Here is a 288,358-nt window from a genome sequence, read left to right as displayed (position 1 = left end):
GGTGCTGGGGGTGGGTACCATGAGTTGTGAGCAGGCGCTACGGAGTACGAGATCCCCATGCCACCTGGGTGCTCCTAGGGGAAAAAAGCAGCAGGAACGGGGGCAATTTGCAATTTCCCACTGGCTTCCCCATGGACTTTGCTTATAGGAAGCCAGCATGGAAGGTTACAAATGGCAGTCACGTGAACACAGGACAGTGCAACTGTCATAATTGTGAGCTGGTTGCCAAGTGCCCAAATTGCGGTGCGACTGCAGGGACACTGCAACAACTGCAACTCCGAGAACCGGTCGTTAAGTCCCCCTCATTCAGCACCATCGTAACTTTGAACCTCGTGACCAAAATCAAAGACTGGGTGCAGGCAGTGCCAACATCTAGCAGGAACCATGGAAGAGAATGATATGCTCTTTTTGTTCAAACAATGATGGCCTTTGTCTGAGATGCAAATGGGACCATGGATGGTAGCAAGAGCGGATGAAGTGAGGTGACAGTCCTAGTATTGTACAAAGCTTCTGAACCCCATTCGGATGCTGAGGAGCCTCGTAGACGAAGACGTGATTTGGTGGTTGAATCCGAGAACAATACGGAGCGGAAGGCCAATGTGTAATGGTCTGCCTCACTGTACTTCTGCTTTTCTAGGGACTACGGGTCGACTAATCAAGACCATGAAAGGACTGATTCGGAATGGACCAATTATCCACTCTAGCACATGGAGTTAACTGAAATCTGCGATGCAGTTTGGAAGCAGCGTGGCCATGAAGTGACTACAATGTAGGTGATCTCAAGACAGCTGAAGAAGATTCTTGCTTGCAGTTATCCTGATAGATAAAATAATCCATCTATATTATATATAGTCCAGTAGAGTACCAAACAAGGGAGGTCTGTCCCAAATCTCTGTTCTGAGTTTGAATCCCATGCTGGCAGAGGAGCTGACGAATACTCAGAAATACGAACTGGAAAGTTTATCAGCAGTTGGATTACAAGCAGCAAGGCTGTAGAAAGCCATTGTGAAGAGGGATTCAAGTCTGCTGAAGCCGGGATAAGAGAGCCAGCAGACCCTGTATGCCTTCTTTACTTTTTGTTGTTGCACTGGGGCACCAAACAGTTCCACAGCTGTGGAAGCTTCGAAAGCAGGCTCTGGGCTGGCTATGACCTATGTGCATGAATCTCACGGGTATTATGAAAAAGCAACCACACACAGCAATTAACTGCAGTATCATTGCTTCTACTTCCAACGTAAGCCTCATGCTCATTCAACTGTGTCCAAAATCACACCACCAACACAGAAGAGAGGTGACTGAGTAAACTATGATTTCAAGGGCTACAAAAAGACCTTATACACAGAATTTGATAGACCAATAAGGTAAAAAATGCCAAGTAGGTGATGGGAGGGATAATGAAATTGAGCATCTAAGCAACATGAAGGGGCAGACAATAGGTTTATACAAGAAGCTACTTTAAGGTCTCTCCAAGGGAAGAAAATGAGTTGCCAAATCCATCATTTTAACTGTTGAATCAAATTAGCTCAACGGTTGAATATGAGTACGTCAACTCTCCCAAAACCCAGTATTTAAACAAAATCCAAACTGGCGGAGAACAGCAGTCAAAAAGACAAGCACAGAATGATCTTGTTTAAGGTATTTAAAAGGGAAGAATAGTAAGTTAGTACAGGAAACAGAAAGGAATGCTTGGAAAGTAGCACTCCAACCTAAAACATAGTACAGTCCGACATGTACTAAATTTTGCATGATTTAATGTGGAATGTGGAAGTGCCTGAAAAGCAGACTTGTAGCTCTCTGGGTCCCACAATGGAGATTTATTGCTGCTTCCTGGTTTCCTGAATGAAAGAGAAGCAGCCACTCTATGCTACAGAAGCAGGAGAAAACCACTTACATGTAGGAGTTAGGAGATCACTTGAAAGGCAGGAAGACATTCAGAAACAAAAAGCAGCACACAAAGCTATTTGCTTCCATTTCAAAAATAAAAAGGGAAGGAAATGGCACATCTATAAATTCTTCCATATGAAACAGGATATTTTTATTGGTCAGTGAGCTCTCTGGAGGAAGCACCCATTCAGCAGTTTTGGATACAACTTTTTTACAAGCTTTCCAAACCCATCTCCCAGATTATTATGCTAGACTGTAACTGATATTTTAACATCTCCAGCTTGCATCAAAGATTTAAAAAGTCCCAGTTAAGTAATGATATTAGCTCTCTTTAGACTTCACAACAGCAAGAGAGATGCTTTGTGCATCAATGGTGCTAGCACAGTATTTAAAGACATATATCCATGTGGAAGGGAGGGCCAACTTCTATAGGCTCTTACTACCTAGAAGTGTTATCCAATTCCCACCAGGCAAGAATAATAAAGCTAAGGGCCAGCTTGGTTTGCTGTTGTAGCAGGTCTTCGCATATTGCCTTTGATTCTTTAGACTGCAGCAAAAAGTAACTTGGCTTACTTGTATGAATCATCTGGAGCAATCTTCCCTAAGCTGCTGTACTCCAGATGTGATGTTATTGCAATTCCCAGCCAACATGCCCATAGAAGTTCCACAAATTGCAGTGACAATACATTTGGAGAGCATTGACTTGTAAAAGGCTAATCTGGAATTCCAGAGGAAGAGTCCCGAGTTCAGGCAGAGCTTGCATGTAAATTTTCAAAATTCAGCATGCTGATACAAGCAAGGATTGTTGGGCTTAAATAATAATTGTTGACAAATGAAGCACTACGCCTCTGAATGTATTTAGCCATCATTCCAAATTCAGACAATGTATGAATTTATACATTTCCCACTTTGAATATCCATACATGTAAAACAAAGAAGAGCAAAGTGACAGCAAACAGGCGACATTCAGTAGCTTACTGTCTGCTCCCTGATGAATGTAGCCAATGAGTAATAACAGCAACTAAATTGAATCTATTTACTGATGGAGCAATAGAGGCTAACTGATAGTTTGTCCAGATTCATGACAACTGCATGACTATGTTACAATTTGAATCCAGACTTATTATTGCAGTACTATATGTACTTCATCTCACATGGGCCTATTTTTTGGCTTTGTCCAAATGATGCCCCATTCAAATTTTACTGCTACCTATGTTACCTGCTATATTAATGTATCATGTTTAAAATTACCACTGATTATGCTACATATGAAAAGGAGGGCAGAGTCTCATCCAGCACTATGGTGTTCTGCACAGACCCAATCCTGTAAAAGTACAAATGAGGCTTTACTCAGAAAACTCAGCGCATGAGTAACAAAGTGGTCAGTACTCTCATTACCACTACCTAGCAGGAAATTTCTAGCGTGCATTTCTTGTAAAACCAACCAGGTCACTAGCTTTTCTAGTAAATTTTCTCCAGCTGTGGGGAAGAAAAGAAACTAACAGAAAGGGGTGCTTTCTCACTCAAAAGTAACCTGTTGAATGGGAGTTTCAGACTTCAGACTTCTACAACAATTGAGAGCCACATATGAATTCCAAGAATGTGGTTTCAGGAACCGTTTCAGAAATGTCTTATGTTGTAAACAGCTGGGTGGGCTATAGCACTTTAGTCAATCACTGGGTGTTAATTTTGGTCCTTTTCAGCTTACCTATCTCTGTAGGGAGAGGATGTCCAGCTTGGTCCAAGAGCTTAAAAATTCCTTTGGAAGGTACCAGCCAGTTTAAAAGAGATAGTAATTAAACTGCTTTTGAAAAACAAAATCTAATCTAGATCCAGAAGATTACATCCGATAATAGACTGATTCCTTCTTTAAGCAAAACATTTGAACAAATAGTCCAATGAAACAGAAACTCAGCATATGATTTTTCATTTTCACTTCAGACTCATTTTAGAACAGAGCTGCCTTGAATGATCTGTGGGATAACAATTATACTCAGATTGCTTCTGGGGCTCTGTCCTTGGCATTCTCTTATTTCTACCTTCCGCTTGTCTTATCCTTTCCCATGGCTTTCAGTATTCCTGATACAAACACCCAGTCCTCTTTTCTATCCCAGATGATCTGCCTTCTATTTAATCCAATTTCCATAATTAGCTGTGATACTCCCATCCGCTCAAGCTGATTATGTCTAGGACTGTGGCTCTTATCTTTCTATCCAATTTCTTATCTCCTTATTCATGTCTGCATCTACCCTATTATCAGGCATAAAGTGATGTTTTTCCCTTTGACACTCCACTTATACACCTTACAACATTATAAAAATATGGTAAGCCTCTTTTCCATTCAGCAAAATATGTTGTCCATACCTGGACACTTTTTGCCTTGAGAATTCTAACCTTTCTTCTGGCTTTTTATTGTATCACCATCATATCCACCCAGTACTCAGCTGTTGAAGGCAGTTACCACTCTCATCAATCTGATCCTACATCCTTCCTAAAACTTTTCACTGATTTCTTATCCAGTCCCTAATCTTGCACAAAGTTCTTTTCCTCACTTTCAAAACTCTCTTGATTTTCTCTCAGCACTTCTGTTCCAAAAGTACATTCACTTATCCATCTCTACTATTTTCTTGACCAACGGTCTCCCAGTACTGAAACACCATTGACCTTTATCACATGGCAGCCATGTGATAAAGGTAATAGGTTAAGAACCTCCTCAAATCTCATTATTTTGGGAAGGGTCTGGATCATTTCCTAGTCCTAGCTATATAAGTAGCCCTTGTTTAACAACCACTTGAACTTTGAATCACGTTCAATGTTACAACAGCACTGAACGAGGAGACTTATAACTGGTCCTTGTAGTTGTGGCTGTTGAATCATCCCCACAGTCACGTGATCACCGTTTGCAACCTTCACTGCCAGCTTCTGACAAGCAGCCTATGGGGAAGCCTGCAGGAAGTCACAAATAGTGATCACATGATGTCACACCTAACAACTGCATGGGATTTGCTTAATGACGGCAATCAGAACTGTCATAAGTTGGTGCAGTCATGTGACGTCACGCTTTATGATCACATCGCTCAGTGATGGAGTTGCTGGTCCCAATTACTGTTGTTAAGCGAGGACTACCTGTATTTTATTATAACTAAGCAAAAGTGCATGCAACTGAAATCAACACATATTCTACCCAGTCTTAATCATACCATTTTTTCCCAAGCACTCCTCATTCTTGTTTTCCTATCAAATTTTCAACAATCCTTGGAGAAGAACACTATCACATATACATGATCTTTGTAGGATTCCGTGTACTTAAAGAACATTCCACAAACAAATAAACCAAAAGACCCAATAGAAGCAGAGTTAGATTAGAGATGAGAAATCTTTTCCAGCCAGTGCAGCATTTTTCTGCAGGAAATATACTCAAAGCCACACATCATCAGTAGGTATAAACGGAGTTATCTCACAATCATACTTTCTTCCTCTTCCCCTCTGTCCCTTTTCCTCCCCAGCCAAACCTCGCTTTACTACTCAACATTTATGCTTAAGAAAGTATCCATTTGGAACAACTGCATCACAGGAAAGGAAGTTTCATAGCACATGAAGGGGATGAATGGGCTCTTCCTTACCCAGGTATGGCCATGCCTCCCCCAAATAAATCACATGCACATTTGAAAAGCTGCAGTCTTTTAAAGTGTCTTTGCAATACAGAGGATATAGCAAACTGAGACTGAAAGAGGAAGACCCACTGGGTACATCCAGGTTATAGGCCAAAAGTTCCTTATCCATAAAAATATAAAATGATTTGGGCAGGAGCAATGTAAAGTTGACAGTTGCAAGGTTCAATAAAATTAACCAGGGTTTCTGCCAAGCAGATGAAGATGAACTTGATTTTCACTATCCTGTCCAAGGAAAACTGGTATGATTGTGAACAACACCTGAGAGTAGCATTTCAAAGTTAAGAATTCTTGGCTAGCCAATCAAGTAAATAGGAACACCAATAGATTAAAAAAAAAAGGATTCAGTGAGAGGACAGCTTGGGAGGAAAACTAAGATGTTAAATTTTGGACATACTAAGTTTGAGATAGTGACATTACAGAAGAAATATCAGATCAGCTGAGTTGGATGGGCAGAAAAAGATCTTATAACAGTAGATTTCAGTTATGCCTTATAACTTGCTTGCCTATGAAAAAAGCTTTTGCTGATAAAGAGCAACACAGCTCATAATTCATTGGGACTACTGTACCCACAATAAATTCAGCCCTGTACTTCATAAACATTACTATTTTAAAATAATTTATAATAACATCTCATTGTTGCACTATGTGAAAATCCTTCAGCAAGTCAATTTTTCCCGTTTGCATATCAATCACTTGAAGGAATACACATATAAAGATGATGGATCAAGGCATCAGACATTCATTTGCTCCTTAAACCTTCAAACGTGGCCAGAACTTTTTACCCCATCCCCTTCAGGGTTGCCCAGGGGGCCACCAAAGATTTGTTTTTAGGGGCACATGCAGTCCCATAGGCTACCCACCAGGGAGTGGGACAGAATATTCTCTGAAGCATTAGTGTCTTCAAGCAACAACTCTGCTTTGCCAATATTTCTATTTCCTGATGAGAAAAGGCAGTCAACCAGGAGGCATTCCCAAGTGTAATGAACTGAAGTGGTTCTCTGCTTTATGGGCAAGATGAGACCCAGCGGCCCAGAGGTTTTCCATCGCTAATATATACGTGGCAACAGATTCTTCCACAAACATCAATCAGGTATCCAACAGCAGGTATTTAATACCAAAACAGTTTTCAGTTTAACAAAATAATAAAGTATATGTGGATTTTTTTTCCTCAGCAAAAGTTAAAAGCTACTAACATTTCCAGCTCAGTGAAAAAACTGAGTGAAAAGTCTGAACCTGCCCAAGTATCTGACTCCATCCCATCCTACAACTAGGTCTCTGGCTCAGGTTAAGAGGTTACCTTCACCTCAGTAAGTGCCAAATGAACTAAGCTGTATTAGGGATCAAAATGAAAACGAACCAAAGAGGTTAAAAGTGAAAATGTGCCAGCAACAAGGCAAACAAAAAGCAGGATGATCACCCTACTTCCAATATGCCAGTAATCAAGTCCAATTTTCAATAGTTACTGGACATTAGGATTTTTGAATCCCTGCTGCAAGCAGCCTAATACCAGTTGTCAAGTGTGTTAACTATGAGTCACCATGTTAATGATCAAATCTACAATACTGAAATCTAACACTGGATCTGAAATACTATAGCTATCATGGTGTAAATATTCGATTTGAGCATGTACGTGACTTGGAGAACTGAGGGCAGAGATGCGTTTCAGCTTGAGTGCTGCCTGCTGTCCAACCTCTCTAAGGTAGATCCCATCAGCAGGCAGGACTTACCCACAGCCCGGAACAAGCAGGCCCCATCTTCCTTCATCTGTTTTATGATGAACCCTTTCTTCTCTCTCAGCGCCTTCTCGAATCTGTGTTCCTGCTGGTGACAGGAGGGGCAGATGTCAGCAAGTTAGACAGCATCCCCATCCCACAAATGAGGGAGGGCAACATAACCAACTTTCTCTCCTGTTCTACCCATGATTTCTTATAAAAATAGGGACCAGGTGGAAAAGCCACATTGGAAAAGATTTTCCACATACCATATGTAACTCTGCTGCCCACTAGAGGCTGATTCATGCCAAGCAGTGATCATTATAGCACCGAGTTAATCAATAAAGATGCCCCCAGTTAATTCCAAATGATGTTGTAATCAGGGAATAGTACTGTATAGGATTGGCACTAATGGGAAAGTGCACAATTTTATTTATATATCTGATTTATACTCTGCCTTTTTACTCTGGTAAGTACGTAAGGCAGCTAATACAATTTAAAAATCAAAACAGAATATAAAAATATAAATTAACAATAACATTTATATTGCATTCAATTAATTAAAAGCCTGATGAAAGATGTCTTCAGGGATTTTTTTAAATGCCAAGAGAATAAGGGGCCAAATACAGCTCCTGAGGGAGTGCTCTCTTTTCTGGGAGGAATACAGGAAAAGGCTGTCTCCCATGTGCCAGAAAGATGGACTGCTGACAGCATGGGATTCTTCAAAAGGGCCTTCAGACTGTCAGGTTTGTAACAGGAGAAGTAACCCTTTTATTGATCCCAAGTCATTTAAGGCATTATAGGTCAGTCCCAACTTCTTAGACTGTACCCAGTAAGCACAATTCCCACAGTCGTAAGTCAGATCAAAGCTCTTCAACTTCCATGGTTTTTGCACAGGGAATACTACAGGCAATGAAGCAGAAAGTTAACACCTAAGGAACTCATACAGCACAAGGTACCTCTCCAGAGGCTTCATGATTACAAGCTCATTTTGGTACAACACCCATATTTTTTGCAAATACCCAGAGCTTTAAGAGCAGCACTTAGTGTCATGCCTGGTTATACAATTCGGTTTCCTGCGTTCTCCAACCCATATATCCAATATATCCAATTCTGCAACTTGAATGATTAGAAATTTGCTTTTTTTTCAAAGGAAAAAATAAAAACACCCTCTTCACATTCTAATTTTTCTCCCACATACCAGGTTCTGTTAAAAACCACAGAATTAACTAACCCTTCCTTCTCTCCTAGGTATTAAATTACATCCTGTGGATAAACACATTCACTTATGAATTCTAGAATTTCGCATGACAATTGCTTCAAGAATATGGGTAGGTTGCGATTAGTGCAAGTTTGAATAGTGCAATATTCAATTTAGTGCAAATTATGAATTGATACCAGGTCGTGTTTAATGCAAGCCAAAATTCAGTTAGTGCGAAGCTAACTGCAGAACACAGAAGGTAGCAGGTACGCTTTGGATCTGGGTTTATTCTCTTTTACTATTATACGGCATTCCATTAATAAACATAAAAAATTATGTTTAAAATTTTTAATTGCCTATTTCTGTCGAGCTGGAACCAATTACCCTATTTTCCACAGAAATATCACTTTGAATAGTGCAAATTTGAATAATGCGACCATTTTGTGGGGTTCATTAACCACATTAATCAAGACCTACCTATACTGAGTAGGTACATCTTCATTGTGCTCAAGAAATGATCACTTAATGACCCACTACACACAGTCTTCCAGTAATCTATTAAATTACTTTAGTCATTAAAAGTTGACCCCAACATGATGGCACATAATTAATCAAAAAACATTTATTAATGGTAATTCAAAAGACTACTACTCCAGATTTATTGATCCTTTTGTCTTTGGCTCAAATAGTTTCACTGCCATCTACTGGCAACAGGGAGAGCTAGATTTCAAAGTAGTAGAGATTTTCTATTCCCTTTGTTAGCAATTCTACCCTTTCACCACTCCCTACCACCCCCAGTAAATTCTACATTCCGTCTGAACAGATGAGGGAAAGAGAACTATGTATTTGCAGAGTCAGGGCACTAGATCAGGGACATAAAAAAGACTAGGTGATTGACGGTTCCTCTGGAAACCTCTACTGATGTTCCTTTTCTCTTTAGTTCTGGGAGCTGCCTTCCGTAATCTGGCAAACAGAGTATAGATTATTCAACTTCAGTCATGCAACAATTTTCTGAAACCCAAAAAGCAATCCCTAATCCAGCAGAGTGCTTTTTGCTACAAGAATTACAAGGAGGGCATAAAGCAGATTAATAATTAATCAATCCTGTTTTTAAAAGGAAGATTGAAAGTACAAAACAGTACCTTAGTGGTCACTTAGTGGCTTCAAACCTAAAGCTAGACTGAAACCAAAAATTTTCAAACTCATATTTCGTTCTGTTACTAGAAGTATAGGCCTACTCCAGCTCTGCTCCATGGAGGCAAAGAGCACCAGTGAACAAATGTGTGGCAGAAACAGGAATATACACCCAGAAAGAAAAAACTGCTGTTACAAGTGCTATGTATTTGGTGGGATCCTTCCTCCTTTGGCTGCTTTTGAAACTGGCATTCTGACATCATCCATTAATACTTAGCAAAGAGAATACAGAGCAGGCTTCCCCAACTAGTATCCTCCAAATGTTTGTGTGCCCCCATCCCCCTTATTAGCATGACAAAATGAGAGTGCTGACTGACTGAAGATGGGAGTTGTTGTCCCCCAAAGAAGGGAGTGATGGAGCCATGCGCAAAATGAACTTAAAGCTGTGACAGATTGGCAGAGCCCATTTCATAACTGCTGTGCTTGTCTTACAGAAGAAGAGGGAAAGGGAGTTGGATACTTGTATTGCAAGCCGCCCAGAGTCCCCCCGTAGGGGTGAGATGGGCGGTGAATAAATTTGTAAAATAAATAAAATAAATACTCAAAGATGCAGTTTAGCAGGTTGCACATTACATGTGGATTATATATTGCATGCCTCTCTTGCCAACTTAGCAGCCTTTATCACTGAAGGGAAAAATGAAAAATACAAAAACAAAAACCTTAATCTGTTTCTCATTGTCCTGTGAAGATTCCTTAGGCTTGTATGCATGAAGATTTCTAATGAATTCTACTATTATCAGGAACAGCACAAAGTGATCAATGATGAACTTTTAATTTTCACTGGATAAGGCAGGAACATAATGACCCTTATGTTGATCAGTTCATTTGAAACTTTTCAAGTAGATCTGACACATTAGGATGCAGAGAATATAAACCTAAACAGAAAATGCACTGTAATTATTGTAAGGTATGGGATCATTCTGCAACCTGAGTATGTCACATATATGATGACTTTAAGCCCCAGACTTCTCAGCAACGGACAGAGAGCTCAGGGATTTCTGATTGTTGTGGTCCAGACACCTGGAAGGTAGACCCAGGCTGTGGAAACTTGAGATATGTCAACAATATACTCAGACTTGCTAGTCCACAAAAGACACCATTCTGCAGACTCACTGTTCCACACAGATTGGCAGAAAAAACATGGGGTATTCTGCTTCTCACATAACAACCTGCTGTATTCCTACGCTGAGCACAGAAAAGAGAACTCCATTATCCTTCACCTTGCAGCCCACTTAACATCTGGTTGAAATTCCTTCTCACATATGACCACCGGGTAATGCCAAAATTATAAGGTTATATAACTTGTCTCTGGGATAAGTAAAAAGAGAGATAAACCCAATGCCTTGAAATGAATGTGCACTAAGAGAGAGGGCCTTATATATGTAGCTTTATGTAGTGCCTGACTTTGCAGGGACGATTACTTCATTTCAAGTTTCATCACAGAGAGTGCATTTCTATTCTCCATCCCAACTCAAAATGAGAAAGGCATCAATAGTTTATAGGACTAAGAAACAGTTATTCCAGACTTCTCAACTATGCAACTGTAACACTTTTGTTCATCTTCTTTCTATTCAATAAAAAGCCACATACTACTTCAATCGTTCAAAATCATTTATCATTTTTCCACCTTCCCTGTCCTTTCTTCATCTACCAATTCACTTCCAAATTGAGATTAGGAAATAAATGTATAAATATGTTGAGATGTGAGAAAAGGGTGGGTAACTACATGGGGGGCACAAAGGAAACCAGCTAAAGTCATGACTACAGCCAATCTGGGTATATCCATCAATATAGCAAGTGACTTTCATCCATTCATAAGAAATGTGTAACACACCTATCACAATCATGCTGGAAAATTGCACAAAAACATAGTGTAATTTGCCTGGGCACTTTGTAAAGTATGAAAACTAACACCTTCCTTTCCTCATATCCTTAATTGGGGAGGGGCAGGACACTTTTCATCTATTCCAGATCATATATCATGGCCAACAATAATTGTATTTATTTGATTTCTATAGCTGCCCATCTCAGCAAGTGACTGATCTGGGCAACAATACTGGTAATCTGGGCAACAATAAAGGTACTGATCTAACTGAATGCTTTGATGGCATGTCATGTGCCAAATGTTCTTCAAATAAGATGCAATCCTTGCTCAATGTCTCCTAATTTATCTGTAATCATGATGCAGTATCACATGGCCTTATCTAAATAGTTAGAGAGCCAGTTCAGTCTAGTGGTTAAGGTTCTGGGCTAGAAACCAGGAGTCTGTGAGTTCTAGTCCAGCCTTAGGCATGAAAGCTGGCTGGGTGACCTTGGGCCAGTCCCTCTCTTTCAGCCCAACTTGGTGCAATGTAGACTAGCCTCCTTGTGGTGCACCCCGGGCATCATGACTTGTCACGGCTAAATAGTCTACACATCTGGCTGCTGGACCTCACAAGGATTTCCCAGCAAGAAAAAAAAAAAAAAGCAGGAACACCAAACTGCTATGCCATACGATTAAAAAAAAATCTAAATAGTTCAAGCTATCCTTTTCTGTGCAAACCTCAATTCTTATACAGAACCATACACATATGGAATTCAACTCCATTTAGCTGAAGGGCTTGTTGAGCTACTTAGCAGCACATTTTGCAGTGTGGATTTCTGGGGGCTAAACAAAAACTAGAGAGAGCTTTGGTGTAGTGGTTAAAGCATCACGATAGAAACCAGGAGACCATTAGTTCTAGTCCCACCTTAGGCATGATGCCAGCTGGGTGACTTTGGGCCCATCACCCTCTCTCAAGCCCTAGGAAGGAAGCAATGGCAAGCTACTTCCGAAATCTTGCCAAGAAAACTGCAGGGACTTTTCAGGCAGTCACCAGGAGTCATGACTGACTCAAAGGCACAAAAACAAAACAAAACTAAAAGCAAAAACTACATCCATTTTACTTAATATGGCTCCCTCAAACTGTATTGTTTTATATTGTAACTCGCACCATCATTGATATTTGGTGAAGGTGATGGGAATTACAGTCCAACAAACCTAGATGTTTAGGTAGATGGTTAGAAATCTCAGCAGTAGATACTTTCTATAGAACTGTAGAAAGATTAAAGCAAAAGTTCATCTTAATTTCTTTTCAGATTTGTAAATTCATTTTTGATGACTAAGTAAGCAGATATACAGAGATCAGCAAATACACTTTAAGGCTCATAACTGCTATGGTCTTGAAAAAGCATTCAACAACAATAAGACAGTTTAGAGTAAATAACCATTTCCTCAGAAACTATCTTGAGTCCCAGCTCCAAAGAATACTCTAATGAAGATGACAGTGATAACGCGATTCTACATCAGTGGAATTCAAAGTAACCTTATGAACTAATGATGCTGGCTACATATGTCCCCCTCCCAAAAAAAATCCAGTGAGAATATTCAACATATCTGCAAGTAAGTTTGCTCTTTTTATATCTTCCCCCAGAACTATCTGCTATATCTAGGAACACTGCAAAACAGAAAGAATATTACATGCCTGATGAGCTGCCCTGCATGGTCTGAAAGAACTTATATTATGCAGGTCTCCTTCAATGAGCTCCATAAGAACTGTTGCTTTATTAACAGAATACTTGGCACTATGTTAAAATACCAAGGTAACACCAAATCACTGTAGCTGGCTTACAACTTGGAGCTCTTATCCCTAGGGAAGCCGCCGGACTAATTTTTTTTCCAAAAGTGCACATAGCCTATTTATTAAATAATGTAGCTGCCAAATGTTAATCAAACCACCTCAAGTGTGGCTATTCAAGTGTGGTTAAACAAGTGTGATAAAACAACTTTCTAAGCCTCTGAAACAACCTCATACTCACAAGCAATGTTTCCAAGTGAAGAAGACCCACTCAACTGGAAGACACCAAGTGACATAGACTGATATGAATTCATACCAAAATTTACCCACTTTTTTTAGAAAAAAGGGCAAACTATGGTCTAATCCTAAAACACATTGTTCACATGCCCCAGACTGTACTTCTCTACTCATAATTATTGTTGACATTCCAGTCATGTGCTTAACAGAATACCATACACCAATTAGGATCTGGCATATCTGTCACCACAGAGTTACAGAGTATCAAGCTGGCCTGCCCCAGAACTTAATTGAATTGCACTACTATTCAGAAGCCTTTTAAGTGAACTAAGCTTTTTGATTTGACAGTTTGTGATTACAGACAAATTAACTTGCCCCAAACTTTTAGATACATCAGTATAAACATTTAATGGGCTTTTTCAATACACAAAGCTTGGCAATTTTCCAAAACAACTTGCTTTGTTGCCTAATTGTTGCATTTAATAGGTTTTCCCTCAACACTGGACTCAAATCCACAGTGCTACAATTTAAAACAGCTGCCTTGCCTTCTTTTTCTATAGCAGAGAAATTTGGATTTTTATGTGTTTAAATTGCTGCATCTGGCAGAACCTTAAGCTAAATTCCAAGCCAACTATTCTGCTTCAACCATTTGACATCTGGATTTCACATCACTTCTAAAGAAAGGCTAGGATGGTAGTAAAGAATATTCCAGCTACCTTTTTTGCCACATTAACATCAGTTATCTCTCTAGTTGAACTTGTAAAGGTATCCCCCACATTGTTATATAATTTCCAAATATAGAGCTATAATCACACATTGATCAGTAATAATCAAGCACGGAGGCCTATATTTGCAATTCCTCCAAAATTGCAGAAAGAATATATAGCACTATTTTCACTGATTTCTACAACACTTCCTATCAGAACCTATGGTCCTTTCTCAAGCTTTTCCCAACCTAAAATAAACCGGTCTTCTTTTCTGGATACAATGGGGCTCTTGTTCCTTTTTTGCCCACCATTAGTGTTAAAATTTCACACCCCAATTTTTTTTGCCCTCTGAGGATAAAATCGATTGGTGAGATATCCTAGTTCTGATCACAGTGTAGGTACATAAATTTGTAGAGGTAAAGGTGAATCATCAATCAACTAGCCTAACCAATTTGGCAGGGAAAAAAGCCCGAGACAACCAAAATAAGTGGATGTAATCTATTGGTACATGAGACTCACTTGCGAGCAAAAACTTCTTGGCAGGCAAAAAAGAAACGAGAGCCTACAATGCCATAATTGCCATTATCAAAAGATTATCTGGAGTCTGTGGAAGTCTCTTCATATACAGTGACAGAACACCTGCCTTTTATTCCCAAACAGGCCATCAGGGAACATTAGCAAAACTAAAGGCTGTTCTCACAATGTTTCCCTTGTGGACACATTTCCGTGAAGCACTCCAATGGACAGCCTCCCCTCTCCTTCACAAGTCTGAATCCAAAGGTTCCCTTCATCCTTCCCTCAGTATCCCCATTCTCCTTTGCCTCCTATTCTACAGCTTCATATTCGCCGGTCAGCAAAGCCTTCCTCCATCAGCTAAGCAGATTTAGCAGAGGAGGTTCACCTTCACACCCACTTCCTCAATTACTGTTCTCCCTGCTTTCAAGATTGTACACTAACGCCTTACTACAATAACACACCCCAAACCCCCTTTTCAACCACCTCTCTTCCTGAATAAAAAGGACAAATACCTACATCAACATATGGAAAAGGTATTTCCCTATGATACAATCCTGACAATTTAACAAATTATTTCAGACACACTGCTACCAATGCACTAAATCCGCATACCTTTTTGCCACTGGCAAGCGAACTAAAAATTAAAGCTGGTGGAACTTTTTTCAATAGAAAAGACACATGACAGCCGGCTCATACGCGTTAAGTGGCAGTTGTAGATAGTCAGGAAAGCCGTGCATTACGGAGCAAACTCATCAGGAAGCCCACAGGGGCAGTAATTTGGAGCACAGCCGTATGCTTCTATTCATTCACAGCTCGGCTGACCATTTCTAACCACAGGGGGCTAAGTAAACCATTCTTGTCTTATAGTCCAGAGATGAGCCAAGTCCCTCCTTTAGCTACAGCATCACACTAAAAGTGGCTTCCGACGGGCTCCGGGCCACTGCCCTCTGCTCTTGCACGCCCGTCCAGGGACCTCCCCTCTCAATTTTCGTGTCCTTTCGCTAGAGGGTACCTGCTCCACGGTGGCCGGGTCCATGCTCTCGATGCGGGCTGCCGCCGTCTCGTACTCGTCCTCGCTGTTGTAGCCGGCGCCGACCTCATCTTGTTCGGGACTATTGCCTCCCCCTCCGCCAGGCCCCGCAGCCCCGCCGAGCCCTAGCCCGCCGCCAGGCCCCCCCTGCCGCCGCCGCTTGCTGTGGCCGGGCCCGGAGCAGCAGCCGCCGCCGACTCCGCCCCGCGCCTCGGTCACTCCAGGGTCTAGTAGGCCGAGGCCGGGCCCGTCGCCTCCGGCTCCAACTCCGGGATTCGGCGGCGGAGGGGACCCAGCGGGGGGCAGTCCCCAGCGCGGCGGCGGGGGAGGAGGCGAAGCCCGGGGACGGGCTCCGCCGCGTCCGGAGTGCGGGTCCCCGGGCCCGACGCCGCCTCCAACGCCGACGCCGCGTGGGTGGGAATCGGCGCCGGGGCAGCCCCGGGGGTCAGGGCCGCCTACGCCGCCAGGTCCCCCCGGGCCGCCGGGGCCTCCCCCTCTCGAGCCGGGCTGGTCCCTGTCTCCGTCTCCGGCAGCCGGGCAGGCCTTCTTCTTGGGCAGGATCGTCATGGCCAAAGCGGGGACGGGGAGGGAAGGGGACGGGGCAGGGAGGAGGAGGAGCACCGAGTGGCAAGAGCCTCGGGCAGGAGCTGCGCGGAAGGGCGCGTGTCCGGGAAGCGGCGGCCGGGCGAAGAACGCCGCGCTCCGAGGGCCGAGCGCCGGCGGGTGCCCGGATGAAAAGGGCTAAGCCACGAGCAGGTTACCCGGATGAGGAGGGCTCCGGGAGGGACAGAGGGAGGAAGGGGCAACGTCGCGGGCGAGGAGTCGAAGGGGACTGCAGAGCCTCTGTCGAAAGGAGGAGAGGGAAGGTGGAGGCGAGTGCCCGGATGACAGGCTCAATCACAACGTATCGCCGTCCCACGGCAGCTCCGCTCAGCTCAGCAGGGCGGCGGAAGGAAGCGAAGCATTCAATCCCCGGGAGGCGCCCAGAGGGAAGCGGGCGTCCCGAGCAGCCCAGTTCCGCTGAAAGGGCCTCTTCCCGCTGGCTCCTACGGCTTCCGGGCTTCTCGCGGTCTCCTGACAGCGGCGTCTACTACGGCCCATCTATGGGCCCGGCCTAGTGTCAACATCAACACAGCCGGCCTCTGACCCCGGCGAACTCAACTTCCGTTTCCACGCCCCTTAGCAACAGGTGAGGTGGTCCCTAGGCAGACCGTAGCAACCGCCCCACTCTTAATGGCTGAGGGGCACGTGATTTAAACGTTCATGGGCTGGGAGTGACGGAAGTCCTTTCCTGAGTAGTCAGCATTACTGTCAGTTAGATGTTATCCTGCCTTTTTGGTTCTCCTCCTCCTCCCCGCTCCGCCGTTGGACCGAGTGAGGGAGGCGGGAGCTTTTAGCTCTCTTAGCAGCAGACTTTGTGCCGATAGGGCTACAAATATAATTACCATCTCTTAATTCGTCAACAGATGCAAATCGCATTTATAATTGGCGGAAAGGGGCAGAGTCTTTCTGATTGGCTGGGGGCCTTCCCGGCTGTAAAAACTGATAGGTTGAGGCAAAAGTTCTTGCGGCTTATTTGGCGTCCCGAAATTCTTCGATCTGATTGGCTACTGCGCACTTCCCAGTGTCCTGATTCCTAAACCGTCCGGACCGAGAAAGCGTGTTCCGGCGCTTTATATTCGTCTTCCTGAACCCGAGGCTATCCAACTGTTGAAACTACAATTCCCAGAGTACTTATCCAAAGGCTATGCTTTCTGGGTATGCTGGGAATCGTAGTCCCAACGTTTCGTAGTGTGCCGATCGTATCTCCGAAGCATTTGAACAGAATAGTGTGTCAACCTATAAACTAAAAGAAGTTGTTTTTTGCATACTTATATCTAAAGAGAGGAAGTAACCATTAAATTAGTTTTTCTTTTGTAGATGTACTTAGAAAAATAGCTCTGCAACGTTTTTAGAGTTTATTAAATACAACGGGTTATGATGCCAAGAAATATGTCCAAAAATATGGTTTTAATGCAAGGTTTCCCAAACTGAGGTGTAACTTCCTTGGGGAGGTACAGACAGAGTCCAGGGGAAGTGTGAAGAACCTTTTAGTTAATAAATCCTCCTTTCCCAAAGTTTCATTGTATTGTTTTTAGTGTTTGTTTGTGTTCATTTTGTGTTTGGTGTTTGGATTTTTAGGAGAGGTGTGTACATTAAGATAACACTAAAGGGAGGTGTGATGGCAAAAAGTTTAGGAACCCCTGTTTTAAAGGGTTTTTTTTAACACATATGGACAAAATTTCTAATGGGCATTGCACATGATACTTAAAACGTGCTCCATGTTTAGAGGCGCTGCTTCTCTTAGTAATAGCTGCTAAGAGACCATGAACAGGGCTCCTAGAGCTGAGCTGAAAACATCCAGATGAGGGCATCAAGAAGCAAGAGGTTTCTGTAGTTCTGAATCAGTTTGCTGCGGTCTAGCATGGTCCAGATTTTTGCGAACCCTATTGTGAATGATGGATGATCTCTTTCAGTGCACATTAGTGCTTTCTGAAGCTTTTAACCAACTCATTCTGGAAATGTATGACCAGAGACAACATTTGAACCTGACTCTTGTATCCAAGTTATGCAATTCAAGCCATCTATGGAGCAGACAGGGGGCAGAATATGTTAAGGTGACCCTGTTCGCAGCTGTATATTTGTACAAGGTTCCCCACCCTTTCCTTGATAGCTGATGATTTTTTTTAGTACTGGTGTCTTCCAAATATGTTGAAACACCTCTCTTAAAATTCCTCAGCAGCAAAAGAGAGCACCCAGTTAAAGGGGCTGATCCTAAACATTTATTTCAGGTTTTTGGATGTTTAAATGTTATGCACTGTAAAAGATTTCTTGACTCAAACCACCCTAAATAAATAAACTGTCCTTATTTTAAGGATGAGTTTGGTGTTTTTTTTTAAACCAACTCCAGGCCCATTCATATGGATCCACAAATCTTACGCATTTCTAGGTATCAATGTAATTTCCAAAATAAATAGTTCATTCATACCAGCCCCACTCAGGCTTCCTTTTCCATGCCAAGAGCGTATGCTTTCAAAACATTGTGTTTTTATCAGGAAGGATAATCAGCTAGGTTGAAGCTTTCCTTCTTTTTTCTAGAGTTTAGTTAGAAAATGTTTTACGGAATAATGATTTGAATCATATTCCAAGTGATATTTAAAATAATGGAAGTAGCTGGCACAGGACCTCAGTAAGTGGTTATATTCACCCCCAAATTCTCCAATACCTTAACTACATGGAATAAGATAGAGCATGAAACTGCTTGGGAGCTTTCATCCAATGTCATTTATTGGCACAAAACTACAACAGCGCCCATCTCTTCTCTCCAACATCTCTCCTAGTACACCTCAGTAATGATGCCTCCTGACCCTCTATTAACCCCTGTCCCATGAATATGCTTGACATTGTACTTCTCCCTCATTGCACACCCAACCTCCCCCCACTCAAGGTCAGTCCTGGGGAAGGCGACGACTGGGGAAGGCAGTGGCAAACCACCCCGCTATAGTCTGCCAAGAAAACGGCGCGAAAGTGGCGTCCCCCCAAAGGGTCAGACATGACTCGGTGCTTGCACAGGGGACCTTTCACCTTCACGTTTGTACACAAACAGGAACCTGAGTTGATGTGAAACCAAGATCATACACATCACATGCCCAAGCAGCATGAGAACAAAGCGAGTCCTTTTCTAGTCCAACCACTTTTCTCATTTCTGCAGGGCACAGCAAGAACTTTGTCACAGTGAGGGCTAAGTCCAGAATATTCATATATTCAGCAGAATGGACAAGGAACATTTTCCCCAGACTATACTATTACCTCAGAACAGTGTTTCTCAATCTTGGCCACTGGAAGATATGTGGTCTTCAACTCCCAGAATTCCCCAGCCAGCATGGCATGCTGGCTGGGGAATTCTGGGAGTTGAAGTCCACACATTTTCCAATGGCCGAGGTTGAGAAACACTGCCTCAGAAAGTGAAAGGGGTTCTTTGCATATTTAAATGCTCCCTTACAAAGCAATCAGAAACAAAACCCAAACTTCTTGCATGTAATAAATTAACAAGATAGAGAAAAGGATTCCTTCTAGTTGTTTTGGTGACATGTATTTTTACCCTTAGAGAGGATCATTCAGACATGTACCTTCACTACAACCCACTTGAAGCAGTAAGTTATCCAGTCCCAGAAAAACTATACAAGTGGATTCTGGTGCATTGTTACTAGATATGTAAGAATTCTCGTATATACATATGGCCTTCATTTGAGATAGATTATAGATTGCTCTCTTATATTCAACTATTTCAGATTGGAGAAAGGAACTATGTGGAAGAAAATGCAGGTTGCCCTTTGCATACAGTAAAACCTGGGAATATTGCTATCAGTTTCATGAGGATACAGAACTCTTGTTCAGTTTAACGCTGAAGCAGTTAGACATTGGGTATTTTGTATTATATTTTATACTTAGGGTGCTTCTCGGTGAAGTTATCATTGTGCAGTTGGGCTGCTTTATTCCCAGAATGCCTGAAAGCACCATTAATGGGAAAACAGAAAAGATTTCAAGAACATGAACAGAATTATATTCTGTCCCTGACCTGTCTACATTGTTTTTTTCAAGCACTTCAGAAGCACTTGAAACTATAGTTGAATCTCCAGTTCCAGTAAGGGATCAAAAAAGAATAAGAGACATATTCTCTTCCTTTGATATCATTCAATTCCCACAGTTTGTTCAAAGTACATTTGTGATCAGCATTAAAGTGCACTGAAGGAACTTGATGGCATTTCTTTAACTATCCAACACACAGAGATACTGCTTTACTTGTGGTGTGGGAAACTCTGGTGCATAAAGGAACAGCAACCCTGAGAAACAAATGGAGAGGAAGAAGGGGAGAATGGCCAGAGTATGTTCTATGGGTCTGTCTAAGGATACTAACTTTCAGCACCCACAGAGGTCCCTTTTGTCAACAACATGCCAGAGCTACAGTCTGAACTTAGGAATTTGGCCTGAATGCATTTCGTTCCATTCTCATTCATTAATATGCTGCTTCTTTCACAAGCCTCCAGTAGAGCAGTTTTCCCCAATCTGGCATTCTGTGGATGTATTGGACATTGATTCCCATATTTCCTTAGCATGGCCAACTTTCATGAAGGCTAAGGAACTGTGGGAGATGAAGTCCAGTATATCTGGAGGGCAGCAATTTGTGGAAGACTGCGTGGCATCCCCTAAGTTGTTTCTTAATTGACTGGTGATTCTCAGCTGCCCCATAATAGGTTATTCTTATTCCTCATATGTATCCAGGAGAGAATCCAACATAATTAGCAAAAACAGAAAACAGTCAAGATGGACATAATCAGAACAAAGAAGCCATTCCTGTTTGAGAGAAGATCTTTTTCTGGACATGAAGCTGGCCAATTTGATGCATGCTATGGGTCTTGTGGCTGGTTTGATACCTAGAACGGTATCCATTATCCCACCAAAGTGCTTTTGTTTTTTCTCTGCTTTCTGCCATGTTCAGTTCCTTCCCCAGTTACAGTGCTTGGTTAGTATCAAGATTCAGTCTTTCTCTCCCTGTTTATAATAATCCAAAAAATGTCTGTAGGAGAAGGATGGCCACATAGACCACTGTACCCTGCTCTGCAGGGTTGGTTCAGTTCTTCACAGCATATCTTCCATCAGGGTGGCAAGATGAGATGGGAACCCAGCTACACATGCATGTGACAGTTTACAGCTGTGGACTTGGGATCTCACTCTTGGAGGTATAATACACATGCACAGATGCACAGTCTTGATGCTACACAATGTGGGGAAGTGCAGGTTTGAGTGTGTGTGCGTGCGTGTGTGTGTGTTTGGGAACATAATACATGAGATTCCCATGAGGTGTAGCATTTTGGTGCAATAGATTTTTTTCTTTTGCTTTTAAAGTGCAGTTTCCAAGAGACACAACAGGTATTGGGGGGGGAGAGAGAGAGAAAGAGAGAGAGAAAAGGGCAGAGAAAGAGAGAAAGAGAAAAGTGGCAACTGGGGTTGTGGGGAAACTTACAAGCTCCATCCACCCCAGTGATGTCATGGCTTAGCCAGGAGATAAAAAAATTGTTGGAAGCTCAGTTGATTCCGTCTCTTTTTTCCCCTTTTCATTTCCCTACTTCAGTCTTGCAAGCATCCATGGGGCATTGCTCTAATGACCGCACAGCACTTTCCTGACTGTGCTGGGGCAGAATTAATTGAAGAGCCTAAGTTTTCTGAGCCTTCTGGCTGCACATTTAGCCTACAACCCATTTGTCAGCCCTGGCCACACTAAAGTAGGAAACTTACAACCCCACCACAAGACATCTTCTCTTCCAAAGCCATGAGTGCCAAAGTCCTTGCTCCCTTTCCTGCTCTCGAGTCTAAACCCTTCAGTTCTAGAGTTAGAGAGCAAAAAGCAGTTGTCTTAGCTCACCCTTGTCCACAGCTTCAGAGACAAGAGGTTTGGTATAGTGAAACTGTCTCAGGGGTAAAAAAAACCCTCCCCCATAGCTGGGATATGTTCCTGAGTACCCCAGAGATCCAACTACTGTGACCCAGTTTTCCCTGCATCACTCCACTCTTCCGAAGTTGCATAGCATCTGGGATCCACCTCATCTCCTCTATGGCTTTGACTGCTGGGGTATAGGAGTTAGGCAGGCACCTCTTACGTCAGAACTTTCTGTGTTGGTGGCTACCAATATCACCCCTGAAAAAGAAAGCTGATTACCCCTGATCTTCTCCAGGTTGCAGCAAAAGGGTGGAGTGGAACACTGATGTGGAAGAGCCCATCCCCAGCTCATAAGCAAGACTCTGTTGGCCAGGAGGGACCCCAGAAAGAGAAAGGACCACCAACCCAACCCCACCCCAGCCTCCTCTTACAAGGAGGAGATTTTGACAGTCTCATGAAGAAGGTACGGAGGGGAGAGGCTGGAATTGCGTACGGGTCCACTGGGGCCTCTAGGAGTGGGAGGCTGACTTTCATCTGGTGTGTTGGCAGGAGGGGTGGGGATGCAGATAATGGCTGCTGTGAAGTCGGTGGTGTCACAGTTCAGCTTCAAGTTGTCATGGGTTTTGGCATTCAAGGTGGAGCGACTAGAGAAGCAGAAGACAAAGGGAGGAAGAGAGAGAGAAATTATGAATGCTGGGCTCATCCTAGCCTCAAAGTATGAGATTCTTTCATCATAGACAGTAAGGGTGGAGAATCAAAGACCTTCCAGATGTTGCTGAACTCCAGGCTGCCTGGTTCACATGGCCAAATGCTGAAGAATGCAAATAGATATACTTCAGCAATATCTGGAGGCTCATCAACAGGCTAAATCACAAAAAATCCTAACAAATATTAAAACTAAACAAAAGGAGCATGTTGTGCAAATGAAGTCACTCCAGCCAGTATATCTCCAAGGCCACTGAGTGAACTTCAGCCCTTCCCTACACAGCTGGGATTACAAAGGTCTATGTCAGAGCATTGATTCTCCCAGAGGGTTGACCCCCAGCATTTTAATCATTTTGAAATGTATCTTTTCTTTATTCCATAATTTGCTCCCTGTCCAATCCTTGGGACAGTTTTCTCAACTGTTTGTAACCAATTAGCAAATAATTAACAGTTCCATTTAGTGTATATTTAGTGATAAGTATCCACTATATTTCAGAGAAGTAGTCCAATAGTCAAGTTGCTTTATCTTCAATTTGTTCGTATTCCACTACTATCCTCAGTTGTTAATTTTTTTAAATGATATTTTATTAAACTCCAGAAAGTAAAAAAAGAAAAACCATAACAATAAAATAATAGCACACAAAAATTAAAAATTAATATGTTATATATTTCAGATATATAAAAATTATATATTTCAGATACAAAAAAATATGGACTGATTTACAGGATGATCACTGCAAAGATTTTAATCATATTTAGAAAGGAGGGAGGGAAAGAAGAGGGAAAAAAAGTTATCATGCCAAGATAAATGATACCCTTGAAACAAGATGGCCTATTCTATAGATCAGCAGCTGGATTCACATCATCTGCTAAGCTATAACAAACAAATCACATTTAGCTTAGCACAATGTATGAACTCAGCCTCTGTGAAGGGATTTTCTTTTGCTAAATGAAAGACTTTTCAGTCATTTGAATGACTACAGATTATAGCCCAGCCCTAGGTTTACCACTCCAGTAAGGAAGAGACCAAATATTTAACAGATTATAAAAGTGAGGGAATTGCAACTGTCCACTTCCTTATTCAACAACAATTCCTGCATTTGGTTGGAGAATATGTAGCACTCAACATTTCATCTGAATCAAATGTTTATTACTTGTGAGTATCCTAATAGGTTTTCCATATTTTGATGTGGCTATTATAGTTGGTCAGTTATTTGAAAGGAAGACTCTATTTGGTCTTCCTCAAGAGATTGAAAAGGGCATAGGTGATTTAATGTATGTATGCCCCGCTGAAGAAGGAGGGAGGAAATCATTCCAGAGAAACAAAGAGATGAATACACCTGAGCTAGATTTTGCACACATATTGTGTGTCATTCAAATATCAGAGGTTTTAATGGAATGAAAACTTGCTTCTGAAGGCTTCCTGTCTGCACAATGTTTCTTTCACTTAGTGTTTTCAAATGAACATCCTTCCTAGTCATGCATGAGCATTTTAAAAGCCCAGCCAGAGCTGAAGATGAGCAACTTTCAGTGGGTATAGAATGTCATTCCCTCCTCATGATATAACCCAGTTTCAGAAATGTCCAGTAAGGGATTTAACACTTTTTAAAATCCCTCTTTTTAAAGTTTCTTTATATTGTTTTGTGTTTATCTTTTTAACTTTGTAAAAAATTCTTCAATAAAAAATATTTTTTAAAAATGTCCAGTAAGGGGAAAGAGTTCTAGGTCAAAGCACAGAGGCTTAAGAAGGCAGCTGAGTTCTACTGCCTTCTTAAGTTCACCACTGACTAGGCCCAGGCAACATGCTAAGCAATTAAACACAGTTTACAAACAACACTGGCTGGCTTCATACAACTTAAGGTAAAGGTAAAGGTTTCCCTTGACATTAAGTCCAGTCGTGTCCGACTCTAGAGGGTGGTGCTCATCTCCGTTTCAAAGCTGAAGAGCCGGCGTTTGTCCATAGACACTTCCGTGGTCATGTGGCTGGCATGACTGTGGCTTATTGTGCTGTGTGAACCCTGCCCCTAAATGGCTGGGTTCACACAACTGGCTAAGTTGTAAGCCATGGTTTGCAAGCCACAATAGCTGAGTTCACATCAAGCAAAGTGTCTTGGGGTGCCATCCTCCAGCATCTGTATTGTGACCCATATTGACCACCAAGTGCTTGGGTCCTAATATTTCAGACCCTTGTTTTGTACTTTTTGGTGTCTGGGAAAGTTATGGAGCCACTTGTATGCCTTAAACCTTTCAAAGTCTTAAGCCACTCATTTAACTTCTTAAAACCCCTGAACTCCATATCCCATGGAGCATTCCCTCATCCACTTTTGGAATACAGCCTTGCTGAGGAAAGCCTGGTGTGGCTGTCAAGCAAAGAACGCCACACACTTCTGAGTTAGCAGAACGTATACATGCTGAGTTAAGGCAATGGTTAGTAGGCCTCCTTTCTAATTCTCAGCTAATGACTTGGGTGACTCTTGGTTCTGGACCATTCCTCTCATGGACTCTTCTACCACGAGGTGGCAGCAGATCCGTGATTTCAAAAAGCCATAAAACACGTGGGTCTTGCTGAAATTAAGGCTGGTGCTTAGGAGCTGAATTTAGGAATACTGGAGACCTGCAGCCTAAAACCTGGCTTTATATTAAATTGCTGACAGTGTCTCCTGCCTCTTGGGTACAGCTACTTCCATATTTCAGACCTCAAGAAGATTTACTTGGTCTCCTATGTCCTCCTATTCTTCTAGTTATCTGCCCATCTGTCTTTCATCCCCTAGGCTGTTAGTGTCCTTGCACTTAACTGGCCTCCATTTGACAGCTGGGTGTGCATTCTTCTACCCATGTCTGCCCATGTCAGTATATGAAAGTTGGTTTCTTCCACTTCCTTGCAGTAGCTGCAATCTTTCCTCAATTATCATATGCCCAACTCTTTCTCCACATGAATGCCCCGTTGCATCAGAGCAGCTCAGTCAATTACTGCAAGAGGAGATCGGGGAGAGAGATAGCATTTATACCAGTCAATCTGCAGATACTTAACTCATCCTCTTGACTGACAAGCTCTTTACTCTGTTGGAAGACTCAACAGAAGTAGCACAAACTGATCCCAGAGCAGTAATCAAAAGCCATCTAGTTCTGACACAAAACACCCATGACTGAATGCTTCTCCCCAGTGAATGCTCATCCTGACTCTCAACTCTGTTCCGTCAGCCAGCCAGCCAGCCATTTCTCGTGGAGAGGAAACTCTTCCAGATGTCAATGCAATGGGTTCTTATCCTTCCTGAATGGGTGCCAATAAGCAGTCAGCCATTCTCCCACTTCCTGACATCTCTTTCAGAGATTGGAAGTGGCTTTTATGCTTTCTCTCTAAACTTCTTTTCTCTGTGCTTGCACTGTCCAGCCTCCTTCAGCCTTTCCTCATACTTCTTTCCATTTAAACCCATTTATTATTTCAGCTTCCCTCAGAATCATTCTTGAAATGTGGACATTAATTTAAAATTGTGTCCATGGAATGCTTGATAATTCCTTTAGTCAAACAATCTTTCTTTTGATGACGCAATCTAAAATAGCATTGCCCTCCTGTCTCGTCTCTTGTTAATGCCACTCAATCTTAAATCCACGCTAAGTCTTAGATTCTCAGCAGGAATGGATCTTCCCAAGAAAATGGAAGCAGTTATGTGGGGAGATTGAAAGCTTCTCTCCAACCCCTTTGACCTCATCTTTCACCGGTTATAGACAGGTCACCACCCTAATGTGCCTTTCCACAATGCCCTTTGGATATGTAGGATGTTAATTCTTATCATTCCCACCCAGTCGAACACATCTGGCACCAGACTAGGAAAAGCTGCTATATCTGTTATACTTGGAATATGTTAAAATGGGCCAGTCAAATCACACACAAAATTGTAAACATTAAAAGAACAATCAGGATCATATCAACCACTTGACAGTGAGTTGCCACCTTCAGTGTGAAGGAAGAAGAAAATTACAAAATACACATAGATAATTATAGTAGTTACCTTTGATTTAATTTTATTTTTTGGCCTGGACCCAGCAGCATCCATGGAGGGGGGGATGGAAACAAGGAAGATGGCACTCATGACTATATGATAGGTGCCCTGCTCCTTTTTAATGTACGTCATGACACTATGAAAAGAGGTGGGGCTTCAATCACGTGGTCACGGTTGACATCTTGACTTTTTCTACACCCTTGCTTGGTATTGCCCAGTTCTCATTCTAACCCCATCCTCCCCCCTGTTTTTGGAATGTGATTCTGTATAGCAAGCCATGAAAATGACCTTGGAGAAGGCATTCAGAAGTCGTTCGGACAACAACAGGCACAGAAGAAGCATCTGTTAAGCCTGGAGGAAAGCTTGAGAAAGAGACTCAGACTGGCTGCCCCTGACTCCCTGGGGTATAAGAGGGAGGGAAAAACTGACAGACTTGCACAATTCTGTTACTAGAGCCTATCTCAATAAGGTAGAGTTCCAGTCATCCTGTGGAGTGTGTTTCCTCATCTGGTCTACCTTGTAGAGCAGACCTCGGGCGTTCTGTTCAAAGACAAAGTTGACCTGAACTTGAAAAAGAGCTGAAAAAGGCTGTGCTTTTACTGGAAGGGAAAGGCTCAACCTTCAAGCTAAGCTGTTTGGCCAGTACGGATAATTCTTTGTTTGGTAACAAACCCAGAGTAGACAAAAAATGCAGCAAACACATGCCCAGGGGCAAAGGCCATATCCACTAACTTGTCACTTATACTTTTTTTTTTGTATTTAAAAGCTTTGTTAGTTTTCAAAGTATAACTCAAACACAAAATGGAAAATATAATTAGTTCTATATTCTAACCTTCCATGTCACTTATACTCTTGATACACCTCCTCCATGTTGCCCGAGCCCTAACCCTAACCATAAACCTCTCTATCCAATCTATCTATTTCTGTTAAGGCTGTAACTGCCACACAGGTTTTCTTAGCAAACTGGTCATACGTGTACTTTTTAAAAATTTAGTCAAAGAACGCTTCATCCTACAATGGATCTGGTTGTACTTGACAGCATAGCTCAGCTGCAAGTACAATCAGATCCACTGAATTATTAAACAAATCTGGTCAGGTTTATTAGCTGTAAAATCAGTTATGGGAGAGATGGAAGGGAAGCAGCTATGGCAGTGTATATTATTATTATTATTATTATTTGTTGCAGTGAAGACAATCCTGTGGTGACTTAAAGATTAACATATTTATTACTGCAAAAACTTTGGTAGCCTGGAGTTGAAATCATCAGGCTACTCTATTTTAAGTGGGTATAAAATGTGTCATTGTGTTCTAGGGATGTTCTTTATACACCACCAGATGTTTCTACAGACAGACAGTCCTTGGTCTTCAGGCAGGAAGGCAGAGATGGGGAACCAGTGGCACTCCAGATATGACCCGACTAAAACTCCCAGCAGCCAAGTGTCGCCAATCGTGACAGATAAAGGGAACTCTGGAGGCCCACAAGTTCCTCATTTTGGTACTACTGAGACACAGTTTATATTACCACCACATCAAACTAACTTATTAAAAAAAATTGTGAGTCTAGCATGGTCAGCACTGATTGTCAGTGGCTCCCCAGGTGGGAAATTAAAGTCCTGGGGATTAAACCTGAGAATGCTTGCTTAAAATGCTTTGTCACTGAGCTGTGGCTTCCCCCTTGCACTGAATAGCTTTGGTAACTCAGCTGAGCTGTTTGTGTCTCCCTGCTCCTCACCCACTCCTGTAGATGATAGAGGAAGACAAAGTTCTTTTGAGCTTGAATAATGCAAGTGGAAGCAATCCCTTCTCCCCAGTGGTTGGGTGTGAACAGCTGCAGGCATAATTCTTACCTCTGGGGGGCAGTACTTTTCTGGCTGTGCAACATATCCAGCTCTTGAGCGCTGGCACGGCTCACAGACATGGTGGAGTTGGTGAGGCGGGTGGTGCGGCGCCTGTTACGGCGGGGGCAGCAGGAGGTGCTTAATGCTCCCTTGCTTCCTTGCTGGGAGGAGAGAGAGGTGCTGCGGCTGGTGCGGTAGCCCAGGGGCTCAGTTAGACAAAACTCACTGTAGGAGTGTTCATCAGTAAACTCGTGACTCTACATGTGAGTGAAACAAATGCCAGGGAGGGGAAGAGAGAGGAGGGGAAAAACAATCCTAAGAGGTTGATATGAGTGGACAAACCCATTCTTACTCCCAAGCCCCTCTTCTTCCACAAGTCTGCTCATATCAAATTGCTTAATTAATACCTCATCACAGTTTTCCCCTAAACACATCATGTGTAATTTAATACATCTCTATCATGGCCTCTTTCACTTGCCTCTCTCTCTCTCTTTTTTTTCTAAACTAAAAAGCCTCAAATGTTGTAACTTTTCCTCATAAGGGACTTGCTCCAACAATTCTTAATAATTTTTGATTACTTTTTTCTGCATTCTTCAGCTCAGTAATCTTCCCTCTGAGATATAATGACCAAAACTAAAAATACTATGAATAGGACATTAAAATGCCAGAATCATAGTGCTTTAATGGTCACACCATTAATTTGTATTAAAGCACTATGATTCTGGCATTTTTATTATCAATTCCTGGCATTTTTATTATCAATTCCTTTCCTGATGAGTGCAAATATAGATTCTTCCTTTTTTTCTGCACTGAACTGACATTTTTATTGAGATACCAATAAAACTCCAAGATCCCCTTCTTGGGTCAGTTACTGCCAATTGAGCCACCAACAGATTTTATGTAAAATTGGGATTTTTTTGCCCAATACCCATCACTTGTCTTAGTTCACAGGATGTTTGCTACTTTATTCCCATTTTCCCAAGCCTGAAGAGAAATTTGTAGTTCTTTCCTGTCACTTCTTGTTTTAATCATCCTAGTAATATAATGTTGTTGCAAAACATAATCATTGCTTACTTTTTATTCATTTGTTTTCATCTAGAGCAGAAAAAGAAAATATAGAACAGACAGGTATTTGTATACCTGTAGAATCAGTTCAAACTGTCATATCAAATCTAGGCAGTCATATTCCAGTCAACATGAGCAAAGTTTAGTTGGTGATGAAATTCCAACTTAACTTTGCTCATCTACTTGGTTGTTGGATTCCACACTCCAAAAAAAGTGGTGATTGAGGCCAAGGCGAAATCTAAAACTGATTTCATTTCATTTAAATTCAATTAAAAATAAGCATAGTTAATGTAACTGTCTTCCAGTCATGAACTTTGTTATTTCCAATAACAAAATTGAGGCAAAAGTCTTTCTGCAGGAAGGGCAAATGAAACAGGACCATGGACAGCTCCAAGTGAAATCTGGCTGAAACCACCAGCTGAAGGCCTCCTCCAGATTAAACCACAGTACAAGGCAGAAACCTTAGGACTTTACATAGCTCCTGAAAGACTGGGCTGTAGTCCCCAGAAACTGGGGTGGGGATGGGGTGGTAGTGGGGATGGTGGCAAAGGCACACTTCAGTTGAGTATAACTCTGGGGACTGCATGGGCATGTCGATATAGTTTTCTTAGCAATAATACAAAAGTGGTTTATCGTTGCCTTCTGTTATGTCACTCTAGCATACAACCCTACTATTTCCTGATGGTCTCCCCTCCAAGTACTAGCCAGGTCTGAGCTTGCTGAGCTCTATCAAGATCAGCCAAGGTCAGCTAGGCCCTGCACTGGAACAAAGCCTCCAAGAATGGTCAAAGTTGTAAACTTTAATATGACAGGATTGGAAATAACAAAATTCATGACTGGAGGACAGTTACATTAACTATGCTTATTTTTAATTAAATTTAAATGAAATGAAATCAGTTTTAGATTTCACCTTGGCCTCAATCATCACTTTTTTTGGAGTGTGGAATCCAACAACCAAGTATGGGGCTTAAAAGCATCAGGAAGCTAAACAGGACTGAAGCACTTTGTAGAGTCATAAGACCTGTTGGTTCGCTCACTTCCTCATAAGCATATTTATTTATTTATTTTATTTATTATTCAAATTTAATTACCACCCATCTCCCCCAAAAGAGGGGAGTCATTTATTAAGTCATTTATTGACTTAAATTGTTAAAGATCCCCCTGAGATCTGGTTTTGGAATCTTTTACTCTTGTGAGATGACATTTATAAAGACTTCTGATAATACTAGCACAATATTATTAGTTGTTGGGGGTGATGGCCTTGAATGAGGATCTGACACCCTCTTTTCCCCTGGGAAACAGATTAGCTCATAACAGCCCTCTCCTAGGCACTATAAAAGGTAAGGGCTGTAACTGGCTTGATTTTGCATTTACTGGCTGTCTGCAACTTCAGTTCTCCTTACTACAGTAAAAAGCAGACAACATTCTACGAGAAGCAATGAAGGGGGGGGGCATTTGCCTTCCAAAGCCAATTGATGAGGTTCTCCCCCTTAAAGTTGCTGCTTTTATTTTAGTTAAAGTTCTCTGTTTAATTTTATATGAAATGGCATATCTTTTTTAGTAGAAACCACACCACTGATTCTCTTTTACAGCACTAATGTTTTGCCTTGATACTCCTATAACATGATTATATGGATGTAAGTCTCACTTTATCCCAAAAAGCTTTTCTCTGGGTTAGCCCAGTTAGAATTACAGCTTTAAAAGATTAGTTTGTCACTATGTACAATTTTTTTGATCAACATATTATACGCCTGGGAAGAAACTGCCTAGGGATAAGATAAGCGCATTTCCAAACTCTCTAGGCCAGCCTCCTCCAATAAGATACCCTCAAGTCGTTTTGGAATAAAACCCCCATTATTCCCTGCAAGCATGAAAATTGTAGTTTAACACTTTGGAGAGCACAGAGGGGGAAAGATTGGCTCACATGGTTTTGGACAGAAAGCAGATTTCATTTGTAAATGAAAAGCCTCTCTAAACCACCCACTTGTCCCACTTCTGTTTCCTGAATCCCTCCCATGTTTTTACCCCCTCCTGCTACTCACTGTAGTTTTCTCCAGGCAGTGCAAGAGATGGTGGTGTTGTTGTTCAAAAGCCGATCGGCTGCGCACTGCCAAGGCATGTGCATCAGGATCTCTGTCCTGATAGAGAAAGCAGATAAAGGCAGATGGGATCTGATGGACATACCAATACATACAAGTCCCATTTCAACAACTGGCAGCTCCAGCCTGAATATCAGCATGCCTAAATTATCACAGCAATCTTTGGACATGCAAGTGGAGATGTAAAAATGGGAAGAACATCTAAGTACATAAGGTTCAAAACTCATAAACCACTTTAATTATCTTTAGGATTGCTGTATTTCAGACTGCAAGAGGGTGGTTGAGTATCTGAATGCCTTCCCATTTAAAAGAAGGTTTCTGCATTTAGAAAACCAATACTGCAAGATTGGGGCTTGGCTATGTTGGTCCTCTCCAATGGGCTACTTTTCTGTGTACAGGATATTGATATTTTGCAAGCTAGGGAGCCTTCCAACAAAGAATACTCCAGTTGCAGTATGAAGTAAGGAGCTTATTTAAAATTGGAACTGAGATTAGAAAATTTGAGGAGCACTGGATTAGACTTTTAAAGGTATTTAAAAAAATATTTCCACACCACTGTTCATATAATATATTCCAGTGGTCTCCAAAATTAAATAAAAATAAGAAAATATTTATTTTAAAAAAAGGAAAAAGGGGACATTAAACAACTTTGAAGCAAAGCTTTGTAATAGTTAACTTCAGGTTCCAAAAGCCATTTAGAATAAGGAAGGTTCTTAATTTGTTTCTGAAAAGCTGCAGGATAGAGGCTTTACCAGGAAACGTCCCTTGGAAAGATGCTCTAGTTTGGGAGCTGGAACAAAATAGGCCCCACCGAGTGAAAGCCAGATTTGTTTATCCATAGCCAGAGCATAGCTTCGTCAGAACATTTTAAGAGTGGGCTTCTATGTTCCCCGCATTAACAAAGATTGAAATATTTAGAGCATAAAGGAGACAGAGTTAGCAGTCAGAACAGTGCCTGGAAACCAAGTGGTGCATCAAAACAGGTGTTGCAATTTTGGTCCGGACTGGATAGCAATGTAGGATGCTGTATTTCGCAGCAGCTGAAATTTCCAAATCATCTTCAAGGGCATTCTAACACAGAGAATATTTGGAGGACACCAATGCATGAATGACAGCAGCTAGCTTGATTGCCCCACAGAGGATATAGCGTGTGAATCAGCTACAGCTGATAGAAAGGCATTAGGACACCGGAGCCCCTGGAAGTCCAGGAGCTTTAGGCCATAGCTTCAGGCTATGAATTGGGTCCTTTGATGGAACAGGACACCATCCAGAGTACCGGTTCCTTCAGCCAGTCTCCCTCTATCCCTAACACTGAATGGATTCAAATATACTAAGCTATGATTAGTTGCTGTTTGTTGAATAAATGAAAATGGGTTATGTTTACATATCATGCTAAGTCACAAACAACAACGTATGGGCTCGTGCAAAATACTAGGCCAAAACAGAACAAATTATTTTACAGCATAATGCAATGTTTGAACCCAGCCTTTGTTTTATTTGGACAGAACTTTAATTAAAATGCTCTCATTCAGCTTATTAATGAGTGGGAATTTGCACAGAAGGATCTCACAGCTTCCCCTGGATTTGATGGAAGGGAGAAACAGAGATGGGAATCTTTGGCATAAATCTAAACCACATGCCATCATTTCCAACGATTCATCCAAGGGGTTTTGTGATTACATTAACAAGTGTGAGAGATAATACAGAACCAGAATCATCCCCTGGGAAAAGCACTCCAGTACTGGTTCCAGAAACTGACTCACAGTGGAGGCATTCTTCTAAGCTTGGCCCAAGGGTGTGCAACTGCTGGCCCTGGGGAAGAACATGGTACTCAGCCTAATTTCAAAAGCCCTCTGAAAACAATCACATCAACTTCTCTTTCTGCCGGAGAAGAGACAGACTCCTTTTGCCAGAGGTCTAGACTGATCATTTGCAGATTGCTTCTGAAATTAGGCTAAGTGCTGCATGCATCCCCATAAATAAAATGGGGGAATAGAAAAACAGATCAGGAGAGAGAATACAATAACAGGTGTGATACAAAATGGATGGCCAAGAAAGAGAAAGAGGACTGGTATACCACATTCTTTTTCTTTTTTCTGGCAACTGGCTCTGCCTGAAACAATCTTTGGCCTAATCTGCAGCTTTGGCAAATTATTCGTAACACTGATGGAATGCAAGGGAGAAAATGTACCCCAGCCCAGCTGTGGTCAACCCCAAAGATCAAAGGTTTAGGTTTGCTAGTTTTGATTGCAGTAACAAAAGCTTAGCATATTGGCCCAAGCAAGGAGGACGAAAAGCAAGTGTTTTCCATTCATACTGATTCCTGCTTTTCCTCACCTAGGAAAACTCAGCAGGGTTAAGAAAACAATCAGTGCCATTGTTTCAAGGATGCCCAGCGTGGAGAAAGCTGAGGGCACCAAGGTGAACAGAGAACTGAGTTCATACCTCAAGGCCTCCATTCTGCTTGTACTGAAGGAAAGCGTTGGTGGTGCCGCTCTTGGCCAGTCGTATTCGGGCCAGGCGAACCTTCTGTAAAGGGGGGCGAACACAGAGAACCATTTATGGAATGTGAGAGATAACGGAGCTCCACTTCTCTGTGGTGTTACTTTTTGCCTCCTCCTCCCCCTCCCCCAGTCAATCTACCTGCTGAGCTCGCCGCTTATCTGCCCGCTGATTCTGGTGGTAGATGCGGCTGAAGTTGGAAACAATGACAGGTACAGGGAGGGCGATGACTAGCACCCCACTTAGAGAGCAGATGGATCCAAAGATCTTCCCTGCAATGGTGCTTGGGACCATGTCACCATAGCTGGAAGAGATACAGCAGTTACTGCAGCCCTTTGTCTCTCAAACCATCTCACAATTGCCCACATACACATGTTGCCCCTCAGTCTTACAACACCCAGAAATGAACATCTTCCCCCTTCATCAGTCTTCCCCCAAACTGGGGCCTTTCAGATATGCTGAACCTCAATTGCCATAACCCACTGGATTAAGGGAGTTGAAGTCTAACACATCTGGAAGGTTGTCCTTGGCCAGTGTTACAGCAGACTGGGGAGAAAATAGCTGACTGCTCAGTGGCATAATCAGGGCTAGCTTTCAGGCCTGGAGTCCAAGACATTGCAGTCTGCCTCCCTCCTCCCACCACCAAGTGATCAGAGACTGGCAGATAAGAAAAAGACTGTCAGTTTTGCTCAACAAACAGCACCTGGGTGTATTGGGGTTCACCAGGACTGCTATTATTTAAACATCTTTCCTTCTTCATTTCAAAAAATCTTTTTAGGTCAAGTAGTTTTATTTCTTTATTCCTGAAATATATATTATCCATTCTGACGAGAAAACTGGGCTTATTCCAAGGCCACGCACATTGCATTATCAAGGGAGCCCCCATGAGATCATTAAGTTCAGGCCTACAATCAACAGGCTGTGCTTTCTTGTATATATGAAGATGGGTGGGTGGCACCAATAAAGCAGGGCTGTGTGTATGTGTGTGTGTAAAATTCTGGATGGGATGCCAAATTTTTCACTGACCCTTCTTGCAGTCTTAAGAGCAGCTTGATGCAAAAAATCAAACAAGTGAAAAGATCTTGATCCTTTGATTTCCATGCTGTGAAAATGTTAACTTGTGTGACAGGCTGCTATTAAAGACCCAGGAAGATGACTAAATAATAGTGGTGCCAAATCTACTAGATAGCTTGGGTTTTGTATGTTGCATAAGGATTATGTAAGCATGGACTGGAATTTTTAATTCACATAAACTCAAACTTCCTTCGATCAGTGCAGAGATAAATTTCCAATATGTTTATACTAAGGGAGGGGGGTTGGTTATTCATTTCACTGTTCTGGTCAATTCTGCTTACCATATGTAGTCTTTGAAAATAATTGCTTGAATATCTATGCTAAACATGTAAGTTCTATTTTACAAAAAGCCATGATTAAATTTGTATTACAAGAATGTTATTTACGGTTTAATCCTGGATTTAAATATTTTTTCAACTGTTACTAAATTTATAATATTTATGCAGCATTCTGTTAGTTATTCAGATAGTAGCTTCTAGGCTGACAAGCTAAACAGGAATGGCCCTGGTTAGTAGTTGGATGGGATTCCTCCAGGGAACACCAGAAGTGCACACTAGACTAAGAGGTTGAAGAAACATCTCCAAGGAAGGCAATGGTTAATCACTTCCATGTTGTTACTGGGGAGTGGAACCACTGGTGGTAAGAAGAATGGTAGGAATTCCATCTCTTTTACATATGGGAGTGGTGTAAGTTCCTTACTTCCAAAGCTGAGTAGAAAAACAGTCTCTCCCAATCTGGTGCCTTCCAGATATGTTGGCCTTCAATTCCCATCAACTCCATTCAGCATGAGAAATACTATAGGGATGATGGAAGCTGGAATCCAATACATCTAGTGGAATTGATTGCAAAAGTTACGTGTGAAATTATCTGATGCAGCATTTGGGTCTACATCGATAGTCTCATGTCAATGCGTGGAAGACATTTGAAGGCAAAGTTCTACAAAGAACCCCCCCCAAATTCAGTAACTTTCATTGGCTGCTAAAAATGTACCAAGGTAAGAAAATAATATCTGTTTTAGGAAGAAGCAGGATTTGCAGTGCAGTTGGTGAGGTTTCGAATTAAATTTTCTTGAACATTCAATCCCAAAAGAAGTTTCATGCAGCTAAATGAAACAAAGAAGCATGCAAGTATGCTTAGGACTAATAAGGATATTATATGACTCAATCTATGAACGCCACTGACCATTTCACCAATCCCTCTAATCCCTTTGCTAGAGGAAGATTTAAACCTTCAGCCTTGTGCTTCAAGGAGTGAAGGTAATTAATGTTTCATTTCATGATCACCCAACTCATTTTGAAATTGATCTCCCCTCCCCCTAAAAAAGGTATCTCTGTATCCAAGTCTGGTGTAGAATACTCCATCCCTGCATCCTCCATATAGCTGGGACCAAAACTCGTAATTCCCAGATAGTGGCTATAATAATTTAATTTATTAAACTTGTATGCTGCCCAACTCTCAATGATTCTGGGTTATGATGGAGGATGACAGTGGTAGTGGTATTCTAACACATCTGGAGGACACTGGACTTGGAAAGGCAGGCCTGATACATTAGTTAAACCAGTTCATCAAAGAATATTAGCTCAACTAATATCTGACTAAGATAACATTCAGGCAGACACATTTCAAATAATAATTGTTATTTTTCAAGCATCAGGCTCCTTCCATTCTCACTCCCCCTTATCCACCAGCACCAGGCTTTAAATGCTTCCCCTTTTTCTCCTGCATGTAAATGCATCTAAAGATGTGACATCTGACGATCCAGAGGGACATATTCCCCACCACCATTCACCCACACGTATCCCAGTGTTTCTGGCAGTGTGGCTTCATGGGTAAGCAGGGCGTCTTCCCACGTGACCTTGTTTCCCAAAGTTCTTTGGGTGAAGCTGATTCCCCACCGTGGCTGTGTTTCTTCTTCCCCAAGGATACCCCCTAGATGTCATTTCCAGCCCATAATGGAGCACACTCCATGCAACCAGTTGACTTAAAGACTGGGAATCTATGGCACCTGTCAGAGAACAGCAGGTTCCAAGAATTACAGCCTTAATAACTCCTTAGTTCTCTTCTGATGAACAGGCCCTTGAGAGATCATTAATAGGACCAGTGCTGGGGAAGGAATGAGGGGAAGCAGGTAATTGAATATTAAGACCCAGCAGGGACCAGAATGAATGAACAAACAAACAAATGGAGGCTGGATATTTTATCCAACTCAGCATTGCTTTCTCCAAATTATTTCAAGAGCTTCCCTAGACGTTCATGTTCAGCTGGGGAAAAGAATAGGGGGGAAAACCTGCATTTATTACATTTTACAGCCCTGAATCTAAGGGCCTTGTACTTAAGCATAGGCAGTTTAAGTACAAAATATACATACATATATTATTAGATGGAAAGAATCTCTACTAGTTTCCAATGTGCATTGTGACTTACTGGATCAGATCAAGGGTATCTGGTTTGTATACAAAAGTTGAAGCACTCCTAGTCAAACTATATTTAAATGAACAGAAGCTGAAAAATCTCAACCTGGTATTAAGTTAAAAACATTTTTCTGCAAATGTGAATGCATACTTACAATTTGTTTACTTGTGTACAGATTCAGAGAAGAAACAGTGAATATGGGAGGTGCTGAAGGTTGGGTACCCTTTTAATCACTCCTTTATATCTTCTTTGATAGAAATGACAGATTCCAAATATTGTTCACTGAAACACAAACTTGACTAGGGGTGCCTAAATATTTCCATGCAACTGTACCACACTCATTCAGTTCTCTGTACAGTACTAATTAGTCAGCCAGCACTGGTGCCCCTGGGAGGTCCCATCTATCTCCATATTGTTCTCAGTAGCAATTAAAAATTATCTTCCATTTGTTTATCCAGAGATAGGCAATCTTTTGAGATTTTGACACACAGTGATTGCCATGGTAAAGTGGTGGTTCTTCTTCTCCTCAAGAAGGCATCGCTGGATCCAATGGAACTGGACAACTTTTGTCCAATCTCCAATTGTCCCTTTTTAGGGAGGGTTGTTGAGAAGGTGGTAGGCCTGCAACTCCAAAGGGCCCTGGAGGAAGCAGGTTATCTGGACTCCTTTCAGTTGGGTTTTAGGCTGGATTATAGTACTGAGACAGTATTGATCACACTTGGTGATGATCTCTGGTGGGCTTGGGGTGGGGGTGGTGTATCAATCCTAGTCCTCCTTGATCTCTCAGCAGCCTTCAATACCATTGATCATAGTATAAATCTGGTTTGGCTTATTTATTTATATATTAGATTTATACAGCTGCCCATCTCACATGAAGTGACTTGGGTAGCTAACACAATAAAAACATCAATACAAAACAAAATGCAATAAATACAGCCATATCAAAAAAAGGCCACTGAGGATAAACCCGTCAACAAATTCATATAACTCATGAGCTCAGCCACCTGCTGACTGCCATGCCTGACAGACAAGCCAAGTCTTATGGGGTTTGCAGTAGGCCAGCAGGCTTAGAGGGTTGGTGGGGGGGCACAGTTTACAGTACACTCAGTTTGGAGAGGGAAATGTCTGTCACTAGGCTCCTGCATTTTATTGTGCCTCAGAGCTCAACTCTCTCCCTGCTTCTAATACCTACATGAAGCTGCTGGGTGAGGTTATTTGTCAGCCAGTAGTTAAGTATTATCAGTATGTTGATGAAAATTAGTTGTATATCTCTGCTCCTGTCCATCGAAGTGGCTGTGGGTTTTAGAGAGCCCCCAGGTCTAGAAACATTCCATCTCTGACTCTGGATAGGGAAGAACTCCCCCAGAAAAAACTAGTGCACAGTATGAGGTCCCTTGAGGGCAGGTAGCAGCAGGGGCCTGGAGGACTTTTACACAAATCCATCTTGTATGCCAGTTGCACCCATTCCTGGATCAGGCAGCTCTACTCACAATCATTCATGCTTTCATCACCTTCAGGTTGGACTGGTGCAATGCCTTCTACATGGGCTGCCCTTGAAGAGTATCCAGAATCTGCAAGTGGTCCAGAAAGCAGTATCATGTGCAGTGGATCTTCCATGGTATGCCCATGTACCACCTGATTTGCAAGCTGCACTGGATTCCAGTAGACTTCCAAGTGCAATTCAAGATACACAGAGCCAAGTTACTTGGGGGACTGCCTGTTTCCAATGGTTTCTGCCTGTCCCACCAGATCTGGCAGAGTGGGCAAATTCAGGGTCCATTCTGTTAAACTAGTGTCATCTAGTTGGATCCAGGAGGCATCCTTCTCTGTTGTGGCACCCACGCTGAGGAACAGCCTCCTCCTCCATCCAAATCTGATGGCCCTGACTCTGCAGGCCTTCCAGATGGCTTGAGAACCTGGCGCCTCCCCCAGGCATTGGGGAACAGATAGACATAACTCCAAGCAAAGCACTGGCCTAAAAACCTTCCATTTTTATTGTCTAAGTGTTGTGAAAATCCAATGTGGGCCTTGATATGCTCTTGGAAATACTGTAAAGGTGATGCTGGAGATTAGCAGCATTCCCACTTCCCATTGATTTATTTTTAATAAAAATAATTGAAAAAGAACAGTTGGGTGGGGCAGTATGTTGGAATGTGAGGGTGACCTTGGAAGGGGGGAAGAGATGCCACCTAGGGAATGAACAGATACAAGAGAAAGGAGCCCCCAACAGAGGAATGGTCAGAGGAAGAAACTTAGGAAGGGCCCGCCCTAATTACTCCAGCGGTAAATAGGGAGGGCGGTAGATTTGTACTTTCCAACTTGCAAGATTCTGTTAAAGTAGCCTTACAATAAAGTAGAATTAGCTCATCTCATCGTGTTTGCTGTCTGATTTGCCTGGGAGGGCTGACAGGCAGAGAGTCTGATGGGTGCCGAAGAACCATGATCTCTACCCCTGCGCTAATACATTTCAAGGTAGTGTTTTCTCTCCTATATATATATACATCTCTTCTGATTGTCATTAGTGTATGTGTTGAAGGGGAAAGCTGCATCTGAAACACCAGTGTGTCCTTCAGATCTACCACCGGGGCACTTGTATGCTGTACAGTTCCGTAGCTTGCTATACCCAAAATATCTAGAAGCAGCTCTTAATAAAAGCCTCTGATACAGCAAATCCAGTGGGCCTCTGTTTCACTCCCTACTGAATTACATTTGAAACTACAGGCGCTCTAGAAAAACATGAAACAACCTTCTCTTGAGTCCAATCTTTAGCCCATCTAGTTCAGTATTGTTTACACCAAACTCTTACCTTCCCTTAACATTGGCCATGCTAACTGGAGCTGATGGGAACTAAAATCTAGACATGGAGGAAGGGGGCACCAGGTGCAGGGTAGTGACTGGTCTCTGAGGCCTTTTCTAGTCCTGCCTGGAGGTGTCCCTTGGGACTCTGGGCATGCAGAGCTTGCGCTCAACCTTTCTACAGCCTTTCATCATACGATAAACCTGATTTCTGGGGCAGGCATTGGGGCTACCAGCACCAAATCTGAATTGGCCCGAACACTGATGTAGTGAAACAATAAAATAGTTTGTGAAACAAACTCCATTCTTAGGCTCAGGAATGAGGAAAGAGGTTTTTGCATGGAGTCAGGATCACTCTCAAATTGATTGTACCATTACCTGTTCCATTGGAGCCCTGGAACTGAGACCTGGATCACAATTAGTGCTAGATTTACAGTAACAAACTTTCCATTCCTTTCTGGTATCCTGTTTCACATTGTTCTCTCCCACAACTGATTGCTGCCCCAAGCTGCTGCTACCCACAGTTGCTTACATCAGCCCTTGATCTTCCACCTTTATGCGTGTTTTATGTTACCAGATAACAATTAGTACCTTTGCTTTATTGCAAAACAACAACCCTTTTTCATCCTTCCTTATGAGAACTGTCTCTGCAGCTGTCCTTTGATCTCAAGTTCATTTACATATTTCTCTAACTTGCATTCCCTATAAATGTATCAGCTAACCTGAAATCTTGCTAGCACTCAGCAGATCAAGGCCAGGTTTATCTTGGAGACAAATGGGGTAACATCTGGACCTGATCAGAATGTCAGGTGCCTTCACCTATAACAGTAAGGGAAGTTTCTGAAGCTATAAAAAAGATTAAATCAGGAAAGGTGCCTGGACCAGATGGGTTATCAGGTTTTTATTATGAATGTTTTGAGGATGAACTTTTTCAAGCCTTACGAAACATTATGAGTTCTATCTTACAGGGAGGAAACATGCCAGAAATTTGGAAAGAGGCCAATATAGCACTAATACCAAAAGAGGACAAGATTCGGCTTTAACAAGAAACTGTACGCCAATATCATTATTGAATAATGACCACACGTTGTTCACAGTGATTCTAGCTGATAGACTGAAAATAATTTTGCAAGAATTTGTTAATGAATATGAATGTGGGTTTTTACCTAAAAGACAGTTAAAGGACAATGTTAGAAATGCTTTGGACATTTTGGAATATTTGGAGCAACATAATGAAAAACAAGCCACACTGGTTTTCTTAGATGCAGAGAAGGCCCTTGACAATTTGAACTGGGCTTTCTTGTTCAAGGTTTTGGAAGATACGAACTTTGGAGAGAACTTTATAAAATGGGTAAGATCAATTTACACTTCACAGAAAGCACAGATAACTGTTAATGGAGACTGACAAAACCCTGTGAGATACAAAAGGGAACAAGACAGGGATGCCCACTGTCTGCTCTCTTGTTCATTTTGGTTCTTGAAATACTGAATAGAGATATAAGACAAGATGAGAGGATTGTGGGAGTAATGATTTTAAAAGAAACTGTAATGGTATGTGAGAAAGACCTTGAAAAACAGGGTGAAGAGATGCTGCCTAGGGAATGGTCAGATAAGAGAGGGCATAGCCCGCAGCGGCATAATGGGAGGATAAAGAGGCTCAGAAGGGACCCTCCCTAACTTCTCAGGCTGTAAAGGAGACAGCAGGAGATTTGTACTTCCAGACTTGCAAGATTCTGTTAGTGTAGCCTTACAATAAAGTAGAATTAGCTTATCTGGTCATGTTTCCTGTCTGGTCTACCTGGGAATGCTGACATCAATCTTGCAAGTCTGAAAGTACAAATCTCCCATCATCTCCTTCTAGCATACTATCTGATGGTACTTCTCCACTGAGCCTTGGTAATCAGTCTCTGTCCTGGCCAACTAGACTAGACATGGAAGAGGTTCAGTAAAGTTCTTTATCTGCAGTTTGTTAAACACATTAACTCAAAGGCAATAAGGGATAGGCTATTTCCCAAGTCAGTAAGGTGGCAGGCAAGGTGAACCAGGGCTGGACCGGGAAGCTGGAAATCACACAGCAGCAAAGCAAGGCAAGAAAGGCTGAACTGGAAGGCTGGAATCAGAGAGCAGCAAGGCAAGGTGAAAACAGGCTTGACTGGAAGGCTAGAATCACCGAGTAGCAAGGCAAGATTTTGAGACAAGGCCGAGCTCCGTAGCAAGGCAGGGCTCTGAGGCAAGACTGGACTCTGAAGCAAGGCAAGGCTCTGAGGCAAGCAGCAGTGCGACAGCCGGGCAGGCAGCAGAGGCAGGAGGCTCGGGGTCGGCAGACAAGGTAAGGAGGTTGGCTGAGGCAGCACATTCCAAGGGCAACGCAGGGAGAGGAGATCGGTTGTCTCCGACAACTGGCTCTGGCTTCTGGCGCTCTTTATATCTTTGGCTTTCCCGCCTTTTTCGCAGAGGAGCCAATCGCTTCTCTCACTGCTCAGCCCGCCTTTCCAGCCTCTTTTCTTGCACACCGATAGGTGGCGGTGAATCTGCCTCCTGTCTGTCTTCAATCGGTGGCTCTGGATCTTGCTGCTCAAGGCTCTCTCTCGCTTTTTCTGCGATCGGCTGATCCTCCTCAGACTCAGACTCCATCCTGACAGTCTCAAGATTTGACTGTAGCTAATTTATCCATGATCTTTTGCCTCACATCAGCTGCTGTGCTCTGTAATGGAGGGGGTGGCAGTGACATTCCAGCTTCAGGTGTTGGCTGCACCTCCAGTTGTTCTTCTGGGTCTTCTTGAGTCCGGGAAGTAATGCATAGTTGGTCTATCTCAAATTGTGAGAGCAGCTTCCTCTTCACTATATTGAGGCATTGGGTAACTAGCTGTTTCTCAGTCAGTGTGGATGCAGGTCTTCTGTCCATCCATAGCTCCCTCATACGCTTCATATACCCCCTCTCATTACGTCTACTGTTGCAGTAGCATTCCATCAGTTCCAGGTTCTCTTGTCTCGTCCACGTATGGTTTGTTCCAGTAGACCACTTATCGTCAGATTGTCCTGGTTCCCCAACATCTGGCATGGACCTTGTTAATCTGGGCAACGTCTGAGCCAGCATGACTCTCTTAGTTCATGTTGCTCTCATATTTGGGGTAGGCAGGTGAAGTGTTAGAGGGTCTTTGCCCAAGGACCCCTACTGGTAAGGTAGGCACCAGCCAGGATTCAAACCCCAGTCTCCAGTGTCAAAGGGCAGCACTCTAACTACTACGCTATCCAGCCAATATATATATATGAATGCCAGGTGCCTTCAGTTGCTGCCTTTGACTACGTGGCATCTTCAATCCAGGAATTTGGAGAGGTCCCAGAAGAGGTGTCAAATTCTATACAAGGTAGAGTTCCTGTATCTTGAATAAGAAGATGATTTGGGGCAACTAAAAACCTTCTGTCTCCACTGTGCCACAGTACCTCCTATTAAAATGCTCTGTAGTTTTAAAAAATAAGTTTCTGTAAAAAAAAAAAAAGTAATAAACACAGGAACTCTACCCCTCCCTGAAGATTATAACTTCTGGCTAAGAGAAGAGCACAAGGAACTGACAATCTACACCAGATGGCTCTTCCCAGCCATTTATAGACATGATTATTGTTTATTTAACCCAATGAATACATATGCTGCTTTAACACACAAGTAAAATGGACAGGACTCTCTACTCAAAGGAAACTGATCGTGGCAACAGAAGAGAAGCAAGAACTGATTGCAAGAAAATGTATTTTACATATACTAAAGTTCAGTTGTAGGAAGCTGCTTACAGACTGTTGCTCCACTGAATTCCTGCAACAGGAACCTACAGCACTGCAAGGCTACAGTCAGTCATTGGAGCCATGGAGAATAAATAGCAAAAGGAATAAATAGACTTTTCCTCTCACAAGCAAATAATGTTCAAAAATTTTACGGTGGCACGGGCATAGCCTTATGAAGAAGAAAATGTGCCTGATTTGAAGTATTTAAATGCAGATAAATAGATGCTCTGAATCCATGGGACCCTCTGTGAGGGTCCTCAGGATAGTCTCTCAGCCTAATTCATCTCCCAGTCAAACTAAAATGTGGAAGTAAGAAATGGGGGCTTCTTAAAATGTTTTAGTGGTTTTTAATGTTGGTTGCAATGTATCTTACTTTTTAAAATAATTAGTTTATTGTCTAAATAGATGGTAGAGAAATAAAGTAGGTTGGTACTGTGAGTTTCTTAAGAAAACACATTTGTTGCTACACTCCCACCATCACCAAAAGTGCCTCTTAACATCTGGAGAATACCCTTCTGTTTCTAATCAATGGCTGCATAATTAATGATGAATTATACATGATAATGCTTAGGGTAACTCCTACTTATCTGCAGAACAGTCCTGCAAGGGAGGTTGGGCTGCAGGAAAATCATAGCCCAAGATCTTTGAATTAGTCTGATTCTTTTTTACTTTTACTGCTTATTTTATTTAGAATCATCCACTGTTCACTTCCTTTTCAATATGTACCCTGCTTGTTTTCTTTTTCAGTATGCCTTTTGGCTTTGCTTTCCACACAGTGCTTCACTTTAATTCTGTCCTGAATTTCACTGTCTTAATGACAAGACTGACTTGCCGATCCACCCAAGCTCATTCTGGATTCTAATCCTGATCTCTACACTTTCAATTTCAGTTTTGTAAGGGCTACACATCTGAGATACCTCTTCTCTGCTCCTTCATTCAAGTCCTTCACAGAAATACAGTTTTGAGGAAAAGACAACCTTAGGATGGCTTGGTTTGGACATAGGATAGAGAAACCATGCCACTCCAGACATGGCCAAATCACAATATGCATGGCCCAAGGTGGAGATGGTGGGAGATGTAATTTAACTGATCTAAGGCAGGGGTTGGCAAACTTTTTCTGTAAACAGCCAGATCCTGCCCTTGCTCCGCTCCCACTAAGGAACATGCCAGCCAATGGTTGGTGCCAGCCTGCTAGCAAGGGGACTGCTGATAGGTGCTACCACATCCAGGATGCCCCACCCCTCAGCCCCACCCTTCACCCCAGGAGCTTGATTGAGTCTCAGACCTGGCAATCTGTCACCCACCCACCAATCTATACATTCTTAGCTTGCAAGATGTACAAAAACAGGTGGCAGGCCAGATTTGGCTTGCGGGCCATAGTTTGCCAACCTCTGATCTACAGGGCTTCCCTACTGTATAAGGTTTAATAAGTTTTTTAAAAAAAACTATTTTCTTGTTTTATAATAGTTGATTGCAGGTAGTCTTTGTTTAGCGACTGCCTCATTTAGTGAGTGTTTGCAGTTATGACGGTGATGAAAAAGTAGCTTTGCGAACAATCCTCGCATTTCCCAGGTCTGTAAAGCAAGGGAAAGCCGAAGTAAGATCATAAGCACAGTTGCAGTTTCACTTAACTGCCCCTTTGATTAATGACCAAGTTGCCCATCCCAACTGTGGACACTAAACGAGGATGACCTGTAGTGTGATGCTAACAAAAGAAAAGTAAAATCGTGCAAGACTAAAGTCAAACCATGTTTGCAGAAAATGGAAATCATTTGCGTGAAAAAACTTGCCACCCATTTTTGATGATTTCCAGCACCTTTTGAATCAGTTTGCCTCAGAAAACTATGAAGACCCTGTGGTTCTCTAGGGGCCTTCACTTGCATCTGTGGCAGAAGCATGACCTAGCGACCTCTTTTTTCTGCTCTGTCCTCTTAAAATTGCCTTCATCTAATTACCAGCCCAACCATGAGGCAACCTTAGGTCATCTTTAGCTGCCCAGTTTTCAAGTACAGTAGTATTTCCCCCGTCTCCCAAAAGAGGTTTTGCCATGGATACACTTGACAAGCTTCACCAAAAATTCTGCTAGTGGCAAAGTCAGGTCATCTCTAGCACGTGCAATCAGTGTGGCATCTCTTGGCCACTTTAGGCTGATGTGGGTATACCCCCTTCTCTCTGGCCCTTAGGCACAGGGCCATTCTGCTTTGGGCAATAGGAAGATGCCATTTTTTTCAAAACAGCCTCTTCCCTGTACTCAACAGATTGGAAACCTGGATCAATTGGAACAGTAATTGACCAATAGCGGGGTTAGTGCTCTCCTGGAATAGTATGAAAGTTATGTTCAAAAGGAACCCATGAACATACTTGTGCAAAAACAGACTACATTTTGACAGTTGGCTAACTAGTCCAGCTGTCGAAACTCACATCCTTTCCAAGCCCAGCCCTGGACCATGTTAAAGGGGGGAGGGGGGAGGCAAACAAAACTGGAAAGATCCACCAAATCCTATTCTTAATGTGTGCTGCACACTGTAAATAAAGACAGTACCACAGAGATCAATTTTATGCCAGTATAGTTTTCTACCAGCACAGGAACCGGTGGACAGGACTTGGGTGGAGCTAGAAGGCTTATTTCCACCACCCCTGCATGAATGTGTACTTCCTATTGACTGTCTTGAATCCCTGCTATTCATCTTTGTTGGAAGGCCTCAGGCTCCAGTGTTAGCAAAGAGAGAGAAATGCATCATTCTACTTTCTGATCCTGCATAATTTGAGGCATCAATTGCTCATGTGCTATCAGAGGCAGATAAGGGAATTTGGGAGGCTGATCAGAGCGCTGATGGATAAACAGTAATGCTGCCCTGGTTGAGGAAGCCTGAGTATGATACCTTCTTGGGACATGAAGGCATGCACACTACTGGGTGCTGTTAATATTCCCTCCCTCCCCACTTCCTCCCTATTCTTAAACTCCCTATCCCTTAACACAGGGTTCCTCAACCTTGGCAACTCTAAGCTGTGTGGACTTCAACTCCCAGAATTCCCCACCCAGCAAAGCTTGCTTTTGCTTGGCAAAGTTTTTTTTTTTTTGCTTGGCAAAGTTGCCAAGGTTGAGGAACCTTGCCTTAACAGGCACGTTTGGTTTCTTTCCTTCTACATTTAAAAGCATTTGGGGGCACTGCAGAACAAATCTGCCATTGTCTGTGGTGTCTACACTTCTCCAGAGTCTTTGAGGAAGGAGGAGGGGCAGAGAAGGAAATGGGAGGTAAGGCAAGATCTCTCTGTTGATTTTTCTTTTTAAAGTTATGTGGGTGCTGAAATTAGGACCCCCGAGGTCTGTGCCCAGTGATTTCGCCTTAGTGGCTCCAATCTGTATAAGACTTCTAGGTCAGAAGTCAGATTTTCTAATTCCATCTTTAAATTCCCAGGAGGAAGATGCAGCATCTTCCTGTTTTCTATTCAGTCCTTTCCCTCCATTTTGTCCTATCTTAGTATCATGGCTCTACATTATTTTATTTATTTATTTACTTGTCAAATTTATTATTAGTTGGTAAGAAAGACTATATGAGGACTGGAGAAAGCAAAGTGAAGGAGCCATAGTAATCTGATTCAGCTAAAAGTTTTAAAATAAGTGGAAACTCTGTGGTATCTCCTGCTGGCAATTTATCTTGTGCAACAATTGAGCAGCATCTTTGTACTGTAGTTTCAAAAGAACCCAACCTGTAGGATCAGACTCAGATTGAAAGTAAGATGAACTCTTTGTGCATCCCAATGGATTAACAAGGAACCATTTCATCAACGATGCAATGAAGAAGGGAGCTTTTTTCAAAAATGTCCTGGTCAGGGCTGCAGAGCATATATCATAGAAATCCATAATTTATTCATGTCTCCCCTCCCCTCCCAGTCCACATTTATAACTCTCACAGCTACTGAGTAATTTTGATAGTGTAGGCAGTCCTTGATAATTGTTGGAATTATCAGGGGTCAACTCAGCATTGTCTCATAAGCATAAAGGGTCCTTCTAGTAAACACATCTCTATTGTGCTTGTGGGATGTCACATGGGTCACCTGATTTCCACTTCCTTCTTCTTCTTGGGTTTGGGGATTAACAATCTCCATTACCTCTTGGGCACACGGGCAAGCAGGAGGTGCTGCAGAATGCAGCTCTCATCCTCTCATCTCGCTTGCAAGCAGACTTTCTATTTCCATAGAAAGTGTCTACAAAGAAACAGTGATGAATAAGTGCTTTCTGCTGTGAAGTTACTTGTATCCAGATCTACTGAATAAATGTAAGCTACATTTTTTTTCTTCATCTAACTACTGTGTGAAGACTGAATTTTATTTCTGAATGTATTTAAGCTTAACGTGCAAGTTTCTTTTTGGTTCACACTTCTACTTTGCAAGATTGTTGTTAGCTGCTTGGAGTTCTTTTATTAACCTTTAAAAACTCCGTCAAGGGTTATGGACCCAGGACAAAACCAGTGCAGTCCAGCAGAGTCCCGTATACTGACCAAGAACTGATTTTTGAAAGGGCTTTTTTTGGCCTCACAGCCAAAAGGAAGCTGCTTGCACATTTAAAGGGCAAAGTTCAGAAATTTTTTTCTTCTTCTCTCTGAACAATAAAGAGAGAGGAGGGAGTGCCCCCCATACCAAAATTGACTGAGGATAATTACTCAGCATGGCTATTCAGATTGAGGATGCAGCTAGATTTTGAAGATTGTTTGGATGTTCTGGATTTACCTGAACCTAAACCAGAGGATGGGGAGGAAGCCAAAAGGCAGTGGAAGAAAAAGGATAAGAGAGCTAAAATTCTTATTGCTAGATATTTTCCAGATCACAGATTAGCAGAGATTAAAAATATTTCTCTGCTAAGGAAATGATTGAGCAATTATGCACCCTATACACAGAAGCTGATGATCAGAAAGTGATCTCTTTGTTACAAGAACTGCATGCATTCATTTTGGAAGACAATGGAAATGTAAATGACCACCTGATCAGGCTAGAGGCAATCTTTGATCAGCTGAGCACAGTCCAGAATCTCATGAATGAAAAACTGTCTTTTGTGCCGAGTATGCTACCAAACAGATTTTTCCAATTTGTTGCTGGCCTGAATTTAGAAGGGAAAAACCTCAGCTTCTGGGAGCAATCCGATCAGAATGCTGAAGGCAAAAGAATTTGCAAAACAATAGAGAGCCTGGAAGAGACATTGGTTACCTAGAAACGAAGGGTAAACATGAGCCAGAGCAATCAGTGACACACCAGAAAAACAGAGGGACAGATAAAAGGGCCATTATCTGTAATTCATGTAAAAAGCCAGGACATATTGCAAGGTTCTGCAGAAATAAGGACAAGAAAGATTTTTCCAAGGATAAATCCAACAAAAAAATTTTTTAAGGTGAAAAGGCTTTACACACTGTATATAAAGCTGATACCAATAAATGTCCTAGACAATGGGTAATTGATTTGGGGGCCAGCAGGCATCTATGTGGGAATAAACATGACTTTGGGGAGCTAAATGAAACCACAGAAGGAAGCATAACATTAGCAGATGGCAATTCAATTTTGATTCAAGGAAAAGGAAGTATGCCATTGCGATGTATCAATGGAAGTGAACACAAAGATCTTATAGCAGAAGATGTTTTCTATGTACCAGACTTAAAAACCAATTTACTAAGTGTCTCAACATTGAATAACAAAGGTTTTGGTGTGATTTTTAATGCTAATGGACAATATAAAGTCGCCAGTGGAGAAAAGATTTATGTTACAGGTTTTCAAAAGGTTGGCATCCAGGTTTACACTGCGACCACCACCAGATGTCAGCCTCGCCTGTCATCAGCAAAAGGAGGACAACAGTGCCACCACCTGGCACAGACGTTTTGCGCACCATGATTTTAACACAATTTTAAGAATGAAAACTGAAGACATGGTAAGAGATTTTGAAATAAGCAACCATGATAAATGCCAATCAAAATGTGTGATATGCATCAAAGGAAAGGCAACAAGACCAGCCATACCCAAACAAAGAGAAAGGGAGGCAACCAAGCCACTCAAACTTATCCATACTGATTTGTGTGGACCTCTTCAAGCATCAGTGGGTGGAAATAAATATGATTTATGCTTTATAGAAGATTTCCCCAGATACTGTGGGACCTACCTAATGAAGGAGAAATCCCAAACAGCGGACACGCTGAAAACATACATAGCCATGGTGACCAAGTTCAACAGAACCCCTCAAGCCTTCCAAAACGACGATGGAGCTGAGTTTATTTCACAAGCCATGCAAACATACCTAACACAGCTCGGTATAGAACACAGACTAACCACTCCATGCATACCTGAACAAAATGGAGTTGCAGAAAAGAAAAATCGCTCACTAATGGACATGGTAAGATGTATGCTTTTAGAAGCAGGTCTGCCTAACAAATACTGGGCAGATGCTGTTTTAACACCTACATACTTACAGAATAGACTGCCAACCAAAGCCAACAAGGTAACACCTTTTGAGCTACGGCATGAATGCAAACCAAGCGTAAAGCATCTGACAGTGTTTGGATCCAAGGCTTATGCACACATACCAAAGGAGAAGAGATCCAAACTAGACCCCAGAGTTGAAGAAGGCATCATGATTGGGTATGCTCCAGGAAGCACGGGACACAGAATCCTGAACCCAAAGACAGGGAAAGTAAGCACGTGCAGAGTGGTGTACTTCAGTGAACGAGAGAGAGGCTACCATAGTCATGCTGATGATGACTGTGCATAAACCAACAGTGGCAGTTACCAGCTTGAGACGTTTAGCCCAACATTTGAAGACACAACCACCACACCAACCCGGAGGGAGATAGAAGCCCAGGCAGAAACTCCACCAGAGTCAGATGATGAGGTCAAGGATGCAGAAGGGGTTGAACCACCAAGTGCCACTCCTGAACCTGCTCCAAGATGCTCATCATGACCCAACAAAGGAGTTCCAGCCAAGAGACTCACCTACCCCTCGCAAGGTCATTGTTACCAAAAGAAACTACATCATGGAATGAAGTGAAGCAAATGCCACCAGATGAAGCAAGCAAGTGGAAGAAAGCAGTGCAAGAAGAGCTAGAGGCTCTACACAAGAACAAACCATGACAAAACTACCAAAAGGCAAAAAAGCCATAGGATACAAATGGGTTTTCAAAGCCAAACAAGATGAAAACGGAGAAGTACAAAGATACAAAGCTAGACTAGTCACAAAAGGCTATTTGCAAAAATATGGACTTGATTACGATGAATGTTTTGCTCTCGTTGTAAAACATACCACAATCAGAATGCTCCTGAGTCTAGCAGCTTCCAGAAACATGAGTGTTGAACACCTAGATGTAAAGACTGCATTTCTACATGGAGAGATAGAGGAAGAACTGTACATGCTACAACCTCCAGGCTTCACCAATCCCCAGACACAGCAACTCGTTTGCAAACTTCAGAAAGGGATTTATGGCCTGAAGCAAGCAGCAAGAGCATGGAATAAGAAGTTGAACCAAGTACTTCTTAAGCAAGGTTTTGTTCAAGGCAAAGCTGATCCCTGCCTCTACACAAGACACAGAAATGGCAGAGAGGTGTACATTCTTTGTTATGTGGATGATATGATGATTTGCCATAATAGCAAAAGAGACTTCGATGAAATCGTGTCCAACCTGAACAAAGAAGTAGAAGTCAAGCATCTGGGCAGTGCCAGCTACTACTTGGGGATACAGATTGAAAAAGAAGAAGATGGAAGCTTTCTTCTAAGCCAGAAGCAAAAGATCCTAGAACTGTTGGAGAGCTTAGGACTGCAAAATGCCAATCCTATGCCAACACCAATGGAAACAGGTTTCCACAAGCAACAGGAACCTAGTGAACTCTTACCTGAGAACAATGGCTATAAAAGTGCTATAGGTAAGCTAATGTATCTAGCCACTACCACTAGGCCAGACACAGCAGCTGCAGTAAATGTTCTATGCAGAAAAACTAGCACACCCACCCAGAGAGACTGGACTGGTATTAAGTGGGTGGGAAGGTACCTAAAGGGCACTATACACCTAAAACTAAAGCTACCAGCCACTGACAATCCTAAATTAGTGGGGTATACAGATGCAGACTGGGCAGAAATTAATGACCGAAAATCCACTAGTGGGTATGTATTTTTCTATGGGGGTGGAGCAGTAAGCTGGGGAAGCCGTAAACAAGCTACAGTTGCACATTCATCCACAGAGGCAAAGTATGTGTCAGCAGCAGAGGCATGCAAAGAGGTTTCATGGCTCAAGCTATTGCATGAAGACATGGAAATAGAGGAATCTACCCCTATTCAGGTCTATGAAGACAACCAAAGTTGTATTAGACTCTCACGGTCAGAAAAGATTAATGGGAGAACTAAACACATTGATGTTAAGTATCATGTAGTAAAAGACTTGCAAGAGCAAGAAATAGTCAAACTAGACTATTGTCCCACAAGGAACATGACTGCGGACATTCTCACAAAGCCATTGCCAAGGAGCAGTTACCAAGAACTGCGGAAGAAGTTGAACCTTGTGGACTCTGAGACATGCTAACTTGAGAAGGGGTGTTGGAATTATCAAGGGTCAACTCAGCATTGTCTGGTAAGTATAAGGGGGTCTTTCTAGTAAACACATCTCTACTGTGCTTGTGGGATGTCACATGGGTCACCTGATTTCCACTTCCTCCTTCTCAGGTTTGGGGATTAACAATCTCCATTACCTCTTGGGCACACCTGCAAGCAGGAGGTGCTACAGCTCTCATCCTCTCATTTTGCTTGCACTCAGACATTTCTATTTCCATAAGAAAGTTTACAAAGACCAGTGATGATTAAGTACCTTCTACTATGATGTTGGAATTATCAGGATCAACTCCGCATTGTCTCATAAGCATAAGGGGGTCACTCTAGCAAATCGCAGCTCTATTGTGCTTGTGGGATGTCACAGGGGTCATCTGATTTCCACTTCCTTCTTTATCTTGGGCTTGGGGATTAACAATCTCCATTACCTTGTGGGCAGACATGCAAGCAGGAGCTGCTGCAGGAATGCAGCCCTCCCCCTACCATCCTCGCCCTTTCTATTCCACACAGAAAGTGCCTACAAAGAACCAGTGATGACTAAGTGCTTTGTACTATGAATCTACTTGTATCCAGATCTACTGAATAAAAGTAAGCTATCTCTATTTTTCTTCATCTAACTACAGTGTGAAGATTGAATTTATTTCTGAACATAATTAAGCTTAATGTGCAACTTCTCTTTTGGTTCACACTTCTACTCTGCAAAGTTGCTGTTAGCTGCTTGGAGTTCTTTTATTAACCTTTAAAAACTCCATCAATAATATCCTACAACTTGAAGAGCTGTTGAGAATCAGCAGATGATGCCCACTGAGGCCCTGGTGGTGGGGTTATGTGTAATTGCTTGACACTAGTCCTCATGATCCACACAGAAGCAGACATGCAGCTTGATCCTTGTCAATTTTCCTTGGAACGAAGCCCCGTTTTATCCAATGGGGCTTCCTTTCCAGAAAATGCACAGAGGATTGCAGGATAAGCAAATATACATACAAAGATGCTCACTCTGCAAAATGGGTGTCACAGAGGATGGCTTTATTTGCAGTAGCTTGAAAAGATTCTGGGTTTGTTTTAGCAGATTAGTGCTCTTCATATTTATTATACTCAGCCCTTTCTAGTTCATCAGATGAGGAAGCAGAAAGCTGGTGCTCTGAAGCATTCAAACCCATTCTATATCACTTCAGGTGCTGTAAATATTTTAGGGCTGTCAAAAAGGGATTATATGGGGAGAATCAAAGTAGGGATTGTCTTCTGCTCAATTTAGATCCACCAGGACACTGGTCAGAAGATGGAGGGTAAGCATATTGGGTTAGAGTGCAGCCCCATGAAATCCAAGCTTTTCTAATTTCTTTCTGTCAGCAGACAAAAACATTCTTATTGAGGCAGACTTTTGACGGATAAGCCGTTTTTCTGTTGAGTTGGGAGGGCATTGACAGTTCTATTCTAGTTTTTTAAATGATGTTTTCATTAAGTCCTGATATTTTTAATGTGCTTGATTTTTGCTTGCCTATTATTGCTAGCTGCTTTGAGTAATGGAAAGTGTTCTCTCTTTGAAACACATCAGATAGATAAAGGTTCACTCACCAATCTGGGAAGAAGAAATTCTTATACTCAAAAGCAAACAAGTATGTATGACTGAGGATGGGAGGGCATGTCTATAAAGCTTTTAGACCACATGATTTGGCTATTCACCAGGAAGTCTTGTGAGTCTGAAAAATTTACTGAGTTTAGGCCAGGGTTTCTCAGCTAGGGTTCCGTGGAGCCCTAGGGTTCCGCAAGAGGTCACGATTTATTTTAAAACTTACTTCAAATTTGGGCAACTTGACATTAAAGAGGCAAGTTTCATTCTTTATTTTCAGTTTAAGAACACTGTTAATGCAAATATACAGAACTACCCATGAAACGAATATAATAATTTTGTAACTTCTGGCCTATATTTGTGCCTGGATGTACAGGAGTTCCCTGAGGCCTGAAAAATATTTCAAGGGCTCCTCCAGGGTTAAAAAGTTGAGAAAGACTGGTTTAGGCACTTGGTTCCAGGTAGCAAAGGCAAGTTCTGATGTGTCCGGCCAGAACCATACAGGGCTGCAGATCTCAGGCCCATCATGTCTGTCCAGGTTCCAGGCCCATTCTGGGACTCACTAAACTTTCCTAATTTAGTACAGCAGATAAAACTTCCAGGTCCAGTTTGGGCCTTTCCAAAATATCAGTTGGTTAGGCTGCTAACCCTGGTTCTTATTCCCCCGATCGATAGTCCCAGGGTTTCTTCTTCTATAGGAAAGTTACCTGACAGCACATCAGTTCATTCAACTCCAGCATGTCCATTCCAAGAGCAGGCCACTTGCAGCCTGAGAACTGTATGCAGCTCCTAGCTCCTGCAGTCCCTAAGATGAAATTTGAAAATCATGGGCACCATTTTCCATTAAAAAAAAACAAATAAAATAGATGTGCTAAACGTCCAATAGATTCAATTCATCTGTTTTATTTGATAAAAGAGACCTCAACAATTAGGCTGGAAAGTCTGCCCCCCTCCACATTGATGCTATTATATCACTGTTATGCATCTTGTCAAAACAAAAGCAAAACCAATATTTCCTGTTCTGAACAGAGGCAATCTTTTCATAAAGAACATGGAAAAATCAGGATGAAAGAAAAACGGAAGGGGGTAGGAAATTACAAAGGCCCTGATAAAACCCATCAAGATCTGTGCAGTGGTCTGAATTTAGAACATTTAGAACAGTGTTTCTTACCCTTAGCAACTTTAAGCATGGCTGGCTGGGGAATTCTGGGAGTTGAAGTCCACACATCTTAAAGTTGCTAAAGTTGAGAAACCCTGATTTAGAGTAAAACATCAGATGGGAACAAATTGTGTGATGATAGGATGCAGTCATTAAAAGAAAACCTCATACCCGGACATGGGTAGGTATAGTGTGGGGAAAGCTGGGACATTTGTCCTCTATCCCAGGACAAGGATCCCCCTCCCTGCAGTTCCCCTGCCCCCCCCCTGTTCCGCTTGGCTGAACCCACATTGAAGACAGAGGCCTGCTGCCATCACGTCTAGTTCTGCCCTCAAGAAAAGGACACTGGCCTGAAGGAAGATCGATCTGACCGAGACTGGCAGTCCTTTTTGTTCTTCAGTGAGCCGGCACAGCACCTCCTCTTGGGACAGGGACTGGTGCTAGAAGATTGCAGAAAGCTAAATAGCTTATATAGCAACATCATTAATCTAACTAAAGCGATCTGCTATTATGTAATAAAATATGCTCAGAAATGACATGACTAATTGAATGGGAAAAGGAATAAATCAAATAAAGGCTCATCAGAGGAAAAAAGAACCCCAAAGCTATCATTTCAAATGGGAAGAGGCCTAGAAAATAAAAAAGAGGAAGGATCTCAGGACAGCTGGGGAAACAGTGCTCCCTCTGGGATCCCCACATTGCTGTTCCTCACTGGAGGGAAGGTGCTAGAAAGGGAGAGGGTGTTGGACTCCAGAGGTCAAGGGGTCTTGGCAGTTTTTCAGGAAGCCTCTGCTTATCTCCATGCCCCCCAAACATTGCCTGCCAATTCTTATGTTCCAGATGTTATTCAAAACCTACACCAGACAGCAGACCGGGCTTCTGGTCAGTTGGCAACATTCACTCAGTCATGGAAGACTGAAAGATGGTTATGCTGGAACACAGTATTAATATTAACCTTTGGCATTTTTGTGAGCTTGAAAGCTCAAGCTGATCAGGGCTCCCTCTTGGATGGAAGATAGACTTACTACCGCCAACTGTCATTAGCAACTGTCATTAGCTGGTGGTGCCCTAATGCACTCCCACTGGCGATGCTGCAGGAGGGAAAGTTTCACAGACAGACAAACGTCTACAGGATCCTAAGTGCCCCCGTTCTTCACATGCTCCTCCAAAGGGATCTGAACATCAGCTGACCCAACCAATGGGAGGGGTGGGTGATAGGAAGGCAGCCCTCCCACATTCTGTCCTGATTGGTCCAGGGCTAGGAATTCTTGAAAGTTAACAATTCTTCTGCTATAGATCTCCCTGTCCAGCCTCTTCATAATGCTCTGCCAAAGAATATTCAAAATCCTTGAAATATATCATCCTGTCAGGAACAATGATGATGACTGGTGTGTTTCACATGACAAGCTACCCTTGGGCTTTGTGTAAGACCACACATAAATGATTGAGGCGAGCTTGGAAGTGGGAACTAACCAGATCTGGCTGTTAGCCACCATGCTCCATCAACCCGCTTGTATGCTATCCCATAATGTCTTGCTTTAACTCTACAATTCTGTGTTTTTAGAAGACTTCACAAATTTTAAATGCCAAGATCAGTATGAATGATGCCATGGGGGAAAAACCTGCATAGGTGATGAATATATGAAATATATAAAACTGGAATGATTAAGATTAGATTTTGTCTCTTTTGCAGATTCTACCTTCTTGGTTACTGCCCTCCATGCCAAAAATTCCCTGGAATTAAGAAGAGATTCCCTCTTCCTTCCAGGCATGACGAAATTACAGCCTCCAGAATTTCAAACTTTTGGCTGAAGGACATGATGACTAGGAATTCTGGGAGTTGCAGTCCCAACATATTTGAAAGACATCAGATATGGATCAGGTTAACATTTCTGATAATATTTCTCTTTTCCCCTTTAAATCTGTCTTTAGAACATACCTCTTTTGATAATATTTTGACTTAGCCACCAAACCCTCATCCTTACAAACCAGAAGTACATGCTACTAATTTGCTCAGTCTTTCTTTGTTAGACCCTTTCATTCCAATTCCTTTTCTGTCCTTTGCTATTTTCTTTACAGCCGAAATTGATATTATGAGCCTCAGGGCGTGAATCTGGATTTTTGTTAGCATTTATGTCCTGCGGAATTTACAGACATGAATTTTAATGTGAAAAATACAAGGGAAGGAATAGAAAGGCTAATATGGAGTTCATGGGGGCAGATCAATGAAAGACCTGTTCATCAGAGGTGAGCAAATGCTAAATCAGATTTCTGGTGCTTTGTAATGATCAGCAAAGATTTTGTACTCCCGAACACTTAGCAACAACAATAACAGTAAAAAAGCTGCTGTACCCTGCATGGTAATTTTCTCTTCCGTGGGCAAGTTCCTCTAGTTTGTGTTTCCCATCTATCATATGGGATTTTATGTTGACACAAAACATTTTAAAAGTTATTACCATAACTGGCCTTAGCCAAAACCCTTCTCTCTCAAAGTCATATTTTGTAGATGAGGAGGAAAACTGAGGCTGAGAATTTAGTGTAGGAATCCAGTACCCTTAGCCCTCTATGAGTATCAAACTGCGCTCCCAAATGATTCTAGAATCTACCTGTTGTTCACTGAAAGTTCCCAACCTCCTTCACCACTGGGGCTTCTGGGAATTGCAGTTTAATATTGGGAGGGCCACAAGTGTACTTTAGGCCAACCACTGTGTTTGCATATAATAGGTTCTAGTCCCTGGGCCACCAACACTCTTTGAGCCACAATTTTACATTTGTGCTCAATAGTGGTAGACTCTGGGATTCTGTAAACAAAAGGAGAGCCCCTACATGATCGAAATCATGTGAATTCTTTCTCAGGAATGTTCCTTCCTAGCCCCTTACGTTTGAGCATGAGCAGAATATAGTCTAAATAAATCGATCTATATGAAGTCAAATAACTATTGTATGCTGCTGTGACAATTCCTGTTGATCCAGAGAAGTATGAATTTCCCCCCAATTATATCCAGGCACACATTAACACCCCTCCTTTGCCTGATTTCTAGGGCTACCATTGATCCAGCAGATTAGAAATTACAATATCTCTTCCGAAGCAAATCTCTTTCTTTCTTGAACCTGTGCGATATTTATTTTCCAAGGAGTTCCAGGCAGACCAATCCAAAACTCTGCCTATGGCTTTCTAAGCTAAATTCCCCACTGTTCTATATGTTGCTAATGTCCTTGCTTTGTTCTCCATTTTGTTTATACGATGGAGAGAGTCTTTTCACAGAAGCTTCAGAGGTTGAGAAGGAAGAAAGAATCTTTTATTTTAAAATAATTTTTATTGAAAATTTTGATTACAATAGTAAAAGCAAATACAAACTAAACTCAGAGAGAAAAAGAGAAATAGAAAGAAAGAATAAAAAGTGCAAGAAAAAGAGAAAGAAAAAAGAGAAAGTAAGAAAAAGAAGAAATATTTAAAGAAGGGACTTCCAATCTTCATCACATGTATAAACAGATTGAATAACTCATCACCCTCTATAAGGTTACAAATATCTCTTCTTCCTATAACCCATCCCTTATCCATATGCAAATCCATAAATCATCAACTTTTCAGTCTTGGTGTCAGCAAAAAGTCCATAAAGGGTTATCAGAGCTTTACAGAAACATGACTTATTGTAACCTTGGTCAAACAAGCCAGCTTTATATTCCTTCCTTTTATTTCTAACAATTCATTCAGATGTTGTCATAGAATTTGATTTCTCTTCGATTTTTATTTTTCACATCCCAAAGGCTTCTTCGAGACTTTAGCAAACCTCTTTTCTAAATCCAATAAAAAGTCACTATTCAGGTCATTCTCTTGGTTTATCATTTATATTTCCAATTTAATTTTCAAGGCTTTAGCCAACGTCTTTTGTATATCCAGTAGAAAGTCCTTATCCAGGTCATTCTCTTGGCTTGTCATTTGTGTTTCCACTTTAGCTATCTCATAATCCATGCTTTTTAAATTTTCCAGTATTTTTGGTTCTAATATTTCTATATCAGGCAAAATTTGTTTCACTTCTTTATCCTGTAAATCTCTCAAAATATTCTCTTTCACATATGTCATTCCTTCATTAACATCTTTTGGACACACGCTATCTATAATATATAGCTGATAGAATTATAATTATAATTATAGCTGATATAATTGCTGACATTGTAGCTGCTAATTCTGACCCCATTCTTCAAAGATCTCCTGGAGTATTTCAAATGTTATAATGTTTTGTGTCATTTTGTAAATTCTAGTACTAACCAAAAACAAAGGGCAAGCTTTCATTTCTTCCCCCTTTTCTGTTTCTGCCTGGAATCTTTAATCTCCTCTAGTGTCCAATTTCTGAAATCATAAAGTCTCAAATTTCTGTTATGACTTCGGATAGACAAAACAATTTAGTTCCCACAAAAGGCAGCTTATTTATATAATTATTTCCCAATTCTTATAGTAAAAGTCCTAATATTCCAAATTTGTTGGGTCCCTTGTTTATAGTTTTCTTGGATTAAAGTCTTATTTAGCTTTTTGCTGTTTATTTCCAATTCTTTACATTCTTAAGCTTAAAGTTCATTTTTCTTTTATTCAAGAATGAAGTTAAACTCACCAGGTGACTTTTCAAACTTGTCGTTTTAAAGATCTCTAATAGCCTTAAGATAGCTAAATAGGTAATTTCCAAAAGTGATTAGAAAGTGAGGTTAGCGAACCCAGTGTCCTTTGAAAGGCTCTGCCACAATTAAGAGCATGATGGCTTCCCTTCGTCTCCCAGTGCTCAAACCTGCAGGAGACCACTGTCCTGAGGTCTCCTTGTGAGAAGCAGCTGTCCTCTCCTTATCTGGAGAGGTTCCGTAGAACAGGCCTTCTCACAGGTTCTTCAGTCTTTGCCACGGTTGTCATCTCCGCTCATTCAGAGACGTGCTAGTTCACCATTCCTCCCCCAGAAGTCAAAGAAATAATCTTTTAAAAATGAAGCACCCTTGAATAATTTTGAATTCAAATCATCAGCAAGATGGCCTTAGACAGGATGGTCCCCATCTTGACCGCCACTCTCTCTTCCTCTCGGCATCAATGCCCCACAACACATACTCACACTCCCTATGATTCCTTGCTCCCTGCTTCACACTCATTTTTACCCACCTGGAAAATGGCATGAACATCGGCCAAGGTAGCCTCAGCAGTGGTACATACAAGGCAAGGCTTTGGAGTAGAAATCCAAGGCTTACTTTGCCAAAGGAATAGATGGTCTCAAATGCAGCAGGATTGGCTTGTCAATATTATGATGCAAATTAAGCAAATATAGAGCCAGTTTGGTGTAGTGGTTAGGGCACCAGGCTAGAAACCGGGAGATTGTGAGTTCTAGTCCCACCTTAGGCACAAGACCAGTAGGTGACCTTGGGCCAGTCGCTCTCTCTCAGCCCAACCCACCTCACAGGGTTGCTGTGGGGAAAAGAGGAGGAGGAAGGAGTATTAGGTATGTTCGGCACCTTGAGTTATTTATAAAAATAATAAAGGCGGGATAAAAATAAAATAAAGAAGCAGACAGACAGACAATGGGAAACTACTTCCAAAATCTTGCCAAGAAAACTGCAGGGACTTTTCCAGGTAGTAGCCAAGAGTCAAAAACTGACTTGAAGGCACCCCCCCCACAAAATAGGCAAAGTGTGTTATTGCCTAAAATGTGGGTAGCAAATCTGTACCCCCTATTTCATGGCCAAGAGAAACTCCTTTGATCCAAAATTGCCAAAATTCAGCAGTCCACTCTTTCACCTTTTTGAGGCATGAAATAGATGAACAGTGTAGTATCAGCCCTAAACTTTAAAGTACTCTTAACTTGTTCTCTCTCTCTCTCACTTTCTCTCTCTCATTCCCATTCTCTCTTAATTTTCTCTTTCCCCAAATCCAGACAAAAAAGAAAAAATCCTCACATATGTGTCACACAACCAAACACACTTTGCATCATTTCCTCACCAGTATGGTCCTCATAACCTCTGCAAAATGTTATGTAAGCCCCTGGCCATTAAAAAGTTGCCCACTACTAACCAAAAGAGACCAGTACAGTATCTATGTATTTTGTGAACATGGATTTTCACTAATAATAAGGCTAGTAGCTTTTGGGTAAACAGTAATTGGGGCAGGCTGTTCTGCCATCACAAAAGAGACAAATCCCCCCCCCCATCCCCTTTCATCAAAAGGGCAAAAGAAAGAAAGCAAGTAGCTAAGAGAATGCTTATATATAAGGTTCACATTTGAAAGCAAAAGTTCTCACTGGAATTCTTGTGCTATCACCTTAACCTTCTTCTTCTTAAGTCTTATTAATCAGCATACAGAAAAAACCTTGTTCATTGAATGCTTAGTTCCAATTCTGATTACCATTAGAAGGTTCTGACATAAGTGAACCACTGCCCTGCAGGTATTTTAGATTACAATTCCTAGTCAAATGGATTGTCTCTCCCGATTCATAATTAGCCACTTGGATGTCATGGCAAACTTAGAATTGGGTAGCTCCAGTGGTAAAACGCATTGTTAGTTCTCATCTATCCACACTTCCAACCTATCTCACAGGGTTATTGTGAGAATAAAATGAGTGGGAGAAGAAGAACCAGCAGTACCCACTTAACTCTGAGCCTTTTAGGGAATGGTTACAATATAAAAGAAATAATAACTAATGATAGTAGATTCAGAAGTTGAAACGAAAATGTCACATTTTCCTTGACCCCATCATTGCTTTGTTAAAATGGGCACAAAGGACTCAAAATCCATACAAAGCCAAAGAATTTATATAGGCTGACTGAAGTTTTATAGAACAGTTACAAAGAATTCCAGAGGAAACAATGTGTGAATGGATGGCAAATCATTTTGACAAGGCACCACACTGGAATTCTTTGATTGTACAGCAGCTTTTCTTGACTTGGTATGGTCCAGATGTTTGAAACTACAATTCTCATCAGCCTCAGTCAGCCTAGAAAATGGCCTGGGATTATAGCAGATGGAGGAAAGGCTACTATGCAAGCAAAAGAACAAGGGATTCAGAATAGTCATAAAGGAATATTACACCAAGCTCTCAAAACCTGAAGGACAATCCTTCATTTTCAAGGGCAATGAAAAGAATGGACAAACAGACGTTTCAGAGATGCTGGGCCACCATTCCCATCATCCCCAGCCAGCATAGCCAATGGGGAAAGCTACAATAAATCTTCCAACCACAACAGACCTCAGCAACAGGGTTGCATGGGATTTGTTCCCCCCTGCTCAAGGACGTGCCTTCTGGACCCCTAATTTCCAGAAGACCAGGAATACTACAGTATTGTTGGACTTAGGGGCAGCAAAGAGCATTTGGGGTAATAATAAAGGCTCTGTTGAAACAACAGTACAGCATAAGAGTTATTTATTTAGAGCCCCCCTCCTTAAAGAAAAATTACTAGAGACAATGCACAGCCATTAGAAAAACCTTCCATGATTTCAGGACCAGGGCTTATATTTTCTCCCAGCTAAATCTCTTCTACCCCATCCATCTGTTCTTCTCAAGGCATATCTGCACTACAATCAAACTGGTTTAACTTTAATTTTTTCTCCCAGGAAAACCACAGAACTGAAGTTCAGTGTAGGTATGGCTGAGGGGAGGGAATAAATAGTGGGTAGCACAGACTTTGAACAGAATTCTTTCAGCCTCCACCCCAATCTCCAATTCTCAGGATTATATTCAGGAGGGGGGGGGGAGAGAAGAGTTGTGACAATTAAATGAGTACCGAATAGCACTCTATTGGAAGAATAGAAGCTGTTGTTTCTCTTCTTTTCCTATCCCATAACCTTTCTGCTTTAGGAAAAATAAAGAACAAACTGAAGGAAACTCCAAAAACATACAGTAGGTGATGTCAAAGAGTGACTGATCTTAAGTCACAGCTAGTGGCAGCAGTGTCTGCAACATGGCAGTCACGGCATCACAGTCCAAGCCCACTCCTTTTGTATAGGTGGATATGGGAGGGCTTCAATTGCAATGATACAACTGCCATCTTGCCTGTTTTGACCCTCCCCCCCATGAACACCACTGGTTAGTGGCTGGGGGTGTGTGGCATCAGTGGGCACCTGCCAGGACCCTACCCACTGCAAGGACTCATGGGTGGTTGGTTCTGCTCCTATTGCTGTATGAGCAGAAGAAGCATCAATCCGACTTGCATAGCTCTTTCTCTGCAGCAAAGTAAGTGGGCTGGTCAGTGCAATGTTTGGTTCCCAGATTGATAAAGATCTTGGGGACTGCTGGGTAAGCAACCATCTGCAAGCTTTTCCACTACCAGTGAAGGGACCTGCCAATTCACCAGTTCACAGGAAGAATGAATGAAAGAAAGAAAGAAAGAAAGAAAGAAAGAAAGAAAGAAAGAAAGAAAAAGAAAGAAAGAAAGAAAGAAAGAAAGAAAATCTCCACCTTAATGTATTGTGCACTATATTGGTCTTAGAAGAGAAACAGGATTTCTTATAACCTCTTCCATTCTTCTCAATTAAACTTGTTGAACAGACTCCATGAGAACTATACTTGGAAAATGGCTTTCGGTGTTAAGCAGATGCAGAAGCCTCAGAACCCGACAGTTGATGGTGACAGTAGCAAGAAGTAGCACTGAAGATTTCTTGCCCATGTCCCCCACAAAAGCTAGCAACTGATCAAGGTCAACTGTCATGAGTGCCGTTGAGCTGAAGTCATCAGCGCAATGGCACACATGACAATAGCAAGGAAAGAGGTGAAGGGGCTCAAGATAAGCAGCCATCAACCCACAACGACTAACGGCCAACAAACAATAACTAAACGGATCACGGAGCACACCCAAGCCATCAGCGCCAGTACAACGGAGATCGCCCAGCTGACAGCAATCACCGGATGAATAGAAAACCCGATGATGGGCGATCCCGGAACGCCAGCGGGGCCTCACAACCCCTCACCCACCGGCAGGGCAACGTATTGGACAAAGGGGGGTGACGTGACCGCGAGTGAGGGGGCGCTGACCGGCGCGGGGTATTTAAACCCCGCACCGGCGCGCTCCTGTCACTCTCAGCTTTTTTCTTCCGACGCTGTAACTGCGCTGTGAATAAATCAGAGCCTGATCCACGAACCAGTGTCTGAGTATTATTCAGAGGCAGGCAGCGCATGACATAAAGCTGAGAGTCATAAACTCAGCCTCGCCGAGCCCCACCGGACGACAACGAGCCGCGGGAGGAGTAGACGGCGAGAAGACCAGCAAGATGAGGCCGGAGCGGCGCGGGCAAGGAGGGCGAGCCGCGCGGCAAGAGACAGAGGAGGACCGACCAAGGCCAGAGGCACCGCGGACTCCCGGAGCCATGGACGCCCACCCCACCCGACCCGAGCCTCAGCTCCAACCCCAAGGGGAGATGGCGACGGAGGCAACCCGACCGCGGGAGGGAGCAGCACGACTTCCGAAACCAGCGGAGGACCCCGCGCCCCACATCGCACCCCAGCAACGGGCGTGGAGCGACAGCCCAACGGCGGTCAACACGGAGGAGGACGATGGAGACACCCAGCAGACGGCGGAGGAAGCGGACCCGCGGCAGAGGGAGGATGAACCCCGCCGGCAACCCACCCCCGCTGACGCGCCAACGGAACCGGCCCCAGCGGCGGCGCGGGCTGTGGACGAGGAGGCACGAGCTGAACTCGCGGCCATGCGGGCTCAACTGACGGAACTCCGGACCATGCTCCAGTCGCTTATGCCCCCCGCGCCACCCAACGACATCCCCGCACAGGCCCACACCCCGAGCGAAGCACCGAACCCCCACGGGCCAGCGGAGGGTCAGCAGACGGCACAGGCGGACGACACCACAGACCGGGAAGCGAGAGGCAGGGCCGCGCAAAACGCCCGGGCCCCAAAGGACTTCCCCATCTTCTTCGATGGGACCCCCACGAAACTCTCGTTCTTCGTCACGAACGCTAGGGAGTTCATGGGGAGGCACGGACACTCCTACGACTCCGAGGCCGACAAGATCGCCGCCGTGGCGATCAAACTCCAAGACAGGGCGGCGGACTGGTACGTCCAACTGTACGAGTCCAGCTCCCCCGCCCTCGCCACCTTCCCTGCTTTCATCAATGAGATGAAAAACTACTTCGAAGACCCCCTAGCCAAAGTAAGGGCGAAAAGCGCACTCCAAAGACTTAAACAGGGCACACGCACGGTCCCTGACTACGCCCTGGAGTTCAAAGCCCTCGCGGGGAAGGTCAGCGACTGGTCCGAGACCACCCTGCTGGAAATGTTCAAAAGGGGGCTCAATCGCGACGTTCTCCAATGGGCCCTCTACCGCGACGACCCAGAAACGCTACACGGGTGGATCCACCTCGCGGGGAAAGCCGAACACGCGCACCGCACCTTCCTCATGACAACCACGGAAGACACAAACTATGCCGGAAAAAAGGTACCCGCACCACACGTGGGGATGGCCGGCCCCATATACCCAAAAAAGAAATTCAATCGGGAGCCCTGCGGGAGGTATGGCAAATTAGGGCACAAGACGGTGGATTGCTTCGCCAACCGACCGCCGACCAGTGCGCCCAAACCCACCCCGAAAATTAGCCCCAAACCACCCAACCTGGGGCCGCCCCCTCACCGCCGAATGACCGTGGCCACAGCGACACCAGAGGAAGGCTGGGACGCTTACTGGGGGGAAGAGGATAACGCAGACCCCGACCAGCCGGCGGGAAAAGCTCCCCGCCTGCCCTGAAACGCGTGGCGAGGCAGGCGGTGGGACAGCAGCGCGGACCACCTCGACGGAACGACGAAAGCCCCGTAATAATGGCAGCAATCAAACTCTCTGCTGGCAACGGAGCCACCACGGCCGCGGCACTAGTGGACTCGGGGTGCTCAAAAAACCTCATCCACCCCGACCTAGTCGCCAAACTCGACCTCCGCTGCTTCCCCCTCCCCACGCCGCTGGCATTCCACCAGCTGGACGGCTCCACAGCGGGAGGGAAACCAGCCACGCTACAAACCGAGCCGGTCACCCTGCAAATGGGCACTCACACCGAGCGCACATCGTTCGTCGTCACGCACATCGGACGGCCCATTGCAGTCCTGGGGATGCCATGGCTCGCGACAAACAACCCACGGATCAACTGGGAGACCCGCACCTTCACATTCGGCGATGGCGAGTATCGAGCACCAGTTCCAGCGGGCAGAACCAACCCCACTGTAGGACGAGCGGAGGCGACTACACAAGACAACGCCGCTACCACAGCAGACCTACCGGAACAATACGCCGACTTCTCCGAGGTCTTCGGAGAGGCAGAAGCTGACCAACTACCCCCCCACCGCAAGACGGATTGCCGGATCGACCTACTGCCCGACGTCCCCTTACCTAGACCAAAGATCTACTCGATGACCCCGAAGGAGATGGCAACCCTCCGGGAGTTCATCGATAAAAACCTAGACAGGGGATTCATAGAGCCAGCATGCTCACCGGTCGGAGCCCCCGTCTTATTCCGGGAGAAGAAAGACGGCACCCTACGGCTCTGCACCGACTACCGGGGCCTAAACGCGGCTTCCCTGTCCAACAAATACCCCTTACCCCTGGTGAAGGACATGCTCGCCCACCTGTCCACGGGCAAAGTCTTTTCCAAACTGGACCTTCGCGAGGCGTACTATCGCATCCGAATCAGGGAGGGGGACGAATGGAAGACGGCGTTCAACTGCCCCCTAGGCGCCTTCCAGTACAAAGTACTGCCCTTCGGACTCGCGGGGGCCCCTGGGGTGTTCATGCAGCTCATCAATGAGGTACTGCATGAACATCTGTTCAAAGGGGTCCTGGTCTACATCGACGACGTCCTTATTTACACAAAAACGCACGAGGAACATGTGACCCTAGTCAGGCAAGTCCTCGACAAGCTCAGAAGGGCGCAGCTCTATGCCAAGCCTACAAAGTGCGAGTTTCACAAAGAGCGCCTAGACTACCTGGGGTACCGAATCTCCGGGGACGGCATCGAAATGGACCCCGCAAAAGTCGAAGCGGTGCTAAACTGGGAGCGCCCCCGCAACAGACGCCAACTACAGAGCTTCCTCGGATTCGCGAATTTTTACAGGTCATTCGCCCGGGGGTTCGCAGAGATAGCCCTCCCCCTAACGGACCTCCTGAAAACCAAAGGGGTGGGGGACACCCGACGCGCCAAGAACCCAGGCACAGTGCTGAATTGGACTCCCGCGTGCCAGACCGCATTCAACAAGCTGAAAGCGCTGTTCACTACGGAGCCAATCCTCGCGCACCCAGACCCAGAACGGCCGTTCGTGGTCCAAGCCGACGCCTCAGACTTCTCCCTGGGAGCCATCCTGCTACAGAAAGACCCCACGGGACTCCTGAAACCATGCGCCTACCTGTCAAGGAAGTTCTCCGAGACAGAAAGGCGATGGCACGTCTGGGAGAAAGAAGCCTTCGCGGTGAAATCAGCGCTAGAGACATGGCGACACCTACTCGAGGGAGCCACCCAACCATTCGAGGTCTGGACCGACCACCGGAACCTCGAGGCCCTACGAATGCCCAGACGCCTTAGCCCAAAACAGGTCCGATGGGCCCAATTCTTCAGCCGCTTTGATTTCCAGCTGAAGTTCATGCCGGGCAAAAAGAACTTCCTGGCCGACGCCCTCTCCCGACTGCCCCAAGACGAAGAGCCCGCCCCAGACACCATTGGGACGGTCCTATCCGCCTCGCAACTGGGGATGGCCGTGACCACCCGAAGCGGCGCGCGGAGGCAGCTCAACTCTACGGCGCAGCCGACGGCGGGACAACCGGCGACCGGAAGAAGCCAACCGCAACTACCAGGGGGAATGCGCACGGACCTCGCCGCCGCCCTCAAAACCGACCCCTGGTTCCTGGCAAACCCCGACAAGGTAACGATGGCACAGGACCTAGCATGGGGGGAAGGCAGAATCTACGTCCCGGACTCGCAACGCCAGGCGATCTTGCATAGGTCACACGACGCCAAACAAGCGGGACACTTTGGGTTCCTCAAGACCCTACACCTAACACGGCGTCAATTCTGGTGGCCCGCGCTCAGGCGAGACGTAAAAGCCTACGTAGCGTCCTGCCCAACGTGCGCTAGGGCCAAACGGGCACCAGGCAAACCCGCGGGGCTATTACAACGGGTGGCAGAACCCTCCCGCCCATGGGAGGAAATCTCTATGGATTTTATAGTGGACCTCCCACCCAGCCAGAAGAAAACGGCCATTTGGGTGGTGAAGGACTACTTCTCAAAGCAGGCCCACTTCATCCCCTGCACGTCGGTCCCATCCGCACAACAGCTAGCCAAACTCTTCCTCATCCACGTGTACAGGCTACACAGATGTCCCGCACGTGTGGTGACCGACAGGGGCACACAGTTCACCTCCAAATTCTGGCGGGCCTTCCTAAAGCTGACGGGGACCCAACAGGCCCTATCTATGGCCTGGCACCCCCAGACGGACGGAGCCACAGAGGTTCTTAATGCCACCTTAGAGCAATTCATACGATCATATACTAACTACCACCAAGACGACTGGGCTGAACTGCTCCCGTTCGCCGAAGTCGCATACAACAACGCCGTCCACACGAGCACGGGGAAAACTCCGTTTGAAGTAGTCTCGGGGCGCGACTTCGTCCCCATACCGGAGCTACCTTAACCCCTGGAACCCCAGGTGGACGCTAGCGACTGGGGACGGAAGATCGCGGAAGCATGGCCAGTAATCACGGCGGCGCTGAAGGATGCACAGGCAGCCTACAAAGAGCAGGCCGACAAGCACCGGCGCCAACAACCGCCGTTCCAAGCGGGGGATATGGCCTACCTATCCACCAAGTTCCTAAAGTCAACCCAACCCTCGAAAAAACTGGGGCCTAAGTACATCGGGCCGTTCCGAGTCACCCAAATAGTGAACCCGGTAGCAATACGCTTGGACCTGCCACACAACCTACGGAGACTCCACCCGGTGTTCCACACCAGCCTCCTGAAACCGGCAACCACCTCCCGATGGCACCCAAGCACGCCACAGCCCGCACCGGTGATGATCGACGGGCAACACCACTTCGAGATAAGGGACATTCTCGACTCCCGCAAGCAACGAGGAACTCTACACTATCTGGTCAGGTGGAAACACTTCCCCCACCCGGAATGGGTGGCGGCGCACAACGTTAACGCGCCTGACCTAACCAGAGCATTTCACCGGGCATACCCCAACAAGCCACAACCAAGGTCAGCAAGCCAAACCCCCCCCCGCAGGCCCCCCCCGCCTCCCGTGCCCCAAGGGAAAGGGCCCCCCCAAGCCCGCGACTTGGGTGGACCTCCCCCCCCCCGGGACTCACTCCCCCCGCCCCGGGCCCACGAGGTGGCGACAAGCGTTCGCCAGCACCCTCCCCCCGCCCCCTGGCCGCGGGGGAGTGGCAAGCAAGTCAACAGGGCAACCTGGGGGCAACGCCCAGGAGATACAACAAAGGCGACGCACTTTAAAAGGAAAAAAAAGAAGGGCCCTACCTGGAGCTGATAAGCACCCGACCGGCCACGCCTCTCTCCTCGCCGAACTGAGCCAGACAAACAGGGTGTGGCTGGAGCATGCGCACGCCAGGACGGGACCCGGGCATGCGCACCATGGATACACCCTGGGAAGGCACGTGGTAGGGGCCAAAACTAGTAGCCTTTCAAATGTTTACCAATAACCTCCATCACCCTGGCCACGGACTGTGACAGTTGGAGTCCAACAACTTCTGCAAGACTAGCTTGTTGGTCCATTCTGGCCTAGGTGACTGAGACAGTATTTAGACACCATGCAGAGGGAAGAATCTTTAGGTAACAGCAGCACATGCAATGACATTTTTAACTGTGCCTCACATTTTCCCCCAGGTTTCACACTCACCAGGCCATGCAAATGCAGCAAGGCATCTATTGTGAGTTTGTGACACAGTGAGTTGAAAATCTCATAGCACAGGGACAGAGAAAGACAGAAAGAGAACAGCATTAAAACTCTTGCCCCTCATGCTTTCATTGCCTACAGTTTCCCCTCAGCATGTCATGCAAACTCGCCCTTTCTCTTTCAGGATGACTTCTGCAGTGGTAACATCTTGTGCACTGAAGATGTTGCCTAGTTGAGTAACGAAACATCTGCAAGCAAACAACCAAGCTCAGAGAGCACCACAGTTCAACCCTGAGCTACAGATATTCTTTTTGATTGGCATCTCTTGTTTATTTCCTGCAATCTCTTTGGTTGTTTACTATTAGTTGGACCACACTGCTGCAGCAGTGCCATAACTGCTATGAAATGAGATCCACCTCCAGGTAGGAAAACTGCACCATCAACTCAAATGGAAATACTGTATTGGAAGAGAAAGCATCAATGAAACTGCAATTCAGAAGGGTGCAGCCCTTTTGCAGTGTTGCAGGAAAGGTGCTCATACTTCCAGGGCTCACACTCCCAGGGGTATTTCTTTGGTTGCCCAGCACCAAGTGGAGGAACAGTAAATTGTCTTAGGCCAGCTTCAACATCAATCTTTATTACTACAGAGAAACACCTCTAACTTCCACATTGACTGGCTTCCTTTTGGTCAAGTTAAATGTTCAGCCTCTGTCCACCTGGAAGGTAAAGCGGGAGGAGATCAAAGCAAAGGCAAGTTGGTAATCAGAAACTCTTTACGTAACTTGGATGTCTGTCTTTTTCTACTTTGCAGACGTCAAGGGGAAGAGTGGATTTTGCAATGGACAGGAAACAAATATGACAACCGGCTGTAAAATAAACACCAGAGATCCTTCCTCTCTGCATTCAAGAAGGACATATTTTGCTGGCGCTGATTATAAATACGGATAGCATGAAATATTCATATAATCCCTAGGTACCAACTCACAGCATTTCCACTCCACTGGAAAGAAAATGCAGTAACCTTGCGTTGCAGACTGTCAGAGTACAGAGGTGATGAGCAGAGAGTAGGCTGAGTTGGAAAAACTGGACTGACAAAACCCCCCATGTTTGGGATGGGATGGAAGAAGGCACTTGGAAACAAGATGTCTGATGCATTGACTGCATGCCTGCTGGCCGGCCCTGTTATTAAGAGAGCCAAGAGAGTCAATCGCCCCGGTCAATTTTATTGTGGTAACATCCTCCACAAGGAGTGAAGACTTGGGGCAGCGGGTGTGAGTGCACGTGGATAGGATTTGGTCTGTCAGGGTATGTTTCCCTTGTGGTGGATGCACTACTTCCCATATCCTTTGATAAAAAGAAGCCTGCCTGCATCAGTATTGGAAGAGAAACAGACATAAAGACTGTTCAGCCACAGTGGTGGTACAACAAGGCACTTTTGCTCCATATCAGTTTGGCAACCACAAAGGGCTGCAGGAATTCTTAACCTTAAGTGCCAGATTAATCCACTAGAATCTGCATGGATTAACAAGCAGAAATCAAATTGCACTCAAAAGGTGTTTGAGTGAAGCCACCTTTCCATAACTGGGGGTGATTTGGGTTCTGCTCTGTTAATACAATTTAGCAAGACCTGTGTACATCATTTTTCTGGGACAAGGCTATGCAACTCAAGCCCTGGGAGTGCTGTGGTACCCAACCTATTTTGTGGCCTCCAGTCACAATGATCAAGCATCAGTGTTATAGTTTTCTGGGTTTAATTTTGTATTAAGCAAAGAAAAAACAATGCAAGGCCTACAAAAATACAACCCCCCCACAGAAAATCTTGACACACACACTTTGCATCACTGTGCCCCACCCTTCAAATACCAAAATATTTTATAACCCTCTTCTATAGAAACACAGTGAAAGGGGGAAAAAAAAGCAGGGGAGGATGGGGCTGAATACGAATCCTGAGGACAATAGCTGTGCTTTTGGGAATAACCCCCACCCAACACACACCCACACACCTATGCTTCTGTTCCTTAGAGCTCTAAGGGCCTGCTGAAATTTCAGAATCCAGAGGGGATGGCTCAGTAAAAGTTCCCTGATTCTCCCATCAGACACTAAGGCAGAGTTAGAAATGAAAATAGATTAGGCAAATGTCCTCAATTTATCTAATTTTTACTGGCTGATGAATGTAGATTTTTGAGCCTGAGTTTGCATTGCAAAATGCATGTTTTAATATATTAGATACATGAAAAGAAACGGATGGTTAATCAATTGCCCTTTAAAAAATATTGTTATCTGCTGTCCTTTAAAGATTATCCCTGCTCAGGACAATTCTTGTGAGAATCCATATCAAGCATCATAATTTTAGGATAGGGCAGCATGAATTCAGAATCCTACTATTTTTCCTATAGATCCCTGTTTTCATCTCCCTTTCTCTCCTCAGTTCTCTCTTTTGGATATATTTCTAGAGTGCATGATCCATGGGGCAGAGATCTCTTTCCTCATTCTTTATAAAATGTTAGTGTAAGTTCAAAGAAACAAGTTCCACTGGGCTTACTCCCAGCAAATGGCTTTAGGACTATAGCATTACCAATCTGTGGAAGTAGCAGAAATGCCTAAATAAACTAATTTTGAAGAAAACATTTACTACAATAAATCTCATTCTTGTCAAGGCAATAGAAGGCTCCTCTGTTTCCATATCTGCCCACTTCTCAAGGCTTTGCTGCTGTCACCTGCTCTTCCACCCCAGGACTCTGGATTTATTCCAAAACCATCAGAATTACACTCTTGTGGAGCACCAAAAGATGGACCTTCTCAAAGGCAGGGCAGTTAGGTAATTATCACTCCTTCAAAACCATGGTCACCACTAAAGAAGCAATCCAGATTGCAGTGACCGTGTTCAGTATGAACCGTGTTTCCCCAACCCATGAACGGATTGCTGAAAAGCCACCACTGCCAAGTTCACTAACATTCTAAATTATGGTTTAAAAACCACAACAGTTGGATTCCCTTAATACATTAAGCCCAAACCAAACACACTACGGCTTTGTGTGATTGTAGACTGTAGCTGCAAAGCCTTCAAAATAGGTATTTTGCGTAGCAGACCAGCAGGAGCAAAAACCCCTCCCTCCCTGAAACATTAAAACAGCTGCATCCAAACTGTCTGCATGTGTGTGTTCGTGCACAACAGCACTTCTGCTGAGACTGAGAGGGACATGAAATGCACATGTGGAAAGCTGGGGAATACTTTGAAACAGTCAGGATTCTGGAGGAAGTGGCTGCTTTATGGGCTTCAAGACAGGGTGCTTTGTTTGCGCCATTGCACACCAACCCAAAAAGCAGAATGAACAGCATCACCAAGCCTTTCTAAAGAAAACAACCCAGAACAACATTCCCCAACCAGGTGCCCTCCCAGTGCACCAGGCTGCAATTCCCACTATCCTTAGCCAGGAGGACCATTGGCTGTCCTGGCTGGGTGAGGTGGGAATTATCTTCCTACAAAGGTGGAGTGCACCAAACTGGTGATCTAAAATGCATCAAAGGTCTCCTGAGCCAAGCAAATGATCGATCCCAGGGTGTTTTAGTTTGCAAAACCCTTTTTCAAGAGAAAAAGTGCTTGCCAAAAGCAAATAGACGAGAACCGACTGCATTGAATAAAAGGAAATTTCTGTAGCAAGTTTTGAATGGGGGATGAAGATATTGGCTGCGTTTCTGTTTCCCTTGGATGACATCCCACATTAGTTTCCCAGCTATTGCTGTCTATCCACCTACTTGACAGCATCATCTGAAAAGTTAGTATGGCCTGCCCAAACTGGCCAAGGGAGAAGCACTTCAAGCCTCAAAAAAATGTGTCTCTCTTCTTAGAAACAGATTTTATTCTGTAACCTGGATTTCTAGTTCAGCATGCAATGCAAGCAACAATCTGCAAAACTTCCCTCTCAACAGTGGTTGAGGAAGAACCTTTTGCATATGCTCAGACTTCCTTCTATGCTCAGTGTTCCCAACGACCTGAATATAACAATAATCTGGAGATTTGGGGGCCAACTTCTAAACTGGTTCAAAGAAAGCTATGGATTAGGAAACCCAGAATAAAGAGGCAGACGAAGGCTACAATCCTATTCATCTTCACTATCTAACACAGAGTTGGAAGTCAATGGTTGGGATCATATGCCATGCAATGCCATCATTTGCTTAACCATGGTTTATTAAACCAATCACAATTGGCTGGGTTTGCACAACACTAAGCCATAAAGAAGCAAACCATATTATGGCTTAGCTAAAATATGTGGATTGTAAACCATATTTTATGGTTTAGTGTGCTGGGCAAACAAGGCCAGCAGTTGAGCCAATAAACCATTAAGCATGGCTTGGTGTGATCTGTGAATTGAGCCACTTGGCCTCGGCCTCTGACTGACTGAGTCAGGCTGTCCTTAAGGTCCACTTTAATAGTGCTGAGCCCAAATTCCTTTCAGCAAGACTTCCTCATGGCACTTTGGCACCTAAATGGCAAGATTCATCCCAGGAGCAGGACTGGAATAATTTGAGGGAGAACAGGGAGGGGGCCTGCAGATTTGGCAGAACATAGAGGTTTTCCATAGGCCAAGCCCTGGCCACAGTTCAGGGACAAAGCCCATGTTCCACCGCGAGTCAAGAGCCCTGGTGAGGACCTCAGCACTTGCCATTCCTGCAATAGCGCTGGGAAAGATCTATGCTGAAGGAGTCTCAGGACAGCCCATCTGAGACCTGAGAACACTGGATCAGCATGAACTATCGGTTTGGCTTGTGGCAAGGCAGCTACTTATGCAGAAATTGGGAGCCCTCCACAGCCTGGCAGCCAACCGATACAGCATTCAGAGAATGATGGGGTTAGTGATTCAGCAAACACCACCAGGCCTCTGGTGAGCCAAAGGCCAGGAACAAGCAAATTAAACTCGGTTTTCTGGCCATGTTGCCACTGCCACCCTTCCACCTCACGCCCAGCCACAAAGCCCTTCTGATACCTGCTCACATAAAAAAGGATGCATGCCTCCCTCGCACAGACTCGTGATTCTGCTTTTCTATCAGCTAAAAGCACTCTGCTGACCTTACCATCTGGCCTACACATCAAGTGTGTTCAGTGGCAGACCCTTCTTATGAAATTCTGTCTCAGATTTATTTCTAAACAGAAAGGTGCCAGGGTTTGTTCAACACTGCCCAGGTCAGTGTATGTGCCATAATTCTGTGGAAGTGCAGATGAGGTTCTTGGACAGTGGAGGTTCCTCAGAATTTCAGCTTTTGTTATAAATAGAAACAAGTTTCTAGTTCTTATGGTTATGGCTGATAATCTCAGAAGCCTAAGGAGTCACAGTGAAAGAGCTCCAAGCAACAGCAAAATATATTGTGCAAAGTAAAAATAACTATGCAAGCTCTGGTGTGAATACTTGCACTTCTTTTTCTTTTTTAAAATCATGTTAACTGCATTCTGTTGTGCAGACTAAAGGTTCTTCGTATTCATGTTTTCCCTCAACAGATACAAATGGCTGTGGCTCCTGAGTACTGAGAAAATGGAACTTTTCACAACCTCAGAAACAGTCTAACCCAGTGTTTCTCAAGCTTGACAACTTTAAGATGTGTGGGCTTCAACTCCCAGAATTCCCAGGGCTGGCTGGGGAATTCTGGGAGTTGAAGTCCCCACATCTTAAAGTTGCTGAGGTTGAGAAACACTGGTCTAACCGTTATTCCCACATGCCCAGTTACAAAGGCTGAAGGTGGCAAGACAAAAGCGCAGAGTCTGAGAGGTACAGACAAGGCCATAATCAGAAGCCCTACGCATACGCCATCCGCATCCAAGTATGAGAACAGGAAACATAAATTCCATCGCCATGAAAGGGTGGGGAACAGACGCAGGGCCTAAACCCTGGAGCTAACAGATATTGCTAGATTCCTAGATCCTGCAGTAGTTGTTCTTCACCATTAAAAGGGCTTCTTTTGCATCCACAATAAAGACAACTGATCTGAGCCTCGTCCTTGATGCTTGTGAGTCCATATTGGTGCTCCTAGAGAGAGATTTATTGCTGAAGCTCAAACACGAGCACTTGAAATAGGTTCTATGGCTGAGCCGAGGTGGACCCCATTTCAAAGTAATCTATAAATTTCATCCCTAAAAGATGTCCCGAACCTAAAGCTGAAAATCTTAAACAATTTTCTGAGTGCTTAGGTGCGAGCTGATCTTGGACAGATGAGGAATCGACAGAGATTTAACCTAATGCGGCCAGTTTGGGGGCAGAGCAGCTGACTTTTCCTTTTCTTTTTAAGCTGCCTCGTGCACGGTATTTTACAGCTGCAATTGAATTCAGGCTTCCCTCCCCCCACCCCCGCCAAATGTTGGGAAATCCAGGCACCTATCAACTTTTTAACCTCACCGGTATTTGCTTCCGGATTTTAATTTTAAAAAATACAATGTCTGGAAGAAAAACCAGAGCACACCACCATCTGCCCGAATAGAGCAAGGAAAGAATCTGAAGTCTCTTGGGTTTAATGGTTTTGAAATAACCCACCGCTAGTTCCCTGATCAGATCAGTAGAGCTAACTGGGGAGCAGCGAGAGCTCGTCTTCATCCTCGCAAGCCCTCCCTCCTGATAATTCCTCACCCCTCAATTCAGCCCCCTTCCCTCCTTTCCCAGCCGGATCCTTCCCATCCACAAGCGGTCCTTTCTTACAGGAAGAATTTGATCAGAATTCTGTTTCAGTGGCAGCCAGTTCTCTCCTCTCTCCCTGGTCCTACTATAAATAATTCAATTCCTACGTACGCTCCTTCACTGCCTGGAAATTTATTTATTTCATTCCCCTCCCTTCGGTTACACATTAAGTGACTTAGCCCATAAAGAGAAATTACTCAGCAACAACAATAAAAGCTCAAAATTGCTGACCTGGCTGCATCCAGACCGGGGAAGCCCAGCACTGGAATCGTCCCCAGCAGAAGTGGACAAACAGCCAAAGATGCCTTTGGAAACTCCTCAGGGGAAAAGGAGAAAAATTGGGGGGGGGGGAAGGCAGGGGCAATGAGATTTCCTCTTCTTTGATGTTAAGATGGAACTATGTAAAATAGCCAGAGCAGCCGGATGTACTGTATCTTGTGCCTTTCTCTGGGTACACGTTGATGCCACCACTTCTGTGGCAGGGCACCTGTTTATACCAGAGGCTGCCGCACCCCAGAGCTATTTTTAATTTCAACTTTCCTGCATGAAGGGATGGTGTCCTGTTATATGAGCAAGCTGGGAGATTGAGGGCTAGACTACCGAGGGGAAGGAAAGCTGTTAGGATATTGTGGTTAAGAATCAAGAAGTCCTTGGGCAGAACATTGACAGAAAAGAGGCACAGTACCAGGAACAGAAAGGAGAAGAGACAGGAGATAGGAAGAAGAAAGAGGCACCCATGGAAGTAGGTCCAAGTCATCCCTCCTTGGGGCAAGACAAGCGAGGTGCCCCTGGCAGGTTGGCACAGAAGGAATGCTGAAGAACGGAGGACATTTGTCCAGGAGTCAGGCTGGAGAATGGAAAGCTGGAGCAAAGCTTCACCCAGGCCCTGGGGATAAGAATGGCTACACGCCAGCAGCAAGGATGGGAACAGAGCAGGCTTAGCAAGGGTGCCCTGGAGACTCTCAGCCAGCCATCCCCAACCAGCCTCCCTCCAGATGTGTTAGATTACCATCCCCATCCTTCCAGGCAAGCACGACCAAGTTAGGGAGGACCCTCAACTGCCCTTTTAGAGCCTGAGAGGTATCCTGCGCTTTCAGAAAATGTGCAAAAAAAGAGAAGTCTGCAAGGTCATTACAGCAGCAGCATAACCTAGCAAGGTGACTTAGAGGGAGTCAGTAAGTGTCACAGATTGATCTAAATTAACCGGCCAACTGTTGCAGCAAACTTAATGGCTTGTTCTCATTCATGGGATCCATTAAGCATTAACGTCAATCCTGCAAGGTAATTCAGTCCTATTCCCATTTTACAGGTGGAGAACAGAAACAACAAGGTAGGGACTTGTTCATTTTTGCCCCAAATTGGTCCTCTCCAGCTATCTCAGGAGCACAGGTCCACAATTTCCCAGCCAGTGTGACTAAAGTTGTAGGCCGGGAAGGTACCCGCTGAGGAATGGCTCTGTGAGCTAGTCTTTTACACACTAGTCCACCCCATTCCTGCTAGAAAGCACACCAAAGGTAGTATTTGGCAACAGCAGGCATTCTTTATTTGTTATTTATATGACCCCTAGGAAAAGAAATTCTACCCATGCTGCTAGGGAGGTGGACCCACCACAGCTAGAAGCTCTCTGCAAAGGGGCTTTCCCACCAAGGAAAAAAAGGAATTTTACTGGGATCTCGTGGATGAGGGAAAAGGATGTGCCTCTGCTAGGCTAAAAGAGCTGCAGAGCCACCACGATCACTGTGGTGATTAACGGTGAGCCCAGTTTAATATTCTGCTGCTTAAGGTATCAAAGTGCCAAAGGCTGGTCCACGTGCACCCAGCAAAAAGAGAAAAAGCTGCGTGAGGGCTGCTGGAGAACAGCCAAGGGAGAATGCCATGAGGAATAAGAGAGACTTTATTCTGAGCAGAGATGGTTACAAATAGGATGCCAAGACACCTAGCTTCCTGGCCCAGTTCCTGAGGGGAAAGCAGCTCAGAGGCCTTGATGCCCCTTTATGTGGAAATAGAGGCAGAAATCAGCATTCACTGATGCGCTTCAGAACACATTGCATCAGTGCTGGGAATTGGGGGGGTGGGGTGCCGACAGCGGGTGTCTCTCTGGCACAAGTGCAAGCAAGTTATTAAAACTTAATTGAGCAGATGGGAACAGGGCAGATAATTAAGTTTCCCAATAATGGGAACCATCGGATATCAGGAGAGAAGAGTGGAGTGAGAAGTGGGGCTTTGTGGCCTGGCTGGGAAGGGGAATGGAGCTGGGAATTATGGTGGGGATTTATTGGGAAGAGTAATTCTCAGCAGAGGCCTAGTGGAGACTAAGAAGGAGGGGAGCCAGGAGTTCTTGCTAGCTCAGCTGCTGACACTGGGGAAATGTTATAGCAACCAGTGGATTCTCATTAAGTCTGGACAAAGCAGTGGATCAGAGAAAGATGATTCTTTTAATCCAAACTAGTCACCACCTGTTTATGCTCCTTGCCTCCTTCTCCTCTTTGACTGTCAGCCCTCCCAGGTAAACCAAACAGGAAACACAACGAGATGAGCTAATTCTACTTTATTGTAAGGCTACATTAACAGAATCTTACAAGTCTGAAAGTACAGATCTCCCACCCTCCCTATTTACTGCTTGAGTAACTAGGGCGGGCCCTTCCTAAGTTTCTTCCTCTGACCATTACTCTGTTGCACACACCCTTCTCTTTTATCTGATCATTCCCTAGGCAGCATCTCTTTCCCCCACACCCGCCCCGTCTTCCAAGGCCACCTTCCATCACACTGACAGACTCCCAACGATCCTGATCCACAGGATCAGCCTTCAGTCCCAACCTGGCTCACTTCCCAGTCCCAGAGCCAATGTACTGTGAATCAAGGCTGGATTTGCCCTGGTCCAGATGCACAATCTACCCTTTCATGATTCAAAACTGTCAGGAAATCACTTGCATAGCCCCATGGATACGTTCTGATGCAAAAAAGAGCATGTACCACAGCTCCCTTCCACCATGTTAATTTCTTCCACCCTAAAGCCCTGTTGTGTTTCTGGCCAACCCATCATTGCACTGAACTACCATCCCACCTCTGGAATATGGAAGAATGTAAATGACCTTTAATTATTGGCTTAGCAAATCCATCACCCAGATTCTCAGCTCCAAGCAGCAACACCAATTCCAGTTGGTAAGATAATAAATACCTTCCCCTTCTCCATTTATCTGAGAAATGGATTGTTCTTTTCCTCATTTGTTCATTAATTCATTAATGTATTCATTCCCTGATCAGAGTCAAGCCAAAACATGTACAGTAAATGCCAGCTAAATCCTGATGTAGCCTTCCTTCTTTCCCCTGGACGTTCATTCTCAACTAGAGTTTGGCCGCAGTCTAGTCCTAGTGCCTGTTCAAGAGCAGCAGAACTTCTTCCTGATCCATAGAAGTTATACCAAAGAGGCCTTCGAGTATGAGCAAAAACCACAAAAACAGATTCATTATTAAAATATATATATAAAATATAAAATCCAAGATGGTGAAACAACAGTCTCAATAAAATTTCCCAGGGCCTGATCAAGGTGCCAACCACCCCCATGATTGACTATCCCCCCTCCCATACCAAGTGAGGTGGCACAGCCAAGTCTTGACTCCCTTTTGGAGGGCCAGGAGAGTGGGGACCTGCCTCACCTCTGGGGGTAACTTATTCCAAAGGGCGGGGGCCACGGCAGAGAAGGCCCTCCTCCTGGACCCTGCCAATTGGCAATCTCTCATGGACAGGGTCCGTAACATGCCTTCTCTGACTGTTCGGGTGGGACAGGTCGATGTAATGGGGGTGAGGCGGTCCCTCAGGTAGCCTGGATCCATGCCATGTAGGGCTTTAAAGGTGATGACAAACACCTTGAGTTGGACCTGGGAGCAAACTGGCACCCAACGCAGCTCGCGTAGCAAAGGTGTTATATGCGCCATCTTTGGGGCTCCTAAAACTGCTCACGCGGCTGCATTCTGAACCAGCTGTAGCTTCCGGATGGTCTTCAGGGGTAGCTCCATGTATAGCCTGTTGCAATAGTCTATACGGGAGATGACTAGGGCATGAGTGACTGACCAGAGGGCCTCCCAATCCAGGAAGGGGCGTAGCTGGCACACAACATGGAGTTGGACAAAGGCTTCCCTCACCACGGCTGTCACCTGCTCTTTGAACAGGAGTCGTGAGTCCAGGAGAACTCCCACGTTCTGCACCAGGTCTATCTGGGGCAGTGCAACCCCATCCAGAACTAAAGATGGTAAGTTCCTGGATGCTGAGGAGCCCCCAACCCACAGCCGCTCCATTTTACCAGGGTTCAGCTGAGCCCCCTTGTTCCCCATCCAGACCCCTACAGCCTCCAGGTACTGAGAGAGGGTGGTCACAGCATCATTTAAATCAGCCGGGATGGAGATATATAATTGGATATCATTTGAATATTGATGATATCTCATCCCATGGTGGTGGATGATCTCACCCAGCAGTTTCATGTAGATGTTAAAAACAAGTGGGGAGAGTAATAAACCTTGAGGCACCCCACAAACATAGGGCCGTGGGCCAAATCTCTCGCTCCCGATCAACACCGATTGGAACCAGCCCTGGAGGAAGGAGGTGAACTAGCACAAAACTGTGTCACCCACTCCCAACTCCCTGAGCCGCCCCAAAAGGATACCACGGTCGATGGTATCGAAAGCTGCTGAGAGGTCAAGAAGAGCAAGGACGGATGCCCCCATCCCACTCCCGCCAGAGATCATTCAAAAGTGCGACCGAAGCTGTTTCCGTCCCATATCTGGGCCTGAAACCTGACAAAAGTTTCTAGATAATCCACTTCATCCAGGATCCTCTGGAGCTACAACACCACCACTTTCTCAACCACCTTTCCTAAAAAGGGGAGGTGGGAGACTGGACGAAAATTGTCCAGCACGGTGGGATCCAGGGATGGTTTCTTGAGGAGGGTGCTTCTCTAAAGGCAGCTGGAAACACTCCCTCCCTCAAGGATGAATTCACAATCATCTGGACCCACCCACACATCACCCCCCGAGCTGCCTTCAACAGCCAGGAGAGACAAGGATCTAATTGACAAGTGGTGGCGTTTACAGTCCGGAGAATCCTGTCCACTTCCTTGGGCCCAACAGGGTCAAACAATTCCCAGATACCCAGGTAAGTAAGCTCCCCAGGCATCGCCATAGGCCATGCTGCACACTTGGCATCCAACTTGGAACGGATCTGAGCGATTTTATCCTCCAGATGCCCAGAAAACTCCTCTGCGCAGCCCTGTAGGTGAGTTACTGGACCCACCTTCCCCAGAAGGGATCGGGTGATCTTAAACAGGGCCATTGGATGGCATTCTGTGGATGCAGTAAGAGCAAAGATATATTGACATTTCGGTGCTCTTACTGCCACAAGGTAGGCCTTAATAGCAGCTCTAGCTCATGTTCAGTGGGGTTCGGTCCTTGTCTTTCTCCAGCGGCACTCTAGATGTCTCTTAATCCTCTTCAGAACCCTCAACTCCTCCGTAAACCGTGGTGAGTGTCGGGTTCAATGGGGCAAGAGAGATTGTACAGGCGCGATCCTGTCCAAGGCCCCTGCTGCCTCCCTATTCCAGGCAGCAGCCACGGCCTCCGCTGGACTCTGCAGCAGATTGTCGGGTATAACCCCCAACAACCTCTGAAACCCCGTCAGGTCCATCAGTCTCTGGGGGTGGACCAATCGAATGGGTCCTGCCTCCCTGCAAAGTGGGGGGGGGGCAGCATAGGAGAATCTCAAGATCACCAGGGCATGATCTGACCATGACAGAGGAGACAGATATAACTCTCCCTTCAGATCACATTGTCACTGCTCTGACAAGAAAACCAAGTCCAGAGTGAGGCCACTGTCTCAAGTCGGGTCCCGAATAATCTGTGACAGGCCCACGGCTGCCATGGTGGCCATGAACTCCCAAGCCGCCTCCAAGGCACACCCCAGGGATGGCAGGTTGAAGTCCCCCAGAACCATGAGTCTGGGAAACACCACTGCCAACCCTGAGACGGCCTCTAGCAGCTCAGGCAGGGAGGTTGCTACGTGGCAGGGAGGCTGGTACAGTAGCAACAATCCCAACTGTTCTCAGGAGCCCAACTTCAGGAACACGGTCTCACAACCAGCCACTTGTGGAGCAGTGCCCCTGAAGTCCAACAGAGATTCCCAGATGACAACAGCCACCCCTCCTCCCCTGCCCTGGGGTCTCAGCTGGTGCCATACTGTAAACCTGGCTGGGCAACATTTCCAAAAGGGGCACCCCCACTTCAAGGCCCAGCCAGGTCTCAGTAATACATGCCAGGTCTGCCCACTCCTCAATGATCAAATTATGTTTAAGGGAGGCCTTGTTGTTAATCGACCTGGCATTGAGAAGCAGCAGCCAAAAGCCAGGGCCTCCATGGGTCTGCTGTCCAGGGCCCATGTCAGTGCAGAGGGCCGGAACACACTACTGGTACCAAACACAGGGGTGTCTTCCCCAAAGATGGCCTGCCCTCTGACTCCTGCCATGACACACCTGCTCCATCACCACCTGAATAGTGTAACCCGCCCTAAATCCCCCAGAGCTCCCATTTTCATTTCCTCCCAATCCCGGCCCTCCAGGTTCCCTGGTTAGAGGTCCTCCATCCAACCATACATCAACAGACATACGCCAAGCGGCCACGGGGTGGGGCGAATTCCCCAGCACTTCAGTTTTCGCTCTCAGCGCTGTGGGAACCCAACCATCACCCCCACACCTACTGTGCCCCCTTCACCAGCCTCTCTCACTAGCCAGCAGGGGACACCCCACTCACTTCTCCTCTCCCCAACTCTCACTCAAGGAGGGAGGATCCCCACACACACACCTCATCCACTCTCGGGCTCCCTGTCTCTCACACCAGAGGGGAGCGTCCCACTCATCGCACTGGAGGGACTAATTCTAACTGTCCAAACATTTACATGTTTGGTCTTTCTCTAGTCAAAAGCTCTTTCTCCTATCCTTTGCTGGTGGAGATTTACAGGCAAATGTCAAGGGGATTTAGGAAACTTGGTTAGACAGACCAAGAATGGCTTCCACGAAGGCTTGAAGCCTGAGATCCCTCTTCTAAGAAATTAATAGTTGGTTTAAGGATTGTTCTGGACAACTCTTGAAAGCACTCCCAGTATATCTGACCAGATTCTCCAAATCTCCTTGACATTTGCCTGTGGCTCTCTACCAACTCTCTCCTTTCCAACTGCTCTTTCTCTCACCCTAGACCAACTCCACAGAGCTGTTCTTAGGATAAAATGGGGGTAATTCCAGATGTACAACCCTTTGAGCATCTTACAGGGAGAATGAGAAATAAAAAAAATCTAGGCCTCACACAATCTCAACACACTTTCATAACTTCTCCCAGATGGAAGCTGATGGATTTAAAAACTCACCAACTTTGATTCTACACCAAACTCCTGTGGCAGCCTGAGAGCTCCCAGTTAATGATAGAACATCCTAGTTCAGCTGAGAATCCACTTGGTACAAAAATAGATGCCAGAAGTAATGATCCATTGGAATACAGGAAAGCCCTTTGTTAATAATAAACCTTAGCAGCATTGCATAGCCTGGGGCTTCCTGTAGACTTCCAAAAAAGCACTTATTTCAAATCTATACCACCCTAAATCTTTCAAAATATCCATCCACACCTTGCTTTTGCTCACACTTCTCCTTTTAACTCTCTTTTTCTGATGATCCCTCAAATTCTCTTTGTTCATATTGTAAATAAACCTTTCAGAGGAGGAACTTGTCTTCTGCTAATGGTAAATTATAAAGTGCTATGTATTTATGTATGATACAAAATCAATAATAACTAGATTTTAATAACTTAATAACAACTTAATTTAATCACTTAATACTAAAAGTGATCATATTAACCCCATCATGGAATGTGGACCCTGGAAAGCCCAGAAATAAACTGGAACTAAAATGTTATGCAGACATCTGATGAGAGACCAGATTTTCTATTCCTGTTCTAATGTCACACATTATATCCAGCAGAATCCAGAGAAAAAAAGAGAATCAGTCAGTTGGCCAAGGAAAACAAATCTCTGGAGGCAGTTGACATTCTGAAATGCCAGACTCCCGGTCCCAATGTTTGAAAATCCAACAGGCAAGTGTGCATGCACACCCACACCCAAAATCACGTTTTGATTTTCCAGAGAATGGATACAGTTCTAGAATGCATATTCCCCAGTGTGATAGTTTAAAAAGGAAAATTAGTGCTTCTATATGGCACACAGAGCCATCTAATCAAGTTGGTGCATTGTAGAACAGAACAGTGAAATGGAGGAAATATTATGTTCGAAAGAATAAGCTAAAGTTTTCATCCACAGCATATACAAAATGGTGTTTCTGTTTTTTGGGGAAATGGTCCACACATTCACACATTTCCTAAAATCAACCTTCCTTTCCTTTCCTTTCCTTTCCTTTCCTTTCCTTTCCTTTCCTTTCCTTTCCTTTCCTTCCTTCCTTCTCCCACTGTCTTTGTAGTTTGGAACTACCACTCATTTGACCTCAATAGGCCCCATCTCCATTTTTCTTGGTTCTCATATGGGTGCTTCCCACCTTCCCCCAAGGGTAAAGACACTTTTTTTTTGCAGTATCTCCTTGAAGATAATGCTGCATTAATCTCAGAATCATCCAAAGGTGATGGCACATGTTCTCTCTTTTATTTGGCAGAGCCACCTTGCTGCCATCACTTTATAAGAGTGTCTGGGGAAGAAGCTATCAGGACCCATTTGCAGATGACTTAACTTCTGAACCAACATAGTGACCTGTATGGACTCAGTGCTTATCCATCTCCTAATTGTTTGGCTCTCGTTTCTACCCTGGAAACTGAGAAGCTCTTAAATCCCACAGCTCATTATCTGATGACACCCTGGACTCAAGGTGCCTTGATTAACAGGGAAGTCAGGATGCCATTAGATATCAACCTGAAAATCTGACTTCCAAAAGAAATGTGATTGGAGGATTTTTCTGGGTAAGCCAGGAAAGGGATGAGGTAAATGGTGGGGAGGTGAGGCCTTAGGACCATGTCTGAAAGTGGGCAACTCACCCAAGTGTGGTCATGGTGACGATAGTGTACCAGAAGGCAGCAGGGATGCTGGTGAAGTTGGTCTCCTTTGTGCTCTTCTCAGCATAGAACATAACAGTAGCAAAGATGATGATAGCCATAGTAAGGGAGAAGAGGAGGAAGCCCAATTCAGAGGCACAGCTCTTAAGAGTATAGCCCAGGATCCTTAGGCCCTGCGAGTGGCGTGAGAACTTGAAGATGCGGAAGACACGGAAGACTCTCAGTGTCACAAAGGCCCCAGAGACATTTTCGTTTTCCGGCATCACCAGCCCAATATAGTAAGGCATGATGGCCACAACGTCAATGATACTCATCACGCTCTTCATGAACTTGAACCGGCTTGGGGCGGCAAAAAGCCGCATGAGATACTCAAAGGTGAAGATGAGGACACAAGCTGTGTCCATGCAGAAGAAAGCATTGGGGAAACGATCTCCACAGGACTGGTTTTTCTTCTTCCCAGGAGGTGGCCGGCACGGGATTGTCTCCACCACATTGGCAATGACCGAAACAGCAATGAAGAAACCAGTCACGTAGTAGAAGACCAAAGCCATGGTGCTGGTGTGGGGGTTCTCAAACGCTCTCCAGAGCTGTTGGCGGAATGTGCTATCTGGTGGCAAGGCAGCGTCTGTGGCAATCTCGGCCTCTTCGTCCTCCGCCAGGCGCTCTGCATTCTCCTTCTTGCGGTCACGATATTCCTCCAAGCAGCAGTCTCCAATCAGCTCTGGGATGATTCCGTAAAAGGACAGCTCTTCATCAAAGGCCTGTATGCACTCTTGGCGGGGATAATGGAGCCTGCCTGTACGATAGAAGTTGAGAATGTGCCGGAACATCTCTGGGTCACGATCAAAGAAATATTCCTTGCTGTCTTCGTCATAAAAGAATTCCTTCTCGGAACTGCCTAATAAGGTATCTGGATAACGGTCCAGGGTATTCTTCCAAGTTTGGAAGCGTTTGCCACTAACGTTGACCACTAAGATTTCATCATGGCGGCGTTTCTTGTCCAGAGGAGGCTTGGGCATAGGCTTCTTGGCCAGCGGGAGCCAGCCCACAGCTGCTGCCCGGGCAAAGGGCAACCAGGTTGCCACTCCTGCAGCCATACTGTGTAAGCTGTATCACCATCCAACCCGCCTATGCTCTAAGACTTTTGGTAAATAGGAGCTGTCTAATGGAAAGGCGCCTGAAAGAGTTCTTCGGTTGATTACCTTGGTCAGTTGCAACCACAAGTCAGTGACTTAGAGGGTCTCAGTAGGAATGTAGCCATATGGATTAGTTCGGTCTAAAATATCCAGGTGTACCAACGTATTTATCCCAATAAGGATGGTGATGTTTTTTTCTTCCTGTGCAAAAATATCCCAGCTTTTTTCAGTGGATGTCAACAAATCTGGATGTATTAGAGAACTTGCTGCCAAACAGTATTCCAGCTCTGTATTCAGATCAAGATACTATACTATCAAGAACTGTGGAATCAGAAAGAGGTAATGCAGCTGACAGGGGTCTTCTCCATAGTTTGTCTGGTGCCAGATTAATCTGACCACGTGGTTCTGTGCAGACCAAACACAGTGGATGCTCCTCTCTGGAAACCAGCAGTGAATTGTATTACTCTGCTGTTCTTTGTCTTCTGATCCTTTCTTCCTGTTGGCAGAGCAAATGGATGGCAGGATCCCAAGTTGGGGTAGTGGGTAGGAGAAAGGGCTCAGTTGACACATTCACCTTTAGGGAGGACACACTTTGCTGTGGAAAGGGGGGAGAGAGAGGGAGAAACAAAGAGAGAAAGAGACAAACTATGAGAAAAAATAACAGCGTGCCACTAGGTTATGACATTTGGCATGACTGCAGCAGTTCTTAAGTTATTGAACTAGCCCTGCTTCAAAAACTGAAAACCAAAAATATTATATGAGAAATAGGGCCTAATTAGCGGTTAACCCTAAGAGGTGCTTGTTTGGGATCCAGTCTTCTGGCTGCATTTCTGAGAAGAAACAGAAACCTAGAGGCCGGCCAAGGGAATGAGATCCATGATTTCTCTGCACACCATCTTTGAAGACGGTACCTTGAGATCAGCTCCTGGATAACCATGTAAATCCTTCTTCCCCACAGCTAGAATAACATCTAGGGATCTAGAGCTCAAATGACTGGAGGAGCCGATAGGACTTGTTTCATATTGTAAGACTCAAAAGATCCCTGACAGAAAAGTATGAGGGCCATTCATAATGCTGTGTCCAAGATGTGGCATGCAGAAGCTTTGTCAAAATGCTTGGCAAAGGCAGGGGAACACTGGTCACTTCACTGTGCCTACTAGGGTGTGAACACCACCGTTTCTCAGGGAAAACCAACAGCAGCCCCAGAGAAGGGAAGGTGGGGAGAGGAAAGATCATTTCTCAAGAAACACCCTCAGGATCCAAGCAAACTTTCCAATTAACTGTTTGTCTCCTTGTACCAAGAGTCCCCACCTCTAATTGGAGGCTAGGCTCAAACTGCAGCTTTCTTACATACCTATAAACAATTTGGATCTTAAAAATTCCAACAACCTGGGGGCCGGGGGGTGGGCATGGGAAAACTGGAAGGAGTGGGATGAGAATTAAGAAAAGAACAGGGCAAGTCTTTGGACGGGAAGCAACCGACCAGCAAGGCAAGTTAAAAAATGGAAAAGACAAAATCTTTGGAGAGGAAGGTAGGCAGGCCAAATTTAGAGAAGGCGAGGATCCCTGACCGAATGGTGGCAACTCCGGGGAGTAAAGCGTCAAATCTAAGACGCCGAAGACGTGAAGAAGCGTAATCCATGTGGAGTAATTTGGGTGGGTTGCGGGGCTGGGGTGTGGGGGGAGGCTAACGCAAGGCTCTTACCCCTGAGACTGTCCGAGAAGCAGGCAGCAGCCTGACGACCGCAAACCCCGGTCTGGGGTAGTGGGATTCCGGATCAGGGGGTACCGGGCCGCCCCCAGGGCGCAAGCGACAGGGCTCCGGTTGCCCCCGGCGGCGCCGATCCTCATCGCTCCCCTCGGCTCTCCCGTCTGACTGTGCCGCGCTCCCACCCTCCCAGCGCCGTGTGTGTGCGCGCGTGTGTTTGTGTATCTGAGTGTGTGTGCGCGAGTGTGTGTGAGCTGCATTCGGCAGGGAGGGGGCAGAGCGAGCGGTTGGCAGCAGCGAGTGGCTGCATCGCAGGCGGCGGAGGCGCGCACCCCAGGCAACGCTCGGGCCGGCCGGGGACCAGCAGGAGCAGGGGAGGAAAGACGCAGCCTGGGGGGGTTGGCAAGAGGCGGGAAAGACAGAGGCGGGAGGAGAGGAGCGGGATGGATGGCCCGGAATGGAAGGAAGGATGGGTAGAGGTATAGACGGAGGAGTTCAACAGGGGAGTACAGCAAAGAGCCAGGATGGATAGAGAGGAGAAGCTGGCGGTTAAGAGGAAAGAAAGAAGAACGGTCGGGAACGGGAAGAGGGCTGGCTGATATCACGTAGGAAAGAAGATAAAGAGGTGCGTCAAGAGAGACGGGGTTGCTCTGGGGACTGGTTAGAAACTAGAGGTGGGCAGCTGCAGGAGACAGGAAGTGGGGGAAAGCATTGGTGAAGTGCCTGAGCAACAGATAGCACCTTCAAGCCACAGAAAAGAGCTTAGAGACAGGAGGCGGAAGGAGGCAGCATCCCGAGGTGGGCAGCCAAACCACAGGCTGAAAGAAGTCCGGCGGATCGTCGAGATCTGGCGAGCGGAAAGGACTGAGGCCTTCAAACGCCCGGCATCCAGTCCTCCACCACCACGGGGTCCCCACAGGTCCTTCTCTTTCCTACCCCCCGCCTCCTTTGGCTTCTGCTGGCAGCCTGCTTCCCAGTCCTACCCTGTTTAGACCCGGGCTATTCCCTCTCCGACCGCAGCTCAGAAGCCTTGTATTGTGCGCAGTGCTGCTGCTTTATGTTTATGAGCCTCCATAGGAATTTCAAATTTGGTGCCATGCTGGATAAGTACAAAGAGGAGGAGGATCAGGGAAGGAGAGGGCATAATCGCTACAGCGCGGGAGGGGCGAGCTTCTCTCAATGAACCTGGGCTGCCGCTCCTCCCTCCGATCTCGCACAGAAGCATCCCGCGCTTCTCCTCACAGCGCCCCCTCTGGAGATCTCGGGGAGCGTTGCATGCGGTACTGTACGTAGCGGCTCTGATCCCCGCTCCTCGCTCTGCAGAGAGCGGCCCGTTGGGTTCGTACAGATTCCGCAAAATCGAAGGGGTGACACGGTCCCAAGGGGGAATGTTCCCCCTCTTAAGGCCAACTCCCCCCAACAAAAATCCCCATTCCCCCCAGCGGGTGAAGCAATAGCCCAGTAATGCTGAGAAAGGCTAGGCGGTTTTCTACATGCCGTTTGCTTTCTAGTATGGGAGCGGTCAAAGGTAGGACTAGGGCCTAAACGGGCAGACCCAGGGAAGACTTTTGGTTGAGTTCTTGATCCTGCTGAATGCAGGACCTGACTGTGAGTTCTTAATTTCCCCTCGTCTGAACTAATAACATACAGTACTAGAGATTAACAATAAGTAACGCAGAGAGGAGCAATGTTTTATTAAGTTGGTTTTATGATTGCTGTGGTGTTCCTATGATTTCTAAGTTTTGCTGTTTTATCGATTTTTTTTTAATTGATATATGCTTCTCTGAGTGCCTCCTGGCAGAAACTGCTTCTTGCAAGTGCAATAAATCAATAATCTCTCTTCATCAATCTACATCATGCAGTATAAAATAGCAAAAAAAAAAGGGCAACTCTGCTCAAAGAAGCAAGCAATTGCAACTTTTACCACTCCTCGTTTTTCACACTCAGTGACTAGGATGGACTCTCATTCCCCCATTACTTCTGAAGCCAACCCAACTCACCCAGATACGAAGATTGTCATCTTCTCCTTCTGCTTAGACTCTTGGGTTTTTGATAATGGCAGGCAACATAAATGAATGGGAGGATTACTGCTTCATCCACAAGTTGGGAAAGAAAACTTGCTCTATTTATTGCAGGGATTCCTGGCATGGCATCCATGGGCCCAAAAATGCTTATAGAAATTTTCTTTGCATTATTACATTAAAATGTAGTAATGCAAAGCTGGCATATAGCCAACCATCAGCATCTTCTTTATTCCAAGAATGCCCCTAGGCCTCACATGGCCCCCTTAAACTTCCACGGAATTAAAATGAAGGTGGTATGTAGCCCAAACCTTAGTCTGGAAATCTGTCTATCTGGCAGGAAAACAATAGGAAGAAGAAGGGGAAAGTCCTGCAAAAGTGGAGGAAAAAACTAGAAGGGGCAGATTAGTAGGATTTCAGTAAAGCAGTGCTTTGTAACTGATTTTGTTCCCTGTGGACAAAATCAGTGGCAAACTCCCTAGCAACTCTTTTGTGACAGTATTCACAACTTATTCTCCACATTCCTAATGTCCCTCCCTCCCCATCCCAAGGTCAGAGTTAGATGCTCACTTTCACCATACTCTGGCTATTTCACATGCAATTCCCTGCCATCCCAACAGCACAATTGCTAGGACCCCCTCTTCCCCCACCCCCATTCAAGGCGCTTGAATCTAGCTCCTTCTTGACCTGAGAAAATCCCAGCTGGCAGATGCCCATGAAGTCATATGGTCTCTCCAGGAGAGGATAATGGCTTGCTTGGACTTTGGTTTCCTTTAGCAGAAAGCTAAAATGTGAATTGGCCAGAACAAGGAGTAGAAGGGAAGCCCGGTGGATTATGCTGGACAGATAGTTCATCATGCCAGCAGAAATGTAAGAAGGACCAAGAACATTACCAGCCTCAGAAGCAAAGACATCCAATTTTAATAGCAAAGGTATGGAGGTAGGAGGATTTTGTCAGCAACATTTGATGCACAGAATTGTATATCCTGTTATTGTGTTACTGTATCCTGTTATGGGATTGTGTCCTGTTATTAAATTAACGGCATCAACATCCTAAATATTTTTATTACGGTAGCCTGTATGTTCAACTCATTTCATATATATTCCTCAATAGTGCTTACACCAAACCTGCAAGCTAAGTCAGTATTATTCCCACCCAGCTGGAGCCAAGAGAATAGCAGCAGAGATGCATATGAGTTGCGTACACCTCACTTCAAGCCAAGGGGAAAATAGTATACAAGGAAAATAGCCATATTAACTTTAATTAATTTAAGTTTAAGTGCATTTAATTTGATGGCCTAAATCACATTTACTGGGTTTTGGTCTTGCCTACTTGGTCTTGCTCCTGATAGGTGTTTGCTTCTTTAAGCACTCCTGAGATTGAGTTCAGACTTCACAAGATGCCACCCTTTGCCTTATTACAGTTTAGCAGGTTGGGTGGAGGCAAGGAGAGAGAACTGTGTGTGTGCACCTCAGAAGTGGGCCTATTTAGCTAAGGCAAGATATGGCTACCTATTGTGGGCTATGAGTTGTCATGTCACATGTCCAAACAATGAAATAAGAGCAAATGAAGACATTGGTGCTTATTAAGTAGCAGAAACGGGGGAGCAAACATGGATTGAAATTCCAAGAATCTGCAAGGCTGTTCTTAAACTGGCTGCTTACACATCTTCTAGCTCGCTTCTCAAGCACATCAATTCTCTCTCTCAGGCTGAGAGAACCAGCAAAAACACAACTGGCAGGAGAAACGAGTAGTAAAGCTTTCCTTTGTAGATTACACCATCTCCAGTTGCAGAAGGGGTGGGGAGTTTACAAGTTTGAACGCTATTTCAATCGGGCAGGGGTATGCATCTCCCTGTACCCAGGAGGAACCTTTTCTTCCTGCGTTGGTTCTCTCTGAGCAAGGAGATCTTGGGGGCATCTCAGCTCCCGCTTATCTTTCTCTTCCAATTAAAGGCAATACAGAGTAAGAGACCCTACTCGTTTCAGGGACGGTAAACTCTCCCTGAAATCAGGGGAAAGCGGCAACCGCTGAACCATCGGCTAGTCAGATTCCGCCCCCACCCCCCGGCATGATGGGCCCGGCGAGAGCAGGGACAGAGCACACCGCACGTGAAGGTGGGAGGAGGACCGGGGAAACGCAGCCTGTAAAGAACGGCGCGCCGCGGGAAGAGAACGCTCTGGGGCCGCGCAGTTCTTTAATTCCAATTTTAATAATCCAAACTATTTCCCGCCCCACCCGAGTCAGGATACTTCAGGCCCTACCACAGCACCCCGACTGCACAGGTCCTAGCCAGGTTTAGGAAGAGGTGCTTGGGTGGGCTCACCCTTTTGAACGGCGGTGCGGATGATGATAGCAAAACGACGACCCGGAGAGGGGGGAACAGGTCCGAGGCCAATTTCTGACGTGATCGCAGCCACGTGGTGGGCCAAGAGCTCCCTCAGGCTGCGAGACATCCCGAGGCTGCGTCGCATTCGCCGCCCCTCCCGCTGGAAAGGAGACCATTCGCAGGGGCTGCAGCGCAGGCCCCTGAGACCGTTTTTAAATGAAGTGGGATGTGTTGCTTTTTTGCACTTCGTCGTATCTCGGTGGTAAGACCGCCTATTTTCTCGTTCATCTCATGAGATATTTTTCAGCTCAGAGAAAGTGAACGTATCGGGAAGGGAACTCTTTGCAAGTTTCCTCTCCTCGGTCTAGGAAGCCTTAAAAAAACCTTGAATCAGCTCACACCAATTAACTTTAGCCGTGAATTTCTATATTCATGGTTTACAGCATAGCAGCTGTTGCTGATTGCTGGTATCAAAATGTAGTAAATAAATAACAAATCTCAGTAACTTCCCACAATGCACTGCCCAGTGTCATAATACATCGTATCCCACAAGATACAAGGATGAATTTACTCAGCCTGCAAAACCAGAGCCACACTAAAGGCCTCATGTTTTTAGCTCAATGTGTGAACTGCATCAGAGAGGAAAAGGCTCCATTCACACATGGCCCTATGCCACAATTTAATTTACCTTAATTTGGTTGAGTTTAATGAGCCAAAGATGACTGGCTCCATGGACTACGTATCAAGGGTATGCAATTTTTGGGGCCCTGAGGGCGACATTGGTTGCACAGGCCATTTGCAACATCCATGCATTTTCACCACTTTCCTCCAACTCCTGCTAAATAATCTTGAGCACAGTTGGGGACAGCATAAAGAGAAGAAGAGGCTCTTCCCCCCAAGTAAGTAAAGGTAAAGGTTTCCCTTGACGTTAAGTCCAGTTGTGTCCAACTCTAGGGGGCGGTGCTCATCTCCGTTTCAAGGCCGAAGAGCTGGCACCGAAGAGCCGGTGTTTGTCCGTAGACACTTCCGTGGATATGTGGCCGGCATGACTACACGGAACGCCGTTACCTGCCCGCCGAAGGGGTACCTATTAATCTACTCACATTTGCATGTTTTCGAACTGCTAGGTGGGCAGGAGCTGGGACTAGCAACGGGAGCTCACCCCATCACGCGGATTTGAACTGCCGACCTTCCGATCAGCAAGCTCAGCAGCTCAGCAGTTTAACCCGCAGCGCCACCGCGTCCCCCCAAGTAACTCATCTGCAAATCACTGTTTTCCTTTGCATGCATGATTATGTCATGAGATCCAGATTCTATATGCAATTTCAAGGCAAACATACACTGGTGGTCAGGAACATGCTTTCGGTGCAGAAGGACCCCAATAGTTCACTCCCTGATATCTCCAGATGAAAGCATGAGGTAGCAGCTGACAGGAAAGGCCTCCAGGGAAGACCCTGAAGAGTTGCTTTAATCAGAAAGTACAGTGCTGGGGTAGCTGGTAAGCATACTTTGGGATGTAAAAATGCAAGTGACATCTAGATCATAGCAAAGGGTTGGAGAGTTCTCTGTGTTGCCATCTAATGGTCTTTCATATTTGCATAGCCCAGATAGGGATGCCTAGTAGATGGACATAGCTAGTTCACATCTATGCAACACCACTGTTTTAGCCATGATTTTTTGAACAGGACAAGAGTGCACAGTATTAAGAGAGCCAGTCTGGTCTAGTTGTTAAGGCAATGGGCTAGAAACCAGGAGGCTGTGAGTTCTAGTGCCGCCTGAGGCATGAAAGCTGGCTGGGTGACCTTGAGCCGGCCAGTCTCTCTCAGCCCAACCCACCTCACAGGGTTGTTGTTGTGGGGGAAAGAGGAGGAGGAAGGAGTGTTAGGTATGTTTGCCACCTTGAGTTATTTGTAAAAATAATAAAGGCGGGATAAAAAAAATAAAATAAAATTAAGCCAAGTTAAAAACAAACACCACCATTCCCCATTATGGCTTAGCATTATGTTTGAACCCAGGCCCAGTATAACATAACTTCCTGTCTTTTTCTTTTCTGGGTGTGTAGACTATATGTTGATTTTTACAGCTGTGTGACAGTCAGAAATCAACAGGTACAGTTTTTTTGCTGTATGGAAAAAAATGACCTGTTGATTCTGTCTACTGCAACGCTATGAAAGAAACGGCCCTTAAATGTCATGTCCGTTCTGTGATTGCCAGGGGATCAGAACAATTCATCCCACTGATTTTTCCAGGTTGGAAACCTTTCTCAGAGTCTGCTCTGCTGAAACCTGCCAATAGTTCTCCTTCAGAGAAATGGATGTAAGTACTTGCTTATAATTGCAAATCACTGTACTGCTGTTAAAGGTACAATAAGAAAGTGACAGATACGATGGGGCAGTCAGGTGTGCCATGTCAAAGAAGCAAGCCAACAAAGCAAAACTAGGGAAGTGGTTGTCCCAAGAGAGTTGAAATCCCTGATTACAGGGAAAAATCCAATTCCCTGTTCCTCTGCAAAACTAGAGTACTGCAGTCAACTTTTATAATGTGCAGAGAATGCACTGAGGTTTAAGGAATATCTTTAGTGTACCCTGACAGTACGTGGAAAAACCCTGGCTATTTTGATTCGTGACAAATAAACTAAGGGAGCTGGGGTGCCTTCGTTCGATTCAGGGAGGGCCAAGCTTGCTGATGGCTGATGGATAGCCAGTCATGGAGCCCATCCAGCTTTCCATAAAGTCTTAGTTGGGAGCCAGTTATAAGTAAATCTTTACAGCCTCTAACATGATATATCTTGGGAAGCCATTTCAGAAAGGGCAGGAGAAAGATACTATTGAAAGGATGCAGTGACAATCTTGTTGGCAATTGTATGAAAAGTATACATCAACAAGCAAAGAGCAGTGCTTCCTTGATGCTTCTGCGTCAAGCTTTCTGGTTGATGAAGGACTACCCTATCTAGGCTGCAAAAATCCAAACCACCATTAAAAGGCAAGATCAGAATTTTCCTCTTCTGAAACACACAAATTTGTATGAAGAACCCATGTACAACTTTGAAATATGTCTGTAGTGGCTCAAACCGGTGGCAAGGACAACCGTACCAAACCAGAATTTCTCCTGAGATTACTATCTTTTTACCAGCCCACTGTCCTTCTCCAATAAACCTTAATCAGCTGTAAGATTTTCACATTTATTTCTGGTGTTTTTGGACTTTGGACTTACTGAGAGTGGCATTGTAGACAGAAATTCAACAGATGAAGAGTTTGTTGACATGTGATAGGTAAGGAATCATGGGCTCAATTTCTAGTCATCAGGGCCAGAGCTGAAAAAGCCAGATTTTTATTCTTCCACCAACAAACCAAGTTCATTTGTTGCTTTTCCTTTAAACTGAAAAGCAGCTGATCTGATCACTAGCAATCTAAACTGAGAGATGTGCAGCTAAATCTCATCGATTTCGAAACCAAGATGTGTGTGTGTGTGTGTGGGTGTATACTGTATATATATAATACAGGTGTGGTGTTGTTTATTCGTTCAGTCGCTTCCGATTCTTTGTGACTTCATGGACCAGCCCACGCCAGAGCTTCCTGTCGGTCGTCAACACACCCAGCTCCCCCAGAGATGAGTCCGTCACCTCTAGAATATCATCCATCCACCTTGCCCTTGGTCGGCCCCTCTTCCTTTTGCCCTCCACTCTCCCTAGCATCAGCATTTTCTCCAGGGTGTCCTGTCTTCTCATTATGTGGCCAAAGTACTTCAGTTTTGCCTTTAATATCATTCCCTCAAGTGAGCAGTCTGGCTTTCTTTCCTGGAGGATGGACTGGTTTGATCTTCTTGCAGTCCAAGGCATGCTCAGAACTTTCCTCCAACACCACAGTTCCAAAGCATCGATCTTCCTTCTCTCAGCCTTCCTTATGGTCCAGCTCTCGCAGCCATATGTTACTACGGGGAACACCATTGCTTTAACTATGCGGACTTTTGTTGTCAGTGTGATGTCTCTGCTCTTAACTATTTTATCAAGATTTGTCATTGCTCTTCTCCCAAGGATTAAGCGTCTTCTGATTTCCTGACTGCAGTCAGCATCTGCAGTAATCTTTGCACCTAGAAATACGAAGTCTTTCACTGCTTCTACATTTTCTCCCTCTATTTGCCAGTTATCAATCAAGCTGGTTGCCATAACCTTGGTTTTTTTGAGGTTTAGCTGCAAGCCAGCTTTTGCACTTTCTTCTTTCACCTTCATCATAAGGCTCCTCAGTTCCTCTTCGCTTTCAGCCATCAAAGTGGTATCATCTGCATATCTGAGATTGTTAATGTTTCCTCCAGCGATTTTAACTCCAGCCTTGGATTCCTCAAGCCCAGCATGTCGCATGATGTGTTCTGCGTACAAGTCGAATAGGTAGGGTGAGAGTATACAGCCCTGCCGTACTCCTTTCCCAATCTTAAACCAGTCTGTTGTTCCGTGGTCTGTTCTTACTGTTGCTACTTGGTCGTTATACAGATTCTTCAGGAGGCATACAAGATGACTTGATATCCCCATACCACTAAGAATTTGCCACAATTTGTTATGGTCCACACAGTCAAAGGCTTTAGAATAGTAAATAAAACAGAAATAGATGTTTTTCTGAAACTCCCTGGCTTTTTCCATTATCCATCGGATATTGGCAATTTGGTCCCTAGTTCCTCTGCCTTTTCTAAACCCAGCTTGTGCATCTGGCAATTCTTGCTCCATGAATTGCTGAAGTCTACCTTGCAGGATCTTGAGCATTACCTTACTGGCATGTGAAATGAGTGCCACTGTTCGATAGTTTGAACATTCTTTAGTGTTTCCCTTTTTTGGTATGGGGATATAAGTTGATTTTTTCCAATCTGATGGCCATTCTTGTGTTTTCCAAATTTGCTGGCATATAGCATGCATTACCTTGACAGCATCATCTTGCAAGATTTTGAACAGTTCAGCTGGGATGCCGTCGTCTCCTGCTGCCTTGTTATTAGCAATGCTTCTCAAGGCCCATTCAACCTCACTCTTCAGGATGTCTGGCTCTAGCTCACTGACCACACCGTCAAAGCTATCCCCGATATTGTTATCCTTCCTATACAGGTCTTCTGTATATTCTTACCACCTTTTCTTGATCTCGTCTTCTTCTGTTAGGTCCTTGCCATCTTTGTTTTTGATCATACCCATTTTTTCCTGGAATTTACCTCCGATGTTTCTAATTTTCTGGAAGAGGTCTCTTGTCCTTCCTAGTCTATTGTCTTCTTCCACTTCTGCACATTGCTTGTTTAAAAATAATTCCTTATCTCTTCTGGCTAACCTCTGGAATTTTGCATTTAATTGGGCATATCTCCCCCTATCACTGTTTTTTGCTTTCCTTCTTTCTTGGGCTACTTCTAGTGTCTCAGCAGACAGCCATTTTGCCTTCTTGGTTTTCTCTTTCTTTGGGATGTATTTTGTTGCCACCTCCTGAACAATGTTGCAAACTTCTGTCCAGAGTTCTTCCGGGACCCTATCTACTAAGTCCAGTCCCTTAAATCGATTCTTCACCTCCACTGCATATTCCTTAGGAATATTAGTGAGCTCATAGCTGATCTGTGGGTCTTCCCTAATCTCTTTAGTCTGATCCTAAATCGTGCAAGAAGAAGTTCGTGATCTGAACTACAGTCAGCTCCAGGTCTTGTTTTTACCGACTGTATAGATGTCCGCCACCTTTGGCTGCAAAGGATGTAGTCAATCTGATTTCGGTGTTGTCCACCTGGAGAAGTCCATGTATAAAGCCGTCTCTTAGGTTGGAAGAGAGTGTTTGTTATGCAGAGTGAGTTGTCTTGACAAAATTCTATCAGCCTATGTCCTCCTTCATTTAGTTCTCCCAGGCCATGCTTACCTGTAATTCCAGGTGTCATTTGACTGCCCACCTTAGCATTCCAGTCTCCCGTGATGAAAATAACATCTCTTTTAGGCGTGTTGTCCAGTAGGTGCTGCAGATCCTCATAGAACTGCTCTACTTCAGCTTCTTCAGCATCTGTGGTTGGGGCGTATATTTGGATCACTGTGATGTTAGATGGCTTGCCCTGAATTCAAATTGAGATCATTCTATCGTTTTTGGGATTGTATCCAAGCACTGCTTTAGCCACTTCACTATTAATTATGAAGGCCACTCCATTTCTTCTGTGGTCCTCTTGTCCACAGTAGTAGATCTGGTGGTCATCTGATGTGAAATGGCCCATTCCAGTCCGTTTCAGTTCACTGACGCCCAAAATGTCTATCTTTAATCTTGACATCTCACCAATAACCACATCCAATTTGCCCTGGCTCATAGATCTTACATTCCAGGTTCCAATGGTGTGTTGATCCTTAGAACATCGGATTCGCCGTTCACCACCAGCACCGTCGGCCGCTAGCCGTCCTTTCAGCTTTGAGCTAGCTGGGTCATCACGTCTGGGGCTAGTTGAGCTCATCCTCTGTTCCTCCCCAGTAGCATTTTGACCATCCTCCGACCTGGGGGTCTCATCTTCCAATGGTATACCGACATATCTCTGGTTGTACTGATCCATTTAGTTTTCACGGCAAGAATACTGAGGTGGGTTGCCATTACCTTCCCCAGGGATCGCATTTAGTCTGACCTCTCTGTCATGACCTTCCCATCTTGGGTGGCCCTTCACGGTTTAGCTCATGGCATCATTGAGGTGCTCAAGCTCCAGCACCACGACAAGGTAACGATCCTTTGCCGAAGAATACATGTATAGCTTTTCAATAATACAGCCTTGCATGAAATCATTGCTGTGGCAGGGATAGTACCTCCAAAAACCTCCTGTATTGGAATGATTCAGCAGTTGTGCAACTTTCAAGCAATCTCCCTGTACAGAACATTAAGCAAAAGGCACATGTAGGAGAAAGGGTGTTTCTGCTGCCCACTAAAAAGCCATCATGCAGCATGACAACAAATGAAAGGAGCCGCACAATGCACTGTGGGGCTAAGCCACTGAACAACCATGGAATTAAGCAATCTAATGGGAATTCATTGTTAAGGTTGAATGCTGGAATTTGCTATGGAAATCCATGTCTTGTTTGGGAAACAGAAGTGGTGACAGAATTCTTCTTATTGCACATTCTACTTGGCAGACAGTGTAGGCGGTGCCTGATCCAAATAAAGGCCAGTCTTTCCTATTAAGCTCCAAGTTTGCCACTGCAGTCATCATGCTACACCGGAGTGTTAGATTCATTTGCTGCTTCCACGAAGCCCAGGCAATGGGCTACTTCACTCCAGGATCAGTAGTCCTTCTCACTCTTCTCCTACCCCCACTGCCTCTTGATTGGACACTCCTGCATGAATCAACCTCTGAATCAGCACTGAAGGAACAACCAGCAGCACTTAGTAGCGATCAATACCAGCTCTGCTCTAGCTAAGAGCTGTTCATTACGTTGGCCAAAAGCCAACCTCTCCCTCCCAATTGTAAGGCAGGCAGGCAACCAACAGCACCCCAAAAAGGAGTTGTTAGGGATACTGGCTGAGCCAGGGAAGGTGATCTCATTAGGATAGAAGAGGCACATATCTAGTATTCTGGTTTACTATCTGGCTCAACCAAGACTGCCCAACTTGGGTCAAAGACACAAGCATAGGATCAAAGTGGTATGCTGGTTTTAGAAAGGAATGCTTGGATTCTGGCTTTGCCATACTGAGTGAGATATGCAGATAATTCATGCTATTTCAAGGCTAACCCTGCCATTAGGCAATTAGCTATTATTGGTGGATGTCACTTCAGGGAGTGAGAGAGGGGTGTGTGAAATTTTCCATTTCAGCAGCCAAAACAACTTCTTTGGTCTTGGGGTATGGTGCATCCTAATGTAGAAAGGCAGGCTCACCATTTTCTGCAGGGCCTCAGGTAGCAGAATTGTGCGGTCCTACAGTTTGCTACTGCAAGACAAAGCAACGACTGTTTGCTGAGTCCACACGCCCAGTGCCCCATGAAGCAAGAGAGTCGACTATACTTGGAAACAGGGTTGTTGTACATGCCTCATTTTCAAATTCTTTCCCACATAAAAAAGAGTCCTAAACCCTATCACAAAACTCTTCCTTTTGTGTTAGTAATAGCAATAATGTGTGTGTGTATACATTTGGCAGAAGTTTGTATTATAAATGTGATATTCTCTCTGTAGCCAGAAGTCATACTGTTGGCACCTCCCAATTCTATTGTCTTCTCCTCCAGACAGATTAGACCTTTGGTAACTTTTAAAATTAATATTAGAGAAACTCCAGGAAAAGATGCTTACTGGTAGCTATTATCATGATGGCCAAACAGGAAATTCATACTGAGTAGCAATATATGTATGTAGCAATGTATGTATGCATGCATGGATGCAGATGCTAAAGAAAGGGTGGTATTTACCGGTTCAGCCCTTGGCCTGATCCAGAAGAGCTTACATAGAAGCATAAACACCAGATCACTTCTGAATGTAGGGCCCCTTGTTTTTCAGCAACTCACAGTATAGTTTTAATAGATGGAGTTTGAAAAAGAAGGTATATCATGCACAATCTGTCAGAGATGGTGAGATGCAAAGAAGGATCTGATCCAGTTCCTAAATGTTTGATAATCTTGTGGAAGATTTAGTGAAAGAGTCATAGCCCAGTGATCAAAGCAAAGGCAATGAACATCCTAGTTCGTCCTTGCTATCTCCAGTTGGGGCTGGGAAAATTCTGGGAGAGCCACTGTCAGCAGTGTAAATCAACCTTCCCCAACCTTGTGTCTTCCAGATGTGTTGAACAACTGCTATATGATCCAGGAGGCAGGGGTAATTAATGGGAGATGTGATCTAAATTTGAAGGGTACCCAACTGGGAAATTTCATTTAGGTACTACTGAACTTGATGGATCAGTGCTCTGCCTCAATAAAATGCAGCTTGTTTGACAACAGAGCAGCCATGAAGGCCTTGGAAAAGATATTCAAGCCACGATGTGTCTATACTGTACCTACAAAGATCAGAAATGTGCAAGCCATGGTATTTCCTGTGACACTCTATGGAAGCAAAAGTTGGACTTTGAAGAAACAGCATAGGAAGAGTATTGACACTTTTGAACCTTGGTGTTGGAGAAGGGTCCTGAGAATAACTGTGAACAGCCAAGAAAACCAACAAATGGATCATCAAACATAACTTTCATTTTTTTCTATCATCTACTATTTTTTCTAGTCAAACCCATATATCATAATTTCATTTTTTCTCTTTCATGCAAAGAGTCCAAAAGGGGTTTCCAATCGGCTAGCTGTCCTTTCAGCTTTGAGCTAGCTGCGTCATCACGTCTGGGGCTAGTTGAGCTCATCCTCTGTTCCTCCCCAGTAGCATTTTGACTGTCTTCCGACCTGGGGGTCTCATCTTCCGATGGTATACCGACATATCTCTGGTTGTACTGATCCATTTAGTTTTCACGGCAAGAATACTGGGGTGGGTTGCCATTACCTTCCCCAGGGATTGCATTTAGTCTGACCTCTCTGTCATGACCTTCCCGTCTTGGGTGGCCCTTCACGGTTTAGCTCATGGCATCATTGAGGTGCTCAAGGTCGAGCACCATGACAAGGTAACAATCCTTTGCTGAAGAAATTCAAACTACCTTTATATATTTTAGACATTTTTTCCGGTGACACATACCAACAATCGGGAACTGCATTTGTCCATCTCTGATTAGGATTTCGAAGGCCAGAAAGAGACCTTTGAACTAACAAATTGGTTGCCAATGAAATGTAAATGCTGTCAGCAAGAAGCAATTGATCCTTTTGACAACAGAAGATTTATCACACCATTACAAATTGATTGAAGATCCTGGACTGTCTGTTTAAGGAAAGTCCCAACGTAGTGTTTGATAGTAATCCAACTGGAAATGTCATTGGCACTTGGACAAGGAAGACTGAGACTAGAACTGACTTCTCCTGTACAGTAGTCCATCGGCATTCTGATGACATCCCAGCCAAAATCTGGGCATGGCTTTTTCTACCAATTCCCTGTAGATATTAAACCCCACAGCAGAAAAGTTAGAATCCTGTGCTAGAGGGCTCAGGGGAGAATAGTGAACCGAATAGTGAACCAGCAGCACCACCTCTGGGATTTCGTCTTCCAAAAAGACAGACATTATTGGAAAATTGTGCCTCTTACAAGCTTTTCCTGGCAGAGTGACTCGGGGATATTTTGTTCAACTGTGTCAAAAGCTGTTGACAGATTACGGAGAATCGCTGGTTTGCATTCTGCCCATCTGTCTTTCAGTATAGGTCATCCATGATGGCAACCAAGACAGTTTCAGTCTCATAGCTGTGCCAGATACTAACTTGGAAGGGGTCAAATTTTTATCTTATCTTTGTTCAGAGAAGTATAGTCATTGATAACTTTGGTTGAGTCCTTTAACCCTGACCTGGGACATTTAACATGACTGCTCATATATTCCTCTTCTTGTTCAGAACATCCCACATTACTCAAGTGCTTCAACACACACACCCACACACATCTTTTAGGCCTCATATCTCTGTGACAATTTCCATTCTTTGGTCTGATCCTTCAGAAGCAGCTCACTGTCAGGCTGGCGATAAACACTTTGATATGTCAGTTCTTGGGAATGCAGCCACCAAAACAACTGGCACAGGAAGAAGTCTCATCCTACCTCAAATCCTTCTCCTTCATGGAGGTGGAAATATGGAATGTGAACCTAACTGGGTGGGAAGAGAAAGAGTCTAATTCAATGATATAGTCCAGGCCTTACATATGGAACAGCAGTGAGTTGCTGTTATTCCATATTCAAAGGCAGCATGGCTGGTCACCTACAACACCCAGTATTAAATTTGTGGCATCTCCATTTAAAATAATTTCTAGTAGCAATATGGGGAAAGAGTCTACAGGACAACTGCTGCTGGTCAGAATGAGCAATCCTCATTGCTCCTGCTCTTAAGACACTTCAGGGATGTTATTTCAATAGAAATGGGGAGTGATAAGAGTTCAGGCAGGCAGATTTCTCAGCGAAGTTGAAATGCTTCATTGAAAAGAACACTGCAAAAAAGCATGACTGTCATTTAATGTTTAGAAATTCTTTTGTAACAAGATTGTCAAAACAAATCAAAACATCCTTTTATTAGATCAAAGATTTGGTTCCTTGTAATATGAATTGCTGGCACATAGGTCATTTCTAATACAGTAGTCCCTTGATGCATAGCATCTGTGAGAATTGGCCAGAGAGAAGAAAGATGACTCACGTTTAAACTATAAGGGTGGGGAATGGTCTCTGGTTTTCTCTGGCTTATGGAACCCCACTGCTTCTCAGAGCTGAGATGATACTTGCTTTTAGACTCCTGAAATTCCAACCTTGAAAATGATAAATTATTTCATCTTCCTACTGTAACTGTAATTGCTCTGCATTGCCTGAATCCCAGTTTTTGTTTCTTAAGAACAGTGTTGGTAAGGGAGACCATAATTCTAGTTCATACATAACCCTAAGCCATACTGTAATGTGTTTTGCATGCTTTAGCACGTTGTGTGAACTTAGCCAAATGTTGCTTCTTCAGAAAACCATGTGCAGTAGAATGTGTGAAACCAGACTGCTTTATCTAAACATTGTGTGTAGTGCCAGTCCTGTATGTCTGTGAATATCCAATTACCATTTATACAGAGAGATTCTTAAAAGTATACCTTATGACCCTTATCTTAGCCATTATCAGGAGAATTACTGTTCCCATTTTACAACTGTGGATTTGTGTCTTTAGCAGCTGCAGAACAACCAGAAGTCGCTGTAGCAAAGAGAAAGAGGAGGAGGAAGTGCTGTTTGTTATTTCAGTCTATTTTGCAGCTTCTTATGGCATGTTGGTTTAGCTGTCTGTAAATAAATTAATACCAATCACAATCCTTGATCTCTATTGCTAAAGACCATATTAGAGGCTCACTAACTGATTAGAGAAATAATACCTTAGCTTGCACTCGTGCCTTTAGAAAGAACTTGTTTAGTAGAAGACCTTGGCACATAGTAATTTGCATGGTTTGGACTTAGCATGCTAGTTTTGGTTTATTCAGTAAACATGGTTAAATTATAGCTTAGCATGACTGCAAATCAGCCCAGTGGGCAAAGGGTAATCAATTTAAGCATACAAGAACTGAGTTTGCAGGATAAGCTGAATGTCAAGGCCAGCCTCTCTTCGCAATAAGACACAGACTCACTTAATGGGTATTAAGGATTTCTGGTTTATTGGAATGATAGCTGACAGATCGAAAAACGGGAACGGGGTAGGTAGTGTGGGGGTGCCCCTTTTATACCCTCCTGTATTGCCCCGGGCTTCCCCACCCCTCAATGCCCCGGTCCCTCTTGATGGGATCCTTGATGGCTGCGTGGGCGTTTTCCCCGGTGTCCTCTTTGTCTTCCTGCAACGGTTGAGTTCTCCGGGGCACCATGTGCTCCTTATCTTCACTCCTCTGACGTCTCTCTTTTCAGGTGTTGATGGGATCATGGGTGTGGGTGTCTTTGGGTGCTTGTTTTAATCCCTGATTGGATTATCTTCTTCCCCCTTTTCCTTAATGATCATGATCCACGTTGTGAGGCTCTTTGTGCCTTGCAACGAGGTCATGACATGCTGCCCCCCCAAAGATGTTCTATGGTGCTGGTTTCTCTGGGTATGCCTCATGGAACTGTCTTGTTAGTTGTCTAGCCATGACGTGTCGTGCCTGGACCCACTCTGGGTGTGAGAAATGTTTCCATCTCACGAGGTATTGGAGTGTTCCTCTTTGCTTTCTTGAGTCCAGTATTTCTTTTACTTCAAAATGTTGTTGGTTGTCTATCATTATGGGTGGGGGTGGAGGTTCTTCCGTATGCCATTTGGATGTGCTCGTTGGTTTCAGTAGTGCACAGTGAAACACTGGGTGGACCCGTCTCAAATTGTAAGGCAGTTCCAATTTGAACGTAACTGGGTTGATTACCTGTATGATTTTAAAAGGTCCGATGAATTTCGGTGCCAATTTCTTCGAGGGTTGCGAGGTCTTTATGAACTTAGTGGAGAGGTAGACCCTATCTCCCACTTTGTAGTTCGGTGCCTCCGCCCTGTGGTTGTCCGCATATTTTTTGTACGTTGTTTGTGCGTCTGCTAGGGCCGTTTGGATGATAGGCCAGGTTGTTGCCAGCTGTGCCGCCCAATCGTCTGGTGAGCAGGGCAGGGTTTCAGGTTGCGGCAATTCTGGTATCGGTACAAAGTCCCTTCCATAGACCACCTTAAAAGGGGTGTGGCCAGTGCTCTGGTGTACCGCGTTATTATAGGCCACCTCTGCAAAAGGTAGTAGGTCTACCCAGTTGTCCTGTTGATAATTTATGAATGCCCTCAGGAACTGTTCAAGTGTTGAGTTTAGGATCTCTGTTGATCCGTCCGTGTTTGGATGCCACGCAGTGGACAGTGCTTGCTTGGTTCCGATTAGTTTTAAAAATTCCCGCCAAAACTTTGACGTGAATTGTGTTCCTCTGTCGGTCACCAACCTGTAGGGGGCGCCGTGGATCCTGTATATGTGTGTTAGGAATAATCGTGCCAGCTGTTGTGCGGAGGGGATAGTTGCGCACGGGATGAAGTGTGCTTGTTTCGAGAAATAGTCTTTTACCACCCATATCACAGTTTTTCTTTGGCTGGGTGGGAGGTCCACAATGAAATCCATGGAAATTTCTTCCCATGGCCGGGAGGGGCTGGCTACCGCCTGTAGCAGCCCGTGGGGTTTCCCTCCTTTACGTTTGGTGGTGGCACATATGAGGCAGTTGCCTACGTAGTCTTTTACGTCCTTTCTGAGGTTTGGCCACCAAAATTGCCTCCTCGTTAGGTGGAGGGTTTTTACAAACCCAAAATGCCCTGCAGATTTGTCATCGTGCGCTCTGTGTAAGATTTCCCCCCGCAGTGATTCGGGCACGTACAAGGCTTTCTCTTTCCAGGCGATGTTGTCTTTGAAAGATACATGTTGTTGGTTATTCTGCAACCATGTATCTTGCTGTAGTGCTTGTGTGAGTCTTTGTTGCCAGTTCGGTGAAATTGAGCGTCGGCTCCGATCGCTCCCCGCCGTTCGTGCTGGCGTGCGCTGATTCCTTGTCTGGCTCCGCGTGACAGCTGGGCAGCCGAGCTGTTTCTCGGTCCATACTGTTCCTACGATGTCGGAGGCTTGCGTGTCGTCCTGTGGCCGTCGGGAAAGGGCGTCTGCCAAGAAGTTTTTCTTGCCCGGTATGAATTTCAGCGTGAAATTGAACCGGCTGAAAAACTGAGCCCATCGCACCTGCTTCGGGCTGAGTCGTTTTGGTGTGCTGAGTGCCTCCAGGTTCTTGTGGTCCGTCCAGACCTCGAAGGGGCAGGAGGCCCCCTCCAGCAGGTGTCGCCACGTTTCCAAGGCTGTCTTCACTGCAAACGCCTCCTTTTCCCATACGTGCCATCTCCGCTCCGTTTCGGAGAATTTGCGGGAAAGGTAGGCGCAGGGCTTTAGGTGGTTGTCGGAGTCCTTTTGGAGCAGGATGGCTCCGATGGAAAAGTCGGAGGCATCTGCCTGCACCACAAAAGGCTTGGTGGGGTCGGGGTGTTGTAACACTGGCTCAGCTGTGAAGAGGGTTTTCAGTCTCTCGAAAGCCGTTTGACAGTCAGCTGTCCAATTCAGTAGCGCCCCCGGGTTCCTCGATTTGCGCGTGTCCCCCAAGCCCTTAGTCTTTAGCAGGTTAGTTAGGGGCAATATAGTCTCTGCCAGCCTGGGCGTGAACCCCCTGTAGAAATTAGTGAATCCCAGGAGGCTTTGCAGCTGTCTCCTCGTGCGTGGGCGTTCCCACGCCAGGATGGCTTGGACCTTGCTGGGGTCCATTTCTATCCCTTTAGCAGAAATCCTATACCCTAGGTAGTCAATTTGTTTTTTGTGAAACTCGCACTTGGAGAGCTTTACAAACAGCTCTGCCTTGCGAAGTTTCTTGAGCACGTCTTTTACCAAGCGTTCGTGCTCACGTTCTGTTTCTGTGTAGATCAATACATCATCCAGGTAAACCAAAACCCCCTTAAAAAGGTGGTCACGCAGGACCTCATTAATTAACTGCATGAATACCCCCGGTGCTCCTGCCAATCCGAATGGGAGTACTTTATATTGAAACGCCCCCAATGGGCAATTGAAAGCAGTCTTCCACTCATCCCCCTCCCGTATCCGTATGCGGTAGTAGGCTTCCCTTATGTCCAGTTTGGAGAATACCTTACCCTTTACCAAGTGGGACAAAATGTCCTTTATTAAGGGTAAGGGGTATTTATTTGAAATGCTTGCTGCGTTTAATCCGCGGTAGTCTGTACAGAGCCGCAATGACCCGTCCTTTTTCTCGCGAAAGAGGACTGGCGCTCCCACTGGAGAGTTTGCTGGCTCGATAAAACCTCTCGCCAGGTTTTTGTCTATGAAGTCCCTTAATGCAGCTAGCTCTCGCTGGGTCATAGCATATATTTTTGGTTTGGGTAGGGGTACCCCCGGGACCAGTTCAATGGTGCAGTCCGTCTTTCTGTGGGGGGGGAGTTTGTCCGCCTCTTTCTCACCGAAAACGTCGGCGAAATCCCCGTATTTGGTCGGCAGTCCCTCTGGCAGTGCTGTCTCTCTGTGTTCCACAGTCGTCGTCGCCCCCCCCATGGCTGCTCGGGGAACCCTGTTCCCTGAAGGTGCTTGGTAACGCCCGTCAGCAAACTTAATCTCTCTGGTTCTCCAGTTGATGACTGGGTTTTGCTGCACGAGCCATGGGATCCCCAGTATGAGTCGGGGTTGCCCCACCGGTGCCACGATGAAAGCCAATTTTTCCTCGTGGCTGCCGAGCCGTAGCGCGGTTTCTCCGGTGTATTGGGTGACCGGGCCCCCTCCCGCTGCAGATCCATCGAGCTGCGAGAACACCAGGTGGTGCTGAAGTGGATAGCAGCGGAGGTCGAGTGCGGCTGCCAGGTCAGGGTGCATGAGGCTTTTGGAGCAACCCGAATCAATGAGTGCCCAGACCTTTTCGGTTTTATTTCTATGGGTGAGGGTGACACGGACGTAGAGGGTGGGGCATTCCTCACTCACCCCTTTGTCGAAGCGCCTGTCAGTGTCCTCCACCTGTCCTTCGGCGCCCCTTAGGCCAGGTGGTTGTCGTTTCCCGCCGCCTCATCGGGGTTGCTTTCCTCCTCCTCTGAACTGTAGGGGCCGTGTCTGCGTCGGTACTCCCCCTTTGCTGCTGGTCGCTTTCTTGGCGCTGGGGTTGGTGCTGTTTGTGCCCTCCTTGGGCTCTCTCTGGGCGTCGTTTTGGGGCATGCGGCTGCTTTGTGATCTTCCCTGCCGCACGTGAAGCATTGCCCTTTTGCGAAGCGTCTGTCCCGTTCCTCCTTCCAAGGTTGGGGTCTCGCCCTCACCTGCCTTGCGTTGGTGCGTGGGGGTCTCACTGTCTCCATCTGTTGCGTTTCCCTCCTTGCGTGGAGGAACGTGTCGTGGGCGTTCTCCGCTTCCGCTGCCAGCTGGATCCACCCCGTGAGGGAGCTGGGGTTGTCGCGGCCAAGTGCCCACCGGAGGACATTTAAGTTGAGTCCATGTTTGAACTTCTCAATCAGTGTCGATTGAGACCAAGTGTCCACTTTTCCGGCTAGGGCTTGGAACTCCATGGCATACTCAGCCACGGAGCGCGGGCTTTGTTTAAGTGTCTCTAGCGCCCTTTTTGCCTTTTCTTGCTCCAGGGGGTCCCTGAAGTGCCTTTCTAGTGCCTGCAGGAATTCAGTGCTGTCCTGCAGCGCCCGGGCGCCTGATTGGCACAATTGGACGTACCAATCGGCGGCCCGTCCTTTTAATTTTATGGCCAGGGCATTGATTTTGCCCCGCTCAGTTCTGAAGCAGGGACCCCATTCTTCGAGGTAGTACCTCGCGTTAGTCAAAAAGAAGGAGAGTTTCGAGGGGTCCCCATCGAACTTTATGCCAAAGTCTTTGGCGGGTGTCCTGGTCTGGCTCCTGGCCCCCTCTGCGTCGTGCCTCGGGCTCTGCAGGAGCTGCTGCGGGTCGGGGTGTCTCCGGTTCTCTTGCGGCATTGGTGCCTCTCTCTGGGGCTCCTCGCAAGGTCGTCGTCCCGTCGCTCGGGGGGGAGGGCGGGGTGTTCTCCCTCGGTCGGGCTCCTGGATCCAGGCTCCGCCATCGCCGTCGCCGCCCGCCGGGTCGTCCCTCCGCCTCTCAGCCTGGCGCATCTCCCGTCGTGGGGTGGGCTCCTGGGGCCGGACGCCGCCGCCGCCGAGGTTGTCCCGCCGTCTCACGTCCGGGCGCGCCTCCGCTCGTTGGGTGGCCTCCTGGGGTCGGGTCCCGCCGTGGTCGCCGCCGTCCGCTGGGTCTCCACCCCGTCTCGCCTCCCGGTGCGCCTCAGGTCGTCGGTTGGGCTCCTTGGGTCGGGTTCCGCCGTCACCGCCGCCCCGCTCGCCCTGCCTCCTTTCGACCGGGGGTGCCTCTGCGCCGCCTCCGTCGCGGAGTCCCTGTGCCGCCGTCAGCTGTTGGAGCATCTGCCGCACCGCCTGCATCCCTTCCTCCAACGCGTCGAGCCTCTCCGCCGTCCCCGGCTTCCCGCCGAGGTTTTCGCCGCTCCGCTCGCCCTCGCCGTTGGCCGTGGTAGAGGACGGATCGTCCCTCGATCCCGCCGCGGTGCCAGGCGCGCCCTCGCCTTCGAGCGCCCAGGGTGGCGGTTCGTCTCGCGCTTCCTCCGGGGTTGCCTGTAGGCTTGGAGAGGGTCCCCTCGTCTCGCCCCCGGTGCCTCGCGGGCTCCGGGGCGCCGGGGTGGGTCCCTCCCCCGCTGCTTCCCCCCAGCTGGGTCCCATACTTACCGGGGCGTTGCATCGCCCGGACCTCAGCTGCATCCCGCCCTGCGAGAGCGGGGCTTCGTCGCCGGGCGCCGAAGGGTTGCGCCTCCTCGGTTCCTGGTTCTCCATGCCTGGCTGGGTCCCTCACAAACGTGTTGGATAGGTACCAGGTGGAAAAAATTTTTTTGCGGTTCCCGTTTTTATGTCAAGGCCAGCCTCTCTTCGCAATAAGACACAGACTCACTTAATGGGTATTAAGGATTTCTGGTTTATTGGAATGATAGCTGACAGATCGAAAAACGGGAACGGGGTAGGTAGTGTGGGGGTGCCCCTTTTATACCCTCCTGTATTGCCCCGGGCTTCCCCACCCCTCAATGCCCCGGTCCCTCTTGATGGGATCCTTGATGGCTGCGTGGGCGTTTTCCCCGGTGTCCTCTTTGTCTTCCTGCAACGGTTGAGTTCTCCGGGGCACCATGTGCTCCTTATCTTCACTCCTCTGACGTCTCTCTTTTCAGGTGTTGATGGGATCATGGGTGTGGGTGTCTTTGGGTGCTTGTTTTAATCCCTGATTGGATTATCTTCTTCCCCCTTTTCCTTAATGATCATGATCCACGTTGTGAGGCTCTTTGTGCCTTGCAACGAGGTCATGACACTGAACCACAAACTAGCTGACCACATTTTAGCCTAGTCTGTTGTGCAATTATTTAGTTACTGAATAGTTCAATTAAGAAGCTTGGGTTCGCACAGTGTAGTAGGTGTGGGTGGTTGGTTCATGATCTTCTGTCACAACACAGCCCTTCTGTCTCTCCCTTAAGGGTGAGTCTCTGAGGATGGCATTGTCCTGCTACTGTTCTTTTCCAAGATCAGGCATGTATATGCAGGTTGCAACTGATCCTTGAGATTGTATAGATCCTGGTTGGGAACTCTGGGATTCATAGTCCCAGAACCCCAGAGAGTGCAACGTTGGAGCAGGTGTAGCTGCAAAACGCCTGATCATTCGTGAGATTCTTTGATCCCCTTTTTAAACCACCTTCAGTTGTTGCTGTTCTGTTGTTATTGAAAAGCCTAGCTCTCACCCTCAGTTTTTTTCAGCAAATTGAATTAAGCATCATTATGATTATGATTATGATTGTATACTCTCACCCTACCTATTCAACTTGTACACAGAACACATCATGCGACATGCTGGGCTTGAGGAATCCAAGGCTGGAGTTAAAATCGCTGGAAGAAACATTAACAGTCTCAGATATGCAGATGATACCACTTTGATGGCTGAAAGCGAAGAGGAACTGAGGAGCCTTATGATGAAGGTGAAAGAAGAAAGTGCAAAAGCTGGCTTGCAGCTAAACCTCAAAAAAACCAAGATTATGGCAACCAGCCTGATTGATAACTGGCAAATAGAGGGAGAAAATGTAGAAGCAGTGAAAGACTTTGTATTTCTAGGTGTGAAGATTACTGCAGATGCTGACTGCAGTCAGGAAATCAGAAGATGCTTAATCCTTGGGAGAAGAGCAATGACAAATCTCGATAAAATAGTTAAGAGCAGAGACATCACACTGACAACAAAGGTCCGCATAGTTAAAGCAATGGTGTTCCCCGTAATAACATATGGCTGCGAGAGCTGGACCATAAGGAAGGCTGAGAGAAGGAAGATAGATGCCTTGGAACTGTGGTGTTGGAGGAAAATTCTGAGAGTGCCTTGGACTGCAAGAAGATCAAACCAGTCCATCCTCCAGGAAAGAAAGCCAGACTGCTCACTTGAGGGAATGATATTAAAGGCAAAACTGAAATACGTTGGCCACATAATGAGAAGACAGGACACCCTGGAGAAGATGCTGATGCTAGGGAGAGTGGAGGGCAAAAGGAAGAGGGGCCGACCAAGGGCAAGGTGGATGGATGATATTCTAGAGGTGACGGACTCGTCCCTGGGGGAGCTGGGGGTGTTGACGACCAACAGGAAGCTCTGGCGTGGGCTGGTCCATGAAGTCATGAAGAGTCGGAAGCGACTAAATGAATAAACATCATCATGATTATAATTATTCATTTCATCTTGGCCTGTTTTGAAACACTGATAAATGGCAAGTTGGATAAAGGAGGCCAAGAGAAAGGCAGTGCCTCATTTAAATTACTAGTCAGGGCTGCCCTGCATTGAGAGAAAACCAAAAATGAAGCTTTATTCTTGTGCTAAATACTGGAATTCCTCTGATTTTTATCAAAGAATTCCTTGGCCAAGGGGAAAAAGACATCCATGGTTTGAATATTTCCTCTCTAGAACCAGTTCAAAGTATTTCCCAATCAGGAATTTGTTTCCTCTTCTATTACAAATATTTTAAAATGTGATTGAAAGGGAGGTGTGAAGCCAGGACTGGAGAGTCAAGAAAAATTCTCCAATTTGCCTAGTTGAAACAGGCTAGCCATACATAGAAACTCAGCTCAGAAGGCGCTCCCCCCATTTCCTAAGAATTACAATTTTATTCATGTTCAAACTATAACAGTGATTTAAAAGAATTGCTAATACCTTAGTGTCCCTTGTTGAGGGAGGGAGGGAGGGAGGGAGCTAAATAATAAACTAGTATTTGATGAGGGAAATTTTAAAATTTTTGTTACTCCCAAATGAAATACAATGACCATGTCCAGGACGGGTCCCCAGTCTGCTATCATCCATCCCTCGTTGTGAGAATTTGTTCGGTAATACGTCATACAACCAAAGCTTCTTTCTTAGTGATCTCTTTATCTCAATGCTCAAAAAAGCTACAACAGCTGCTGCTAAAGACGGAAGAGAAACGGAGCCAATAAAGGAGAAGGGAAGGTAAATAAAAGGTGGCGGCGCAATTGCAGTCGCCGTTATACACATATGCTCTAAAGCTGTGAACACTGGAAATTAGAAAGTCACCACCTTTCCCCCGGCTTAACTTCCATAAGTGGTGAGTTCAGTCTTCAGTCAGTGATAAACTCTGGAGCAAATGAATTGGTAAGAGTCGTCACCATCGTATGCAGAGTGCCTTCTTTACCCCTCTGAACAAATAAAGCTCAGCATTGGAAATGGAAAGACAAAGCCCAGTTTCCAGTGCGGAGGAATCCTTTTTGGCAATTAACTCTCACACCCCGTTTGCCAATGGATGTTTAAATGGAGAATCGTTTATGGAATCCTTGTCCTATAACAGCCCCGAGTTTATGGCGTGGTCCCACTTTATTCTCGGAACAGGCTTGTGCAGCAAGTCAGGCTGAACCAGGGAAAGAGAAAGGTATCCACCCATTGAGTGAACCTTATAATGAGGAAACATATCAAAGTATTACTCTGTCAATATCCAGCAATATTTCTACAGTTTTGCTGTCAAGGGTACAATCAGGGTAGAACTTGGGAGCCAAAACCAGTGGAAAGAATGAGGCTCCCAAGATGCTCCAGCTGCCTACTCACCTGTTGAAACTTACATGGTCCGATGCGTTGCAGTCTAAAAAGGGATCTGTCTCCATTGGACCACTCAGCCTGGAGTCAGAGGCTCTCTGGAGGGCAGCAGCACATAAGCCCCAGCAAAAAAAATAAATAGCTGCTACTTGGCCATGAGGGCCAGTCGGTCTATGGTTTAACGTGAACCAGGTCTCGGGTTTAGCTTCTCTTTTTACAAAGGGCCATGCATAAAAATACTAGCAAGAGCCTGATCAATATAGAGGCGCCTCTGAATGCTTGCATGCACAAACCGAGCATCTGCTTGGGTGCTTTTCTCACCAGCCAAATAGCACTGCTTTGAAGACTTCAGTCGTTAACCCTAGTTCTCTGACTGTAGGACCCAACTGGTATTTCCACTAGAAATATATGCAACAATGCATGCAGGTTAGAAAAAAGTTGCTTCTTTCTCAGCAGATTCCTTAGCTTGGCTTTAGCAGTCAGCAGTGATCTCCAGATTTGGAAAAGTTTCAGCTGCTAGTTCATGCAAATCATACTGCTAAGGGCACAACAGCAGGTCAAAGCAGTGATGTTGTAGTTGTTGTTGTCCGTCCCTGCTCAGCTGGCAATCTAAATGAAGGTGCATTCTATCAGGACAATCTTGTGTACATATTTCAAATCAATCAAAAGAGTTGGAGGGTCTGTAGCAGCTTTCCCCAAGCTGGTACCCTCCAGACATGTTGGATTTCAGCTCCCACAATCCTTAACCAAACAGCAGCAGAGGTGCATATCATGCTAAGCTAAACAGAGTTTATTTTTATTTATTAGCTTTTTTATCCTGCCTTTATTATTTTTATAAATAACTCAAGGCGGCAAACATACCTAATACTCCTTCCTCCTCCTCTTTTCCCCACAACCACCACCGTGAGGTGAGTTGGGCTGAGTGCGCGCAACTGGTCCAAGGCCACCCAGCTGCCTTTCATGCCTCAGGCGGGACTAGAACTCAGTCTCCTGGATTCTAGCCCGCTACCTTAACAAGCCTAGTTGTTGGGTAAAGCCAAGTGTGCTTTATGCTTTATGGCACATTGTGCACAAATTGTGGTTTACTCAAATCATAGCTTATATTAAGTTACAGTATGTTAATATGCTGTCTTAAGCCAGGGTAGATGACCTTCAGGAAGCTGAGGTCTGCTACGGGTGGGTGCTGATGAAAGATAAGAAAGGGAATCTTTCAGTGCTGGGATTGCTGTTTTCTTTCCTGGTATTTGGGGGTGGGGTTTGTCATTCTTCTTTAAAATAATATCTAGCCTATTTTAGAGCTTCCGATATAGCAGGGATGCCTAAATGTTGTGGGCTGAGGGCTGCACTTGACTTTTGAGTAGCATGTTATGAGCAGCTTTCCAAAAAGGACTGCACAGGATTTACGTTAACTGCAGTTTAATATAACTTTCCACTTGTGTGTTGTAATTTTTTCTCTGCTACATTAAAAAAAAAAACAAACGCCTTGGAAGTCTGCCATCCATATCTCAAGGCTACGTCCAGACTTGGGACTTCAGGGTCTGCACCTCGGCACTGCAGTTTGCACGTGTGTTTTCTGCCTTCGTGGGGCAATTGCTGATCTGTGATGCCTGGTCAGAGGCAGCTGCAGGAGCTGCAGAACAGAGCTTTGGAGGCCACCTGTAGTCTTAGCGTAAGCTTGAGGAGGAGGAAGAAAAAAACCGAGAGCAAGCGTGACTTCTCTTAAGTAGAATTGCCAGCAGGAACAAATAAGTAACAAGAACTGAAGGCAGGCCAATTGTGCTGCTGCAGTTTGATCTGTGCAGCCGAAGCTTTTCACAGCATAAAAAATGTGTGGCTGTTACCGGCTAAGCTCAGCACAGCAAGCTGCTCTGAAAGCTTCAGTATAACCAGCAAAAGGGTGGTTATACTGGGTATCAAAAAGGGTAACTATCCTGCCTGCCAAACAGTGTTCTGGAGCAAGCCAGGCACTGGAGAGGGCCAGGAAGTTTGGATCCTAATTGCTACTCAATTTGGAAGCATTGGGTTGACCCTGATCCAGCCATTTTTTCCCCTCCACTGGATCACCAGATTGTTGCCAGGACACCCATACTCCCCCTTTGCTTCCACAGAATTCCTGGGTTGGACTCGTAGCCACCCCACTTTATCCCCGTGGCAGCCACAGCCCGCAGGCTCAAGTTTGCAAATACCTTTTCCGTGGCCCAGGTCAGAGGTTTTCTCCTGTAACACAAGTCAGTTTTCTCATCCCGCCTCCCTTGACAAGTTGATGAATGTTCTGGCAGAGACCATCTGCAAGCAAAGGAAGGCAGGCCGGTGGCTGCCTCTGCAGGCACTTAGCAGATTTGGGAGTAGAAAAATGGCTGGGTTTGCACAACACTCTAAATCACAAACTTGCCAGTAGCATTTTTGCCCAGCGGGTTGTGCAAATCCAGCCCGTGTGTTTAATTTATGGTTCAGTGTATTGCAGGAACCCAAAAACTTGGATTGAGTAAAACATGGTTAACTTGATGAGGATTAAAAATATAATGGGAACATTGGCAATCTTTTCTCCTTCGTTTATTATTTCATTGCTCACTCTGCTCCGAGAGCCACAAAACCCCTCAAGAGCTCAAGTTCAGAGGTAATGATATTGCAGTTTTGTCGAAGAAATTCACACCTGGCACATTTCTCTTGCTTCCAGTGACAGATGCAGCGACTCCCACTATGCCATGCCTGTGTGAGGAAAGGCTTTATCTGTTAGTTCCTGCCTATTTAGTGCTTTTTCCCAACCTTGGATCCGTGATTGGTAGGGACTCAACATACATGGTGTTGCTTCTTTAGGACTACCACCTTTTATAGACAGAAACCTGATGCATAGAAATTAAGCATTACTGTTCTCTGCAGAAGGAAGAAACCCCAATTTCACTTTCTGTTAGCAATGCAGGAACGCTGAGAAAATCAGCAAAGCGTTTGAGATTAATAGTAATGCCAACTTTTATGACCTCCCCTGGCCAAATTAGCAGGTGAGGGTTTTCAATAGCACTGAACTAAACCTGATTTATGCAGATCAAACTCCTGATAAAGGCACCAAGGGTGGATGGGAGCAGGAGGACGTGCTAATCGGCAGGATCCTTTGAGTTCATCCTGATTGCTGTGTGAATCTGCTATAAAAATAACCCACCTGAGATACTAAGATTTCACCATCCTGTTTACACATTTACTAATTAAATGCTCATCGTTGTGGTAAGCGGGTGGCATGGGCAGCTGCTATCTTAACTTCAGTTTACCATTGGGCTTTAAAAAAAAGCAGGGAGAACTGGAGAATTTAAATACAGCATACGACTTCTCACTAGATCTCGGGCCGCCAAAATGTGTGGCTATGCTGAAGTGGGCATGAGTTTTCGTGATTAAGACTTGCCAGTGTTTACCAAGCACCTGCCCTAGTTTTCAATCTGCCCATGCAGCGCCTGTAACTTGTTTTACCCATTTATTCCTGCACCTTTCTCCTGTCTTCTCATTTACTCTGCAGAATAAGAGGTGGCTGAAAATTGTGTCCAATGAACTAGGACATGGCTGCAGTCTTGAATTCATTAATGCAGAGTACAAGACCCAGTTTCTCTGGATGGCACTGTTTATATCTTCCAGCATGCATCAGCTACTTCCCTTACTCACAGGGCTTTTTGAAAAGAATCAAGATTGTAGAAGATACTAGGTGACACGTTTTGATATCCATGACATTCCAAAGCCTTGTATTCCACATAGGATTTGGCACAGAAATCCTTACAACCATCCTGCTGGTGGGGATTATCGTCCCATTACAGACAGAGTGGGGGAAAGGGTAGGATGTCAGTGCGTGGTGGAAAACCACTCAGCAAATTCAGGACTGAGAAGATGTAAGGATGAGCAGGACAATGAAAAATGCCTCTGCCAAACACCCAGCAATGCCAGCACCAATTACACGGTTCTAAGGCCGAAGTTGCTGTCAGTGTCATATTCTACCCTGTTTGCAACTTTGCTCCAAGGATACCATGTTTTGTTCCTCCTCGTAAGCAGCAACTTCTTTCCTTTGCCCCACAGAATTCAGTGGAAGAATCACTGAGAATTGATTCATCCCCCACCTGCATAGCCTAACCCAAGTTATTTTTTGCTATTATAAAATCATTTTTTTTTAAAAAGCATGACAATAGAGAATGTTAGGGAGAGACTATTTATGTGTGTATCTGTATTTTAATCATACCCCAATAGTTACTACACGGGGAGGTGGCCATTAGCAGGGAAGAAAGCATGCAGCCAGGACTGATGACTACAATTTGCATCTTCACTGCAGCTGGCAACACCCACTCATTGGAATGTCACTGAGTTCCTGATGCATGGATAAATATTTCATTGTTGTTGTTCCCCCAGATCAAAGACCCAGTTTTATTTAGATTCTCGGGGGCGTCTTAAGTGCTTCCTTCCCCTTTTTCCCCATTGCTTATCAGAGAAATTCAGGCTTTTTAGTTTCATAATCTGAAAACCACTTTGTGGCTGGAAGGAGCCTGAAATATACAGGTTAACTTAATGACCACAAATGGGACCGGCAACTCCGTCGCTAAGCGACATGGTCATTAAGCAAAACACGTGACCGTGCCAGACTTACATCAGTTCTGCTGTGGCTGTTAAGTGAATCACCCACAGTTGTTAAGTGAGACATCACATGACTGTGACTTGCAGCATCTCCATTGACTGCTTGTCAGAATGTATAAAGGTACTTCAAATTTATGTTGCAAATGTGAACAAGAAGGGTCATTTTATCATGCTTGGTGGATGTGCAAAACCTAGAAAATTTTGGGTTCAAATACATACAGTGATTCAGAGGATTTTAAAGATTAACATTCAACTGAAACCAGAACTTTTCTTCTTGGGACTGATGGATAAGCAGTTGGAAAAAAGTCATGGAACATTGCTTTTATATATGATAACTGCAGTGAGATTATTGTACACGCAAAGATTGAAAGATTTGTCAATACTACGACAGAGGAAATGGCCAAAGTGATTTGTTTGATTAGAGAAAAATGACTTGTTTGATTAGACAAAATATTTACATGTATTGATGACTGGAAAGCCCTTATGGACTTTTTACGTAAAAAAGGAAAAAATGAACTTTCTTCTAAAAGCAACAGTGTAAGGAAGGTTTTGGAGCAATCATCCATACATAGAGAGACTCTTGTTTCATAGTCCTGGTCTTGGTTTCAAAGTCAAGACCATGCTGACACAAAACAACCATGTGTTCCTTTAAACCTTACTTCACTCCTCTTGTCACCCAGTGTTTGAAAAACATTAAAAAGGTGAATTTGAAAATTGTTGAAATAAACTAATATTTTCTTGTAGCAGAGTGACTGAGTGCAATTCATTCATGCACATAGCTGAGTATTCAGGTCTTCCCAATACCAAATACCAGTAAAGCCCCAGCCAGCATGGGATCCCAGCCAGGGATGCTGGGAGCTGTAGTTTAACAACAGCAGGAAGGTCACAGGTCCCTCTCCCATCCACCACTCTTCCATGAAAGGCTCAAGAACTTCAAGGGACAATTCTGGGCAAAATATTTCTTTGGTCATGCTTGGACTGATTTGCTTGTTGCAATGACATCTGACAGAAACTAAGTTTCTTCCCAAGCAAAGCCCGAGAAAATGATCCATTTCATTTACTGTGGCCGCAGGAAGGAGGAGGAATTCACCTCCCCACCAGCTGTCCCCCTCAGTACCATCAAAGCTTCCTTTGTATGGAACACCCAAGGACGAGAAGCTGCACAGGAAAGTCCTCTTTGCCAGTTTCAGAAAAGAAAGGCCAAAGGTTATTTCCCAAGTTCTCCTCCCAACCTCCAAAATGCGGGACAAGCACTGAGCTGTCTGTCAAAGGACCGATTAAAGAAGGGAACAAGCAGGGTCCCAATCTGCCCTGAAGAGCCTATGAGCAAGCAGAGATTCGCCTTCTGAGCCCAAACATCAGCCCTCTCTCTTCCCACAAAGCAATAGTGGACTAGTGCAGAGCCAAGAGCTATAACGCGCAGGAGGTGGCAGAGACTGAGGTGCTGAATCTCATCAAGGCCCTAGAGCAGGGGACAGGCAATCTTTTTCCCACGGAGGGCTGCAGTCTTTGGGGGCCATAATGCATGCCTAGGGCCAGGCTGGGGCCAAGTCAGAGCCTCAGATGAGTAGAAGATCCATTCTCTCTCTCCCCACCCAACACCCCTTTTTTCTTCACACCCAGCGAGCTATCAACAAGGAATGGCAGATCACGACTGCCAGAACTCTGAACTGCCTACTATTGAAATTAGGCCCAGGGCTACCCTTTAGCTACTCTGCACTACAGAAAGGATGGGAAGGTGGAACATGAACTTAGCTATGGGGAGAGACCTCTTTAGTTTACGTCTACTAGCACAGTATCCATCAATTCAGATCTTTCAGCCCATTTTAAAACAATGTCCACACACAGAGTAAAAGCCACTCCAAAAAAAAAAAAAACACCATTGTTTGCATTATCAGTTACTCAACAATTACAGCCTTGTACATGTCATTGATGTGTTAAATAAACATGGTTGCCTTTGCTCCACCTCTAGTACCGAAAAAAGGGCGCAGCTGCAATCCTGTACAAGTGCAGCCTCCTTTTGGATTGCACCACTTGTGTTCCATCCTGCTGTTGAGAGGGAGGAATCTGTGTGTGTGTGTGTGTGTGTGTGTGTATTATTAACAGCAGCAACAGCTGGGACAGGGAGTTTCAGAACTGACCAAGCATGCAAAATGAGGGAGGTGGTATGACTAAGTCAGAAGGACGAAGCTACAGGATCACAAATGCAGCTTGCAGGGTAGAATGCAGGGAAAGAGGCTTTTAAGGAAACGGAACTTTACCCCTAGGACCGCTGTATGCGGAGATTGGATTATGCCGTTTTACTATTGCAGGAACACCTCCTCCTCCTCCTCCATGCGGCAGCTCCCCTGGACCCGGGAAGACCACCTTGGTTGGGGGGGAGCAGTTTCAAAAGTGGCCACCTAAAGAATAAAGCTGCAATTGGCCATGCAACTTAAAAAACGTGCCAACTGCAGACAAGCCACTACTGCCAGTGCTTCCTACAGGGCAGCAAATGTAGGCCCAAGAAGAGGCAGGGGGCATAATCAGTAGTTGCATGATTCTAAAGAAACAAATCTGTTTGGGGGAAGGCCTGAGTAGGACAGTGATGAAGGGAGAAACCGTTGCTTGTGCTCCACTAAGGGGGAGAGAGTAGGCGGATTAAACGCCTGCCCCCTCCAAAGCAGTTGAAAGAAATGGTCCGACCAGAGAGAGGGGAGGCAGGAAGTTCCAATATCTCCGCCCCGCCCCGCCCCCCCCACACCAGCAGTGCATCCACGGGCCAAGCACGGAGGATGGCATCGCAGGTGGAACTGAGCTCAGACAGCACCATCCAGGCCAGGTTCAGCATCAGGGGACGGGACACGCTCCTTGCTAAGGCGGACAATCTCCTGGGAGAGGACCTCCAAATCCTGGAAGAAAGGGGGGAATCAGATGAGAGGGAGCCAGAAAAGGAGGCCAGTGGATGAAGAGGCATGGTATTCGAGCAGGAGACCAAGACATGCCCTGCCAAGCATGATACAGACATCCCTTTCCAGCCAGGGCCTGTTCTACACAATTCATTCTCCCAATTAAAAACTGCTCATTGATTGTCATTGGGCTTGCGTTCAAAGAAAATGTCTGGAAAGCAAAAAAATCCAGACCAACACAGAGATAAAGAACCAACGACAATCAATACAGTTTATTAGGATTTAAAAGGACGCAAGTTCGTTTGGACTGCAAAAAATCAGCTTCCCTTAAAGACCCTGAAAACGAGACCTTTCTTCCCCTTTCAGCACTGCGGCTCAGAAGCCCAGAATAGATGCATTTTAGATCACACTCTCTCTTGCAGAGCATTGTGCACCAGGGGAGCCAGGCCCACCTCCATGCCCTAGGTGGCATCTTCCGCCACCTACTCTACCTGCAGGCAGCCTTTTTTCCAAATGCACAGTGCCCCCTACAGGCCATCACTGGGCTTGCCCACAGTATTTCATCCGCCATCCCCAAATGCACCACACTACCCTTTCCCCTACTCAGTATTTCCCTGCATGGCTGGCATATCTGAAGATCTCCTCCCAGACTAGCATCTTGATCCTCACTTGCACCCTGAAAGAGCCAGGACAGCGTCCCTTTTCTGCCCCACACTGACCGCTCCATTGAAGGCCCAACCTTGAAGCCCGTCCTCTGAGACTCTCACCTCCCCATCCCTCCCCATTCAGACACAGCTATAAATAGCCTCTTCTTTCCGCTGACATCATTCTTTCATCCCCTTGTTCCATTAGGACGTTGGAAAGATCAGATTCTACATCAAGCTCATACTGAAGGGGGAAAAAACCCAATATGCTGCAAAGTCTTTCACTGAGGTGGGCTCTCTTTCTCTTGCCTCAGCATGTGCTTTCGTGATAAAAGCAGGCAAGCAGAAGAATCGCCTTGCTAGATCAGATAGAAGTCTACCTAATCCAGCAATCTGTTTCTAGCTACTGGAAGCTAGGAAACTTGCTAAAACGCAGAGAAAGAGCAATTGATTTTTCCCTGCCGTCCGACCCTAACAACTGATATTCAGAAGCATACTACTTTTGAATATGGAGGGTCTTTTGAGATACCATGGCTAAGAGGAATATTCCAAAGGATCCATCCTGCATAAATCTATCTAGTCCTTTGAAAAAAGTCTTTCTCCGTAAGTTTTATAAACCTCTGCAGAGATATGTGGATCATGTATGAAAGGGGTTTTTTCCTCCCTTTTTTGGGGTGGTGGTGGAAGCTCAAAGTACATTCAGAGGGGATCTAAGTGCTCTTCTATCGAGACCCTCACCTACCTATCTGAAAAAGTCCAGCATTAGACCATTTATTGGTGAAAAAAGCACACGTGTAAGGGAGCACTCTTGATAACCTGGCCTAAGGGGCAGGGAGGCAGGACAAACAGCCGGGAAATAATAATCCTGCTGCACCATCACCACTATGACCAGAATGAAAATGCCCATAAGGACATACTTCCAAGCTGCAAAGATTTCTCCCTTGAGCTGTTCTGCCCTGAGGCATCTGCATCCCCCAAGATCTCCTCTGCGAATGTGGGTGGTCACCCATCTGTGGCACAGGGAGAAGGCTGGAGGAACTGCAGATGGGGGGCATGAAGACATAGTTCTTCATTCAAGGTCACCACAGTGTTCATGCAGAAGGAAATCTGCTACCCCCTTTGGTGCCAAAGCTAGGCTCTTACTGCCTCTGTTCCCCATCAGTCACCCTGATCTGCAGCCTGAGAAACAAGATGAACAGAGAGGCAGCTACAACAGCTCAGTATACATGCACCATGGACCACGAACACACAAGCTCAGAAGCCAACTAGCAGAGAGACTTTCTGTTCTTATTCACCACAGTAGCATGTTCCTTCCATAGAGCTCTCCCCAATGGCCCCATTTTGCAATGGCTACATGCTGCTGAGGAGTCTGTCCAACAAAGACCTGCCCTATATCTCATAACAAGTATCTCCTCCCTCTCTGGTTGATGGCCTTCATCCCACAGCCTTTCCCAATCATGGATTCCTAGATGGTGCAGGACCAGAACTCCTATTGTTGCAGGAATGATGGGAGCTGTCATCCAACATCATGTGGGGATTTAGGTTTGGCAAAGGCTGCTGGAGCTGCCCCCAGCATTTCTATATTGGTGTTTGTAGCTGTGCATCAGGCATTGGTTCTTGAACTTGGTCTGCTAGGTCCCCTCTGGGTAGCTTTTGCTCTACCCAGCATCTTCTATATTTTGTTTATGGGGATCTGTTCTCATCATTTGGATTGCCAGCTTTTAATATTTGTTTTGGCAATTCTATTCTTCTGAACATACAGGGTATTGCTTTTAATCAGAAAGAACAGAAAATAGCTGCAGTAATAGTAATAGTGAGAGCCAGTTTGGTGTAGTGGCTAAGGCACCAGGCCAGAAACCGGAAGGCCATGAGTTCCAGTCCCACCTTAGGCACAAAGCCAGCTGGGGGACCTTGGGCCAGTCACTCTCTCTCAGCCCTAGGAAGCAGGCAAGGGCAAACCATTTCTGAAAACGTCACCAAGAAAACTGCAGGGGCTAGTTCAAGACTAACTCAAGGGCATACACACAAAAAGTAATAGTAATAATACAATCATCATGTCTCTAAGGGCAAGGTGTCATTGACTATGTACAGAGCAACTTCAGAATGCTTTTCAATCATGGATTCTGGCATCTAGCTTAGGATTGCAATAGCCTAGTTGAAAGGCAAAATGGCAGGCACTCATAAAACTGAGCAAGCAAGGTTGGGCTATCCTCTGGATAAGCTGACACTGCAGTAGAGACTTGTGTTTACAGCATGACCTCTTACCATCCAGGGCACTATCTCCTTCTAGGGGTACCATGCAGATCACAATACAAGGCAACCACTTTCTGCGTATTTCCTTAGGACGCAGGCGTGCAATAGGATTAGCTCACACTTTTTATTCCAAGAACTAAGTAATATCCCAATACCCCACCATCAGCATTTTGTTTACTCAGCAATGCCATTTAGCTTTCACTTGGGGCAGCCTTTCTTCCTCATCATGGTGTCTTCCAGATGTGTTGAAACTAGGGCTCCCAGAACTCCATGCCAGCCTGTTCAACGGCAGGAGTTATGCCACCCGGTGTTCTTCAACTGTTCACTTTACAACTCCCACAGGCTTCAGCCAGCATGGGCAATGAATGGCAAGGGTTTACATAAGCTGAAGTCCCCAAATAGCAGGAGAGCACCATCCCGGGGAAGACTGGTGCACAGCCTGAGGCCCCAGCATGGTGTGGAATGCCTGAAAGCTGTGGATGGGGTCCCCAGGGACCCCCAAAGTATAATTGTTGATGAGAGAGAAAATTATTATGACTGGAGAGTAGTCATATTAATTATTTTTAATTTTACCTACATTTGAATATGGTTAAAATGAAATAAAATCCAAGATTAGTTTTTGTCCTAGCCTCACACACAATCTTTTGGTGTAGTCCCAGCACACCCTTGAATGGCCAAGGAATGTATGCAACTTTTCCTTGCCATGGAAAAGCTGCATGTGTCTAACGTAGATCGCTGTCCTTTGGGGAAAAACATGCCCTTGGCTCTAGTGTTCCTCCCTCAAACCCTGAGATTCTCCAAGGGTCTGAGCATTAAGTTCCTAGGGAGCTCTTTTCTGATATCTCCCCTTTGGGAGGAGAATATTACATGGAGATATGAGGGAAGACCTTCTTGGCTGTGGAAACCCATTTATAAAATGCCTTCCCCACAGAAGTCAGCCTAGCATTTGATTTCAGTCTTAGTAAAAACCTGTCTATTCATTCACCCAAAACGTTGAGTTGTTGTAGCCACAGCATGGCCTTAATTCAGCATTTGCTTATATTGGATTGTGTAGTCTGCTCTCTGTGATGTTGCTTGTTTTACTGTTTTACTGACTGAGGGTTTTTTTTAAAATTTATTTGTTTGTACCCCAACCTGAGGGCATTTCAGAAGGACCAGTTATACATCTTTCAGTAAATAAAATAAAGATGTCCTGCAAAAATGGCCACTTCCATTTCAGAACTCTGAAAGTTCAGGGCTGCATGTCACTATATGCCTTTCACTTTACGGCCCTCCTGGCAGAAGTCCTCCCTTCTTCCCCTTGCAGTTCTGTAGCTGGCTCTGCCCACCCCCATTTCACCCCCATGCCTTTTCTCCAGCTCCACCTACAAACCTTCTGTAAGTGCATGTTTTTGGTGAGCTGCTCCTCCAGCATGTTCTGAAGCTTCTTGTTCATCTCACGCAGGTTCTCGTCTCCCGGCTTCACCAGATCTCGTAGGACACTACTTAGGCTACTCCGATCAACCTGCCCATGAGCCCCAGACACATCTGTCAAAGGGAAAAGGGCAGGGGGGAAAAGGTGGCAACAGAGAGAGAAACTACAATAAATTATGGCTAGAGTGGAAACCAAGCATCTGAGCTGCACCATTTGAAGAGGAAGAACACAGGCCATGCATTGGATTGTCCTTCCTATGAAAAACCATGTAAAGTTCCCCATAACAACAGTCTTCCTCTTGAGAAGTGAGTTTTGAAAAGCAGCTCCTTAGAATGAAGAAGATCATAACTAACAAGCTTGTCACCACAGGGAGAAATTAGCCTAAAAGTGCTGTAGGAACTAGTTAGCACACTTAAATCTTGAAAATTCTGCTCTGGATCCCTCTTAAATTCATGTACAACCCACAGGATAGCATAACCTTTACCAATTTGGTGATTTCTAGATGTGTTGGATTATGGAGCACCTGAGAATCAAAGTCCAGCACATCTGGAAGGCACCAATTTAGAGAAGACTCCCCAGTTATCTGCCAGAGCTCTTTCCTTGGTGACCTTTAAGAAGTGTCTAAACAGGGGTTTATTTTAAGTGACCTTTGAAGATAAGAAGATAGATAACTAACAAGTGACTGGTTCTTTCCCCAAGCTTTTAAACTAAATGGATTGGTTTTAGAGTTCTTTTATTCCTCTGGACTTATAATGGTATGTGGAAATGACCTTGGGAGACAGGAGGAGAGCCGCAGTCTAGACAATTGTCTGATAAATGAAATTTGAGACTGAAGGAGTAGGGGTGGTAAAAGCGGCTCAGAAGGGACCCTCCCTAGTTTTTGGGAGAGTAAAAGTGAGAGACAGGAGAGATACATTCAGACTTGCAAGATTCTGTTAATGTAACCTTACAATAAAGATAGAGCTAGTACACCTGGGTGTTTCTTGTCTGGACTACCTTGCAAGGCTGATAGGACTCTATATGGGTACATTTAGTTTATTGTTATTGTGAATGAGTTTCCACAGTCCAAAACGGGGAGCAGAAATACGAGAAACAAATAAAATAAGAGTTGATTATATGATGATGTTAGGAAGCCAATTCAGAGGGAGGTCATGAAAAATTATTCTTAGTTTAAGTAAGAATGAGTGAGGGAAAGAAACTGCATTGTGAAGCTTTTCATCTTTGTTCTCAGTCCTGTCTACTTCTAGAAATACACCCAAAACAGAGAACCTATTTTGCAGCAGCAAGTAATACTGTGGAATCCACCCTACTTCCCCACTGCCAGTGCTAACTGCTGATAAGTAAACAAAACAGTAACAACTGTGATGTCTATCCTTCAGCTCTCCTCCCTTCTGGAACTGGCAGTTATCTTCCTGCCACCACCTCCCTGCACCTCTAACCATTACTCACAGCACTCCTTCCTGGAGCTTGGGCTGGATCTAATCTCATCAGGGGTCTGACATGAATGTGGGGTCTTTCCCTGTAGGAAGGCTGAAAGTTACTCAACCATGAAATTAGCAAAACAGCAGGAAAGACATTACAGCAGTAGACCATCCTCCATCCCACCCTAAGAAACAGGCATAAAAAAAACTGGGAACAGGAATTAGATTTTAACTTGCATGCAGGATTGAGGAGCCAACAGATTTGCTTGCAATTTCACTGCTTTTGGGAGCCAAGAGACAGATAACTCCAACAAAAGGGAAGTCTGTGTGGCTCCATGACAGCCTAGCCTATTGTTTGATTGATGGGGGTCACAGGGGTAAGGATGAAAAAACAATGACAAATGTGCCTTGGAGTATAGCAAGATACAAGGCTCTTGAGCACTTTGCTGTAGAACTCACTCTCAAAACAAGAGCTAAAATCAAAGCATATGCAGATTGGCCATACCCAGGCCCCATATATTGGGGAATAGCTCCAGCTTCAAGGAACATCCAAGTAAACTTCCACTTGGTCAAGCAGCCAGTCCAGAGATATGTTGATAATCAGTATTTCATCTGAAGAAACCACAACCTCAAATTGACTGCCATTCTCCACCAATGTCCTGCCAGATACCAGGCTAACTCAGTTGCCCAGCTTCATTCTTGACCTTGTTAGTCCTGATCAGAGTTGCTTTCATAAATCCAAAGTGGGCAATTCTTTCTAAGCCCCAACTATCTCACCTTTCCAGCTTTCCAAATGGTAGAACCTTACTTGGAAGTACGTTTTCACATCAGCATCCCTGAAATGGAGAAAGTGGTGGAGACTGAGCATTGGAGTTCCTGGGTCTTTTCTTCCAAGGACAGTGGGGAAAAACCTGCACGTTGCATCCTTCCTCCCAAGGCTGCTGAATGCAGTTTGCTGCCTTGATTTCCCAGACTGATGCTGGACTAAAGCAACCCTGACATCTAGATCGATTCTGCCTGCTCTCCCTGTCGGGGACTTTCAGTCTTCATCAATCCAGCTGTCTCTCAATACCAAAATCCTTCCTGTCCCTTGGCTGTGCTAGTAAGTGTCGCCTTACATACACACAAAGCCTCAAAGAAGAGATGGTGGCCATGAATCCTGGATTTCAACCTCAGCTCCCCTATCAAACTCAACTCCCCTGACTCAGCTCAGTGCCCATCACACTTCCTACTCTTCCATTAGTTCACTGAGTAACCATCATCAGTGCAAGGTAAATCCACATGTTGCCATTTAACAGGAGTAAGCACACACTGTTTAAAAGTTTGACTCTGTAAAAGCTGAACTCTGAACCCTGTAGAAGTCATACACATGTGTTTGGGTTTCTTACTGTACACCTACATAAGAGCCCTACTTCTAACAAGAACATTTTCTCTCTACCCTGTCCTTGCAGTTCATCAGTCTTGGTGGCCACAACTGCTAGAAACATGCCTTCATTTTCAGAAAAGGAAAATCACATTTCTTAAAATGCCAAATTTGGCACCCAGTACTCCCTTCTGAGGGTCACGCTCATGAGCTTTCTATGAAAGGGTAGGAAAAGATCCATAATTTGCCATCCTCATCTAGAATATGCTAGGATGTTTACAAGGTATTAATCCAAGTTCCACTGACTCACACCATAGTCTTCTCAATTACCACATATGCCTGTGAAAGCTGGACATTAAAAAAGGAAGATAGGAGAAGAATTGATGCATTTGCATTGTGGTGTTGGCGAAGATTACTGAAAACACCATGGAATGCCAGAAGAACAAACAAATCAGTTTTAGAAGAAATACAACCAGAATGTTCCCTAGAGGCGAAGATAACTAGGCTTAGACTCTCATACTTCGGGCATATCGTCAGGAAAGACCGATTGCTTGAAAAGGACATCCTGTTTGGTAAAGTCGAGGGCCAGCGGAAAAGAGGAAGACCTTCAGTGCAATGGAATGAAACAGTTACAGCAACAATGGATGCAAACTTTGGAACAGTCAGGTGTATGGCGCAAGACCGAAGAGCATTCCGCTCGGTTACACATAGGGTCGCCATGAGTCGTAAATGACTTGACGGCAACTAACAACAACACGATCCAAGTTCAGCCAGCATGTTAGGAATGCTACCAACAGGATTTCCTAATGTGGCCTTTAGAAGTACTTTTGTACAAACCCTCTTTTCTGCCAATTCTTCACTCCCCTTACTGCGATCTCAACAGAAAAGAGCATTGTTCTTTGTTCTCTGTAGTCCAAGAGGGCAGGATAAGATCTAATGGACTTATGCAATAAGAAGATAGATTGCTGCCATTAGACTGCTGAGCCCTACGCAGCCACAAGTTTTCCTTTCCTCTTGCTGGCATTTCGTTTCAGTATACAAAATCTATCCATTATTTCCACACATCAGCAAAGCATGTTTGGGCAAAGATCTGAAAGTGCAGACAAGAATTAACCTGAACAGATAATTAAAAATATTAGTATTGTTGCAAATGCCTCTATTCAGTAGCAAAGATGCAGTTTTGCAGTGGCATTTATAAAAAAGGTGGGAAACTCAACCAATGCAACAGCTAGCAGGCTCACCAGGAGCAAGGTTCTATTTAGCCCATATTCTTTTCCACTGGGTCTCAAAATTCATCCCTGCCCAACTCTCTTAAGTTTTAAGAATAAAATCAGTAAAATTAGACTGCCCTAGCAGACACTGTTATGCTTACCTCTCCCTCCCCAGGCCAGGCCAGGCCAGGCCAGGCCAGGCACTACATGCTACCTTAAAGCCTCCGGCTTTTGGCCTCCCCTCTCCCCTGTAGTGTGCTCTAATGGTACACTCTCCCTCAGCTGAGTCAGAAGGAACTGGACAGATGTGGTTCAGTTACCAACCCGAACAAGTCACTGCATTCAGTGGACTCCACCAAGGTTTAGTTACAGAAGTACGAATGCTTAAATTTTAAGAAAAGACAGAAAAGATGCCGAAGCCTCTGGGGCGCTGGGAATCAAGTGATTAGCATATGGAGCTAAGAAAGACTCCTAGATTCAATTACAAAGATTTGGAGGACAAATCAGACTGCGAATGACTGACCGATCAGGCAAAAAGGAAGCAGCAAAAGATGCAGGAGGAGGAGGAGGAGGAGGTGGTGGTTTGTATTTTTAGCATTCATGAAATATTCACTGGCTGGGTAGTGTGTTGCCAAGCTGAGGCAAAGGCGACCCTGCACGAGCTATTTATAGTCGACTCCTGTTTCACGCCCATAGCACAATTCAGTGTGGATGTATGAAAAACGTGCCCAGAGGATGCCCCCCCTCCTTCAACTATGTAGTTGCATGGCTATTCACCTGAGCATGGAGACCTTTTCCAAGACCCTCCTTACTTCTTATTCTCCCAACCCTACAAGGTCTTTGCTCCTTTGCAGTTCTGCTCAGTCAATGGAACAGCAGCAAGCTCATGTCCTGGCAAAGGGCAAAGGCGCTCTATGGCAGGGGCAAGAGACCACAGCACTTCAGTCCACTGTGGGATTGGACTGGGGAAAACTGCAGGGCACCAGGAAAGCAATCAAACAGGGCAGCATGTTTTCTTTGTGGCTCAGTTTCCCAACTGACTTCCTGAATGATTTGCTGAAGCCAACATTTTCTCTTGCCAAAAGCAAAAAGTTGGCTGCTGACTTCACTTCCACTTTCATGCATCATTCTCAGGCAGGGAGCAGTTCCCTTTAGAACACAGGATCCACCACAAATCAGGGGGACCATAAAAACTGTCCTAGTGAGCACCTCCCATTTCCTTCCCTGGCTCTTTCATTCTTGATAAGAAGAAAAATATCATGTGTAAAATGGCAATTGTCTTAGCCTTGCAGACAGTTTAGGTTCTCCTCCTCTGCCTCTTCCTACTTGAAGCCAGAAGCATTATAGCTGCTAATCCTGATTTCCTGTAATGGTGTGTGGAAAAGACCCTGGGAGATGGGATGAAGAGATGCTGCCTGGGGAATGGACAGATAAGAGACAGCATAGCCTGCAGCTGGAGAGTGGGCAGGGCAAGAGGCTCAGAAGAGACCCTAATTTCTTGGGCTGTATAGGAGATGGGGGGGGATTATACTTTCAGACTTGCAGGGTTGATGTCAGCCTTACCAGGTGGACCAGGCAGGAAACACGACCAGATGAGCTAATTCTACTTTATTGTAAAGCTACATTGACAGAATCTTGCAAGTCTGAAAGTACAAATCTCCATCACAGTCATAAGTGAAAGTAAACAGCATCAATCCAAATGCTTCAGAAACCATATACTGTGCCAAAATCCCATATCCTGAAAAACGCACGCTCATCCCAAGAACTTACTGATCTAACAGAAGTCACTACGTCAGTAACACTAAACAACTATCAGAAAGCAGCTATACAGAATATAGCAGAACTATTTGAGAGAACAGCTTCCCTAAATAATCTCTATACAGTTTGTGGATAATAAGTTCTCTCTTGTACTGTAATATTGAGTGCACACACATCTAAGCTACATACCTGAATGCAAAATGAGAATATTTTTCAAAAGAAGGCTGTGATATGAGAGAGCAGCAGAATTTGAGCAGATTTGTCTAGGCCTATTTATATAAAGGTGTCCAGGCAGTCTGGCTCAGTGATCAAACTTGCAGGGTTTCATCACGCACTTTCCAAGTATCTTGTGGAACGAAGAGTTATCTTATGAAAGCCTTGACTACCGGAAGTCATTTCCCAGGAAGTTCTAAGCTTCAAATATTCTGCAGAAAGAACTGCTCTTCCAAATTTGCCATCGTGCTGTAAAGGTTGGAAATTTAAAAAATAAAAGTAGGGCCTCTAACCCACAGAACCATAGCATGTAGGTAACAGGATTGTTTCCCTTTTCCTCAAGAGCAACAGCTTCTTTTCCCCACCATCAAATGCTCTGAAAACTTAGAGCATCCTGAAGAAGGCCCCTTGAAGGAAATAATGGGTTAAAAGACTTAGCTAAATATCTGTCTTGGAACCACCAAATGCTCTTAGATATCAAGCTACAGCCAGGCCATACAAACAAACAAACAAACAAACAAGGGAAGGGTTGACACCAGAGCGTGCACTTCCCTTTATACTGCAGGATGTTTGAGTGGGGGCAGCTCCTTTTCTCCTCCCTTTGTCTGGGTCTTTGATGGAGATGAACTAACATGTTTTGAGAGCAGATGCCACAGAACCTGTCACTGCTGCAAAAGAAGGTCCCTACTCACTTGGCATCATCAAGAACACATTAAGATAGAAAAAATCCCTTTCATGAGCCAGGTCTGACATGGAAGCAACGTCAGATGAATTAAGCAATTTGAATCATTTGTTTTCTTCACAAATCCACAGGCTTCTCCCCACCTCTCCTGGTTTAATCAGAAATCAAAATCTTTTGGAGATTGGTTGGACATGGGGTCTCTTCTGGTACTGGTACTCAAGCACTGATTCTGGAAACCTCTTTCCATATATGAGTGGATGCTGGCAGAGGAAGAGAGTATTCAAGGTGAGGAGAGTATAGCTAAGGTTGCTCTCCAAGGTCCTTTTTTCCCACTCAGATTTAGCTAATATTACAGACTCAATTCAGTATTTTTTTTTCTCTGCAGTCAGAATTTTTTGTTCTCTGAATTTAAACTGAGATGTGTCAGATTCTTGGTTAATCAACCAGAGACAAGGTGGAGGGACAAGAGATTCTTGATGATTCTGCATTTTTATTTTGAATTTCAGTGTTTTTATGTATTTATATTCCTAACATTACATCAGATCTGTGCCCAAAACTATGCCCCATTTGGTCCCTCTGGAGTGGGCACCTTACCCACTCCTTCTTCCTTACAGTTTAATTCTTCTAACACTCACTTCCTTATTTCTTGGGAGTCTTACCGTTGCTAGAAAATATACCACAGACAGTTGTGAGATGTGAAGCTCCCATTTCACATTTCCCCTCAGCCATGATCAAGCCACAATGGCCTAAGGGTTCACAATGTCCTAGTGGTTTCCTAGGATGCAATCCAAAAATGGAATGAGAAGAACTTCAACTCACATGAGCTCAACCAGGCTGAAATTAAATAGACAGGGAATATCACCTTTGCTTTGAGCATCCACTCCCCCTTCCTCCTGCAACCTCATATCTCTGGCTGCCTCCAAGCTGGCTCCCCGCTAAAGACTACAGTTCTCACCAATGCGGCTGTCCATCACATAGGTCTCAATAATGGCACTCTTCCGGCACAGGTCCTCAGCCATGGAGGCACTACTGACTTCAAGGTGCTTCACCTAGCAGAGAAAGATTGCATTACTTCTTACTGACAGGCCTGCTTCCCACAAGGCCAATGCTACTCCTAGGTCTGGGGATCAACTAGCTTCTAGTAATGTTCCTTATATGAGGCAGACCAGCCTCTTTTTCCAATTTGCTCTCTTCATTACAGACCTTTTTCCAGAGTTTGTCCCTGTTTCTGCCTGATTCCCCTGAAGTTCAGTATTGGTATCCATACTGACATTCTTTCAGAATCAGCTCCCCAGCCAGAGCCCCAAAAGTCAAGGTCTGGCAACACTATCAGAACTTGAAGCAAAGCCCCAGTCAGTGGACTCCTACATGGGTCCTTGGGAATGTACGCCAAGGCCGCTGTGTGCAGGCATCCAACCAGGTGGTCTATACTGTGGGAAGTCCAGGAAATACTGAATGGGCCAGGGTCTCACAAAATCCAAACCTAAAACCCAGGTGATTTTTATACCTTCTCCTCCAACAGCCATTTCTCCTGCTGAACTTCAGCCAGCCGCTGGAAGAGTTCTGAGATCTCCTCATCTGAAAGGTTGGCTGGCCGTTGAGGTTGCGACTGTGACTGTGGGCTTCCCGTGGTTGACTGCAAGTAGAAAAGATAAAGGACAGATGTGTTACTTCTCACATGCAGGCCTTTTACTACTGAGACAATTCAGTACATTTGCAGAACAACCCAAATTCCACTAAGTAGGCAAAAGCATTTATCTCTTGCTTTTGTAGGGCAGCAAAGGTGGTTTCCTCTATACAACCACAGACATCAGCATTGTATGTAAGATTAATTTTATAGTAGTAAGCCTGAAACTAGGCTTAGCCTGAAACTAGTCTAGCTCCTACTACCATCTAGCCTTTTCCACTTAAAGCAGCCGAAAGCAGATTCCCAAGGGTTGTACTAACTGGGAATTATGGAAGTTGTAATTTAACATGTCTAGAGAGTGTCAGTTGGGAAAGGTTGTGATCTGAAGCTAAAGAGATAAGAACATGCAGCATACTTTCCTAGTGGAGACGTTATTGCCCATCACTGTGGAAACATCATAAAGCTGTTCCTCTAATTTTTCAGAATGAGAACAGAAAATACATTTAGAATCAACTGATACATTTAACAGGCAGGTAGGCTCATGCAGGGCTCAAAAGTCATGCTGGTTCCAATCAATGAAATAAATTGGATGAGGGTGAGATAGTGGAACTGCTGAGCCAGTGCCCATCTGTGGTAATGGACTGGGTCATTACCAGTAAACTGAAGTTCAATCCAGAAGTCAGAGATACTTTGCCTGTCCAGGTGAATAGAGTTCAACCTATTCTGAATGGGGCTGCACTCACCTGAGAGGTTCAGGTTCATAGCTCGGGAGAGCTTCTGGATTGATCCTTCTCATCAGAGGCTCAAGTGGCCTCTGGGGCATGAAGCATCTCTCCCCAGCTTGGGCTGGTGCACCAGCTATGGCTTAGCTGGATAAGGACACCCTCAGTACAGTAACCCATGCCCTGGTAACTCCTCATTTCATTAGCACAATGCACATACATTGGGTTGTCCTTGAAGACAGTTCAGACACTTCAGTTAGGACAAAACGAAGAGCAGAAGAGTTGGAAGAGTACTGATTGAAACCGGGCAGTATGAACAGATCATGCCTGTCCTTTATGGAGAGCTTCCAGTTAGTTTCTGCTCCCAATTCAGGGTGCTGTTTTAACCTATGAAGCGCTTCACGCTTTGGGCTGCAGCATCTGAAGGAGCAACTCTTCACCCGTGCTCCTATCTGTACCCCAAGATCCTTTCCTGGAGGGGCTGCTCTGGGTGCCCTCCCTCACTGAGATGCAGTGAAGGCTACCTGGCCTTTTCAACAGTAGCCTCCCAACTTTGGGATGCCCTCCCCAGCTAGGTATGGGTGGGGCCATCTTTATGACCTTATCAGTGCTGCCAGACAAACATACTGTCATACTCCCAAGCCTTTTAATAATGTGTAATTCCTGTTGCAGTTTACAATGTTTTATAAAATGTCTAAATATATGCTTTTATTGTTGAACCTGTCGCTTTTATCGGTTCATATAACTTTAATTATAAACAGAGTCAAAATTTCCCAGCTCCCAGATCTACTTGCAATCTTATTTTTCCTCTAGAGTATTTAAAAATGATTAATTCCATGTATTTGCTATAAACATTTAGGTCCTGATACATGATAAAGCCAGCTTAACGTAATGAGCCTAGCACGAGGTGGGAACTAGGAATTCTTCAATCAGCCGCCATCCTGCTTTTATTCTGGCTTCATTAACTTCCTTGCACTGACATAATGTTTTAGTACTGTAAAGTTTTGTTTTGTTTTTATTTACTGTTAGTCACCTTTGGTACCAGTTTTTGGCAGACAATATAAATTATGAATTAAGAAATTAAACATGTTTGAATTGCTTTAAACATATGTGAACACATTAAATTTAGATTACACAAGAGCAGATTTAAAAACGGGTGAGTTTGTTATTCTGATAGGGATTACAGACTCCTGAAGCAAGCACATACCCAAAACTATCCTATTCCTTAAATATTCAGGCTGAGTTTGTCCACTCATGCCAGTATTTCCCATCTGGCTTCAGCTAGCCAACCTTGGAGTCCCAGAAAAAGAAAAGAAAAAGAAAAAAATTCCCAAAAGCTTGAAGACTGCAACCCTGGTACTGCAGTGTCAAGTGAAACTTGCTGGGTGAATTACAACATCACGCTTCGCCGGCGCAACAAATGATGCAGAGCCGGAGTAAGGAAAAAAAATCACTTGCCCTTCATGGGGAAAAGGAAAGAAGTGGACAGAGGAGTGCCATTTCAGGAAATGCTGTGATTTTCTTTGTGGAAAGAGAAAATCCTTCATTTATGGGAATGAGACGCGTCTCCTCATGAAGCAAAGCTCCAGTATACCATTCAAGAGCCCTGGCCTCTGTGGCTTAGAGAGCCAAGCTTCTGATTTCTACCTCTGGTCCCCTCACCTTGTTACTGCCAGCCCCAGATCCCTCTTTCATGATTTCACGATAGCTGAAGGATGAGATGCTGCTACTGTCTCCCGTCTGAGTCCGACTGGGTGAACTGATATCTGCCAGGACAAGATCCTCGATCCCTGGAAGGCAAAGAGAATGCTAGAAGACCACGAAGGGAGGTGTTTCTAGAGTCCAAGATTGCCGTCCAGCCCAGCAGCTCCCAGACCTGCAGTGACTCATTGTAGCATCTGATTGGGAGAGAAAACGCATCTAGTTATCAGCATCTTCAAGAAAAATAACCCCATTCTAGGTAATCTGTGGCAAAACTTAGTTTCACTTTCTGAAAGGACTGGCATCAACTAGCTTCAACTCTGATTAAACCGTCATCATGGTTTTTTCATTGTTTTCCCCCCAGCTCTGAAACAGAACTAGTTGGTAGACAGAACAGTTCTATGGACGTGTAAGAAATGTGCTTCTATTTTTCCACACAGTCAACATTATAGGAAATGCTCTGAAAAAGATGTAGGCAGAGGCAATGAAAGATTACCCATCTTTAGCAGGATTTGCTTCAAAAACTGCATGCAAATTCCCCCCTTCTAAGCACTCTGAGGGTAACCCTGGTCTCCTCTGATGTCATGTCTTCCTCAAGGAACTAATAAACTAACCTTTGGAGCACCAGATTCTCGCTCTGCAGCTGCAGGAATCCCATGTGGCCTAGAAACAGTGAGTCTTCTAGACTTAACTAGGAATATGCACAGTTCTGCCTAGGGATGTGTAATGGTATGTGGGAATGACCTTGGGAGACAGGAGGGAGAGCTGCAGACTGGACAACCGGCATGTAAAAGTTGTCTCAGCCCACGGAAGTGGGGATGGTGTGGGAAGCATTTCAGAAGGGACCCTCCCTAGTTTTCCAGAGAGTAAAAGGAAAGGAGGGGAGACATACTTTCAGTTTTGCAAGATTCTGTTAATGTAACCTTACAATAAAGATAGAGCTCCTGGTTGTGCTTTTTGTCTGGACTGCCACACAGAGCTAATGGGGTGATGCTCCTAATCCAGTCAACCACAGGCAAACGAGAACAACAGCTTTTGGACATCAAGCTCCCACAACCCCCATGAAATCTTCATACTTCCTCTATTGGTCTAAATCACAGTTCATGCAAGCCAGGATGCTGTCCTCTTAGATCTGCTGAATACTAGTTAAAGTGGGCCCAGGTTAGCATTGATTGTGCTTACGGCCAGCATGAAAATAGTTTGTAACCAATTCAAAGACTGCTGAAGGGAGTTGTGAGTGGAGGAAGTGCTTAGAGAAGTAACTCAGCCCAAAACCTCTCTACCCTCCCCCCACACACACATTGTCCTAACAGTCAGGAACCACGCTGAGACGAGGAGTAGGCCTCTAGTGTTTATTACCGCTACATTAGACAGAAAATCCTAACAAACTGGAGAAGCGTGGGAAAACCCAGACAGATAAACCCCAAAGGTTGAGGCGGGTCTGATCTGTGTCTCTGAACTCCTCGCTACTATGCATGCGTTTCCCCCCCTGGATAGGGGCCCCCTCCTGCTCGCCGTCAGTGCTCATGACACACATTGTGGATAAAAGGTTCAGAAGCTTTATGCCTGCAAGGCCCAAATTACTTTTTGTTTGAACATGGGAGATTCTTTGTTCCCAGTCTCAGTTTGTGTACGTGTTGAATTCTCTGTTTTAAAGCTTTCAATTTATACTTCTTTTTGGAAAGGAGAGGAGAGGAGAGGATTAACAAAAAATTATTTCAAGAGAGATGATGATGTGCCATCATGATGTGATGTATCATGCAGGGATGAAGTATGTGAGTGAGTGAGATTATTTTTAAATGAGGAATCCCTTAACATAGCAATGTATTACAGTGTACGATCATGATGTAAAATAAAGGCAACTTGACCTGCATCTAGTTTAGCCCACCATCTTTTGAAAACCACTAGGATCCAACAGCAATTGGCCAGTAGCCATTAGTCGGGCAAGTTTTTGCTACACAACTGTTCCTCCTAGGATTTCCATTCAGTTACAGGGGCCACTGGATACCTTTGAGCTACCTGCCTCTGGACTTCACCATAAACTCTGGGTTATAAAAGCCTGTAGGCATATGAGACGACAAACCCCAGAATTCTCATAGCTGATAATTCTGGAGGTTATAATCCAACATACCTGGAGGATATCAGGAGATCTTACTCTCATGGGAATGAGCCTCCCTCCTGGTTAGATTAATGTGCTTCTCCTCTTTTCTACTGGGGAAGTTGTGAGGAGAAATTCAGTAGTTCCTACTTTTCTTTTAGACTAACTACAGTTGTCACATTGCCTGAAACGGACAATTTGTGGTTAATCTTAAGCATGATTTGCTTGAAACCAGTAAGCATCAGTCCACGGGCTGAGAAACCAAAGTTAAGCATAGCCACAGTTCATTGTTCAGGTGAAACAGTGAAATAAGAAGCAGAGAGGTGTGAATGGACATGGATGGGATGTTAGATTTATCATGAAGTCCAAGCCCAGCCATTAGACACCTCTTCCGCCTAAGATAACAAAGCAGCAAACATGCTGCTAACCGTCTGGTGTCTTTGGGCTTCTCCCATGGCCAACGGCATTTACAATCCATTGACGAGTAGGGTAGCTTTGGGGGGGTCCAATGGATACATTTGAAATCTGAGAAGATGTTGCACGCACTTCCATAAAAACCACCAGGATCCAACAGCCATGGGAGGGAGGGAGTTACGCATTCACAAGGAGACTGCCGTAGTGTGCATGGCCCATCACAAGGCACAACTGGCCAGACAGCAAACAAGTGAGGTTTACCACTCCCGTTCCCCTCCCTCTCAAGAAAGTTTATTTATTCATTAGATTTACATCTTGACTTTCATTCAGGAACTCAAGGCAGCTCCTGAACAGCAGTCTGTGAGGTACACTGGCCTGAGAGAATATCACTGTCCCAAAGTTGCCCAGTCATCATCTGTGGTGGAGGGTGGATTAGAACCCAGGCCTCCCTGCTCCTGGTCCAACCATTCCACTTTTGCACCGCATGGGCTCTCTGTTTTTGTCTTGAGAACCCCAGCTCAGCATTGTTTGGCCAGGTTGCCATACTATCCTGCACCAACCCACCAATATTATTTGATTTTATTTTCTATTAACACATATGGGGCCTCTGGGGGGCCTAGAGATATTCTGGGAAACTCAAGATAAAGTTGGCAGCTGTTGCTTGGCTTTTGCATATCAAAATTCTGATTTTTAAAATTGTGTAGTGGCTGTAAGCAGCATGCATCCTGCATCTGGGTTAATCATAAACTACTATGGTTAGGGAGTTTGCAAACTTGTTTCTCCAGTCCCTCCTAGGAGGAGCCAGATGGCACGTGTGGGACATCGTACAGTGAGGTGCATTGTACAAACCAACCTGCTTTTTTATAGCGTAACCCATCTTATCCATCTTACAAGAGTATTATGAGGATAAAAAGGGAAAAATGATTGTACACCATTTTGAAATCGCTTGGGAGAAAAACGAGAATATGAATCTGCCTCAGGAAATTGCACATGCATTTAAACCCGAAAGGCAAGGGACACTTTTTACACAGCAGATTGCAGAATGTAGCTTCTAGTACAGACCATCTGGTATATCCACCAGACCACTGAAACAACTGAGCTAGCTTTCTTTTGCTTTTGAAAGGGGTGGTTCTAGCAGAACTCACTATGATGAAACTTCAGAAAAGGATTTAAGATAAGCAAGGTTAAAAACAGGCAAGCAAGGAGAGCTGCAAGGGGAAAATTTTGCTCCTGCTTCCTATTCTGCTTTACCTCGACTTAGATCCTTCAAACTGGTGCCCTCTACTTGTCTCGGCATTCAGCTCTCATCATCCCAAGCCAGTATGGTCTCTTCGCAGAAACAAAGAACGCAAGCACATACAGCACCAGAAAGACAAGAGCAGAAGCGGAGCTTAGCAGTAGATCCGAATTCCTCTTTGCTGGATGAGAACTGTGATGGCCCTGATCCAATTCTATCCTCCACTAGGCTTTTCTGAGATAGCTTTAGGTAAGCTGGATTTCTTTTACAGAGGAATATAATGGCTTCTCTTGAAGGCCTCACTTGGTCTTTGTGCACCACACATGCTCACACACACACACATGTGACTGCTGGGCCCCCCATCTCTGCAAACTAGGTCATACAACTTCAAGGAGAACTAAGGCAGGTTTGCTATTTAACCTCAGCCATGAATCCAGACTGAATGTTTTCTTTCTTCTCCAAACAGGAAGTTCCTCATGCCAGGACTGATCACTAGCTTCCTTTTTCAGAGGGTTGTCTTCACTGGTGGGCAAAGAGCTTTTCCATTACTTGCTACCCAACAAGGTCACTCCCCAACAGGAGTAAATGACAGCTATTTGAGGATATTGAGCAGAACTGTGAACTAAACGATGCCCTTCCCTGGTATCCCCAGTCCCTGACAATCAAGATTATTTCAATCTGCAGAACCCTACCACCATCTTTGTAGCTCCACCCTGCCTTTTGGCTGCTGTGTTCCATTGGGAAGTCTTTTCGTGTAAATTCTCCCAAACTTTGACAGGTTATAAAAGACAAGAGAAAGGGAGAGCAAAGCGCAGGCAGCAGAACCTAATCCTGATAGTATCTCAGCAAACACAGATCCATTTTCTTCTGCCATGCCTCAATTAAAAAGAAAAGTGAGGTTGAGGATGAGAAAGGCATTTCTTCTTTTCCACGCTGACATCGACATCTGTCTGTAGAGACAGACACCCTATTGCAAGGAAGGTTGCGGTGGCTTCCCATCTAGACGACCAACAGGTGGATGCTGCTTTGTTTCAGAAATCCTCTGTGCCTCATGTTTTGACACCATCCCCTGATGCCAGAAATGGGATTTCTAGCAATTGTGCCACCCATCCAGTACAGCTTTAAGAGCTCCTCAGAAGGAGAGTACTGGGTGCCCTACAGCAACCACAGCAGCTGCTCAGCCAGGATGGTTAATTTTTAATACAATCACAAAAATAAGAGACTCCTTCAGTGCTGGTAACCTGGAGTAGAGAACCACAGGCACCTCCCTAACTCTGGCCCAGGCCTCAAACTGCTTGCTCATTCAAGCACCAGTCTTGTTTACTGATGCCGCAAAGATCTGTCTTTCTCCACAGCCCAATCTTTTCCTTTAGCAATAGGCTAAGTTGGAGGTCACTGTTCTGTTGCCAAAGGGAGAAAAAGAGAAAAGGAGACATAATTTTATGTTGGAAAATAGGCCTGTGGAGGAGAGAGGTTCTTTTCTGCTTTGCCACAGGCCTACCCCACAAGAACAACAAAGCAGGAACTTAGAAAATTAAGAAGCTCTTTCATGTTCCAGGGGCCCTAGAGCAAAACAGCAAGATAAAAAAGCATCTTTGGCTTGCAAGTTGCCTGGGGTTCAAGAAAGCTGTTCAGGTTTACTTTAAAGAGGGAGAATTATACAGGCCGTTTTATATAGCTAGCAATCCCTTTTGCAGCCCAAGCTGAGGGCAGAGAGGATTGATTACACCTAACAAACCATACTTCACATTTCCAAGATCAATGCATGCTGAAAAGAGTCTACCATCTTTCACATTCAAGGCATGGTTGTGATTAGGGGGAAGGCACAATGCAAGGGTTACCACTAATGGTCCTCCAGCTGTTTCTGAAGTATAACCAGCAGGACCAATAAGCATGGGAAACAGCCAAGATACCGGGAGATGTAGCTCAGCAACACCCAGAGGGGCACTCTTGCCCTAGTGCATATAAACAATGGAGTTCAAGGATGTGCTCTTGTACACACAGCACAGGAGACACAAGTTTGTAAAGCAGTAAAGGGCAAGAGGAATCCTTGGGGGATGACTAGATTCTCTGGGTACCAGGAAGCAGTTTAGCAGGTTGTGATTTAAAAATCCTCATTTCTAAAGGCAGTCAAGAAACATGACTTCTGGGCCATATTTGATGAAACTCTCTCAAAGCTCTCCAAACACTTCACTGAGGTGGATTTTCCTAGTTTTGCAACCTAGTGATGTCATTCCTACATTACATAGTGGGCAGAGATATCCAACTTCTGGGGGCTATCCTAAAGGAACAGCCTTCTCCCCACCTCCGTTTGTTCCTCTTCATCCGCCATCCTGACCAGGCGGCCCAGCCCTGCTCCAAATCCATCTCCCCCTCCTTCCCCATTCAAAAGAGGGCAACACAGATGGATACAAGGGTTGCACTTTCCAGCATCCTCCCCCTTCCCAGAAGATTCATTTAACTGATTGGCTGTTTTAATGCTGCCTTCCCTGTGAGCAATTCCAACTCGCCTGGCTCCCCTCCCTCCAGACCACCCACAGCTGGGACAGCCAGGTGTCTGACTGACCGCAATACGAGCTGGGCAGCTGGCTTCCTATTCCTGTGGTGTCTGGCAACTGGAGATAGCATCATTTTTCCCTCCTGGAATACAGCTTATGTTTGTGACAATGCTGATCCAGGACTTCTCAAAGCTGCTGCCGGTGCAAGTTCTTAATCGTTTCTGGAAATAAATGTGTATTTTGCTTCAAATATTTCACTTGTTCCAAGGATTGAATTCATGTCTTAAAAGTGAAATTATAACGGGGGCTGGTAGAAATCTAGAAACTTGGAGACACTTTCATGGAGGCTCAAAGCTACAGGCGGGCAGAGGACAAATCAGAATATCTGGCAGACCTTCAAATGCTTTGCAGGAGATCGGTCAGGGTTTCTGCCTTTTATCGGTCAAACGAAACAACTGTCTTCCTTATATTGTTGGAAAAAGCTCTTATGGAAAAACCAGAAGAGGATTTTTGTATGAAAAGACTCATACACTTGGTTCCTGATACAAATCACAAATTCCTAGACCGATTTTTTTAAAATTGCAACCTGTAAGGACATATCCGTGACATTACTTCACAGGTAGACTTTGATCCATGGATCTCAGGGTTCAAAGAGAAAGTTGACCCAGTGAGCGTGAAGTTTTCCTGTTCCTTTTCTATTCCACCCTACTCTAGCCTGAGTCAGCCTCTAGACCAGTGTTTCTCAACCTTGGCAACTTTAAGATGGGTGGCCTTAAGAATTCCCCAGCCAGCCATGCTCTAGACAAAGGAGTTCTCCAGAAACCAAGGTGGGAATACTTGCACAGTTTACCTGTTGAAATGTAACAGTTAATTTAATGCCTACATGGACCAGTTTTTCATGTATATTAGCTCACAAAAATCTTAGCTATCTTTGGTTCCTATACCTATGGTACATTTTGAAAGTGCTCATGAGATTCAAAAAGAAAGGTACATATGTACCTACTCTCCACATTACATGGTCATAATTGTATGCATACTCTATGCTTCTCCAGCAACCCAGGGCGAAAAAAGTTTATAATATGGTAGGAGGCACAGCATTCTGTTCTCAGAGAATACCAGGCCATGTGTTTGTATACTTATTTGCTTGTTTTGTGATATTTCTATACTGCCACAGTCCAATGCAACTCCTGGTGGCTTATGTAAGAGCAACCAGAACAGTCAAAACAGAATCAATACTGAATTAAAAATACACCAGATCAAACAATACCACGCAATGGTGCCTAGTCTCCTGGCAGCAATTACAAACTACAATATTTTCGCCGCCTTCCTAAAGGGCATCAGGGCAGGCACCAAGTGAACCTCTGTGCAATGGCTACTCCAAAGTGAAAGTGCTATCACAGAGAAACACTGCCGCTGGGCCCCTAGCTCAGCAACCTCAGGCAGGGGGTGGGGGGAGAGGAACTTGACCCTCCTTTCTCAGGATGAGGGTATGGGAAGGGCCATTTCCACTTGAAGGAGGCAGTCCTGGAGATACCAGGTGGTCAAGCCATGTAGGGCTTTATTGCTTAAAATTAGCCCTCTGAATTACACCCAAAAACACATTGGAAACCAATGCAGGACCTGCAAGAAGAGTGTTACAAGGCTATGATGGCTCACACATGCTAATAAGCAGGCCACTGCATTTTGCACCAATTGCAGTTTCCAAGCAGTCTTCATAGGTGGCCCTAGGTAAAGGCCACTGCAGTTGGCCACTGCAATTTCTAGGTGATGAGGGCATGAGTTACACTCACCAAGGTCTCCTGCTCCAGTTAGGGCCACAACCTGTGCACCAGCTGAAGTTGGGCAAAGGGTCCCCTGACCACAGCTTCTAACTGCAGGTCTAGTCTAATAGTAGCCAAGAATCTAGGAAAACCCTCAAGGTTTTCTTTTTGGACCTGCTTCTTCAAGGAGAGTGCAACCCAGAGTTATAATAGGAGCTAATAAGAGTCAGAAATTTTTTCCCCAATAAATAGCCTTCTGTTGTGCCAGAATTCTCATCCCACTCAGACCTGCACCTGGGTCTAGACCTCCACCATATTTCCTGCTTGGTCTGAGGTCAGTATATATAACTGGGGTAACATCAGCATATTCATGCCTCACCCCAGACTCTCTCATCTGCTTTTTTAAAATTTACACAAGACTATTAGATCTTTAAAATTAGGGGAGAGAAAAGCAAATGTTCCAGCACCCCACAAGGAAGCAACCACCTGCCCAACTTTCCCTATTGATTGGAAACACCCATCCAGGAAGGACCAGAAACACTGTAAAACAGTGCCTCCCACCCCCAGACCTTGCAGGTAATCCAGAAGTATACCATGATCATTGGTACTAACTGCTACTAAGAACTAAAAGGACCAAGAGGGATACACTCTTCTTATCTTACAAAACCCAACAGAAGCCATCCACCAGAGCAACTGATACATTTTCCATCCTGTTTCCAGGCCTGAATCCAGACTAAAAGGGGTCAAGATAATCTACTTCTTCTCTTGCAGTCTACATCTGATGCCTTCTCTACAACATTCCCCCGAAAGGGAAGGTTGGAGATGCGGTGGAAGCTGCCCAATGGTTGGATCCAGGAAAGGCTCCTTTAAGAAGAGATGCACTGCACCCATAAGGCAGCTGCTACTTCTCCCAGTGAAGTGCTAACAACCTCCTGAACCCAACTGTTCTCACACACACACCCCAGCAGACAAAGAACCAGGTAGAGTTGGGGTGCACCCCACGGGTGGTGGGTCTCACGCCATAGCGCATCCTACACCCTTCCTTAGAGTCTAGAAGCCAAAATGAATCCCTGATAACATTACAGAATATTCCCCAGACAAACTTTCATATCCTGCCCATGAACAGTTCAGGTTTTAGCAAATATGAGCAATTTGATTGGCAAACTATTGCACAAATAACTCACAGCAGTCTGCAGATGGATCATTGTGCCTGCTCTTTCTCAACAGGGAACAAAGGTAGCCTTTACCACAAGAGTCTGAGCTCCACCAGAGATGTGTGTGTAAATAAATGTGTGCTTTAAAACAAATCTCCAAAGTTCCAAAAATACATTTGTAAAACAAACATGCTGAAGGAGTCAATCTGTCAAAACAAAAGGAATGCTAAACAAAACTCCAAATGGTCAAGAAGCCCACATGTACATCCCTTTATAGCTCCCCCAAGGGGGAAAAAAATCCAAAATATGCACAATACCTAATGCTGCCAAATCAACTATGCAGCTAAACTTAATTTGCATGATTCATACAGGCCATAAAATGTAGAGCTACTTATTTATTGATGGATTGATTAATTGACTGGAGAAGGGTGTTGAGTTTTGTTTTGAAGGCAAAATGCCTTGAAGGAGGCACGTAACTGGAATCAGCAAGACGTACTTGCTAAAACCTGCTTAGGGTTAAAGGGATTCGAGACAAGGAGTTGAAGGTACTCAAACTCCTACACCTCTTTCCAATGCCAAAATTCAGAATACGAAGCCATCCCTGCATTTGAGGATTTATGGCGCCAGTGGCTGCTTTCAAGGCTGGGCCACAGGCTGAATTACAACACTGTACATAATGGAGGGGAAAGAAAAAACAAACTCTCACACACACCAAGCCACTGTCCCCGGTCCCCCTCACCTCTGCAGCCCTGGTGGTCACCTCTTACCTGTCCTGCTTTTGCTGTTGGTCAAGATCTCCTGCAGGCGCTCCTGGAGTTTATCTGCTCGCTTCCTTTCCAGATGAAGTTGCCTTTTGAGGTCCTTCAACTGTTTGCGGGGAAGAGGGAGATGCGGAGGAAATCAAGGCTGGGCTCCCTGATACTTAGTCCCGCCACTGATCGTTAGACCCCCAATTCAGCCATCTTTGCACAAGGCAAGCAAACAAGCATTATATGCATAATACAGGTAGTCCTTGGTTGACTACTGCAATTGGGAACGGGGACTCCATTGCGGAGAGATGTGGTCGTAAAGCAAAAAAATCATGTGCCACGCCCAATTACGACGGCAGTTCTGGTTGTGGCCGTTAAGTGAATTGTGCACATTAAGCACAATGTCACATGACCACAATTTGTAACTTCCTGCCGGCTTCCCCGTTGACTTTGCTTGTCAGAAGCCAGCAGTGAAGGTCACAAATGGTGATCATGTGACCACGGGATGCTGCAACCATCATAACAGTGCAACGGTTGCCAAGTGCCCAAACTGTGATCACGTGACTGTGAGGATGCTGCGACGGCCACAACTTTGAGGATCAGCCATAAGTCTCCTTATTCAGCACCACTGTAACTTTGAATGGGCACCGAACGAGTTGTCACTAACCGAGGACTACCTGTACTTCTGTTTCATCAGTATAGGACTACAACCACCTATTCCACACAAAAAGATGAGAATTATGCACATGTCACTTTAATTTCTGTAGGTAGTACATTCATGTGTTGGGGGTGGGTAGGCATGAGGAAATCCTGAAAGAACAACATTGCAATTAAGGCCAAGGCAGCTTTGAAAACTTTGGAATTAGGCATTGGCTAGAGATCAGCATGATTTAGTGATCTGCAGTTGGTGGCATATACCAGTAGCTTAGCACCTGAGCAGCGAGGCAATTTTTCAGGGTGGGAGGAAGCAGTTTTCCAATAGTGCAAGGACTGTGAGGATACTGCCCATCAAGGGAAGCATGGCCCTGATCTCCAACGTCTGCAGAAATTGTTATTCAAGCAACCCACTCCATTTTTCCTGGTTGCTGAAATAACCAGTAAGAGTGAGGAGACAAGCCAGACCACTGTGAACTGCAGCTCAGTGGAGTATGAGAAGTGGGCCTGACTCCATTGCACTTTAATACATTTAAGGGGAAGGGACTTATCCGTTGGGTATTTGTTCTATTACCCTACTAGCAATAAACTTCTTTGCAGAAAACTAAATGGTTCCTGTTTGCCAGCTTTACAGAGCTTGATGGTTTCCGATGTTCTTTTTTAACTGGCAGTGGCAGGCTGGAATTTAGTAGCCTTGTCTTAAAGCCTACCAGCAATTCTCAGCCTCACATTTCCTTCATGTTTTGCAAAGGGGATGAGACAGAGGGAAAAAAATGTTGTAGCTCCCTGATAAAATTATCCCAGAAGTTAACAGAGAGAGGCAAAGAATGGCAAGCCGGGTGCCAAGATAGCAAACCCCAAGGTTCTCAGCCAGCGAGACCAAGAATAAGGTGCACACTCCCACACTGCTAACCCCTCCACCCCCAAATTTCCCTGGAGAATTCCCCCAACTTACTGCTGCACTCCCTTTCTTCTCCAGGATCCGTTGCCCATCTACTGTGTCCTTCACTTCCTGCCAAAGAGATAAGACTGTTCACTTCCTAGGTCAAAATTATATTTCTATCAGACGTGGTTAGCAGCGACAGACCTAATAATTTCCTTCTCAGTTCATCCCATCTTTACAATCGCCCCCCTCTGCAAAGCAGAACTGCTGGGCTGCAAGTGGTGGGATCTCTTTCTCACCTTCATACTCAAGGGGTGGGGTGGAAGCAGAGCTTTTATTACTCTGAAAAAGGTCCTGAGCTCACACTATGAAAGAAACAATTGTTTTAAAAATGCATCAAGTCTCCTTCCAGTTCCTCTAGCTTCACCTCCGATCCTTGCCACATTCTAGGCATTTGTTTTTCCTTTCCCTCAGCTACTCTCATATTTCACAGTTAGGGTCATCCCATCTACCACAGTGAGAGTACTATCACCAACTGTAGAGAAGCAGAGAGATGGCTTTAGAGAAGTGACTAAAGCATGAGCTTAGCCTGGGAAAACAAGAAAATATGAGAAAGAAACTGAAGACTGGCCCAACTTGACTCTCTTTGGCATAAGAAGGAAGGAAAGTGACCAGGCTTTCAAGATTTTGTCATTCTAGCTCATTTTTAGTATTTCTTGTGACGTCTGTTTCCTGACCTGGCCTGCTTGAAGGGCTGACAACCGTTCTCTAGTCTAAATGGGGATACGGGGATTCCAGAACAGTTGCACTGGGATTACTGAACCACAGACCAGCACACTCAGACCTCTGGCATCGGCCATTAGACTAGCATAAAACTTTTATTGTCATTTCACTGTACACCAGAGTGTACATTAAAATGGAATTTCGTTGCGATTGGCTCGAGCAATAAAATAATACCATAATTACTGTAATACGTAATATACATTCTTTACCCATTCCATTCCTCTAATCTCAATCCCTAATACATATCAGTTCTACACACAGTATGTGTTCCCATGGAGTGAGAAGGGATTATTAAGAGTTCAGGAGTCTAATAGCCCAGGGGACAAAACTATTATCTAATCTAGCTGTTCTACATCGAATGCAGCAGAACCTTTTCCCAGAGGGCAACAAGGAGAACAAGCCATAATGGGGGTGGAAGGGGTCATTAACAATATTTCGGGCTCTGGACAGGCAGCGTGTATGCGCTGTGTCCTGAATGAGAGGAATTGAAATCCCAATTATCTTCTCTGCGGCCCTCACCACCCTCTGCGCAGACTTCTTATCCGAGGCACTACAATCTCTAAACCAGATAGACATACAGTTGGTCAATACACTCTCTATAGTGCCTCTATGGAAAGTAAGAAGGATGGGAGGTGGAGGATGTGCTTTCCTCATCCGGCGCATTAGGCACAGGGAAGCAGCTCTCCTAGCAAGTAAGAGCCCAACCCAGCCACATCCAGCAACTAAAAAAAAAGGGGGGGCAGCTATAGAGAACCTGCTTCCGCCCTCCCTACTCAAAAGAATGTGGACAAAAGCTTTGTACCTAAGAACTAGTGTCAAAATATGCTTCTCTCCCTCCCTCCGTAACAATTCTCTTTTGGCCTCGTATTTTACTGATTGTAAACACTGCTGTTAATAGTGAATTCCCACCCTCGGCAGGGGGTTGGCTTGGATGATCTCCAAGATCCCTTCCAATCATTATCTTCTATGATTCAGTCTTTCTCTTGAATGTGTTGAGATGTTCTACACTCAGAGGCAGCAGTGATTAGTTTCTTTCTAACCCAGTGTTTCTCAACCGTAGCAACTTTAAGATGTCTGGCTGGGGAATTCTGGGACTTGAAGTCCAGACATCTTAAAGTTGCTAAGGTTGAGGAACACTGTTCTAACCAAACCAGGAATGGCATTGTCTGGAAGCCTGTATTCTTAACAGACCAGGGACCCCCACAAAAACCTTAGTCTGAATACATGAATTGGAGAGGGACAGCACCATCTGTCTGCCCATGCCAGGGTACTGCAGTCGCGCTGGAGGAGGAGACATAATCCAGCAGGTGGCAAATCCTGGCAGGAAGAAGGGAACAGATGGCCCAAGGAACCATGTGCTGCCAAACACCGGCTCCCAGAGGAAGCTGGCAGGCTCAGCACATACACACCTGTTTCAGCCGGTTGACCGTGTCCATGTGCTCATTCCTGGCTTTTTCAATCTCTCGCATTTTCTCCTTAGTTGCTTCCACCTCTTGGTCTTTTAGCTGCAGAGGAAACAACCCAATGGGAGCAGGAGAGAGGGGAGCAAGGCAGTTAAAAGGCAAAACTGCACATTTGGTGGCAAATAAAAGATTCCCATATTTGCCAGTTGCATGGAAAATGCCAGTGGCTGAGAAGGTATATTTTCTGGGGAAAAGCACAAACTGCATGGATAAAACCTACTGTATAGCTACTCTGTGTCACTGCTGGTCAAGCGAGGAAAAAACAGCTAACTTGTGGAACAAGCTCAAGGGGCAGCAATGGAGAAAGCAGGAAAAGCGTAAAGCAGGAGAAAGGCTAGTTGACACCTTCCTCATTTCTCCTCTGCAGGTGCTCTGCTCCGCTGCTTTGCACATTGGCTGCCAATATCCCATCCAGTTCCACAGCTGGAACTGTTAAACCTTAGAGTCACTGGACACGGCATCTCAATCTGGTGTCTGTATTTTCAGGCCAACCACCTGCATCTACAATCCAAATAAGCCTCAGGGATTCCTTAAGGAATTCTGGAGAAATTTTGGTGAGTACTGTACGGCATGATTTTTATTACAACAGTCCTGGTTATCTTCTCTCCCCACCTCCACCCCTTGCTACCACAAACACATAGAGAAGTTCAGGGATCATAGTGGGGAAACTCCCAAGAGCTAAGCAGATATTAATTTATCAAGTAGCACCTCTCTTTCTGGGGCCCAAAGTCTGGTGATGTGAGGCTGGCACTGGTAGGTGGGGAGAGTCAGCACCACAGTTAGTTTACACAAATATCACACACAAGGCTAAGGTGAGCTCCAAAGTCCCCTTTAAATTATAGGTTATTCACTGCCTTTGCCAAAGGCTATATGCTGGCTGGGAATCCTAAACATATCTGAAGGATAACAGGCTGAGAAAGACTGATATTAGCCCGCTACCCATTCCACTGCAGACCAAGCAAAACAAAAACTACGTTAAAAAGTAGATTATAACTCCTCAGCAGTATTAGTTCAAAAGCATTTGACTGTTTTGCTACCAGCTGCCTCCAGAATGCCTCTTTTTAATTAAAAAGAAAGCCAAAAACAACACTACATAGTTACTATTGCTTTAATACTGCCTTTTAGGCTCTTCCTCCCTTAGGGTTTTTCAAAGAAAGAATAAAACAAAATGTCAAATGGACACAAACAAAACGTAATAAATGCAACATAAAATGCTCAGTAGGGTTAAACAAGGATCTAAAAACCTTGAGCAAGAGAACAAAGCAGTCCCGCCTTGGGCACAAAGCCAGTCCCTTTTGCTCAGCCCTAGGAAGGAGGCAATGGCAAACCACTTCTGAAAAACCTTGCCAAAAATATTGTAGGGACTTGTCCAGGCAGTCTCAGAGAATCAGACATGATTGAATGTATAAAAAAAAAACAAAAGACGGCAGAAGCAGATAAAACCCCTTAACTGAGAGTCTGGCAATCTTACACCAGACAGAAGGAAATAAATCCCTGTCATTTCTCATGCCTGGGAAGGAATACACAATCCGCAACCCCTGATACCTGCAAATCAGCTGCATGCTGCTCTTTACAGATTCTCAGGGCCTCCAGGTGTTCCTGCTGGTGCTTCTCTATCAGCTCCTGGGGAAGAGAAAGACAATCAGGTGCTCAGTGCAAGACTGGACAGGAACCTGACTGGCCCATCCAGAGAATGCCACTTCTAGTCTATGTCCCAATACTGCAACGTAAGGTTGAATAAAGTGGTATACAGAAACTGTGATTTCCACAACTGGGAGTGAGGGTGGAATTAACATTCCCTTCCTCTTCCAGATCAGCACCTCTGCCTCTTTAAGCCGCCGTTCGAACCAGCCCTTGGTGCCATCCATGGACTGGATCTGGAGCCGCAGCTCTTCCACAGTGTGTTGCATGGATTCCAGTTCCTGACTGCGAGCCTAAAGAAGGAGGGGAAGGAAAAGACTGCAGACAATTCAGAATGGAGGAGAAATTAAAGGTGCCTCAAGTGTCCTTTCTCCCATGGAAAAAGGACGCGAACGTAACAAAGTTCCACTGTCGGCGTGAGAGCCAAAGCTGCCCTTACTGGCAAAGCCTTGCCTGCGTTTTCATTTCTTGGCCTCAACATATTGTGCATGTTAACAGCCCTAACCTAGGCAGCAGCTTACCTAGAATTTATAGCTGATCTGTTTATTTATTTATTTATTAATTAAGCAAATTCATATGGCTGCCCCACTCACAGAGTGACACTGGGTGGCTTACGGAACGATCTTTTTAGCACAACCTTTGCTCTTTGCTCCCTCCTGTAAAGTTAGCAGATTCTTCCTCCCTTAGAGGATGTGCCTTGAAATGCCCAGCTTTCCCTGTGAAAGGCAGGAAGGCAGATGAAATTTCTGACCCTTAAGACCCGAATGAGAAGACAGGACACCCTGGAGAAGATGCTGATGCTAGGGAGAGTGGAGGGCAAAAGGAAGAGGGGCCGACCAAGGGCAAGGTGGATGGCTGGTATTCTAGAGGTGACGGACTCGTCCCTGGGGGAGCTGTGGGTGTTGACGACCGACAGGAAGCTCTGGCGTGGGCTGGTCCATGAAGTCACGAAGAGTCGGAAGCGACTGAACAAATAAACAACAACAAGACCCGAACACGCCCCCAGTCCCTCGGCTCGTACCTTCTCCTCCTTGAGCTGGCCCCGCAGCTCCTCCTCTTGCCGTTTCTTGTGCTCATGCAGCTCCCGCAGCTCCCGCTCATAGCGTGCCCGGACAGCCAGCACCTCTTTCTCATGTTGCAGGCGGAGGTTACCAAGCTCTTCCTTGTGGCGCCCCTTTTCTTGTTGGGTCTCAATGGCCATCTCATCCAGCATGGCCTTGCGTTTCTCTGCTGTCTGGAAAGCAGAGCCACAGCAAAGCACAATCATCCCACTTCCAACACAACAGGGAAGTCCTGGCGAAAAGGATTCAGACACAAAATTCCCCATCCCCTCTATGGTCCTGAGTATAAAACCAAGAATACTTTAGTTTGATTTATAAAGACCAACCTCATAAAGGTGGGGTGTGGGCAAATAATATGTCCTAGATCAGTGTTTCTCAACCTTGGGAAGTTTAAGATGGGTGGACTACCACTCCCAGAATTCCCCAGCCAGCATGCTGGCTGGGGAATTCTGGGAGTGGTAGTCCACCCATCTTAAGCTTCCCAAGGTTGAGAAACACTGTCCTAGATGCTGCACTAATGGTGGCTAAGGGAGGTGATGTTTGCCTTGAGAAGCACAGATGATATTTGCCTAAATAGAAAATTTGCATTTTGAATCCAAAATCCTTGGCTTCTTTAAAAACACAAGGCATTAATTCCTAGTCTTCGTAGATGCAGAGAGAAATTTCAAAAGTCTGTGGGCTCTTTCTGGAGAAAGTCAGGAAATTAGGCAAAAGTGGAAAGGTTTCCTTAGCCAGCAGATGCCCTTTTAACATCTTACAATGTTCCTATAGCGACAATTCTTACTCCTATGTGGCCACCTTATCCCATTCCTCCTTGTCCTTTACTGTCCTCTATTCCCTTCTATTTTGCCCCAAATTTTATGAGGTTCTAATAAACTCAATACCGAATCATAGTTAATTCATAAACGGTTACTGGAGATACGGATTTAAGGGAAAACTACAGTTTTGCCAAATGGTAGTGTGCCATCTTCAGAGTCAACGGCAAACTGCTTCACTGACAAAGGGAATCAGTTTAGAAAGCTCAGGGCAGCAAGGGAGGAGGAAGCAGGCCGTAGCCTGGCATTCCTCTGTTCCCGTACAAGTGCCAAGCCACGGCTGAAGCTCCGTCTGAATGAGCCACAATGCACTCCTCCACCCTAGCTTACCTTCCGTACTTCATCAAGCTCTTGTGACAATCTCTCCTTTTCCTGCCCAAGTTCTTGTACCTGCTCCAGAAGACGAGTATTGCCCCGGAGTGACTCCTGCGATAGAAGGTGAAGATAATGAAATATCCCATCTTCTAAGGCAACCCTTCCTCCCACCATATCCTTTGTTTATCTGCACCAGTTTCATCAGAGACTCCCCACTGCCTCTGACAGAAGACAATAGCACCAATAACGTTTAAACAGAGAAAAACTATCGCAAAACAGCCTTGGCCAACCTTATGCAAACATTGAAAGAATTACTGTAATCAGCTCCCCGAAGCACTTTGAGCATCCTGTCCTCCTCCAGTTCTGTACCTGTGCTAAGCCCTTGAAAGCGAGAGTGGAAAAGGATCAGCTTTTTCAACCTGGGAAACTGTAGGGTAAGTCACCTAGCCTCCTTTCACGCTGACTAACTTAAAACAGTTCAGGATTAGAATACCACTCATTTGAAATGAAAGCATGTGCGGAGTTGGGAAGAACTTTGCTAACACACCAAAATGGGGCCTGGAGTTTAGGTAGCAGTTGGAAGGGCAACAAGAGGAGGAGGAAGAGATCAGTAAGGAAATAAAACCATCAGGAGAGAGAAGGAGTGTAAAAAACGAAGACATTGGCAAAAGGGCCCGAGAGGCAGCAAAACAGACCTCTCGTGCCACAAATATTTGCCTTCTTGCTAGCTATGCCGTAAAGGTTCAGAACTGGGCATTTTGCATACTGTGCCCAAGGTTGATAGGGGGAAGGAAATACAGAATATGTAAGTAGCTGGCTGGGCCTTGTAAGCAGCAGCACGATGCTTGGGCTACCACAGGGCCTGGGTGGATCTGATGCCTTGGCCCACCTGCAGTTGCGTGTTGAGGTCATCCCGCTGGGCAGCCAATGCCTCCTTCTCATTCTGACACTGCTGCAGCTCATCTCCGAAAGCTGCCACCTGTTCTCGCATGAGATTCATCTCTTGAGTCTTAGATGTCTGGATCTACAAGGCAAGAATGCAGCAGGACAAGAGGGGGAGGAAAAAGTTAATCGCCCTTTCAGAAAATCACACAACACTGCGACCTACCCTCCAAAAGGCACACCTGGCAAAACTGTGGGATTTTTTTCTTTAAAAAAGAGCTACAAATCATAGATTTGCCCCCTCCTAATACTCAAGCACATTTCCATGTGCCATATGAGAGAAGGAGCTCTCCTGCGTTTTCTTTATTTTTTGGTTTCACAAGAATTTTTTTTAATTCACTGTATGTGTAGATATGAATGATGCCTCCGAGGTTACCCACTGCAGACAATCATCAGACTTCATGCTTAATTGGAGTTTTCAAACCAGCTTCAAATTCCAGTGACAATGGAAATTATTATTATTATTAACTATGACAGGTGCACACACATTTCTTAGCAACAAAGCAACCAAGGGAAGGGAGAAACTGGGAGAACTGCATCACTTTGCCATCAACTCCTAGTCCCCTAATCTTGGACAGGTTTGTTCTCTCTGTGTTAAGTCTCATTAGCTTAACCTCTATGAAAACCCACAAGAAAGGTGTTTTTTATATAGATGAATTTTTAAATATTTTTGATGGTGCAAACTAGCGTGTCTTTTCTTTTTCTTTTGTTATACTAAGTCTATATTCCAAAATGTGGAACTACAGAATCTATTTAATTTGTGACATTGTGTAGCTGAATCAGAAATCTTAGCACCAGCAGTTTTACCTGTTTCTTACAGATGGATTAGGTACAACGATATTCAGAAATACAGAGCAATTTCTGACTAACCAGATTTCATTTTAAAAAAGATAAATTACAGATTTTATAATTATGTTATCATTTATAACTTACCTTTTAAAAATAAAACCTGGCTAGTCAAATTGCTCTCAGCTTTTCGGCTACTGAATAGAAAGAACTCATAAAGATGCTTGTAGCACTTCAAGCATGAAATATACTGTAGCTCTTGCAATATCACAGAATCCAAAGGTTTTATGCCTATTTTTCTTAAAAATGAAATTATTATCCAAAAGATGTTTAAAAAGAGTTAGGTTGCTTCCATTTGTGCAATGACATCACACAACATTCTGACAACCTTTTCTCCATATCCTCCTGAACCAGCCTTCTCCAATCTAGTGCCTTCCAGATGTGGCAGGACTACAACTCCCATAATTTCCAACTAGCATGTCCTACATCTAGAGGTTGGGAAGGCTGACCTATATCAAGTGCTGGAAGAAGTGTCAGGCATAAGGTAGTATGCCAATAATAGCACGTTTTCATACAACAGATGTGATTGCTGGCACAGTCTCTTGTCCATGTCTGAAGCTGGAAGAAGGAATCTTGTCCTGTCCTGAATGACAAATCTAGCATCCGTGATATTTCCATCTACCTCTGCATCATAGCTCCTGATCTCCAAGGATCCCACACACACACACACACACACTCCTATTATTATGCAATCTCAGCCACTTTCTCCTAAGGTGACATAGACTTTTTCTTAGTATGGACAATACAGCAGGCTTTGACAGAGGCCTCCCTTCAAGCACTTGGGTGCTTCTTATCCTGGACAAGCATGAGAAATGGTACTGAGCAGGGGTTCCCTATCCCAAAGGTGGGCAACCAGAGTGCTCTAGATTCCCCTCTGACCATACTGCCAAAAATAAGTGTCACAATCTCCAGTTGTTTAAAGGCAAGAAACAAGCAAAAACTGTAGCACAAGCCCTGATAAAGGCTTAACATAGTTAAAAAAACAACACTCTTCCATTGCCTAGGGAAAAAAATCTTGGTCCCAGATCTGACTATGACACAGTCCTGTCTTCTTTCCATTACTGCCCATTTCACTGCCACTCAAAAAAAGCCACTCAAAAAAAGGTGCATGTCCCTGGATCTAAATGGCTGCTCATCCTGGCCTAAGGGAAGTGCTCTGTTGCTGCGCACTGATGGTGAGGTGAATGAGCTCCCTGAATGGAAGTCAATGTGGTATAGCAGTTGAAATACTGGACTAGGACTGGAGATGCTTATGTTCAAATTCCCAGTCATCCATGAAGCTCAGAAGGTGGTTTGAAACCAGTCTATTCTAACCTTATCCTACTCAATAGGAAACGTTGAAAATGCGCACACACGAGAGAGAGAGAGAGAGAGAGAGAGAGAGAGAGAGAGAATATATTGGAGGAGGGGAAGAATATAAATGCAATAAATAAAATAGGAATTCTTCACATCCCATTGTTGCTGGTCCTTTAGCCTCACTTACGTTTTAAATATAATACACATATCCCTTGTAAAAATGAGTAGCTACAGCCTTCATCTTCATCACCACCAGCACCACCATCCTCTACCTCCCTCTGTCCCCTTGGCTCACAGACAGAACCTGGTACCTGTTCTAATGCTGCAAGGTTGGTTCTCAGAGCATCATTTTCAGACAGAATGGTCTCAACCTGTTCCTGGCTCTCCGCACTTTGGCACGCAACCTGAGGGCCCATGAAGTACAGAATGGGCAGAATGGGTGATAGGAAGGAAGAAAGGAAGGAGAGACAGAGAGAGAGAGAGGAGGGACAAAGCAAAAGGTGGGGAGAAGAAAGTAAGGATTAAAAATAGAGCAAGTCATGGAACTAGCAGTCTTGGATAAGGGTTGTGGTTGGTTTTTATTTTGTTTTTAGAAAAAGCAAGCTCATCTCACTTGGAAACCAAATTTTAAAAAAACAGACACATCCATTGCTATTAAAATAAAACGATTAACCAAAGGAACCACATTTCACATACAGTTACAAAGACAAGACACAGTTATTAGAGACTCAATATAATCGCCAAACCTGTTTGAGAAAAAGAGGAAGAAGGTTAAAACAAGAAAAGCAACTTAAGAGGAGAGAAAGCCTTGCATAGACAGGCATCTAAGAGAAGAAATGCGACCACTAAATAGGAAGGAAGAGAGTGATTTCAGCGTTACGTTCCTAAGTCTAAGAGCTTGTGGTGTGTCAGGACAGGCCTCTGGGGCAGAAACACAGCCCCCCTTTAAAACAAATAAGGGAAAGGGGCACCCCAAATTCAGCACAACTGACTTACAGTATATTATGAGTGAAGCAGTGTGCGCAACCATCTCAGCTGTAAATCACTGCATTTGAAGGAAAAACATTTCCAGAAAGTATTCAGATAAACTGCTGGGCCTGAGTTAGGCCCCTCCATACGCAAATCGATCCGCACTGTCTGTGATTTTTAAAGCAATGTTACATTGTAGTGGCCCTGAATATTACAAGGACATTAAAGGAGGGGCTCTTAGTCAGGCTGAGGCAACAGACCTACAAAGTATAAAGGCTAGGCAAGAGTGTGCAGTTGTGCTCAAACCAAGAACAAAGTAGAACCTTGGCAGAGATTGACAGGCAGGCCAAATACCGGGAGCTCTGTCAGTTACATTCTGACACACAATGTCATTTTCTGTGCATGTTACACTCCTCCTGCAGGACCCTCTCCTATATATTTTCTGCACATTTTTATTCCCCAGGTATTCCCCACAGCCACACCTTTTTCAAAACTCCTCTGACTGCAATTGCTATGAACCAGTGCAACCATTTCCCACCATTGTGAAGTAGAGAAGCCATAAACAATGAAGCTGAATATGCTGGCAGAGTTTTAACACACTTGAAGAAAATCCCCAAATCCAGTTCAAGAGCCAGGGTGGGGCGGGGTGTGGAAGCTAGTCACATCCATACATGTAATAAGAATCTGCCCACTTTAGATCATTAGCTATAAGCGTTGTCCCTAACCGGCCAAACATGGTTCACGCACACCCCTTGCTGTGCTGCTAGGGAAAGTAGGACACTTCCAGATGCTAATCTGATAGGGTAGCCAGTACAACCCATTTAGCTTTTCCTATCAAGTTAGTTAGATTGGCTTCTGGTATGAATAAAAGCCTATCTGCCAGAAGTATAGAAGGGAAACTTAATTCAGGGCTGGGAAATCACACAGCCAGACCAAGATGCTCGTGGTAAGATTTTAGAGTTTTCTAAAGCTTTGTGTTTCACACCCAGACTGGTCATGGCCTGTACAAACAATGGTATAAATACAGCCACCTAAGTCACAACTTTTGTTTATTAGAAAGTGTAAAGTCTTTAACATTGTGAGATAAGGATTGAAAAAAGTATATGGGACGCACATGCCAAAAAATCCCAAAGCAGGGTATTTCTAGTGATTAGGAAAGGCCAGTATCAGTGACTGTCATGATGATACCAACGGCTGAGGTCCATATACCAAAAGAATCAACCTGTGATTTACTAAAGTGTGGCATAATCTTTTCAAACTGTCAGCTTTTCCTACCATGGAACTTTTTATCTTTCAACTCACAGTATATCCTCATAACTCAAAGAAATGGGAAAACATTCTTGACTTTTTAATGTGAAGGAGAAGAGGAATAATTCTTGATTTATCTGAAGCACAAGATTAATATTTTACAACTCAATAGATTCTTACTATAGCTGGGTGTTTTACAGCTTAAACATTTTCTGATCTCTGACTTTAGAATAAAGTTTAGAATGCATGCTAAATGCAGGTTAAAACAGACAGGATGTGAAACTCAACATTTAGCAAACGAAATCCCTTAGGGGTTTTAGAAATCAGTGCAGAATAACCAAAAGTAAACTGAAACCAAACATTTAAGAAACAGTCTCTTTTCCTACAAGAAACGTGATAATTAGATAGCCCAATTAACAGATTCACTGTATACAGTATATTTTACCTTGCTTTTTTGAATAAATCATTACAAGATAGCATATAACAATTAAAACAAGGGTGCAGTTGTAGTCTCTGATGTTGATACAGAGGTGATAAGGACTAGCAGAGGAATGGTTATGAGATCACTGCTGAAGCATGGGTCTGAGCTGTATGAGGCATTCTGGGGACAGGGAATCATCTCTAAGTCTGCTAGATCCATAATAGCTCTGCTTTTCAGTTATACCATCAGGGTTACCTTTCTGTTCGTTTTCTAAAAATCTGTTAGCCAGTTTGGTCTAGTGGTTAAGGTGCTGGGCTAGAAACCAGGAGTCTGTTGAGTCCTAGTCCTGCCTCAGGCGTGAAAGCCGGCTGGGTGACCTTGGGCCAGTCCCTCTCTCTCAGCCCAACTCACCTCACAGGGTTGCTGTTGTGGGGAAAATAGGAGGAGGAAGGAATATTAGGTATGTTTCCCTCCTTGAGTTATTTATAAAAAATAATGCAGGCGGGATAAAATTTAATAAATAAATAAAATATTTCTGGAAACACTAAAGTTCTCTATCTAATGATACATCCCTCTTATCTGTCAATAATGCTGTCTTCACTACAATGTATATTTGGAAAATTAAATTAATATGAATGCACTCAATTTGGATTGACAGTCCATCTAGCCCGGAGTTGTATCCTATAGTATGTACGTTTTGAATTAGAAGTTTGGCCCAGTGGAAAATAGAGGTGGAGCCAAATATGAAGAACAAGGGAGAAAGAGAAAGAAGTGGAAAGAAGGGAAAGATTTGGAAAAAATAAAACTCTTGGTAATATATATGATTATGATACTAATTAAATGAGAATAAGTTATAAATTCTCACTTATAAACATTTTATAAGTTATAAATAAAGAGGAATAAATGGTAAGGAGGGTGGGATTCAACACCACTTGAGCAAGGCACAATAGATTAGCAAATTAATGGACTTTATGTTCTAATCTGAATACCTTCCAGGTAATTACAATATTATAGCAGACAGTCTAACCTCAGCTTCTATCTGCCATTTTGATGGACTATGGATGAAAATATAATTGCACAAATAGCTTTAACCACTCAAAAGAGTAACTGCACCTTCAGAATGGACAGCAGCTTTGATGATATACTTTTGAGCCAAAGCACATTATCACCAAAAGATGGTAATGCAATGTTCAAATACCAGAACTTTTATGATCGTATCTACAAGTGGTAGATGAGTCATCCATTTACAACGATTGAATGTTGAGGACAGATTGCTTAGTAAGTCATCTTGCAAGCAATACCAGCTAGTTTGACCCACAAACTAGCTTCTCATGGGCATGAGTCTATTCAAATTATATTCCAGATAAAAGGGCTAGTGGTCTATCAAGGTATGAAGAAGCACACTGAGTGTCATGTTCACTGATTCAATGTAGTTTATACATCATAACGTTTCACATGCCATGGCTCTGACACGCGTTTCTGTTTGGGAGGGAGCTGCTGTGAGACCTTGTACCAAGCTCTGTATGTGAAATCAGTACAATGGAATGTGTTTGGGTTATGTTATCTGTTCAAGGACTTTTCCCACAGACCATCAGAAACCATTAGGAGCACCTGGGATTGTGAACTTGAGAAGATTCTACGGGGGGAGGGATTCCATTTGCACCGAGGGTTTTTAGTTTGAATTTGGCGTGCTTTCATCATTCTCAGCTTTCTCTGTGATCCTGCATACTATTCTTTAATAAATCAGATATCTTTGAATTCACACTCATGAGTCTGATGGTGTTTTAGAATAGGCAACCATTACACTGAGGAACCAATCTGGAATTGTGATGACTGCCCCACACAAGTTTAATAAATTATTACTAACTCCAATAGAGATTCCTAAAGATCCATGAAATAATTTTACTTTAGGAAATAAGGGGGCTTTGAATAATCAAACTGGAAAAAATCTGTTGATAAAGGTGCTATAGCCTGAAGATTAATTTTCTGACAGAATAACTATAGATGAAATATTCAATTCATGGCTATTTTTTTCCCCAGAGAAGAGTTTACCTAAAGAAATAATAGTTTAAAATGCGATGCTGCTTACTTCATTTGAAATAGAACAGAGCTTCCATCAATGGAATAAAGCACAAAACTATGTCTTTACAGGAAATCATCCAAGAGGAAATGGCTTAGGGAAAGAATAAACAAAGTGGGGAAATAAATTTTACAATAAACCATGATCCAATACCAAACTGGAAGAAGCCAATCTGTGAAATCCTATGTGCCTACCAAAGCACTCCGCTTAGAAGATGTAAAGCCTCCACAAAAGTATCACTGGCAACATCTTACAAGGTTTCCCATAGCAGCTCATTGTGAGGATGAAGTCATGTGCAACTGTGTCCAGAGAAACAGCAGAGACTCAAGCAACACATGAAGCTTTAAAAGGGGACCAAAGAACATGGCTTTCATGTAGGAGGCCTTGTGAGAGTCCAACTACACTTGAAAACAGGAGCCAGCCTGTGGCCCTAGCAACACAGGGCACACTGAATTTCAGTGGCACATTTTGGGGGGGACTGGAGGCCATTCCCATTGTGTGTGTGTGTGTGTGTATTATTAAGATTTTTGATTATAATAGTAAAATGTAATACAAACTAAATTTAAAGAAAGAAAAGAGAATAGAGAGAGTAAAAAGTGCAAGGAAAAAGAAAAAAGAATAAAGAAAGAGAAAAGAAATATATAAAGAAGTGACTTCTAACCTTAACATACCTTGTTTTAACCTTGATCAAATAAACCAGCTTTATCTTCCTTCCTTTTACTTCTAACAGTCTTAATCCTTAGTTCATTCAAATATTGTTTTTATATATAATTTTATTTTAAAATAAATAAAACAAAGATTAAAAACTAATTCAAACTAATATAAAGTAAGAAAAAGAAAAGAAAAAGAAAAAGAAATCAAAGAGAAAGCTAAAAGTTCAAGAAAGGAAAAAAAGTAAAAGAAAAACAGGAAAAGAAAAAAGATAGAAAGAAGTGGCTTCTGATCTTCTTTACAGCAGTTAAAAGTACAATTATAAATTTACCTCTTACAACATAACTCTCTTCTTTCTATAATCTATCCTGTCTAATCATCAAAACCATAAATCATAAATTCATTTTTTTTCTATGCAAGAAGTCTATAAGGGGTTTTCAGTCAGCAATACATTTAGATATTGTCTTTTCCCTGATCAAAGAAGTCAATTTAGCCATCCCAGCAAGTTCCATCATCTTCACCAACCACTCCTCCACCGTGGGTAATGCCAAATCTTTCCATCTTTGTGCATGCAATAACCTTGCTGCAGTTATCATGAGCAAAAACAAAGTTCCATGACTTTTTTCCAACTGTTTGTCCATCAATCCCAAAAGAAAACCCTCTGGTCTCAATTGTATATTACAATTTAAAATCCTCTGAATCAGTGTGTTATTTCAATCCAAAATTTTCTAGCTTTTTTACATGTCCACCAAACATGATAAAATGTCCCTTTTTGTTGTTCACATTTCTAACAAGTTTGAAGTGCCTTTATACATTCTAGACAATTTCTCTGGTGACATACAGTATACCAACGGTACATCATTTTATAAAGATTCTCTTTAAGATTATAATATGGTATAAATTTCAATCCTTTCAACCACATATTTCCCACTGTTCCATCTGTATATTATAATCAAAATTTTTAGCCCACTTTATCATAGATTTTCACTTGTTCTTCTGTTTCAAATTTCAATAAAAATTATACATTTTAGCAATTACATGTTCATAATTTGTACACAATTCTATTTCAAACTCAGTCTCAGCTCATTCAAATATAGTTGTAGGATTTGATTTCTCTTCATTTCTTCCTTGTCCCATCATCAAGGCTTTAACAAGCCTCTTCTGTAAATCCAGTAGAAAAAAATTATCCAGGTTACTCTCTTGGTTTGTCATTTGTATTTCCCTTTTAAATTTTAAAACCTCAGCCAATTTCTTTTGTAGATCCAGTGAAACATCCTTTTCTAAATTATTCTCTTGGCCTGTCAGTTGTAAATCCACTTTCAACACCATCTCTATCTTGTCAGATAAAATTTGTTCTACATCTGACATTTCTTCAATAACATCTTTTGGACATAGTCTATCCATTAAAGCAGACATCATTACTGACATTGTTGATATTATGGCTACTATTTTCTGATTCCATTCTTCAAAAGTCTCCTTCAATATTTTTATTGTCAGAACATTTTGCACCATCCTGCAGGCCTGTATATCTTTCCTCTACCTAAAATCTTTAGTCCCCTCTGGTGTCCAGTTTTTGAAATCATGAAATTCTTTATCTATGTTATGTCTTGTAAAAACCAGAATAGGATATATTTCCCACGAGAAGCTATTTGTACTTTATACTTAATTCCAAAATCTTATCGTAAAAGTTTCAGTATTCCAATTTTATCTGGACCCTTAGTCCATTTATAACTTTCTAGGATCAAAATCTTATTTAACTTTTTGCTGTTTATTTCAGATTCTTTAAATTCTTAAGAATCTAATTTTTGATTTGTTCAGAATTAAAGGCAGACTCACCAGGCCTTTTCAGACTTGTCATTCTGAAGGTCTCTAATAGCTTGGAAATAGTTAATAAGCAATTTCTGAAAGTGATTAGAAACTGAAGTTTGTGACTTTTAAAACCTCTACAAGTCTCCACTGCAGTTGCAAGGAAGAGGCCTAATCCTATCATCTCCTGGTGCTCAAACCCATGGAAAACCACTGTCCTGTGGTCTCCTTGTGAGGAGCAGCCATCTGGAGCACATATGGGCAACCGCCCATCCTCTCTTTATCTGGAGAGGTTTCCAAGGAACCGGTCTACTCACCAGTTCCTTGGTCTTTGCTGCAATTGTCAGAGCCATCTTCAGTTCACCATACCACCCCGGAAGTCTGAGACCATTCCCATCCTGAAATCCCCCACAAACAGCAGCCCAATACTGTCAGTTTTCAGGCTAATTTCAGCCTTTCTAGCAAGTTTTCAGGGCAGGAATAGAAGGCAAGCTGTCCTAATCCTTCCTTCTCAAAAATGTCCCCAAATTACTCTTCAGTGGCAATTACAGATGGTTATTCTGGCTTTTCATGAGATTTTAAAGAAGGGGGTAGGTATAATTTGTCTCCCAGAGGCTTCCTGCATCCATTTCACCCTTAAAATCATTCTTTCAAAATTCTAAAAGAAAGTTTAGAACAGTGTTTCTCAACCTTGGCAACTTTAAGATGTGTGGACTTCAACTCCTTGCTGGCTGGGGAATTCTGGGGGTTGAAGTCCACACATCTTAAAATTGCCAGGGTTGAGAAATACTGGTTTAGAATATCTGTCATGATCGCCGTTGCGATGTTTGCGACATCGTAACGGCTCGCATGACAAAGCGCGGATGCGTGTCAATGTCTGGAGAGGTGCGAGCGATGAACCGGACAAAAGAAGGTAATGGGGTTGGGAGATCTACTGAACAAACAAGGTCCCATCACCTGGTAATCGGCCATTGATGCCCCTGATGAAGAAAGGATCAGGGCGAGGTTCGGAAAGGCGTGTCCGGGCTTTCGAGGAATATCGAGGTCTAATCGCCCGGTAATGGACCATTACCTCGCAGGAAGATAAACAGGGCAATGCCCGGGGCGAATGGGGCTGGACAACCTCTCACCTATCAAGTCTTGATGGCCTGTCACTCCGTGGAACTCGTGGGGCACACCCAGGGAGTGTGGGGGTGGAGCGCTGTTTGGCACGAGACTATTTAATTCAACTTTTGGCGCGCTTCCCTCACTCTCAGCTTTTTACTGGTGTGCATTCCATTCTAAATAAAAGCCAGAGCTTAAACTTGATTTAGAGTCTGAGTCTTTTATTTGGTCTTAGGCATTCCTTACAATATCTAAGGTATGATCCAAGCATATATTAAGATAAGAGCTGGCGTCCAATGAGAGAATTAAGGATGTGTTTTGCCCTCTCTTCTAGCTTTGACATTGCTGAAGAGACAGGAGGAAAAAAATGGACAGTTCTGAATAAAAGAGAAGTCACCAACTTATCTTGCAACAGGGAATGTAGGAGTCCAAATGCATGTGCAAGATAACGACCACCAAAAAGATTTCAAAATTTCATTTACAGGATTTAAGTTGAACCTATTTCTAGTTATAAAAGCAGGTAACAACAGTAACATTCTTAGGAATGTCTGTATCACCTGCTTAAAATATAACTGATGAATTCCTGACGTGTGAAAATCCCTCAGTGCTACATGGTCCCTTCACCACAGAAGAATTACCCTTCAAAACAAAGAGTTGCACTAGGTCTTTGTCAATCAAATATTGTCAATCAATAATCAATGGGGGCAGGGCGAGTCACTTTTATAATAAGGGATTAGCCTGAAGCACTGCCCAAGGAATGTTGGGAAGAAGTGGGACAAGAGGAGAATAAAACAGTAACAACTCAAGAATGGGAGGTTGAATGGCAAAAAGGAAAGGAAACAAATATATCTTAAGACGTGTTTCATACTAAATAACATCTGTGAAATGAGTGTTCTCATTTCAAGAAGAAAAAGATTATCTGGTGCATATTCATATATACTCTTTCACTGGAAATTCAAAGTTTTATATCATCTGCTGCTTGGGTGAAACTGAGCCTAAGGTAGCAAGCTGCGCAGAAGAAATTGAGATTCTGATACAATATTCTCAAAATAGCATAGTCCCCAAATCAGCAGATAAACCATGTTGAATATCCTTTATGGAGAGACTGACAATGTAAATTTGGTATACGGAGTTAATGCTGACAAGGAGAACATACCAGAGGGATAACGCACATCAAAGTGTCTTTAAAAATACATGAATTGATTTGCATACATTTTTCTCGCTCTCTCCTATTCCATCCTTTTATTTGGGCAATAAACCAAAAGCCTGTGGCGCTTTCCCAATACCTACTTTTTCAAAAGATTTAAGCCAATTTTATTGCTTTTAATTGTTTTTATTTGTGATTGAGACTGAAGAAAATCAGAATTTAATCCTTCTCCACAACACTGAGATGAAAAAATACTTCTTCCCGTACCAGCATAACCTCAAAATCTGGTTCCCCTTTTCATTCAGAGCCATCAAGAATGACCCAGTTTAGAAAAAAAGGGATTATGAACAGAGAAGCTTGCACTATAAAAGAATTAAGATCACCGAATGAAAGTTATTCCCACCTGCAGCATATCATCTTGTTAAAAGGGCAAGACTAGTACTCTCCAGATTATATAAATTATTCTCCCATCACTACAGCCATGACCAAAAATCAGAGATTATTCAGTATATCGTCACACTTCAACTCAGTACAACAATAAATCTGGGTTCTTCATGCTCTCAGCTCTTTATACTAGAATTGGTTTACTCATCCAGAGACCCTCAGGAGCAGTTCACTAAGTGCTGACACAATATACAGCAAGCAGAACCTACATATATGTCAATGCTCCAGTTTAAATTCTAGGGAGCCGGGATCTGTTCTGATAACTATTCGCATGAGCTGCTACACCAGCTTCATATTGCTTCTTAAATGCTTAGCAGTGCTACAGATTTTCCTCAACTTTTGCAGCCTGTAGGTTGGTTCACTGCTCAGCTCCGCTATCGGTTCTGCAAGAATGGATTTATCAAATTTGTGTGCTGCTGAATCTAGCAGCTTACATACAGTAAGATCAGTGATTAAAACTTCTATGGTAAACAATGAAACTACATTATCCATAGTAAAATGTCCATGGTAACATATTCAATGGTAAGCAAAACAAAGAACAACCACTCCCAATGACACTGCAATAGATAAATTAGACACTGGCTGATTATAATCTCATTGCCATACATAAATAATCTGAAACAGTATCACAATTTATAACCATCAATCCACATACAATATATATTCAACCAATACACATACAAGACAACCATCATCCAAGAAAGGCCCTCCAGAATGGAATTCAGAAATTGTTTTACAGGGAGCATCCTAGGAACACAATTCAGGGGGGGCATCTTTGTGTTGGGGGGACAATGTGTGAATTCAGGTTCATAGCAGGTAACTGCCTTCCACCATCTTCTGATACATTAGCACTGTTCAATTTCACATTAATGTATGCTTATGTTTGAACGCAAGACATTATTCATATGAAGAAAGAATAGCTAAAAGGAATTCATTCAATAAAGCAATACATAGCCTTGCCTGAAATTGCATCATTTTTAGTATGGGGACAAACGAATGATACAGTATAAACCCTATTGGATGCAATAGGGTTACCCATGTCCCCACTGAGATTGGAGAGACATACTCACAGGGCAGTGATACAACAGCCTCCTCGAGATGGGGAGGTGCTTTGGTTCTAGAGCAGCTTTCCATTATTTATATTTAGTTCTGGGGGATTAGTTCAACAACTGCTGCTTGCAGTGTGCATATTTTAACACCCAAGTTTCTATTTCTTTAGCTGTTGGCTTCAACACATAAACATTACAATGCAAGTCATATTTACTACTCAGTAAGTTGCATTCAAAAGCATGCAAATGCGAGTAGGTAAACAGGTACCGCTTCGGCAGGAAGGTAACAGCATTCCATGACTGTCATGCTGGCCACATGACTGCAGAAGTGTCTTGGGACAATGCTGGCTCTTCGGCCATGAAACGGAGATGAGCACCACCCCCTAGTGTTGGACACGACTAAACGGGAACCTTTACCTTTACCTAAGTTGCATTAAGTTCAGTGGGATTTACTGCCAAATAAGTATCCAGAGAAAGTTAACCCCATCCCCACCAGCAAATCCAGATTTCTTTTATAAAGTGCCAGGGAGACATAGCATGCTCTGCATTCAGAAAAATACTTGGGACAGGCCAACAGATATAAGATCATACTGGATCAACAAAAATCACGCATACATATTGTACATAGAAAATGGGAGTATGGCAAGAATAGGAACAGAATGCCAATGTGCAGCTCACTGAATTAAATGGGAAGAATAGCAGGCAAACTATTTTATGGGAAGTAAGATCACAGTGCCAAGAAACCAGGTGAATCACTGCCTAAGTAACTCAATGAACAAGTATGGGTGGGTTGCCTCATTATTGCAGTTAACCAACCCATTTCCCCTGTCAGCCATATGGCTTGCTTTATTTATTCATCACCCACATCCTACGTGGCGTAGAGTGTCCAATCTAAAAACAGCCATAAAATAATACATAATTTAAACATGCAATCATAAACATAAAATTACAATACTTCAATTAAAAACTTCCAGACTGAACATCCTTGGAAAAGAATCGTCTTCACCAACTTTTGAAAAGACAGAAGGGTAGGCCAACCTGACCTCAGGGGGCATGCCATTCTGGGGGGCTGCAACTAAGAAGGTTGTTCTCTGAGTGCCAGCCCCCCCCCCAATCTCCAGTGGGATGGGCACCTGAAGCATCCCCTCCCTGCTTCACGCAGATTCTACCTGGAGGAAGTGAGCCCAGGGGTAGCAAGAGCTCAAGTGTATAGAGCTTACAGATAATCACCAGCACTTTGAATTGGGCCAGAAGCCAATAGCAACCAGCTCCCATAAAATAGGGGTTATTCTGCTGAACCAGCTGGTACCAGACAGCAAGCAGGCAGCTGTATTCTATGCCAGCTGCACTTCTGAATCACTTTCAGGGACAGCCCTATGTAAAGGAAATGAGAGAAGTCTAGCTGAGAGATGACAAGGGAATAAGGCATTGTCTTCAGCACCTCCTGGTGTAACTGCCAGAGCTGGTCAAAGGCTCTCCTTTTTTATATTTCAGGCTTCGCTAAGATGATTCCTTCTAAATATTTTAGATTCCCATTAGCCTCAATTACATGGCCAATAATTAGGGATAATGGGAGATGTAGTTCAACCATCTACAGGACTCCAGGCTGGCCTATCTCACAGCAGTGTAGGAGAAAAATACAAAACATGATAACCAGCAGAGATTTTTTTTTCCTTCAAGAGGCTGCACATCTCCAGCTTTTACGACTTGAGAAGGCTTCATCATTAGAGAAACGAGTCTTTGTCCATCCCCACACAAGCAAAACCAGAATTCTACACTTCATAGAACTGCTAATGCCAATTTACTCAAATGGCATAATTAATACAAGCCATATAAATCTGCTTCTTTGGTGGCAAATTTGGGTTGCCTTGTAATAGCCGTTTCTCCTCTTTCTTTTAAACTTGGGAATCCATATAGCTCTGGCCGAAACTAGCATCCATTCAGGGAGTTCCCCAGATCTCTGTTACTTCTAATGCAACATACTGTATCATCTCATTGCAAGAGCGGTTGCATAAGTGTATATGCATATGCCCTTCATAGGCCATTCGTTCCAGCCCCGGGGCCACGGCTTGACAGTGAGGGGAACTACAAGCCCAAACCCCTGAAGCAGAAACAGAGATTCAAGCCTCCACACAGGCGTACAATATCAGGGGTGCACATCTTGCTGAGATGTTATAGTTTGAGGCAGATCAGAGATTCTTAACAAAGGGACTTCGGCTGGGGGGCGGGGAAGCAAGCAGGAGGGCCACTCACTTGGTCCTGCAGAGTGCGAAGGGCCAATTCATGCTCTTTTTGACAACTCTGCAGCTGGTCCTTTAATTCCAAGAAGCCCTGAGAAAGGAGGAAGGAACAAACCAAAGGCAGAACGTAAAGGGAAGAGATCACTGTTGCATTAGATCCCAGTAGGGTCACACCCTAGATGGAGAGAACTACACCCATAAAAATTATCAGCTGGAATCAATAAACCTCAGAACCATTAAAGAGATAAAAGCACAGATTCTTCCCTTTCTTAGGGGGAAAAAAAGGGGGGGATCCTTTCTTCTAGGGCAGGAAACAAACTGCCCATTGTTAGCTACGTTTATGCTTTATTCGCTTTAACAGTCTATGGCTTTTCCCTAAGGAATTCCAGGAACTATAGTTCCATGAGATACTACCAATTATCTGGTGAGTGGGACAGCCTATACATTTGATTTATAAACAAACAAATAACCCCAGCTCCTTCATATTTCTCATACATCTCAAGTTTCGTTGGGAAAACTTGTGGCAGTTAACTCCAACAAGACAGCCATGCTTTAGGCCAGTGTTCCTCAGCCTCAGCAGTGTTAAGATGCGTGGACTTCAACTCCCAGAATTCCCCAGCCAGCCATGCTGGCTGGGGAATTCTGGGAGTTGAAGTCCACGCATCTTAACACTGCTGAGGCTGAGGAACACTGCTTTAGACACTGAAAGGCCAAAACTATTCTAACTATTCTATTCTAAGATTAGAGAACTGAGGCTGAAAAGAATTGGGCAAGTACAGAGCTGAGCTTTGCATCAAGAACTCTCACCTGATAAAACTAAGCACTTCTGCTGAAGAGCTTTTCCTGCTGACGCAGCAAAGCTCCTGGACATGCTTCCTAAATCGTATGAATCAGGCCCCTTTAGCCACGCCTTAAATGTGGCTCAGTCTAAACTACAGAAGAAAGAAAAATGACTTTTACCTGGTTTGTGGTCTGGAGCTCCTGCTGCAGCTTCTGGTTGCGAACCTGCAGAGATTTGAGCTCCTCTTCCTTCCGTTGCTGGATCTCCTCAATTTTGGTCCTGAACAGAGGAAGGGAGAATTCGTTTACTGAGGAGAGGGCATTCAGGGACAATGCTTTCTCCTCAAGCATCTGCTTTTGAGTAATTCTGCCAGTGGTTTCAATCTCCCTCTCTTTGTAGCTAATAATCTCCTCTCCCACCTCCCTACTAGCGGGGGAAATGCCTCCTTTTCATTCCCATCTCATCCACTCATCCCCATTTCCAGCTTTATTGATTCTTTTCCCAGGAATATGCTTCCTTACCCAACTTTCTCCTCAACACCCACCACTGCAGCAGATCTTTCCTCCAAAGCCCAATGCTCCAGCCTCATATCCAGACTTCCCGTTAAAATCTGCACCCAGCCGATGCAAATTCCAACCAAGAAAAGAAGCAAGTACCATCATTTTTCAGTTATGCTCAACTCTGGGAACTTACATGGGCATAGCCATACTTTCCAAGCAGTGTTATGAAAGTGGTTTGCCACTGCCTTCTTCCAGAGTAATGTATGAATTACAGCTCTGAGCCTCCCAGATGGACCCCCATCTGAACAGTAATTAAGACTAACTTTGCATAGCCTTCAAGACCAGCCAAGGTCAGCTAAGAGATGCAGCGCTGGATCTACATTATGCAGGTGTGTCTAATCTATTCTGTATCAGGGTCTGCTTTACATAGATCATTTGTTTTTGCTAATCAAGGATGATACATACCAGCACTCTTGCACTTAAGGGCGCCACTTACCCTCGCTGTATTATATTGCTTTGTCCAACTATATTAGTCTGCTATTTTATTATGAATGTAATTTTCTTGGTATAGCAACCGAAAGCCATCCTGCATGCTCTGATAAGAACAAAGAGGACTGGCATAAATAAATACAAGAAAAATGGGGCCAATGATCATTCAGGAGGCTGGGAAAAATGGGGACAGTCCCCAGGCTTTCTGCATACTTAACTGGACCCACTTCAGACCAGTCAGGCATGAGTGCAATTCATTCCACGCCATCAGCTGGCTGGCTCAGCGGATTCCGATGGGGATCACCTTACCAGACTTTATGTAATGCTTTCACGCTGCAGTGATTTTCTGCTGGTCTGGATTGTAATACTGGCAGTGAATTTCAGCTCTCTGCCTTCCTCCTGTTGCTTCTTCCACACTCCCCAAAGCCCCAGCTTCAAATGTCCTTTGGAAAGCTTTACCCCAACCGCCCGGCTTATCTGAAAAGTGCACCATGTACTGGCGCAAAAGCTGAAATTCCAGATTGCTCAGCCCATACCTGCTGTCATTGTAGAGAGCTTCCTTTTCTGTCTGAAGCCGCACAAAGCTACAAGAAAGAGGAAGAGAAGGCAAGAGAGAGAGACATTAAAACAGAATAGAAGAGAGGCTAAAGCTGGGTTCCCAAAGAGAAGCCACCCTGCAGAGCGTATTAACATACTCTTGTCAGTGAGGGAAGGAGCATCCATTCAAATTTCTCAAGATGAGAGCAAACTTCCACACTGAACCTTCTCTTGTAACAAGAACAGCAAACAGAAATAGGTGGAAGCCTGGCTAGCTAATAAGAAGTAAACCCTTATCCTAATGTGACCAAGTTCCCCCGCCCAAACATACCTCTCTTGCTTCTTCTTAAGTTTCTCCATAAGCTGCACAAGAGAGAAAAAGCCGTAAGTTCCCACCAGCAATCCTCACCTCCCGCCCCACCCCCCAGAATGGGACCAGCCATTCAAACCTCTCTCCCTTCCTTACCTTGGTGAGCTCTTGCTGCAGGCGGGATGTCTCTGTTGTCTTGGATGCCTATAGGAGGGGAAGGAGAGGCAAACACAGCCATCTGTCTCAAGCTTTCAAAGTCTTTCACTGACTTGGCAATTGTTTTGAATAACTCCACCAGGTGGCTCTATAAGGCAACAGCCAGTTTTAGGGCAGTGGCGAGACAAGGAAGAGGCAACGTCTAGGCCAGGGTTTCTCCACCAGGGGTCCATGGAGCCTGAGGGTTCTGCAAGAGGTCACTAGGGGTTTCCTGGAGATCACAATTTATTTTAAAAATTATTTCAAATTTGGGCAACTTCATATTAAAGAGGTAAGTTTCGTTCTTTCTTTTTAGTTTAAGAACACTGTTAATGCATATATGCAGGCCTACCCATGAAACACATATAATAACTTTGTAACTTCTGGCCTATATTTGAGCCTGAAAGTGCAGGGGTTCCCTGAGGCCTGAAAAGTATTACAAAGGTTCCTCCGGGGTCAGAATGTTGAGAAAGGCTGGTCTAGGTTTCCTAGTTCAGAAACCAGCATGCTGGTGGTCATTTACTTTATCCCAGGCAAGCAAAAGTTCACCACTCACTCTCCTGGGAATAAAAATAAAAACAAAGGCCTGCGCTTGGGGACAAAGGACAAATCACTGGGACCAGGAGCTTCCAGGATCCTCTCCTGCTTTCAAGTCTCTGTATTATTCTTTCCTGAAACATTCCCTGCCCATGCCAGCACTGGTCATTTTGCTAGTAGCAGTTCCACTAGATGCAGCACACTTCCAATTCAATGTAATTTAGTTATTTACATGCGAAAAAAGCATGTAAGCCTGTAAAGCTTCACATGCGAATCCAGTTAGTGTGAGCCAGGGCAACTGGGCAACAAGTGTTTCTCTGGTGCTTGGACGATTGCTCAGGAATGGAGAGGGAAAAATTCAGTCTGGAGCAAGGATCCTGTGGTCCACTGAGATGCTGTTGAATTACCAGTCCCAGGAGCCCCAACCAGCCTAGCCTGTGGTGAGGAATGCTGAGAGCAAACAACATTTGACCACATCCCATGGACCACAGCTTCCTCAACCTGTGCATGGGACTCCTCCTCCTCCCCTGAAGATCAAGCCTGAGGTCAGAGTGTTCTGCTTTTCTCCATCTCCTTCAAGAGCTTTCCTGGAAATAGTCGCATTTCATTTGCACTGAGGAATGACCCCCCGCTCCCTACAAACTGCTTTCTGCTAGCGGCAACCTCCAGCCGAAGCAGGAACCAACATTTGCAATGGAGAGCGAATCTCAAGGAGTCCTTCTCACCTCAAGGCTCTGCAGCTGCTCCTTCAGAAGTATCTTCTCCTCCCTCTCGGTCTGCAGTTTCAGTTCAACCTCTGACAGAAGCTGCTGGGAGGTGGCGCTGCTGCTGCTGTCAAATGCCTGCTGCTCTGAAGCCTCCAGCACAGGGGGACAAGGATCCAGAGAAGCATCACCTTTCCCGCCACCTCGGTTTTCTGCTTGCCGGGCCACTTCCTTCTCATAGCGCTCCTGTAAAGCTGGAGAACAAGGGTCAGCCAGGGAAGTCCTGGCGAAAAGGATTCAGACGCAAAGTTCCCCATCCCCTCTATGGTCCTGAGTATGAAACCAAGAATACTTTAGTTTGGTTTATAAAGACCAAGCTCATAAAGGTGGGGTGCAGGGAAATAATATGTCCTAGATCAGTGTTTCTCAACCTTGGCAAGCTTAAGAGGGGAATTCCCCAGCCAGCATGCTGATTGATTATGGAGGAAATACACTGCAATCTTCATTTTTTATGCTACTTCCTTTTTATGTTGTATCAGAAACTACTTGTTGGAAGCTGCTTCCCAGATTTCAGCAGTTCTCATAAAAAGACATAAAAAGAGGCAGTTAGCAGATTGGCAATCAGCCCCAATTAGAACTCTTACAAGGACCTCTAGCCTATTGTGTTTCCTGCTGTTCCTCGTCTTGACCTTCCTTGAACCCACACCTCTACTGCCTCCTTCCATGACTTGGCTGATCTTAGCTTTGTCCCCTACCCCTTTCCAACATTCGCACATTCTGGCCTACCCCTGGCACACGGAGGTTGGGGCCATAAAGCAGGCACCCCTCCGGAACAATTGCTAGGCTGACGGAACAGAGCAGCTTGCAGGTGGGGGACAAGATATATTCTCTATGGCAACCTTCCCCATCGTGGGTGTCCTTCAACTGTGTGGACTTCAATGGCCAGAATTCTCAGCAATGGCTGGATTTGGGGAAGGCTGCTCTACAGTGTTCCACCTTGTCAATCTTCCCCCTGAAGTCAGCCTGTCCAATTCCCTGGACTTTCCAATCTTCAGTTTGAGTCCCCATGGTTGTATGCAAGCAAGAATGGTACCTGCCATGTTCTTCTGCAGGGCAGAGTTCTCTGCCTGCAGTCTTAACAACTCGCCATCCACAGAGCTGGCTGGGAACACCCCTTCACTGGCTACTGCTGTCTTCCCTTCCCGAAGACTCTGATTCTCCTTCTCCAACTGCTCAATCTGGGAGCACAGCTATATTTGAGAGACCAAAGGACTAGATTTCAGCAAATAGTACATTTCCCATCACATTTAACAAAGACCACAGACAATCCACCTGGGAGGAAATTGGTCTGCAGCTGAACCCAGTTCTTCATGGCAAGAAAAAGCACTTGTTATCCCAGCTCCCTAAAACAAGCCACAAGAGTGCACTCTAAAGAGTTGACTATAAGGGATGCAGCCTCCCTTCACTCTACAATGGCTTTGATTGTATACAATGAGGAGTAACCTAATAATCACAACAAATGCCTAGGAAAATTCTCCCCTGGCCGATTAGCCTGCACTTTTCCAATCTCAGTAAGCATGCAAACAGCAGTTGCTAAAAAAAGCCTCCCACTCAGAATGTTTTGTAATAGCACACAAATGACTCAAACACCACACTCTCTGGAGTGAGAGTGGGGGTGGAAGGAAAAAGAAAAACTTTTGCAGCAACTGGACTGGCCAATTTGAGAGGCAAACTAGGGTGAAAGACAAGGAAAAAATTATTCACATGCATGAAGAAGTATGTTGGGGAGCTGAAGGTTGATGTTCCTCCCACCCACACTTTATATTTAATATCTCTTTTGGGCTGGCTGTGATAACAAAGAAAAGCAATGGTTGGAAAATATAAGATTAGCCATGGAGACAAAAAACCTTTGAGACCTGAGCTGAAGATGCCAGATTAAAAGTATTAAATTATGTATGTACTGCAGTTAAGCATGTTGTGCAACACTTTAGATTCAGTGAGCAAAAGTGTTTCGAAGGACACAGGAGAGTGAACTTAGCACCTGCCTGCAACACCTTAACAAGGCCTTTTCCCAGAACTGATCCTGGGAAAGAGAGCAGCTGCTTTAAGGGGCTTGAGACAGGTGCTACATTTGCACACCTGTGCCTTCCCATATACTGTGGACATTGAATCTGAAGCAACTCACAATCCTAATTCATTCTGTTCTGACTTTGAATGTGGTTCCTGCACTTTTGTAACTAAGTTTTGAAGATCTGGATGTTTTCAAACCAAGGCTGGGTAGACATTTGTTAAGATACTTGACTTTGGATTTCTGCACTGGCCAGATGGTTGAATGCAATTGTCTAAATGATCCTTTCCAAGTCTATGGTTCTAGACTTCCATCTCAGAATTCTGCACGGTTGATCAGTAGTGGTATTTGGTGGCACACAGCACCCCCTGGCATGACCCCGGTGGCACTGCAAAAGGAACATGAGTCCAGTACCTTGGAGAGCTCCTGCACAAGAGTACTGTTTTGCAGCCTGAAGTCATCCTCTTGGCTATGTAGTTTTCCCTGAAGCATTTCATTTTCGCTAAGCAGTGCATCCACCTCCTAGGGAAGCAAAGTCAGCAAAACTGCATGAGATCCCAAACACATAATCACTGCAAGGTTCGCTTCCCTCCACTAGATGGCAGACCCAAATCCTCAAGCAGATCAGGCCTCTTTGGCCAATCTCCCAACTATATTAGAAAATGTCCTCACCTGCTACCTTCCTGCCTTTTTTCCTACTAAGATTCTAGATGGTCCATCTTATGGCAAGTGGCCCTTAGTTCATGATGGAATGCCAGCAGTTATGCAGTGGGTAGCAGAGAAATTGGGGCAGGATGCATCCAAGAGGAGGAACAGATAGAAGAGATATGGAAATCATATTTTCTATTCCATCTAGACCACTATCAGCTGCTATTTCTCTCTGTTATTTTTTTTTCAGACCAACAAAGTTATACATGCATATGAAATGGCTTCTTTAAATTGGGGGGCTTCTGGATATCTGTATAAAAATCATAGATCAGCAAAACCAGAGAACTAGGACTGCCCCCATTTGGGCTTAGATTACTGACACTCCCTCTGGGCAGGGAGGTTGGAATCATCTAGGAGAAGGAAAGGAAGACTTGCAGATAGGTGGGGGACAAAAAGGTATTAGTGACAAGTGATGGCAGATAAGAAAGTCTGGATCCAGGCAGGACAGAACTTGACACAGCAACTGACACTATATACTGATACCTTACCTGAGCCTTTTTACTCTTATTCAGAGCCTGGGAAAGAAAGAAAGTTGTTAACAATTCACCAATAAGGTTTAGACACAGGATCAATGGCACCAAAATACTGATTTTTATTATGCTTATTGCTTACTCTCATAGATCCCCTGAAGAATGACTATAAACTCCTGTAATTACAAATCTGAAATTGTTGAAGTCTAAGACTACCCATTTTTAAAACCCAGTTGTGCCCTTTCACCACTTAAAAATGCAAGAATGGGAATGTAATATGGGAAAGGATTGCCTACAATTATTAATCTACAACATCTTTTTTGAAAGTCACAAAACGTGAATCTAAAAGGGAATAATAAGCCAGATCTAGTGTTACAACTTTTTAACATTCATTTGTATGAGTAATTAGTCATTTTTATCCAGAGTAGAGTATAAAAATCAAGAAATATGCACTAATGGTTCTGTGATTCTTTGGTGATCTTCCCCCCAAAGAAAATTTACATTGTCTACTAATGCATACCCGCTACTCCATTAAAGAATCTCACTTTACCTTCTGAGCCTTAGCAAATTCTTTGTCTAAATAGGCCACCCGTTGTCGAAGCCCCTTTAATTCTACAAAATTAAGAGAAGAACAATTCAGAATTAGGAAAATATTTTAGGAAAAGAGTATCTGTCTTTTGCCATTCTGAACACGTAGGATATGGTATGAAATATGGTATCTGATCCTAAATTCCTAACCATTCTGACTTTTGAATGGGTATGTAAAAAGCATGTTTCTAGCCCTCAGTTCCATCAGTCTGCCAGATGTAAAAGCATCTAAACAACAATGCATGCTTACTTTGGCCTTCAGAACACAAGAAACAAAAGACAGACCACAGACTTAGAGCAGCAAGATACACAAAAGGACAGTTTTAATTGCAAGTCGAGAAAGATTTTTTTTAAAAAAATTTATGCCTTTCAAATGATGCAGAGAACATAGTCATATTAAAGATGGGAGAAGCAGTTACACAACAACAAAGGAAGAACAAAAATATCATCACTGGAGAATAGCTAAATGAAATCCTATTTCCTCTCCAAGCCTAGAGCCAGAGAAGCTACAAGGAAGGGGGAAAAGAGGAGGTGAATGCTTTACAGCCACTCTCTGAGTACAGGATAAATATAAGTTTGGCAACCCCCTAAGAACTTCGTGCAATTTATTCTGCTTTTGCTCTTCACAGGGAGGGATATGGCACTAAACAGGCACTGGTGCCTTACCCTTGAACCACAGGGAAGCTTCTTTGGCAATCTGCCTGCTTGTAAGATTTCATCATACATTGTCTGTGCACCTTTAAACAAAACTTCACAATCACACGGGAGAAAAAGTCAATTCTTTTAAATGGGAACTGAGTTCTATGTCAGTACTACATTCTAGCTATTTCTTGTACAGTTGCAAACCACCACATATGGTAACTTTTCACATACTTCGGAAGCCATTCGTTCCACTACCTTCTTTCTACTATAGCTGGGGGTTATACCGGAGGGTCTGCTGCACGGTCCAGTGGAGGCCCTGGCTGCTGCCTGGAATAGGGAGGCAGCTGGGGCCTTGGACAGGATCGCGCCTGAGCTACCTCTCTTGTCCCATTGAACCCGGCACTCCCCGTGGTTCACAGAGGAGTTGAGGGTTCTGAAGAGGATTAAGAGATGTCTAGAGCGCCGCTGGAGGGAGACAAAGACAGAGTCTGACTGAACACAGGTTAGAGCCACTATTAAGGCCTACCTTGTGGCAGTAAGAGCGGCAAAACATCAACATTTCTCCACTCTTATTGCATCTGCAGAATGCCGCCCCGTGACCCTGTTTAAGGTCACTCGATCCCTTCTGAGGAAGGGGGGCCTGGTGACCTATCTTCAGGGCCATGCTGAGGCGTTTTCTGAGCATCTGCAGGATAAAATCGCTCAGATCCGTTTTAAGTTGGACTTCAAGCATGAGGCAGGGTCTGTGGAGATGCCGAGGGAATGGACTTACCTTGTTATCTGGGAGCACTTTGACCCTGTTGGGCCCAAGGAAGTAGACAGGACCCTCTGGACTGTAAACACCAACACCTGCCAACTAGACCCATGCCCCTCCTGACTAGTGAAAGCAGCATGGGAGGTGACATGAGGTTGGGTCCAAGCAATGGTAAATGCATCTTTGAGAGAAGGGGTGTTTCTGCCGGTCTTTAAGGAGGCACTGGTGCAGCCCCTCCTCAAAGAACCATCACTGGACCTTATTGTTTTGGACAATTTTCGTCCAGTCTCCCACCTCCCCTTTTTGGGAAAGGTGGCTGAGAAAATGGTGGCATTGCAGCTCCAGAGGCTTCTGGATGAAACAGATTATCTGGACCCCTTCCAGTCAGGTTTCAGGCCCAGATATGGAACAGAAACAACACTGGTCGCTCTTATGGATGATCTCTGGCGGGAGCAGGATGGGGGCAGTGCATCCATCCTTGCTCTTCTTGATGTCTCAGCGGCTTTCGATACCATCAACCATGGTATTCTTTTGGGTTGGCTCAGGGAGTTGGGGGTGGGCGGCGTGGTCTTGCGCTGGTTCAACTCCTTCCTCCAGAGCTCGTCCCAATCGGTGGTGATAGGGAGCAGGAGATCTGGCCCATGGACCCTCCTTTGTGGGGTGTTACAGGGCTCAGTACCCTCTCTGCTCCTTTTCAACATCTACATGAAACTGCTGAGCGAGATCATCCGTCACCACAGGATGAGATATCATCAATATGCTGATGATACTCACTTATACACCTCCGTCCTGGGTGAAGTAAGTGATGCTGTGACTGTTCTAACCCAGTGCCTGGGGGCTGTGGGGGGCTGGATGGGGAACAACATGCTTCAGCTGAACCCTGGTAAGATGGAGTGGCTGTGGGTGGGGGGCTCCTCGGTATCCGAGAATTTAACATCTTTGGTTCTGGATGGGGTCGCACTGCCCCAGACAGACTCAGTGCATAACCTGGGGGTCCTCCTGGACTCACGGCTCCTGCTAGAAGAGCAGGTGGCAGTTGTGGCCAGGAGGGCCTTTGCACAGCTTCATGTTGTGCACCAGTTACGCCCTTTCCTGGACTGGGAGGCCCTTCACACAGTCCTTCGTGCCCTGGTCATCTCCCATATAGACTACTGCAATGCGGTCTACATGGGGGCTACCCTTGAAGAGTATCCAGAAGCGACAGCTGGTCCAAAATGCAGCTGTGCGGGCAATTCTTGGTGCCCCTAGATTGGCACGTGTTACACCGCTGCTTCATGAGCTGCATTGGGTACCAGTCTGCTTCCAAATGCAATTCAAGATGCTGGTTATCACCTTTAAAGCACTTCATGGTATGGGTCCAGGTTACCTGAGGGACCGTCTCATCCCCATTGCATCAACCCGTCCCACCCGATCATGCAGAGAGGGCATGCTGCGGACCCCGTCTATAAGAGAATTCCATCTGGCAGGGTCCAGGAAGTGGGCCTTCTCTGCAGTGGCACCCGCCATCTGGAACACTCTTCCTCCAGAGATAAGACAGATTACATCTCTTGCGGCCTTCCAAAAACAATTGAAGACTTGGTTCTGCCACCTCGCTTGGGGCAGGAAGAGAAGTAATAACACCTGGAGATGGTTAGTGCCTTAAATGGCCCCTTTAGATACACATGAATGATATTCCAACTGCTACCATCATCTGGATTTTATATTGTATTTATGTTTATGTCATATTTGTATTTATATTTATTACAGTATTTTAATGTTTTTATCTCTGTTGTAAACTGCCCAGAGTCCCCCCTTTGGGGGGAGATTGGTGGTGGCTAAATTTAATAAATAAATATATAGCTTTCCTCTGAATTTCAGATTTTGCAAGAGCCATGCTAACAGCTAGAGTACTGAACCAGCATAACCAAGTGCAAATGTAAGCATATATGAATATGTGCAGGCATTCTGATGCTTTCATGTTGGGCAGAAAATGTAATAGCCCAGATCATAGAGTCACTAGGGAAGTAGACCTGAGGAGAAAATCTTACCAGCTGTGTTCTTACGGAGTTCATCAGAAAGTTGGTAGTTCTGTGTTCGAAGTTCTAACAACTGGGCCTACCAAGAGAAACAAAATAAGGTTAAAACAACCCCAAACCTCACCAGGACAAGCCATATAGATGACTAGGTGGGATTAAAGCCAGTTTGGTTCTTATGAAGCTTAAGGCAGGAATTCCTTCCTCGCCAGAGATGGCTGCTCGGCTTCATGGCCGTCAAGTGCTAGGCCACGTACCTATTAATTCAGAAGTTGTGTCTAAACCCTTGAGACTATGAATGGCATTTATGGCACATTTTTTCACTGGCAGGGGGCAATCATCTGTTCTGCATGGCTTCACTCTTGACTGCAATAAAGATTCTAATCTAGCTGAGCTGAGTCTGGGAACTGCTGCCAAGTCAGCAGCTCAAGGAGTTGAGCTAAACCATGAAGCATCAGGAGATTTACTGCTGAGTTTAAGTCAGGAAGCCCAGCAGTTCCCTTCAAACCTTGGGCTCTGAACGTATATTGTTTGAGATATAGTGTATGTGAGTCTTCTGTAAACTGTGGGCAACACTGCTACTAATTCTTAATGATATCAAAAAATAAATCTGTATTATTCTTGACTGATAAAATGAGGTAAAGATTACTCCAGAGCTGCTATTACTGAGGGGGGCATTGAACCTGACTCTCCAAAATCCACCCAGTGAATTAGACTGGCTTTTAAGCATTGGAGAAGGAGGATGCAAAGCAAATGAAAAGGCTCTGTTGGTCCTTCAGTATTGCAATCTACTGGACTTATTCCTATAAATTCTGTGGGGGAACTTATTTTCCCCACTTATTCTTTAATGCTAAAGGCATGACTGCCACTGTTTCCCCCCCCTCCCTTCTAAGGCGTTTAAAACTACACTCCATAAGAACCTTCTGCCAAACCCAGTGTAGCATCTTCCATTATCAACACACCTTATTTCTAACTCTTGGCAGGCAATCGCAAGGGTGAGTTTTTTCAGTGATTAAGACAGCTAATATCTCTGCTCTAACTCTGCACCCTCCTCAGACCACCTGATATTCTCAAGGTGTGCTGAACATGTAAAAAAAACTCTATCAACTGGCCTTTTCCCTCCAGAGGGATACTTGTACTTCAGCACCAAATGAAAAGGAAGTATTAACTGAGAGTTGCAAAGAACTCTGCTGGTATTAGACACTCATCTGAGGTAGAAAGTTTGTTTGAGCCAATAATAATGAAGCCCATAACTGACCAAGTTCCATATGGTACTGCAAACAAAAGTACAGTGTGCACATACACTGAATATTATCCTGATAGCAAAATTGACCAGCTATTTCACTTGTAGAATTTTCCATCGGGCAAAAGACTAAATAAGGATCAGTGGTCTTTTATACTCTGGAAAGTTGTATCTGTGGTCTAAATATGAAGATTAGCAAAAGGAGAAATAAAAGTTTGAGGGATGGTATATATGATCTCTGCTTATTAAATACAACACCTTGAACTGGAGAATGGAACACTATTCACCTTCTTTCATGCTACAACTGGAAAGAGGCAAAGGCAAGAAAAGCAAGAAAAGGACATTGCTTCACTTGCAGAAATGAACTGAAATGGGTCCTCAGTGAACCTGGGAAAACAAGCAATGCACAATAATGCAATTCAGGAGAGGTGGGTGTGTCTGTATACATTTACTTGGCATACAGAAAGCCAGACTTTCCCAACCTGGTACACACCCAATATGTTCAGCTGTTATTGCTACTGGTTATGTTACAGGATTCATCATCTGAAACATTAGGAAGTCACCAGGTTAATTAAAGCTATCCTAGGATAATCAAATTCAAACAGCAGAGCTTCTTTTATGTTTTTGCAAAAGAAGGGATGCTGGTAAGCACAGTTTGTAATGTAGGGGATGAGAAAAACAGTCTCTGGAAACATTCCTTCTCTTATATATTCTGCCTAAAAAGATACCAGCCCCATTTTCTTTTGACTCCAAGCCACCCTAGTACAGAGAGGACCAGCCAGTTCCGCATCTGCCTGGCGGGGGAGAGGGAGCCAAAGTCAGGCAACGCAATACTAACCAAGGCTGAATGCCAATATTATTAGGGAGGCGGCTCTATTCCATAGGACAAGAGCCACCTCATCCATTAATTAATGTATTCCCAAGGCAGTCTTCCTCACAATCTGCGTCCTCCAGATGTGCCGAACTACAACTTCCAGAAGCTACGCTGCCGAGGGATCTTGGGAACTGTAGTCCAAACAGACCAGCTCGGGGCAGGCTGGCTTCAGGAGCTTTAAACGAGCATTTGAAGGCTCGAAGCACAATTGCGGTGAATGTGCGTAGAAAACATAGGGAAGCAGCTGAGGGGGGCTCCCCGCTCATTACTGAGTGCGTGCTCCACGGGAACCCCGATTTTGCCCCTGTCGCATGGGGAGCAGCCCGAAAAAAGACGTTTCCCCGATGCACAGCTCTTCGGACATCGCGCCCGTGGCCACACTCTCCGCTGGAAAAGCTTCCCGGAATCGGAGCCCACTCCTCCACGCGCGCTTCTCTTCCCCACCCCCGTCCCCTTGCTCTGGGGATGCTTCGCAGGCCCCCGCCGGCATCCCCCGGTTTTCTGCTCCCCGCCAGCCAAACGCACCTGCATGCGCTCGAACTCCTCTTCGGACAAGGCCTGCGCCATCTTCCCTCCCCCGCCGCCCCCCAGGCTCGGCTCCAGCTTGGTACGATCCAAAGGAGAGAGGAAGAAGGAATGGCAAGGCTGCCCCTGCCCGCTCGTGGAGGAGGATGACGAGATGGCTTTAAGAAGATATCATAGAGGGAGCAGGAGAGAGGACGGATGTTTTCATTGGCGTTCTCTTTTTCTTGTCTGCACCGGAGGAAGGAACAGAGGAACCGGCGGACTGGAACTTGGAGGCCGGAAGTGCATAGAGATGAGAAGGCACTGTTAAAGAATGGCGATTCGCAACCGGATCTTGGAGTTTGAGAAAGGAGGAGAGCGGTGTGAGTAAGAGGAGAAAGTGTAGTACTGCAGGTCGGATCCTCCCATAGAAACAGAAGCCTAGAAAGGATGCCAGCGTTTTCCCGCGAGGGTCATAGAGATGCCGGAAGTGACAGTAGTTGAGCGCATAGAAAAAGGTGGCGACGCCGCCCGCTGTGTCATAGATGAGAGCGAAATGGCCGAGGCGGCGGCGGCGGCTTCGGAAGTAATCGATAACAATTGAAAGACGCGCGTCCTCAACGCTCTTCTCCTTTCCGGGGTCACATCACATATCTTCTCCCCTCCAGCATCCAATGTAAGATCGCCAGAGGCGGACGGAGTCGCGCGACCTCTCCTGCCTCCACCGAGGATCGTCTCGAGCAGAGTCTCTGGGAGTAGAAGCGCTTTGATTGGCAGAGGGCGCCTTACAACGAGTTCATCGGCCCCTCGCAGTCCTCCTGGAGTGGAGATCGGGAGAATGGGACCGAAATATTTTGCATGCACAGCAGGTGTTCAAGAGCTGCTCCCCGTAACAGGGATAATCAGGAATAATGGACAAACCCATGCAAGTGCATTTCTTACAGGAAAGAAAGCAGAAGGCTGCAATCCTATACCAACTAAATTGCGATTAAGACCCCTTTCGTTCAATAGCATTGCTAGTTATGTAGAGGAATGTGCTGTAAGGGTGTAATCCTAAACCCATTTACCTAGGGAAACTTAGACTATGTCATGCAAACATTCATAGGAAAGAAAGTCTCTCCGAGAAGATTCCCAGGTCTTAACATCAATATATTTGTTTTTTAATCCTTTCAATAGTCTGATTCTCGAGACCCTGCAGTTTTTTTGGCAAGGTTTTTCAGAAGTGGTTTTGCATTGCCTCCTTCCTAGGGCTGAGAGAAAGTGACTAGCCCAAGGCCACCCAGCTGGCTGTGTCTGAGGCGGGACTAGAATTTACAGTCTCCGGGTTTCTAGCCTTAGCCACTGCAGGGAACTGGCTCTTTGATTTATACAAGCTACCTAAATCTCTTACAGCTGTTCATATACTAAACCAGATTTGCTTATTTCACACAATATGAAAGCCACAGTATCATATGTGAAATAAACTCTATTTTTTTCCAGAGAGAATGAGTTAAATCCAAGCTTTATCCACGTAACAAGTCTCATTCTGCAGCTGTTCCTTTTCCCCCATTTATTTCTCTTGTAATTAGCAGTTTGAGGCCCACTCACTCTTTTTAAGTGGATTAGAGTTTGAATTAAATCTTCTGCTGTGCTTAACTTTCCATCACCACCTTCTATTTTATGAATATAATCAGTTGTTAACCTTTCAAGTCATAAACAGTAGTTGTGAACTAAAATCTGCAAATTATTTTGTAACTAATTCATTTGCACTGAATGTGCCACAAGACATGTTAAGATTCCAGCCTAACAAGTCTGTCTGGGAGGGCCACCACCATCTGAACTCATGCCCAGTATTAGGAAGTTAACATGATACTGAGGAATAGCTTCATACAGTTAAAATTTTGAATCAGGACCACTGCAAATAAGGCTGTCAGCCTCAAAAGCTATCTTACCCAGCCATTAGCAGCTTCCCAAAATGTATGAAACGTACTGGCCACAAATGCTGTGCTCTCAGGCAGAGAACATTCCTAATTTCTAAAGCGGTGCAAAAAAGAGACTCCAATCTTCAGTGTAACTGTTCAGATTGGGATTTGCCTTCCCCTTTGAAACTGTTGCTAACAGAAGCTAATTTTATTAACCTTATCACTCACTGTATGGCAAACCAGACACTCATTATAATATTGTAGTCATAAGTATGTATCTGTTTATGAGAAATAACTTTGTATTATCTAAATACAAAGTTATTGTAAATAGATACATGTTTCATTTTGCCAGACATGGTGCTACACGGTATTAAGCTTTCCTGCAATTTAACTGTTTCGTTTGTAAATAAAATCCTCAGTTCCTTGAAAGCCTGCTAGGTAGCCTATAATTCACAATTCTCTTAGTCTCATCCTGAGGTGCTAATATCAGGTTCCTATCCCTCAGTAAATACAATCATGTCATTTATGAAGGATGCTTAATTTGCATAATTTCTTTTGCACATATTCATGAACAAGTGGCACCTCAATGAGCACATTCCTTATTTGTGAGTGTTCGCAGGAAATAGCACAGGCAGACTTCATAAATGACTAGAAATAGATGCATTCAGCCCTCTAGAATCAGAAATGTGCATCTGAATGCCAAGTATATTATGGTTTAGTGACCCTGATTTTACTGCCTTTAGTAAAAGCATGGATAAAACGTATCAGTTACAAAGATTACATCTGAACTTTGTTGTTGTCTGACTTCAGAACAAAAACTAAAACACTGGTGGTCAATTGGAACCCCAGGGGCCAAATCACATTGTTATTGAAGTGTGGAATAACTCCCTTCTCAGCCATCCTTGGTGTAAAATGAGGTTCATGAATATGAGTTTTCACCAGCTTGAATTCAGATCTTTTTTTTCAGCATCAGAAATCTCTTGATCTTCTGGCCACCAACCAGATGTGGCTTTTTAAAAAATGAACTGAGACACCTTAAATTTTGCAAGACACAATGATGAAACAGATGGCACAATTAATTGGCTGTAGAAAATGGTCATTGTTCATTTATTTGTTTAGAAGCTTCTAGTACTGGTAATTGGGAATGTTTAAACATACAAAATAAAATGATAGAAAGTGGCATCTGGGTCATTAAGGATGTAGAATCCACAAAAGAGGAAAAAAAGTCTCTCCCCTCTGCAGTTCTCCCCCTTCTTTCATCCCCTGAACAGTCCAACTCAACTCATGTTAAGAACTGCAACCACTTGCCCAACCTAATCTTTCCAAGTGGCTCTGCCCTCATCCCTCTTTCTTCTTGCTACAAGGCATGCTGAAATACCACTACGCAACATCTCACTTACACTGACCACCCAATCCAATATCCTTGTCTCCTACTCAAGAAGGTCTCAGCTGAGAAGCTGCCCAGATGTGCATAATTCCCACTCCCACATCGTCACGTCCTCCTGTAGAATCCAACCTATATCATCCTGTACATCTTCAGACCCCACTCCTCTTAGGAAGTTCCTCCCAGATTCAGAGTTATCCCTCCTGAAAAACAAGTGCCAAGCTCCTTTTTTAATCTAGACATTCAATAATGCCGGAGGTCTAAGGGTTTGTGTGTTCAGATAACCTTTTGGAACAGGGTCATCTTAAGAGCATTCATATACATGGTGGTGATGAAGTTTCCAGTGAAGCCCAAATGATTGTCTTTGCAACAATATTTGCTCATTCTTTTAAACACCCAGAGATCAGGTCATAGATCAGCTTTCAGTATTTTTAAAGTCTAACAAATTAGTAAACAGTCCTATTTGCTGTGTTTCTACTAACATCAATCTGGTAAGCAAGAAATTATTTTAAAAAAACACTGATTATAATTTAATTTATCCTACAAAAACAGGGGAGATGGTAATTAAATTCTGCTGAGCAGCCATGACACTTCAATAGTCATATGTGCAATTACAAGAACATCACTTACTTTTCTTTGACCTCCACCTTTGCCCAGTGAAGTTCCAAGAGGCACTGTCTCATCCCCCCTCCACATGGGCTAGCTGTATCGTGAAGGAGAGTGCCAAGCAACTCAGATGTTAAGGTTTCACTAACTAGAAAGTGGCAGTTTAGTAAACTTTGAAACCATTACAGGAAAAGGCTGAGATGTACAAATTAAAAAGTCCAGTATCTATATAAAATAAAGCTCTCTTTTTTAAAAAAGGTAGTGGCTCTCTGCTTTGCAAAAACACTATGAAAGAAGTCCACTTTCCTCCTCCCCTCCCAATTCTGCCCAAATTATATACAGCAAAGATGCAAGAGTGTAAAATAAAGGTTAGAGTGAAGGAATCAAGGTTTGTGATTACATGCTCCTTGCACAGCATTAAAGCCATACGCTACTGAAGTTTGGAATAGGTAATGGAGATGCACAAATTTATCACACTGAGTTTCTGAGCCTTAATGGGTGCAGATAACATACAGTCCTACAATTTGCAACAAAATTCTGTTTCTACTAGGAAGGAAGTTTGGTACTACATAGTTCGAGCTCACCTTCTGTAGGAAGAAAGTTCAACCGTGAGGCTCCTCCTTTTTGTTAAAAGGGCACCTTTAAAAATACAGAATATTATGGAAGGGGTGGAAGCTGAAAAGAGGAGCCTCCGAGATTTGAAGCCGGTGAGTGTAAGCGGCAAAGTCTGCATTGGGCCAGAACAAGACGTGTAAAATGGTGAAGCCATTTCCAGTGCCTCCATCCCTACTGCCCCCAATGCCAAGAGCTGCCATCATGAATCGTCTTCCATGCTGAAGCTGGAACGGCGGCTGCTGCCCTTTGAGGCACCAGGAGAGACAGAGGAAAGGAGTGGATCAGAGGCACCCAGTGGGGACAGAGCAGTCCCATCGTCCATAAGAACGTCTTGCAAGGCTCCCCCATCAGATCCCAGGGCAAGACCCAGACCCAGCTCTTCAGCTGAAAAGGGCAGATCCAGGGACTCTGCAAATGGGGCAGCTGGGTCTCCTCCCAAGGACTGTGCCAGAAGCCCCTGGGTGGAAGTCAAAGGCAACCCATGCATCTGGACCTGCAGTTCCAGCTCCTGCAGAAGAAATCACAGAAAGGCTTATGAGACTCAGCAGCAGGCCTGAGCTGCGCTCTCTCTTTCCCATCCCATCCATCAGCTTCTTCCCTACCTGTACTCGTAGCTGCAGGCTGCGGTTAGCTTGCTCTAATTTGCGCTGTCTCAGCTCCATCTCCTTGGAGCGCTGCTGTTCCTTCTGCAATTTGCGGATGTAATCCACTGAGGCCTTCAGGATAGTCCCTTTATTCCAGCGCATTTCCCTAAAATATGCAGTGGAGGGAGGTGAGAGAGAACAGGAATTAAGCATCCTTAGATCTTACTCCATCTGACTCTCTAAAGATAGTTTCTTTCAACTGGGCCCTACAACAACTCCCAGTATGCCCAGTTATGTTATGAAAGGCAACATTCAGTCCTGGATAAACCTTTAGTTTATACCAGCAGTGGGAATGTGTATGACTAAACCAACACATACATACAGGATTCTCAACGATAGCGACTTTCTATGTACACTGCATCTCACGCTATTTTATTTTATTCATGTACAGGTAGTCCTCAGTTAACAACCATAATAGGGACCAGAAAACTGGTTGTTAAGCAGTGAGGTCATTAAGTGAGTTACCACAACCCGATTTTACAACCATTATGACAGTTGTTAAGCAAATCACCACTGTCATTAAGTGATTCATGGGTTGTTAAGTGATTCCAGCTTCCCCAACAGATGTTTTTTGCTGGAAACTGGCAAAAAAGGGTCACAAATCACAATCAGGTAACCACAGGACACTACAACTGGTTGTAAATGTGAGCTGGCTGCCAGGTGCCTGAATTGTGATCATGTGACTGCAGAGGTGGTGTGACATTGTATGACAGTCAGAAGTATGAGTACAGGTTGCAAAGCACTTTTTCCGAGGCCATTGTAACTTTGGACTGTTGTTAAATGAACAGTCATTAAGCGAGGGCTACCTGTATTCAGTGTTATATACCATCAACTCTCAAAGTCTCCACAAGCTAATTTCTACACTGTACTGAGTCATGGTTAGTTTAGAGGGCTGTTGAATAAACTACAGCTGGCTATGGTTAACATTGTACTGTGTCATAAATCAACATGAAAGTCACCATGGTTGAATTCATACCAAAATCAAGCCACCTTTTAAAAACTGTATATAAAGATGCATATGCATCACTCAGGGAGGCTTGGTGCAATACACAATCAAGCCTATATAAGCTTTTGTCCCTTTTTGCAGATAATTACTATCTCATTTTGATTAAATAGTTATCAACCTGTCAGACTTACGGATCATTAGATTTGGGGATGAGGGTCCCCAGTTCTTTGATTCGGTCATTTATATTAAACCGCCGCCGTCGTTCAACTGCAAAAAGAGAGAGTTCTATTAGAGGGTCTGTGGAGAGATGGAGGACCCCTGCTTTTGCCAGAACTATTAATGATAAAAGCGAATAATGTCTCTGGTATTTTTCCAGCAAGCAAAGCCATTTGCTATTATAGCATCCAACTGAACCTCTGACAGTCCTTAGATAAATTCCCCATTATGCTAAGCTACATTCAAAGTCAGGTACTGTATATATTGTGATTCCACACAGGGATAGTACCATTCTTGGGCACAAAATTCAAGTTCCAGATTCTTTAAAGGCAAAGGTTCCCAGCCTCATGGCTCTAAAAAATATACTTTGAAATATGCTGGCAAAAATGTCAAAAATCTCATCCCACACGAATCTGCTTTAAGATCTTCTGAGGCTGTTCTCCAAGTACTTCTGTTACTCAAATAATGCCACTGAAAAACAGAAAAGGGCTTGCTTAGCAGTGGTGCCTCCTTAAAGAGACTCAGGTATACTGCAATCTTTTTCAAAAGCAAGCAAAATATTTTATTTATCCAGGCATTTCAACACTGTAACTTTTTTAAATTGGAGCTTAGCCCTTTTATTATTGTAGTAACACTGAATTACAATTAACTTTGATCTGGCCTGAAATCATTAATAGGGTGATGGCAGGCATATAAATATTCTTAAAAATAAAGATGCAAATTATTTCAGTGGCTGGCAAATAGGGATCTCTGTATCTGTTTATTTCCCCATAGTTAACTGGGAACTGAATTATGCACTAGATAAGCTATCCAGTATGGATTACTATTACTATACTTTCTTGGCACAGACACTCAGTTTTCACTGTGTAGAACATTGGTTTTGTTACTACATCACACCCTGCATGAACACTGCATTTGACCCAGGCAGGACACGACAGTTCCATAACTGGTGTCTTAGGTTAGTTTTTTTTAAGAAATAACATTATTGATAAGTGACTGCCTCTATCCTGAAAAGACTTTTCATAAATATGCATATGTTGTCAGTACTTTCAGCTCTTTTCCATTTCTATTAATAGAAATCAATTCAGGAATGTGCCATATTCCAACAAAACCAATTGGACCCTTCCTGCATTTGTGCACAGAATCCTTCCTGTGTTTGCATAAAATCCTGAACTGGCACAGAACACAAAACACAGCTGAACAATGGGGCCCCAGGGCCTAGCACAGAAAAATGTATGACAAAATGCAGCACTGGGTGGGGGGAGAGGAAAGAAATAAATGTGTCAACCAATCCTTCCCTCCTACGCCCAATAAATGATAGGCCAACCCAAAGCATCTTCTACAAGCTGTCTCAGCTGCTTATTCTGCCTCAGGCCTCATCACATCTATGTCTGGCAGCCATATCATTTTACTCTCTCCCCCACTTCTAGACTCCAGTGGGTCAAAATCAACCTTTCCTCAGCCCCCACCCTTGAATCAGCTCCTCACAAGCCCAGCTAGTATAGTATCCCTAGCCTCCAAGCCAACATACGCTTAATTTAACAAAAACTTTTAAGCGAAGCCACTGGACCTCTGCTTTCAACATCGTGGAAAGGGCTTTCTTAGCAGTGGTGCCTCCTTAAAGAGACTCAGGTATACTGCAATCTTTTTCAAAAGCAAGCAAAATATTTAATTTATCCAGGCATTTTATTTATCCAGATTATCTGGATTTTTCAGCTTAAAGCCTTCACTATTACTAAGGATCTCATGGGAGAAAGCTTGCCCAAGGATTTCCAAAGAATCTTGAGGCTACATACGGATTTAAACATGGGCTTTCACTCAATTAAGGAGGTCTTATGTTCAGGGGAGAGAGCCAGTCTGGTGTAGTGGTTAAGACCCTGGGGTAAAAACCGGGAGACGGTGAGTTCTAGTCCCACCTTAGGCACGAAGCCAGCTGGGTAACTTGGACCAATCACTCCCTCTCAGCCTTAGGAAGCAGGCAAGGGCAAACCACTTCTGAAAAACCTTGCCAAGAAAACTGCAGGGACTCATCCTGGCAGTCTCCAAAAATCAGACACCATTGAATGGATTAAAAAAAATGTTCGGGGGGGGCACAAAATAAATATTTTTTATCTGATACACAAGGAAAGGAAATCCTTCTTCCAAGAAAGCACACAACACCTCTTGTTCTTACCCATAACAGTTGCCCAATCAAATAGAGGGGGATGTTTAACTGAATAAAAAATATGAATTTTCTTTTATTATACTGCATACATTTAAAGACTACAAAAGAATGAAGAATAAAGATACAAAAGGCAGAATGAAAAACAGAACATAAGTAAAAATATTGTGAAGGGGAATTTGGTGACGCATTCTCCCTTCCCTTCCCTTCTTTATTCCCCAACCACTAACCACTATTTAAATATTTATGCTACACTTTTAATATTTAATATTAAACAATGGAGAATTTTGCTTATCTCTGTTTAAGACATTTCATCTGTTGCTTTTAATTAGTTTCTTAACTCTTTCCTAGAAGCCATATGAATCCACCTTGCTGTGTAATGTGTTGTATATAGGGGTGCTATTGCTGTTTAAATTTGGTTAAACGTCTGTTATGAATATACAGGTAGTCCTTGCTTAATGATCATTTGTTCTGCGACCGCTTGAAGTCACAACGGTGCTGAATGAATGGTAGTTACAACTGGCCCTTGAAGTTATGGCTGTTGCCATGCCCCCTCAGTCACATGATCAAAAATTGGGCATTTGGCAGCTCACCCACATTTATGACCACAGGGTATGCTTCAATTCCCCCCACCCATCTCCCCATCTCTGCCCTTCTGTCTGCCCTGCTGCCCCCAGCTGACCTTCGCCATCTTCTTCCTCACACTGTCAACGAGGCTCGCCTGGACGAGACAGCTGCTGACCCTTCATGAGGCCTCCCTGATGCCATGCAAGGGGCCAGCACCTGCCTCCGCCGGACACACCTGGTCAGCAGCAGGAGGAAGAAGACAGTGAAGGTCAGCTGGGGGCAACAGGGGTAGGCATTGGTGGAATGCAGGGCAACCAAAAGGGCACAGATTGGGGGGGAGATAGGCAGGTGGGGGAAGTGGGAAGCAGAAGTGAACACAGCACAGCAGGGCAGGGCAGGAGAAGCGTGAGGTCCTCACCTAACAACCGCAACTGGGATTACCAGAACTGCCATTGCTAAGTGGTGCGGTCACGTGATGTTTCGCCTAACAACCGCTTCACTTAGTGACAAAAATCCCAGTCCCATGACAGAGAAGGACCAAATGTTTATGCCTTCTGAAATCCATCTGAGCGGGGAGGGGGGAGGAAGAGGGGCAATGAAACAATCCAAGATGCAACAGAGATGTGGAAGAAGCCAATGCTTTCTGCCTTTTCCTCATCGAATTGTCGGGATTAAAAGGAACTGTTTTTCTGCAAGGACACAAATGGCCTGTTCCAACACTACACTAAGTCATGGTTGGTTTTATCACAATTTCTTGACCGGCTTTATACAGCCTGTTAATCCATGAAGTCGGGTTTACAAACCACAGGGGTTAGCCTTGGGGTTCGGCAATATGCAGAACCAAACCAACAGACCTCATTAATGCTTAGCACAACATGCAGACCCAGCCCCAGAGACATTGCCACAACGGTTTTGTTTTTGCTCAGCTTCCAACTCTTTCTCTTCCTCTGCTCCAAAAGAGGCAAGCGCTCAAGAGTAGCAGCTCGGGGCCACTTACAATCCCACAAGTGGACAGAAGACACTTCAGTCTTCCTTGGATCAGTGGCCCATGTCCAGGGCGTGCTGATTACCAAAGAGGTACAAACGGTTCTAGACTAGGTGGAGTTTGCTCTGCTCCTGCAAGAACTCTTTCCACATACTGTGAGTAAATAAAACTCAGATTAATTGAGAAGAAGGGAAAGCTAAGAATCAACGAGATATATTTTGCGATAAAGGAACCAGCATACGTGTTACGGCTTTGAAAATTTTAAATGTGCAAGCAGACCAAACAGATTCAGATTTGAAATACTGGAGACAATAAATCAGGCCAGATTAGGATAATTATGTCCAGTTTCACGCAGCAAAAGTTTGTTCCTGATCTCCTCTCTCTCTCTTTCACACACACACACACGCACACAGCGAAGCTCCCCCAACTGAGGGAAAAAAATATATTTGCTACATGCTGCTCAGTTTTACTCAGAATAAAGTTCTGCTGATTTCAAAGAGACTAGAATTTAGTGATCAAGCACCTGCTTTGCCTGTAAAAGTTTTGCAGCTTTAAGCCCTGGCATCTCTATTCAAAAGGATCAAGTAGAAGATGAAAACCCCAGAGAGCCAATCAGAGGTGGGACAAAAAAACCTGACCTCATGCAAGACAGTTTCCTCTTACCAAAAGAGGCAAGTAGGTATATGTAGGGTCTCATAGACATGAAAATATTTTTGCCCTTTTTCTCAGCACTGAAATATCCATTTCAAACCCAGAATAGGAAGTCACGAATAGTTCCTTCAAGAGGCCACTCACTTAAATTGTGGTTGTCTTTCTTCTGCCTCTCCTTCAGAAATGCTTTGGCTTCATTTTCTGCAAAGGGGCATAAATTAAGACAGAAATAATAATAAAGCCATCCCCATTCCCAGCTGTTTTCCATATGGGTCTAGAGGTCTTGGGGAAATCAAGATGCCAGATGTGGTAGCAATATACTACTGCAAACTCTTCTTTCAGCTTTTAAAAGGAACAAAGATACAGGTAGTCCTCAATTTACAACCATTTGTTCAGCAATTCTTTGGAGTTACGGTGGTGCTGAACTAAGGGGCTTATGTCCGGTCCCCAAAATTACGGATGTTACAACACCCCTGTGGTCATGTTATCAAAATTCTGGCACTTGGCAGCCTGCTCATGCTTACGACCCCAGGGGCGCTTCAACTCCCCCCACCCGCCTCTCTCCCCCCATCTATGCCCTTTTGGCCCCCTGCACTCTGCGGTCCCTGCTGCCCCAGATGACTTTCACCATCTTCTTGCTCCCGCTGCTGGCAAAGCATGCCCGGCCTGGCCCTTTGTGAGGCAGCTGCTGGCCGCATGAGGCTTTCTTCCCAAGGTCATGCACAGCAGTTTCCTTGTGAGACCTGGGCAAGACAGCCTCACATGGCAAGCAGCTGCCTCACAAATTGCCAGGGCAGGCACACCTTGTTAGCCACGGGAGCAAGGGTCAGCGGAGCACAGGGTGGCAGGGTCCTCGGGGTGCAGTGTGGCAAGGGCGACTGTGGCCGGAACTGGGCTGGGGCAGCTGCAGCTTTGCGCTGAACTGCAGCCCCAGAGCCATGTTACACCAAAAAGCCCCTGAGCTGCAGCGTGGCTAGCAGCCCCACAGCCATGAGGTTCTGGGGCTGCTTGCCACCCTGCAAGGCAGGGGGCAGGGTGCCCTAAAGGGCAGAGATGTGGGGGGAGATAGGCAGGTGGGGGGAGTTGAAGAAGAGGCAGTCTCTTACTTTAGCGAGGCTCGGGGCTGGGAGGGACCAAGCCTGGAATGGCTTGGATTGTGGTAGGTCCTCAGCTAATAACCAGTGGAATTCAGTTAACGATGGCAGCAAGGAATGCTGGGGTTGCTATTACTAAATGATGCAGTCACGTGACATGGTGCTTTATGACCGCATCACTTAGTGACAGAAATTCTGGTCCCAATTACTGTCGTAAGTCGAGGACTACCTGTACTGATCTTTCCTCCTGTATGGGGAAAGAGACATGTCCTCCTGGCAGCTATTCCAGAAGCATCTCCTAAACTCTCACTAATGGTTCAACTCTGGCTATGCCACTGTTTTCGTTCCCTGCAACGTAGCACCTTTCTATGCTGAACACGGCATGTTTTCAGTTCCTTCAACTAAGTACCTGACATCTCTCTCTTGATATTGGGCAGGTCCGCCGGGCAGGAGTTGCTGACAGTTACAGCTGGCTCCATCATTCCTGGGTTCCTGTACACGTCCAGGAGGTTTCCAGAGACTGGCAGCTGTGCAGAACAGAAAAGAATTGAAATGACTTCCAGGCTAGCAGCTCAGGAAAGTCTGCTCTAACATTAGACGTCTACTTTCTAATCTACCTTCTAATCTACATCAGAAGGCAGCACCTGGCAACTAAGAGCTATGGCGGACCCCAAGTTACTGAGGGAGCTTGCTTCCTATTGAGCGGGGTTCTGATCCTGCATCTCCCCAGCTAATCCAACTCTCTGCCCACTACTCCATGTTGGTTGATCTTAATGGCCACTAGGATGCTCTCGTGAAGAAATAAATAGGTTCTATACTCCTCTGACATTCAAGAGTAAAGGTAAAGGTTTCCCTTGACGTAAAGTCCAGTCGTGTCCGACTCCAGGGGGCGGTGCTCATCTCCGTTTCAAAGCCTTGGAGCCGGCATTGTCCATAGGACACTTCCGGGTCATGTGGCCAGCATGACTCACGGAACGCCGTTACCTTCCCGCCGAAGCGGTACCAATTAATCTACTCACATTTGCATGTTTTCGAACTGCTAGGTGAGCAGGAGCTGGGATTAACAACGGGAGCTCACCCCGCCGCGCGGTTTCGAACCGCCGACCTTCCGATCGGCAGCTCAGCGGTTTAACCCGCAGCGCCACCGCGTCCCTTATCGGCAATCTTAGAATGTGCAAAACAAAACTTGTAACCACATGTAAAAGATGGGGCCTAATCCCATGTTAGCTATGACAAAGTCTGCATGACTTTGAACATGGCAGCTTATCCCAACTCAGAAGGCTGCTGCAATGGGGTCTGAGTACCATGATCTGTTTTGGTTATAGCTGCTGGAATGCCATGGAAAGAGTAAATGCGTAAGAGGTACAGCATTTTATGTATCTCCTGCTTCTATGGCATTCTAGAAATTCCTGGAGGGACCATGCCTGACAATTTGCCTCCCTAAGATACTGGGTATCATTTTTTTAACCCAAAACTACTCACAGTGCTGGGCATCTGCAGGCCACCATAGTTTAGGATTTCATCATTGTAGCTGGACTCCAGGCTGATAATCTCGTCAATGACATCATCAATCTGACAGAGAGGAGAGTGGGGTGGGGTTAGATGGATCTGAGATGAGGGGGGCCAGCTGGAAATATTCGGGAAGCAAGGAGGGGGGGAAAAGGCAAGAAAGACTGTGGGAACATGAGGGATGAAGGGGATAGCAGAATTTCTACTCACCTCTTTCTCAGAGCTGGAACCAATGTTGAGCATAGCCATCGGGCTATTGGGGGCACTGCCAGTGCCTCCTGCCACTCCCTGCTGGTGAGGCAAGCCAGGTGGGGGCTCAGGGGCGGAAGCAGCCTGTGGTGAGCAGGTGGGCGCACCAGGGCTAGTCCCAGTTAATGCCTGTGTTGACATCTTGCCCCCCATTGCGGTAGAAAGATACTGTTTGACTTGCTGTCTCTGTGCCTGTTGGATGTGGTACTTGGTGGGGTTCTCCAGGTGTGTTTGAACCTGAGTTTAAGTGGAAGAGGGGGGGGAAAGTATGGGTCAACCATCACTGGGGTGGTGCGATTCAACAACCTGCATATGCAATAGGGTCAGACGGATTTCCAAGCATGCCAAAATGCTGCAGGAAATGAACCAAAGTTAGCAAGCTAAAAGCCTACTTCTGCTCCTAAATGCTGGCAAATTGAATTTGAACCTCATCCACAGTTACATACAGAAATGTAATCAAATCAGCAGAAGGAGCTGAGCTCTGAGTTATGCTTGCTGGGCGGAGACTGCTGTCACAACCACCCCTCCCTGCTGTTCCCACTGAACTCAAATTTCCACTCCAAGTTTGCACTCCAGGTGAAGAAGTGGCACTGCACCTGCAGCGTAGCCTGGCATCAGGAGACATAAGGACAAGGAAACTGGACATCCAGCCAGCTTGAACTTAAATCTATTTACAGAGAACTTGCTAATGCCTTTTGCACCGGCTTACATTAGATTTACAAACAGGGGACATAAAGAACACTGACACAAATTGATATCCCCTTCCCCTTGCCCAACAGGAGAACTGGATCCTCAGCAGCCAATCACAGCATATCCCAAGGAGTAAGCAATACATAGTTCCCCTGGCTGGGCACCCTCCAGAAGTTTGTACTTCAACTCCTAGCCTTCCCTAGCCAACATGACCATTGCTGAGAATTCCAGGAGTTACAGCCTTTCATCTACCTGCTGCAGAAGGCGATAGGACGCTAACTCAGGAGCTAACTGCAGCATGATGCAAGGAATAAACAACACAGCCTCCTCCAGCATGGGGGTCCTCCAGATGTTTGGACTTCCAACTCCCATAATTCCCTGTCCAGGGTGACCATTGCTAAGAATTTTGAGCTATGGAAGTCCATTGTACTATGATATACACCAGATCGAGAGAATGCAGCTCTTAGATCTTTCATTGGAGAAGGAGGCAAGATCATTCTGGTCCCATGACTACAGAAATACAGATGCAAGGAGATGGAACCAGGTGAAAGGGCACTTGGGCCAAGCAGCTATGGCCAAAAATGAGAGGAAGGCCATGCAAACTACCTTAGGGCTCCAAAGGCAAAGCACATACCACATCTGAACCATTTTTGCTTCACTGTTCATCCTTTCTAAGCATGATAATGTTGGAATTATCAGGGGTCAACTCAGCATTGTCTCATAAGTGTAAGGGGGTCTTTCTAGTAAACGCATCTCTACTGTGCTTGTGGGATGTCACATGGGTCACCTGATTTCCACTTCCTCCTCCTCCTTGGGTTTGGGGATTAACAATCTCCATTTTACCTCTTGGGCACATCTGCAAGCAGGAGATTCTGCAGAATGCAGCTCTCGTCCTCTCATCTCACTTGCACGCAGACATTTCTATTTCCATAGAAAATGTCTACAAAGAACCAGTGATGAATAAGTGCTTTCTACTATGAAGCTTTCTACTTCGCAAGATTGTTGTTAGCTGCTTGGAGTTCTTTTATTAACCTTTAAAAACTCCATCAGAGAATACCTCAAGTGAAGGAGGAAAATCCCTCTCAGATTGCCTGTCGATTCCAAACTGGTGGTACCAACATCTTCTTCTGCCCAGTTCCTTTTGTAAGATCAAACCTGATATTCCCTCCCGTGCAGAGTTGCCTCCTCTTTTCTCTTACCTTCAATACCTCCACAGGCACCTGGGCAGGTGCAGGGCGAGCTAGTGGGCTCACAGAAATCGCCGGTGTGGATGGTGCAGCAGGTGCAGGAGTGAACTGTGCTGCCTGCTGCTGCTCCCGACGTTCCTGCTCTTGTGTCTGTGCCCGCATCAGCTGCTGCCGGAGTAGAACCCGGGATGACATGCTAGGACCTTGAGCTGGAGCCCGTGGAGGGCTGCGGGAAGGAGAGAGGGAGACCATCAGATTTATTTTACTGCTTGGGCCAGTAAATCCTCCAAAAAAGTCTCACTGGTAAGAGAATGCCAGTCCCTAAAAACAAGCGGGACAGAGCAACCTGGGCACATTTCAATATTTTTTTTATATCCTATATTAGGTAAGCTGCCAAGAGTTGTCAGAACGCAGCAGGAATGCAATAAATAAATAAATCAGGCTGTTATACTGAGCATCATTAGAATAGTTTTTTGTTAGAAAACACCTTCTTTACACTAATGGAGCAACAATGCGCTACAATGATAGAGAAAGGAGGTGTATCTTTCCTGAGAGGCTTAGTAAGGGCAACTGATGAGATCGGATGTCAGGTTGCAGGTTGGCATTAGTCCCCAAGGCCCAACCCTTTAAGGTACTACTGGGGATAATCCCAGAGTCAAGGAGTCGTGAGTTGGTGGAGAGCAGCAGTTGCCCGTTTCTGTTTTGCGCAACAGGTTCCTGAGTAGGCTCAGTCTGGCTGCCAGGACATGGGATTTCAACCTTTAGTGGTGCCACTGGGGGCAGAAGTCTAAGGTCCTCAAAAGCAGAAGGACTGTCCCTGAGTTTAGAAACACTAGCTTGGCCACATTTTAAAGTGAAATAATACACAGCTACCATCTAAGAAATTGCCCTGTAAAACAATGAAATCCAGAATCTAAATGTCTGACTTGCAGATTTAAGAAAGTGATGGGTATTTCATATCTGTATTTGAGTCCATTTGGGGGAAGGTAGGGCACCTAGGTGAGAATGCGGTATCTCAGCTTTCATTTTAAGGGAAAACAAGTATCTAGCCTTTAAGATTACAAAACAGATGTTGACTACAGTAAGCTGAAATCTCCAAAGCCAGAGAAAAGAGTTGAGTAGAATTGTGTGTCTGCCTTTGAGTCATTGTTGATTCCTGGCAACTGCCTGGACTGCAGTTTTCTTGACAAGATTTCAGAAGTGGTTTGCCCTTGCCTGCTTCCTAGGGCTGAGAGAGAGGGACTGGCCCAAGGTCACCCAGGGGGCTTCACACCTAAGGTGGGACTAGAACTCACAGTCTCCCAGTTTCTAGCCTGATGCCTTAACCACTACACCAAACTGGCTGTTAAGTAGTGATAGATAGATAGATAGATAGATAGATAGATAGATAGATAGATAGATAGATAGATAGATAGATAGATAGATAGATAGATAGAGATAAATAAATAAAGCTTCAGTACTCTATGAATCCCTTTACTCCTATCTCTGAATGACAGAAGAAGAGTCAAATTGTACAAGGTAAGTAAATGCATATGCCATATTTGACTGGAAGCAGGAAAAGGAAAGTGTCATGCGCTGCCTGCCTCTGAATAATACTCAGACACTGGTTCGTGGATCAGGCTCTGATTTATTCACAGCGCAGTTACAGCGTCGGAAGAAAAAAGCTGAGAGTGACAGGAGCGCGCCGGTGCGGGGTTTAAATACCCCACGCCGGTCAGCGCCCCCTCACTCGCGGTCACGTCACCCCCCTTTGTCCAATACGTTGCCCTGCCGGTGGGTGAGGGGTTGTGAGGCCCCGCTGGCGTTCCGGGATCGCCCATCATCGGGTTTTCTATTCATCCGGTGATTGCTGTCAGCTGGGCGATCTCCGTTGTATTGGCGCTGATGGCTTGGGTGTGCTCCGTGATCCGTTTAGGTATTGTTTGTTGGCCGTTAGTCGTTGTGGGTTGATGGCTACTTATCTTGAGCCCCTTCACCTCTTTCCTTGCTATTGTCATGTGTGCCATTGCGCTGATGACTTCAGCTCAACGGCACTCATGACATACTGCCCCCTGTCCGAATAGTGCTCCCCCCCGGTTTTCTGGTGTTTTTTTTTTTTTTTTTTTTTTTTCGGTGGAGCTGTCAAACGGCACTTTTTTTTTTTTTTTTGAAATTCCCGCCAGAGTAGTTGTCGCCCCTCCCTTTGCTCCTCCCTCTACCACGTGCCTTCCCAGGGTGTATCCATGGTGCGCATGCCCGGGTCCCGTCCTGGCGTGCGCATGCTCCAGCCACACCCTGTTTGTTTGGCTCAGTTCGGCGAGGAGAGAGGCGTGGCTGGTCGGGTGCTTATCAGCTCCAGGTAGGGCCCTTCTTTTTTTTCCTTTTAAAGTGCGTCGCCTTTGTTGTATCTCCTGGGCGTTGCCCCCAGGTTGCCCTGTTGACTTGCTTGCCACTCCCCCGCGGCCAGGGGGCGGGGGGAGGGTGCTGGCGAACGCTTGTCACCACCTCGTGGGCCCGGGGCGGGGGGAGTGAGTCCCGGGGGGGGGAGGTCCACCCAAGTCGCGGGCTTGGGGGGGCCCTTTCCCTTGGGGCACGGGAGGCGGGGGGGGCCTGCGGGGGGGGTTTTGGCTTGCTGACCTTGGTTGTGGCTTGTCGGGGTATGCCCGGTGAAATGCTCTGGTTAGGTCAGGCGCGTTAACGTTGTGCGCCGCCACCCATTCCGGGTGGGGGAAGTGTTTCCACCTGACCAGATAGTGTAGAGTTCCTCGTTGCTTGCGGGAGTCGAGAACGTCCCTTATCTCGAAGTGGTGTTGCCCGTCGATCATCACCGGTGCGGGCTGTGGCGTGCTTGGGTGCCATCGGGAGGTGGTTGCCGGTTTCAGGAGGCTGGTGTGGAACACCGGGTGGAGTCTCCGTAGGTTGTGTGGCAGGTCCAAGCATATTGCTACCGGGTTCACTATTTGGGTGACTCGGAACGGCCCGATGTACTTAGGCCCCAGTTTTTTCGAGGGTTGGGTTGACTTTAGGAACTTGGTGGATAGGTAGGCCATATCCCCCGCTTGGAACGGCGGTTGTTGGCGCCGGTGCTTGTCGGCCTGCTCTTTGTAGGCTGCCTGTGCATCCTTCAGCGCCGCCGTGATTACTGGCCATGCTTCCGCGATCTTCCGTCCCCAGTCGCTAGCGTCCACCTGGGGTTCCGGGGGTTGAGGTAGCTCCGGTATGGGGACGAAGTCGCGCCCCGAGACTACTTCGAACGGAGTTTTCCCCGTGCTCGTGTGGACGGCGTTGTTGTATGCGACTTCGGCGAACGGGAGCAGTTCAGCCCAGTCGTCTTGGTGGTAGTTAGTATATGATCGTATGAATTGCTCTAAGGTGGCATTAAGAACCTCTGTGGCTCCGTCCGTCTGGGGGTGCCAGGCCGTAGATAGGGCCTGTTGGGTCCCCGTCAGCTTTAGGAAGGCCCGCCAGAATTTGGAGGTGAACTGTGTGCCCCTGTCGGTCACCACACGTGCGGGACATCCGTGTAGCCTGTACACGTGGATGAGGAAGAGTTTGGCTAGCTGTTGTGCGGATGGGACCGACGTGCAGGGGATGAAGTGGGCCTGCTTTGAGAAGTAGTCCTTCACCACCCAGATGGCCGTTTTCTTCTGGCTGGGTGGGAGGTCCACTATAAAATCCATAGAGATTTCCTCCCATGGGCGGGAGGGTTCTGCCACCCGTTGTAATAGCCCCGCGGGTTTGCCTGGTGCCCGTTTGGCCCTAGCGCACGTTGGGCAGGACGCTACGTAGGCTTTTACGTCACGCCTGAGCGCGGGCCACCAGAATTGACGCCGTGTTAGGTGTAGGGTCTTGAGGAACCCAAAGTGTCCCGCTTGTTTGGCGTCGTGTGACCTATGCAAGATCGCCTGGCGTTGCGAGTCCGGGACGTAGATTCTGCCTTCCCCCCATGCTAGGTCCTGTGCCATCGTTACCTTGTCGAGGTTTGCCAGGAACCAGGGGTCGGTTTTGAGGGCGGCGGCGAGGTCCTTGCGCATTCCCCCTGGTAGTTGCGGTTGGCTTCTTCCGGTCGCCGGTTGTCCCGCCGTCGGCTGCGCCGTAGAGTCGAGCTGCCTCCGCGCGCCGCTTCGGGTGGTCACGGCCATCCCCAGTTGCGGTGCGGGTACCTTTTTTCCGGCATAGTTTGTGTCTTCCGTGGTTGTCATGAGGAAGGTGCGGTGCGCGTGTTCGGCTTTCCCCGCGAGGTGGATCCACCCGTGCAGCGTTTCTGGGTCGTCGCGGTAGAGGGCCCATTGGAGAACGTCGCGATTGAGCCCCCTTTTGAACATTTCCAGCAGGGTGGTCTCGGACCAGTCGCTGACCGTCCCCGCGAGGGCTTTGAACTCCAGGGCGTAGTCAGGGACCGTGCGTGTGCCCTGTTTAAGTCTTTGGAGTGCGCTTTTCGCCCTTACTTTGGCTAGGGGGTCTTCGAAATAGTTTTTCATCTCATTGATGAAAGCAGGGAAGGTGGCGAGGGCGGGGGAGCTGGACTCGTACAGTTGGACGTACCAGTCCGCCGCCCTGTCTTGGAGTTTGATCGCCACGGCGGCGATCTTGTCGGCCTCGGAGTCGTAGGAGTGTCCGTGCCTCCCCATGAACTCCCTAGCGTTCGTGACGAAGAAGGAGAGTTTCGTGGGGGTCCCATCGAAGATGGGGAAGTCCTTTGGGGCCCGGGCGTTTTGCACGGCCCTGCCTCTCGCTTCCCGGTCTGTGGTGTCGTCCGCCTGTGCCGTCTGCTGACCCTCCGCTGGCCCGTGGGGGTTCGGTGCTTCGCTTGGGGTGTGGGCCTGTGCGGGGACGTCGTTGGGTGGCGCGGGGGGCATAAGCGACTGGAGCATGGTCCGGAGTTCCGTCAGTTGAGCCCGCATGGCCTCGAGTTCAGCTCGTGCCTCCTCGTCCACAGCCCGCGCCGCCGCTGGGGCCGGTTCCGTTGTCGCGTCAGCGGGGGTGGGTTGCCGGCGGGGTTCATCCTCCCTCTGCCGCGGGTCCGCTTCCTCCGCCGTCTGCTGGGTGTCTCCATCGTCCTCCTCCGTGTTGACCGCCGTTGGGCTGTCGCTCCACGCCCGTTGCTGGGGTGCGATGTGGGGCGCGGGGTCCTCCGCTGGTTTCAGAAGTCGTGCTGCTCCCTCCCGCGGTCGGGTTGCCTCCGTCGCCATCTCCCCTTGGGGTTGGAGCTGAGGCTCGGGTCGGGTGGGGTGGGCGTCCATGGCTCCGGGAGTCCGCGGTGCCTCTGGCCTTGGTCGGTCCTCCTCTGTCTCTTGCCGCGCGGCTCGCCCTCCTTGCCCGCGCCGCTCCGGCCTCATCTTGCTGGTCTTCTCGCCGTCTACTCCTCCCGCGGCTCGTTGTCGTCCGGTGGGGCTCGGCGAGGCTGAGTTTATGACTCTCAGCTTTATGTCATGCGCTGCCTGCCTCTGAATAATACTCAGACACTGGTTCATGGATCAGGCTCTGATTTATTCACAGCGCAGTTACAGCGTCGGAAGAAAAAAGCTGAGAGTGACAGGAGCGCGCCGGTGCGGGGTTTAAATACCCCGCGCCGGTCAGTGCCCCCTCACTCGCGGTCACGTCACCCCCCTTTGTCCAATACGTTGCCCTGCCGGTGGGTGAGGGGTTGTGAGGCCCCGCTGGCGTTCCGGGATCGCCCATCATCGGGTTTTCTATTCATCCGGTGATTGCTGTCAGCTGGGCGATCTCCGTTGTATTGGCGCTGATGGCTTGGGTGTGCTCCGTGATCCGTTTAGGTATTGTTTGTTGGCCGTTAGTCGTTGTGGGTTGATGGCTACTTATCTTGAGCCCCTTCACCTCTTTCCTTGCTATTGTCATGTGTGCCATTGCGCTGATGACTTCAGCTCAACGGCACTCATGACAGAAAGCCTGTTACCAAAATTCATTTGATTTATAGAACCAGTAAGAAAAACAGGACCACCACATATTCAGAAACAATGTTGATGCTGAGATTTCTGTTAGGGATCTAGTAGGAAGCTAAAAGAAGAATACAGTAAAGCACCCGTGACCCTGTGGTCCTAATTTCACATGTTGGAAACTGAATTTCAAAAATCCTCAGCAAAAGATCTGCTTAGACTCTTGAAGAGCAATGTATCCACCAGGAAGAGGAAAAAACTATGAAGCAAAAGACAGCGTGAGAAAAAACAGAGGCAGAACCTTTGTTTTTTGGGGGGTCTGATGTTGCCCACTGGTAATTTAGTGCACACCCATTAAAAAAAAAAACCCTTCCCCAGCCCAACCTCAAAGATTAACATGAAAAGACTGAAAGTATTCTATTCTATAGACAAACCACTGCAGTCCTTTCTTTGCTTCAGTCCCACCCCAAATCCTCCCCATTGACCACAATTTCATAAACAACACCACACCAGGACTGTAAATAACTTTAAAACAGAACTCGTTGATGACAGAGAAATCCTGGTTGGTTTGGGTGCATTTAACCCTATCCCAGGTGTGGATGTCACATGAAGCAACCCCTTTCTGGTGTACCTGTCAGTGTGAAAGACAGAACTAAATGGGAATAAATGTGCTCCACTGTTTATCAATACAGGATTCCAAGTTCATGTTCACATGCAAACACCAATTAATATTCTGTGGTTGTCCAGAATACATGCTAGATATCAGTAAAAGCAATTCCTTCACATCAGGAAGTTCACAGCTAAGAGAAAACATCTGCATTTAGATCTCTAAAATGTTGGGCAAGCAATCAGTGGTATTCCCTGTGACACTCATTGGAAGCAGAAGTTGGACTTTGAAGAAGCAGGATAGGAAGAGTATTGACACCTTTGAACTTTGGGTTTAGAGAAGACTCCTGAGAATCCCTTGGGGAGCCAAGAAAAGAAACCAATGGATCGTTGAACAAAACAACCCAGAGTTTTCACTCGAGGCACAAATAACCAGGCTCAAATTATCCTACTTTGGACATATTATGTGAAGACCTAGCTCTCTGGAGAAGGTTCTGATGCTGAGAAAGATGGAAGGAAAGAGAAGAAGAGGATGACCAGCAGCAAATTGGATGGACTCAGTTACAGTGAGGTGCACCTTTGGAAGACTTGAAAGACTAGGTTAGGGACAGATTGTCAGAGAGAAAGTCTGTCTATGTGGTCGCTAAGAGTTGACACCAACTTGATGCCACAGAATCAATCATAATCAAGGTTGGATGGCAACAGGGAAGCTTATTTTATTTTACAACTAGCAGTAGTCATGGCCAAGTGAGGGAGAAACCCCCCCTCCTTTCACTGACATCTGCTAATAGATTTTTCTGAGAGGTGCTGGAGATTCTTGGGCTGAAGGAAGATAACATGGCAATTAAGAACTACATTTGGAATAAACTGCAGTGAGGGATAAGGCTCTTTTACAGTACTGTCTTACATTTTTTCCTTAAACTCAGTTTTCCTCCAAGGCAATGTACATCCCTCTCCCCAAGATTTTATCCTCACAGCAGCAGATTGATATAGCCTGAAAGACCATATCAGGCCTTATCATTTAATGGCTGAGTGGGGATTTGAAGCCTGGCCTCTCTAATCCTAATCTAGCATTCCCTAACCATCAGTCTATTCTGGCTACTTCTAGAATTGTCACAGAACTGTAGGTGAGACACAAATGCTTCAAAGAAATTTAAAATCAAGGTTATTAAAACAGAGCTGGAGTCTTGAAAGCAGAGGTGGTTTCCATCCTGTTCCATCCCATCAGGGGAAAAGCTAAGAAATCCTTCCCTCCGAGAACAGCTGCCAATCAGTTTTCTCCAGCATGGCAAATTCGAGATAAGTGGATGTCAATTCTCAGAATTCTCAGGAATGGCCACGCTGGCTGGGGAATTCTGGGAGGTGAAGTCCACACACCTGAGAGTTGGAAACATTGGACTAGACCAATAGTCCCGACCGCTTTTGAATTCTGGGAACTGTACTTCCAACAGAACTGCAGGGCATTATATTAAGGAGGGCCGGCCAGACGTTACTGGGCTAGAGAGACGTTCAAATTAGCTCACAAATTCCAGCTGAAAGAAATTTCAGTGGCCATTTAAAAGCAACACATTGTATTATTTATTTTATAATTATATTGTTGCAAAGTTGGCCACTTTGATTACTATGTCTCCTGGCTGCTCAGAAATCCAAAATGGCGACAGTGTAACTGCTGGTAACCTGCAAACTAGGAAAAAGGCACCTGAAATATGGTATCTGATTGCCTCCATAGAATCTGGAATTTAAAAAAGAGGGGGAATGATAAAAAACCTCTTAATCTCCTTGGATGGGGAAGAGAAACTTGAGGGTTTAGATACAGTAGTTCTTGTTTAAGCTGATCGGCAACCAAAGTGGCTTAGGGGTCAAATTCCTGTTTGAAGGGGTATCTTTACTCAGTCAACGCCATTTCTTAAATATAGTCTCCAATTTGCTCTCATTCACTCTTTCCTGACTCTCTCTCAAAGTGTGTATGCACACATACACTACATACTGCATACTACAAGATGTTAAAATTCGTTACTTTAAGTGAAGAAATATTGTAGATCCCCCTTTGCTTAAAATAAAATAGATGACTTCATTGACTCATATTCTTCTCTGGGATCTCATCTCCCTCCTGTTTATAACTATAATTTCCTCAGGTCAAAGTCCTTTCCTTACTCTTCAAGTGTCCCATCTTTCCTGAGAGCCCTACAAAGAAAGCATTTCTCTATCAACAAGAGGCAAAATAATAATAATAATAATAATAATAATTCCAAACATGAACTTTGCTGTAAATACTACACATAGTATATGGTATATAGACATGTGCTGTGAAACTGGGATAAAGTGTAACATGATACACAATCTAAAGGTAATCTGGCATTTAGCACAAACTTGGAGGGTACTGGAGAATAGGACTGGAGAATCCAATAGCACGTTGTGTGGTTTGCAAAGCTAGATACCTGGGATACATCAGCAACAAGTTCACGGAATATGGAATTTCCCTTGTCTTGATTGTTTTCCTTCCCACTGTTTGCACTGCATTAAAAGACTGACTGACTCACTAAGTCCAAAAGTTAACATGGGTCAAGGAACAATCACCACACCACCAGTTTCTTTGGCCAAAGCTCAGCCATCCAAACTTCAGCATAATTCTTACATCACAATCCTGCAACAATTACCAATGTTGTAAAATGCTTCACGGTGTTAGTATGCTGTAGTCTAAAAAAATATGTTCATGTGTATTTAAACAAAGATGATTCACCTGGGGACAGAGCTTGAGGAAAAAAGCAGATGAAGGACAGAAAAGCATCCGGGTTCTAAACCACTATGGCTACTTGCTACAAATTTGGGGAAATTCAGTGTTTAATATACTACAAGGACAGAAATTCACATAATTAGAAGGGATCATTTGGGAAACTGAGTCCAGCTCAATTTAAGAAAGTTTGAACAGTCCCATTTTAAAGGGTGGGGGAATAGGGCCTTATTTTTAAAATACTGTAGACAAAAAGGTTGTAAGTATATGAGCTAGGCAAAAGCCTGCTATGTCAATGGAAGCATCCAGTATGTCTTGAATTTTATGTGTATATATGTGTATATATTTTATCCATTAGAAAAAAATTATTTGACAGCAATTTTGGCCTATGAGGGAGATTAACAAAGGAAACAAGATGTATTATTTAGCTTAGCCTTGAGCCACCTTACCCCTCTCTCTTTTTCTTACAGGGAACAATCTAAAATCTCATGTTTAAATGCTATGGTTTAAACTATCTCAGGGCTCTCTGGGGTTCAGCAGAAAATACCATAAGACCTGAGGAGGCCAATGATAAATTTCTGAAGCACCCACAGTTAAATATGTTATCTTGAACGCCTAGAACTGAAGGACTGTGTCATCTACCTGCAAGTGACAGGATAAAGTGTGCTAGGAGAATGAACAAACTGCACTTTAAAAACCAAGGAAAATCCTCTCAAGAGTATCATTTGACTTGGAATATTTGGAAAGTCTTCTCTTTTCCTCATCCCACCACCCTAGTAGCTGAGAACAGCCTTGCAGAACCGTTGCCCAACAAAAGCCAGCCTTCTCTCTTCCTACCTGACACCAAGGGGTTGGCTTTTGAGTTCGTAGAAGCTCTCGCTGCTCAGAGAGAGAATGTTCTCCAAATCAATGTCGGCCACGATCCCAGACTCTGGGGGCACAGAGCTGAGGCTGTTTGAAAAGACAGATAAGGATTAAAACACAATGCTTATTTCTCTTTGAACAATTAAGACTTATCTCGGCCAATAAACTGAGATTCAGCTCTTCTAAGCCATTCTCTATATAGCAGGAGACATCAATGTTTGCCTAATAAGCCCGGGGCATCCTTTCTTAGAGAAATCAGACCTGCCAAGGCCACCCATTCTTTAATAGTTGTATAACTGGGCTACTGTAACACACACTACATAGGACTACCCTTAAAAATTGTCCTTTAGTCTTCAGAAGTTAACTGCTATCCTGTTATCTGAGACAGATCGCCAAGTATTATTCCAGCCTTGTTCTGTCCATGCTGATCATCTGTCTGCTTCCAGTTTCAAATTCTTATTTTGAAAGCTGTTTTTGGCTTTGAACTCTACAACTTTAAGATCTACTTCTCCTATAGCTCTATTCCTCTCCCATGTGTTATTGTCAATGTCAGAGCTCGACTCTTCATTCCTTTTCCAGCTGAGGTTCAACTGAACCACAGAATAGGGCTCTTCCCCTAAGGAAGATCTTCCACAGAGACAAGCCAAAACTGTTAAATGCATGTAAAAACTTGGCTTTTTTGAGTGGATTTATTACTGATCCATTTGTTTGCTTGGATATGTTGTATTTCTTGCTGGCGATGTGATAGAGCAATATCATTTTCAAGAAATAGAAGAGCCTTCCTGATTTCATAGTTTATTTCCACGAACTATGACAGCTGGCCAGCAGTTACAATCCTATTGCTGGATCCACAAACTTAAGATTTTCCATTGCTCTTGTTATCTGCTATCGGTTTGTTGCTTGTTGCTTATTTGAGGGATAACAGCTGATTTTAACAGTTAATCTTAATGTTGCTGGCCACTTTCATTTTCAAGCAAACCAGACTTTAATAGTAACACTTGGTAAGCAACTCCTGCAACTTTCAATTTCCCTGGCAACTATCCACAGACTCTGAAAAAGTAAGAAGGGTTCCTTGTTTCTGCAAATCACAGTCTGGGGCCTCTTGTCCATCCATAAACACGCACAGGGGAAAAGGTAGGGAAATTCCCCACAATGAAATAGATGTCACAGAAATGCAAGTGGAACAATGATACAATATTTCTCCAGTTTCCAGGGGCTGAGTGGAAAAATCAGAGGCTATCAATAATTTGTAGATGCCAGATTCAAACCCTGTGCTGAGCATAACCCACTTACTCACTAAACTTTCAGATCTGAAACATACATATATATCTCAAACCTAAGGTCATCAACATATATTGCAGGGAGAATATGGTTTACCCAAATGTGGTCAGAGAAAATATTTTTACTCCCCAAGCATGATTTTTGTGACAACCATGCCAGTTCATATGCCTTGCTAAGGAGCTTCATACTTTGGGACTTACATATTTCACAAAGACGGAAAGAATTCCGACTTTTAACAGCAGGATGTTTTATTTCCAAGAATAGGGGACTGACAATTCTTTGAATGTTTCTTTTTCTCTACATGATTTGGCAAGACTTTAGTGCAATGTTAACACAGTTCTGTATCTGATTACCTCCAGTTAACATCTCCCAGATTACTCAAACACTCCGTCTAGGATTGGAACCTGGTGAAGAAATACTCAGTACATTTTTTCTCCTTTCCTTGGCCCCTCCTGCAATTTCTTAACTATCTGGTTAGCTGTAGAATTCTTTGAAATTCAGGATTTTGTAATCCTTCAAATAATCTAATAAACATATTATTATGAATGCTGAGTGATTTCTTTTCTCATGATCAGCTCAGCTGCTGTTGCCTATTTTATAAGTTTCCAGAGTTGGTCTTACATGTTTTGCTACTTGAGACATTCAAATCCCATTCTGCGTACACATAAAAGCTGAATTAGCAGCTAAAGTTTACTTTAACTTCACTACATCTGGGGACAGCTGAGAGAGGGCAAATGAGAGGATCCAACAGCCCCGACTTCCAAGACAGCTGCATGAAGTATCTGCTTCATTCTGTCTAACCACAGATCTGACTCTGAGAAATCCACATGCCACGTTAATCACCCAAGTTCTTTGCCTGCAGCTTTTCAAATAATCAGCCTGTTGATGTTTGAAAAATCCCAGGTGATTGGAAAGCTTACTGATTCGGTCACCTCGACCGTTATTTATTTTATACTTTTATTAACCTTACATCCTGCCTTTCATTTAGGAGCTCAGGGCTGTGTACACAGCATTCTTTCTTTCTGCTTTTCTCTGTAACAACAACCCTGCGAGGCAGGTTGCACTGAGAGGGAGCAACTGGCCCAAAGTCAATCAGTGAGCTTTCATGGCTGAGGGTGGACCAGAATCTGCGTCTCCCTGGTGCCAGCCCAACACCTTATCTGTTACAGCAGACTGCCTCTGAGTCAATTAATTGTTATTATTAGCAGACATTAGTCTTAGCACACAAGCTAAGAGATTTAAAACAGTCCACAAATATCTTATTAATAGCAAAATATTGGTTATGTTTTCACAGACTGTTATGCTTCTGAGGGAGTGGATGTGACTATCTCTGAAAGTTATGGTCCTAGTGCCAGCCCTACGAGGTAGACCAGGCCAGGAAATCAGCTCCACAGGAAGGCTAAAACTATTTTTATTGAGATTGCCGATAATAGCAGAATCCTGCAAGTCTGATTGTGCCGTGCCTCCTTCTTATACTTAGTGAATTAGGGGGGCATCTTCCTGAACTGCTTCTGAATGTTACCTTGCTATTCCGAACTTAAAAAAATGTTTCAGCCCCTTTGCCTAGATAATGGTTCCTGCATACCTCCATCAAGGCCATCTTCCTTACTCTCTACACACAGAAAGCATCGAACATTCAATGTGCAACATGCACACATCCAGGATAGTCCATTTTAAAATGTTTAATCAAGAGCTGGAGAAGATACAGAAAAGAGCTAGTAGAAGGGTACTGTGGGAGTATGGTGGGTGGTGACAACCTGTCTTCTTGTTGAAGACAGAGCTCTTTAATTTAAACAAACAACTAAGGAAATTGGTAAAAGTATATAAGAGGATAAAGAGGACAAACAGAAAACCGGAAATGAGAAACTGTCATGAGAAGTGAAGACCCTTTTCGGATACTTTAAGAGAGACCCAGATCAGCTTTTCGTTAATGGCTTCTGATTATATAGCTGATCAGGCCAGCTTCTTATACAAAACTAGTATATTTCCGGTCACCACATTCTAGGGAGTATCCATGGGGTTTCTTTTTTTAACAACCTTTGCAGAAATGTTTGGTAAACCTCTGCAGAGGCACCTTATTCAACTAAACAGGCTTTTGATCTGAGGAGTAAGGTAAGTTCTTAGAGTTCCAGCAGAATGGTGATTATGCATATCATAATCGTAAACCATCTGGTTGCCTGAATCCACCAATTCCAGGTCCCAAAGGCTACCTATCTCCATCTTGGCCCTAGAAATAAAGAGCCAGTGTAACTGGAAATTCTGGAGTCCCAGTTGGGGAAGGCTGACCTGCTTGTATTGCCCTAAAGCTAAATCATGTTTAGATCTCATTTAGAGGTACTACAGAGCGAACAAGGGAGTTTTCCTTGCTGTTGCCCTCCCCAGGGACAGAAAACTGGCCCCAGAGGCAGGCCGGAAGACAAGTAATTCCCAGTATAAAACTGAGCGGCGAGACCATCCTACCAACACACAAAACTAAGGCAGAATTTAGAACTTAGGTGGAATTCATGGCAGCCATTTCAAGCCAAACATGGTGAAAGTGAAAATGGAGATTCCTAATCCAGAGAGAAGACGTTGTGCAACCAGCATGACAAGAGACCTCCTTTCTCCCAAGAGCCAAATTTGAAGAAGTGAAAAAGGTGGCTGCTGGAGAGCTCTGCACAACCACAAAAGAAATGTCTCCATCGGTGCCTGAATCTGCAGGAAGAGAGCAGGAGCTGTAGCAGACAAACAAGTGGGTGAAATCCCTGAGTTACAAAACTAGGCTTGGCTTTCCTCTAAATCACTTAAGAGGCCTGATTTCACCCTAATCTTTTCTCAACTTTGCCAAAAGGCTACTTTAACCTTTCAAACAGTGTTTTTAGAAGCTTCAGACTGTAATCCTTGCAGCACCCCTGAAAGTTACTTAAGCAGAAGGATCCTGGTGCTGGGTGGGGCAAAGGTGCAGTTGGCAGCCACAGAGAGGCCATTACTCTTGGGCCACAGATTGGACTGAACATTCAAGACTCCTGTGGCATTTTATCCCCATGGGAAGGGCAAGAATTAACATTAGCATTAAAGCAACAGCAGCATTTCTGGGTATAATTCAAAATGCTGGTTTTGATCTCTGCAGCCTCTTACAGCTTGGGATCAAAAAACTACAAAACCAAAACATTATATGTGGACCTAAACCTGCTCATTCATTCAAGTCAGGTGTGGAAGCCCTGCTATCAAGACTCCAGACTGAGACGCTGGTGCAAATGTCTGGTCTCCCTGACAAAATGTTATCTGATGTTCCAACTCAGGCAACATGGTGCAATGTTTGCGCATGTGTCCTGCGCCAGCAAAGTAGCTGGCCGAAACCGTGATATAGTAGCACTTTTATGTAATTTTTTTTAAACCTTGGATAACCAGAAATGGGGATGGAGGGAGAGAAAAAGAAGCAAGAGATAGAAGAGTAGAAGCTCTTGAATGTCAGGGGGAAGAACATGGTGGTGGGGGGAGGGATGACCTTGGAGGAAGAAGCAGGGAGACCAGAGCTAGGCTGGGAAAAACCAAACAGGACAGGAAGAGGAAGAGGAAGACAAAAAGATGAAGATGAAGATAGGAAGACCAGGCCTGGGAAGACCTTACATGAGAAGAAGAGAAATGGGTAGACTGGGGCAGGTGGGAGGTTTTAGGGAGAGATAGCTGGGAAATGGTGTGGGAATGTGAGCGTGAAAATTATTGGGGTGTGAGAACCGGGGGAGTGAAAACCGGAAGAGGGAGAAGAAAGAGGAAGACAGTTGGAGGGCAGTCTTGAAGAAAGGAGAAGACCATGCACTCAAAATGTTTCTGTTTCCATTGCCTCTCACTGCCTTTCTCTGAAAAGCATGTTTTATGATTCACTGAGCAATTCATAGTAGCCATTTTGTGACTGTGCCTCCAAATTCCTATGTGCCTCTTGATCCCCAAAAGGTGGGAATCCTTGTTCTATATTTACAGTGCTCTGACAAGCAAGGCTGGAGAGCAGTCAGGACACACATAAACACTGAAATTGTCCTAACAGCCAGGAACCACGCTGAGACAAGGAACAGGTCTCTAGTATTTTATTGCTGCTACATAACAGGAAAATCCTAGCAAACTGAAGAAGTGTGGGAAAAACCCAGACATATAAACCCCAAGGGTTAAGGCGGGCCCGATCTGTGTCTCTTGGAATGGCTGACCAATTCCTCAGTGCTACGCATGCGCTTTACAGCCTGGATGGGAGCCCCCTGCTCGCCATCCTCACTCATGACAGAAATGGCACCTTGGAGACTATCATATTTATTCTGGCAAATGATAATGTGAACTAGAGCCTACTTCCTCTGAGTACCAGAGATTTTCATAGATTGCAAATAAGTTTATTCTAAGAACATAGTAAACCAGCTTATTCTAAGGTAAACCAATGGTCTCATTAGCTTACAAATGGTCAGCCAGAAATGGAGTTGCTCTTCATTGTGCTCAGGAATCTTGCAGTCCTTCGTACCTTCCAGGAGGATTGAAAATCTGGGTCTTTTGGCAAGTAAAGCATGCACCCCTCAAATAGATGCCACCTTTCTAGTCCCTGCAACATTTCTAGCACACTTAGGAACACCCACCACAAGGTCAGATGGATGCTGGAGATGATCTGATGAGAGGAGGCTCTGGAATTCACAAGACAACTGAGAAACATGTTCCTGCCATCTCACATCTCAAACATGGAGAAGCAGTTCAGTTTGAAGGAAGTAACACATTACTCGCTGGACATTAGCATGGCTGACCTGGAAGGACTGCTCTGCTGCCAACACTATCCAAAGTGGTGTGGAAGGGTGAGATGTGCCAGGAATGAGTGGTTCTAATGTCCCCATTCTGGCTCATGTCACCATCGTTTTCCCCTCCAGTAGAGATGAATGAGGGCAGCTTCTGAAATGTCTACACATCCTTTATAAGGCCAGATTCTACACTCACACTGACAACTATGTGCTTGGCAACTGAATGGGAATATCTCCTGAGCTGTAGCCTTCAAGGACCTACAGTGGAAACCATCTTGACCTCCAGGGACCCAGCTACCAGGAAGATCTTGACATGCCCTTGAAGAGGGGTGCAAAAGGCAGAAAGTCTGGCACCAGCAGGGATCTTGGAATTACTGGGGTTCTTGAAAGTAGATCTCAATAGGAGACTAGCAACTAATATTGTACATTACATAGACAGGCAACCTGAAGCTTTGTCCACCTGGATAGGCAAGATAACTTCTTCTCTGGTCACTTACCTACATGTCATTTTATAGAGCTAGTACTCTACTCTCACTCTTTCTGATTCATCATGTCTGTTTATGAGACTGTCATTGGTTCTCGGGGCTTTAATGACTGCTCCTTTCAAACTCATCAGACAGATGATATCCATCAACATCCTCACCTGGGAGACAGCCTTTTTAGTAATCCTACCTTGGCTAAGATGTCAGTGCAAATAACTACTTTTCATCTGAGTATGTCAAGGACCCAATCTGACAGACAAGTCCCAGGGACAGCACAGAGGGATTTTTGTTAAGGTTTATATTATTTTTATTGTTTCTCAGAATTCTCAAACAAGCAACCAAAAAGTGATTGGCATGGTGGAAGAGACCTGAATGAAGTGGAAGGGCTTTCTTAAAGCTCCTGCTCCACTCAACTCCTCCTCTGAGACCTCACCTGGGTTATCTTTGAACCAAAGAGTACTAGACTCATGTTAACAAATAGCCTAACAGGTCACAGGCATAGCACGGAGTAAAATGGGAGGAAACTCTATCAATGTGTGGGACAGCTCCTTCCTGCTTCACCCATCACTCCTCTGTGCCTGCAACCTGTCAACTTGACTGTTTTTCGTCCCATGTTCAACTGACAGCCCAAGTGACAAGTCACTGACTTGAAGCACCTCCAGATTGGTGACCTGACACATGGACTACTTGAAACCTCTTTTCCAGGCACCCGCTATAGTCATTCCACTGGCCATATATTAAGGAGAGTTGGTTTTCCCACCAGCAAGTGACATTGGATAGAAGAGTGAACAAAGCTGCAGGAATCCACCAACTGCTGCCCTTAAATTCTCCTGCAGTAAAATTGTAAGGGCAGCACCCCAAACTGGCCTCATGACTGAGGCGGAATAGGACTCAGCCGTCAGAGCAACACAAGTTATGCTGTCATCCTTTTCTGCTGACTCAAGGACTGGCAGAACGTATGTTACCAGAGCTATAAGGAAGACCTCCAAGGTGACAAAGCATGCTCAGTAGATGAAAAATGCTGAACGTTCACTTGATAATGTAAGAGGAAGAGGACTGCAATGGATTGTTGAGGAAGAGAACGTGGTGGCCTCTCTCTTAGCATTGTAAATATGGCATCAGTTTCAGTTTGTTGTGGCTCCTGTTCCTTATTCCTGAAAATATCTCTAGAAGCATCATAGGAGTAGTACATTATTATGTTACATGTGTATCATCATTAGCCATAAACTCCATGAGGTATTAACTGCTTGAACGGCCAATGCACTGCAAATATTTCCCAGTGCCTTATCCATAACATTCATCTGAATCCACAAGGAGCACTCCGCTACAGCATAACTATACAGAAAATCTCAGCAATCTGCCAGACTAGTGCATGCATTATCTTATGTACTAAAGGCATCGTTTTTATTTAGTTAACTAAATCAACATTTAAAATATAATGAATCGCAAAAAACATAAATCAAACATGTATCGTGCTGAGGAAAACTCATCCAAAACAATTAATTCCCACTTCCTGCAGGTAGAGGCCCAACTCTCAGTCACACCCCAAAAGTTTCCTGGAAACTAGGTCCTAAGGGCCTTTCTAAATGCCAACAATGTAGGGGAGGACCTGATCCCATAAGAAATGTCATGCCAGAGAAGAGAGCACAGCAATGGAAAATGGTACCTTTATGGCCCCTCGCAGTAACCCCTTCAGCAAAGGATCGTTACCTTGTCGTGGTGCTGGAGCTTGAGCACCTCAATGATGCCATGAGCTAAACTGTGAAGGGCCACCCAAGACAGGAAGGTCATGACAGAGAGGTCAGACTAAATGCGATCCCTGGGGAAGGTAATGGCAACCCACCCCAGTATTCTTGCCGTGAAAACTAAGTGGATCAGTACAACCAGAGATATGTCGGCATACAATTGGAAGATGAGACCCCCAGGTCGGAAGATGGTCAAAATGCTACTGGGGAGGAACAGAGGATGAGTTCAACTAGCCCCAGACATGATGATGCAGCTAGCTCAAAGCCGAAAGGATGGCTAGTGGCCGACGGTGCTGGTGGTGAACGGCGAATCCGATGTTCTAAGGATCAACACACCATCGGAACCTGGAAGGTAAGATCTATGAGCCAGGGCAAATTGGATGTGGTTATTGGTGAGATGTCAAGATTAAAGATAGACATTTTGGGCATCAGTGAACTGAATGACTGGAATGGGCCACTTCACATCAGATGACCACCAGATCTACTACTGTGGACAAGAGGACCACAGAAGAAATGGAGTAGCCTTCATAATTAATAGTAAAGTGGCTAAAGCAGTGCTTGGATACAATCCAAAAAACGACAGAATGATCTCAATTCAAATTCAGGGCAAGCCATCTAACATCACAGTGATCCAAATATACGCCCCAACCACAGATGCTGAAGCAGCTGAAGTAGAGCAGTTCTATGAGGATCTGCAGCACCTACTGGACAACACACCAAAAAGAGATGTTATTTTCATCACAGGAGACTGGAATGCTAAGGTGGGCAGTCAAATGACACCTGGAATTACAGGTAAGCATGGCCTGGGAGAACAAAATGAAGCAGGACATAGGCTGATAGAATTTTGCCAAGACAACTCACTCTGCATAACAAACACTCTCTTCCAACAACCTAAGAGATGGCTTTATACATGAAGTTCACCAGATGGACAACACCAAAATCAGGTTGACTACATCCTTTGCAGCCAAAGGTGACAGACATCTATACAATCGGTAACAACAAGACCTGGAGCTGACTATAGTTCAGATCACGAACTTCTTCTTGCACGATTTAGGATCAGACTAAAGAGATTAGGGAAGACCCACAGATCAGCTAGATATGAGCTCACTAATATTCCTAAGGAATATGCAGTGGAGGTGAAGAATAGATTTAAGGGACTGGACTTAGTAGATAGGGTCCCGGAAGAACTATGGACAGAAGTTCGCAGCATTGTTCAGGAGGCGGCAACAAAATACATCCCAAAGAAAGAGAAAACCAAGAAGGCAAAATGGCTGTCTGCTGAGACACTAGAAGTAGCCCAAGAAAGAAGGAAAGCAAAAGGTAACAGTGATAGAGGGAGATACGCCTAATTAAATGCAAAATTCCAGAGGTTAGCCAGAAGAGATAAGGAATTATTTCTAAACAAGCAATGCGAGGAAGTGGAAGAAGACAATAGACTAGGAAGGACAAGAGACCTCTTCCAGAAAATTAGAAACATTGGAGGTAAATTCCAGGCAAAAATGGGTATGATCAAAAACAAAAATGGCAAGGGCCTAACAGAAGAAGAAGAGATCAAGAAACAGTGGCAAGAATATACGGAAGACCTGTATAGGAAGGATAACAATATCAGGGATAGCTTTGACAATGTGGTCAGTGAGTTAGAGCCAGACCTCCTGAAGGGTGAGGTTGAATGGGCCTTGAGAAGCATTGCTAATAACAAGGCAGCAGGAGACGATGGTATCCCAGTTGAATTGTTCAAAATCTTGCGAAATGATGCTGTAAAGGTAATACATGCTATATGCCCGCAAATTTGGAAAACACAAGAATGGCCATCAGATTGGAAAAAATCAACTTATATCCCCATACCAAAAAAGGGAAACACTAAAGAATGTTCAAACTATTGAACAGTGGCACTCATTTCACATGCCAGTAAGGTAATGCTCAAGATCCTGCAAGGTAGACTTCAGCAATTCATGGAGCGAGAATTGCCAGATGTACAAGCTGGGTTTAGAAAAGGCAGAGGAACTAGGGACCAAATTGCCAATATCCGCTGGATAATGGAAAAAGCCAGGGAGTTTCAGAAAAACATCTATTTCTGTTTTATTGACTATTCTAAAGCCTTTGACTGTGTGTTGTTTATTCGTTTAGTCGCTTCCGACTCTTCGTGACTTCATGGACCAGCCCATGCCAGAGCTTCCTATCAGTTGTCAACACCCCCAGCTCCCCCAGGGACAAGTCCGTCACCTCTAGAATACCAGCCATCCACCTTGCCCTTGGTCGGCCCCTCTTCCTTTTGCCCTCCACTCTCCCTAGCATCAGCATCTTCTCCAGGGTGTCCTGTCTTCTCATTATGTGGCCAAAGTACTTCAGTTTTGCCTTTAATATCATTCCCTCAAGTGAGCAGTCTGGCTTTCTTTTCTGGAGGATGGACTGGTTTGATCTTCTTGCAGTCCAAGGCACTCTCAGAACTTTCCTCCAACACCACAGTTCAAAAGCATCGATCTTCCTTCGCTCAGCCTTCCTTATGGTCCAGCTCTCGCAGCCATATGTTACTACGGGGAACACCATTGCTTTAACTATGCGGACCTTTGTTGTCAGTGTGATGTCTCTGCTCTTAACTATTTTATCGAGATTTGTCATTGCTCTTCTCCCAAGGATTAAGCGTCTTCTGATTTCCTGACTGCAGTCAGCATCTGCAGTAATCTTCACACCTAGAAATACAAAGTCTTTCACTGCTTCTACGTTTTCTCCCTCTATTTGCCAGTTCTCAATCAAGCTGGTTGCCATAATCTTTTTTTTGAGGTTTAGCTGCAAGCCAGCTTTTGCACTTTCTTCTTTCACCTTCATCATAAGGCTCCTCAGTTCCTCTTCGCTTTCAGCCATCAAAGTGGTATCATCTACATATCTGAGATTGTTAATGTTTCTTCCAGCAATTTTAACTCCAGCCTTGGATTCCTCAAGCCCAGCATGTCGCATGATGTGTTCTGCGTACAAGTTGAATAGGTAGGGTGAGAGTCTACAGCCCTGCCATACTCCTTTCCCAATCTTAAACCAGTCTGTTGTTCCGTGGTCTGTTCTTACTGTTGCTACTTGGTCGTTATACAGATTCTTCAGGAGGCAGACAAGATGACTTGGTATCCCCATACCTCTAAGAACTTGCCACAGTTTGTTATGGTCCACACAGTCAAAGGCTTTAGAATAGTCAATAAAACAGAAATAGATGTTTTTCGGAAACTCCCTGGCTTTTTCCATTATCCAGCGGATATTGGCAATTTGGTCCCTAGTTCCTCTGCCTTTTCTAAACCCAGCTTGTACATCTGGCAATTCTCGCTCCATGAATTGCTGAAGTCTACCTTGCAGGATCTTGAGCATTACCTTACTGGCATATGAAATGAGTGCCACTGTTTGATAGTTTGAACATTCTTTAGTGTTTCCCTTTTTTGGTATGGGGATATAAGTTGATTTTTTCCAATCTGATGGTTCTTGTGTTTTCCAAATTTGCGGGCATATAGCATGTATTACCTTTACAGCACCATCTCGCAAGATTTTGAACAATTCAGCTGGGATACCATCGTCTCCTGCTGCCTTCTTATTAGCAATGCTTCTCAAGGCCCATTCAACCTCACTCATCAGGATGTCTGGCTCTAGCTCACTGACCACACCATCAAAGCTATCCCTGATATTGTTATCCCTCCTATACAGGTCTTCTGTATATTCTTACCACCTTTTCTTGATCTCTTCTTCTTCTGTTAGGTCCTTGCCATCTTTGTGTTTGATCATACCCATTTTTGCCTGGAATTTACCTCCAATGGTTCTAATTTTCTGGAAGAGGTCTCTTGTCCTTCGTATTCTATTGTCTTCTTCCACTTCCATGCATTGCTTGTTGACTGTGTGGACCATAACAAATTGTGGCAAGTTCTTAGTGGTATGGGGATACCAAGTCATCTTGTCTGCCTCCTGAGGAATCTGTATAACGACCAAGTAGCAACAGTAAGAACAGACCACGGAACAACGGACTGGTTTAAGATTGGGAAAGGAGTATGGCAGGGCTGTAGACTCTCACCCTATCTATTCAACTTGTACGCAGAACACATCATGCGATGTGCTGGGCTTGAGGAATCCAAGGCTGGAGTTAAAATCTCTGGAAGAAACATTAACAGTCTCAGATATGCAGATGATACCACTTCAATGGCTGAAAGCGAAGAGGAACTGAGGAGCCTTATGATGGTGAAAGAAGAAAGTGCAAAAGCTGGCTTGCAGCTAAACCTCAAAAAAAAAACAAGATTATGGCAACCAGCTTGATTGAGAACTGGCAAATAGAGGGAGAAAACATAGAGGCAGTGAAAGACTTTGTATTTCTAGGTGTGAAGATTACTGCAGATGCTGACTGCAGTCAGGAAATCAGAAGACGCTTAATCCTTGGGAGAAGAGCAATGACAAATCTTGATAAAATAGTTAAGAGCAGAGACATCACACTGACAACAAAGGTCCGCATAGTTAAAGCAATGGTATTCCCAGCAGTAACATATGGCTGCGAGAGCTGGACCATAAGGAAGGCTGAGAGAAGGAAGATCGATGCTTTTGAACTGTAGTGTTGGAGGAAAGTCCTGAGAGTGCCTTGGACTGCAAGAAGATCAAACTAGTCCATCCTCCAGGAAAGAAAGCCAGACTGCTCACTTGAGGGAATGATATTAAAGGCAAAACTGAAGTACTTTGGCCACATAATGAGAAGACAGGACACCCTGGAGAAGATGCTGATGCTAGGGAAAGTGGAAGGCAAAAGGAAGAGGGGCCGACCAAGGGCAAGATGAATAGATGATATTCTAGAGGTGACGGACTCATCCCTTGGGGAGCTGGGGGTGTTGACGACCAACAGGAAGCTCTGGCGTGGGCTGGTCCATGAAGTCACGAAGAGTTGGAAGCGACTGAACAAATAAACAACATAAATAACATGGAGCTGTGCAAAGGCCATCATAGCCACAGCTGCCACCTGCTTTTAGCATTTGCCATCAATGCATACCTGTGACACAAGGACAACAATGACCGCCTCGATCTGTAGAATATGATCGGGTTTGGGTCTGTGGGAGTTTCCCGAATATTTCATTTACTGAGTCTTCCTAGAGAGTTGGTATCGTGTAAGAACAATTCAATAGTTAATTCATTTTCTCCCCCAAGTACAGAAATAAAAATGTAGGCAATATTATATACATAGCTTTCTCAAGCCACTCGTGAATGTATTTTACCATATGAAATGCTTTACGTAAATATTTTCATTATTATGGTTGTAGTGCTTAATTAAGTTACTTCAATTTAAACTGTTCCTAAATAAACAGCATTTTTAAAGAGAAATGATACATTTTTCATGTAATTAATATATCTAAAATGTTAACAGTTGCAAGACCAACAGGAAGGTCTGGCGTGGGCTGGTCCATGAAGTCACGATGAGTCGGAAGTGACTGAACGAATAAACAACAAAAAAACAGTTGCAAGGATTTTATATGCCTTTTAGTGGAAAAGTTCTGATTCCTTCTTAGGAAGAATGGCTAATTAAATTGTGGGGATATGCCTCAATGTCTAGAACACCTCTATATTTAAAAAGTAAATTGGACACAGAATTTAATTCTAATTGGTAATCATTCTTGGACTACAACCTCATACAGGAAATTGTGCCATATCCAAAATTTGAGTTTTAGAGTTTATATTTTAATTTGATGTGCAATTTACAATATTGATTTAATGTATTGTTTGTGACCTACAGTCTTTTTTTCATTATTTTTGTTAACCAAGCATTTTAACTCAAAATTCAACATTATAAAATGAATATGAAGAATCTTGTAATATCATAAACTTCCAATGATATTAGGGTATTGCTAATTCAGATTTGTTGTTGACCTGCCTATATTTCATTACCTGTACTTGATTCTACTTGTATCATCTAACTTTCATATTCTTTAAAAAAATATAAAACAATAAAATGGAAAAGAACAAATAGACTTCAAGCACAGTCCAACACTTACATTATTTATTATTAAATGTATACATCGCCCATCTCACTATAAAAGTGACTCTGGGCGGCTTACAAATAAAAATTATAGAACCATTTTAAAAATAGAAAAAGTACGCAAAAGAGAAGATAAAAGATATTCCAAAGAGTGCCTCCCTATTTTCAGTGAGTTTCTCTCCAAAGAGTGCATGTGTGAATAGAACCTTAATCCTCCCTTGAAACAGAGTATCACATTCCAACATAAACAGGCAGTCTCTACCATGTCCATCCAAATACACTTACAAACTCCCTCACATTCACTCAACAGTTAGAGACTCACTAAACCACAGGGGATGAAAGACGTGGGAAACAGGTAACTCTTCCTCTGCAAAGTTTGTACTTCAGCAAAGAGATCCTCCCGATTATTCCTATTGCCAAGGCAGACAAGTAAAGAAGCAACAGCACTGCAGAGAACTTGGCAAGTAAAAATCCCCTTCACCCTCTACTTCTGAAAACTCCTACCTGGAATTGCCCCTTTGGCTTAAATGTATTTGCACTGTAATTTATGTGTTTGATGGTTTTAAATGGTAACTTTTATTGTAAACAGCCCAGAGTCCCCCTTTTTGGGGGGAGATGGGCGGTGATAGAAATTTGAATAAATAAATAAATAAATGAAAAGTCTACTCTCCCATTAAATTGGGCAAGTTATCAGATATATGGACTGGAAAACCAAAATGAATATCCGCATGAGCTAAGATTTAAATAAGCAATGGCACTATTTCTGTATAATATCAAACGCTGCCGTTAACAGGAATGTGCTTTTCTCACCAAACATAGTAATTTTTATTTTACAAAGTTGTATGTAGATCCATCTCACCTTTGCCAGAAACAAACTCATCTCATCTAGGTCAACAGTCTTAGTACACTTGCAGTGATTTCCATTCGTTCTGGGGAAAATCTATCTATGTGGTCACTAAGGACTTATACCAACTTAATGACCCATCAATCAATTATTTCCATAACTTCACCAACTTTCCCAGAAGCATGTTAAGGTTCAACCCCTATCATCCCCATCCTAACTGTCTGGGGTGACAAGTATTGAAACCTCAACAGATCTAGAAGATGTTAGGATGAAGGCTGTTTTATCATTTTTGATAATCCATATTATTTGATTATCCATATTATTGAATGGGGGGGAGGTAAAGCTAGTTGTAGCTCATCCTATGTACTCAGAAGTAAGCCCTGGGGAGTGCAGTGAAATTTACTTAGGAATTATATCTGAACTTCGAATTGCACTCTCCAGCAAAATTATCACCTATGGAGACAACAGCAACACAGGATCAACAATTGCTTGTTGAAAACAGCAAATTTCCTTCTGCCTATATTCAGAAGACAGGGAGGTGGAAGAGAGAACATCCTCAACCACCCTGCAGTCTTGGGCGCCGCGGCTTCCGAAGTGAATTGCCCCGAAATGAAGCGGGTTTATTTCGAAGCAGCTTTAGGCAGCTGTATTGTACACGCTAAAAAAAAATCCCGTGCACGAACCAAAAACGTTTATGTCAAATGCCACGCTGTGTCCTTGGTGGTTTCATCTAAGTTTAGGCATCCGGGAAAGGGGAACTGGGAAACAGATTATTGTAACTTCTCTTCTCCTCCCAAGTTTTCGGAGGAAAAATAAAAATCCTCACCCGCGACTCCTAAACCCGGAATTTCCTCGCTTTCTCTCAAGGGAGCAGATAACGACGGGCTGTGGGGCCGGGGGTGAGTAAAAGAGAGTTTCCTAAAACCGTGAGAACCAAGATAAGGCCCGGAACTCGCTCACCTCCTTCTCTCCAGCCGGACTCTTTGCCCAGCCCTTCCTCTGCCTTGGTCTGCGCCACGCAAGCGGTGGGGCATTAGAGGCGGCAATTTCTAGATCCCCCGTTCGCGATCCCGGCTCCCGGGTTCACTCTGCGCGCCCGGCGATCCCAGCGCGCCGCCGACTTCCTGCCCCACTTCAGGCCTCTGCAAAGTGCTTTTTACATTTCCTGCTGCGGGCCATTTTGGAGAAGCATCTCAACCCGGCATCGCTGAACGTGTGGAGAGGAAAGCACCCGGCACATTTGCACCCACCGCTTCGCCAGACCCCCGAAGCGCGTCCCTGCAAAGTGGAGCAGTGGCTCCGCCCCCTTCCCTCCCTTTCTTGATCCGCGCAAGAAAACACAAATCCTCGCTGCGCATCTACAAACGCGCCCTTGGTTTGGAGCTATTAATAGCGAGCCCGGGTAAAAGTACGCGCTTGGAGACAGGAACAGAACCACACGGCGCCGCCGCCTGTTGGCCGCCAGGGGGCAACTCGGAGTCTTACGTTCAGCTCGCCAAAGCCCTTCCTCTCGCCATGGAACGCTCAGTTTAAAGGAGCCGTGTCAGGATTCCCTACTGTAATTCTTTTCTTGCGAGGGTGATATAATATTAGAAAGATGTATTTTCGACTCTCCCTCTTTAGGAAAGAAACAGATTACACATCTGAGATGAAAAGTCCGGAAGAGACAAGACTTCAAATAATGTAATGTTGAGGGTCAGAAACACCTGATTATGATGGCTGTTAGTATTTACAAAGTGGCTTATTAACATGTACAGTAGTCGTGTAAGACTGCGATGCCAATCTTTGCATATGCCTGCTGGGAATAATTTTTATTCAATTATATCAAACTAACTGCCAGGAGTAAAAGTATAACCCAACAGCATTAACAATATCGCATGCCCTCAAAATTCATTATCATGATTTTTTTTTTTAAAAGAGGGGGGAGACTTGGGGAGTTATGGTATAAACAAAATATTTCCCCAAAAAAATTATCAGGAAGTTATCTTCCCTGCCTCTTTGTCTCCCAAAAGAAAAAGTTAATTAAAATATTTACTAACCTATGCTGCCAATCAGGTATACTCCTTCCAGTGTTGTAAAATAACTTTTTGGTCAGCCTATCTGCCTAGAAAAAAACCAACAATCCACAATTCATTATCTTAATAGATTCCAAATACTAGGGATACAGCTGAGAAGAACATATGCTGATTAGGAATTATGAGAATCAGAATCCAGAACAAGATGTCAGCATGTGGACATATTTCCCAAGAGAATGTCCTATTAATCTTTGGACTTCACTTCCAAGTAAACATGTATTAGGACTGCATTATTAAGGACTTCCAAGGGGATGTTTAGCTTGTACTATAGGTATAGCATACAACTGGATCTTTACATGCCTCACTAAGCAGTAATATATAAACATATTACAGAGGATTTGGGCAGTCCAGTCCTTGCCAGAGGTACTGACACTGGTTTCCAAGCAAGCTGGCTGGGTGACCTTGGGCCAGTCCCTCTCTCTCAGCCCAACTCACCTCACAGGGTTGTTGTTGTGGGGAAAATAGGAGGAGGAAGGGGTATTAGGTATGTTCGCTGCCTTGAGTTATTTATAAAATAAAGGCAGGATTTAAAAAAATATTTCAAAAAAGTGCATATAAAGGAGCAGAGATTACAGTGCTATCAATCCCAGGAAGACTTTACTCAGAAGAAAGTCCTTACATGATCGAACAGGCTTATTCCTAAACATGGGCCTGAATAAATTATGTTTAATGGTAGTTATAGTTACACATTCTGAGTGCCTAGGTAAGATATTCTACTGATGTGGTACACATAGCTGGACAAAATAAATGCTTGTTCTGAATCAGCTTTTTCTCTGCTCTAATATGAATGAGCAAACACAGCAGTTATTTACGAGATGTCAACAGCACTCGGGGAAAAAGTACTCAACAGTTGACAGGCATTTTGTCCTCTATACAGGAGTCTTCTAGCCCTGGAGGGAGTAATTCCTTCCCACAACCACCACTTGATGGTGGTGCCAGCTACAGTTCAGGGGTAAAAAACATATTTTATGTGCAGCCACCCCCAGCTTCCATTTGCAGCTTCTCCAGTTGAGCTGACCAAAGACTCATATCAGAAACCTTGCAAAGTTGTTGCCAATCAATGTAGGTAGTACTTTGCAAGAGAGATCAATAGCCTGTCTCTATAGTCCTAACGTCAGCCTATATAACTATAAGGGGGCTTCTGAACAAGATGGAATAAGTCCTCATTGTTTTCCTTCCTTCTAAAACATCACTGTATAGGGTAAAAAGGATTTTAATTTTAGTTGTTGTTTTTTAATTTCATAGAATGCACCCACCCGAGCTTCAGCCCCTTCCATCGGGTACTTAATATAAACTGTGTATTTTATACATCGGTTTTTCTTTTTGTCTTTTGATACCAGAACAATTTTTACATCCTAGATAGCAGGAGTCAAGGCTGACTTGAAGACATGAACACAAAAAAGCTCATAGGTCATGGTTCTGCTATTATTGTTATGGTTATTCTTTCCATTTTCCAAGCTATGCACTTTTGCTTGCTTAGAGAATTCCAGAAGTATGCAGGAACCTGCTGGCTAATTTGGGGGGAGTGCCATCAGATTTCCCATCCACCTGAATTAGCTCTATAGAAGAAGTACCACAATAATAATATAGTCTTATACTTATTTCCCAGGAAAATTATGGCCATGGAAATTATTCCTGTATGGCTGTACATTAGTCTTTGAGAGAAATAGTCAAATCTCACCAGGTCAGCCAGCCAGGCATTTATGCTAGCCACAAATTTTCACATTCCAAGCTCACCTTACTCTGTGTGCCATGCTCTGGATGTGTTCCACTACAACTCCATTCCCCATTCATCAACTTGTTTTTGATGGCTGGGGATGATGGAGACTGTAATCCTATATGCACAGAGAGTAGGAAAGCCATTATTCCCAAAACAGTTCATAATGAGACTATCCAGAAAAGCTGATTCTGGGATTAGGAAGCCAGAAAATAGAATGCAAGTATTTGTTTTTCTAAACCAGGAATGAGTAAATTATGGCCTTCTTAATGTTACAAGACTACAACTTCAGGAAGCCCCAGTAAACATGGGCAATAGCAAGGGTTGCTGGAAGTAATAATTCAGTAACATCCAGAAGTCCACAGACAGATTTCCCATTCCTGCCCTCCTCACTTGTTTTGATTATTACAGGCCACTATTGCAAGAACTAGCTCTTAATCTGTGACTTTCCCCCATAAACTCAGATACATCAGAAGTGTATATCTCAGGGAGAGGGGGGGAGTTAGTTTTCTGATCTAAGACATTTTGGTCCAGGGAAGAAGTGAAATATATAAACAAACAAGTACAAATTTTAAAGTCAATTAGTAGGTAAGCCTAAGGCTGATTCTGATTTTACTCAGGAAAATGTTGAGATCAGCAATTAAAGAAAAAAAAACAGAAGTGAAAACTAAAATCAGGGGGAGACCCTGCAGTCAGCAAAACAGAAGGAAACTGAGTCATTAAGACACTTCTCCCACCATTGAAAATACACAAACATAGATATTGTGATTTTCTGCAAATGCAAAGCTAGGACAGCAGCTGGGATACACTGAGCTTTTACGTCCCTGTGTCAAATCTCTCTCTAACCTGGATTTCCCAACCCAGCAGCAATGTGGCCCTGTCCTATGATTATCCCCACTGTTCCTTTAAGTGCTCTTCTTTTCCTCTTGTCTGCATACTTCATTTTGTTAGGATTACAAGCAACTTGAGGAAATAGGAGACTTAGTACTCTGTAGAACTGGGGGAGAACAATAACCTTGGCACCTGCTCAAATGCACTTTCCCTTTTCCTTGTTATGACCTCACAGATCCCAGGTTTCTCACATTCAGGCTGGGCTACTCTGCTAAACCAAGATGAGCTGAGTCAAAGTCAAGACCATTCTATAAAATGCATAAAACTGGACTGCAATGCAAAATAAATCCCGGGGTCAGGAACTCTGCCAATAAAGGGAAAGAAGAATCAGTCAGAAATCCTGGCTCCCAAGACTTCCAGGGCAGTCCTGTCAGCAGTTTGCCCTTTTCTCCAAACATGTTTTCAACCAGCTTTCTAATGCACAAGCACAGTCCTTCATCTTGTTTCCTTCCTAGTGAATAGCGCAATGGCACATCAACATGTCCAGCTGACTAGAATTTGGACATTCCCAACAAGGTATCTTCTGCCAAACACCTTCCTTAAAACTCCCGTGCTGGCTGGGGAATTCTGGGAGTTGAAGTCCACACATCTTAAAGTTGCTGAGAAACACTGATCTAGATGGATGGGGATAACAGCAATTGAAGTCCGGCTCATCCGGAGAACCCAGGTTTGAGAAGGCTGTTAGAAACTAACAAGGAAGGAAGATTCCGATCCTTCTTGTAGGAGAGAATTTACGCTCGCGCAAATGAAGCCGCTCTGAATTATTCAGGTCTCGGTCGTCATTCCGAGCAACGAAGGAGGCCCCACGCGGTTCCTCTCCTAAACTCAACTCCTTCAGGGAATACTCCCGCTCTCGCAATTCCTCCTGTCCTGCCCCCAATAACCGTGGGGGAGGCGGGGCTTTCATCTCACCTGAGCAGCTGGAGGGCGTCCGTCGACCGTGGGTCCTCCACTAACACGTAGACAGTAGCGGGGGGCGGCTCTGGGTTGGGGGGCCTCTCGCTCGTGTCATGGGACATCATTCCCCCGCCCCACCCCCGCTGGAGCTTCCTGGAAAGCAATCGGGGACTTTCAGCAGGTAACGGGACGAAAGCTGCTCGGGCTCCAACCCTGGTGCAATCGGAGAAAACGAGACGCAGGCGAGAGAGAAGGGGGCTCCGGACCAAGACGCCGAGGAAATCAGTGGCAGCCCCGTCTCCTCCCAACGCAAGAGGAAAACATCCAGCCGGAGGATTGCTTCATTTTCCGGCTCGAGAAGAGAGGGGGTCAGCGGAGGAGGGGAACTCCACGGGAAATGACATCAGAGTGAGATCCACCCACTCGTCCAGGGAAGGGATGGGGCGGCGGGGGCTGAATCCGTCTCTAACGGCGTTACGGCCAAATCTGGGGGCGTCATCTCCTTTGCCCTGCGCGAAAGGAGCGCTGCGGGTAACCGTTGAGTAAAGGGAGACCTTGCCAAAAATGCTTGGCTGAATTAACCCGATCAGCTAGGTGCAGGCAGTACATTGAGCCATAAGCTACCCCCATCGTAGCCTGTGAGCCACAAACTAGCCAAGCATCCTTTATCATAGCTTGTTGCAGAACACGATGAAGCTGCCAGGCCCGGTTCCTTCTTTAATTTTTAGAAGTTTCCCCCTGCAAGTTAGAGGTTTCAGATTTATAGGGGAAAGGAGACCATTTTCCCCACGTTTTTGGAGTCCGATGTGTTTTGTGCCGCTTCGGACATTATTTATTATTACCTTTTACACACTGAATAATTCAAAATAATACAGAAAAAATAAGAAACCAGGAGAGTAAGTTCTCGTCTTGCCTTAGGCACAAAGGCTGGGCGACTTCGGATCAGTCGTTCTATCTCAGTTCTCAGCAGGAGGTGAGGACAAACCACTTCCAAAAAATGTTGCTAAGAAAATGCATGGACCTGTCCAGGCAATTGCTAGGAGTCTTGATTGACTTGAAGGCACAAACAAACAAAACCCTCGAGAGAGCTGATAATATTCCAAATTAGATAGCTATTTGGAGCTTTCTTCTCATGACCACTTTGAAAGTTAGAAACTTGATTACTGATGAATGACTCTAATTAATGTAGTTTGCTGAAGTCTCACAAATTCCAACCAAAGGAGACATATTGAATCATGTCTTCTTATGCTTATTAAATCTCACATATCAAGACCATGAATATTTTCATTTACTATGGCATCTATATTCAACCTTTTCTTCTGAGAGATTTGAAGAATGCTGCAAATCCTCAACATTTACATTCAAAGAAACCTCAAGTACCATGTGAAATTCCTATCAAATATAACTGACTCCCTTAAAAATCTTTTCTTTACAGAGAAAGGAAAGGTTTGAGATGTGGACTTCTTGTAAAACAAACTTCTCCTTAAAATAATGTCAGCAAGTCTTCAAGATTTGACTATAAAGTAATTCATTCATGTAACTGAACCCTTTTAAGATGATATTATGTCAATCAAAGTCTTTCTATATTGTACTGGAGGGACTGTAATCAAATTTGCTCAAATACAGTACTTTTGAGGAAAGTAGAAAATGTCCTTCTGGACAGAAACATTGAATATAGATGTTTAAAATCATTGTATCTCTCCTTAAGATGGCAAACATTTCAACATACTCTTAATTCTGTTGGGGGTTTTCTTTGTTTCCTGTCACTCATATTTTACTTTTATTATTGTCTTTTTTATCATTAGTGTCTTTTATGACAAAATAAGGATTTTTTAATAGTAAATTTTATTAGGTTTCAAGGGAAGAATAAAAACTACAAAAAACCAAAAAACTACAAAGAAAGAAAAAAAATGAAAAAGTGCAGAAACACAAGAGAATTTTTTTTCAAATTTACAAAAAGATGTGGCTTCTGACTTTTAACAGCAAGGATATACAAAAATTTCCATAATGAATCTCTTACTCCATATTAAACCAAAACACCACATTATTTCTATAAGTCATTCCACTATAACTGTCCTAACAGCCAGGAACCACGCTGAGACAAGGAATAGGTCTCTAGTGTTTTATTGCTGCTACATAACAGAGAATCCTAACAAACTGAAGAAGCGTGGGAAAAACCCAGACATATAAACCCCAAAGACTAAGGCGGGCCCGATCTGTGTCTCTTTGAATGGCCACCTAATTCCTCAGTACTACACATGCGCTTTACAGCCTGGATGGGAGCCCCCTGCTCGCCATCCTCACTCATGACATTAACACATAATAAAAATCACTAAGTACAGTTACTGTTCCCCCTTATATTAAAATAAAGGAAAAAAGGTTCACATGAACCTCCTAAACATTTTTCTCCCCTCCAAAAGATAAAACATATTTAATTATTCCCTTCCTACCACTATTCTATTCCAGGGGGTGTGGTGGCTCAGTGGTTAAGACGCTAGGCTTGTTGACCAGAAGGTTGCAAGTTTGGCAGTTTGAGACCCGAGCACCGCATGACAAAGTGACCTCCCACCAACCTAGCAATTCAAAAGCATGCACTTCAGCGGGAAGGTAACAGTGTTCCATGACTGTCATGCTGGCCACATGACCGTGGAACTGTCTTTGGACAATGCTGGCTCTTCAGCCATGAAATGGAGATGACTAAACAGGAACCTTGACCTTTACCACTATTCTATACACTTCTGTCTACTGTAATAAGAATCAAATCAAAAACCACATAAGTTGTTTGCTATTATACTTAATAGTACAACAATTTTAATAACCCCAATCTTAATAAACGCAAAAAACAGACAATTCAAAACAGTAATTCCATATCTTTAAAAGCGAATAACATCAAATCCTTAGGGCAAACCAGATAAACGTTCTTTAAACCTAATACTACAGTTTTAATAATTTTAATCTTAATAAACCCAAAAAACAAAGCCAATTCAAAACAGTAAATTCAAATCTTTAAAGGCAAATAGCATCAGTCAAACCCTTAAAGCAACCCTGATGAACATTCTTCAACCCTTATCCCACTTCAAAATAAACCAGAGCAGTTACGTATTCCCAAGATATGCGCAGAGCTTTCTTCTTAAGAAAATCAAACAGCACAACTGCCCCCCTCAAAGATTCCAGGTTCATTTCATGGCATTCCACCAGGAGATCGATTTTACTTATGGCTTGCAGATCACTCTCTCCCTTAGATTTCTCCAACTCCATTATCCTATCTTCATCCAGCATCTTCATAAAAATCCCAATCTCAGTCTTAAAAAAACCCTTTCTATCACTCTTAAATTCCTCAATTTCATCCCCAACCTGACAACACATTTTAGATCTCATATTTTCCACAATGTCCTGGATATCTTGCATAAAAGCTTGATAGAAGTCAGGAGAAATCTGTTTAAAATCCTGGTGAAAGTCAGAAAGAATCTGTTTGAAATCCTCCATGTCTCACGCAGTAGATTATGGTGCCCCTTAGGAGCTTAACCAGTGAGAGTGGAAGATAAAATTTGTTATGTAAACACTGGAATGTGTTTACATAAGTGAAAGTGAGATATGCAGACAGTTCCCCAGGGAAAGTAGAAGCAGAAACTGAAAGTTCAAAGCAGCAGATTCAACGTGTAGGAAAATGCTAATATCTTCAAATTTTGTATAAAAATAATAACAGGAAGACAATTGTTTACTCTCAGTCTTTGGAATTTCCTTTGGAAGGAAAACAAAATCCAAAACTTAAAAGATATTTTTTTAAGTATCCCAAAAATAATGCTAAGCACCAAGAGAATCAGCTTCTCCTCGCTGTAGAAACCTCTCTTGGGGTACATATACTTAAAAAAAAAATGGTGATCTAGAAATGGGGTGGCCAGTCTTAGTGTCCCTTTAAGGCTACAGCACAGCTTGGAAAGTGATGAAATCCCCGCCTCCCAGCTGACTCTTACCACTCCAATGCAAAATGCTGTTTGCGATCTTCTGGCTGCTAGCAGCTGTCCGGAGGACAGATGGGATGATTCCAGGTATTCTCCTTGATCTGGAGAATGTTCTGGGCTTCAGGAAAACCTGCCTGAGCCTGAAAACAGTTACTGCATTGTCAGCTCCACCCACTGAACCAGCTGGCACAGCCGTTCAGTCCACCATTCCCACCAGAAGCTGACAAAATAAGGATTAAAAAGCAGAAAAAATAGTATTTTTTTTAAAAGAATGACTTGGTAGGAACTTGTGGTGCGAAAGCTAATGTTTTGGATTTGATGATGTGCAGAGATGTTTTGCAGAGTCACTTCACCTGTGCTAATGTCAGTTTTCCAACAGTACCTTCTAATTCTAGCCATAGGTATCCAGAACAGACTGAGATATGAAAATGACAAAATGATGTCAGACATATTTATATAAATCACACAGTTTGCATAGCATCCAGAATTGTTGTACATGAGATGGGTGGCAGAGAAATTTAATAAATAAATAAATAACAATGTCACATCACATGTTCCATCATCTGCCCTCCTTCAGTCTTCTATGATTTGGACTCTCTGCAAAGCTTTAGAACAGCACATTTGGCTTAAAATAGGCAAAGAAAATGCAGAGTATTTCTGGTGGAAATAAAAAGTGGGTGAAGAGGGCTAAACAAGGAGCTTCCAGCAAAATAAATTGAATTTAAAATTAAAGTGATGTAATGATTTGGGATGAAAGAGAAATGAGAAAACATTGGAAGGGCCATTTTAAAGATTTGTATAGGAATCGTGTTGACATATTGAATAATGGAATTCAAATGAATGCTATACATTTTAGTGTTCAGAAATGATGAAAAAGAAGTCATAAGTGCTGCAGAATATTGAAAAAGGGTAAGGCTGCAGGTGTAGATAGTGTAACTGGGGAAATGTTAAAATATAACTGTGGTTTGCTAATAGGGTGGCTGTGTAACTCATTTAATTTTATTATTATGTGTGGATACTTTACAGTTAGATTCACAATATAATACTGGTGGAAACTTAATAATTCAAGTCCTAACCAAGGACCTAAAAATTATTAAGATAGTGTCTAAGAATATAGGCAGTTCCAAGCTGGCTGGGGTTTTTTTTTTGTAAAATTAGGGTGTTCAGTCTGATAAATTCCTTATTTCCAGATATTGAGGGAATCCTTTAGCTATTGCTCCAAGGGCTCCAATCAGATTGTTGTTGTTGTTATTATTATTATTATATTTTTATCATGTTTGTATGTATATGTCAAGGCGGCAAATCTAATGCTTCTGCCTCCTATTTCCCTGCAACAACATCCCTGTGAGGTCACCCAGCCAGTTTTCATGCCTAAGAGAGGCTTAGCACTCCCAGTCTCTAGCACCAGACTGGCTCTCTTAATGTGCTGCATCTGTGTCTGAGGATTGGAAGAATGCTTCTTATTATTTCCCTAAATATAATTCCCTTCCTTCCCTAAAGGAAAAGGTAGCAAGAGCGAATGCAAAACTGACAGAGGAGTTAATTTAAGCATGCCTGGGGAAAAAGGCAAAATTCTGATCAAAGAGCAGAATTTGGGAGTGCAGTGAGGCTTTATGCTGGGCAGGGCTATGCAGATCAGATTCTTTCTCTTTGGTAGGTCAGTGAGATATGCTTGAACGTGAGCAAGAAAATGCATTGTGTAGCCAGTTTGGTCTAGTGGTTAAGGCAACAGGCTAGAAACCAGGAGACTGACAGTTCTAGTCCCGCCTTAGACATGAAAGCCGGCCGGGTGGCCTTGGGCCAGTCCCTCTCTCTCAGCCCAACTCACCTCACAGGGTTATTGTTATGGAGAATATAGGAGGAGGAAGGAGTATTTGGTATGTTCACCTCAAGTTATTTATAAATTTATTTATAAGTTATTTATAAAAATAATAAAGGTAGGATTTTAAAAAAATTGGTGGGGGTACACTGTGAGCTAGTTTGGTCTAGTGGTTAAGGTGCTGGGCTAGAAACCAGGAGACTGAGAGTTCTAGTCCCGCCTTAGGCATGAAAGCCGGCTGGGTGACCTTAGGCCTGTCACTCCCTCTGAGCCCAACCCACCTCACAAGGTGGTTGTTATGGGAAAGTAGGCAGGAGGAAGAAGTATTAGGTAGGTTCCCTGCTTTGAGTTGTTTATAGAAATAATAAAGGCGGGATAGAAAATAAATGAATAAATAAATATTTCTTGATTTAGTGAAAGTATTTTAAATGGAATGTTTTGCACAAATATGGAGTTGAAGGTTGATTGCTGAATGAGATTTAAAAGCATACAGAATGAAACTAAAGCACGCAGGAGAATAAATGGAATGCTTAACAAATTATTCAACACTGAGCAAGGATAAGGCAAGGATGTCTTATATCCCTTTGGTTGTTTAAGGTATTTAGGCCTAAACGTGTACGGAATACTTTTCACGATGGTAGAAGTGTGTTAGCTGGGACGTGAATGTTCATGCACTTTTGTATGAATACAGTACCATGTGTTTGGCTAAGAACAAGAGCAATTTGCATGGAGTGTTAAACAGATCATATAGAATGAACGTGAAAAATATGGTATCAAAGACTTAAGCAGTTTGGCTTGCCAGGGAAAATAGAGCAAACAATTGCAAAGTCTACATAAGTGGTAAACAATAGAGCAAGTAGATTAATTTGTGTGCTTTGGTAGAAAGTTTACTAAAGAATGGAAAATAGATGGAAAATTTTTAAGATGTGCAAATGCTGATACATTTGCAGGTAGTATGTGATTTGTTGCAAGGACTGAATATCAAAGGAAGTGAAAATGACTCTGTGTAACGGTGTGATTTGCTCATTCTGTTATATGGAAGTGAGACTTGGATATGTCAGAAAAAACATAACTTGAATGCAGTAGAAATGGGATACTTAAGAAGTGTGTGTGGTAAAACAAGAACAGACAAGGCCAAGAAGGAAGGGGTGCTGGATGAATATACATTAGATACAAAAGAATATGATTGGTACAAAATAAGTACTTTGAGGTGGTTTGGACTAGGGTCATATGGAGAGGTTGAATGAGGATTAAATTGCAAAAGAAATATATGGAGGAAGAGTAAACGGGTCAAGAGGAAGGAGAATGTTGAGAAAGTTGTGGTTGGATGGAACCAATGAGAACCTTAAGAAGAGAGAGGTGACAGATTTGAAGATCAAAAAGCAGTGTACAGGTGTGTGGAGGTGGTGGAAGCCAGATTGTTTTGCAAGGACAGAGGTTATGGAATGGTACAGTGAATGATATTGGTATAAACCAGATTTAACTATGTTTCTTTTTCTTATGCCTTTAATTTCTTTGATGTACTATTTTATACTCCTTTTCTGTGTTTTGCAAGATTGTGTTTACTTTGAAAGAAAACAGTGTGATAGCTACTTGTGCATGTATCTTCTACAGCAGGAGAAGCTGTAGCTGTCTAGATATTACAAAGTTATACTCCCAATGATCCTAATCTTCCTGCCCAATAGTGAGGAATGTTGGGAATTGAAATCCAGGTACATCTGGAAGAGATTTCCTACCCTGTTCTACAGCAGAGGTTGAAAATGCCTGGTCTATAGATGTATCTGGGCTACCAAGTCTTCCCATTCCCCAGTCCCACCTATGCCCCTCCCTGCTGTTCTGTCCTATTTATTCTCATGCCCAGCTGGTTCTCAAGTTGCTGAGCATGGGGAGATTTCCTCTCCTTCTCATGATCTCCTCCTCTGCACTTCTCAGCTACAGGTAGAAAACAGCTTTGGAAGTAATGGAAGCCTTACACCCCCTTCCTAAGAAACAACTTGCTGCCTTTCTGTGCCACGCATGCCATGGATGTGCATGCAGAGACTGTGAGAGGAAAGGCCTTTGGTTTGTTGACTCTTGTCACTGGCTCCATCATCATTGGATGTAGCTCTCAAAAAGGCCTGCTGGCCAGGAGTTCAGGGAGCTGTAATCCCAACATACCAGAGAGGTCACAGGCTCCATTTTGCTGGATGGGTTCAAGCAGAGGCTAGCCTAAACACCCCCTTCCAAGCCGAGAATTTTATCAAAGACTTTAAGATGGGAAAGGTTGATGAAACGGACCCTGCCATGCTGAATAATAATAAAGATGGCCAAGAAGAAAATTAGAACCACAATATGATAGCCATAATGGAACAATAAAAAACATTAAAAGGAAAACAAATTAAACACATGGGATGTCTGTCTTCTTCTCCCCACTGCGCCACAATCTATGGTTATCACGCCTCCGAATCTTGATCGAAGACATTCCTCTGCTCGTAGAAAGCGGGAAAATACGCCTGCAATTCCCAGGTGGCTCAGAAGGGGGCGCTACCACCCCCGAGCGGCTCTGCAAACCCTCCCTTTCTCCGACCGCCTTGTCCCCGCCAAGCGAGAAGGAGAAGACGGGGCGCGTTGCAGATGTCGGAGCTTTGATTGCGGCTCACCGATTGGTGATTCGCAATAAGGGCCCGCTTGGCAACGCAGGCGATCGCGGACGGGCAGCTCTCCCAAGATCAGCAGCAGCTATTCCGGGAATCCTGGGCTGGGTCTGTAACCCTCCTGCCGGCGGGGAGGAGCAGCTTCCCAGAGGAAGGAACGTCTGCCGGTGTTTCGGAGGCACAAAGGTCTAGATGGCTGCAAATCAGCCTAAGCTTTTTCCAGTTGAAGCCCTCCGGATGTCTTGGGACTACAGTACCCAGAATTCCCACCCACTGGTCCCAGATTTTTCGGAAGGCACCAGTTTGGGAAAGACTGCTGTAAACGCCATGTCAGTGTTACTACAATTATGCCCCTTCCTTTCCAGGGTTCCCTTCCTTTAGCCGTCTGATCCTGAAAGGTGAAACTTCCTTTGAATAGAGCTTGATTCCTGGTGACTTACATGGACCTATCCGTACAGTTTTCTTGACAGCATACAGAAGTGGTTTATTTCTGCCGTACGGGGTCTTCTCTTCTCTCTTCTTCCCAGTTTAGACTGCAGCTTTGATCTTGCCCCAGCCAAATACTAACCTGGTCTAATCCTGCTTAGTTTCTGAGATCTAATCCTACACTACTATATTCTCATTTTGCATCCCCAATGCATAGGTATTACTGGGACAGAAAAGCTGGCTTCAAATTTCTCCATTCGGTTGTTAAATTAATCTTGGAAAAATTGTTTTTTCAATCAGCATCACAGGAGAATTGTTAAGATAAAGGAGTATAATCTCCGGGTTGTAAGGATACACATGTCCTTAAAATATCTATTCCCCTGTTACATCTACTTAATGGCTTGTTCACCTGACCCACTAGAGAACAATGTAAAAACACTGGCTGGGTTTGCCCAACAGGTAAGCCTAAAATGTAGATGGCTAGTGTTGGAATGCAAACATTGGAGAAATGGAGGGACCTAGAATTGCAGGAAGTTTAGACTTGGATAAATACAATAATGTAGGTTGTTGTTCAAGTTTTGCGAAGTGAATTATTTATTACCAATACTTGCTTCAGGAAACATACACAGACTCTATGCCTGGACATCACCAGATGCCTAACACGGTAATCAGATCAACTGCCTAATAGAAACCAGAAGAGAATGAAGTGCAAACCAGGACACTTCCAGATGCAAGTGTGTGGATCAGATCATGAATGACTGATGTCAAATAATCTGCTGTGCTTAACCTATATGAAACAGATGTTAAAGCGCCAGAGGAAGAGATAAGAGATGTCGTAAAAACTGAAATGGGAAAAAGAAATTCCCAAAATTTCTAAGTGGAAAAGATCCTAATTGCTTTCAGAACAAGCTATCATGATAACCAAAGTCTTGAACAACAAAAAAGATGTACAGTGTCTAAACACAGACTTCCAACATCATGCAAGAAATCAGGAATGCCAACAAATAGAGGGAATTAACAAGAAAAGAATTAATCACAGAAATCACAGAAAACTTTACAGGTAAGGCAGGAATTCCCAAGTCTAATCACAGAACACACTACTAGAAGCAAAAGAGGTTAAAATAAGATGAAAGACTGTACTGACTCCTTTTATAAATAGGTTTTGCAGGGAATATATTCAAGAACTTACTCCATTAGAAAGGGAAGTGCAACATACAATAGAACATTTATCAAATAAGGAAGTAGCAAGTATGGATGAAGTATGCATTGAACTATTTAAAGCTGTAAGAGAAGAGAAGATTAAAGTGCAAACAGTTCAAAGTTAACAACAATAGAGCAAGACTTCGTGGCTGAGGAATGGAAAAGATTGGTGCATGTATGGTGAAGAAAGAGATGTAAGAGCATTTACAAATTATCAAGCCACTGTGCTGATTCCTCTCACAAGCAACGTCTGACTTGATTTTACAAAAATGAATGAAGGCATACATGGAGAGAGAGTCTATATACCAATACCAAAGAAAGGGGACTTTAACGAAGTGTGCAAGCTATTAATTTCACATGCTAGGAAAATGATGTTTAGGATTATCCAATAAGATTAGAGCCCTGCACTGAAAGGGAAATGCCAGTTGTTCAAGCTGGTTTTCAAAAAGGCCAAGGAACAAGAGACATTATCGCTGATGCATGCTGGACAATTGAGAAAGCTAAATATTACCAAAAAGAAGTCATTATGTGCTTCATTCATTATAGAAAGGCCTTTGATTGTATCAACCATGCCAAACTGTGCGATGTCCTTAGGACAATAAGAACCTTAGAACATTTCATTGTCCTCATGTGAAACATGACATATACAGGAGTGCAAACACATGGGGAAACAGACAGGCTCCAGATTGACAAAGGGGTGAGACAAGGCTATTATATGCTAAATATATGTTGAGGAGGCTAGATTGGAAGAAGATGAGCATGGTTTTAAAAGTGGAGGAAGAAACATCAATAACCTTGCTATGCTGATGACACTACCCTGATAGCCAAACATGCAAAGGATCTTCAAGCTCTAGCAAGTCAAAGGAGCGCGATGGAAAATATGGGAGTAAGATTAAATATAAAGGCCAAACTAACTGCAACAGGTTTAGCAACCAGCCTTAGAACTGACAATGAAGATACTGAAATGGTGGAGACCTTCTGCCTTTTAGGATCAATTATCAACAGTAAAGGAACCAGCAGTCACAAAATACTTCTCCGATTACCACTCAGTAGAGCTGCTATGAAGGCCTGGGAAAAGATACTCAGATGTTATGATGCTACAAAGATCTGAACTGAGTGGCCATGGTTTTCCCTGTGATACTGAAAGTTGGAAATGAAAGTTGGACTTTGAAGAAGCAGGATAGAGAAAGTGTTGTCACCTTTGAACTTTGGTGTTGGAAAAGACTCTTGAGAATACCACAAAAACAAACAAACTTTGAGAAGCCCATAATGCTGGGAAAGGTGGAAGGAAAGAAAAGGACAACCAGCAGCAAGGTGATTGGTCTTGATTATAGTGACAGTGAGTGCACCATTAGAGACCTGAAGGAGCAAGCTGGAGACAGATCATCCTGGAGAAGGTCTGTCTATGTGGTTGCTGAGAGCTGATAACAACTTGATGGCACATACACACAATAAGCATGTCAGAACACCCGATAATTCTTCTGAGGATCATTTATAATGAACAAGAAGCTACTGTAAGAACTGAATTTTGCAACTGAACATTTTGCCACTTGCTGTTGCCGTTTGCATACAACAGCACTTTATTAGCTGAAGTAAAAAAAGATCTGGAGGAGCTCACTAGGAAAGTAAAAATATGATGAAATAACTATAAATAAGATGAAATAAAATAATAAATGAAAATGAAAACCCTTGAATATTAAGACAACAAATATGTCAACCAGTATGCTTAGTGAACTCAGAGTGAGCAGTGAAAAAATAAAGATAGTATAGTTTTGTTTTCTTGGGCTCAAGAATAGATGTAAATGGACAGTGTGCTGGAGAAGTAAACTGGAGACATAAGGAAGGTAATTACAAACTTACATAACAATATGAAGAGTACGGCTATTTCTATCATAACAAAAATCAGAATACTAAAGCATTGGTATTTCTGATAGTGACTGGATAGCTGTGAAAGTTGGACATTGAGAAAGATTGACAGAAAGGAGATAGATGCATTTGAATTATGTTCTGGATCTTGGGCTCATAGGCAAGAGCTCAGCAGAATTTCCTGAATTCTCAGCATGGCTTATCTAAGCTTTAGGACTCAGCTCAATAAGAATCTTTATTGTGTACTATGAAGAAGCCACTAAAACAGTTGATTACCTTCTGATAAGGTGAAGGTACAATTCCCTCTTTAAACCCACTAGTTTAGCTATAGCGCTTCTTTCTCCCACCCTTCCCATGATTTAATGGACACCTTGCCCTGACTTCTTGTTCAACCTTCGTGCTGGGCAATTGCTGGATGTTGACATAACTGACATCTCTGCCCTAAGAAACTCTGGCTTTCAACTCCCACACCGGAAATAGTTACTGAGAGTACAATGGAATAAAGAAGAGTCAGTCAATCCTAGACCAAATAAAGGCTAGCTGTTCTGCTAAGGTAATCATCAACCAGAGGACACTTGCATACTTTGGGCATGGAAGATGGGCCAAGAAAAAAATTATGCTTGGCAAAATGAAGGAAGAAGAAGGGGGAAACCAACAATAAGGTGGATAGAGGGTTTGAAGAGATTGTAAGCCTATCTTTAGAAGAGCTATGAGGTATTACAAGGGGCAGGTCGATATTACAAGCATTTGTCTGTGCAATCCCTGGGAGTCAAATCTGCTTCAGTATTAAGTACCTAATTAATTTGTGGTTAAGTCTGTTGTGTGAGCACAGCCCTTCTCTTTTATTACCCTTTCCCCCTAAATCTGCACCTAAAGCTTCTGCTATCTGCGTGTCTTTTCCAATGGTTTCCTGACGCACCAATTGGAGACAGTACGAAGTTGTACCCATCACATTGGAAGGGCACCAGGTGAAGAAGTATAGTTTACTTTATCATCAGAAGCAAAATAACATACTGTGTTTCTATTACATGCTAACCTGTGCTTTAACTATGGTTTACTGAGTAAGCCATAGAAAGTGCATACACACATTAAGCTATAAAAACTGCTTTCCAAAGCATCCTCATTGGCATCATATAATATGCTAAATCAGAAACCAACCAACCATGTTTTGGCTTAGCAAAATATTGACAAGGTTGGGTTTCAAGTGTTTGGCGTGCTTAATGCACCTTGTATTGATCTTTGCAACAAGCCTGCCAGGTAGATTTATCATTATTCCCTGGCCTTCAGAAAAAAGGAGAAAGAACCCAAGAAATTAAAGCTGGTGTCTAAATGAGGGCTCAAGCAAAATGTCAACTTCCCAACTTATTTCCCTGTCTATTAGACACTAACTCTTGTCCATCTAAATACTTAGTTAATTAGTTAATTTATATACAGTAGTTGCCCTCTCAAAAATGACTCTGGGTGGTGTACAATTAAACAAACAGCTAAAATTAAACCATCATAAAAATATAATAAAGCACATACTACAACGAATTCTGCCAAGGAAATCCACAATCGAAAGAATCATATCAGATGGGAACACAAATCCTTCTGACCCAATGCCATGCCTTTAAGGCCTTCTGAAAGGCAGGCAGGACTGAGGCCATCCAAATCTTGAGGGGAATGGTTTTCCATAGGGCAGGCACAATGACAAAGAATTCAGGGCTCCTGGGTCCCATAAGATGGGATTGCTTAAGAGATGGGACCTGGAGCACACTGACCCTGTCAGATCTTATTGGACAGGCAAAAACGATCAGAGTCAGGCAGTCCTGCAAATAACCTGGTCTCATAATACTACCTCCTTCAATATACTTCCAATTTATCTAGTCATTTGCATCCTTATTCATTTTATTTAAAATATTTCTAGTCTGCCCACCATCTCTTCTGTAAACACTCAGTTATTCAACATACACTGGGGAAATCTTATCATAATTCTCCCTCTTACATGAAAGAAAGTACAACTAAAATCAACAAACTTCATAATAAACCATGATGCCAATGTGGCTGCTAGCTTGCAAATGATTGGTTAGTATTTTCAAAAAATAGCATAAATTGCTGTACAGTTAGAGAAAGTGGGAGTCCTTAGTCTTCTGGGAAGACTGAACATTTTTCCAGAAAATTAAAATGATGATGAAAATTCAGCAGCTGCAAGCTTTTTTTTTAAACCACATACACATGCTCACAAAGCTATAGCTTTTCCCAGCCTTTTGCCTGGAGATCTGTATGTATCCCTGAGGATGTTCCAGAAAGCACTGAAAACCTGATGTAGGGTGGTTGGTGAGCACCTGCAAAATTTTGTTCTGTTTGTATATTTTTTCCTCCTTATTCTAGATGCATATCCCTTTGGGGTTTTTAATTGTATTGTTCAAGCGTTTTCAGAACGTAAAGCATCCAGAAAAGTGAAGAAAAGCTGCAGGAAGGATAAGAAAGAATGGCTGGAACAGAAAGGCCCTGACGCTCAAGAAGTGGCTGACCAAAACAACTCCAGGTCTCTTTACAGGATCGTTAAGGAATTGACTGGAATGAGAAGGACCATCAGTGTCCCGATTAAGGATAAGAACAGGAAGCTTCTGGTCACTCAGGAGGAGCAAAACAGAAGGTAGGTCGAATACTTCTAGGAAACCCTCAACCAGCCAGACCCAACCAGTATATATAATTTTAACAAAGAGAATGATCAACAAGCGCTCCATGTGAACACTAGTGAGATTATTATTTAGGAAGTCAAGGTTGCTATCAGAAGCCTTAAAAACAACAAGGCAGCTGGCTTGGACGAGATATCCGCAATGATCCTAAAGTATGGCGGTCAGGCCATGGCTGAAGAGCTGACTGTCATGTTCACTGTTTCAATGTGCACTGTACATCGTAACGTTTCACATGCCATGGCGCTGACATGCATTGCTGTTGGGAGGGAGCTGCTGGGAGACCTTGTGCCAAGCTCTGTATCTATGTTTGTTTCAATGGAATGTGTTTGGGTTATGTGCTCGGTTCAAGGACTTTTCCACCGCATCATCAGAAGCCATTGGGAGCACCTGGGAAGATTCTACATGGGGAGGGATCTCGTTTGTACCGAGGGGTTTTTAGTTTGCATTTGGCGCGCTTTTCCCATTCTCAGCTTTCTTTGTACTTGCATACTATTCTTAAATAAACCAGATTTTATTAAGCTCTTGCTTGTGAGTCTGAGAGTATTTTAGGATAGGCAACCATTACATAAAGCTGAGAATCTCCAAAGTACACCGCTAGCTCCTACCAAGATCAATTCTTGTGAGGGAAGCAGTTAGTGATGGCAGAGTCGAAACTAGCGTCTGGGGAGCTTGAGGAGCCGACTAACCCATTACCTGAGTCGACAATTCGGAGTAGAGAGCTGAGCCCCCGCCCCCCCGAACTTTCATATTACCCGAAGGAGTCGAGTTCCAGCCCTGAGCTGGGGGGATCTAGCGATGGGGGAGAGCCAGAGCAACCGGCACCAAGTGGATCACCCATGGAGCTGATCACCTGGGATACGATGGGACAGCCCCAGCCAGGGACGTCCCAGGCATCGTGGAAGCACCGGTTCCCGCTGACCCCAGAGGTGGAATCTACCACGGTAGCAACGGGGAGGCAGCCTGGCAGCCTGGCATGCGACAGAATCTCAAACCCCTGAGAGGCTGAGAGTACTGGAGGCAAAAATGGAATCGGTGGAGTATCTGCTAAAAAACCTGTCTTTAAAGAATATAAAGCTGTTTAATAAGTGTTGGTGAAGTGGTGTAGTCCCGGAAGATTGGCGAAGAGGTGCCATTGTTAAAGTCCCCAAGAAAGGCAACATCTCTGAATGTACCAACTGGCAGGGCATTACCCTTCTCTCAGTGCCCGGGAAGGCATTTTGTGCAGTTCTCCTTAGGCAGCTGCGAAGTGCCGTTGATCAACACCTGAGAGAAGAACAAGATGGATTCTGTTGTGGAAGGTCCTGCAGAGAGTAAATCTTTACCTTGAGGAATATCATAGAACAGTGCATTGAGTATCGGCACCTGTTAGCCATCAACTTTGTTGATTTTAAAAAAGCTTCTGATAACATCCATTGTGAGTCCCTTTGGCAGATCCTGCATCTATATGGCGTAGCGGCAGACTTCATTACCATCTTTAAGAATCTATACCAATGATCAAGCTGAGAATGGTCATACGGACATTTTTGAGATTACCACTGGGGTTAGACAAGGTTGTATCTTGTCCCCACTCCTCTTCCTTGTGGGCCTTGATTATGTCATGCAGCGAGCTGGAGCATGCACTGGGACAGGCATCCACTGGACTGACCAAAGTCACCTTGGTGACCTGGATTTTGCCGATGATATAGCCTTGCTTGAGGAGGATGAGTCGAAATTACAACATTCCACAACTGTCTTGGATGGCGAGACAAACCAAGTCAGCTTCAGGATAAGCGCCGAGAAATCGAAGATCATGCACATGAGCAAAACGGCCCCAGTACGAGGAATTGTACTTGGACTGCAGCAGTTAGAGGAAATAGAGAGGTTCACTTATCTGGGTAGTGTGATCGCCTGGAATGGTGATGGAGAGGTGGACGTAAAATGCTGCACTGGGAAGGCGATAGCCGTTTTTCGGAGGATGAACAAGTTCTGGTCTTCACCGTCCATATCGCTGAAGATTAAACACCATCTGTTCACTTCTATTGCGATCCCAACAGCTACTTATGCCAGTGAGACTTGGAAGGCATCAGCAAGTATCAACAAGAGGCTTGATGTCTTCCAACAGAGATGCCTCCGCCGAATCTCAAAGGTCCGATATGGCTCGGGTAAACTTCATAACATCGTTGCATGTAGAAGACTCCAACTGGCTGGTCACATCTTTCGCATGGAGAACAACTGGCTCCCTAAAGAGGCAATGAGTTGGAACCCCCCCGATGTTAAATGACAACAGGGACGCCCTCAAATAACATGGCGAAGAACACTGATACAAGACCTGAAGGCACTGAATATCACATGGAAGGATGCCAAAGCATTCGCCCAAGACTGAAAGAGTTGGAGAACCCTTACTGCCCAGTACGCCATGTAGCATTGATCCGGGACGAGAGAGAGAGAGAGAGAGAGAGAAAGCATCCAGAGTCATTGGGAGTCAGGTGATCTTTAAATTTATGTAAATAAATAAATGAAATCTGGAGCCCTCCTTTAGACATATTGGAACACAACTTGACCAGACTGGATGAGAGTTATGGGAGTCAAAGCCCAACACATCTGGAGGGCTCCAGGTGGGGAAGGCTGTTATATATGGTTACAACTTATACAATGTGTTTGCCTGTGCCTCTTTTATTCATTTACAAGTAGTCCTCCACTTACTGACCACAATAGGGACTGGAAAATTAATCATTAAGTGGTGCGATTGTTAAGTGAGGCATCATGTGACTGTGCCCGATTTCACAACCCTTTTTGCCATGGCCATTAAGTGAATCACCCACAGTCATTAAGCAAGACATCACATGTCCACAACTTGCAACCTCCTGCCAGCTTCCGCAATGACTTTGCTTGTGGGAAGCCAGCTGGGAAGGTCACAAATGGTAATCATGTGACTGCAGGATGCTGCAACTGCTGTAAGTGTGAGGACTGGTCATCTTTTTTCAGCACCTTCGTAACTTTAAACAGTCACTAAACGAATGGTTGTTAAGTGAGAACTACCTGTATTGATTATACTTTGATTGTACCTATAATTTATCGAACTCTTTCTTGGAACTTTTCCTTATACATCAAAGACTAATTGCCTGACAATTATAGTATGCTTGTGCATTTGTGAGTGCCCAGCTGGATTGCAAATATATTTGTGTATGTATGTATTGCTCCTAATGTGTTAAAACAAGAGTACACATTAGAACTGTCTCAGTCTATGATTGCCCTTCCTGAGAACAGTCAGCTGTGTATATAGTTTTATACAGCACACCACCCAGCTAAAGGCCCTCCAGAGATGCCTGGGTTACAACTCACATCATTCAGAGCCAGCGAGGAAGGCACTGTCTTGGAAAAGCCTTGTAGAGCACATTTATGCCATTTCTAATGATACCTTGGGGACACTATGTAATCAATGATACCTTGGGGGCGCTATGTCTGATATGTCAATCATTTGTCAGATTATAAACTAAAGCATGTCAGCTATTTGCTGGAGCTGTATGACTGTGCTTGTGTTTTTATTAAAACATCTTTGTGCCACAGGTTTTTATGAGTCTGTGGACTGGCTCATATAGGCGTATGCACCGTTTGCTTTTCCTGTTGTTGAATGCTGTTTGCTCTTGGCTTATCCATATACAATATGCCTATTACTTCATTACTGCAATAGCACAGAATTATAGGGTTGGAAGGGAGGTCTTCTAATCCAACCCTGCCCAGGGCAGGAATCCTCATTCCATCCGAGACAAATGACTGTCCAACCTTTGCTTGAAAACCTCCAGTGATGCAGTCCCCATGACTCCAGGAGGCAGGCTGGTCCATTACTTGGTAGCTTTCACAGTCAGGAAATTCCTCCTTATTTGAGTTTGATCTCCCTCTTGAAGCTTCCACCCATTGTCCTACCCTTCTTGCCCTACCCTCAGGCACTCTGGAGAATAAATCCACACCCTGTTCCCTGTGACAGCCCTGTGACAGAAGTATTGGAAAACTGCTTTTATGTTTCCCCTTATCCTTCTCTTCTTTAGGCTAAACACCAATGGGGAACAGCTCCTGCAAACAGACTATCTACATGGCCACAGCCAAAACTTGTTAAATACCTTAAACCCTGTGGGGAATGAGCTAAAACATGTTGGCTTGAGTTCACACCATACACAGAACCCCAAACCCAGATTAACAAACCATAAGCACTGTGTTCACATAAAATACTATTCCAAAACAAATTCAAATGATGCCCTGACTCACATACAATGTTCTAGAACAATGGGTGGATTCCTATGACTTGAAGAACTACAAACTATAACCCTCTTTTGCAGATGGAGAAATGTCAGATGCTGCTCTCATGTAGCACAAAAACCAAGATTTTTAAGCTATGGTATGCTAAACAAGCCATCATGGCCTGGTTCCAACATAACAACATAACAGAGAGCCTGTTTGGGTGTAGTGGCTACGGTGCCAGCCTAGAAACCAGGAGACGGTGAGTTTTAGGCCTCCCCCAGGCATGAAAGCCAGCTGGGTGACTTTGGGCCAGCCCCTCCCTCTCAGCCCAACAGGGTTGTTGTGAGGAAATAGGAAGCAGGAGTATTAGATATGTTTGCCGCCTAGAGTTGACATAGATAGACAAAAATCTAATAATGATAACATTCACTTACCAACCAAGGTAAGCTATGATAAATCCCACTGTGGCTTAGCATACATCTGTGAACCAAGGGAAGAGTGACTTGTCCCTCCAGTGAAAGAAATTTTGAAGGCACATCTTCTCTCAGACCAGTGAAATTCTCAAGGCTCTGGATGCACAGCAAAGGGAGTCTCCTTCCCTCACTGTCGAGACTGGGTTGATCAGGCTGTACCCTCCTTCTTGTGATCACAGCTTCTTGCTAACCAAACAGGTTATCAGGAGATGGTTGCCAATATCTTTAGGCCAAAGATTGGTCAACAGCAAGGTTGACCACATTTTCCCAGTTACCCAAGATATAACTGGTCACACCCAACGATGGGTCACCTGACCTCTCCTCCCATCTTGTCTCTGTGGCAAGACTCTGTTGGCTTAAGGAGGAAAAAGTAGTGTCTTCAGGAAGATGAACGAGTGCCCCCCCAAAAAAGCTTAAATTTGGGACTGGGGACTAGAGCTGTGACGTGTGAATAAGGCGGTCTGGTGCAGGCGGAAACTGCATTTGAGAAAAGAGCCACAGACTTTCCAGATAAAACTGCCTCAGGATCAGATTTCTACAAATATTTAATAATGGTTGGATTGTGTCCCTTTTAAAAAACCAGGAGGACAGTTCCCAGCGTGGTCAAAACTAAAAAGGAGAGTGCCTCTGAGCACATGCAGTACGCCCCGTTTTCTCCTCCGTCCTGGGCAACAGCCGCCTGTCCTTGTTTCCACCCGCCCTTGGGTGAGACGAAGACGGCGGCGTCTTTCAGGTGAAAGAGGGTGTGTGAAGCCTTCCAAGGAGGAGGACCGAGGCTCGATACTTCACTCCTCTTTCCCAAACACACGCTTTCTTTGAAAGAAAGGCGCCCCTCCGGTACGGCACGGATGTATGCGGATCTCCTTCCAGCCGCCGAAGGGTTAAGGCAGACATCGGGGAGAATAACGCGCGCGCGCTCGCACACTCACACACCGAGACACCACACCATACGCCGGAGGTGTGCAGCCGAGAGCCACACTACGCTACAGCCGGCCTCTGCGCGTATGTGTTTGCGTGAAAGCGGGAGACATAACACAGACAGACACCCACCACGGCGAGGGGATGAGGACCCATCAGGGGCAGGACGCGAGGAGGTAAACAAACAATAACCGCGCCCCAACCCCTCCGCCTGCGGTCTCCGTCCGCCTGTATCCTCGCAGCCCGGATCCCCCGCCTCATTTCGTTTGCCTGGTAGAAACCCGGGAAAGGGTGGATTTTCCGCGGCCGGAGACCACCCAGCTCTCTCAAGATGAGGGCGAAGAAAGCTGCCTTCTCCGGTGGGAGATGGGGTCGGTGCTGGGAGTGAAGACCCTCGGCCGCCTTCGCACAGCCCCAGCTACACACCTCTCCTGCCCTCCTGCCCAGCCGAGACCTGGTTTGTCTGTACTGTATGGCAGAAAAATAAAACTCAACTCGGTTATCGAGAGGAAACCAGTACCGTCTCGGGGAAAAGAAAATGGTAAGGATCCTGCCCGGGATTTGGGCAGAGAGAACGGGGACTCTTTGGCGGTAGAAGGGTGAGTGCTTCTATTGTAGTTTCCATCCCTCCCACCTTAAAAGTTTGCAGGGGGGAGCCAAAACCACTTATCATCCATTGAGCCCAGGGAGGGTGGGGGGTGCATTTTAGCCCTGGGCCGGTCTACACCAGTGCTCTGGGGGCTGGGAAGAGGGGGAGGAGACTGAAACTACACAAAGGGGCAGAATTGGGCTGGGAAACCTTTGGCCTCCATGGGAATTTGCTAGCTCTGAGCCAAGCTTTGAAGGAGGGGGTGGGGGGAGGATCAGGGAACAGGAAATGGTTTGGATTAAGAGCCTTTCCTTAATTTTAAAAGCAGGTGATCGTGGTTATGCATGCCTTGTTTCAGTAAAGCACCTTTTTGCCAAGGTTGTTCCCATTTTACAGATGAGAAATGGGCAAAGAAAGAGAGGAATTGCTGGGCACCTCTGGGGTCCCCAGCAAGATTGTGGGCCCCAGAGTGGCCTATTTCAATGCCACCTGAGCATAAAGGAATGTCTAGGAGGCGGGAAAGGGGCAGGATGTAGACTCAGAGGGGGGAGTATTTATCCTTTCCTTCTTCTGCAAGCCAGCCCTTCTAAACTGTGCTCCAGCACACTCCAGTCTTTTGCAGGGCAGGCCAGCAGGCCTGTCTGGATCGCATTTCACAATGGCCTGCGTAGGAGATATTTGTGAGCTTCTGAATGCATATGATTTAAGGACAGGTTGGCTGTGCCTTCCCACGAGGAAGGACCTGCAAAAAACAGATTTACCCCTTGGAATCAAAAGAGGGCAGAGACTTCATTAGAGAGAGAGATGACATTTGAGTGACTTTGAAAGATCTCTAGGTGGATCCTGAGTGTAGTTCACCTCCTTGCCTGCTTCCTCCCGCACAGAGTCCAGAAGTGGCTGTGATTTTGGTTTGGGCTAATGGCTCTCTGGCATGAGCCATCCCTGCGCCCCGGAGCCTGAGTAGAGGAGCATGCCATAAATAGCTTTCCTCTACCACTCAGAAACAACTGTATTTCCATGCTGGGGAAAGAAACCCTATCAATAAACAAATGCTCACGTTTCCTTTATCCAAGCTGTGTCGGCATCACTCCAGCAAGGCTGCGTGGGAATGTCTAGCTTTTGGAAGTCTTTTGGAGCTATTTGGGAGAAGAAATTCCTTTAGGAATGAACTTTGATGAGCAGTGCAGTTTGTTCATTGGAGACACTGAATCTCAATGTATTCCTGTCTTCATGGACTGTTTGGATGATAATGCATATTATTTTGTTTGCTTCAAATTACCTTAGGAGGAAGCTCTTTCGATTATTACAGGTATGAACTTTATTCAGTTCAGAATAAATGAAGAACACATGCTGTGTTTGGGAGACTGTCCTACCCATTCCTCTGTAAAGGCCCTCAACATCTGTCCCAAAGGGAGTGCCACTGACCCTGGTGCTAAATCTGTGTACAAACATACACAGACAGATAAAACCCATCTCCCATCACAGTATAAACAAGAACCAGTTAAATACTGGATGAGTGAAACAAAACCAAAAACAGAAGGAAAGGCATTCCAGCCTGATCAGGGGCAAAACAGTGGGACGCTGTGGGTCCAAAGCTTACATATCAGAAGGGCGAAAAGCCTGGCTGAGAACGAGGACTCCTTGTCTTTGCTTCCTGCTAGTTTGGTGACTAGCAGGATTAATGCTGTCACTGCTGGAGATTCAAACTTCTGAGATCTCTTCCTAGCCGCAAAGCAATAGCTGGTCTAGCACAGGCAAACCAGGAATAGTTCTTGCCAGACTGACCTAGAATGGTGTACCCTACCCACTCTTCCTTACACCCCCCCAAGCACCTTAACCAGAAGCAGCAATGGGAACTAGAAAGCAAACATCAGAGCAATTGTTCTTTCAATCTGTTCCATCAAATCAAACAAGGATTCTTGTGCTTCCTGTAGAAAGACCAATATATTGTAGCACAACCTGAGTCCTCAGCTGAGAAAGGCCTGCGTCCCGAGCCAGGTTCTCCAGCGTCCCAATGGGATTAGAAGCAGTGGTATTCTCAGGGTAAGACTTTGTGTAGAAGTACAGGTTTTGCTCAGTATAATGAGTGAGTGAGGCCCCAGCAGGGCTGCCTGATCACTTGGAAGCAATACACACCACTGTGTTAAAAAAAAAAAAAAAAGAGGGGAGGGAGGGATAGAGAATTCATAAGATCATTCTTAAAATTACTAACTGTCCCACTGAGTGGAAGAGACTTCAGAATCGGAGGGCCAGATTGAAACAGCAGGTGGCCTGTTTTTGCTACTATAGCCAATTCCTTACAGGACTGCTCTATTCCTCTAAAGAAGTCAGAGAAGGAGGAAGTAATTTGCAATAGCTTAGTAGCTATCTGATATATGCTTTGGGGAGAGGGCTGTGAGTTTGGGATAGGGTCCAAATGAAAGGGTGCTACAGTCAACCTGCTGTCTGGCACCTTAAACTTATTGGTTGAAAGTATATTAACAAGGAGTTTAAAAAGTGTACCAAAAAAAAAAAGCAAGGAGAGGAATTGAACAGGGAATATCCCCTGGTGATTTTTGCTTCTTGAAAGGGGGCAAGTGTGTTACAGGAATTTGACAGTCTCTGAGTTTTTGGGGGCAGTCCTGATCTGTGTGGCAGCTTCGCATCCCACAGGGTACTTTTTGTGCAAAGTGGACATTTTTCTACTCCAGATCCACATTCCTTCATCCACCCTTCCCTTCCCTTCCCTTCCCTTCCCAAGGTCCCCTGAGCTACAATAGGACTGGGTGGGGCTGGGAGCCAGGAATCCTGGGCTCTTGAAAGAGGAAGGAGACCTGGTGGTTGAGTACATTAGAGCTGGAAGCTGAAAGGCTGGGCTTTTGCCTTGCCGTGAGAAAGGATTTAAAGAGTTAAGCCCTCCAACGCTGTCAGCTGGGAGCTTAGCCCAGCTCAGTCCTGCTCTTGGGAGGGCCCAAAGAAATTATCCCAGGAAGGTCAGGTGCTGTTCTTTCTCTTGCCAACTTTCTAATCCCACCTTCCACGGGGAGAGGAATGAGTGGAAGCAGGCCCATGACAAGGAGGTGGAGAAGCTTTCCACTGTTCAATCTAGTGTTTCTCAACTGTGGCAACTTTAAGATGGACGTCAACTCCCAGAATTCCCCAGCCAGCCATGCTGGCTGAGGAATTCTGAAAGTTGATGTCCACACATCTTAAGGTTGCCAAGGTTGAGAAACACTGGTTTAATTTCTTCTCCCCTCCAGTAACAGAGAGGGCAGAAATATAATATCCCAAATGCTTTGCTGCAAGAATCCTCAGACCCACACACAGGTGTGGGGAGAGATGGTCTCCCTTTTTTGGCACTGTTCCTTAGTTGCAAATTAAATCATGTCTGGGCATCCGAAAGGGGAGGGAGGGCTGATATTGGCTTTATCTGCAAATCTTTGGGTGGATGATACAGCTGGGGTGGGGGCTGTTAATGGGGCTCTCTATCTCTGCATACTAGATTCTGGTATATCTTTATTTTGGTCAATATAATCCACTTCCCCTTAAGAGATACAGATCTTACATTATGTCCTTGTGTATAAGGTTTCACATAATTTCCACCCCTTTGGGGCAAAAGGAGAGATTTCTCTAGTTTTACACAGGGTATGTATCCTGTGTGGTGTTTTTACTTAGATGTTTACAATAAAGCTAAATATACAGTATATTTACATCACAAATATATAAATAATATATAAGGTATTTATATATAATATAACACATATAATATACATTTTTACCATATAAGTATATTCCGGTGTAAAGAACAGGAAAAGGACTATTGCTTTTATATTTTGCTAGGAAGCTTTCATTTGATAGACAGTGATTGGGTTAAAAATACTGGATGATTTGGCAAGCTTTTTTCCCCCCTTTACTTGTCTAGTAGAGATAGTGTTAATTTCTTTTAAAATATCACAAGTATTTTACGTTTCTTGGGCTCTACATATATGGCCAAGTTTATTACTGTAGTGTAATTAAGTGCTTTTGGAGTAGAGCGATCAACATTTTTGACTCTTCATTGGGAAAGTTTGGATTGGTTGAGAGGCAAAATGGAATTTGTATACATGTTTAGCAAGACTTCAGGTATTATTTCATTCCTTAAAAACAACCCCCTGAAAAATGGGGCCAGTTTTCAAGTCAAATTATAATAGCATCATTGAATACCTTGAAAAAGCCAGTTTTTCTACTTCTGGGAAGAATATAAGGGGCTCAAGGCAATCTTTTTGCTCCTTTAAACCCCATGAAATATTGCTCCTTTCTATTCCTGTTACATCATTTGGTTTCTGAGGGGCAAAAATGAAGCATCCTGTGACTCTTGGAAACACATGGCCCAAGCTGCAAGAAATTTGCCAAACTGCAAGATAGGCACATTTATTTTGTCTGTACTTTGCTTTGAACAGCAGAGTTTGACTAATAATCTCATGGGTGTACAGACTAAGACTTATCAATATTGGTATGCCACCAGTTCTGTTGTTCAGAATAGGACAAATGATCAGTTTTGAGTTCATTCATTTTTCACAACTTAAATTTGTTTCATCCTGTTTCTGCATTGATTTTCATTTTTTTCTTAAAAAGTTGCTACCCAAATTTAAACATGTAATTCTACTACTACATGGCTTTTTGTGTGCAATTCTGTTTGATGATGTGTTTTTGGATGTAATTTCCCTAGAATGAGTTTTGATCACAATTGCTGCTGTGATACATGCTCTTCCTTATCTTAGGCATTTTTGTAAATACTGTACTGTTTTACTGGAGAATAACAGAATTCAGAATGGTGCAAATGTCAAAGTGTAGCTATGGTCTGCATTATTTGTTTGGGAAGTATTGAATTAGCTATGTTCACCAAACTAAGTTCTTTACCAGCTGAGAGCATTTTTGAAAAAATAAAACATAGTGAAATTAAAATAAAATAAAACATAGCGAAATAAGATTAGAAGGGTTAACTATATCTATAGTTACCTCATCCTTTAATATCTTTTTGTGATGGGCATATGTCTTTGAACATCAATGAAATGCAATGCCTTAATTAACAAAGTTTCCTACTTGCAAAAAGACATAACCTTGTGGACTCCCTAATTAATTATCTACAAATTTTCCTGGGGTGCTTTTGCCTTTAGACAAAGGCCTCCTGCTTACAGTTGTTGGCATAAGACTATAATGGCAGAAGGTATGTAGAAGACTCTAAACTGACAACTGATCAGTTTGTAAGAGGGATTAGCTCAGAAAGTACATGTTAATTGTTTGGTAGATATTTTCTTTTTGAGTTAGGCTGAAACCTGAATTAAAATCCATCCTGTACTACTGGAAGAAAAAGCTGATGGCCTGGAAGTGCAATAGCATGTTGAGCTAGGTAGGAGGAAAGATAGAGGTAGTCCTTGTTTAGTGACTGTTTGCAGTTATGACAGTGATGAAAAAGTAACTTTACAACCAATCCTCTCATTTATGATCTTCTCAGGTCTGTAAAGCAAAAGAAAGCTGAAGTAAGATCATAAACACAGTTGCAGTTTCACTTAGTGACAGCTTTGCTTAACGACTGAGTTGCCGGTCCCAGTTGTTGTAGCTAAATGGGGACTACCTGTACTGTATTGTAGACTTTAGATTGGTGGGCATCAGATGAGGCAGTCAGACATCAGCTTCAGTTCAGTTTGAAGGATCATGATCCAGAGTGTGCAGCTTTATAGGAGGAGTGAGCATTCTGCAGGAGATTAATGTAGATCTCCTTTTAATGGCATCTATTCCTTCCCTGCCACCTGCTGCTTACAAGAGGTAAGAGGATGTTAAAAAAAAAAAGTGAAATAATAAAAAAGGGGTACATCACAAGGAAAACCAAATATCTGTCCCAATTACTTTGGCTCTGGCCCCACTGCATCAGTTCCATTCAATACAAAGTACCCCTGTGGGATTCTAGTCCTTGACAGAAAACAAAGGTCCCTGGCTTGAAAGGAAGAGATCCTGGAACCACTTTGCCCTTTGTGCCCTCTGATAGCTACTGAGTCAGCAGCTGTAGTATAGTCTTCTTGTATTGGTGGCCCGCAAGTTCCTTGTCTTGCTTTGATTTTACACAATGCTTGTTTGTACCCAGGACACGTAAGTGTGCTCTGCCCATATGTCTGGAATTATGAAGCAGTGAATGTATAGAAGCATTGTTGAGTTGCAGCTGTTTCTGAGATGGGTGGGCAAAGTTGATAGAATTGTTGTTTCTCACCTAGACAAGATGATTCCAGATTAGAGGGATTTGTAATATTGCAATTTTTTTCCCAGTTTGATCCGGCCACATGTCTCTAGAGAAAGAGTAACTGGTTCAGTGTCACTAGTGAGATTTATGGTTAGGCATTTGTATCTGGATCTCCCCTGTCAGATCCAACAACATGACCCAGAGATTGGGATCTCAACTGCTGTGGGTGTCAGGGAGCCCACTGTATCCCAAAATGGCATTCAGACTTCCTGCTGTGAATAAAAATGGCTAAAACCTCATATAACTACAGATCTTGTGAAATGTTGGCATTCGTGCATGAGGTCTGCATGATCTGGACATTCTTGTGTGAGCTCTCTGGGGAAGCTAGTAGATCTCCTGAGATTTTGGCCACTGTTTAATTAAAAAGAACACTGTATTGTGAGAGGAGGCTCAGGCCATCATCTGATGGTATCCAGGACTTGAAAAGGTTATGAACCACTCATCTGTTTCAGCTTTCCCAGCTTAATGTCTCTCCAGATGTATTGGATGGCAACCCCTACCACCCCCATTTTGATTGGAAGAGGCACCTTATGGACTATAGGAATATAGGTATTCCTCACTTAACAATCACAATTGGGACTGGAATTTTGGTTGCTAAGTGAAGCGGTCAAAAAGTGAATCTGATCCAATTTTACAACCTTTTTGTGGCAGTCATTAAGCAAATCACCATGGGCGCTAAGCGAACCATGTGGTCGTTAAGCGAATCATGCGGTTCCCCATTGATTTTGCTTGCCAGAAGCCAGCCGGAAAGGTCAAAAATGGCAATCACGTGGCCACAGGATGCTGCGATGGTCATAAATGCAGACCAGTTGCATAAATGGCAGTTCAGTTCACCGCAGTTCAGTGACCGCAGGGATGCTGCGATGGTCATACACGTGAGGATCTGTTGTAAGTCAGTTTTTCCAACATCATCGTAAGTCCAAACGGTCACTAAACGAATGGTTGTTAAGCGAGGACTACCTGTATGCTATAGGCATAGGAATGCATTTTCCAAAGGAGAGAAATGACTGCTTCTGGAAGTTGTTTATACTCCAAGTGGCCACCTCTGCATGTAGGAGATGCTGTTTGTAAGAGTGATCTCTCAAGGGCTCTCTCCAGCAGGAGAACTAGGGAGCAGTGGCAAAAGAGGCCCATTCCCATTGCTGACCACAAAGGAAGAAGGTCATAGAGCATGGGAGGATCCAGGATAGCTTTGTTTCTTTGCCTGCAGACAACGAAGCAAGTTTCCTGTGGCAGGAAACTCCAGGCACTGCACTGCAATATTGTGCAATGAAAGTTAGCCAGGAAAGACTTATTTCACATCAATACTTTTCCGGATTTTTCTTTTCTTTTTGTTCTAGAGTTGAAAAGCATTTCAAATGCGGCTTTCTCACTCATCTGGCATTAGTGCGGCTTCTGCGCTGGGATACTCTGGGATTCCACGTCATGTATAGAAGTCTATGTCAGCATCTTTTTTCTTAATCAGCTGGTGCTGATGACAGAACAACACATACTTTTGATTCACATAGAGATCTTAGTGTTGTGCTGGGAGTTCTGTGCAGCTTTAAAGTTTGCAAGCCTAAGTCCATCGCAGTCATAAAAGTGGCCGTTTGGGTTTAGCGAGACCTACAAGGCAGCAGCTTTCTGTGTTGGACAATTACAGGACATGCTGAATTTATGTTGTGTGTGTGTTTTGAATATAGGGCCCAACAAAGGCGAACAGCGTGCTAATAGTCTCCCCCATCTCTTTTCTAATTTGTCTAGCATGGAATGCCAGATCTATTATTAAGGAGCCACGTGTCATTGTTTTCTCTATACTGTCCCTGATAATGCCTCCGTGGTATTCACGTAGGCTCTCCTTGCAAATTCGAGCCGTCCCTTTGCTTTCTTATTGCTTGTCACTGTTCCATTTTAAAAACCACAACAGTAATGGGCAGCAGTAAAGTACATCTGAGATCACAATGTGGTTGTCCCTCCGAATAATGCAATCCCAGGCAAATCTATTCAGAAATAGGAATGCTTTCAATATTTGAGCTCAGACCCTCCAGATGTCAAATAGATTCATCCTTGTCAAATGTGTAAGGCTTTCTTCTCCTTCCCGGTTCCTTTTATACTGGCTAGGAATTCTGGGACATGTAGTTCCAATCCATCTGCAGAATGCTAGTTGGGAAGGGTTGGTGTAAAGGGTTCTGAATTCAATCCAGCAAACTTTAATATTTTTGTAACTCACACCAAGAATGATTATGCAGGAATTTTTAATTTCTGTGCTGTGTGGCCTGTGAGGCTGAGATGATTAAGCAGCCAATCTTCACTGTCTTCCCCTTGACAATATCCGCAAAGCGCTAAGTCTTCCAACTGGCAGGCATTTTTGTTGGTTATCTGCCTGCAGCCACTGTGGCTGTGACTCCATGTTGATCTACTGTTATAAAGTGAGGGACTGAACATATTGATTTGACTTACAAAGACTGAATCTATTGATTTGATGCTAAGCTGTGGTTTCTTTAATCATGATTTACTGAAAAAGCACAGTTGGATGGATTTGTGCAACTCAATAAATCATAAACCCTGTTTTACAAACCACGGTGGTTAAGTTCATACAATCCACTGAACCATGACTAGACAAAGCAAACTATGGCCTAACGTGATATGTGAACCCCACTACTCCTGATCTTGTGACATGCAGGACAGCTAAGAACAGCGTATCATCCACCCCATGTTCCTAAGGTGCATTGTGGTGATATGCGCGGGCAAAAAAAAGAGGCTATAGTAGAGAACCTTTATCTATTTTGAGCTGTGACTCAGGAAGCAAGTTACAAAATATGACAGGGCAAGTTTACTGTCCCAAAGTCCCCCAGTGTATTAGTAGGGGGAGCTATCACTTTGTTGCAACAAGCATTTTGAATAAAGGAACCGCAGAAGGATTGGACAGCGTGATTGTAAGTACATCTGATGCCTTTACACTAATACAGTGGCATTATGTTTTATTGCGTTTTCAGAAACAGAAATCAGGCTTTTCCATCTGAGGTTTGAAAGTGGAAGAGGCAACGGGAGTGGGGCGGGGCAGGGGGGTGGAGAGGAATTGAAGGGAGAGGAATGTTAGCAGTTGCAGTTCCACACAGGAATACTTGGCTAGTGCTGTTAGCAGTAAACTCTTTGTGTGAAAGGTTAACATGCAGGTCTGCTGTTTTAGGGCCATGCTAGGGAGTGCAAGGAAGTGTTTTGGTAGGCATGTCACATTGCAGGTGAAGATGGGCCTGATTTATAAGCACTCAATATTATTGGGTGGGATTTCTCCCTGCAAGAAGTACATTAGCCACTAGGGGGCACTGTGCTGCAAGTACTGCTCTCATTTTCCAACATCTGAGCCTGCCTCCCTTTTCTAGAAGGGTTTGGTAAGTATGTCCTAAACAGGTAGGAATCCTGTATATTTCAGGGTTATTTTCCTCTGCAGACAAACTGCAGTTATAAAGAAAACAGAGCTTCATCTATAGATTACAAACTGTGAATCGGGTACTGTATTCCAAATAAGATTCTTTTGCTTCTCGATTCCAAATACATCTACTTAATTCAGGGATTATAATTCGTGCTCCACAAAGCTGGAAATGCAGTCCCTGGAGCTCCCCCAAAAGTTACGGCTTTTGGGGCTTCCTAAACTCCAGATACCCGTTAGATGGCAGCAAAGAGACATAGGAAGCTAATGCTTTGCTGCTGTTTAGCGGCCCAGCTATTCGAAGCCCAGATCTGATAACCTGACTGCTGTATCTTAATTCTTAATGTGACAAGAGATTAGAAATAATTAATGAGGAAGGATATTAATTGCATGCAATTAGTTTGATTCACATTTGCATTTCATTAAGAGTCATTTTTATCCTTGTCTTAACCACTTTTAGAACATGCCCCTCCCTCGGGTCTCAGCCCAACAAAGCTGGTGCCGCCCAGAAATAGCTCATGATTTTTTGCACCAGGCAGAGCACTAACCCCAAGTAGTGCTAAAGAACAGCCTTCACTGTAAATGGAAACCATTTCTTCCCCCAGAAACGAATTCAGAATTGCTTCTGCGGAATAACTGTACTGAAATTTGCTGGCTGAGGGACCTGTAAGATTCAGCATAAGCTCTACGACACCAGCAGAGGATGAGGTATCTCCTTCCGTAACAGATTCACCAGGGAAGTACCCCAGATACACTAGAGATGGAATCTCTAAAGTCGGCAGAATTGTGGTTGGGGCAAAAGGACCATTTGTTTACTGTACTCAGTTTCTTCCTATCTTTAATTGGTAGGAATGCTGGGGTGTAGCTGCTGTTTTTACTGGTTTGGGCTCTTCTGTTTATTTATTTGCCGTTCCACTGATATAGCAGGAGCATGTATCTTCTCCTTCCTTCTAGCCTAATTAGAATACAAAAGAATCCTTTTACAACCCAGGATGAAAAAGATTTCTCTGAGTCAGAAACTGGGTAGCAGCATTTGACAACCTCGTTCCTAAGAGGGCACCATTTTGCAGTCATGCAAGCGAAGGATCCAACTATCCCATTTCTAGAGATCAAGAGTAACAGACCTGCCCATCTTGTGGTCTTCTTTGTTGTAAGTGACTTCAAGGCCATGCTGGACAATACATTCTGTTCCTCCAAACCGGGGAGTATCCTGTGGGAGTACATGGATTCTAACGGTATCCCTGATCCAAGCCAGCAAATGTGTTGGTATGTGAAATGTGCAATGCAGCAAGAATCACAGATGTTTTCTATTTAACCTCTCCCCAGTGCTCCATATCAAGAACCACTCCGAGGATGCATTGTTTTGAAGGAGAAGGGGGAAAAAGCACATTCCAGGAAATGAATTTCATGAAACCCACAAACAATTTGCTTGCTTGTGTCTGCTCATCCTCTTTTCTCTTCAGAGCAGCACCTCACCTTTCAAAGTTTTGCCCCTGGCAGGTTTTCATTGCACAGTTCTGTTGAGCCCTTAGTCATTCTGGGAGCTCCACTCCACCATAAGGAGCAAGGGCGAGGAAAGGAGGAGGAAAAATAGAGCTGGTAATTTAATGATCAAGGCAGTGATTAAGACAGGATGCATTTGAGCCATAAGAGATGACAGAAGATGGGACAACATACAGAGGAAGAGGCCGTGTAGACAAACATCTGCCCTGTCACTGTAATTCAGTATATGACGACTGATGGTCCTCGCCAGCTGTGATTCTGCTTTGGGGCATTTTGTCCTTTAGTTTTGCTTCTATTCTTCATCCAACCTTCTTCTTCTGCCATCATTCCTTTGGATTGCTCCATGTTCTAACACTCCACCCTGTGCTCCTGCTCTCGTTTCAAGCTCCTCCCCGCAGCTCTTTCCCCAGAAGAACCTTCTACTGTGGCTCTCATCTTGGTTCTCCTGGGCTCAGCACTAGGAAGTTCAGTGACTCAGTCACAAGGAATTGACCTGACCCAAACCACCCGCTGTTATCTCCCCCACCTCTGTGGCTGCCTTGGTCTCCCGTTGGCCTTAAAATTTGGCCATGATGTTTGAGGCTGCTGGGAGTTACAATCTAGAGTAACATGTTCTAAAATATTGCCAGAAGTCCTGTTGACTTAGAAGCAGGTTGGTATATGTAGTCCAGAACTGAGGAATGAATCTTTATGGCAAATCCAGATTAGTAGACTAAATTCTTCCTTTTTGCCTTATCTACAAAAATGTGTGGGATTTCTAAATTATTTCATCTCATCACATCAGTAAGTGCTGCTGAGTTCAGAACAAAACTCTTATTAGTTTTAAGGGCTTTTTTTTTGCCAGTATTGAGAAATCTGACTGCATATGTCTGTGTCTGCATCACATATTTACCCATGGTTTACTGAATCCTTTCTTCTGCATTCACACTACAAACTGAGCCCTAAGTAGTTAGATGGGCTAGTTTGGACAACATGCAAGACTAAAATGTGGTTAGAGAAAACCACATGATACGCAATATTTTTATTGCGTACTGAATTTCTTAGTCTAACTTCCTTGTCAGGTTAGGCAAAGGGAAAGGGGGACCGGCCCAGGTGTTACTGGCAAATTTCATTTCCAAGTAGAGGATGGGAAGCTAGAGCCCTCCCACCCCCATAATGCAACTCTGTGTTTATTGGGTAATACTTCAGCCCTCTGAAGCAGTATGGACCCCAATAAGCTGAATCTGCAAATGGAGAGTAGAGTCAGAGGGTAATCCCCAGCTTTGTATGTTACAGAGCGACCAACTGCAAAGAGGATCCTGTGTGAACAGAGTTCCAGATTATACGACACACAAACACACACTGACATTTGCCCTGCATGTGTGAACCCCAGGAGATGGGTGTGCTACTGCATGTTCAATTTATTAGCACATATAAAGCCCACATTTGGCTTTTGTTGTAAGACTGTGTGTTCATGCCCCTTGTTACCACAAGTCTTCCCCAATGTGGTACCAACTGATATGCTGAACTGCATCTTCCAAAATCCCCAACTGAGTTTGGAAATTCTAAGAGTGGTAGTCCATCATACTGGGAAAGGACCAGGCAGGGGAGGCTCCATGGCCCTGTCTGCAAGAAACTCTGTCTTCCCTGTTCTTCCTGCTAGGATGCCACTGGTGGAGCCCAAGGCTGAAAGGGCAGGATGGTTACTCTGGAGATGCTCAAGGGCCACTTTTCCAACATGGGCTTTTTCTCCTGTCACTCCTGCTTTTTTTTTACCTGCAGGGCAGAAAGCCAAGAATGCATGGAATCTGATCTCATCCCAGGCTAAGGCAAGCACACAGCATAGCAATACCTTGCGATGGGCTGTACCATTTGCTTAGGATGGAGGGGGTGAGGTTAGTGTACTGCTCGGAGTACAGCAGAGCCTAATGGATTAAGCTACTTGGGAGCTTTTGTTGAAGGAGGACATGGTTGAATTCACACGGAAATTGCATCCTCGCTTTGTAAGTTACACGTATGGAGTAGCTATAGATATTTGAAAGACTTGTTCACACTCAATGCTCTGGTTTTGGTTTCAGTGTGGAAAACTTTGTTTTTTATTTTTGTTATACTCTGAAAGGATCCCCCGTCCCAATTCTGTTGTTGGTGTTACGAGATGTACAACAGACCATCCATTGCCCTGATTTCCCTCTCTGACTTCCCACAAATTCACTAGGACATATCTTACCAGTTAAGTAATTTACTGCTACCTTTTACCTATTTCCTAATATGCTTATTTTGTACTGTAGTTTGAAGGAATATCAGTGGGCAGGGAGTTTACAGAGAGCTGCCAAGTGCAAGGGGAAATATCCATGTGTTGTCCTCAGTCTCCCCAGAGTTCCACCAATTTCTGATGGTCTTCTGAGATTAATCCACTTTTCTTTTCTTCCCGCTCTGCAAAACATCTTGTCCATGAGCTGCAAGGTCTTTTGCCTGCTGATCTACATCAAAGGACTTGGTGGCTTTCTGCCTCTGCAACTTGATGCCTTTGGCTCTGAGGGTGGGCCTCTAAAACAAGCCTTTCTGTTGGTTTGAGGCTCATCGCCGCTTGATGTATGTGCCACATCTGCAGCAGAAACAAATGGCAGCATCCTAAACCGGTTGAATAGATTGTGTCACACCAGGAATGTGCAAAGCTAACAAACATCACCTTACAAGTCACATAATAAACAGGGAGGAGGCTAGGCTGGAACTGTTGCTTATTTCTGCAGGATTTTTTTTTTTAATGGAAGGCAGCATTCAGACAGGCATGCTTGTAACCCAAAGTTAATTCTTTGGCTTTAGAAGCCTGCCATTTCAATCAGTTGTATCTGTAGTTTAGCTCACATTACATAGAATAAACTGGTAGAATCCTGGATTGTAACATTTTAGGCTGTAGTATCGGTGCATATTAAAAATGTGAAAATCAGTTCCATGCATGTAGCAAATTCTTACAGCAGCCAAGCCTTCTCCTATAGATAGCTTTATGAAGTGCAGGAATAGTAACTACATCATTTATTTAATCTGTGTGTGTGTGTGTGTGTGTGTGTGTGCCTTCGATTCAGTCTTGCTAGTCCCTGCAGTTTTCTTGGCAAAATTTCAAAATTGCCTCCTTCCCAGCGCTGAGAGAGAGAGGGACTGGCCGAGGATCACCCAGCTGGCATCTAGTCCTGCCTTTGAACCTAAGGCAGGACTAGAACTCAGGGTCTCCTCACTACTACAAACTGGCTCTCCAATCAACCTATTAGCAGCCTCAGTCACTGAAGCAACTCTAGGCAGAATATGAAAAAAAGAACAATTTGAAAAACAGTCTAAACATAGCCAACAATTAGCAAATAAAAATCACCCGTGTTGGGAGACAGCAATGCAAACAACATAGTCCAATGGAGTCACAAATTGCCCTGCTCCAGGGCCTGTTGAAAAAGCTAGGTCTTCAGGATTTGCAAAGGACCACTGGGTTGGGGCCAAAGCAACTTTGGCAGAATGCTGTCCCAAAGGACAGGGTTGGCCAGCAAGGAACCATGCCTCTGGGCTTCTACAGGATGCATTGTTTTGTTAATGGGACCTGGAGCTTACCAACTCCATCAAATCTTACTGGACAGGCAGACACAACTGGAGAGGTGACTGCAGCCAGTCTTCAGTTTGAAATAGTCGAGGCATTCGTAAGAATATGCATCGAAAGCTCTTACCTCCAAGGTTCCATATTCATACATCCATATTCATATGATAGGAGATGGAGTCAGCTCTTCAAAGCCATTCTGTTGTTTTGTTTTGTTTTTCTCATTGCAGGAAATTTCAGATGCTTTAAAACAGGCATCTAAACACACACACACACACCCTAAAAGCACCATCATCATAAAGCAGTAAGTTGGAGAAGCAATTAAAATGATGAAAATAGCCCTCAGACAGCCAAAATATGATTGCTTATAAGCTAATTGCAGCATAAATCAAGAGCCTGGAAAAATAGACTTCTGCCTGGTGTTGAAAAGTAGCCACCAGGCACATGTGTCTGGGGCAGGTGTTCCAGAGCTGGAGGGCCCCTGCTAAGCAGTCCTGAGCCTAGGCACTTTAAAGTTTATCTTAGGGTGCAGGTAGAAAGAAGCATTCATTCCAGAAAGAAGCATGTGAGCCTCTGGCTGGGCTGGGAGTTTAAATGTGTCAATCGAGAATTCTTGCTAGAAATGATTTTCATGGTTGCAGCAACATCCCTGAATGTAATGATATACTAGATTTTTATCTCAGCCTGCCCTCACCCAGTCTCTCTGTTGGACACAGCTGGAGGGCACCAGGTTGGGAAAGGCAGCTGAAACTACTGGGAGGGGCAGGGAGTTGTCTTGGTCTTTGGGTACTTCAAGGGATAATAAGTGCGCTCCTGAATCTGGATTTGTGTGCCTGGGAACAAAGATGATAATCTGATCAAGTATCTGCCCTAATAAATATGCTAGTGTTTAAGAAACCATCACACTTGTTGATCATAAACCTGTTACGCTTTTAGCATGTGGCACGTTTGCATGTATTAATACAGGATAGCATCCTGTTTTACTGCCCTGTATTATTTCATGTTTTTCCCATCCTTTAAACAGGCTCCCCCTGTTAAGAAGATGGGGGTCCCTTCCCTGTGGGTTAGTAGGTCGCTTAATTAGCTTCCTAGGCTATGAGGCAGATTTTTTTTTTAATGGCTGAGACTTTAGACCTGAAACAAATCAATGGCAAGAGGTGCTCTCTGGGCATGTGAAGAGTGCTTTCCAGCACTCCGAGAGATCCCAGCCGTCCCTCCCGCCTGGAAGTAACGAAGGAAGGTTTCCAGCCAAGGGGCTTAGCGGCTCCTGGCCTTTCTGGACCTCGGCCTCTGCTGGCGGGCGTCTCTGGGCAGTCGTGGCAAGGAGAGGGTTAAAAGGTGCGGCCCCTCCCCCCTCGCTTGTTGCTCGGGAGGTTGGTTCGCCGCCGCCTCCGCAGTCACTTCGGTTTTGCCCAGCGCTGGAGCTGGGCAGTTTCGGGGAGCCGGTCTCCTGGAGGTTTTCGGTCTTTTACCGCCCGCCGCCCGATAGCACCGGCGGCTCTCGGCTGAAGAGCGACGGAGGTAAGTCGGAGCTTAGCTGCCCGAGGTGTCCGCTCGCGGGGGTCGCGATTTTTCTTGCGGGAGTTCGGCCAAGTTTGCCCAGTTCGCTAACGTTTTCCTGGTGGGGCTGGAAAGTGGGCGGAGGGGCGGGCCGATCCGATGCAGTTCGGGAAGAAGAGCGTCTGAGTTTGAAACTTCCCGGAGTTTCCCCCTCGCGATGGCGGCAAGCTCCCAGGTCGAAGAACCAGCCGTTCGCCTCGCCTCGTTCGCCGTTTCCTGGTGGAGGCGAGTCTGCCTGCCCGGGAGGCAGGTGGGTGGGGGAGGAAGCGGAGCCCCAGCGCGCTCAGGAGGCTTCGATCCGGAGTCGCTCCCTCCTCCCGTTCCAGGAAGGCCAGTATTACTATTAGGCGACCTTGCACACTTCTGAGGAGCGGGTCGGTGGAGAGGTCGCTCGCTCCGGGGCTGCGAAGATGAAATGAAGTTCGTCGAGGTGGAGGGCTGGCCGCCCGTCCCTCAGCCAGCACGCCGCGGGAAGTTTGCCGTCCCCCTGGCTGATCGCTATCGCCTCTGTTTCAAGTCACGGCGGTCACCTGACTTCCCTATGAGGGTTGTGGGTGACCAAATCTTAGAGACGTTACGCACCTTGAGGCTGCCCTTGGACGGCGTTATAGTCAGTCAGGAATACTGCTCTAAAACCGATGCAGCTAAGGACGGCTTAAGCCTTTCTCAGGGCTGGGGCGCAATGAAGGCAAGGTCACAGGAATGCAGTGGAAAAGGGGTCAAATTTGTACCCTGGTTGGGTGCAGCTGGGAGGTAGGGGAAGATTCACTGGATAGGAAAGTTGTATTTGATTTACTTCAAAGATCGTCATTTAGACTAGGTTGGGGGAGTCCTGCATGCTTCACTTTAATCAAGATTTGGCCCAGTCCTAGAGAATTTTGCAGGAAAAGTGGGGAAAGGAGTCAGTATTTCAGTCTCTTTTATGGCAGAGGAGATATTCATATATAGGTATTAATGTTTATTTGCTCTTAGCTAAAGCCAACTGGAAGCAGACTCAAATACCAGATTGCTGTAGATTAATTTTATATATTCAATTTATATACGGTGTACTTTGCCAAAGACATTAAACTATGAACCAGAGTCCCAAGTTTGAATCTAATCATGTCTGTTGGCTTTAGGCAAATCTTTCTCAGTATTGCCCCTTTATCTCATCTGTAGTGTAATTATACCTACCTAACAAGGTTATAGTAAAGCAAGGGTAGAAACCCCAAATGTTACTATACTAAAACTCCAGTTACTCCTGGCCATTGGTCAAGTTGACTGGAGCTGATAAGAGTCCCTTGGTGAAGTCACAATCATGCTGATCATGCAGAAACATTGTGGTTGGAATCGCATCTCAGGCTAAATATAGTTAAATATAGTTTAGTACTGGATTGTTGTATAAGTCGTAATTACCTGGGTTCATAGAACATAGTAAGCAATGAAGCCCTGATTTGCAGATCACAGTAGTTGGATTCACCCAATACACTGTCAACATCAATCAGATCCTATTACGATTTAGCTCAATGTGTGAATCCACACTTAGTACATGCTGGATATAACTACAGATGTGAGAAATGTATTCTTTTGTGCATCTTGCTGTCTCCCTAATTCTCCCCAAAGTTGCCTGACTCAAGCCTTCCTATTTTAGCAGGAGGGAAACTGAAGAGTTTACAAGGAAGAGTCCGTTCTTCCAGACAAGAGTCAATAGCTGGGTTCACATAGCACGTTTAACTCAGGGGCCGTGTGCACAATACACTGAACCCAGCACTCTGAGCTCACCCAGCCCTCTAAGTCACATGCACCCGCATTTGCCTATGCAGCCTTTGTGTTTTTCACCTGAGTTAAGTGGGTTGTGTGAACCCAGCAACCAAATTAGTTGCTAAAGAGGAGCACAAACTACAGATTTATGAAACTGCACTGGGCTGGCAAAGTTCATGACAGGAGGCCTATAATTTGTTCTTTGTGTAGTATGAGAACCAGCATGAGTGACACAGCAGGTGAAGGAAAAGTGGGTTGCAATTCCCCTTGGTCATTAACTACACAGGGTCATCTTTGGCTGGGTGTAATCTCCTGGGCTCCCCCACCTTGCAGGGCTGAGATAAAGATAAGTCCAGTGAGAAAGAATTTCTCAGCAACTTGCAGGAAAAGCAAGGATGAGAACATCATAAATCAAGAGGTGACCAGGCCCCTGATGGGAAGGTAATGAGAATATCTTTGGAAACTTCAGCTTTGTGGCATTTGCTACAAGTCAAGGTCGAAAGAATCCTTTTGAGCTAGTTGGGGAATTGGGATGCCTATAATTGATCTGCAGCCTTCAAGAGAGTCAATCCTAGAGAGCTTAACCGAGTGTAAGTAATATTGGGGCCTAAACCTGCTGGGATCTCTCTCCCTAGTTACCTTTTCAATTCCCTTCTGCTTGTAAGGCATAGAACCCAACTCCTGGGGCATTGGTGATACCTCACAATTGGATGCAATCTGGACAATGGCCACTGGATGGCAGTAAAGAGGGCATGATTTCTGAAAGTCACCAGAGGATTATTTCACTTTCAGGGATGAGCTGAAGCCTTGAAAATAGGTTCTGGGGCTCACAGGAAGGCCTGATGGGAAATGAGGGCTTTTCTGACTGGTGTCTAGCACTCTGAGCTGGAAATGAATGGTTGCAGAGGGTGGGTGGAGGGGTTGAGGAAATTGCTATCTTGCTGACTCTGGGAGGATGTGTTCCTGCCTGCTCTGCTTGACTCTTGTCTGGGGATTAGGTGAACCTTTGCTGCAGGCTGCCAGCCAAGATGACGTGACCAGGTGTTGTAAGGTTTTCCAGGGAAGGGCTCCACCTACTAAACTCTATGCCAGTGTTGTAGTCACCATGCAGGAAATTTCTTCGCTTTGGCTGGGTCTTGCATCACATGCTGAAGCCATGATGTCCTTTGTTGCTTCTGCCTTCAGGTGTTGTGAGAACCCAGCTGACTCTAGCTTATTCAACAGGTTGCAGTTCAGTAAACTGGTTTAATGCAGAGTACAGAACTATGGCTTGATGCAGGCCTGTATTCAGATTCCACATTGATTATCTTAGTTCTTCCCACCTCTGTATGCAAAATGGGAAGAAGAGCAATACTTCATGGGATACTAAATAGGAATTAACTGGAAAGCGGGATGATGGTAACATGGGAGTGGTAACCCATGTCTGGCTGATTAAATTCCACATGCCTAGATCATATAAGCAGAAGCTGGATTCAGTCATCACATTAAGCCGTAATATGGTTTACTTGGTTTTGAATTAGATTGTGTAAAGCCAAGCAGTCATGGTTTATTTGATAAGCCAAAGTTAAACAAACTGTAGTTTAGAGCAATATATGAACTCAGCCGTGGGATCTGATCTTTAAGCTCATCAGCTCTTAAGAATCCTACTTGCAAGGTCAAGAGTCTTTAAAATAGAGGTTTTGTGTTTGTCAAGGGTCCTCTGAAGGATGGGAAAACATGATAAGGACCAGGCCAGGCATAGTGAATGCTTTCTATTCCCTTTGTGTGCTTGCCCTCCAGGCATGTTCAGCTCCCATCATCCTGAGCCAGCATGGAGGTAGAAAGAGTAGCCCAAGACACCTGGGTAGCTTCTGTTCATGGCGAGCAGGTGTCTGTGCTCAGTTTGATTTTTTAGGCTCAGCTTCTACTTCCATTTCTTTCTTTCTTAATAGAATGGAGTGTTATTTAATAGAGCAGCACTAACTTCTGTCCTGGCTCCCAATAGCCACCTTCCTTATCCACTCCCTGAGAACAAACACTGGGAGGGGTAAGGAGGAAGGTGTTGACACTAAACAGTCATGGAAAAGGAATTGGCTATGCTAATCTCAAGAGCCTTGGGAGGAAAAAAAATACAAGTGGCAAGGATGTTTCCCCCTTCCCTTTCTGTCCCCATATAATTTTGTGGAGGCACAGTAGGATGATATATTCACTAACATGTAGAAATAGCAAAGGTATGCTTATACATGTCTGCAACAGAGAGGGAGAATTATGGCTGCCTGGATTTGTATTTGCTACACCTTGTTTTTAAGTGCTAGAGGATTTAGAGGTAGCCTTCTCTAGCCTGGCACCATGAGGAATCCTGGATTACAGCTCCCACCCTACGTAACAATTGTGGGTTGTGCTTGCGGTGGGTGATGGGAGTTATAGTCCAGCAGACTTGGGCAACGTAGGGTGGAGAATGCTGGAACTTTAATGCATGAGAGATAAGGGCAAATTCTTGCCCTGAAAGACGGTATGTTCTACAGGTAGTCCTCGACTTATGACGGCAATTGGGATGGAATTTCAGTCACTAAACAATGTGGTCGTAAAGTGCAATGGCAATCCCTGCAGTCCCATTGCTGTTGTTAACCGAATCCCACGGTCTTTAGGCGAGGCAACTTCCTGCTGGCGTCCCACAGCCAAAGTCAGGTGGCTTGCAAGCAAGCCAGCAAGCAGGTAAGTGGCTGCTGCTTGGTGGGGGAGGTATGAGGGGATGTGCGAGGGTACAAGGGAGGTATGGCAAAGCTTGGGGAGGGTGCGTGAGTGGTGAGGGAGGTACAGCGAGGCTCGGGGAAGGCATGAGTGGCTGGCAGGTGCAAGCACAGAGGGGTGCGTGAGTGGCTGGCACGGTGCAAGCACAGAGGGGCTGGGGAGGGTGAGCAGGTGGGGGAGACTTACCTCAGCAACTTGTGACCTTCCCTGCTGGCTTCCCCATTGACTTTCTGGGGAAGCTAGCAGGGAAGATTGCAAATGGTGATCGTAGGGCGCTGCAATCAGTTGTAAGTGTGAGCCGGTTGCCAAGCTCCCAAATTGGGATCACATGACCGCAAGGCTGCTGGGATGGTGGGAACTCAAGGACCAGTTGTAACCATTTGTTCAGCACTGTCATAACTTTGAATGGTCACTGAACGAATGGTTTTAAGTCAAGGACTACCTGTATACTTAGTTGGTTTGAGTATTTTCAAATAAGGAGCACAACAACAAAAAAATTGTGGAAAGGGGAAGGAACGTTGAGAAATTTGATTGAATTTGAAAATCTTGTATAATATCAAACATTTGTTAGGTGCGATTCATAATTTTCTAGTGAAAAAGGACTCAGAACCCAAACAAGTCAAAGACTGTATGATTAAATGCTAAAGAATTAGAACATAGTTATAGAGATACAGCAGTGGGAACTTCAATGGAAAAAGAACATTAAATTTACCATAAGTATTATAAACAGAGAGAACTGGTACAAGATGTTTTGCTGCTGGTACATTATTCCAGTCTTGGTTGCTAAAACGAGTAATTCCTTTTCTGAAAAATGCTGGAAAAGTAATGAACAGGTTGGATCCTTTTTCCGTATGTGGTGGCAATGCTGTAAAGCTCAACAATATTGAAAAATGATTCATTGTACAGTAGAATGGAACAACTCTTGAATCCCATTCCATCCTGAGATAGTTTTATTAAATCTCACCAAGCTATATATTCCTTCAAAATATACTGAATTGGCATTGTATATGTTAATGGATACAATGCTTCTATATGCCTTTTATTGGAAAAGATATTTGATCCCCTCTTCAGAAGAATGGCTAATTGTGGGAGTATGCCTCAATATCTAAAATAGCTTCGTATTTAAAAGTAAATCCGATGTAGAGTTCAATTCTGTTTAGAAACTATTTTTAGACTACAGTGTTGGATATAGAATTGTGCCAGATCAAAAATTAAGGTTTTTGAATTTATATTTTAACTTGACATATAATCTTCAATACAATATTGACTTAATGTATTGTTGATCACCTAGAGTTTTTCTCTCTCTCTCCTTCTTCTTTAATAATTTGAATAGTGTTGACCATGCACCTTTAGTTTATTATTACATACTTAGTTTAAATATTAAAGTTTAATAGGGATGTGTTTTGATTGGAAAATGGATATGAAATGGCTTATAGTATTATAAGCTGTAATTATGTATTAGAATATGATATTTCAGATTTGTTGGCTATCCCCCCCATATTTCACTGCTTATATTTGGTTCTTTACCTGTATTGACTATTCTTTATATTCTTTTAAATTTGTCCTTGTATTTGAATTATATATTACCCATATTTTAAAATAAATAAATAAATATATATATATATATATATATATATATATATATATACACACACACACACACACACACATATACATACACACAAACATACATACATACATACACACACAGGTATATATTATATATATAATAAAAAAACAGATGGCAGTGGTGGGGCCAGGCTGTGCTGGATGGGCACTTCCCACAGCTGTTCTACCTGACCTGGATGTTGTTCTTGGTGTGCTTTATGCCGAGAGCTGTGCTTGGCCTCAGCTGTGACTGGAATTAGTTATGTAACTTGGGTGGCTTCCTGGCCTTCCCCTCTGGCCCCGGACTCCCAGCTGGCTTGGCCTTGATCGGGTCTCACGGAAGAACATCTGCAGCCTTTGGCCCCAGCCCAGAAATTGTGTAAGCCGGTGGCCCAGCTGTCTCGCTGCCCCCAGACTTCCCATGGTGCTTGTTTTTGGGTTGAGTTGGTGGTGAAGGAGGAAGAAAGCAGCAGGAGGCTCTCTTGCCTCTTCTTCCTGTTGGGGGCTGCCCTTAGCTGGGAAAAAGGGGCAGGGATGCATCCCTCAGTGGCCAGGCAAAAGTTCTCTTTGGGTCTCTCTTCCCCTGTAATTACCAGGGCTGTCCCCATCATCGAGGAACTCACCAACATAATATCCAAGAATATAATGCATGCAAATGTCTATTTAAATTGAGAGCGCTGCACTGGGAGGGCTTGAGATTGGCGAGTTGTGCATTTGAAAGTGTCCCTGGCCGAGGGGAAGGGAATTAAAACGTGGATAATGTGCAGCTGCCTAATGGAACCTCCTATTCGCAGTATATCTGTGAGTTCTAGATGCTGGAGGGTTGGGGCAAGTAAGAGAGTGAGCAACAGTGGGCACCTTTTTTCCTTTGCTCCTGTCATGCTGCTGCTAAGGGACAAGACCAGTTTTGTTATGTTGGCATTTGAGGTCAGAAATCTCTCATGCTCTTCTCCTAAGCAGGAAAAAACATTAATGACAATTTAAACTTTTCACAACATCCCAAATCTAAGAGCAACCACACATTGCTCCCTGCATGTATGATTTCTGGGGTAACTCACTGTGTTTAACATTTGGGTCATTTCAAATATTTTTGTACAGCCTCACCGTGCTTGCTTGTTGTGTGGGACTGTTAGGAACGAGTCAATACTGTATCTCTGGAAGGACCCAAATTGGGAAAAGATGGACAAGATGCACCTCTCCTTCCCTCTACAATTAAAGGCATCACACTAGTGCCAATTAAAGTTAGTTCAAAGGCTGTCTACAGTGCAGTCTTCTTTATCTAGTAATAAAGAAACATTCTCCAGATGCCTTAGGCCTACAACTTCCAGAATTCCTAGCTTGGGTAAAGCTTCTACAGAACGTTCTCCTGCATGCAGCTTCCCCCCTCACACACTCCACAAAGGTTGTGTCCTCCTCCAAGCTCTTGAGTGCAAGAGTTTTGCGTGACCTGTTGTGGGTGGCTGAGCACCATCACTAACAGGGATCTCAATTTGCCAGATTTTGTTGTTGAGGGGAGTGTTAACCCAAATTAAAGAGAATGTTATGACTCCAGCGTTGACACTATGCCTTGGAGAATTAAATAGGCCCCAAGGCAGCAGAATGCAGTTTTGGTGTTGTAGTTTTCCACCGTTCTCCCATCAGTATGTGCTCCTGGGTGAAAAATGGAAATTGCAAGTCATCTTAGGCTAGGGAGTCTTCCCTAACCTCACGGTTCTCCATGGCTATGAGAGGTGAAGTCCAACATGTCTGGACAATATCAGGTGCTCTTAAGAAAACCTCTCCAGAAAAGCAGGCATCTTCTGTGGCCCATTTGTTTATCTGTAAGTAAATTGATCTCCGCCTCCTCCTCCTTGGGAAGAGAGCTCTTTTGGGCACAAAATGCCTCTTCAGTCCCTGCCTGTCTGCGTGTGGCTCTGCATGCCCTCTGCCAAAGTCTGGCAGACTTCCTTTTTTTGCAGCATCATGCCCTCTGCTGATGAGTCACCTTGCCTGGGCCAATAGAAGCATGCACCTTTCTCACTCCTCACTTCTCTTCCTTTGACAGTAGCCGGCTGCAGTCCTCCATCTAGGAATCCCTGATGGGTCTCAGAGCCAAGTGATTCCCCTTGGAGGCAAGAGACAGGGCAAACTTTCCCAGACATGGAAGTGAAGGGGCAGCTGATAAACTCATCCAGCTACAGCTCCTCAGGTAACTCCCTGTTCAGCACCATTCCTCCCTGATGGCCGTCCCAGGACATACAGTGGATCTCAAGCCTCCTCTCATCCTTTGTTCTCTGCTCTGCCTTTGCTTCTGCAGAAGCCTTGCAGCGAGAGCTCTGTCCCCGCATTCGGCTAGAGCGAGTGCAAGAACTCCTGGAAAAGCAGAAGTCCCTACAGCAGGTGCTCAGCCTGCGCCTGAAGGAGCTGCGTCGAGTTTGTCTGCAAGAAGCGGTGCGTGATCATTACAGGAGGAGGATGAGAAGCCAACCGGAGGGCCTGAGGCAGTGGATCTGCTGCTTTGAGAAGCTAGCCTTTCCTGGCCTGGGGACCACCATATTTGTTAGACCACCGTTCCCATCGCTATCACTGATCACTGGCTAAACAGGATTTGTAGTCCAGGACGTCTGGAAAGGGCTAGGTGGGGTAAGGCTGACATGTGCAGCCAACCCTGAATTTAAAAGGTTGTCTGCTCTTTGACAGGGCTCAGACTCTTGTGGGTTTTAGTTTTATTTATTTGTTTGTCAAATCACTCTACTGCCCATCTCTCATATGATGACTCTGGGCAGCTATTTAATCAGATGAGTGGTGAGCAGATGGTCTCAAAAAGTAACAAGGAACTGGCAGCTGAAAGCCTAAGCTATGGAAGGCTTGGAACCCAATCTTCTGCTGAAACACAAGGAGGAAAAAGCCTGGCTGAGTTTCTTCAAGAAGAAATAACCTAGGGAGATGCCATATTTCAGAAAGGTGTAAATCAGACCAACTCGTGTAGAATAATCTTCTCCCACCTTCTGCTCTCCAAGTGTGTTGGAATACAACTCCTACCATCCTCATTGGCCAGGCTGGCTGGATGTTAAGAGAGGTTCAGCGTGACTTAAAGATATCAGGTTCAGGAAGGCAAATGTGTATGGGCCAGTGGCTTCTAATGAGCCCAAAGCTATTATCTGCAGAGTTGAAGGATTTCATATAAATGGTGTGAAATTTGTCTCCTTGGGCAAAATATAATGTCAAGTGCCAATGAGATCGACACACCCTTGTTTCAGCTCTGAGTCTCGTCCCTATTTCACGCTGCTTGCTTCTCTTCTCAATGCCAGGAACTGACAGGAAAATTGCCACCAGAATATCCCCTGGAACCTGGAGAAAGGCTGTGGCCAGTGCGGAGGAGAACAGCGGTGGCCTCCCGAATTGCCCCTACCTTGAAGAACGAGGTGAGCAATCAGCATTGTGTGTGAGAGGACGAGAGAGCACATGCATCTCTGCTGGGGGAGGCCCGTGGGCTTTGGGGACGGCCCTGATATTCACTCCCTTATCTTTTAGGACACCCCTTCGCTGGAGGAGCTGACCCAAGAGCTGGCACTGCAGCAGCAAGTGGCTGAGGCTGCCCGACGGCTAGCGGTTGCCCCCGACTTGACAGCTGAGCAGCGCCGGCGCCGGCGGCAGGTCCAGGCAGATGCTGCCCAGCGCCTGCGGGAGCTGGAGGTGCAGGTAGCAGAATGCCGGGTGAGGCTGGGCAAAGGCCCCCTCCAGAGGGCCGGCCATGGTGAGTTACAGCTGATTCCTTAATTGATTTCTCAGCTGCCTCATTTGCCACAGAAATGCTAGGCAACGTACTGGAGCATAATAGACATGGTTTAAAAACAAAAAGTGTGGGGGAAGGATCAGTAAGGATGATAACAAACCAGAAACACCCCCCCCCCCAAAATTGGTCTGTCCAAAAAGCAGGCTCACCATCCATCCTGCTGAAAGAAACAGGTCCTCATGGCTTTCTTAAAATGCAGCAGAGTTGAATGGGTGGCACAGGACCCACCCCATTTAGCTGTTGTATTATATCAGTGTTTCTCAGCCATGGCAACTTTAAGATGGACGGCCTTCAACTCCCAGAATTTCCCAGCCAGCTATGCTGACTAGAGTATTCTGGGAGGTGAAATCCACACATCTTAAAGTTGCCAAAGTTGAGAAGCACTGTATTATCTGATTAAGTCATTACTTCCCACTTTCTCATCCATTTCTTTTTTCTCTCTTTTTAAGAAGAGTCATTCCACTCAGAAAGCAGCTCGCTCTCAGAATCAGCCAGCCATGAAAATGGTAAGCATGTTCTAGCTGTCATTCTCAGGTCAAGGAAGGGTGCTTGATGGTCTGAGATAAGCAGACACAAACAATATATCTGACAAATAAAAAGAGTTGAAGGTTCAAAATTCCCTAGAAATTCTTGCCATCTAATTCTTGATGGCTGCAAAGATGCTCTGTATGTGAGCAGAAAATGACCATTACCAATCAACAGGTTGATATAAAAGCACATGGGCTCTGCGTGTGTGTATGGGGGTGTCTCGTTTAAAGCATGATTTGAGATAATATAAGGCTAATATTTTGCCTTATATTATAGTTATGACCCTACCTGGAGGGGAGACTTTGGGGACAGTTACTCATGCCCTTAGCACTTCTAGGATGGACTACTGCAATGTGTTATATATGGGGCTGCCTTTGAAGACTACCTGGATGCTATGATTGGTTCAAAATGCAGCAGCCCTCCTGGCAGCTGAGAACTACTGTAATCACAAAGAACTGTTGTTGCAGGGACTGTACTGCCAATGGTCTTCTGAATACAGTTCAAGGGGCTGGTTTTGAATATTAAAGCCTGGTTTTGAATGTTAAAAATCTATACTGCTCAGTACCTAGGTAATTCTGGGACCATCTTTTCCAGGTGGAACCAACTGTTCAGCGTGTACATCTTTTTTTTAAATAGTAGTTTTATTAAACATTAAAAAGATAACTAATACAAACAAAAAGAAAAGAATAGAATAGAATAGAAAGAAAAAAGAGAAAGTGCAGAAAAGAAGGAAAAAATAGAAAAGAAACAAAAAGAATATAGTAAAGAAAAAGAAAAGAAATATATAAAGAAATGACTTCCCCCTTCATAACAAGTATAAACAATTTTAGTAACTTATCACCTTCTCTTAAAATACACAAATGATCTCTTCCCATATCCCATCTGTTATCTATAAACAAATCTTTAAAGCCTTGTCATTCAGTCCTGGTCAGCAAAAGTCCATTAAAGGTTACCAGAAATAACACATATCTATTTTAACCTTGATCAGATAAACCAACTTTATATTCCTCCCTTTTACTTTTAACAGTCTTGAACTTTAATCCCTTCAAATACTGTCCTAGAATTTATTTTATTTATTTATCTTCTATCCCACCTTTATTATTTTTATAAATAACTCAAGGTGGTGAACATACCTAATACTCCTTCCTCTTCCTATTTTCCCAACAACAACCCTGTGAGGTGAGTTTGATTTTTAAAAAAAATATTTTCTTTGTCTCTTCTCACAAAATCCTTCAAAATTTTAACAACACTCTTTTGTAAATCCAATATAGGAAAATTATCCAGGTCACTCTTTTGGTCTGTTATTTGTATATACCTTTTAATTATAAAGACATCAGCCAGTTTCATTTGTATGTCCAGTGTAGCATCTTTTTCTGTATCATTCTTGTAGCCTGTCATTTTTAAATTGACTTTCAAATCAGTCTCAGTCTTGTCTGGTTAAATTTGTTCCATAACATCTTTTAAACACAGTCTATAATGGCAGACATTTTTAAAATTAAGTTCTGGGTCCATTTATCACAAATATCCTTCAGTATATCCAATGTTAAAGTATTTTGTTCCATTCTGTATTAGTAAGTGAAATTTAAGTGTTCTTCTCCTTTAATTGTAATCTTTAGTTCCTTCTGGTTCCCTCTAGTGTCCAACCTTCAAAGTCCCATCCTATCATGTGGGGTTTTTTTTAAGAATTCAAAACAACAGCATTTTCCCATGGGAAGGATTCTTATAATTAATTTCAAGCTCTTATATCAAATCCATCTGGACCCTTAGTCCCTTTGTAACTTCCAAAATTAATATTCTAATCACCCTTTTGCTGTTTATTCCAAAAGAAAAGATTTTTTTTTAAATCCTCAAACCTCTATTTAAAACTTCTTTCACTAAGGATTGAAGGAGACTTACCTGGTGCTCTAAAACTTGCTGTTGCGAAGGTTCTTAATAACTAAAAAGCAGTTAAGCAATTTCCAAAAGGGATTAAGAAATGAGGCTCAGTGAACCTTATGTCCATATAGGCTACATTACGGCTGTGAGCTTCGTTGAAAACCCTCAACTCCCAGCCGCTTGACTCACAAGTTGACCACAAAAAACTCAGTTCCATGAGAAGCAGCTGTCCAGAGTACATGTGGGCAATCTCACAATCTCTCCTTTTTCCAGAGAGATTTCACCGGCCAGAATTCACCGTCTGGCTGTCGATCTCCACCACAATGCTGTCCCCGCTCCTTCAGGGATGTCTAATTCACCATAAATCCTCACCGGAAGTCTGTTCAGTGTGTACATCTCAAGTTGGGATGTTGAAGTCCCCCCACCCACCCACATGAAGTTATGGGAGGCAGGAGACAATATTTCTCAGTCTTTACTCGACCCCCTGGAGATCAGGAGGGTTGTGTTGATTGTATTAAAAGAGAGGTGTGAAAACAGAGTTATTTCACAGAGCTTTTAATCTATAATGGTTTTGGGATTATGGATGCAAAGGAAGGACTGATGAATTTTTAATGGTTTTAATTGTCTGTTTTATATGAATATCCTGTAAACTGCCAGGTGTTTGGGTAGAGATGCCATGTCAGCAGGATATAAATATTGTGATAAGATTCAAAACAGGACCTGGGAGTTAATTTAATCATCATCTGGAGCCAGGATTCTTGAGTTTCATGATGGCTTAAGTGTGGGAGACAAGAATTATCTAACACCATCTTTAGAACACATGGGAGTCAAGATCATGAGTGTTTAGAAGAACAAAGATAGTTTAGAAACTCTCCTATGTAACTTGGACAGAGCAGCTACTTACTTCTTATACAATGCTAAATTGATAATTTAATTTGCACCATAGCTGTTTCTCCCATAATTTAGTTTTGTATATGGGTGTTGCATGTACATGTTTATGCCTAGGAGCAGTTTCACAGTTGTGCATCTAGAAAAAAATCAAGAATTTTAAGACTGTTGGACTTTTTGTTGTGGTGGTGGTTGTATTTTGGCCAAGGTAGGGATACGCGGATGCTTCTATCCTGTGTCCTGTGCTCCGTCCTCAGACGACCCTCGCAGCTTCCATCCCTCCAAACTCTCCAACCATCAGGGAACTTTCCCAGACCGATCTTCACCTCCCAAGGCCCGAGATCACCTACGTGCCATCTCCAGCAGTCCTGACCGCCGACCAGGCTGGCGAATTTTGCAGCCGGATCTGTACAGTGAGGCCATGGACCGCAGGAACTCTGTCGCCAGCCCTACCAGGTTAGCAGAAGATGCTGGGAAGCTGGGCTGAGCCAACAGGGGAAAGCACCCAGCGCTGGCCTGTCAACCTTGATGGAGCCTTGTGCGGACTTAGAGGCCTGATTTACATACGCAACAAAATGAGCTGATGGAACCAGCCTGACCCCTTCAGCTGAAATTGTGGGATGTAATTTTTTAATATTTTATTTATAAAATAATTCCTCCCTAGTTTTGCAGGTAGTGGAGAAAAGAAGTGAAATAGGCTAGAATCTGTGGCCTATTTTGTTAGGGAGGGTTCTTCTTCCTTTTTTTAACATACAGAAGAAGAATTCAGAAATTTCCTACACAGCAGGACTGTCTAAAATAGCACTGTCTCGAGCTTTCTGGCTTGCCCAGTTGCCTGTGTAAGCTTGGCCTATTGTGTCTGGATTGTGGTTAGGGACAAGAGAGAAAACTAGTGACTACAGATAAGGGAAGGAGTAGAAAATCCCATCCAGCTGATACCTCTTCATCCTTCACTAGAGCTTTCTTTGCCAGGATAAATGTGATTGTTTTCCTGGGAAGGAAGGATTCAAAGAGGAAAAAAGGCAGCTTAGAGAGGGCAGCTTTTAAGCTGCTTCTGCAAACGGAGCTGAGCTACTTGCCTTTGTGTGACTCAGCTCTTGGAGCATGTTTCTTTGAAACTGGGATCATCCTCTCAGTAAAAGGCACAGTGTTTGTATACGTGTGAGTGTGCAGCGTGGCTCTTGAAACATGAAGAGCTGAACCCACCTGTTTAAAAGAATCCTTGTCTGTTTATACAGCCCCAATCGCACCCTCCCCAGGAGCATGTCCAGCTTTGAGGGCCGGAGCGTCCCAGCTACTCCAGTGTTAGCAAGAAACGCTTGCAGTGGAAATCACCAGTTAAGGTAGCACAATCCCTTCTTTCCTTTTCTCCTTCATGGATTGCTTGTAGACTTGCGGCCTGCCGGCCTGCTTTATTTTTGTTTTTACTATTTTTTTGTGCGCAGTAACTAGCAATTTGAAGGACAGTAAATTGTTGCTATACTTTATGCCGAACTGCGCTAAGCCGAGGCGTTGAATTCAGGGGTGGGGTGAACAAGGAACCCAAAGGGTTATTTAAGGGAACTGGCTGTGGGTAGCAAGAAAAGGACAAGATCCATTTTCAAAGATCCTGCGAACTAGTCATCAAGACTAGTTCTACATACTGTTTTATTCAGCCTGCCTCATCCAGAATCTTGCAAAGTTTTGATAGCTTTGTAATCTTTTTAATGTACATACATTGGAGGAACACTTCAGTATTACTCCACCAAAGTGGAGTGTTTCTGATTGAACTTCCTATTCGAGGCATGTTTCTCAAGTATGGAAGGAAACGACTTCATATAGCAATAGCGATTCATGCAGAGAATTGAGACAAACCATCCTCTTCTTCAGAGGGTGGGTAATCTTGAATTGTTCCAGTCATACTTGATGCAGATTAACAGCAGAGTTCCCTTACCCGGTCCTCCCGCCACCAAAAAAGTGAATTGAAAAGGAAACGAAGCCATACCAGCTGATTTGCACACTAAGATGCAATAGGCAGACTCCTCTATAGATGGATATTTAGGATATAAAGAGGACTCTTACCCCTGCCCCCCCCAAAGAATGCATACAATTGCAATTCTTATTTCACAGATACCCAGTGTAAAATTAAAAGTAATTTCTTCTCTGTTCTCTCCCAGGTCAGAGGCCCCGTCTCTCCACTCCCGCCAGTGGTCAGGCAGCCACGATTCCCAGCTTGGCCCCCCCAGCCGGGACACCAGCGCTGACAGGGCTTCTCTCTTTGCTGCCCGGACCCGTCGAAGCAACAGCTCTGAGGCCTTGATTGAACGGACCCCTTTGGAGGACCCCCTCCTGCCCTCTGCCCCCCCTTTTAAGAGTGCCGAGGCCCTGACCCCTTCCATCGCCGGCCGGAGCCCTCGCCCACCTTACAACGATCTCCTGTTGGACTATTACCTGGAACGCCGGTGCTGTGGGGGTGGCGAGCATTTGTCTCGCAGGGATGGGCCTCCCCAGCTAGAGTGGGGAGCCTTTTCCGAAAGCCCGCTTCAGCGCCGGGCCCGGCCTGCTGCCCGCACTAAATCCTGCGGGCCATTGCTGCCTCCGCAGTCCCGCGAGGTTGGTTATGTACCTCCGTTACCCCCTCACCGCAACTTCCACAAAGCGCTTGCCCTGGAGGGGCTCCGGGACTGGTACTTACGCAACGCCGGAGTCACCCAACGAGGGGCCCCAGAGAGACGGGGACCATCTCAGTCTGTACATCAGCACCTGCGTGGCTACTGTGATCCGGGACCCCCCAACCCCGATGTGGGATATTACGGGGGGCCAGGACTGCCTCACTCTGTGAGCTATGCAGGGCAACCACTCTATAGCAGGTATGGGGCCCGGTTCCTTCCTTTGCCCTGACAATCTCAGCATTCCCCTCCCTTGCTTGACTAAGGCCAACCCTGGGCCTCCCCTTCTTTCTCTGGCTCCGCTCCTCCTTTTTTAGAATTACTTTGTGGTTCTCTGGCTGCAAATTTTAAGCTGTTTGAAAGACCTGGGTGGGGAGGGGAAGGGAAGGAGAGGAGGCAGGCATCCTTTGATAGCAGCCTTGCCCAACTCTCCACCCCTTTGCTGGCTGGGAACAATGGGAATTGAAGTCTAAAGCCTCTGGAAGGCAGACGGTTGCAAGGCTGGTTCTTTTTGACTCTGTTATGGCTGGAAAAGATTAATTTAATGAACCAAAGGGGGGAGAGGGGCTGGGATTGTGACTGCTGTGGGGTAAACCGGATCCAGAACTGGAGATAAACGCTTTGACTTGTTGCATGACTCTTTTCTGCCCCTTTGTCTAATTCTTTCTCATTCTCTCTCCTTTTTCTTTCTCTGTTCTACTCTGCCCAGACCTTTTGGGGATCTGCTTTATCTGGAAGATTCTTCTGGTCCTTACAGCTTGGATTCCACAGAGCACCCAACCCCAGGGACGTTGGTTTGACCCCCCTCTCCTCTTTCCCCCAAGGGGATCTGGAGTGCTGTTTCTTTTAGTTTTCCTTTTTTGCGCCGGTGCCTCTCTTTTGGGTGTGATGCACCATAGTGGGGATGGGGGCTCCCTGCTGGCAGGGTAGGTTTCCACTTGTGTGAGGGTGGATTGTTGCATGTCACACACTGGACACACGACTGGAGGGGAGTGGAGTGTGTCTACAGTTCTTCCTACACATTGCTAAACTTCCCTATTTCTGACTGGGGGGGTGGGGTGGGGATTCGTGTTTACTATACCGCTTCTCCATGGAAGGGTTTTTCTGCTGGGTGGTACCCTCTTGGGTTCGCTGGAGAGTGGTGCACTGTTACCGCCCTGGTGCTCCGCGCTGGGGATGTCATTATAAACCCCAGACCCTGGAATGTATACATGGAGAGGTGTGTGCAATGTGTGTTTCTTGTGAAATGTTATATAGCACAGACCTGTCATCTTGCTAATGAACATCAGTCCTGTAAAAAGTAGAAACCCCCCAGATCTACACCACTCCTGTTGCCCCCACTGTGAGAAACTTTGTTTACCCTTCAGTGTATTATCCCTTCCTACTCGCATCCTGCTCTTGCAAAGCCCTGAGCGAGGAAAGAACATGTACTGCAGAAGGAACATCTGGGAAATGTTTGCAGGATCCATTGGATGAAGCCTATTCCATGGTCCAACCTTTCTCCTAGCAGGGGAACCTCACCATAGGGCTGGACATAGGAATGCACTAATTGGCTCCACTCATTCAATTCAGTAATTACCTGGGGGGGGGAGCTCCCAGCTGAAAGCGCAGAACAATCTGACCCATGGGGTTGGCTATAGGAAATGCCAGCCTTTTCCACATGGTCCTCCCAGAAACTGCTGTGGGCATACCTGCATGTATCAAAACCCAACTCTCTCAGGCAATGGGTTGCGACAGCTGTAAGGCAGTGTAACCCATCACTTTCCTAAACAGTACAACTGCAAACCCTTTTCTACTCTTTGCTGGACTGCTTATTTCCTCCTGCGTCCTTCATCCGACATACTCTCTGCCTTCTCCCCCAGTCTGACAAAATTGAAAGGAACATCCTGCCTTTTTTCTTCCACTGTAGTAGTAGTAATTATTATTATTACTCCCCGTAATTGGAAAACGAGTGATGGTTTTCCCCTGCTCTCACAGTTGCACATAAAAGGGATAATCACTTTGTTAAAACTCTGTGCCAATGGAATCCAGGTCATTTTGGAGCAGAGGGGGGGAGGGCAGAGGAAACGGGGAGGGGGGGCCTCCAGTTTTCTCCCTCTCCCGTCCCTGGTTGAAGGAACAAGGGCCACTTTGGAGTCACTGTCTTGTGTGTCTTTTTAATATACACCAATGTATAGATTATATATGGGGATCTAAATGTAAAACAAAGCACTGTGCATATGAAGAAAAGGTTTCTATAATAAAGATGGCAAAGGAGGCTGTGACGTGTGGAAGCTTCATGTCACCATCAGGATCTCGGTGTAGATAGTGTGGGATAGTGGCTAATGTCTGACCAAGGCTGGGAGTCTGCGTCCTAAAGCTTTGCTTAGTGACTGGAACACTTTGTGGCTATTTCAGGGTGACTTGCCTTGAGTTGATATGAGAATAAAGCAGGCAGGAATGTGCCACAAATGTGTCAAAGTCTTCCTCATGGAGGAAAAATGGGGCAAAAGAATCTCTGCCCCTCTCATTTGGTTGGGGGTCATCAGGGGGAGGAGGAATCTACCTTGATTATAATTTGAAGAAGTGAGTGATGCACACAACATTGGAAAGAGGAACGTGTTTTTCAAAGTTTCTAGCTCACAGAATATCTGGATGCGTTCGTGTAATCTTATCCACAGTGCATTCGGAAAGTATTCAGACCCCCTTTGCTTCTTTCAGTTTTGTTACGTTGCAGCCTGATACTACAATTGTTCAAATTCATTGTTTTTCTCATTAATCTACACTCAGCACCCCATAATGACAAAGTGAAAACAGAATTTTAGAGATGTCTGTAAATTTATTAAAAAGGAAAAACTGAAATATCACATGTACGGAAGTATTCAGACCCTTTGCAACAACACTTGACATTTAGCTCAGGTGCCTCCCATTTCTCTTGATAGTTGCTGAGCTGTTGCTACACTTTGACTGGGGTCCACCTGTGGTAAATTAAGTTAGACATGATTTGGAAAGGCACACAGCTCTCTATAGAAGGCCTCACAGCTGACAATGCATACTGCATCAAAGCAAAAGCCGTGAGGTCAGAGGAACTGCCTGTAGAGCTCAGAGACAGGATTATCGCAAGGCACAGATCTGGGGAAGGCTACAAAAAAAATTCTGCTGCACTGAAGGTTCCCAAGAGCACAGTGGCCTCCATAATCCTCAAATGGAAGAAGTTTGGCACAATCAAGACTCTTCCAAGAGCTGGTCACCCAGCCAAATTGAGCAATCGGAGAAGAGCCTTAGTAAGAGAGGTGACCAAGAACCCAATGGCCACTCTGACTGAGCTCCAGAGATCCTGTGTGGAGATGGGACTAAGTTCCAGAAGGACAACCATCACTGCAGCCCTCCACCAATCTGGGCTTTATGGCAGAGTGGCTAGATGGAAGCCTCTCCTCAGTGCAAAACACATGAAAGCCTGCTTGGAGTTTGCAAAACAGCACCTGAAGGACTCTCAAGACTGTGAGGAACAAGATTCTCTGGTCTGATGAAACCAAGATTGAACTGTTTGGCCTCAATTCTAAATGTTATGTCTGGAAGACACCAGGCACCGTTCATCACCTGCCAATACCATCCCAACAGTGAAGCGTGGTGGTGGCAGCATCATGCTGTGGGGGTGTTTTTCAGCAGCAGGGACTGGGAGACTGGTCAGAGTTGGGGGAAAACTGAATGGAGCAAAGTACAGAGATATCCTCAATGAAAACCTGTTCCACAGTGCTCAGGACCTCAGACTGGGCCAAAGGTTCACCTTCCAACATGACAACGATCCTAAGCACACAGCCAAGACAACACAGGAACGGCTTAGGAACAACTCTGTGAATGTCCTAGAGTGGCCCAGCCAGAGCCCTGACTTGAACCCTATTGAACATCTCTGGAGATACTGAAAATGGCTGTCCACCAATGGTCCCCATCCAACCTGATTGAGCTTGAGAGGATTTGCAAAGAAGAATGGCAGAAAATCCCCCAATCCAGGTGTGCAAAGCTTGTCGCGTCATACAGAAAAACTTGAGGCTGTAATTGCTGCCAAAGGTGCTTCAACAAAGTACTGAGTAAAGGGTCTGAATACTTCCGTACATGTGATATTTCAGTTTTTCCTTTTTAATAAATTTACAGACATTTCTAAAATTCTGTTTTCACTTTGTCATTATGGGGTACAGAGGGTAGATTAATGAGAAAAAAAATGAATTTGAATGATTGTAGTATCAGGCTGCAACATAACAAAATTGAAAAAAGTAAAGGGGGTCTGAATACTTTCCGAATGCACTGTAAATGTCAGGGCTTTGCAAATCTTTTGACTGGCACTTTGGAACATGCAGGAATGTGTATGAAGCACCTTACTGAATCATTAAAGCAGCCTACCTCTTTTGCAGCTGCTTCGAA

General features: G+C 44.5%; 5 protein-coding genes and 2 long non-coding RNA genes across 18 annotated transcripts in view; 3 read left to right on the top strand and 4 right to left on the bottom strand.

The window, feature by feature from the left end:
• Positions 1 to 16,941, bottom strand: part of OTUD5 (OTU deubiquitinase 5) — a 58,577-nt gene extending 41,636 nt beyond the window's left edge. The window contains exons 1-2 of one of the 3 annotated variants that reach the window (XM_063294154.1): positions 15,734 to 16,941; positions 7,286 to 7,379 (exon numbers count right to left, since the gene is read on the bottom strand). In XM_063294154.1, coding sequence (XP_063150224.1) covers positions 7,286 to 7,379; positions 15,734 to 16,318 — 679 coding nt within the window. In that variant the 5' untranslated portion in view covers positions 16,319 to 16,941. The remainder of the gene's footprint in view (positions 1 to 7,285; positions 7,380 to 15,733) is intronic. The other 2 variants (XM_063294152.1, XM_063294151.1) reach the window with 2 other exon arrangements.
• A 4,768-nt stretch (positions 16,942 to 21,709) lies between these two features.
• Positions 21,710 to 88,131, bottom strand: KCND1 (potassium voltage-gated channel subfamily D member 1). The gene is made up of 6 exons (XM_063294112.1): positions 86,393 to 88,131; positions 34,581 to 34,743; positions 34,383 to 34,466; positions 31,881 to 31,976; positions 28,783 to 29,030; positions 21,710 to 22,873 (listed from the first exon to the last, which is right to left on the bottom strand). The coding sequence occupies exons 1-6, from the start codon at positions 87,505 to 87,507 to the stop codon at positions 22,657 to 22,659; spliced, it is 1,923 nt and encodes a 640-aa protein (XP_063150182.1). The 5' UTR covers positions 87,508 to 88,131; the 3' UTR covers positions 21,710 to 22,656.
• On the top strand, positions 47,681 to 54,790 carry LOC134490816 (uncharacterized). Its single transcript, XR_010067249.1, has 3 exons — positions 47,681 to 47,754; positions 54,626 to 54,686; positions 54,732 to 54,790. It is a non-coding gene; the product is annotated as an uncharacterized LOC134490816 (long non-coding RNA).
• Positions 70,635 to 72,469, top strand: LOC134490817 (uncharacterized). The gene is made up of 2 exons (XR_010067250.1): positions 70,635 to 71,083; positions 71,473 to 72,469. It is a non-coding gene; the product is annotated as an uncharacterized LOC134490817 (long non-coding RNA).
• A 33,057-nt stretch (positions 88,132 to 121,188) lies between the features above and the next one.
• On the bottom strand, positions 121,189 to 185,507 carry GRIPAP1 (GRIP1 associated protein 1). Of its 5 annotated transcripts, none has more exons than XM_063294141.1 (27): positions 184,985 to 185,501; positions 182,358 to 182,424; positions 178,897 to 178,958; positions 178,365 to 178,391; positions 177,583 to 177,690; positions 176,194 to 176,350; positions 175,122 to 175,354; positions 173,821 to 173,868; positions 173,686 to 173,717; positions 173,354 to 173,401; positions 172,008 to 172,107; positions 171,061 to 171,138; positions 158,200 to 158,292; positions 155,694 to 155,828; positions 154,820 to 154,915; positions 153,635 to 153,847; positions 152,793 to 152,906; positions 152,518 to 152,595; positions 150,919 to 151,014; positions 149,026 to 149,091; positions 148,799 to 148,855; positions 147,208 to 147,307; positions 137,241 to 137,368; positions 134,737 to 134,865; positions 134,185 to 134,278; positions 126,540 to 126,694; positions 121,189 to 122,273 (listed from the first exon to the last, which is right to left on the bottom strand). In XM_063294141.1, exons 1-27 carry the CDS (start codon positions 185,024 to 185,026, stop codon positions 122,181 to 122,183), a joined length of 2,649 nt encoding a protein of 882 aa, XP_063150211.1. In that variant the 5' UTR covers positions 185,027 to 185,501; the 3' UTR covers positions 121,189 to 122,180. The 5 variants fall into 5 exon arrangements, 4 of the variants coding, with proteins under 4 accessions (XP_063150211.1, XP_063150213.1, XP_063150212.1 ...); XR_010067253.1 differs by lacking the exon at positions 121,189 to 122,273 and adding an exon at positions 133,373 to 133,489 and having other exon boundaries at positions 126,642 to 126,694; positions 184,985 to 185,507; XM_063294143.1 differs by lacking the exon at positions 158,200 to 158,292 and having other exon boundaries at positions 184,985 to 185,499.
• Positions 185,508 to 187,948: 2,441 nt separating this feature from the next.
• TFE3 (transcription factor binding to IGHM enhancer 3) lies at positions 187,949 to 231,494 on the bottom strand. 3 transcript variants are annotated; one of them, XM_063294111.1, is made up of 10 exons: positions 231,121 to 231,492; positions 210,419 to 210,532; positions 200,381 to 200,594; positions 198,453 to 198,728; positions 198,216 to 198,305; positions 197,143 to 197,260; positions 195,784 to 195,840; positions 191,251 to 191,326; positions 190,072 to 190,219; positions 187,949 to 189,977 (listed from the first exon to the last, which is right to left on the bottom strand). In XM_063294111.1, the coding sequence occupies exons 1-10, from the start codon at positions 231,228 to 231,230 to the stop codon at positions 189,669 to 189,671; spliced, it is 1,512 nt and encodes a 503-aa protein (XP_063150181.1). In that variant the 5' UTR covers positions 231,231 to 231,492; the 3' UTR covers positions 187,949 to 189,668. The 3 variants fall into 3 exon arrangements, with proteins under 3 accessions (XP_063150181.1, XP_063150179.1, XP_063150180.1); XM_063294109.1 differs by having other exon boundaries at positions 198,216 to 198,728; positions 231,121 to 231,494; XM_063294110.1 differs by lacking the exon at positions 231,121 to 231,492 and adding an exon at positions 226,486 to 226,898 and having other exon boundaries at positions 198,216 to 198,728.
• A 19,805-nt stretch (positions 231,495 to 251,299) lies between these two features.
• On the top strand, positions 251,300 to 285,008 carry CCDC120 (coiled-coil domain containing 120). Of its 4 annotated transcripts, none has more exons than XM_063294108.1 (10): positions 251,300 to 251,839; positions 276,291 to 276,434; positions 276,543 to 276,676; positions 277,537 to 277,650; positions 277,760 to 277,982; positions 278,471 to 278,527; positions 281,570 to 281,768; positions 282,551 to 282,655; positions 283,469 to 284,161; positions 284,670 to 285,008. In XM_063294108.1, the coding sequence occupies exons 2-10, from the start codon at positions 276,386 to 276,388 to the stop codon at positions 284,758 to 284,760; spliced, it is 1,665 nt and encodes a 554-aa protein (XP_063150178.1). In that variant the 5' UTR covers positions 251,300 to 251,839; positions 276,291 to 276,385; the 3' UTR covers positions 284,761 to 285,008. The 4 variants fall into 4 exon arrangements, with proteins under 4 accessions (XP_063150178.1, XP_063150176.1, XP_063150177.1 ...); XM_063294106.1 differs by lacking the exons at positions 251,300 to 251,839; positions 284,670 to 285,008 and adding exons at positions 267,899 to 268,129; positions 270,242 to 270,349 and having other exon boundaries at positions 283,469 to 284,307; XM_063294107.1 differs by lacking the exons at positions 251,300 to 251,839; positions 284,670 to 285,008 and adding an exon at positions 267,899 to 268,129 and having other exon boundaries at positions 283,469 to 284,307.
• Positions 285,009 to 288,358: the final 3,350 nt, after the last annotated feature.

Source organism: Candoia aspera, chromosome 2, assembly GCF_035149785.1.
Source record: "Candoia aspera isolate rCanAsp1 chromosome 2, rCanAsp1.hap2, whole genome shotgun sequence".
Lineage (NCBI taxonomy): Eukaryota > Metazoa > Chordata > Lepidosauria > Squamata > Boidae > Candoia > Candoia aspera.
The sequence above is the reverse complement of the archived record's forward strand: the minus strand, read 5'-3'. Positions and strand labels throughout refer to the sequence as shown.

What these genes read in the sequence shown, in the direction of transcription:
- KCND1 (XM_063294112.1), bottom strand. Translation starts at nt 87,507, where the DNA reads ATGGCTGCAGGAGTGGCAACCTGGTTGCCCTTTGCCCGGGCAGCAGCT. An exon ending in ATAAGCGGCGAGCTCAGCAG is followed by an intron (nt 34,467 to 34,580) that starts GTAGATTGACTG and finishes CCCCCTTTACAG; the next exon opens with AAGGTTCGCCTGGCCCGAAT. An exon ending in AGCAGAATGGAGGCCTTGAG is followed by an intron (nt 31,977 to 34,382) that starts GTATGAACTCAG and finishes TTTCTCTATCAG; the next exon opens with GACAGAGATCCTGATGCACA.
- GRIPAP1 (XM_063294141.1), bottom strand. Translation starts at nt 185,026, where the DNA reads ATGGCGCAGGCCTTGTCCGAAGAGGAGTTCGAGCGCATGCAG. An exon ending in AGCTCCAGACCACAAACCAG is followed by an intron (nt 171,139 to 172,007) that starts GTAAAAGTCATT and finishes CTCCTTTCTCAG; the next exon opens with GGCTTCTTGGAATTAAAGGA. An exon ending in ACCTTGCAGCATTAGAACAG is followed by an intron (nt 155,829 to 158,199) that starts GTACCAGGTTCT and finishes CTTGCCTTGTAG; the next exon opens with ATCCAGACATCTAAGACTCA.
- TFE3 (XM_063294109.1), bottom strand. Translation starts at nt 231,230, where the DNA reads ATGATGTCCCATGACACGAGCGAGAGGCCCCCCAACCCAGAGCCGCCC. An exon ending in TGCCTGTGGAGGTATTGAAG is followed by an intron (nt 198,729 to 200,380) that starts GTAAGAGAAAAG and finishes ACTTAAACTCAG; the next exon opens with GTTCAAACACACCTGGAGAA. An exon ending in TATCAAGAGAGAGATGTCAG is followed by an intron (nt 195,841 to 197,142) that starts GTACTTAGTTGA and finishes GCCCCTTTGCAG; the next exon opens with AAAATGAAGCCAAAGCATTT.
- CCDC120 (XM_063294108.1), top strand. Translation starts at nt 276,386, where the DNA reads ATGGAAGTGAAGGGGCAGCTGATAAACTCATCCAGCTACAGCTCCTCA. An exon ending in GAGTTTGTCTGCAAGAAGCG is followed by an intron (nt 276,677 to 277,536) that starts GTGCGTGATCAT and finishes TCTCAATGCCAG; the next exon opens with GAACTGACAGGAAAATTGCC. An exon ending in AGTGGAAATCACCAGTTAAG is followed by an intron (nt 282,656 to 283,468) that starts GTAGCACAATCC and finishes GTTCTCTCCCAG; the next exon opens with GTCAGAGGCCCCGTCTCTCC.